The following is a 288358-nucleotide window of genomic DNA, read 5'->3' on the forward strand; positions in this document are numbered from 1 at the left end:
ATATTGTATAACTTTGAACACAGCTGTAAAGAAAGAGGCTATGTTATTTGTGTAAGGTCATAAACTAGTAAGTTGGAGTGTCAGAATTCAACATCTGGCAGTCTGGCTTCTGAATTCAGACATTCGTCAGATAAAAGAGAGATAGGTGGAGTGGTTAAAAAAAAAAAAGGATCAAGTTTTGAAGGGTGTTGTGTTTCCTGTTAATAAGGAGCCATTGGAGCCCTTAGGACTTGATTAGCTCAGATGTGTGTGTCGAAAGATCACCCTGGATCAATGTACAGAAGGGCTCAAAGAGGTAGTTCTGAGCAAGAAGGTATAATGCAATCTGGCCTTAAGCTGAGATAATGGCAATGGGAGAAAAGAATATTTTGACAAAGCCCAGTGACCTTTTAGATATGGGAAATAGGGAAGAGGTAGGAGTAATGAGTAATTATCCTCTTTCTGTCCTGGACATCTGGGAAAATGGTACCATATACTGCCTAAAATAGAGAATAGAGGAGGAAGTTTTGAAGAAATGTGTTGAGTTCCTGACTCCCAAGGGACACATAGATGGAGATGGTCAATAGACAGTAGGGTTCCCAGGTTCGAAAGGCTCTCAGGAGATGACAATTGAAACTCCACGAATAGATTTGAAGCCACCCAGGAAGAGAGCACAGTGAGAAGCAAGCAAAAGAATGAAAACACTTGAGAAATGGACAAACTTAGGACAATCTACAAAGCATCCTGTTAAGTGAATATCAGTATAGAAAAGAAATAGCTTGGCACTATTCTCCATACTGTGTGTCCAATAAATTTTATATGGGCAAAAATTAAATATTAAAAGAACATTTAATATTGCTAGGGAAAAGCAGACCAGCATATTTTAGTGTCAGAGCACATTCGCTTATGTATATTTCTTAAATGAGTATGAGGGATAGGTGAATAAAATGCTTTTTAAATGTACATGAACAAACATCAAAAGCAAAACAAAAGAATGAGGATCTGGAGCAACTGGAACTCATAGATGGCTAGTAGGAATGCAAAATGGAACAAAGATTTTGGAAAACAGTTTAGTTTCTTGTAAGTTAAATATACTATAGGACCCAGAATTCTGCTCCCAGTTATTTATCCAAGCAGCTAAAACTTATATTCACACAATTCGTATGCAGATGTTTGTAGAATACATTAATTTTTTCATAATTAAACTGGAAACAACCCAAATGTCCTTCACTGAATGAATGAATAAACTCAGGTACATCCATATAATGGCATACCATACTCAACAATGAAAAGAAACTATTGATGAACAACATGGATAAAGCTCAAATGCATTATGCTAACTGAAAGAAGCCAGACTCAAAAGGTTATACTGCATACCGTAACATTCCATTTGGATGACATTCTGGAAAAGGCAAAACTATAGGATCAGAAAGCAGATAGTGGTTACTAAAGGTTAAGGATAGATGTGGGGGGAATGTGGAAATATAAAGGGGCAGCATGGAGAAATTTGGTGGTAGGGGAGAGGATGTTCTGATTGTGATTGACATACTCAGTATATTTGTCAAAATTCACAGAACTGATTATCAAAGGAAATTTTACTGGACAAATTTCAAAATACACTTAAAGAATCAGCACTTGCTAACCAAGTTCTGAAAATTCAAAAATATAAAGTTGGTTTTTGTTTTTTGTTTTTTTGGTTTTTTTTTTTTGAGACAGAGTTTCACTCTTGTTACCCAGGCTGGAGTGCATTGGCACAATCTCGGCTCACTGCAACCTCTGCCTTCCAGGTTTAAGTGATTTGCCTGCCTCAGCCTCCAGAGTAGCTGGGATTACAGGTATGGGCCACCATGCCAGCTAATTTTTGTATTTTTAGTAGAGACAGGATTTCACCACGTTGGTCAGCCTGGTCTCGAACTGCTGACTTCAGGTGATCCACCCACCTCGGCCTCCCAAAGTGCTGGAATTACAGGCATGAGCTACCGTGCCCAGCCAAAAATATATAAAGATTTAACTGGAAGTATGTCTGTACCCAAAATCCATTTAGTGAGTGGTCAAAGAAGATTAACAGAGAAGTTGTAGGCTTGGAAATGCAAATGAATTTTAGAAATGGGGAAATAGAAATTTTCCTAACAAATATGGAAAACAAGCTTATTAGTTAAAATTATATGGAATAATAAAAACTGATTGCATTAATAAAATTCAATGATAGCACAAGACTGAGACAACATATGGGAATATATTTTGGCCAGTCCTGAAAAGCAGTCTCAAAAATGTTTCTGTTTTTGAGAGAGTCTCGCTCCGTCACCCAGGCTGGGGTGCCGTGGCGCTATCTCGGCTCACTGCAACTTTCACCTCCTGGATTCCAGTGATTCTCCCATCTCCCTAGCAGCTGGAATTACAAGCGTGCACCACCACACCTGGCTAATTTTTGTATTTTTAGTAGAGGCAGGGTTTCACAATGTTGGCCAGACTGGTCTCAAACTCCTTGCCTCAAGTGATCTGCCCACCTCAGCCTCCCAAAGTGCTGGGATTACAAGTGTGAACCACTGCGCCCAGCCTCAAAAAGGTTTACTGCCACTCTTTTGATGCTCCCACATTGAGGACCACCTAAGAATGAGCTTGCTGCCCCCATTTTCTTATTTGCTGTGCTTTACTGGTATTTTTCCCTACTTGCCTGGGGAGTAAATTGTATGCATTACAATTCAACAAGGAAAAAATTATAGTTTTCTAAAAGTACCCTAAAAAACGGAACAAAATTATGTAGTTTAAAATAATATAGCTGGATGCAGGGGCTCATACGCGTTATACCAGCACTTTGGGAGGCTGACGCTGGCAGATCACATGAGACCAGGAGTTCGAGACCATCCTAGCTAACATGGTGAAACCCCATTTCTATTAAAAATATAAAAATTAGCCAGGCGTAATGGTGCACATCTGTAATCCCAGCTACTCATGAGGCTGAGGCATGAGAATCACGTGAACCTGGGAGGCAGAGGTTGCCGTGAGCCAAGATCATGCCACTGCACTCCAGCCTGAGTGACAGAATGAGACTCTGTCTCAATAATAGTAATGATATATCCTGCCAAACTAAGCTTCATAAGCGAAGGATAGATAAAATCTTTTCCAGATAAACAAGTGTGAAGGGAATTCTTTACCACTATACCAGCCTTACAAGAGATCCTCAAGGGAGTTCTAAACATGGAAGTGAAAGAACAACACATGCTACCAAAAAACACATTTAAGTACATAGCCCATAGGCCTATTAAGCAACCATCCAATAGAAGCTACAGAGCAACTTGCTAACAGCTTTGCAATAGGATCAAAACCACACATAACAATATTAACCTGGAATGTAAATGGTCTAAACACCCCCACTTAAAAGTCCACAGAGTGAGGCCGGGCACAGTGACTTATGCCTTGTAATCCCAGCACTTTGGGAGGTGGGCAGATCACCTGAGGTCAGGAGTTTGAGACCAGCCTGGCCAATATGGTGAAACCCCGTCTCTACTAAAAATACAAAAATTAGCTGGGTGTGGTGGCCTGCACCTATAATCTCAGCTACTCGGGAGGCTGAGGGAGGAGAATCTCTTGAACCCGGGAGGCAGAGGTTGTGGTGAGCCAAGATCGCACTACTGCACTCCAGCCTGAGCGACAGAGCAAAACTCCATCTCAGAAAAAAAAAAAAAAAAAGTTACAGAGTGGCAAGTTGGATTAAAAAAAAGAAGACCCATCCATCTGCTCTCTTCAAGAGACCTTTCTCAAACATGAAAACACCCATAGGCTCAAAGTAAAAGGTTGGAGAAAGATCTGTCACACAAACAGAAAACAAAAAACAGAGGTCGCTATTTTTATATCAGATAAAAGACTTTAAACCAACTATAGTAAAAAAGGATGAAGAAGGGCACTACATAATAGCAAAGGATTCAGTTCAACAAGAAGACTGAACTATTGTAAATATATACACACCCAATATTTGAGCACCCAGGTTCATAAAACAAGTACTTCTAGACCTACAAAGAGTGAGTCACACAATAATAGTGGGGGACTTCACCCCATTGAGAGCGCTGGACAGATCATCAAGGCAGAAAACAAAGAAATTCTGGACTTAAATTTAACACTTGACCAATTAGACCTACTGGATATCTACAGAGTAATTCACCCATCAACCACAGAATGTGTATTTTTCTCATGTGGACATGGAACATACTCCAAGGTCAACCACATGCTCTACTATAAAGCAAGTCTCAATAAATTCAAAAAGTCAAAACCGTACTAAACCATACTCTCATGGGAATAAAAATAGAAATCACTACCAAGAAGATCTCTCAATACCATATGACAACATGGAAATAAAACAACTTGCTCTTGAATGATTTTGGGTAAACAACAAATTTTAAAATTATTTGAAATAAATGAAAACAAAGAACATGCCAAAATCTCTGGGATGCAGCCAAAACAGTTTAAGAGGAAATTTTATAGCACCAAACACCTATCTCCAAAAGTTAGAAAGATCTCATATTAACCATCTAACATTACACCTAGAGGAACAAGAAAAACAACAAATGAACCCCGAAGCTAGCAGAAGAGAAGAAATAACTAAAATCAGAGCCAAACAGAATGAAATTGAGACCCAAAAATCTATGCAAAGGATCAGTGAAAAACAAAACAATTTTTTTATCTTTTTTAAAAAACTTTTTTTGAAAGGATAAGCAAGATTGGTAGACCGTTAGCTATATTAACAAAGAAAAAGAAGATCTAAATAAACACAGAAATGACAAGGATGACATTACAACCATTCCCACAGAAATACAAAAGGTCCTCAGGGACTATTATTAAATCTGTATGCACACAATTTAGGAAATCCAGAGGAAATGGTTAAGTTCCAGGAAACACAATTTCCTAAGATTGAATCAGGAAGAAATTGAAACCCTGAACAGACCAGTATTGCGTTCCAAAATTGAATCAGTAATTAAAAAAAAAAAAATCTTTAAAAAGTCCCAAACCAGATGGAAATCTTTAAAAAGCCCCAAACCAACCCCAATTCACAGCTGAATTCTACCAGACATAAACAAAGAAGAGCTGGTACCAATTCTACTGAAACTATTCTTAAAAAAAAAAAAAACAAAAACGAGGAAGAGAGATTCCTCCCTAACTCATTCTGCAAAGCCAGCATTATGTTGGTATCAAAACCTGACAAAGACATAATGAGAGAAACTACAGGCCAATATCCCTGATGAACATAGACACAAAAATCCTCAGCAAAAATAGCAAATTGAATCCAGCATCCCATTCAAAAATTAATTCACCATAACCACGGGTTTCATTCCTGGGATGCAAGGTTGGTTCAACATACAGAAATCAGTAAATGGGATTCACCACATAAACATAATAAACATAATTAAAAACAAAAACTGTATGATCATATCAATAGATGCAGAAAAAGCTTTTGATAAAATCCAACATCTCTTTATGATAAAAACCCTCCAGAAACTAGGCTTCGAAGGAACATACCTCAAAATAAGAGCCATCTATGACAAACCTACAGCCAACATCATACTGAGTGGGCAAAATCTGGAAGCATTCCCATTGAGAACTGAAAACTGATGCCCACTCTCACCACTCCTATTCAACATAGAACTAGAAGTCCTAGCCAGAGTAATCAGGTAAGAGAGAGAAAGAAAAAGCAACCAAATATAAAAAGAAGTCAAACTTTCTTTGCTGAAGATACGATTCTATACCTAGAAAACCCTGAAAACTCCACCAAAAGGCTTCTGGAACTGATAACTTCCGTAATTTTTCAGGATACAAAAATCAGTGTACAAAAATCACTAGCATTTCTGTACACCAAAAATGTTAAAGCTGAGAACCAAATCAAGAACATAATCTCATTTACAATAGCCATAAACAAAAATAAAATACCTAGGAATGTATCTAATCAAAGAGACGAAAGATCACTACAAGGAGAACTACAAAACACTGCTGAAGGAAATCATAGATGATGTAAAGAAATGGGAAAACATTCCATGCTCATGGATTGGAAGAATCAATATTGTTAAAATGGCCACACCGCCCAAAGCACTCAACAGGTTGAACACTTTTTTTTTTTTTTTTTTTTTGAGATGGAGTTTTGCTCTGTCACCCAGGCCAGAGTGCAGTGGCACGATCTCAGCCCATTGCAACCTCCGTCTCCTGGGTTCAAGTGATTCCCCTGCCTCAGCCTCCCTTGTAGCTGTGATTACAGGCCCACGCCACCACACTCAGCTAATTTTTGTATTTTTAATAGAGACGGGGTTTCACCATGTGGGCCAGGCTGATCTCAAACTCCTGACCTCAAGTGAGCCACCCACCTTGGCCTCCCAAAGTGGTGGGATTATAGGTGTGACCCACCTTGCCTGGCCCAGATTGGACACTTTCTATCAAGCTACTAATGTGGTTTTTCACAGGGCTAGAAAAAAAAAAAATTCTAAAATGTATATGCAACCAAAAAAGAGCCTGAATAGCTAAAGCAATCTTAATCAAAAAGAACAGAGCTAGAGGATCACACTACCTGAATTCAAATTATAAGGCTACAGTAACCAAAAGAGCATGGTACTGGTACAAAAGCAGACACATAGACGGATAGAATTGAATAGAGAACCCAGAAATAAATCCACACACCTACAGCTATCAGATCTTCAACAAAGTTGACAAAAATAAGCATCGGGGCAAGAACTCCCTACTCAATAAATGGTGCTGGGATAGCTGACTAGACATATGTGGAAGAATGATACTTGATCCTTAGTATCACCGTATACAAAAATTATTCCAACATGGATTAAAGATTTAAATATAAGACCTCAAACTATAAGAGTCCTAGAAGAAAACCTAGGAAACACAATTCTGGACATCAGCCTTTGGAAATAATTTTGACTAGGTCCTCAAAAGCAATTGAAACAGAACTAAAAATTGACAAGTGGAACCTAGTTAAACTAGAAAGCTTCTACACAGCAAAAGAAACCATCAACAGAGTAAACAGCTTACAGAATGGGAGAAAATATTTGCAAACTATGCATCTGACAAAAGTCTAAAATTCTAAAGAATCTATGCAGAACTTAATTGAACAAGCAAAAAAAAAAACAAAAAAAAACCCCTATTAAATGAGCGAAAGACATGAACAGATCTTATCAAAAGAAAACACACAAGCGGCCAACAAACATGGAAAAATGTTCAACATCAATAATAGAGAAACGCAAATCAAAAACACAGTGAGATACCGCCTCACACCAGTCAGAATGACTATTACTAAAATGTCAAAAAACAGATGCTGGCAAAGCTTTGGAGAAAAGGAAATGCTTATACACTATGAATGGGACTGTAAATTAGTTCAGCTACTGTAGAAAGCAGTTTGGAGACTTCTCAAAGAACTTAGAACTACCCTTTGATCATTAATCCCATCACTTGGTATATATCCAAAAGAAAATAAATTATTCTCCCCAAAAGACACATACTCCTGTATGTTCATCACAGTACTATTCACAATAGCAAAGACATGAAATCAACGTAGGTGCCCATCAGCGGTGGATTTGATAAAGGAAATGTGGTACATACACACTATAGAATACTACACAGCCACAAAAAAGAATGAAACGATGCCCTTTGCAACAACATGCATGCAACTGGAGGCCATTATCCTGAGTGAATTCGTTCAGGAACAGAAAACCAAATACCGCATGCCCTCACTTACAAGTGGGAGCTAAACACTGGGTACTTATGTACATAAAGATGGCAACAATAGACGCTGGGGACTACTGGAGGTGGGAGGGAAGGATGGGGGTAAGGGTTGAAAAACTATTGGGCACTATGCTCAGTACCTGGATGATGGGATCAATCATACCCCAAACTGCAGCATCATGCAATATGCCCATGTAACAAATGTGCACATGTCCCTGAATTAAAAATAAAATTTGAAATTATTTTTAAAATTTAAAAAATCCAAGGCAATTGTTTTTAAAACATGTCTCCCCTAGAGCATACCAAATGCTTTGCCACAGAATTATGTAATTATGCCATGAACTCAATTTTATGAGCAAATAAGGTAAGTATAATTTCAGTCCAGTAACCAGCAAATCATTTGTTGACTTTTGGAATATGCTATGTTATGCTTTTGTAGCATGCCTTCCTAGTTATATTTTACAGATGTTGGTATTTTTGTTTGTATTTACTGATTATATACCAGTTGGACAGTGGAAAGGAAAAAACCAAAAATGATAAATCACCTGCAGATAGAAAAATGAGCGAATAATTTTCACCTAAATCAAATGTGTGCCATTTTCCCTTTCTGAGTTTTTTGCTTTAAATTAATACTAAATTTAGTTTTGTACAAATAACCATTAGGAGGAAGAAAAGCCAACCTGTATCTTTATTTTAGCCAATTCACTAACAATTATATATATATATTTAAAAGTTGTATTTTATCTGAGCTTTGGTTTACCTGTTATTTACTCTTTAAAAATACATGGGTGTTCATACACCATATATTTTCTTTTGTATAACAGTTTGAAAGAGTTTTCCTGATTGCAGTAAAGTTAATGTTTCCCCCTTTTTTAGTCATTAACAGTCAAATGGATAGTTAAATATATCAACGATACAGAAATAGAAAATCTCCAAGATGTATTAAATAAACACTATTATAGGAGTTACTATGACTAAATGTTTTGAAACTTAAAACTTTTGAGTGGTAAATAAAATTATTAAAGATAAAATTCCAACCTGTTATCTCATGTGGAGTTTAAATCACAAGTCGAAAACTTAGGATTTAAACTCTCTAAAGAACAGGAATGTAAAGGGGAAGAAAACTGTCTGTATTCCAAAAACAAAAGGTTACATAAATTGCCAAATTAAGCTTAAGAAGGTTTTTTCACCTCTACCCTATGCGGAGTAAAGAAGGTAAGTATACTAAGCAGCTGCTTTTAATGCCTTTTATATAAACAAAACAACAAAATCCATAGACTTCTGGAATACCAGCAAATTGTATGTGTTTTCAATTAGTCATCATGTTATATTTACAGTTCATTAAACAAATGACAATTTGTAAATTCAGTCCACAAAATAGCATGCTGAAAGGCTACACATGTAAAAGTATTAGATAAAAAGGAACATCACTGCCCTTCATAAATTCTAGAAAGTTCATTGCATTCATTATTCACCTTTAAATTCAAAATTGGAATTTGATGATGATTGCAACTGCAGCTGAGGTCCATAAACTAAAACAATTTACTGGTTGTGGAAAATGGGGCTGGGAAAAGCCGTGGGCTAACCATCCTGTTAACAAGGAGTGTCTCCTCATCAAGGTGGCAGCCACCAGAACGAGGTGCACCCTCCTACCCTCCAAATAGCAAGGGCTCATGCAAATGAAAAGTGAACCTTTGAGATGAGTCTGGATAATAATGCTTTGGAGATTTCCTGTTAAACTAGCACTCTTAAGAACATAGTGGCATTTTATTTCAATCATAGTATAAAACTCATTGGTTTATTCAATTTTGTTATATTTTAGATGTTGGTACTAATAAACCAAGCAAGATTCTTTTTAAGTTTTCTATTTCCCCTTTCTAAAAGCTCTATATCGGGTTCTTCAATTACATTCTCAAATTATACAGATACTACATTTTTTTGACAAATACCATATTTTGGTAATGTTAAAGCTGGAAGTAAACGAGTCTTTCTGTAACTTTGACTTATGCTGCAATGTTTGGATGATGGGACACATCACCCCGGGAACTGTCTCAAAGCACAACCACCTCTTAGGGCCCTACGCTCACTCCCCAAAGGCAGATCCGCCTCCAAAACTCCAAATCCTCATGGTCTCAGGCATCCCTTTTAAACGGGCACAATCGTCACCTCCTTGCAATGAGAGCGTGCTTGATTATTCCTGGCCTCCTGTTACTGGCCTTCATTCCGGGCGTGGGGTGGGGTAGCCCGTCGGTTCCTGAAGATAGCTCGGGGATAACCAAGACAAAAGAACCTGAGGAGAGCTGCCTCAATGGTGGCAAGCTGGGTCCTCCACGTCACCAAATGCCATTTTTACCGTGCCTGTATGGTCCGCTGTTTATCCTGTTAGCAGACCCCTAAATCAGGCAGGAAAATAAAGCTCAGTGGAAGGGCCTCGGAGCAAGACAATCCCACGAAAATGGACGCGGGTTGATTAACGTGAGTGAACTTCTGAGGACCAGAATCCAGACGTAATTCTCCATCCCGGCTGCTCGTTAGATGCCCGGACCGACCCCCAGACCAATTCAATCAGAACATTGGAGGGGCTTGTAAAATCTCCCAGGGAGATTCCGGTACGAAAGCCAAAGACTCACACGCGCGTTCTCCACCCGCCTGCAGCGGCCAGCGCGGGTCCCTCTTAGGGAATTGAATGGAGGCCCCGCGCCGCCTCCTCGAGTATCCCAGTGTGACCGATGGCCAGCTCACAAACGCGCAGTGGGTGCGGCCGAGCCGGGTCGCAGCGGAGCGGAGGGCTTTCGGCCTGGGAAAGAGGAGCCACGGTCCGGAGAGGCATCAGTGCCGGGCCGCTGAGGTCCTCGCAATTGCTGGACTCAACCGCGCGCGCCCTCTACCGGTCCCGCAAAGGAGCCGCAGCCGCCGCGGAGGCCACAGGTGAAGCGGAGGGTTTGTCTTATTTCAGTGGCCCTGTAAGCCACGCCCAGATTCTCTCCCATTTTCCCACTTCTCATGGCTTTGCATGCTGTCCCACGTTGCGTTAGCCTGTACTGTCTCTTTTTCTACATTTGGAAAACAATTTATTGATGCTGCACGACATGAAAAAGTGCTGTAACTCCCTGAATGTACTTGTCTTTCAGATAGGTAACAAATTACATTGGGTCATTGTTCAACTTTATTAATATTTGTTAAAACAGAATTTGCATATATTTTTGCCTACCAAATTGGCAATATTTGTATATATGTATGTATGTATATATGTATTTTTGCAACGGAGTTTTGCGCTTGTTGCCCAGGCTGGAATGCAGTGGTGCAATCTCAGCTCACGGCAATCTCTGCTTCCTGGGTTCAAGTGATTCTCCTGTCTCAGCCTCCCGAGTCGCTGGGATTACAGGCGCGCGCCACCACGACCGGCTAATTCTTGTATTTTTAGTAGAGACGGGGTTTCACCCTGTTGGCCAGGCTGGTCTCGAACTCCTGACCTCAAGTGATCTGCCCGCCTCGTCTTCCCAAAGTGCTGGGATTACAGGCGTGAATCACCGCGCCCAGCCATGTTTTAAAATGAGACTCTTAGTGCTTGTGAAAACAATGAGAGAAAGACTTTTTCATATAGTTTTTTTGTTTTGTTTTGTTTTGAGACAGAGTTTTGCTCTTACTGCCCAGGCTGGAGTGCAATGGCGTGATCTCGGCTCACCGCAACCTCCGACGCCCGGGTTGAAGCGATTCTCCTGCCTCAGCCTCCCGAGTAGCTGGGACTACAGGCGCCCGCCACCACGCCCGGTTAATTTTTTGTATTTTTAGTAGAGACGTGGTTTAACCCTGTTAGCCAGGATGGTCTGGATCTTCTGACCGCGTGATCCACCCGCCTCGGCCTCCCAAAGTGCTGGGATTACAGGAGTGAGCCACCGCACCCAGCCAAGCAGAATAACAACTTAACTACCCCAGATGAAAAACACTTTAGAACATTTTAGCTCAGATCACTTTAAAAATTTTTCTATTTTGAAATAATTTTAGACTTACAGAAAAATTGCAATACTAGTAAAGAAAGTTCCTTTCTACCCTTCATCTATCTTCCCCTAATATCAACATTTTTCATAATCATAGTGCAATTACCAAAACTAAAAAGTTTACAGGCTCACGCCTGTAATCCCAGCACTTTGGGAGTCTGAGGCGGGTGGATCACGAGGTCAGGAGATCGAGACCATCCTGGCCAACATGGTGAAACCTCATCTCTACTAAAAATGCAAAAATTAGCTGGGCGTGGTGGCACGCACCTGTAGTCCCAGCTACTTGGGAGGCTGAGGCAGGAGAATTACTTGAACCAGGGAGTCAGAGGTTGCAGTGAGCCAAGATAGCACCAGTGCACTGTAGCCTGGCGACAGAGTGAGACTGTCTGTCCCCACAAAAAAAAAAAGAAAAAAAGAAAATTGACTGTGTATGTTGACTTTGTATTTAGCAATATTACTTAATATTCTTATTTATTCTAATAGTTTACTTGTAGATTAGCTTGGATTTTCTACATATATAATTATATTATCTGTGACTAATGACCATTTTATTTCTTCCTTTTTAATCCGTATACCTTTTCTTTTTGCCTTATGCCACTGGCTAATTACTATCTCAGTACAATGTTAAATAGAAGTAATGATGAGCATAACCTTTTCTAGCTTCCAATCTCAAAAGTTTTCAGTGTTTTACCACTAGATATGATGTTTACTGCAGATTTTTATGGATACCCTTTAGCAGATTAAATAAATTCCCATCTATTCCTACTTTGTAAATTATGAAAAATGTTACAACTTATCAAGTACTTCTACATCTATTGCAATGTTTACATGAGTTTTTCTTCTTTAATCTCTTAATGTGGCAAATTACATTAGTTTTCTATTGTTAAATCCAAACTTGCATTCCTAGGACAAATGCAACTGACTCATGAAGTAGTATGCTTTTTATATATTGATGGCTTTATAATATTTAGAATAATTTCCTAATGTTTAGAATTTTTACATTTTTGTTCTTGAGTAAATGTGGCCTGTAATTTTCTTTTTCATATTGTCCTTGTTAGGTGTTGATATTGAGGTTAGTGCTAGCCTCATCAAACAAGTTGGAAAATGTTCCCTCTTTTTCTACTCTCTGGGAGAGTAAAAATACTGAATACCCAAACCATGCCAGTTTGACAGGATTTAATGTAAGAAATTGCTTAGACAAGTACTGGAGAACTAAAAAGGTGAAGATGGAACTGCAGCAACACAGAGATAGTAAACATAGGAAGTAGTTACCATCCCTAAGGCTGAAGGGACAAAGGGAATATACTGGGTCTTTAGAAACTGCAAGCTTGGAGGAGGGACTTACAGAGCTGGGACCCAGACTTCTGAGGAGTGGTGCTACCCAGCTGGTGCTGGTACCACGGGAGTCACTCAGGAGTCTCAGGTAGGCTGCAATCCATGCAAGGACTGTTTAATGTCTAGTTTACTCTTACAGAAAGCGTACCCTTTCTTAAGACGTTTCACTTCTACCCCTAAGAAAATTGTCATAATGCACTGAATTTGTTACAGCAAGACACTAGTACCATATGTAAACATCCAGTGTTCACAATGAGAATGGTACTCTTTACCTGTGGCATGGTAGGCCACTGGCTCTCCCTTTTATGTTATGTTATGTTATTTATTTATTTATTTTGAGATAGAGTTTTGCTCTTGTTGTCCAGGCTGGAGTGCAATGGTGCAGTCTCGGCTCACTGCAACCTCTGCCTCCCAGGTTCAAGCAATTCTCCTGCCTCAACCTCCCCAGTAGCTGGGATTACAGACACCCACTACCACGCCCAGCTAATTTTTGTATTTTTAGAAGAGACAGGGTTTCGCCATGTAGGCCAGGCTGGTCTCCAACTCCTGACCTGAAGTGATCCGCCCACTTCAGCCTCCCAAAGTGCTGGGATTACAGGTGTGAGCCACCGCGCCCGGCCCCCTTTTATGTTTTCCATGAAATTTACTGAATCCTCTCATTCCCTTGTGGCTTTTTTCTCATTTTCTTTGATCTGTTTTGTTTCTTTCTGTAATTTTAAAGTGATTTCAAGAGTAACATGTGATAAGTACATGCAATCAATAAACCATCCTTAACCAGGAATTATACATAAAATTAGTTTGTTATAAATGTATTATTTGTATTTGTATTAAATTATTTCTTTTAAAATAAAATAGTTGTATTAAGATTTATTTGTAATTTTGACATCTCTATTACATCTTTTCTTTTAATTTCAACGTTTGTTTTGTAGATTCAAAGGAAAAAACATGAAAATTAAAATCAAGTTACAATTTTGTATTGGCATAAAACATATCAGCAAATAAGATGTCTGAAAAGGAGGGTATGTCAGAGGAGCTAGAGGATACTATTAGTCAATTTAGGAAAGAATCTAGATCACAGTCAGTGAAGGAGCCTGGCTTTATTAAAGAAACATCAAATTTGATAAACGAAGCTTCTGATTACCTGGAAGGGAAATCTTCTAACCAGATTTATGAAACACATCCTAGACAGATTACATTAGAGTCAACATCTTCCTCTGGAAGCAAGTCTAAGAGAAATGAAGAACAAAAGAAAAATCTTCAATTTTCTGAAACAAGCACTAGAACAGAAACTTCACAGAGTTTATCATCACTAACTGGGAGGATTGCAGAATATCAGGCTTTGGTTAACTTCCTATCTCATGAAACAGTAGGAGAAGTTAGTCCACAAGTCTCTGAAGAAAATCAGAAACATCTTGGCTTAGAAACAACTTGTAAAGATAACTTTACAGTTAACCTTGAGGCCAAGGGTTTACAGGAATTTCCTAAGGACATTTTAAAAATCAAATATGTAAAACATCTATATTTAGACAAGAATCAAATCAAAACTTTTCAAGGGGCAGACTCAGGTGATCTGCTAGGACTTGAAATTCTATCCCTGCAAGAAAATGGATTATCATCACTTCCATCTGAAATTCAGTTACTTCATAATTTAAGGATATTAAACGTCAGTCACAACCACATATCACATATACCTAAAGAAATATCTCAGCTTGGGAATATCAGACAACTCTTTTTTTATAACAATTACATTGAAAATTTTCCTTCTGACTTAGAATGTCTTGGAAACTTGGAAATTTTAAGTTTGGGTAAAAATAAGTTAAGGCATATACCAGATACTCTGCCTAGTTTAAAATACTTGCGGGTTCTCAATTTGCAATATAATCAATTAACAATATTTCCTAAAGCTCTGTGCTTCCTTCCAAAGTTAATTTCACTAGACCTTACTGGAAACCTGATCAGCAGTTTGCCAAAAGAAATTAGGGAGCTTAAAAATTTAGAAACACTTTTACTGGATCATAATAAGCTTACCTTTCTGGCTGTAGAAATTTTTCAGTTACTCAAAATAAAAGAACTCCAACTGGCCGACAATAAATTGGAAGTTATTTCACACCAAATTGAGAATTTCAGGGAACTTAGGATTCTTATACTTGATAAAAATTTATTGAAAAATATACCAGAGAAAATATGTTGCTGTGCAATGTTGGAATGCCTTACTCTTAGTGATAATAAATTAACAGAACTTCCTAAGAACATCCATAAGCTTAACAATTTAAGAAAACTTCATGTAAACAGAAATAATATGGTAAAAATAACTGACAGTATCTCACATCTTAATAATATATGCAGTCTAGAATTTTCAGGAAACATAATCGCAGGTGTTCCCATTGAAATAAAAAACTGCCAAAAAATAATTAAAATTGAATTGAATTATAACAAAATAATGTATTTTCCGTTGGGACTGTGTGCTTTAGATTCTCTTTATTATTTGAGTGTTAATGGAAATTATATTTCAGAAATACCTGCGGATATATCTTTCAGTAAACAACTGCTTCATTTAGAATTGAGTGAAAACAAACTCCTCATATTTTCTGAGCACTTTTGTTCTCTTATTAATCTTAAATACCTGGATCTTGGTAAAAACCAAATAAAGAAAATTCCAGCATCTATTTCTAATATGATATCACTCCATGTACTTATTTTATGCTGTAATAAATTTGAAACTTTCCCTAGAGAATTGTGTACTTTAGAAAATTTGCGAGTACTTGATCTTTCAGAAAACCAATTACAGAAAATCTCTTCAGACATCTGTAATTTAAAAGGAATCCAGAAATTAAACTTCTCAAGCAATCAATTTATACATTTTCCTATTGAACTGTGCCAACTTCAATCACTGGAACAGCTGAATATAAGTCAGATAAAAGGGAGAAAGGTAAGAGACTGTGGGCTTTGTGGGGAAGGAGAGACTGGAGAGGATCAGAATTTAAGCTGTGGTGTATCTGTGTGTACCATATGTGTGTTTTAAATTGAGCTGGGATTGTTTATTTTTTAAATGAAAGTCTTCCCCCTCCCCACCAAATATGGCTTATAAATACACTTCACAACACAAAAGCTGTACAGGAAAATATTTCATTAAAATGAAATATGAAGCAATGAAAGCTGACAATTCTATAGATTCCTTTTTGTTTCTGTGTAATTGTAAAAGGAGTTTTAAAGTGGTAAATGTCATATAAACACATTACTGAAAGTTTGGAAAGTGATAAAATTAAAACAAAAATCATTCCACAAGCATATCATGTATTATAACTACTGGCATACGCTGACACAACTTTTAGTCTTTTTTCCCCGTTATGCATATGGTTTTATAAGAAATTATAGAAGACTACACACTCAGTTTTAAATTCTTCTTTTTTTAACCAATAAGCATTTCTCTTTGATATAATCATCTTCCCAATAAATTGTTATAACCAGTACATGATTTATAGATCTAATCCTCTTGTTATGCATTTATGGATGTTATAATTTTCTTCATAATAATCCTGTGATGATTTTTCCATAAATATAGCCTTTTTCATATTTTAGACTATTTCCTTAGGAAATTTTCCCTGAAGAATTACTAGATCAATAAGAATTAACATTTTTAGAGTTTAGCATTTTATCTTACTGAAACTCTAGGAGTAACTTTTATGGAAATAATTTTTTAAAAACTAAAACATTACTGATTTATATGAAGATCTTAGTAAACAAATGAAAAGAACACAGCTGTTATCTAAGTCAGGACTTCCCAAAGTCTACTCCTAAAAGCCCTAGTTCCATGAGAGTCTGCTCAAAAAAAAAAAAAAAAAAAAAAGGGAGGAGGGGAGCAGTGTCTGTGATCAAATAGCTTTAAGAAGCACTGGGTTCTTCTCTTAAAGAATAACAATGAATACTGATCTATTAAAAGCTTTGAAGAGTCTTGCACTAATTTTCCCAAAATATTCCCATATTTCCCAAACTTGTTTGACCATTTTTAACATAACAGCTATCATATAATACATTTCCAGAAAAGCTACTCCAGGGAATACTTGCTTAAGCAGATGGAATGAATAATGATACACCTTGCATTTAAAAAGTTGATTTTGTACTAACAGACAATTTTTAGTTCTGCAATATAATAATCAGTTAATTCATTGACTGATTCATATCATCTCACTCATTTTCTCCTCTTGTAAGATAACTGTTGGTATCTCCAATGATGTCCCTAACTCTCTCTTTTTTATTAACTCCTTTCTCACCACACCTGCTGTCACTTACATGCACATTATCCCAAAGTCTACATGACTAAAGCTGATCTCACACCAGTGCTGTAGTCCCATAGTTCCCATTTTTTTCCTGGAAATTATACATGTTCTATTCTTTTGTTGTCACACACTCAATATCACTTCAAAGTCAGCTCATTTTTCTTCCGTCTCCTTTCAAAACTTCTCCATTTCTGTTTGTGATGCCAGTTTTTGTTTTAAACCTGCCAGGCTAAAACTCATGAAATCATTCTTGTTCCTTTTCCATCATCAGTTATACCTCATCTTACACCAAAATTGTATCATTTTTCCTCTAAAAAAGCTGTCGGATTGTCTCCCTCATTTTCCAGTGTCACTGTCTACAACCTGGTCCTTGGTTATCACTCACTTCATGCATAGATTTATGCCAGGAGTTTCTTCCTTTTAGGAAGCCTTATCAAAGCCGTCAGACTTCATTGCAGAGGACTGTTCTCCATGTATCATACTTGCCTGTCAGGAATCCAAATTGCATATCTGTTGCCTACTCAAAGTGAGTGGCTGCCCAAGGCAACAGTCCACATATTTGCAACATCATTGCAAAGGTCATCAAATGGAAAAAATGATTTACAAGAACTCCTGTCAAAAAGAATATCCCATGTAGTTGAAAATATCATTGATAACCCCCTTGGGGTGGAAATGAAATGCCCAAATAATTAACTTATGTAATAGCAGATGGTCACTTACTGAAGAAGAGTCAGATTAATCACAGGGCTTTTATTTTACTAAAGGAAGGATGCCCAACAGGAACCTTCCTTCTATATGAACCCTATCATCATACAACTCTCAGACACCACCTCTAGTAAATGTTGAGAAGGTAATTAAAGAATATTTCCTTCATTGAATGTCAAATAATGAACCCACCTACCTGTTTGGATCTGACTCCTACTTCACAGGCCCGTCTCTCCAGTCTTGCCATAGCCTGGTTCCATGCTCCTTATCCAAACAAATCTCCCTCTGCTTTGCATCACCTTTCTTTACTGGTCAGCTTCTCACTAGCCATGACTATGCATGATATTCTGTCACTCAGGCTGGAGGACAGTGGTGTGATCTCAGCTTACTGCAACCTCTGCCTCCTGGGTTCAAGTGATTCTCCTGCCTCAGGCTCCTGAGTAGCTGGGATTACAGGCACTCACCTCCACGTCCAGCTAATTTTTCTATTTTTAGTAGAGACGGAGTTTCACCATGTTGGCCAGGCTGGTCTCGAATTCCTGTGATCCACCCGCCTTGGCCTCCCAAAGTGCTGGGATTACAGGTGTGAGCCACCGAGCCCAGCCCCCTATTCATTCTTAAGAGGCTATTCAAGTTCTACTTTTTACATGAAGCTTTACTTTAGTTATCTGATTTGTAGTAATGAACCTTTTCTAAACTTTTATTCATCAGTTATTAATTGTATTATTTTGGCATTGGATTACCTATTGCTTCATTCCATTTCCTGATTTTTTCATATGGATATATTCTGTTCCCTAAAGTAAATTTTAATCTCTGTGAAGTTGGAAACTATTTCTTATGCTTCCTTTATACCTGGAAGAACATATAGCACAACATCCAGAATGTACCTTGTTGTTTAGTTATTTCAGAGGTGCCTACACATTCAAAATTGTTTTGTTCATAGAACATCCTTTATTTCAAAAGCCACTCATAAAAGCCCTATTTTCTCTAAATATGTGTATTCTTCATCTTAACAGAATATTTTAATTCCTGCAATTTTGCAACACTTTTTGTAGTAGGAATTTTTATTTAAGGTCACATTGCCAAACTTTTATTTAAGGTCACATTGCCAAACTATTATTAAACATTTGGTCAAAATGCATTTCGTGCTTGGGAACACATACAAAAAGTATAAAACGTGTATCATGTCATTTTAAAAATCTAAAAAAAGCACACAAAAGATGAATAAAAAGCAATGGGGCCTGGCGAAGTGGCTCACGCCCTTAATCCCAGCACTTTGGGAGGCCGAGGTGGGAGGATCACCTGAGGTCAGGAGTTCAAAATCAGCCTGGCCAACATGGCAAAACTCCATTCTACTAAAAATACAAAAATTAGTCGGGTGTGGTGCTGGGCACCTGTGATCCCAGGTACTCTAGAGGCTGAGGCAGGAGAATCGCTTGAACCCGGGAGGTGGAGGTTGCAGTGAGCTGAGATCACGCCATTGCCCTCCAGCCTGGTGACAGATGGAGATCTCCATCTCAAAAAAAAAAAAAAAAAAAAAAAAAAAAAAAAAAAAGCAATGTTGATAGGACTAGGAATAAGGAGATCAAATGTGGAATGGAGTAGTTGGAAAAGACAGGAAAGAAGTCAAAACACGGTTAGATTTAGGGAGCGGGGAAAGGGATAAGGAGACAATGAACACTGAGTGATGGGAATGTGAGCAAAGTGGGTAGCAAGCCACAGGGTTGAATTAGAAGCATTGGTCAGATTGGGGAGGTACTTGGATGTCGCACAATATCTTGTGGGTTTTAGCCAGAAGGGGGAGTCAGTTACAAAGAATTTGTGACATAATAAAAATATATCCTTTTTAAGACAAAAACAAAAACAGACAAAACTCTTTCATTTGATTTTAGAAAAAGTTTTAGTCATGCAAAGATGTATTTATAAAAGTATAATTTTTTAATCTTTGTTACAGTTAACAAGACTTCCAGGAGAGCTATCTAATATGACTCAACTTAAAGAACTTGATATCTCAAATAATGCAATCAGAGAGATTCCAAGAAATATAGGAGAATTGAGAAATTTGGTTAGTTTGCATGCATACAATAATCAAATAAGTTATATTCCACCATCTTTGCTATCTTTAAATGATCTCCAGCAACTAAACCTGAGTGGTGAGTGTCAAGCATAATCAGTAATTATAATCAATAAGTAGAGTATTAATGTCTGAGTTGCAAATTTTGTTGACAAGATACAGAATGGCAAAGAGTCAACATAATGTATTAAGTCACCATTAGAAGGAAATGACTGTCCTAGGTACAGAAAATGAAAGCAAAGTATAAGGTCCAGTTCCTGCCTTGAAAGAGTAGAGGAGCCTGAACATATTTTCATTTCTTTTCTCTCTTCTCTGCCTATACCCAGTCATTTAGTATTTCTTCCCTTTCTGAACCCAACCTCACCTCTTCCTCTACACACACCTACACAACCTCAGGTCAGCATATTTTCTGCATTTCCTTCTCTGTTGGGAAGGAAGAAGAAAAAACTATCTCTGTTGTTTGGATAAGGAGCATGGAACCTATGTCTATGGCAAGACTTGGGAGCCAGGCCTATGAAGTAGGAGTCAGATCAAAACAGGTAGGCGGGTTCATTATTTGACATTCATTGAAGCAAATATTCTGAAGTATAAATATATATATATTTATTTTGAGACAAGGTCTCACTCTGTTGCCCAAGCTGGAGCACAGTAGCAGGATCATGGCTCACTGTAGCCTTGACCTCTCTAGGCTCAGGTGATCCACCAGCCTCAGCCTCCCAAAGTGCTGGGATTACAGGCGTGAGCCACCATGCCCAGTCAGCAGTGTCTTTAAAAGCCTAATCTTGGAAGTGACATAACACCACTTCTGCTCTATTCTATTGATCACACAGACCAACCTTGGTATAATGTGGGAAGGGACTATACAAGGGGGTGAGTAACAGGAGGTAGATATCATTGTGGGCTAACAGATAGCCCTAAATCTATTTGAGTAATTGAATTTGTGGTTAGAAGCTCTCATACAAAGAAAATTTCTAGCTCAGATAACTTCACTGGTGAATTCTATCAAGTATTTTATAGAAGAAACAATGCAAATTTCAAAAAGGTGCACTGGTGAATTCTTTCAAGTATTTTCAAGAAGAAATCACTAAGTTAGGGTGGGCACGGTGGCTCATGCCTGTAATTCCAGCACTTTGGGAGGCTGAGGCGGGCGGATCGCTTGAGGTCAGGAGTTTGATGCCAGCCTGGCCAATGTGGTGAAACCCCGTCTCTACTTAAAAAAAAAAAAAAATTAGTCAGGTATGGTGGGGCACACCTGTAATCAAAATCAAAACTACTCAGGAGGCTGAGGCAGGAGAATCGCTTAGACCCAGGAGGTGGAGGTTGCAGTGAGCTGAGATTGTGCCACTGCACTCTAGGCTGGGTGACAGAGTGAGACTCTATCTGAAAGAATGAAGGAGAGAGAGAGAGAGAGAGAAAGAGAGAAAGAGGAAATAATGACAATTTAAAAAATTCTGTCATAAAATTGAGGCTAAAACATGTCTCAGTTCATTCTACGAGGCCAGCATTATCCTAATACTATAATAAAACAAATACATTACTTGGAAACTTACAGAATAATATCCTGCTTGAACATTGATGCAAAATTCCTTAATGAATTAAAGCAAATCAAATCCATCAATATAAAAAATGATATCATATTGTGACCAAGAGCGATTTACCCTGGGAATACAAGGTTGAGTCAATATTCAAAAACTAATCCATGTAATTCACCATCTGAACAGGCTTATGAAAAGCCATATGAACTTCTCACTGTAAGTATAAAAAGCAAAGCAAGCAGATGTGGTGGTTCATGCCTATAATCCCAGCTATTTGGAAGACTTAGGCAGGAGGATTGCTTGAGCCTGGGAGTTTGAGGCTGCAGTGAGTTATGATTGTGCCACTGCGTTCCAGCCTGGGCAACAGAACAAGACCTCATCTCAAAAAAAAAAAAAAAAAAAGCAAATATCATATGAAAAAATAAAATTTCTTTTCAAGATTTTCAAAAACAAACAACAACAACAAAAAAATCTCACTAAGCTAGAAATAGAAGAGAATTTCCTCAACCTGAAAAAGTGCATCTGCAAAACTCCTATAGCTAATATCACACGCCATGGTAAACAATTTCTTTTCCACTATGATCAAGATTAAAGTAAAGTTCTCCTTTCTCACCACTTCTTTTTGATGTTGTAACTGGAAGTCCCAACTAGCACAAAAACACAAGACAAAGAAATAAAAAGTAAACAGATTGGGAAGGAAGAAGAAAAAACTATTTCTGATAATAGAGACACATTGTCTAGGTCAAAAATCCCAAAGGATCTACAGAACAAGTAAGTTTGGCAAGATTGCCATATACAGAGTTAATAAACAAAAATCAATCATATTTCTACAGACTAGCAATAAATGATTGGAAATTGATTTCTTTAAAAGTATAATTTAAAATTGTACCAAAACCATAAATAAATCTAACAAATTACATATAAGATCTATATGGTGAAAACTGTAACATAGATAAAACTAAATGAGACCTAAATAAGTAGAGAGATAAATAGTGTTCATAAATTGGAAGACAATATTGTTAATATGTCAGTTTCCCAAAACTTATCTTTAAATTCAACTCAATTCCAGTAAAAATCCTAGCAAAGTTTTTTGTTTCAGAAAACAATGAGGTAATTATAAAATGTATATAAAAAGTCAAAGGAACTAGAATAGCTGAAACAATTTTGAAGAAGAAAAACAAAGTTGGATGATTCACAAACCTGATTTCAAGACTTATGTAAAACTATAGTCATGAAGACAGTGATAGTATTGGCAAAACAACAGACATAAGGATCAATGGGACAGAATAGAGAGTCTAGAAATAGATCCACTATGATGGTTAACATTGAGTGTCAACTTGATTGGATTGCAGGATGCAAAGTATTGTTCCTGGGTGTGTCTGTGAGGGTGTTCCCAAAGGAGATTAACATCTGAGTCAGTGGACTGGGCGAGACAGACCCACCCTCAATCTGGGTGGGCACAATCAGCTGCCAGCTCTGCTAGAATGAAGCAGGCAGAAGAACGTGGAAGGACTAGACTGGCTATGTCTTCTGGCCTCCATCTTTCTCCCATGCTGGATGCTTCCTGCCCTCAAACACTGGACTCCAAGTTCTTCAGCTTTTGCACTCTTGGACTTACACCCCTGGTTTGCCAGGGGCTCTAGGGCCTTTGGCCACAGACTGAAGGCTGCACTATCGGCTTCCCTACTTTTGAGGTTTCAGGACTTGGACTTGCTTCTTTGTGCCTCAGCTTGCAGATGGCAGACTTCACCTCGTAACCGGTTGTGTGAGTCAATACTCCTTAATAAACTCCCTTTTATAATTAGTCCTGTCCCTCTAGAGAACCCTGACTGATATACCCACTATGTGGTCAACTGATTTTTTGCCATGGTAGTTCCCCCTTATCCACAGTTTCAGTTTCCATAGTTTTACTCATGGTCAACGGTGGTCTGAAAATATTAACTGAGAAATTCCAGAAATAAACAATTCATAAGTTTAAAATGGTGCACTTTTCTGAGTAGCGTGATGAAATCTCACACTGTCTTACCTGGGATGTGAATCCATTCAGTGGATGTGCTCCCTGCCTGTCAGTCACTTAGTAGCAGTCTTAGTTATCAGATCCACTGTCACAGTATCGCAGTGCTTGTGTTCATGTAACCCTTATTTTACTTATTAATGGCCCTAAAGCACAAGAGTAGTGATGCTGGCAATTCGGATACACCAAAGAGAAGCCTTAAAGTGCTTCTCTTAAGTGAAAAGGTGAAAGTTCTCAACTTGGAAGGAAAAGAATCATATGATGAAGTCGCTAAGATGTACGCTAAGGACAAATATTCTATCAATGAAATTGTGAAGACGGAAAAAGAAATTTGTGCCAATTTTGCTATTGCACCTCAAACTACACAAATTACAGCCACAGTGCATGATAAGTGCTTAGTTAAGAAGGAAAAGGCATTAAATTTGTGGGTGAAAGACATGAACAGATGTGTTCTGATTGACAGCAATCATGTTTGATACTGTATTAGGTTTGTAGGCATCAGCTGGGGGGTCTTGGAAGGTATCTCCCATGGATAAGGAGGAACTACTGTCATCCAACAGAGAAAGAACAGTATTTTCAACAAATATTGCTGGATCAACTGGATGTCCAAAAGCCAAAACAAAACAAAATAAAACAAAAACAAACAAACAACGGCAATATAATTTTGATCCTACACACCAAATAAAAATATTACCTCACAATGAATCACAGACCTAAATGTAAAAGCTAAAACTACAAAACTTCTAGATAAGAACATAGAAAAATATTATTTTGCAAAAAAAAAAAAAAGGTGAAAAAATATTAAAAGGCTGGGTGTCATGGCTCATGCCTATAGTCCCATAACTTTGGGAGGCTGAGATGTGAGGATTGCTTGAGACTCAGGAGTTTAGGACCATCCTGGGCAACACGGGGAAACCCCATCTCTACAAACAAAATACGAAAAGATTAGCTGGGTATGGTGGTGCACTCCTGTAGTCCCAGCTACTTGAGAGGCTGAGGTGTGAGGATCACTTGAACCCATGAGGCTGAGGCTGCAGTGAGCCAAGATCGTGCCACTGCACTCCAGCCTGGGTGACAAAGCCAGACCCTGTCTCAAAAAAACAAGGTGGAAAAAAAATCAAAACCTTGGCAAGGATTTCTTATATACAACACTGAAATTGCAATCCACAAATGAAAATGATTGATAAGTTGGTTTTCATCAAAATTGGAAACTTCTCAGCTAGGCACGATAACTCATGCCTGTAATCCCAGCACTTTGGAAAGCTGAGGCGGGCGGATCTCCTGACGTCAGGAGTTCAAGACCAGCCTGGCCAACATGGGGAAACCCCCTCTCTACTAAAAGTACAAAAAAATTAGCCAGGCATGGTGGCGGGTGCCTGTAATCCCAACTACTTGGGAGGCTGAAGCAGGAGAATCACTTGAACCCAGGAAGTGGAGGTTACAGTGAGCCAAGATGGTGCCACTGCACTCCAGCTTGGACGACAAGAGCAAGACTAAAGGCTTCTTTAAATTTTTTAATTTTTTAATTTTTTTTTTTTTTTTTAACAACAGAGTCTTGCTGTGTCACGCAGCCTGGAGTGCAGTGATGCAATGTAGGCTCACTGCAGCTTCTGCCTCTGGGGTTTCCTGCCTCAGCCTCCTGAGTAGCTGGGATTACAGGCGCCTGCTACCATGCCCGGCTAATTTTTGTATACTTTTAGTAGAGATGGAGTTTCACTATGTTGCCCAGACTTGTCTCGAATTCCTGACCTCAAGTTATCCACCTGCCTCGGCCTCCCAAAGTGCTGAGATTATAGGCATGAGCCACTGTGCCCGGCTCAGACATTTTTTAAAAGAATGAAAAGCAAAGTCATGGATTGGAAGAAAACATTTGCTTAATACAAAAAAAAAAACAACCTAAAAACAAAAATTAAGAAGTCAAACCACTTAATAAAAATTGGTATAAATTTTGAACAGATAATTTACTAAGAAGCTATATGAATAAAAAATAAGCATAAGAGTCTGGGCGTGGTGGCTCATGCCTATAATCCCAGCACTTTGGGAGGCTGAGGCAGGTAGATCACTTGAGATCAGTAGTTCAAGACCAGCCTGGCCAACATAGTGAAACTCCATCGCTACTAAAAATACAAAAATTAGCTGGGGCTTGGGGCTTGCGCCTATGGTCCCTGCTACTTGGGAGGCTGAGGCACAAGAATAGTGTGAACCCTGGAGGCGGAAGCTGCAATGAGCTGAAATCACACCACTACACTCCAGACTGGGTGACAGAGCTAGACTCTGTCTCAAAATAGAAAAGAAAGAAAGAAAGGAAGAAAAGAAGCATACCAAAATATTATGCTTATTAGTCATATTAGAGAAATGCAAATTAACTATACAATGAAATATTGCTATTAGAATAGTTAAAATTAGTCTGGGCGCGGTGGCTCACGCCTGTAATCCCAGCACTTTGGGAGGCCCAGGTGGGCAAATCATGGGGTCAGGAGTTTGAGACCAGCCTGGCCAATATGGTGAAACCCTGTCTCTATTAAAACTACAAAAATTAGCCCGTGTGGTGGCACGTGCTTATAGTCCCAGCTACTCAGGAGACTGAGGCAGAAGAATTGCTTGAACCAGGGAGGTGGAGGTTGCAGTGAGCCGAGATCATCCCACTGCATTCCAGCTTGGGCGACAGAGTGAGACTCCACCCAAAGAAAAAAAAAAAAGGGATAGTTAAAATTAAAATCTGGTAATACCAAAAGCTATCAAAATACAAGTAACTGAAACTCTGATACACTGATGAAAGAAATACAAAATGGTACAAGCCTTTAGAAAAGTTTGGTAGTTTCTTATATAGTTATACACACACTTAACCATACAAACCATCAATCTCACTTTGACTCCTCTTTTACATGAAATTAAAACGTATTCAACAAAAAACTGACTGCAAATTTATAGAGAAGCTTCCTTTGTAATTGCCAAAACTGGAAGCTCTTCAAATGTCTTTTATGTATTAAATGGATAAATTATTTACATCTATATAATGGAATACTTCTCATTACTAAAAAGAAAAAAAAAACTATTGATACACACAACAACACTGATGCTGTTGTAATGCTAAGTGAAAGAAGCCAGACCCTAAAGACTATGTGCTGTGATTTATAACATATATGTTATACATGTATGTGTGTGCATATATACATATATAAAATTCTAGGTTTATAATAAATATATTTTATACACATACACTCCCAGAAACACTGTATCCAGATCTTGGTTTCTAAATATGATTATTCACTAAAAGGAACCAGGTTCCTTTATCTATGTTTATAAATAACATAATTATAAAATATATAAATAATATAAAGGAAATTTTAGGCCTCTCTAAATGATTACAAATTCATTTTTACGACAGTTTTACGTCTTTTTTTTTTTTTTTTGAGATGGAGTTCCACTCTTGTCTCCCAGGCTGGAGTGCAATGGCACTATCTCGGCTCCCTGCAACCAGTAGCTGGGATTACAGGTGCCCACCACCATGCTCGGCTAATTTTTGTATCTTTAGTAGAGATGGGGTTTTGCCATGTTGGCCAGGCTGATCTCGAACTCCTGACCTCAGATGATCCACCCACCTTGGCCTCCTGAAGTGCTGGGATTACAGGCATGAACCACTGTGCCCACCCCAGTTTTACATTTTATGTTAGGTTTATATTGGATTACGATGGTACTGAAAAAATTACATTTAGGAAGGAGAGTTTAATTCCCACTCCCCCGTGAGGGTAGCCTAGATTTAGTGACTTACTCCCAAAGAATAGAGTATGGAAAGGAAAAAAATTATAACATTATCTTGGAGAATGCTGGCAGAGACTGTGTTATCCAAGAGATAAAATTTAACATCATTAGTGATGTCATGTGGATATGAGGTATCTCTGATATAATGTGATAAGTGTACTTCACCTCTGTGGTATTCTTTTCAAAAACCCATAACCCCAGTCTAATAATGAGAACATATCAGACAAATTCAAGTTATGGTACATTCTACAAAATTCATAACCAGTACTTCTTAAAACTATCAAGGTCATGAAAAACAAGGGAAGATTGAGAAACTATCACAAACCAGAGGCGACTAATGAGATATAACTGTATGCAATGCAATGAGATTTCCTGAGACAGAAAAAGGACACTGATGGAAAAACTAATGAATCCAAAGAAATCTGAAGTGTATTTAGTAGTAATGTACCAATACTGGTTTCTTAGATTAAACTAATGTAATATGATAATGTGAGATAACATTAGGAGAAACTAAAGCTAGATGACGAATGCAGAAGAACTTGCTAAAATCTCTGCAACATTTCTAGGAATCTAAAATTATGCTAAATAAACAGTTTAGTTTAAAAATTACCATCACATCCACTCTATAAAGTTCTTTGCTGTATTAAAAGAGGATAGTCTCTGTCTCAATTTGCCACCCCTAGGAGAGAAAGCAACCACAGCTGTCTTTCTATAAACACTCTTTTTTGCTCTTAGCATGTGGACATCCGAAATAATTTATGACCTGCTGCATTGTGAGGGTCCTCTGGTACTTTGTCAGCAAGACATAATAGATGTTATTTGTCTCCATAGTTATCTTTTATAGAAAGATGTAATTCAATTCTAATTTTTTTCTACTAGGAAATAATCTGACAACTCTACCTAGTGCTATCTACAATCTTTTTTCACTGAAGGAGATAAATTTTGATGACAACCCTTTGCTGAGACCTCCAATGGAAATCTGTAAAGGAAAACAGTTGTACACTATTGCACGCTATCTACAGAGAGCAGATGAAAGAGATGGTAGGTAGTGAGTGATTGACTATCTAAGAAGTCATTTCTCTTTTATTTTATTTTAATTTAATTTTTTTGGAGACAGGGTCTCACTCTGACACCCAGGCTAGACTATAGTGTCATGATCACGATTCCCTGTGGCCTCGGACTCCTGGGCTCTAGTGATCCTCCCACCTCAGCTTCCTGAGTAGCAGGGACTGCAGGTGTGCATCACTGCACCTGGCTGATTTTTTAATCTTCTAGTAGAGACGGGTCTCACTATGTTGCCCCAGCTAGTCTTGAACTCCTGAGCTCAAGCAATCCTCCTGTCTTGGCCTCCCAGTGTTGGGATTACAGGTGTAAGCCACCACACCCAGCCACAAGACACTATCTCATATGAATTAAAAGATGGTTTGCTTTAATTGGAGGCTTTCAATCTGGCAGAGATATGAAAAATTGATCATCTTTCTTTTCTGAAGGTTAGGAGTTTGTTTTGATAATTCAGATTATTTAGTCCAGGTCCATACAAATTGAGGCACTGAAAATAGACAAATCCAAGTGGAGGAGGGGTGGGCCATTTCCTACCCTATTGACCTTAATGCCCTTCAATAGGTGTTTCATTGAGATTGTGGCCAGACTCAAAATCCACACAGAAATCTGTCAGTTTCAATCTGTTCTAACAAATGGAGTTGTTCTAAAAGACATTTGGAGTTGGGTGTGGTGGCTCACGCCTGTAATCCGAACACTTTGGGAGGCCAAGGCAGGAGAATCACTTGAGCTCAGAAGTTCGAGACCAGCCTGGGCCACATAGTGTGGCCTTGTCTCTATTTTTAAGATAGATAAATAAATAAATAAATAAATAAATAAATAAATAAATAAAATACATTTGGCCTTGAGGGAAGTCCACGGAGCCATTCCACAGATGGCACTCAGTCTTTGGCGCACTATGAATCTTTTGACAGTCTTTATCCCATCTGTCCTTGAGCTCTCTGTTGTGTGTCTGATTATTTCTGAGAACAGGCCCATTTTCTTTAAAAGGGACTAGATGAAGATTGGTTTCAAGTGTCTGGGAGGGAACCTTCACTGTCCAATTCTTTCCCTGGGGCTGGGTTCCCAACAGTTAGGCTTTTCCCTATAGGACTCTGATTTGCCACTTTTCATCACTAGTCAGAAAGAATTCAGATTTTGGTCCTCTAATTTAATGCAAGAGAACAATCAGTTATGATCCAGATTTGGGGAAATGGAATATCCAAAACTGTCCCCTCAGATCATTCTATCATGTATCTTGTCTACATAATCGGGAGCTTGTACTAATGTAATTTCATAGTGAGATAGTCACAAAAAATTGCTTAGTCCTTAAAGTCACAATATACATCCATATACACGGCTATCATTTAGAAGCTTTTCCAAGACTTGGGCTTTATTGATAAAGGAACCTAAAATATAAAATTAAAAGCCACAGTAGCTGCCTTCTTTAACTTACTGTGCAAGTTGATTGTCCTACTTGTTACTATAAAAAGGGATCTTTTGGCCAGGTGCGGTGGCTCATGCCTGTAATCCCAGCACTTTGGGAGGCCAAGATGGGTGAATCACGAGGTCAGTAGTTCGAGAGCAGCCTGGCCAACATGGTGAAATCCCATCTCTACTAGAAATGCAAAAAATTAGCTGGGCGTGGTGGTGGGCACCTGCAATCCCAGTTACTCGGGAGGCTGAAGCAGGAGAATCGTTTGAACCCGGGAGGCAGAGGTTGCAGTGAGCCGAGATCGCACCACTGCACTCCAGCCGGGGCGACAGTGCGAGACTCCGTCTAAAAAAAAGAAAGGATCTTTTATGGTAATTATATTTCTATAAAATAAAGATTTTAGGAGTTTTCTAGGATCCATAAAGTATTTCTGTTAGGTACATTACTTTAGAGAAAGGTTTAGAATCTCAGCCATTTATCTCCTTTCCCTACGCCCAAGGAGCCTTCATATTGCAGGCTTGGCATCCAATGAGGGCAAAGAGAAATCAGCTTGGGAAATGTATTTATTCTGCAATTAACAAATGGAGCATTTTTCTTTTTTTTTTTCTTTTTTTCGAGATGGAGTCTTGCTCTGTGGCCCAGGCTGGAGTGCAGTGGCCCCATCTCTGCTCACTGCAAGCTCCGCCTCCCGGGTTCACGCCATTCTCCTGCCTTAGCCTCCCGGGTAGCTGGGACTACAGGCGCCCGCCACCACGCCCGGCTAATTTTTTGTATTTTTTTTTTTTTTTTTTTTTTTTTTGAGACGGAGTCTCGCGCTGTGTAAATAGAGATGGGGTTTCACCATGTTGGCCAGGATGGTCTCGATCTTCTGACCTCGTGATCTGCCCACCTCGGCCTCCCAAAGTGCTGGGATTACAGGCCTGAGCCACTGCGCCCGGCTGAACTTTTTTCTTAAACTTTTACATAGAAGATTGGAATTTTATATATATCATAGCATGAAATATAGCCTGAGAGAGTATATATAAAACTTTTTAAAATAGAACATATTTGATCATGGTGGATGGTACATCTTGAGTTCCAAAAATTCTCACAGGCTGGAGGTAGTGGCTCACACCTGTAGTTCCAGGACTTTGGGAGGCCAAGGCAGGAGGATTGCTTGAGCCCAGGAGTTTGAGACTAGCTTGGGCAATATAATGAGACCCTATTGCTTCTCAGCCTTTTGGCTAAGATGAAGTATAGTGAGACCCTGTTTCTACAAAAAAATTTAAAAACTGAGGTGAGCAGAGAACTTGAGGCCAGGAGTTTGAGACTGGCCTGGCCAACATGCCAAAACCCCATCTCTACTAAAAATACAAAAATTAGCTGGACATGGTGGTACGTGCCTGTAGTTCCAACTACTCAGGAGGCTGAGGCAGGAGAATTGCTAATCTGGAGGCGCCTGTAGTTCCAGCTAATCAGGAGGCAGAGGTTGCAGTGAGACGAGATCCCGACACTGTACTCTAGCCTGGGTGACAGAGCCAGACGTTGTCTCAAAATAAGTAAATAAATAAAAATTAAAAATAATAAATTAGCCAGGCATGGTGGCACAACCCGTGGTCCCAGCTACTTGTGGGGGTGAAGTGGGTGAGTCATTTGAGCCCGGGAGGTCGAGGTTGTGGTGACCTGTGATTATGCCACTGCACTCCAGTCTGAGTAACAGAGTGAGACCCTGTCTAAAAAAAAGAAAAGAAAACCTCACAGTACCTTTGACCAGAAAAAATGGGTCTTGTTCAAATTAGCTGGAAGTTTTAATTTAAAATACTAAAATCACTAATTGTTCAGCCAACTTATTAAATAATTGACTTGAATATAAAATATGCACATATACACCATATTTATAGTAGATGTGAACTTAGTTTCTCAAGTTGGTACATGATGAAGCACATACAATTGTTGTCCATATTCTCTACCAAACAAAACAAAACAAAACAAAACAAAACATTCCCACACACATTAAAAAGCCAGAATTGAAGGAAGGAGTCAAATGCATTTCAAATCCTGGAGAAATAAACGGCTTGGAAATCACTTTAAAGTTGCTTATAAATAGGCCGGGTGCGGTGACTCATACCTGTAATCCCAGCACTTTGGGAGGCTGAGGCGGGCAGATCACCTGAGGTCAGGAGTTTGAGACCAGCGTGACAAACATGAGAAACCCCATCTCTATTAAAAATACAAAAAATTAGCCGGGTGTGGTGGCGCATCCCAGCTACTCGAGAGGCTGAGGCAGGAGAATGACTTGAACCCCGGAGGCAGAGGTTGTGGTGAGCCGAGATCACACCATTGCACTCCAGCCTGGGCAACAAGAGTGAAACTCTGTCTCAAAAAAAAAAGATAAAAAGTTGCTTATAAATATTCTTTTTAATGGCCATTTTAAGTGTTGGATTTTTTGGATTTTAGAAAAAAATGGAACAAATGTTTCAAATTTCAGTTTATATTTTAGATCTGCATTGTCATTGTCATTTTTTTTTTTTTTCATGAGGCGGAGTTTTGCTCTTGTTGCCCAGGCTGGAGTGTAGTGGCGCAATCTTGGCTCACGGCAACCTCTGCCTCCTGGGTTCAAGCTATTCTCTTGCCTGAGCCTCCTGAGTAGCTGGGATTACAGGCATGCGCCACCACACCCGGCTAATTTTTTGTGTTTTTAGTAGAGACGGGGTTTCTCCATGTTGGTCAGGCTGATCTTGAACTCGTGACCTCAGGTGATCCACCCGCCTTGGCCTCCCAAAGTGCTGGGATTACAGGCATGAGCCACCAAGCCTGGCCGCCATTGTCTTCTTTTTTTTTTTTTTTTTTTTTTTTGAGACAGAGTCTTGCTCTGTTGCCCAGGCTGGAGTACAGTGGTGAGGTCTCAGCTCACTGCAACCTCTGCCTTCCCGGTTCAAGTGAGTCTCCTGCCTCAGCCTCCTGAGTAGCTGGGACTATAGGCACACACCACCACGCCCGGCTAATTTTTATATTTTTATTAGAGATGGGGTTTTGCCATGTTGGCCAGGCTGGTCTTGAACTCTTGACCTCAGGTGATCCACCTGCCTCGGCTTCCCAAAGTGCTGGGATTACAGGCATGAGCCACTGTGCCCGGCCAGCATTGTCATTTTCAGTTTTACTTAACATATACATTTCACAGAAGCACAGAAATAAGAAAACTAGATATGAACTCAAAATAGATTATCTTTTTCAAAAGATACACGTTTTCTTTTATCTTCAAACATAGAGAAAATCTTAGAGAAGATATTCAAGATAGTTGCCAACAACATCACTGAAACCAATTTTGAATTTTTATGTCAAAAACTAAACCTGGCAAACTCAGAAACTGATATGCCTACAAAGAGGTATGTATAAATGACAGCTTTTAGTACAAATTTATTCTCATTCTGATGTATATCATGTTGATATTGAATGGTTTTGAAACATTCATATTAACACAATCTTTACTTTGCTATAGAAAGCTGATTTTAGTATTACATGTTTGTGATCCATGTTGGAAGGCTATATAACATAATGAAGAACAAGGGCTATGAGGACAGACTGTTTGACTTTTACTTACAACTGGTTTTGTGACCTTGGGCAAGTCCTTTAACTTCTTGATGACTTGGTTTCTTCACTGGTAAAATGGATATACTCATGTAAGAGAATTGTCATGAGAATCAAGTGAGATCAAGCTATAAAGCATATAGTAACGGGGCATGGTGGCTCACGCCTGTAATCCCAGCACTTTGGAACGCTGAGGCAGGCGGGTCATGAGGTCAGGAGATCGAGACCATCCTGGCTAACACGGTGAAAACCCGTCTCTCCTAAAAATACAAAAAAATTAGCTAGGGGTGGTGAGCGCCTGTAGTCCCAGCTACTTGGGAGGCTGAGGCAGAAGAATGGCATGAACCCGGGAGGCGCCACTGCACTCCAGCCTGGGAGATAGTGAGACTCCATCACAAAAAAAAAAAAAAAAAAAAAAAGGCATAAGGCATAGAGTATAGTTGCAGTAATATACTGGTTTATTAGAAATAACCCACAATTATGATTTTGAGGTCTTGAGAACTGAATGTAAATTGAATTGTTGATTTTCTATAAGGGAACAAGGGATCGTCTGGAGCTAACATTCACTTTCTACGTCCCCAGCTCCATGCTATTTTTTGAGACGTAATCTCGCTCTGTCGCCCAGGCTGGAGTGCAGTGGCGCGATCTCTGCTCACTGCAAGCTCCGCCCCCCGGGTTCACGCCATGCTTCTGCCTCAGCCTCCCATGTAGCTGGGACTACAGGCGCCCGTCACCATGCCCGGCTAATTTTGTTTTGTATTTTTAGTAGAGACGGGGTTTCACCGTGTTAGCCAGGATGGTCTCGATCTCCTGACCTCGTGATCCACCCGCCTCGGCCTCCCAAAGTGCTGGGATTACAGGCGTGAGCCATGGTGCCCGGCCCATGCTAAATTTTTATAGGGATTCTCTTCACCAATTAATTTCATCTTCACTTTGGTAAAATTGGTTTGAAAACCTAGATATACAATATTACAGGAGTTTAAAGCAAGGTTCTTAATTGACATTTCAAATAATTATTAGTAATTTTAATATATTAAACATTAATACATATTTAACTATTATATTATTAATAATGTTTTTCAGCACTGTTTCATTAAGTGAGAGAGCCCACCAAGCACTTGTTATATGGAAAACACAGAGTAACAAATTATCACTAACTGCTGCTGCTTTAAGAGATCAACTAATTCGAGCACTAACTATGATAGGAGCATATGAAATTATGGACAAAATAACAGCTTTAAATCTTTTTACACGTGCAATTAAATTCTAACCAGTGGATCAATAATAAAAACTGAAAACTTTTGATGCACTTATAATTGAAACTGTGTTTTTGAACCATTTCACTTCACTTTATCATACAAGAGAATTACATCTCTTTTCTTGCATTCTTAAGAGATGATGACAACTTATAACTACCACTCTAATGTTATCATAATAAAATATTACAGACACTGTGTTGTGTGTTTGCTCTGTTGTCTTACTACGGTGATGTTGAATTTGAAAATAATTGCTTTTTTTTTTTTTTTTTCCCTGAGATGAAGTTTTGCTCTTGTTGGCCAGGCTGGAGTGCAGTGGCGTGAATTTGAAAATAATTCCTTTTATTTTTGAGATGGAGTTTTTGCTCTTGTTGCCCAGGCTGGAGTGCAGTGGTGTGATCTTGGCTCACTGCAACCTCTGCCTCCTGTGTTCAAGTGATTCTCCTGCCTCAGCCTCCCGAGTAGCTGGGACTACAGGTGCCCACCACCACGCTGGGCTAATTTTTGTATTTTTAGTAGACACGGGATTTCACCATGTTGGGCAGGATGGTCTCCATCTCCTGACCCTGTGATCTGCCTGCCTGGGCCTCCCAAAGTGCTGAGATTACAGGCGTGAGCCACCATGCCCAGCCTGAAAATAATTATGTTAAAATTTTTCTGTTATATAGTGCTTTTATACAACCCACGATTTATAGGTAGCAACATTACTAGTGATTTTCACTGGAGTTAGAAAGCAGAACAGTTTCTTTTTAGATGCTGGCTTAAAAACAGAAATAAATACACCATTCCTACTTTTTCTTCATTAGGAGGGGGATAGCTTTGTTAAACACAAACTAGGGCCAGGGCCAGTAATCCTTTAGTTGAGTGTCCAGACAGGATTGACAGAGTGGCCATCTGTTGTCTTGTCTGTCATGTGAGCCTCTCCCCTTCTTCCGCTATCAGAAAACCTCTCTCATAGGGGGAATGCATTGCACTTATTTCAATGTGGAGCTGACCTTGTCGTGTAAATCTCTTCCCCGACTCCAGCACTAACATCAATGTCTTCTATTCATGTAACCACAATGATTGATTTTGACTCAGGGAAAGTCATTTGACTCAAGCCAGGCCATTAACAGTTTCCCTTGGATCTTTTTGCAGAGCTACCAGGGAAGATGCACTCTTCCTGCGGGTAGGTTAGGAGTCTTGGAGTCTTGATATATCATGCACAGTGTGTAGTAGTCTGCCGAGAGCTGGATGGCGTGAGAGAGACAGAACCTTGTTTATATTGTCTGATCCTCAATCCCCATATCTGAAGCTTATTTTACTTCTGCACTTTTTACTTTTCCCCCACTTAAGGAGTGTGACCTGGGTTTCCATAACTTTGAATGGAAAGAGACCTAATACAAGTGGTTAAGAATATTGTGGAGGCTGTATGAATGTCTTCTTTTGAGAAATGTCTGTTCATATCCTTTGCCCACTTTTTGATGGGGTTGTTTGTTTTTTTCTTGTAAATTTGTTTGAGTTCTTTGTAGGTTCTGGATATTAGCCCTTTGTCAGATGAGTAGATTGCAAAAATTTTCTCCCATTCTGTAGGTTGCCTGTTCATTCTGATGTTGGCCATCAGAGAAATGCAAATCAAAACCACAATGAGATACCATCTCACACCAGTTAGAATGGCGATCATTCAAAAGTCAGGAAACAACAGGTGCTGGAGAGGATGTGGAGAAATAGGAACACTTTTACACTGTTGGTGGGATTGTAAACTAGTTCAACCATTATGGAAAACAGTATGGCGATTCCTCAAGGATCTAGAACTAGATGTACCATATGACCCAGCCATCCCATTACTGGGTATATATCCAAAGGATTATAAATTATGCTGCTATAAAGACACACGCACACGTATGTTTATTGCAGCACTATTCACAATAGCAAAGACTTGGAATCAACCCAAATGTCCATCAGTGACAGATTGGATTAAGAAAATGTGGCACATATACACCATGGAATACTATGCAGCCATAAAAAAGGATGAGTTTGTGTCCTTTGTAGGGACATGGATGCAGCTGGAAACCATCATTCTTAGCAAACTATCACAAGAACAGAAAACCAAACACCGCATGTTCTCACTCATAGGTGGGAACTGAACAATGAGATCACTTGGACTCAGGAAGGGGAACATCACACACCGGGGCCTATCACGGGGAGGGGGGAGGGGGGAGGGATTGCATTGGGAGTTATACCTGATGTAAATGATGAGTTGATGGGTGCAGCACACCAACAAGGCACAAGTATACATATGTAACAAACCTGCACGGTATGCACATGTACCCTACAATTTACAGTATAATAATAATAAATAAATTTAAAAAAAAAAAAAAAAAAGAATATTGTGGAGACCAGGCATGGTGGCTCACGCCTGTAATCCCAGCACTTTGGGAGGCCGAGACGGGTGGATCATGAGGTCAGGAGATCGACCATCCTGGCTAACACGGTGAAACCCCGTCTCTACTAAAAATACAAAAAAATAGCCAGGTGTGGTGGTGGGTGCTTGTAGTCCCAGCTACTCGGGAGGCTGAGGCAGGAGAATGGCATGAACCCAGGAGGTGGAGCTTGCAGTGAGCCAAGATGGCACCACTGCACTCCAGCCTGGGCAACAGAGCAAGACTCTGTCTCAAAAAAAAAAAAAAGAATATTGTGGACATAGTGCAGTTTTTGTTACCTTAAAAAATAATTTTCTATGTGAGACTATGTTAAAGAAAGAAATTTATTTTGCAGGTTAAAATTTAAAGTGTATATTTTGTTGCCATTTTGGAAGTGCAACATAACATATTGGTTTAACAACTATACAGCCTGTGTCTCTAATCCTTCCTATTTTAAAACTTCTTGCAGTAGGGATAAGAGTACCTGTGGGTTTATGTTGGCTTAATGATGGTTGTTGTTAATGTTTTCCACTGGAGGCAAGGTACTTCCATAGAACATTAAAGTGTGAAGGACCTTGGAAATTGTCTAGTGAAGTCTATCTTCTCATTTAACAAATGAGCAAACTTAAGACTTAAAAAAATTTAAGTGACATGAACTGGTTTCTCTACTATTCCTTCAAAAATGAAGTTATAAAGACTAGAAAATGTTCTGGGTGAAGCTTTGATATGAAGTAAGAGAGAAAGACAGAGAGAAAAGAAGAAAGCTGGGTAACATCAGAACCATCAAAGTGTCAGTTCTTATCAAGTCTTGCTAAATTGCTACAATTCTACACCTTTTAACAAATATCCTAGCCTATAGTCTCACCCAGACCACACTGTACATTGCTACAAGACTTACCTTCTAAAAACATTGATCTAACCGTATCACCCTCTGATCCAATTTTTTTTTTTTTTTTTTGAGATGGGCTTCGCTCTTATTGCCCAGACTGGAGTGCAATGGCGTGATCTCGGCTCACTGCAACCTCCGCCTCCCGGGTTCAAGCAATTCTCCTGCCTCAGCCTCCAGAGTAACTGGGATTACAGGCAACTGCCACCATGCTCAGCTAATTTTTTGTATTTTTAGTAGAGTTGGAGTTTCATTATGTTGGCCAGACTGACCTCAGGCGATCCACATGCCTTGGCTTCCCAAAGTGCTGGGATTACAGGCATGAGCCACCGCGCCCAGCCCAAAAATCTTTTTAAAAATATTGGAAAATAGGCCAGGTGCGGTAGTTTACTCCTGTAATCCCAGCACTTTGGGAGGCTAAGATGGGTGGATCATCTGGGGTCAGGAGTTTGAGACCAGCCTGGCCAACATGGTGAGATCCCGTCTCTACTAAAAATACAAAAATTAGCCAGGCATGGTGGCGCATGCCTGTAGTCCTAGCTACTTGGGAAGCTGAGGCAGGAGGATCTCTTGAACCCAGGAGGTGGAAGTTGCAGTGAGCCAAGATTGTGCCACTGCACTCCGGCCTGGGTGACAGAGTGAGATCTCCGTCTGAAAAACAAACAAAATAAAACAAAAAGAAAAAAAAACAGAAAGAAAAAAGTGTCCAGCTGACTTCATTGCAGAAATTGACAAACTGATCCTAAAATGAAATAAACCTAAAGGGACCCAAAGTAGTCAAAACAATCTTGAAAATGATTAACAAAGTTGGAGAACTCATACTTCTCACTTTCCTTCTGTCATTTTTTTTTTTTTTTTAATGAGACAGGGCCTCACTCTGCTGCCCAAGCGGGAGTGCAGTGGCACAATCACAGCTCACTGCAGCCTCAACCTCTGGGGCTCAGGCAATCTTCCCACCTCAGCCTCCCAAGTAGCTGGGACTACATGCCCACACCACCGTGCCTGGCTAATGTTTTGATATTTTTTTAGAGATGGGGTTTCACCGTGTTGCCCAAGCTGGTCTCGAACTCCTGGGCTCACATGATCTGCCTGCATTGGCCTCCCAAAGTCCTGGGATCTCACTTTCAAACTTAATACAAATCTGCAGTAATCAAGACAGTGTAGTTCTGGCATAAGGATAGACATATAGATCAACAGAATAGAATTGAGAGGCCAAAAATAAACCCTATATCATATACAGTTCATCAATTTTTTTTTTTTTTTTTTTTTTTTTTTTTTTTTTTTTAGATGGAGTCTTGCTCTGTCACCCAGGCTGGAGTGCAGTCATGTGATTTCAGCTCACTGCAAGCTTCACCTCCCAGGTTCACGCCATTCTCCTGACTCAGCCTCCCGAGTAGTTGGGACTCCAGGCGCCCACCACCATGCCTGGCATTTTTCTTTTTCTTTTTTTTTTTTTTTGTATTTTTAGTAGAGATGGGGTATCACCATGTTAGCCAGGGTGGTCTCAATCTCCTGATCTTGTGATCTGCCTGCCTCAGCCTCCCAAAGTGCTGGGATAACAGGTGTGAGATACCACACCTGGCCCAGTTAATCAATTTTTAACAAGGTGTCAGATGATTCATTAGGGGAAAAACAGTATTTTCAACAAATGGTGCTGGAACAACTAGATCCACCAGCAAAATAATAAATTTGGACTCCTACCTCACACCACATACAAAACTCAAAATGGATTAAAGTCCTAAATAGAAAAGCTAAAGTCATAAAACTTTCAGAAGAAAACATAGGTATAAATTTTGGGTTAGGCAGTGGTTCTTAGATATGACACAAATTACAAGCAATTAATTAAAAAATAGTGATAATTTACTCTGACCTATTGTAAAGAAAAGCAATAATTTCAAAGCTACTGCCAGATCTTTTGTGTCACTGAAAAGTATCCACCAGCAGTAGACAGTCCCATTGTTCGTGTTGTTTCAAATGCTCTAGCTGGCATAGTCTGAAATCCAGAGAATGAATAATAGGAAAACTGATTCTCTCAGCATAATCCTGTACAGTCCCATTGTTTTTTGTTTGTTTGTTTTTTGAGACAGAGTCTCACTCTGTTGCCCAGGCTGGAGTGCAGTAGCACAATCTCGGCTCACTGCAACCTCCACCTCCTGGCTTCAAGTAATTCTCCTGCCTCACCTTCCCAAGTAGCTGGGACTACAGGCACACGCCACCATGCCCGGTTAATTTTTTTTTTGTAGTTTTAGTGGAGACGGGGTTTCATCATTCTGGCCAGGCTGGTCTCGAACTCCTGACCTCGTCATCCACCCGCTTTGGCCTCCCGAAGTGCTGGGATTAAAGGCGTGAGCTACCATGCCTGGCCCATTCTGTTAAGAGTAGGAAAATCTGTGTAGATTTATCTGTGCTTAGGAAAATGTTTGTCTTCCCTTACCTGAATTTGCATTGTCCCAGCACTGAGAAATGTTTGTACTTGGAAAGTGTGTGTGTGCTTGGTTCAGTAAGTTACCAGAAAACTATAAAAAGAATTAAGATGAAAATTTTCTTTGCATACTGTTGTAGAGACTTGAGGGACCTAGACTTGAGGTGCCAAATGGGACACTTTTCCTGAACCTGATTTTTTCCTACGGAAAAAAAATCAGATTTATTATGTTTTGCATAATTGTGTCTTATGAATTGCTCTGCTGGTGAAAGGTAGAGTTGGGGTTTGGAGGGTTGTGGGGTGAGCTGTGGATGCCAGAGGGAGACCAATCCCTGTGGGTAGGCATTACAATTTTCCTAAAGGGGAATGGGACTTTTTTTTTTTTTTTAAGTGGGAGAGATTAAAGAAAGCCCATTCACTGAGGAGCAGCAGAGAGGTAAACTTCAGACAGGACAACTGCTCTGTGTCTATGAAGGGAACCTGAAATCGCCTTCGCAGAATTATGACTGAGACAGTGAAAGAGATTTAACTTAACCAACTCCATCTTGCTTCTTTTTTTATTATTATTATTTTTTTGAGGCACAGTCTCACTCTGTCACCCAGGCTGGAGTGCAGTGGCGCTATCTCAGCTCACTGCAACCTCCGCCTCCCAGGTTCCAGCGATTTTCCTGCCTCAGCCTCTTCAGTAGCTGGGATTACAGGTGCCCACCACCACGCTCGGCTAATTTTTGTATTTTTAGAAGAGATGGGGTTTCCCCATGTTGACCAGACTGGTTTCAAACTCCTGACCTTAGGTGATCCACCCAACTTGGCCTCCCAAAGTGCTGAAATTACAGGTGTGAATCACCATGCCCAGCCAGACTCCGAATCCATCTTGTTCTAACCTCCAAGCTGTCTTTGTTCATTCCTGGGTGTAGGCTGAATGAACTTTGGGAGAAACTAACTTAAGTTTGCAGTTTATAGTTTAAACAAAGATGGTAACAGCCCTTTCTCAAAACAGACCTCCTTCTTGCCTGGGAACTATACTAACATTAGCCACAGGATTAAAAATCATGATTTAGGAGTCATGCAGCTGGAGGCTGTAAGATTTTTTTTTTTCCTTCTTCTTCTTTTTTTGAGATGGAGTCTAGCTCTGTTGCCCAGGCTGGAGTGCAGTGGCAAGATCTTGGCTCACTGCCAGCTCCTCCTCCTGGGTTCAGGCCATTCTCCTGCCTCTGGAGGCTGTAAGATTCTGACCCTCCCTAAACTGCTCCTAAGATCAGTGTTTGAGATATTTTGCAGACTCAGCACTTGATGGATCACCTGGCACCACCCAGACTAATAAACTGGCTTATCTGATCTTGTGGCCTCCTCTCAGGAACTGAGGGCAAGAAGACAGCTTCAACTCCCTATGATTTCATCCCTGACCAATCACCACACTGTGTCACTGGCTACCCCCTATCCCTGCCCAGCAAGTTATACTTAAAAACTCTGCTCTCTGAATGCTCAGGGAGACTGATTTGAGTAATAATAAAACTCCAGTCTCCCACACAGCTGGCTCTGCGTGAATTACTTTCTCTATTGCAATTTCCCTGCCTTGATGAATCGGCTCTCTCTAGGCAGCAGGCAAGGTGAACCCCTTGGGTAGTTACATTAGGACTTAAAATAATAAATTATTAAGAACCCTAGAGAGCCATTTTTTAAAATGGATTATGTCTATCAATACAGTATTACAAACTAAAATCAATAAAAATATAAATTTATTGAAAATAATCTATGTTTACATAAATAATGTCATTTCACGAATACAGCTATATTTTCTTTTCTTTTTTTTGAGATAGTCTTGCTCTGTCGCTCAGGCTGGAGTGCAGTGGTGCAATCTCAGCTCACTGCAACCTCCATCTCTTGAGTTCAAGCAATTCTCCTGCCTCAGCCTCCTGAGTAGCTGGCATCACAGGCACGTGCCACCACGCCTAACTAATTTTTGTATTTTTAGTAGAGATGGGGTTTCACCATGTTAGTCAGGCTGGTCTCAAACTCCTAACCTTGTGATCTGCCCACCTGGGCCTCCCAAAGTAGTGGGATTACAGAAGTCAGCCACCGCACCTGGCCTATAGCTGTATTTTCAAAAACAAAAGATTAGTGAGAAGAATGGCACTGTTTTAGATTGTTGTAAATCTCTTTTACACCTGGCTTAATAGAAAACTGTTGAGTTTTTTTTTAATTTAATTTTTTATTTCCATAGGGTTTTAGGAAACGTGGTATTTGGTTACATGGGTAAGTTCTTTAGTGGTGATTTGTGAAATTTTGGTGCAACCATCACCAAGTAGTATACACTGAACCCAATTTGTAGTCTTTTTATCCCTCACCCCCTTCCACCCTTTCCCTGAGTCCCCATAGTCCATTGGGTCATTCGCGTCCTCATAGCTTAGCTCCCACTTATGAGTGAGAACATACGATGTTTTGTTTTCCATTCCTGAGTTACTTCACTTAGGATAATAGTCTTCAATCCCATCCAGGTTGCTGAAAATGCCAATAATTCATTCCTTTTTGTGACTGTGTAGCATTCCATTCTATATATATATATATATATATATCACAGTTTTTTTTTTTTTTGATACAGAGTTTTGCTCTTGTTGCCCAGGCTGGAGTACAGTGACGTGATCTCAGCTCACTGCAACCTTTGCCTCCTGGGTTCAAGCGATTCTCCTGCCTCAGCCTCCTGAGTAGCTGGGATGAACGGCGCCCATCACCATGCCCGGCTAATATTTTGTATTTTTAGTAGAGACGAGGTTTCATCATGTTGGCCAGGCTGGTCTCGAACTCCTGACCTCGGGTGATCCACCCGCCTCAGCCCCCCAAAGTGCAGGGATTACAGGCGTGAATCACCGCGCCTGCCCATAAGGGTGCAACTTTTAAGACGGTAGAATTATATGATCTGATGATTGATTAGATGAAGCATGGAGGAGGGCAACAGTGTGCACAGTGATGCCTTTTTTTTTTTCTTTTTCTTTTTTCGACGGAGTCTTGCTCTGTCGCCCAGGCTGGAGTGCAGTGGCGCAATCTCGGCTCACTGCAAGCTCCGCCTCCGGGTTCAAGCCATTCTCCTGCCTCAGCCTCCTGAGTAGCTGGGACTACTACAGGCGCCCGCCACCGCGCCAGGCTAATTTTTTTGTATTTTTAGTAGAGACAGGATTTCACCGTGGTCTCGATCTCCTGACCTCGTGATCCGCCCGCCTCGGCCTCCCAAAGTGCTGGGATTACAGGCGTGAGCCACCGCGCCCAGCCACAGTGATGCCTTTTAATCACAGGCATTATAGGAGGGACAGGTTGGTAGGAGGAGACAACGGGTTTAGTTTTGCATTTACTGACCGGAGATGAGTGTTAGCTCTCTAGGTAGAGGTGTTCCGCAGGCAACTAGTGTTGCGGGATAAATCATAGACGGGAGAGACCGAGCAGAGTTCAGGAGAGCCTTTATTATTAAGGTGATCACCGGCTCAGTCGGACTAGGGTCCAGAAAGTCTGAGCCCCGAATAAAGGGATCAATCACCTTTTAAGCAGTTTGTGGCGGGAGTTACGTGCTGCAGGAAGCGTACTTGCAGAAGCAAGAACAAAGGCAGTTACTGTTTTACATTTGTTACACCTTACATCCTTGGGAATACCTGCTTTTGTAACACTTACCAGTTTTGTGACTTTACAGCAGCGCTAGGGAGGGAAGCAAGAACTCGCTGTGCCTCAAGGAATGTGAAACGATGGAACACAGATAAGACTCTCCGTGCATAGAGGAGAAATAAGCAGTTAATGTTCTCTCTTAACCCAGGCTTCGGGGGGCGGGGGGTGATATATTACATTCTACCTCAAGGGAAAGGATATACTTCTTGATTAATATACTTACACACTTCATTAATTTCCCTTTCACTGGCTATTCCTAATCATTCCCCCAGGGCCTTGCAGTTTTGTCTCATTCGCTGCTCTATACCGTAGCTGAGCACAAAACCTAGTTCTTAACATTGATTAAATAAATCTGGTCAGGTGCTCCCATGGGTGATCTGGAAGGAGTTAAATTTGGTAGTCATGGGAGACGCTTCTGTGAAGCCATAGGAGCGAAGGTTGTGACGGCAGGACAGAACTCAGCTTCAGAATCTTTCTGGCCGCTAAACCTTCAAAGTGCCGTCTTTGGGGAATGCTGCCTCAAATGGCTCGCGAGGTCCTACAACATCTACATTTATTTTGGAAAATCTGTTTCCGTAAAACCCAGCATACTTAATCACCAACTTTTGTTAACTTTATGGTGGCATATTAATACCTGTCAGGTTGATTTTAGTAGGAGTGGGACGGGGCTGACCTCACCGTCCCACCCTTCGGTATAAGGCCAGCGTCTTCACGATCTCGCTTTTCACAACCCCAGTCCCTGAGGGCTTATTTGGAGCTGTCGGAGTCCCCAGGACGTGGCCCCGGAGCAGGGTGAGGTGCCACCGTTAGAGGTGTCACAGTTCCCGGCGCCCGGACAGGGGGCGGTGCTCACGCCCCAGGCCCCGCTGACGCGATGTAGGCCGAGATCACCTCAGGCGCTCGCGGTGCAATCACAGAGCGCGCCGTAGCCGGTCGAACTCGCCCTGAGATCCCTCCGCTCAGTGCCTTCAACGCCGTGCCCTGGTACCCCGCACCCGGGCATACAAAAGTGGGTCGCCCGCGATTCTCAGGGATTGATCGCCTCTTCAGCTAAGTTCTCTTCCGTTCCCGTACCACTGTGCCACAGGCGCAGCCCGCTTCCTCAGGTCCCCTATCCCGCGCAAGAAGACCACGGCTTCGCAGAGTGTTATTTAAGGGGCGTGGCCAGCGGAACATCCCGCCCCATTCTGTGACGCACAAGGTGGCGCGCGTGGGACCCGAGGGGTGGGGCTGGGTTTAGTAGGAAACCTGGGGGCCGGGGCCGCCTGTGGACGACCATCTGCCAGCTTCTCTCGCTCCGTCGACTAGGAGGAGCGGTGGCGACCTCGGCCTTCAGTGTCTTCGGCAGAGTGAAATGGCGGCGGCGGCCGGGATGATGTTGCTGGGCTTGCTGCAGGCGGGTGGGTCGGTGCTGGGCCAGGCGATGGAGAAGGTGACAGGCGGCAACCTCCTGTCCATGCTGCTGATCGCCTGCGCCTTCACCCTCAGTTTAGTCTACCTGTTCCGTCTCGCCGCCGGCCACCTGGTCCAGCTGCCCGCAGGGGCGGTACGTACATTCTTTAGGGTCCGAGTGGGGCGCGCGCCGCAGCTGAGGCGGCCGAAGGGCTGGCGTCGGCGGCTCCGTGGCCCCGACCGGCTCAGTGCTCTGGCTGGAAGGCAACTGGGGGCGACTGCAGCCATGCTTGGCGTGGCTGTGGTGGCAGGCGCGCTGGGGGCTGGAGTAGTGGCTGCGGCGGCGGCACTGCCGCTGGTGGCGCTGGCTGTAGCGCCCGCCGTTACCTTGTGATGGGAGGCGTTGCTGGCCTCCCCGGCTGTGTATCTGATCCTGGACGGGGTCGTGGTTGCGGCATTTGTGGTTGTAGCAGTGGCTGTACTGACCACGGCAGTGGTGCTCCTAGTGGCGGTGGCTGGATTGGCGGCTGTGGGTTTGAACGACCCTCTGGTCGTTGGGGCCCTTGGTGTGGGGGTCCTGATGGGGATGCTGTTGGCGGCTGGCCCGTCATCCTGGAGGCTGCCCTGTGTGGTACAGGGTTTTGTGGGCTGTAGTAGTGCCCCTAATGGCGGTTTATACCCATATTAAGGAGGATGTGTAGAGTGTTATAGTGGGAGTGACTGGAGTATGGTAAGGGCCTTCCTCCGATGCTAATAATATAAGTTTCTCGGCCGGACGCGGTGGCTCATGCCTGTAATCCCAGCACTTTGGGAGGCCGAGGCGGGTGGATCACCTGAGGTCAGGAGTTCCAGACGAGCCTGGCCAATATGGTGAATACAAAAAAACAAAAATACAAAATACAAAAATACAAAATACAAATACAAAAAAACAAAACAAAAATTAGCTGGATGTGGTGGCGCACTCCTGTGGTCCCAGCTACTTGGGAAGCTGAGGCCCGAGAATCGCCTGAACTCAGGAGGTGGAGGTTGCAGTAAGCCGAGATCGCGCCACTGGACTCCAGCATTGGCGATAGCGTGACTCCATCTCAGGGAAAAAAAAAAAAAAAAAAAAAAAAAATCATTTTCTCCAATTTAACCGCTTTATTAACCTAGCTTTCAACCTCCTAAATGTTATTTGATGGATGCACCCTTTACAGTCAGCAATAAGTAGCTTTTGAAAACTATCCTTTTACTGACAGTGCAATGTACAAACTTTTGACCAAGTAGCTTTTAAAACAATTTTTGTTTGAACCATACCAGGCATAAGACAGAGTTATTTATTTATTTATTTATTTATTTCCTACACATGGGATTTTTAAGGAAGTGATATTTGTCTCTGGGAAGACAAAGTTACTTTTACTGTTCAAAGATAGTTCTATTAGCTGAGGAGTGCTGTGAGGTTGTGGGGCTCCTTTCTATTTGAGACCACCAGAGAATTGAGGAGTATTACCCTTTTTCATTATTGTACGTTTGATTTTCAGGATACTTAATGTTGTAATCTGCAGGTCTCATTTTGTGGCATCTAAAGAACCTTTTATGAAGAATGCTAGAGTTCTTGCTAGAGCTGATCTACTCTCTAAAATCAGTGGCTCTAGTTCACTTGCAGTGAGAGAAGCATGAGATGGATTGTTTACTGAGAAATAAATGTAGCTTCTTAAACATTTCCCTTCTTTCTATACCACAAGTTACTGTTTGTTTTTTTGATACCTTCTTTAAGCAAGTGTCTCGGACTAAAATTGTGAGTAGTAGAAGTAGTAAGTAGTGAAGAAACAATATAGTGGGCCCTCCGGGGACACGAATTCCACATTTGGGAATTCAACCAAGTGTAGATCTAAAATACTTGGGGGAAAACCCCAATACAAAATAACACAACAATAAAAAATAATACAAATAAAAAACACAGTTTAACAACTATTTACATAGCCATTACATTGTATTGGGTATTGTAAATAATATAGAAATGGTTTAAGGTATATGAGAGGATGTGCATAGGTTATACGCAAATACCTTGCCATTTTATTAAGGGACTTGAGGATCCCTGGATACAAATCTGTGAGGGGGTCCTGGAACCAGTTCCCCACAAATGGCAAAGGACAACTGTAGTTTGACCTTTTTGGTTTTTTGCTATTAATGGTTAGAAAAGTTGCCTGGAGACACCAATAATAAATGGCCACTTTCTGGACAGTGTCCATCATTTAAAGTTACAGTGCCTTAGTGTTTATCTAGTTGTTTATTTTACACCTTGTTTTGAGTTTCTGTTCTTTTCTACAATAGCTACTCTCTTAAGGTATTTGTGATTTGGCTGTTCTCAAGTTACTTCTGATGCTTCCTTTTTTTTTTGGTAACTTTTTTTTAAGTCTTAATAGCTATTTTGTTTAATAGTTTGGTCATGAAATGAAACTGGATTTCTCTCTTGAAATGAAGCGAGAACTGAATTTATTATTTTTTTCTCTTGTAGAAAAGTCCTCCATACATTTTCTCCCCGATTCCATTCCTTGGGCATGCCATAGCCTTTGGGAAAAGTCCAGTTGAATTTCTAGAAAATGCATATGAGAAGGTAAGTCTTCCAAATAATTAGAGGGGGAAAAAACAAAAAACAACGAGAGAAGTGCTTTTTAAACTTTTTTTTAAAAAAGTGGCAGAACATTTAAAAATATTGTAATTGTATATGTATCTTCAGTATGGGAAACAAAATGGAAACTGCTCTGGTTTAAGAGATGGTATCTTACAGATACCTATCCTTTTAGCTTTTCCCATGTCCTGGGGTCATCTTTGAGACACCACTGAGGAACCCTGTAGTTCTGGCAACTATGGTTTAAAAGCCACTGTTCTGAGTTTTCTATTCACTTATTGTTGTTAAAATTGATATTAATTAACCCTCATTTTTCTTTACCATGCATCTGTGGGATTTTCTAACCTGCTCTATACATCTTCTGTGATTTCACTGTCCACTTGGATGACTCACATGACAGCATAGCTACTCAATTCTTTGCCTGTCTTCTCTCTAATGAGCTTTCCTGTGCCAGTTAAGCCATTTACTTCACAGTCTCACTTTGGACTTCTCACTCTTAACTCTTTCACCTTCACAGTATTAATTTAGATATCCTATTCTTAGACCATACCTTCTCCTGGTTTGCTTGTGCAACTCCTTAAATTATAACTATTCTTTGACCTCGTTGAATCTTGCATTCCATTTACTTTCTCCTGATCCATCAGCCTTCATTCTTCACTTTCCTTTTTCCACTTTGGGTCCATGGCATGTCGTTTCCATTACACTCTTGCCAATACTGTACTTTACATTTCCTAAACCCTGCATCTTTTCATTGTGTTCAGCTGGCAGAAGTCACCCTCGGAGGCAGCCAGTTATTGTCTCCCTCAGCACCAGCTTAGTTTCTTCTTGATTTTATGATTGCTTACCTTAATGATATTTGAACACTGCTCCACAGTCCTATTATGTTCTTGTGATTGGGCCTACTTTTCTGCTCATTACAATGACTAATTCAAACCTTCACTTTTCTAAACTTCTGAATCTTTCTACCTCTCCATCAAAGCAGATGATTTTTTCTCCTGTTTAGGAGACAATGATTAAAAACATTGATTTAGGAGACAATGATTAAAAACCATTTAAAGGAAACTTCCTCATTTTCTCAGTTTCAGATACGCAAACCTATTTGTATTTATATAGTAATCCTATTCTCTTTTCTTCCTATCACAGTAATAATTATAAAACACTTACTTTATGCCAGTACTTAGTGCTTTAAAGAGATCATCTCACTGAAGCTGCACAGAAACCCTTTCAGGTATATTTATTTTATAGATGACAAAACTGAGAAGCAGAGAGGATATATAATTTCTTCTTGGATTCACTGCTAGACAGTGGCCAGCCAGGATTTACACATGTTCTGATTTCTGAGCCTATACTTTTATTAACGATAACAATAATGGAAAACAAGTCATTAAGGTGCTAAGTAAGCCAAGGTACTCTTCTCTGCCCTGTATATAAAATTTGTATATAATTTTATATACAAATATATACAAGTATATAAAATTTGGCAGCAGCTCTGTGAAGAACTGCTATTATTATTATTACCATTGTATAGGTGAGAGAAACTAAACACAGAGATAGTAAGTTATCTGACTATAGGACCAAAGTCATACAGCAAATAGGTGGAGGAGCTGGGATTTGAACATAGACAGTCTGGTTCACTGTGTTCTACCACTTTGATTTTATTACAACTATATTTTGCCTCTTGTTGGAGGCTGAACTCTCCATCCCTCTTTTGTCTCAGGAACTTTTTACTTTTATTTGTTTTCGCAGTGTATTGTTGACTTCTCTTTCAACGGCATCTTTCCTTTTTCTCTGAAAAATTCTTGTCACCCATTTAAAAACTTCCTTAAAGTGGCTTGTGAGGCTCTGTAAGGTCTAACGCTGCCTCGTGCTCAACTCTCATCTTCTCCTTTCTCTTTCCCTTACCTTTAGGGCCTTTGTGTATGTTTAGCTACCAAACTAACTCCTCATTCTTCTGGTCTGAACCCAGTTGTCTTTTCCTCTGTTAGGTCTCCCTTTTTTATATTCTCTCATCACAGAGTTGCTTTCCTTAATACTTGTCACATTTGCAGTTTTACATTGATTAATTTGTATTTTTTCCAATAGACTAAGCTTGGTGAGTTGGGGACAGTATTTTTGTTCATGATTATACCCCCAGAGTCTAGTCTTCAATAATAATCAGAAAACTGCAAGGGGAAGCTTTTAACATCTAACCAAATTAATATAAAATAAATAATGAAGTCATTTAATATAGGTGAGATAGTGCTAAAATAGATAAATAAACTTTTAGTTCTTCACATAGCAGGTACTATAGAAAAGGTCAAAATCTTTGGTTAGTCTTGTAAAATTTGTTTTTAAACAAAGGGGGAAGAAAAGTCTATATTTTCAGAGGTGTTCATCACAGAATTAGCTGTAATAACTAAAGAAAACCCTGATGTCCAATAATTAAAGAGTAGTCAGTAAATTAACATTGTGATATTTATATAGACAATAGAAAATATTGTCAATATAAACTGAAAAAAGCATAATTAACAGTTATATTTGTATTACATTTGCAACTAAATGAACATAATTATAAATTTGGACAAAGGAAGGAGGAGTATGGCAAGATGAAAAGAATTGCTTTAAGGTTTATGTATGTTTTTATTTTTTCAATAATGCATTCTTTTGTGATTTTAAAGTTATTGTCTTAGTGTTGCATGTTTTTGGTAACATCACCATGTGTACTTTTCTCTTTTTAGTATGGACCTGTATTTAGTTTTACCATGGTAGGCAAGACATTTACTTACCTTCTGGGGAGTGATGCTGCTGCACTGCTTTTTAATAGTAAAAATGAAGACCTGAATGCAGAAGATGTCTACAGTCGCCTGACAACACCTGTGTTTGGGAAGGGAGTTGCATACGATGTGCCTAATCCAGTAGGTGACACTGTTATACCATGAACAAAGGCAAATCTATACTTCAGTAGTTATAGCTAATAGTGAGACATTATACATTTAAAATGTAGAAACAGCCAGGCATGGTGGCTTATGCCTGTAATCCCAGCACTTTGGGAGGCCGAGGTGGGTGGATCACTTGAGGTCAGGAGTTCGAGACCAGCCTGGTCAACATGGTGAAACCCCGTCTCTACTAAAAATACAAAAATTAGCTGGAGCTGGTGGTGCACACCAGTAATCCCAGCTACTTGGGAGGCTGAGGCATGAGAATCGCTTGAACTCGGGAGGTGGAGGTTGCAGTGAGCTGAGATCACACCACTGCACTTTAGCCTTGGCAACAGAGTGAGACTCTGTCTCAAAAACAAAAAACCACACCTACCCACCCACCCACCCACACACACACACACACCCATCCACCCACAAAGAAACCAACCAGACAAAAATATAATACAATGTAGAACCGGTTTATTCACTTGGTTCAAAAGTCTGAAGAATCGTGAGAAGAAGGGCCATGGATAACTGATAAGTAATGGGTATTTTGTTTTATAGTTGCTGTCATGGCTAAACAATATTAAAGGGCTTCCTGTATAAATAATGGAATCAGTGATAACTTAGCATATTGGGATTTAATATGAAAGGGTTATAAGACAATCCTGTTATTTCATCAAAAGGACTTCCTACCTACCCATTCCTGCCTGAAATTCTAACATAAGAGCTGTTTAGAGATTGCTGACTTTAGAAGTCCTCTTTTAATGCAACTACTTCAGGTGTGGGGTACATCTATGTGTATGTGTTACCCTCAAAAGCCAAATATGAAATTGTTTTAAGTTGATAATAGAACACAAATCAGACAATTGGCCCCAAAGCTTGGTGTGGGCTCTGGCTGTGAATGTAACACACATTAGCCAGTATCCTACTATAGCAGTTAAGAGTTAACATTAAATCTTGTTTGTAGTGATGGGGAATGAGGGAATGAATGGTTCTCCTTAAGGCCAAAAAAGAGGGCCCTGCAAAATCCCTCTGCTCAGATATTCATTTAGACTCCATTCTTTAGAGTCATATATATTTATTCTTTTAGACTCTTAAAATGTAAATGCCCAAAGGGTTAAAACCACTAGTTGTGTTAGTGTTACATAGGTATAATAATCTAAATGGATTTCATGATAAAACAAAAATGTGTTTTAGTGCTGTATCCCCTTTTTGAATTTTTTTGAAGGTTTTCTTGGAGCAGAAGAAAATGTTAAAAAGTGGCCTTAACATTGCCCACTTTAAACAGCATGTTTCTATAATTGAAAAAGAAACAAAGGAATACTTTCAGAGTTGGGGAGAAAGTGGAGAAAAAAGTAAGCAAAATGTTTTTTGTTTATCTTCACATTTCTACTTCTCTGTGAATAGAAAAGTAGAGTATATATGTGTGTAGTATATAAAAAGCAAATTACAGTGTTTGTAAAACTACCTTGGATTTATGGGAGGGATATGTAATGATTACCATGAAGTTGTAACTGAGAATCCAGCTTTTATACTGGGCTGCAGTTAAGTATTGCCTTCAGAGGCAATTGCTGTGCCCATAGTAGGAAGCAACATCTGCCCACAGGGCGGCAGGACCCAGGGCAGCAGGTCACTACATTCTGGGTCTGGCCTTTGGCCTCTATAAGAGGTCCAGAATCTTTGTTTTTGGTGTACTTAAGTTGATATGATATATTTTCTAATCATATAAGAAACTGATGTATAAATTAGAATGCCAATGTGATAATGCATGTGAGACTTATAATTACAGCACCAAGAAATCCAGAATATTTACTGATATTCTCTTTATTGACAAATATAATTGGAAAGCCAAATGATCATTGGAAGTTCATTTAGTGAATGTGGAATTAACAGGAAATTAATTGGATAATTTTTGTGAGTTGAGTGTCATCAAATTATGCTTGCTTGGTGCGTTTGTCTCCAGTGTTGGAATATACTAATTGGTGATTATAGTTTTCTTTTGTATATGGCTAGTAATTCCATTTTAGTCCTGATCTTCCTACTTTTAACCTGGGAAATAATCTGATCTTTGGCTGCTGTTCCTTGGGAAGTACCTTATTATTGTCATATGCACTATAAATAACATTTTTCTGCTTTTGTTATTGTGACCTGAAAATCAAATAACCACATTTATTCTTTTTATGATGAAGTGCTCATGAGTGAGATTTTGAGATGTGTTTCTGGGATCTGTTTTGCCTGTTCAGAGGGACAGGGTACTTCCTATTGTTTGGTTTATTGCCCCTCTTTATTGTTGTACATAGTCACATGTCTGTCTACAGACTTTTTTTGGTGATATCAATAGGATCTTGTTTGTTATTGAGCTCTGTTTTTATTCTCAATTTTCTTTCACTTTTTGGAAATAGTAATGAGAATAATCTTTTTTTCTCCCTAGATGTGTTTGAAGCTCTTTCTGAGCTCATAATTTTAACAGCTAGCCATTGTTTGCATGGAAAGGAAATCAGAAGTCAACTCAATGAAAAGGTGGCACAGCTGTATGCAGATTTGGATGGAGGTTTCAGCCATGCAGCCTGGCTGTTACCAGGTTGGCTGCCTTTGCCTAGTTTCAGGTATGGATAAGGAAGATACTACACTTGGTTATTTAACTTTGTATAATTATTGTAGTGTTGGTATGCTTTGCCTTAACAAAGATAAAAATTAAACAAGAAAAACATACAAAATGGGTAAGATTATGAACCCCCTTTCTTCTATAAGAATTCAAGACAAGTTTTCTTTATATAGTGAGCTCATTTAAAGTAAGTTTCAGTTTATTACAAAGGTGACTTACTGTCTGTCTAGTCTAATATTTTATTTATGTTTTTGTTTTTGAGATGGGGTCTTGCTCTGTTGCCCTGGCTGTAGTGCAGTGGTGTGATCTCGGCTCACTGCAGTCTCTGCCTCCTGTGTTCAAGCAATTCTCCTGCCTCATCCTCCCGAGGAGCTGGGACTACAGGCATGTGCCACCATGCCCAACTGATTTTTGTATTTTTAGTAGAGACAGGGTTTCATCATGTTGGCTAGGCTGGTTTCGAACTCCTGACCTCAGGTGATCCATCTGCCTCAGCCTCCCGAAGTGTTGGGATTACAGGCATGAGCCTCTGAGCCCAGCCTAGTTTAAAACCTGCTTACCTCACATATTCCTTATCCTCAGGAAAGTCTCCGAACTATATCTAAAAGTGATACAGCCCTTCTCTAAGCACTTGTTTGACATCTTGGGTGGCTTTTTATTTTATTGTGAAGTTTCTTTGTTTTGAATATTTGTGCCTTTATTTAATTTTCTGTTTCTTAAGGACAGGGACTGCCTCTGATATAAAGAAATATTGCTTTTAGGATGTGATCCATAGCTTAGTGCTTAGTGTTTTGCGTATTAGTAGGCTTTCTATACTTTTGTTGATTCATTTGTGTTTAGGTGTTTAGGTGACAGATGGGAGGAGATAGATTGCTAGTCCCTTTTCCTTCTATTTCTGTCCCCTCTATCTAGTTATAGATTAGAAGAGGGGTGGGAGTAAAAGGAAGAGCCAGGAGAGATTCTCTAAAGTTCTCTGGAACTCATCATACCGTATATTTGCAAGTAGCTTTGCAGTTTCAAAATGTTTTAATATATATTATATTAGAACACCCAGCACAGCCCTGGGCCCATAGTGGGTTCTCCATAAATGTGCATTTCTTTTTTTTGTTTTTTTTTGAGATGGAGTCTCACTCTGTCGTCCAGGCTGGAGTGAAGTGGTGCCATCTCAGCTCACTGCAAGCTCCGCCTCCTGGGTTCACGCCATTCTCCTGGCTCAGCTTCCCGAGTAGCTGGGACTACAGGCGCCTGCCACCACACTCGGCTAATTTTTTTGTATTATTAATAGAGATGGGGTTTCACTGTGTTGGCCAGGATGGTCTCGATCTCCTGACCTCGTGATCCGCCTGCCTCGGCCTCCCAAAGTGCTGGGATTACAGGCATGAGCCACAGTGCCTGCCCATAAATGTGCATTTCTACCTGTCTGTTTCTACCTGCTGTGTCTCTTGGATGAAGTCAGAACTTGTTATGTTAAGCCCTTTACATTCTGGCCCAGTCTTTCTTTCTTTTACTCATACCGACTAATTTAACCAAATTATTCCATTCACCTTCTTAAACAGGCCTATGTTTTCCTGGTTTGACTGTATTCATACAGTTAAGCTCTAACATCTTCTCTTCTGTACACATGGTCTCAGTCGGTTCTCAATAACAGAATAACAATCTTGTAAATGAAACAGTGTAGGAGTTTTTATTAGAAGGCTTGATTTAAGAGGGGGCTTGGGAGTCAGATTGCCTAGTTTTAAATTCAAGCTCCAATGTTTGCTTTCTGTGTGATCTTATGCAGCTAGCTATAACTTGAGGTTAATGTATGTACCTCACAGGAAGATAAAAGTGAGTAATTCATGTAAAATACTTAACATGGTACCTGCTACATAATGAACATATTATTTAAAGGTAAAATTTAGGAGTTGAAGTTTGTTTTCTGAATCTGCTAGTATTTTCACCCCCTACAAAAAACTGTTGTATTAGAAAGTGAAAAGTAGAATCAGATTCCATAGAAGAACCAGAGTGACTCTCCTACTTTAAGACTTGATTTGGTATTAAAATTGGAATTTTATGTTAATTTAAGAGTATTCTACTTTCTGTTGAACTGGAAAATACTCCTAAAGGAATTTCTTCCTTGTTTTAGGCCTTTAGTTTGAACATAGGTAATATGTTAAGAATCTGAGATATATATGTTAAATAAAGCACAGTTCTTGCCCTTAGGGACTGTGGACATTTTTAACAATGTAAGATTTTCATGACTTCCAGTATGTTCCTGGTTCTGATTTTTTTGTCAATTATTTTAGAGTCATTAAAGTTGGTTAAATAAGGTGCTTTATGCTAGGTCCTGGTTTTCAAAATGAATTTGATCCTAGAAGGTTATTTCTTTATTAAAAAAATCATCTTTGTCTTTTAATTACAGACGCAGGGACAGAGCTCATCGGGAAATCAAGAATATTTTCTATAAGGCAATCCAGAAACGCAGACAGTCTCAAGAAAAAATTGATGACATTCTGCAAACTTTACTAGATGCTACATACAAGTAAGTGCTATTCAGATAACATATTAAGCTGAAGCAGGAAATTACACATTAAAACACAATTAAGTAATATTTCCAGTTAAAAAACAGTGTTGTTGGCAAAATAAGTTGATAACTATGATCCTTGGACTTTTTAAATTGTTGAGACATAAACTGTCGGCATCTGTATCTTACTGTAATCCCAGTAACTGGGTATGGTAAAAGTTTGCTAATGAACTGTAATGGAGTCTTTTGTAATCAAAATCGTTTTGTGCTGGTCTGTCTCTTCCCTAAGAGAAAAAAACTCTGACTTGTGATAGTCAAATATAAGAGACTATTATACCTGAAAAATGTATTCATTATGTCACTTTATTTAAAGGTTGAGGCATGAAATGTATGTGCCAAAATGTTAAATTTGTGTGTTTGGTTCATTCCTTAGGGATGGGCGTCCTTTGACTGACGATGAAGTAGCAGGGATGCTTATTGGACTACTCTTGGCAGGGCAGCATACATCCTCAACTACTAGTGCTTGGATGGGCTTCTTTTTGGCCAGAGACAAAACACTTCAAGAAAAATGTTATTTAGAACAGAAAACAGTCTGTGGAGAGAATCTGCCTCCTTTAACTTATGACCAGGTTTGTTGGATTTTTCAGTTTCATTGCTGCCTTATGACTTTGAGTATCTGTGGCTAATTTTTAAAAGGGACAATTTGAGATTTTCTATGTACTATAGCTTAAACTGATCAGCGTCTCTATTTTTAGCAAATTCCCCATAACCTTACCTAAAATATCTTAATGTTATTGCTTCTTGCCATAACATGAGCAGAGACTTCTGAAAGTAGTAGTAGTAGTAGTAATGAGGACTAGATATTTACAAACACTTTGTGCAGCTTGCTGGGGTGGAAAGGAAGAGAGGACAACTCACTGCACAACCTGACATTCCATCTTGGAAGCAAACCTTGTTGATATCATCTTCCTGTTATCTTTTGTGTTTTTGGTCGTATATTAATGTGGTGTATTACACTGATTTTCAGGTGTTAATTGTATTCCTGGGATAAATCCTACTTTGTCATGGTGCATAGTTCTTTTTATATGTTACTGCATTCAATTTGCTGGTGTTTTGTTGAGGATTTTTGCATCCATATTCATAAGGGATATTGATCTCTAGTTTCACTGTGATGTCTTTGGCTAGTTTTGATATCAGGATCATACTGGTCTCATAGAATGAATTTGGAAGTATTCTTTTTTTCTTCTAAGTTTTGGAAGAGTTTGTGGATGATTGGTGTTAATCCTTTTTTTTTTTAACATATTTGCTAAAATTCAACAGTGAAATCATCTAGATCTGTGCTTTTCTTTCTGGGAAGACTTTACTTACTAATTCAATTTATTTGTTACAGGTTTATTCAGATATTCCATTTCTTCTTATGTCAGTTTCAGTAGTTTATATCTCTAGGAATCTATCCATTTCATCTAGGTTACCTAATTTGTTGGCATACAATTGTTCATAGTATTCTCATAATCCCTTTTATTTCTGTAAGCTCAGTATTGATATCTCAATACTCATTCTTGTTTTTAGTAACTTTTAAAATAACAGCTTAATTGATATATTTACATACCATAAATCCATCCATTTAAAATCTACACTTTGTGGTTTTTAGCATATTCAGAGTTGGGAAACCATCATCATAATTTAATTTTAGAACATTTACATCACTCCCAAAAGACAGCCAGTACCCATTAGCAGTCATGCTTCATTCTCCCTGACTCCTGCCCTTGGCAACCATTAATCTCTTTTTGCCTCTATGAGTTTGCCTATTCCGGATATTTCATATAAATGGGATCATACAATATGTAGTCTTTTGTGACTAGCTTGTTTCACTTAGCATGTTACCAGGGTTCATCCATGTTGTAGCATGTATCATTACTTCAGTCTTTGTTATTACCAATAATACTCCATTATATGGATATACCACATTTTGTTTATTCATCAGTTGATGGACATTTGGGTTGTTTCCACCTTTTAAATTATTATGAATAATGCTGCTCTAAACATTTTTTGTATACTGTATATTTGTATTTGTATACTGATTTTATGTGGACATGTGTTTTCAATTTTGTGGGGGTCATACCTAGGAGTAGAATTGCTGGGTCATAAGATAACTTTGAAGAACTGCCACACTGTTTTTAAAAGTGGCTGCACCACTTTCAAATCTCAATAAACAGTGTATGCTGGTCCTGACTTCACCCCCTCACCAAACTTGTTAACTTGATTTTTTTGTTATAGTAGGTGTGAAGTGGTACTTTTTTTTTTTTTTTTTTTGAGACAGAGTCTTGGTGAGATGCCCAGGCTTCAGTGCAATGGCGCCATTCTTGGTTCACTGCAACTTCAGCTTCCCGGGTTCAAGCTATTCTCCTGCCTCAGCCTCCCAAGTAGCTGGGTGCACACCACCACACCTGGCTAATTTTTGTATTTTTAGTAGAGATGAGGTTTCACCATATTGGCCAGGCTGGTCTCGAACTCCTGACCTCAAGTCATGCGCCTGCCTTGGCCTCCCAAAGTGCTGGGATTACAGGCGTGAACCACTGTGCCCAGTTGGTATTTTGTTTTGATTTTTCATTTTCCTGGTGACTAGTGATGTTGAATGTCTTATGATGTGCTCTTTGGCTTTGGTATATCTTCTTTGGGAGAAATGTCTGCTTACATCCTGTTCCCATTTTTAAAATGAGTTGTCTTTTTATTATTGAGTTGTAAGAGTTCATGTATTTTTTTTTTTAATGTGCTTTTGGTGTCGGAGAAACCAGTACCTAATCAAAGTGTATGAAGATTTATTTCTGTGTATTCTTCTTAGTGTTTTGTAGTTTCATATCTTACATTTAGGTCTTTGATCTGTTTTGAATTAATTTATGTATATGGTGTGAGGTTATCATTCTTTTGTGTGTGGTTATCCAGTTGTCCCACACTGTTTGCTGAAAAGATTATTTTTTCTGCGTTGAATTGTCTTTGTAAAAAAATCTATTATAGCCAGGCGCAGTGGCACATGCCTGTATTCTCAGCTACTGAGAAGCTGAGATGGGAAGGTCGCTTGAGCCCAGGACTTGGGGTCCAGCCTGGGCAACATAGTGAGACCCTGTCTGTAAAAAAAAAAAAATGTTTTAAAAAGCCTCTTGACCATAAATTTAAGGCTTTATTTCTGGACTCAGTTATATCCCATTGATATGTTTAATCTGGTGCCATTACAGTAGTTTTGTAATAAGTTTTGAATTCGGGAGTGTGAGTCCTCTGACTTTGTCCTTTTCAAGGCTGTTTATCTACTCCTAGTCCCTTTAATTTCCATATGAATTTTGGGGTCAGTGTGTCAATTTCTGCAAAGAAGCTGACTGAGATTTTTGACAATGTTTGCATTGTGTTGCTATATTAATTTGGGAGCATTGCTATCTTAACAATTTCAGTCTTTACATCTATGGACATGGCATGTCTTTCTATTATTTTAGTTCTTTAATTTCTTTCAACAGTGTTTTGCAGTTTTTGGTGTACAGTGTTTAAACTTCTCTTATTAAATGTATTCTTAAATATTTTTTTATTATTATTATTTTGATGTTATTCTTTCTTCTGCCAGTTCAAATCTGCTGTTGATTCCCTCGGGTGAATTTTTCATTTCAGTTCTCATACTTCTCAGTTCTTGAATTTCTATTTGGTTTTCTAAAAAAAAATTTGTTGATATTCTCTATTTTACTAGCGATAACTAGGCATATTTTGCTATAATTCTTTGAACCTATTTATAATAGCTGATTTAAATCATTATCTAGTAAGTCCAATGTCTGGGCTTCTTCATTGATAGTTTCTATTAAACTGCTTTCTTTTTCTATGCACTGGCCATACTTTCCTGTTTTGGTGTGTTTTTTGTAAGCTTTTGTTGAAAACTGTACATTTAAAATAATGTGGTAACTGTGGAAATCAGATGCCCTCCTCCCTGGGTTTATTGTTGCTGGCTTTTTGTTATTGTTACTGCTGCTGCTGTTTGTTTACTGCCTTTCCTGGATTAATTATGTCATTCTTTGTTTAGTGAAGTCTTTGAAATCTCTGCTTATGTAATTACTTTAGTGGGCATCTGATATTTGGACAGAGATTTACTGAGGTGCTTTGAACAGCCAGTCTCCTAGCTTTTGCTGAAAGGCTCTGTGTGTGTGTGTGTTAGGGGATGTTATTAACACTCCAACAGGCAGTTACAAGTCTGCCTTCACTACCTGTGTATACAGGTCAGCCAAAGGTAAAAGATTACAGCCTCTTAGATCTTACCTGGGCATGTGCATGGTCTTATACATATGTGTGGCCTTCAAGATCCTCTTATGTTGGAACTTTTCAAAGTCTCCTGTGGACATCTCATTCTCCAGTTTTCCCTTTTAAACTTCTTGTTCTGTCTCTTAGCACCAATTGATATCACCATCTCTGGTGCCTTCAGTGTTAAACAATTTTTGCTAATTATTTTTGGAAAATTTGCTCTGGCTCCTCTAATACTTGTTAGGCTTCTGGCTTTCACAGCTGCTATAGTTGCCATGCTATTGGTTTCCGGGGCTACCATGGATTTGGGGAGAGGAGGATGAGAGAAATACAACTTCCACTACCACAAAGCTTACTCTTCTTACCAAGATTCAGATTTATTTTTCTTGAATTAACTCTCCTTACATTGTTGCAAGCCTTTGATTAATCTTCCGGAATTTTGAAAAAGTTGACACTGAGATTTTTGCTACCGTTTTCATTTTTTGGAGGAGTGAATTTTGTAGGTTCTTACTTCATTCTTCAGGGTGGATCACCTTTCTTTCTGTTACCTTGCCCTCCTTTTTCACGTTGGACAGTGTGGTAGAGCATGATAATCCCAGCCACCTTGAACCAGTTACCTCTACTTTTAGCTGGAATGCAAGCTGTCTTGTACTAACCAAGACGTTAAACTAATTTTTTATGCTGTTGAAGTATGTTATTTATAACAATCAGGAAATGCTTTCTCATTTTAGCTCAAGGATCTAAATTTACTTGATCGCTGTATAAAAGAAACATTAAGACTTAGACCTCCTATAATGATCATGATGAGAATGGCCAGAACTCCTCAGGTGAGTATCTTGGCTACATCTTCCCCTCCATACCCCCAGTTTTTATTTATCAAAAAGAGGAAATAGCTGGGTGTGGTGGTTCACACCTGTAATCTCAATACGTTGGGAGGCTGAGGTGGGAGGATCACTTGAGGCCAGAATTTGAGACCAGCCTGGTTTGAGACCAACATAGTGAGACCGACCTCATCTCTACAAATTTTTTTCTAAAAATTAGCTGGCCAGAATTGCACATGCTTGTGGTCCCAGCTACTCAGGAGGCTGATGTCGGTAGATTGCTTGAGCCTGGGAGGTTGAAACTGCAGTGATCCGTGATCACACCACTGCACTGCTGCCTGGGCAACAGAGCAAGACCTTGTCTCAAAAAAAAGGAAAAGAGGAAGTAGAGTAGCATAAAATAGATTTTTTTTTTAAATTAAAAAAGTAGAATAATCATTTTTACCTAACTTCAGTTTTATATATTCTAAAAACATATTTTTAACATAATTGTAGATAGTATACATGCTAATCTTTTTTTTTTTTTAAAAGATGGGATTTCTCTCGTTGCCCAGGCTGGAGTGTGATGGCGCAATCTCGGCTCACCACAACCTCTGCCTCCTGGGTTTAAGCGATTCTCCTGCCTCGCCTCCCGAGTAGCTGAGATTATAGGGGCATGCCACCACACCTGGCTAATTTTTTGTATTTTCAGTAGAGACAGGATTTCTCCATGTTGGTCAGGCTGGTCTCAAACTCCTGACCTCAGGTGATCTACCCGCCTTGGCCTCCCAAAGTGCTGGGATTACAGGCGTGAGCCACCGCGCCCGGCCTACATGCTAATCTTTAATGCTAATCATGCTCTGCATTTTTCTTTACCAATTGGGGTTTTAAAAATGAAAGTACATATTTTTCTTGGTTTTAAAAATAACATTTTGTTGTAAAAAATTGTTAGTATGAAGTGTACAAATTGGATAGTGAAAGTCTCTCTGAAATTCAAACCCTACCTCCAAGGCATTATGGGTTTGATTTGTATACTGTGTACTTCCAACCTAACGCTGGCTCACTGGAAATCATCTTGAGTTAAAATAATTTTTAGTTTGCCTATTATCTAGCCAGTTTTTAAATATATGTACAGATGGTTCTTGATTTATGGTGATTCAACTTATAATTTTTTGACTTTATGATGGATTTATCAGGATGTAAACCTATCATAAGTCAAGGAGCATCTGAGTATCCATGTATGTTCATGCTTTATTACACAATTATCTGATTATTTGGCAGCACATTTTTAAATTCTCTAATGAAATGTGTGGCTTTTGTTTATAGACCGTGGCAGGGTATACCATTCCTCCAGGACATCAGGTGTGTGTTTCTCCCACTGTCAATCAAAGACTTAAAGACTCATGGGTAGAACGCCTGGACTTTAATCCTGATCGCTACTTACAGGATAACCCAGCATCAGGGGAAAAGTTTGCCTATGTGCCATTTGGAGCTGGTAAGATGATTATATTTTATATTGGAAATGTTTGTTCTGATAACATACTTGTCTCTGTCAAAATATTCTATATGAATTGTGTTTACAAATTATCTCTCCCTTTCCTCATTAGGGACATTTTTGCAAACTTTTATAGGAGACGAATCTTTATAAGTTGGAGAAAAATATTTCCTTTGTACTAAATGGAATTGTTCAGTGAATCCTTATATAATGCTTCATTACTTCCTAACGTGTCTGGTTTTATTAGGTCTAATTTTTATAGTCCACCCTTGTTTTCCCTTACAATAGTATTTAAAGCTATTTGTGGATTTCTCTTTTAAAGAACCATTGGAGTCAGCACACCATTCAGGGCATTAATTTAAGTTAAATATAAGAGATTACTAGTATTTCACAAAAAAGCAAAGACAGTCTTTTAAAATTAAAGCTTTTCTGGATTTGCTCTCTGTGAATATCCTTATGAGAAAATGGTCTTTGAATCTGGGCAGGTTGTGTGTAGGCTTGCAAATTTCATTTTCAATAAGATCCTAAAATAATTTAGGTATACCCTTGTTTCTCCAGTAATTTCTTTATCCATTGGTTCTCTGTACTGATTAAACTATGTTCTATGACTTGAGTCTTTCCAAAGGGATCATTTAAATGACAGATGACTTGTCATTGGTCATACTTTTTCCGTATAAAGGAAAGTATAAAGTCCTTTGGGAACGTCATATCTTAACTTTATGTAATAAATTCAATACTGTGGTATATAACACAATATATAAAAGAATCATAGTTTTTTTGTTTGTTTGTTTGAGAGAGTCTTGCTTTGTCACCCAGGCTAGAGTGCAGTGGTGCAATCTCTCAGCTCACTACAACCTCCACCTCTGGGTTCAAGTAATTCTCGTGCCTTAGCCTCCTGAGTAGTTGGGATTACAGTTGTGTAACCACCATGCTCAGCTAATTTTTGTACTTTTAGTAGAGACTGGGTTTCGCCATGTTGGCCAGGCTGGTCTCGAATTCCTGGCCTGAAGCGATCTGCCCACCCCGGCCTCCCAAAGTGCTGGGATTACAGGCGTGAGCCATGCCACCTGGCCAAAGAATCAGATTGTTATACAGATGGGAAGAGCGTTAGTTCTGTAGCCCAATTTCTGCCCCAAAGATGAATCATTTCTAAACTAGTAATTATCTGGTTTCCACTTGAACTTTACTAGAAATGGGTTGTGGGTTATTCAGTTACCTTATATGATAGCTCATTCCATTTTTGGACAGCTGTCATTTTTAGAGCCTTATATTAAAGCTGAAATCTGTTTCCTTTTAACATCCCATTTATAGTTGGTCCTAACCATAGTCTCTGAACTTATATTGTATGGGAGATTTGAGTACAGATACAATGTCTCCTCAATCTTTTTTTCAATCTTTGTGTTAGTTTCCTAGGGCTTCTGTAACTAATTACCACAATATGGGTGGCTTAAAACAATAGAAATTTATTCTCTCACAGTTTTGGAGGCTGAAAGTGTGAAATCAAGGTATTGGCAGGACCGTTCTCCTCCTCAAGGTTCTACAGGAGAATCCTTCCTTGCATCCTCCTAGCTTCTAGTGGCTCTTGGCAATCCTTGGCTTGTAACTACATCATTCCAATTACTACCCATCTTCAACAGGCTTTCTTCTTGTTCATGTCTCTGTATCTTCACATGGCATTCTTATAAGGACACCAGTCATTGGATCTAAGGCCTACCCTAAGTCAGGGTGATCTCATCTTAAATAATTACGTATATAAAGATCCTATTTTCCAGTTAAGATCACATTCTAAGGTTCTGGATGGACTTGAATTTGTGGGGGGATATATGATCTCACATTAATCACATTACATGTCTCTAATTTCTTTACTCATTCTTTTACTTTGTAATTGTGCTGTTTATTTATGTTGGTGCATATAGTTCATTCATTTTCATAATATTACATTTTGTGAATCATCAGAATTTATCTACTCTTTTGTTGATTCAGTTTTAGGATACTTCTTGCTTGTTGTGATTAAATCCTTTGACTATTCTTCCTGTAAGCCAAGCTTCTCTTTAGTTGTTATATTTGAAATATGGACCAACTTGTAAATGCTCATCTTAAATGTCACTTCTAGAAATAAGTACAGTTATGGGCCAAGCAAGCACTGTGCTAAGCACTCAGTATCAGTTTAGGTTTTTTCTTTTGATGAAGAATCTTGCAATGAAATGCCCAAATTTTTTTTTTTTTTTTTTTTTTTTTTGAGACGGAGTCTCGCTGTGTCTCCCAGGCTGGAGTGCAGTGGCGTGATCTCCTCACTGCAAGCTCCGCCTCCCGGGTTCACGCCATTCTCCCGCCTCAGCCTCCCAAGTAGCTGAGACTACAGGCGCCCGCCACCACGCCCGGCTAGTTTTTTGTATTTTTAGTAGAGACGGGGTTTCACCATGTTAGCCAGGATAGTCTCCATCTCCTGACCTCGTGATCCACCCGCCTCGGCCTCCCAAAGTGCTGGGATTACAGGCTTGAGCCACCGCGCCCGGCCAAAATGCCCAAATCTTAAGTCAACATTCATTGAGTTTTGACAAATGAATAATCTTTAGTTAAGTCTAATTTATCAGTTTTTTAAATGGTTATTGCTTTCTGGCCCTGTCTTGAAATTTTTGCTTAGTCCATGTCATGAAGATATTCTCCTGTTCTTCTCTACTAAACTTTATGCTGTTAGCATCATGGTTTGTGGCCCTTCTTGAATTAATATTTGATTATGGTGTGAAAAATTTCATTTTTCCCCCATGTAATATCTAGTTATTCCTGGACCTTATGTTGAAAAGACTTTTCTTTTCCTCATTGGCTTGGTGTCTTTATTGAGAATCAAATAACCATAAAAATACTCTGTTCTGGGCTCTGTGCTCTGTTCCATTTATCTATTTGTTGATCCTTACCTAGTACCACTCTTGTGTTTTACCTTTAGTCTTGAAGTCAGATTTGAAATCAGTTTTATGTCTTCCAACTCAGTTCTTTTTCCAAGATTGCTTTGGATATCCTAGGTCCTTTGTATTTGCATATACATTTTAGAATTAGCTTGTCAGTTTCTACATGGATGTGACTTTTTAGTATATGTATTATTTTGGGTTCATTAAATCTCATTTTCTTTCATAATCATTTATAATGACATTTGAGGTTTTGACTGGAAGGTTTTCATATAGACTTTTAACTAGGGCTTTCTTGGGACAGAAACAGAATATTCTACTATATTCCCAAACTAGATTACCATCTTATGATTCAAACTTTCCCATATATTTAACCCAGATATATGTTTTCAGTAAAAGTAATTGGAAAAGTTATGTGATTAGTCAAGTACTGTTTTCCTAAAATGTGATATTGAAAATCTCCTGGAATTTTTAATAATTCACAGTTTTATGTGAAAAGAATGTCATCTTTTTATTATACTATCTGTACATTTGCGATTCATCTAAAATGTAAATAAAAATATCACCTCAGAGTAAAAAGGATGAGAAAGAATTTAAACCGATTCTTGTAACTTTTTCTTTTTTTTAGGGCGTCATCGTTGTATTGGGGAAAATTTTGCCTATGTTCAAATTAAGACAATTTGGTCCACTATGCTTCGTTTATATGAATTTGATCTCATTGATGGATACTTTCCCACCGTGAATTATACAACTATGATTCACACCCCTGAAAACCCAGTTATTCGTTACAAACGAAGATCAAAATGAAAAGACTGCCAGGAGCTAATATATGTGATCGTCACTGTAAGCCACAAAGGCGTTCGAAGAGAATGAAGTGTACAAAACAACTCTTGTAGTGTACTGTTTTTTTGAGTGTGTAATTCTAAAAGCCAGTTTAACTTATGATTTAGTATTTTGTTAACTGAATGGTTCTATCAAATATAATAGCATTTGAAACATTTTCTAATAGTTATGTTACTTATACATGTGCTTTCAGGAAGTTCATTAGTAAAACAACTGTTCGGGGGGGATCTAGGTAATTGGCAGATTCTAAATAATATAATTTCCATGTAATAATTTTAAGAGTACTCATAGCTCTTGCCAAATAAGTTCAGGGTATTCAAACCTTGGACTAGTCCTGCAAGGTATAAAGAATAAAAATCCCAGTGAGATACTTGGAAACCACAGGTTATTATTTATCTGGGCAATTATTGTGTGTGTGAGGATAGAAGAGGGAATAATCGAACATCTAAAGCCTTGAATAAGAGAATACTAACTGTTTTAGTATGATGATATTCAGAAATGGAGATGTTATAGAAAAATAAATCCTTTGGAATTTTAACTAAAATCACTGCATATAGGAAATTAAGAGATCTAGGAACATATTTGATAAGATTTCTTAAAAATAATGTAATTGTTAATGCTAAAGACTGCTCGTGTATCTTGATCTAATTACTAAATAATTACATGTTTACCTGATAAGTATGTATCTAGTTCTACAAGGTCACATTTATGTGGAAGTCCAAAGTCAAGTCCTTAGGGGATAATTTTGTTTTGGCTCACATGTTCCCTGCTTCCTCTCTTTTTTTTTTTGAGATGGAGTCTAGCTCTGTTGCCGAGGCTGGAGTGCAGTGGCACGATCTTGGCTCATTGGATCCTCTGCCTCCCGGGTTCAAGCAAATCTCTGCCTCAGCCTCCCAAGTAGTTGGGAGTACAGGCGCCTACCACCGTGCCTGGCTAATTTTTTGTATTTTTAGTAGAGACGGAGGTTTCACTATGTTGGCCAGGCTAGTCTTGAACTCCTGACCTCGTGATCCACCCGCCTCAGCCTCCCGAAGTGCTGGGGTTACAGGCATGAGCCACCGTGCCTGGCCTTCCCTGCTTCCTCTCTAGAATCCAGTTAGGGATGTTTGTTACTACTTGTGTTGATTAAAACAGTTAAACTAACTTTTTTCTTTTAAAAATGTGAGATCAGTGAACTCTGACTTTAAGATAATCTGAAACAAGGTCCTTGGGAGTAATATAATTGGTCACATTCTGTAAAGCACATTCTGTTTAGGAATCAACTTATCTTAAATTATAACTCCGGGCCTAACTATATGAGATGGCTGAAAAAATACCGCATCATCTGTTTTCACTAGATGATGCCAAAATATTTTGCTTTCTGTATATTACAGTTCTTTTTAAAAGGCTGGAAGACTCATGTTAAACTCTAATTGTGAAGGCAGAATCTCTGCTAATTTTTCACATTAAAATTCTCTTTGAAAAAATATAGCCTGTATTCATGAATTGTAAAGTATGTGCTTCAGTGAGCAGAGTTAGGGAATCCAGGAACTTGAGTGAGGGAAAAATTACATCTTTATTTGCACTAATTTCTAACTGCAATTTAGTATTTATTTCATTTATGAATTTGGGCAACATTAGCAGTATCCATGATTTTGTCAATAGAAATCTCAGATATTTTCATATTACAGATGTTACAGATTTCTTGAAGTATCTAGTTACGAACCCGAGATAAGGCTAGTCTAATGTTTAGTGAATAGTTTTAGACTTAACAGATTTCATTTTTAATCACAAACTAATTATTGAGGTGCATAAACAAGTGTGACTGCAGAGGCCTAATATCGTAAGGAGGCTTGGTGGTCAAACAATGGCAGTAAACTCAGCTTGATCAGATCATTTGTCCATGTTTTTTTTCTCCACTGTCTCCTAGAGCAGAATGGCCTTGAATGGCAAGCCATGCTTAGCTGAAAAAGGTTTTTACCCACAACCTGCCCCTTCAACTAACTGCTTTAGAGTATGTTTGCTATTTCTAGAATTCCTCTTATTGGAACCCAGCTTCTAATGTGGAAAATTTAAGTATAGTTGGCCCCTTGTATCTGTGGGTTCTGCATACTCTGATTCAACCAACTGCAGGTTTAAAATATTAAAAATAAAACCCCACAACAATAAAAAAATAAGTAGCAACTATTTACATAATGTTCACATTGTATTAGGTATCAAATAATCTGGAGATGATGTGAAGTACACAGGAGGATATGTGTAGATTATTTGCAAATAGCACATTGTTTTATAAGAGACTTAAGCATTCGCGGACTGTAGTATCCAAGGGGGATCCTGGAACGAATCCCCCACACATGCTGAGGGATGACTGAAATTGGAAATGTTCAAGACTGTACAACTTTCTCCCATGCCTGTTTGTGTTGGTATAAATCATGGAACATCAAATAAGAAGACAAAATCCTCCGGATGTAAGCATCAAATACTAGTCCTCTTGCTGTTTTTAGTGAGTTGCCATGTTATTGGGGAGGACTCCAGATGAGAAATAACATTGCGATTTGTATTATCTCTGTGACAGCCTCCCAGTCTGAATTTGCCTTGGACAACAGGGATACTGTTTAATTCTGCTGCAATGTGATTAAGATCTTTTGAGTTAATGATTTCTTCATCTTTTTAGTGGGCCATGGATTTGTGAGAACACTTCTTTGGAATCAAGTAACACTAACTGTAATGCAGTAAATATTGATCAATCATGAAATACCAATATAGCTTTTAAAAAACATTATGTAGATGTAAAGTTGATACAAAGACACATGGAAAACTTTTCAACAGTATTAACTCTAAGATTAGGACAACTTTCTCTGAATCTCTCACTCCTACATATTTGACATAAGTAATGAAATGCTATGTACCAAGAACTATAGCTCAGTTAAAAATGAAGAAGGTTCAAATACAGTGTGGTGAAAATGGTGAAGTCATTTTTATTTCAGTACTTGACAAAATACCCCATAAAATTCGAAACTTCTACCATTATACAAAAATAGGTCTCTACAAGTGATATTATCTGTTTTCATCACCAGTAGAATATATTAGGCAAAACATGTAACTTCAGTAGCCTTATAAGGAAAGTGCAGGACACCTCGAGCTACACATTCAGCAGTATTGTAATGCGTAAAAGTTTAATCTTTTCACCCATTTGATAAATACACAAGGTTCATAATTTAATGTTTTAAATTAGCATTCCACAAATATACAGGTAATTCAATGATTATTGTGCATGAATACATACACAATGCTTATATATACAAATTCCAGTTTGTTTTCATGTGCTGGCAAGGGATTTGTATACAATCATAAGCTGTGTTCATATTGGTCCCATCGAATATTCACAATACAAAAGCACAAAAGAACCAATGATTTACAAAATGAAATCTGTTTAAAATCACTTCAACTAATGATGTTTCAAAGGATTATCTTCTCATGCCAGCATGAAATTGAGTAGTTGAACCTATGAGAGAAAAACAGGAAATTCAACTGATTTCAAATTACATTGCTACCTGTATCAGACCCACTAGAGTTCACACAAAGGAAATTATTATTCTCCATTTTTTTAAAAGCCCTTTTTTCCTTAAAATGTCTTCATACTTAAACTGATAAACTGGTCCTCCCTTTCCCCCCGCCCCCACCCTCCGCCGACATGGAGTCTTACTCTGTTGCCTAGGCTGGAATGCAGTGGTGTGATCTTGGTGCACTGCAACCCCCGCCTCCTGGGTTCAAGCGATTCTCCTGCCTCAGCCTCCCGAGTAGCTGGGACTATACATACGTGCCACCATGCCCAGCTATTTTTGTATTTTTAGTAGAGATGGGGTTTCACCATATTGGCCAGGCTAGTCTCGAACTGGCTGGTCTTGAACTCCTGACCTCGTGATCCGCCCGCCTCGGCCTCCCAAAGTGCTGGGATTACAGGCATGAGCCACCGTGCCCAGCCCATATACTTAAGCTGATTTTTAAGAGATTTTGAATATATATTTAAAAATCACCATGACTGACTCTATAGCAAAGTAGGTGAGACTAATGTATAGAGTTTTTTTTAAAGTGCTCTCAAAGTTGAATGTTCTATACCTCATACATTTTTGAAAAATCTTTTGGTCTTCAAAATCTGGGTTTTGTGAAATTTGGATGCTCAAAACAAAACAAGCCAAGGCAAACCAACAAGCACACTCAGCTATGATAATAAAAGTTTCCTATTACTACAAGATGCTTGGGTTTAAACAAATGCTTTCTTGAAGGAAGAGAGAAACTACTAAATGATTCAAAGTCTTTGAATCAGGAGTGAACTGAAGTGAGAAAGGGAAAAGAGGTTTTCCTTCCATGAACAGGGAATCCACCTTTATTTTAAAGTATGAATTGCTTTTTGTTTTTGAACAAAGAAAAATAAAAGAATCCTTACGAAGTATTTTAAAATGGGATAATTTTTTTGGATGATACATAAAGGCACAATATAGTAGCAGGGAAAATGGTTACATTAAGTGCTTAAAGCAAGTGCTTCCTCCTTAACTCCACCCGATTTGTATGCCTTACCACCTTTTTTTTTTCTTTGAGACAGGGTCTCACTTTGCTGCCCACGCTGGAGTGCTGTGGCACGGCCTTACCACTTTCTGCCACGCACAACTTAGGAATACGTTCTCCAGTAAGGCTCTGTAGACTCAGAGTACCTTGCACATTGGTGCTCATTGTGCATTTGTGTCATCAGTCCGCTGAATGAAGATAGTAGGAAATCATTTTTGGGAGGAGTGAGATCTGGGGTGATAAATCATATTTTCACTTAAATTATTTAAAGTCAGTTTCTCTGCTGGTTACAAGAGTTTAAGCTTTGGCTAACTTAATAGCTCATGTGCTAAACTGGAAGCTTTGATTATCCTAATGATGAGTGTGAAAGAATTTCAAAAAAAGGGGAGCTGTGGGTCTAGCACTGTGGTGCTGCCAAGATGTGGTTAAACTTAGAGCACCTGACTGTACAGTTCCAAGTCGTCTTTGCAGTGCCTCCAGCCGAGTGATATAATCTGTTAGGGCTCTGTCAGGATCGTAATTCTGAAGCTGAGAACATGCTAAAGAACCAGGAATGAAATCAGCTGGAGTGCCTGGGTACCTAAAGGATTAAAAATATGTACATGAATCAAGTTATCCAGAAATATGCATACAAGTTACCAACCTGCCTCTACTCCCTTCCCCAAAAAGGTGGGTCACTTGTACACACATAATGTATATCCCCTAAGCTTCAGCTTTGGAGTTTGGGATGAGAAAGAGACGACTCTTCAATAAATTCAAAGATGCTACTAAGTCAACATAAGAATGTCCAATACAATGCTTGTGGCAGAGGTCTCAATAAATTGGGTATGTATAAATGCATCTTGTCATGAAGATTGTTAAGCTTTTCATAATGGTCAGAGACTATCAATTTTAATCAATACTTTTCCCAATATCTAATCACAGCATATACTAAATAACACTTGGTCAGCTTTGTTTGCTATACCCTTGGAAATTAGTTACAAATTTAAACACTGGTGTTTACATTTTTACATTGAGCCTTAGATTATGTGCATTATTATTATTATTATTTTTTTGGAAACCAAGTCTTGCTTTTTGCCCAGGCTAGAGTGCAGTGGTGCAATCTTGGCTCACTGCAACCTTTGCCTCTTGAGTTCAAGCGATTCTCCTGCCTCAGCCTCCCCAGTAGCTGGGATAACAAGCACCCACCACCATGCCCGGCTAATTTTTTTGTATTTTAAGTAGAGACAGGGTTTCACCATGTTGGCCAGGCTGGGCTCGAACCAGCTGGTCTTGAACTCCTGACCTCATGATCTGCCCACCTCAGCCTCCCAAAGTGCTGGGATTACAGGTGTGAGCCACCATGCCTGGTCAGATTATGTAAATTACATATAACAAAGATGTCTGTCTCAATGCAAAGAAGTCAAAGCCCTAAAAATGTCCATTTTTCTCTGTTAAATATGAATACATTTAACAATTCCAGGCAGGTTTTCTCAAATTCTTACCTATTGTGAAATGGTAAAGGGGACCTAATATAGTCCAGATCTGATCTTGAGCGATACGTTGTGTGTCTTGGTTCTCCATATAGCTCCAGCCCACCAGAAGAATGAAAAAATGAGTCAGTCTTTTCAGCACCTAAAGTAACCCAAAATATTCCTTGTAAAGAAAAATAAAATCCCAAGCCCTTAAAAAATTTCTACAAAATAGGTATCTGCTCAAAAGACTATTATACTATATTATACCATCTCCTATTTATAGTCATTTCTTATTATTCTTGCTAAAGGAGAAACAGTGCAAACAAAAATTTGGCTTTCAAATGTTATTTTGTTTACTTTTGAATATGAGTATTTCTGATACCTGGAATTATGTCTCAAAGAAAATTATTTAATTGGCATACTTTCTTTTTTAAAGACCTTAGCTCTAAGTAGATGAGAGGTGAGGGGTGTCTGAGTATGTGTGGTTTGTGGGAAATGATGTGGATAAAAAATATTAGACTAATGTAAACATTCCATTCTATTGACTTAAAATCAAGATTTGCTAACTTTTAATAAAACACAACTTATTATGGTACAAATTTCAGCTGTTTCAGTGTAATGATATTTCAAAATACTTTGTGTAGGGTACCAAATCTATTTCCCCTCTCTCGGATGCTCAGCTCCTGGTAGAGTATGTGAAGGTGGTTTACTATGAATACACAGCACAGGGATGCTGTGTCCTCTGTACCTCTGTGTGCTCCCCAGATTCGGACCTCATCTTTATTGCCAGAAATGTTCAAGCCCTAGTTTGTTTCCACTTCTAGGTGTAGAGAGAAGGAATTTTAGCTGTTACCATTATTATACAACCTCTTGGTAAACTCAGAAACCTGTTTGAATATTGTTAAATTATGAAAACTTCATAATTATTCCATATGACTAACAGCAATCCTGTCTTGAACCAGTGCCTTAAATGCAGTTATGAAGAGTATGGGCTCTGGGGCCAGACTGCCAGTGTTTGGTCCTGATTCCATCACTTCCCTACTGGCCATTCTGGGGCAAATGACATGTGTTTTCCATGCCTCGGTTTTTCATCTAAAAGTGAGAATAGTAACAACTGTATTTCTATCACAGGATTGGGAGAATACATGAAAAGAGCACGGCCTGGTGCAGACTAAGTTCTCCATGAAAATCAGCTAGTATTACCCTCTTTAAAAAACAGTGAAGTTACCTAGTTTTGGCAGTTATAAGGGCTTTGTCTTTGGAAAACATTGTTTCCAGAATTCATTATTTGGTAAGTATTACACATGCAGTAATTCAGAGCAGCAGTCCCTAACCTTTTTGGCACCAGGGACGCATTTCATGGAAGACAATTTTTCCATGGACCCAGAGGGGCCGGAATGGTTTCTGGATGAAACTGTTCCACCCCAGATCATCAGGCATTAGTTAGATTCTCATAAGGAGCACACAACCTAGATTCCTCACATGTGCAGTTCACAATAAGGTCTGTGCTCCTGTGAGAATCTAATGCCACGGCTGATCTGCCAGGAGGTGGAGCTCGGGCAGTAGTCCCCGCCACTCACCTGCTGCTGTGCGGCCTGGTTCCTAACAGGCCACAGACAAGTATGGGTCCATAGCCTGGGGGTGGGGGACCTCTGATTTAGAGAGCCATAAACATAAGAAAATATGCTATTTTGACTTCACCTTGATTCAGTCCAAAGCCATCTCTGTTAATATTGATGGAACCAGAACCTGTGACTCGATGCCACCGTCGAACCAAAAATTTCATTCTAAAAAAGATTCCAAGATAAAATTTCACAGCACATCTATAATGTAAACAGTATGTATACTTCCTACAAAAATCACATCATACATTTAAATATAAACATAGAACATATGTCAAATTTCACGATTGCCCAATTAAACTATGTCAATGCCCATTGTGACAAAATCAACTGGAACAGAGGAATAGGGATTCAAGATCCCCTTATCCCCTTCCCAAGAGGCATTAGAGGTCTCTTATACTGTCAGCATCAGGTTCTGGCTTGAGGGATAAATGGGGTACAAGGAGATGGAAGGCAAAAGTAGATGGGAAAAGTAGACAAAGAAAGGGTGAGAAGTAATGAAAAGAGAATAGAGAATAAAGGGCAGATGAAATAAGAGAACAAAAAGACCCTTAAATTGGCAATAAGAATGTGCTGGGAATGCTGCAAGGTGGGTGAGGCTCTTGTCCCTTTGATTAGGGACAAAAAATGTTGGTTTCAAAAGGAATGGGAGTGTTAGCTTCATGAACCAGGTGCAGCAAGTTACCACCTGCCCCATTATGGCCCAAGGAACTTTTGGAGCACCAGTTTCGATTTATTTTGAATCCGTTCCAAGGCTCCGTCTTAGGAGGGTCAAAATATGATAAACATAATCTTGGATAAGAAAAAGCAGGGCAGAGTGAAGTTTGTCAATAACAACTTCTACATTGCTTTCATGAAGCCTCTCTAGATCCCTCTAATCAAAATTACTAGCTAACTCCTGTGACCTCCCATTTATTTATTATATTCTAAGTTCTGTGCATATTAGTCTTCCCCACTAGAAAGTGAGCTGCCTTTAGGTATTTAGGCAGGAATTATATATTTTTTCATCAATGCATCTACCAGCACTTACCCTGGTTTAACTCTATACAAGGTGATGAAGGAAATGAAAGGTGAGAAAGAGTAAATGAAACCAGGAGACTACAGTATGGAATATCAGAAGCAAGGAGGGTCTGAGGCCCACACTAAGATAAAACCTGTGTTCCTGTTTCCAGAGCCAGCATGAATGAGACTGGGGAGACTGAGCTGGTTGTCCCAGCTCTATCACTACTGGCTTTGTAACCTCTCCCTGCCTCAGTTTCCTCAAGTGTGGAATGAGATTCTAGACCAGGTGATCTCAGACAGCTTCCAATTAAAAAATTGTGCCATATTTTTAAAGAAAAATAAATAAGAAAAAAAGGGTAAAACTCCTTAAAGAAGCATCAGATGTGACCTTTAAACAGAAAGAACTTTCTTTAACAGAAAGAACTTTAAAAAGCAAAATTCCTTTAAGATCTGTCTGCCTCCTAAAAGGGAGGAGGATGCATGGAGAAGCCTTGGTGTTTGTATGCATATAACCAGGTCAGAAGACTGTAGTGGGCCAGGTCCTCAAAGTAGTTTGAGTCTTGGCTGCATGTCAATCACAGACAGAATGAATACCAGCGTTCTTTGCTTGGGATTACTAGAGAAAGAACAACAAAAGCACTAGCAAAAATCCAATGCCCTAAAGGCTAACCTCTGACTTGAATGCAGTTAGGAAAGGACCTTCCATAGCTGGGCACCAAAACTGGGTTATCTTAGCAATGAAGAAAATGAATGTATGCCAGCCTAAGAAGTAATTTGTCAAGTACATTTTTAAATGTTATAATCTTTTTTTTACATGTGTGAGCTTGTTCATGGGCTTATTTAGATTTTTTTTTTTTTTTTTTGAGATGGAGTCTCCTTCTGTTGCCCAGGTTGGAGTGCAGTGGTGCGATCTTCGCTCACTGCAAGCTCCGCCTCCTGGGTTCACGCCATTCTCCTGCCTCAGCCTCCCAAGTAGCTGGGACTATAGGCGCCCGCCACCATGCCTGGCTACTTTTTTTTGTATTTTTAGTAGAGATGAGGTTTCAGCATAGCCACAATGGTCTCGATCTCCTGACCTTGTGATCCGCCTGCCTTGGCCTCCCAAAGTGCTGGAATTACAGATGTGAGCCACCACACCCGGCCTTTTTCTTTTTCTTTTTTTTGACAGAGTCTCACTCTGAGTAGCTGGGACTACAGGCACCTGCCACTACGCCCAGCTAATTTTTTGTTTTTTTAGTAGAGACAGAGTTTTATCACGTTGGCCAGGCTGGTCTTGATCTTCTGACCTTGTGATTTGCCCGCCTTGGCTTCCCAAAGTGCTGGGATTACAGGCATGAGGCACTGTGCCTGGTCCAGATTGTTTTCTAAAAGGCAACCCTGACTGGATAGGCCAGCTCTGAGTCACCAGCTTCCTGGACCTAGGAAGGCCCTTTTCATAGTCTACGCATACCCTGCCACTATTCCTGCTGAATGAAAACCTAGAAAAACAAAGCAGACATGCTTCAGTGATGGCACATACCGCCTACCATACAAATATAGATTATACCCAGAAAAGAATAGAGGGAGAATTAAAGAGAACTAATCCTTTTAGAGAGTCTATTAGTAAAATGCATTTTCCTTCAAGTTCTTCACCTGGAAATTGCAATGGATACTCTGACGGCCGACCGAAACCTGGTGAAGCCCTTTGGGCGATTGGTGATCACCTCTAGATCCGTGAAAGCTGGCTGCCCCCCCATCCGGGCAAGCAGGGCCAAAGTGGCATCTTCACATTCCTGGAACCCACCCAGTAACAGCAGCAGATATTTCTTCTGGTAAATGAGAGCCTTTCGAAAACTTTCTGCCCTCAAGTATTTGCCATAAATTCTCTATATTTAAGGAAGAGAAGAACATAAAGACATTAAGAAAACATTCAACCTGCTCTCCAGGGGAAAATAACCTAGATTTTAACAAGTAGTAGTAGTAGTAGTAGTAGTAATAGTAGTAGTAATAAAATGGCAGGTATCCTATCACTGTTTTCTACTTTATCAGCAAAGGTGAAATTTAAGATAAATTAACTAAGCTTTACACTTTTGCCTCTTTTAGTCAATGGAGTCTGAATAGTAATAGTTAGACTTCTTTTAGGATTTAGCCCTCATTATAATATTAATTGCAAATATTTTTGTCATCCCAATTTCATCTTTTTTTTTTTTTCTTTTTTTAATTGTACAGAGCTATTTTCATTAGGGTCACTAATCTATTTATTTATTTATGAGATGGAGTCTCACTCTGTCACCCACGCTAGAGTGCAGTGGCGTGATCTCGGCTCACTGCAACCTCCGTCTCCCGGGTTCAAGCAATTCTCCTACCTCAGCTTCCTAAGTAGGTGGGATTACAGGCACCCACCACCATGCCTGGCTAGTTTTTGTACTTCTAGTACAGATGGGATTTCACCATGTTGGCCAGGCTGATCTCAAACTCCTGACCTCAGTAATCCACCCACCTCGGCCTCCCAAAGTGCTGGGATTACAGGTGTGAGCCACCGTGCCTGGCCTAATCTAACTTTTTAAATGTTAATGTTTTCTATCCCTTCAGAGTCATAAACTGGAATAAATGTTCCAAAAGTTTTTATGTTTTGAATTTTATGTTGACTGATTAAGGTACTTTTAACAACATTCATTATTAGTCACTAGGGAGGCTTTCAGAGGGCTTACCATTTTACAGAGTATGATGCTCTTACATATAACATTCTTTTGGTCTATTAGGGATGAAACCAGGGAAAGTGGAACCACGAGCCCAGGATGCTGTCACTGTGACCATTAATAGAGGTTAATCTGGTCCCAGTCCTGGGCATGCCTTTCCACAAACCTCTGTGACCTGCATTCATGACAAAGACTGAATAAAGAGACCTAGAGACAAAACCTGAATACCATCTTTTTTTTTTTTTTTTTTTTTTTTGAGACGGAGTCTCACTCTGTCACCCAGGCTGGAGTGCAGTGGTGCAATCTCGGCTCACTGCAAGCTCTGCCTCCCAGGTTCATGTCATTCTCCTGCCTCAGCCTCCTGAGTAGCTGGGACTATAGGCGCCCACCACCCCACCCGGCTAATTTTTTTTGTTTTTGTATTTTTGGTAGAGACGGGGTTTCACCATGTTAGCCAGGATAGTTTTAATCTCCTGACCTCGTGATCCGTGCATCTTGGCCTCCCAAAGTGCTGAGATTACAGGCGTGAGCCACCGTGCCCGGCCCTAAATTTCTTTAGTCTATTTATTTAAGGTCAGTGAGAGATGAAAGAAGGCAAAAACATAGAACAAACTGTGATGTTTAGATGGGAGATGTCTCCTACCTTTAAAGTGACATGTTCAGAATCAGGGCTTAGAGTTTGAAGTAAAGAGTCATTTCTTAGTTCAGCTTTCAGTTTGTATACTTCAGCCTCTGCCCTTTTCAAAGATTTCTGGAGAGTCAATTTTTCTCTGTTCCATACCTCTTTTTCAGAGGCAATGATGGCTTCAATGTTGGCACCACCATTCAATGAAAACCTGGAAGACTGCAAAGACCACAGACTACTTACATGATTTTTAAGAACAAGTCTCTGAAGAAAAGTCTGAGCTAAACATATTAAAGATAGCTCAATGATGGTGCAGTCTCAACTTTCTGACCCCACCTAGACAAAGTTCAAAGCCAATCTCAATTGACATTATGCATATACACTAACTCTAAGTACATGGTCCTTTGCTAAATACATTAGTTTTACAACTAAAAGTCCTTGAGAAAGCCTGGCCACAGGGAAGGTTTAGCAGATTAGCAGAGCTTTGAACTAAAAACATTAAGAGACCTAACAGACCATTTGGGTCCAAATTTTGAGCCTGTGCCTGAAATAGTGTATTGGAGAAGTGGGAAAAAAACAAGCCAGTATGTACATAATAAGTGGATTTCTATAAAAGGCACATAAATGTGTTATCATGTATTTAACCATACAGTTGTCTTACAGGTCTTTTCTATCTTTATATTGGGTGATTATGGAAACTAGCAATTAATTTTATACCTGGTTTTAAATGGAAAAATTTTAAGTAAATTCTCAGCGTAATTTATCAGACTGAAAGACATAATTTAACAGCACCTTCTATTTGAGTCATGAACACAATGACTGATAAGTAACCGAAGAGAACAGTCAGGATTCACATGTGAACATTTTGTGTATCTGTTGTTGGTGCCTAGGTAGCAAAGTATCTGGCTTTGGAGATACATGTATCTTGGTTTGACTACGACTTCAGTTTTCTCAGGTATAAGGTGGATGTGGATTAGACATTCTTTATGTATGCAACCCAGAGTCGAGTACAGAGATGGTTTCCAATAAATAACAGTAATTATTAGTAACTTAGTAGTAATAGTAATATTATTATTGTCATCCCTATAAAATTTTCTACAGATCCTACTAAGAATCAGGTATGTGATAGTTTTACATTAACAGGATTAAAACTTGAACTAGATAGCAGAAATGATAAGCATGCACTAATTCTCATATATGGAGATGCTAAAAATGGACATACATTATCTCTACCAGCTCCTGTCTGTCGATACCACCTGATCTGCTCTTCCAGCTTCATAACCATGTTCCTTAAGTCATTCTTCTCTTCAGTCAGTTGACTGATATGCCCTGTCAGCTCAGCATTTTGTCTCAGTAGTCTTTCAGTCAAGGAGCCACAAGAAGTACTTGGGGACACCAAGCTGGGCTGGAAAAATAAAATGGTGTAAGGTCACTTAAGCACAAATGGATGTGAATAATGCATATAAAGTGTGAATAGGCACCGAGAGCAACAAAGTTCATGAATTGGTGCTTGAGTTGAGTCTTCAGTAATAGGTAGATATTTACCAGGCAGAAAAGATAAGGGCACATTAAGCAAAAGGCGCACAGGCTTGAGCGAGTGTGTATTCCTTTCGGGGTGTTGTAGGTTGCCTGTTAAGTCTAGATTGCTTTACTTTAGGAATAACAGAGCTAAATGTAGGCAATGGAGAGTCATGAAAGGCTTGATGCAAAAATACGACACAAAATTTATGTGTTGGAAAAATTCCTTTCGTAGTAATGTACAAAGCAGGGGAAATTAGGGAAGATATCTTCGTGTCAGGTAGACCTATCAGCAAGTTGTTTCAACAGCCAGGTAAGAAATGCTGAAAGCCTGAATGGAGGCAATGCCTAAGGGACAGAAAGTAAAGGGTGTGTGGGAGAGGTATGTAGAAGATAAGAGGGACAGGACTTAGTGACTATGTAGACATGCAGGGAAGGGTGAAGGAAAGTGGTCTATGGTGACTTCCAGCTTTCTAAACTGGGCGGTATCATGACTAGAAATGAGGGTCTGGAGCAGGAAGGAGAAAGGGAAGACGGTGTTCAGTTTGGAATGTGCCTGTGAGGTTCCTATAGGGTCACTATGGGGTACATTTCCCTAAGGAAAAATGTCTAGTAACTAACTGAAAATATAAGCCTGGGCCGGGCACGGTGGCTCACGCCTGTAATCCTAGCACTTTAGGAGGCCGAGGCGGGCGGATTATGAGGTCAGGAGATCGAGACCATCCTGGCTAACACAGTGAAACCCCATCTCTACTAAAGAATACAAAAAATTAGCCGGGCCTACTGGCGAGTGCCTATAGTCCCAGCTATTCGGGAGGCTGAGGCAGGAGAATGGCATGAACCCAGGAAGCAGAGGTTGCAGTGAGTTGAGATTGCGCCACTGCACTCCAGCCTGGGTGACAGAGTAAGACTCCATCTCAAAAAACAAAACAAAAAAGAAAATATAAGCCTGGAACACAGGACAGAGGTTTAGACTAGAACCACAGTCCACTAAAGATAAGCTCCATAAGGGTGAGGTTTTAGTCAGATTTGTTCACTGTATCTCCAGAACCTATCTGGCACTTATCTGGCACAGAGTAAGTGTTCAATATAAGTATTTGTTTAATAATAAGTCTAGTGAGAGCTCAGGGTGTTGGACTGTGTGAGCTTTCATAGTTATAGGTTACAGAAAAGAAGGAAGAGGGTAGGAAGAGGAACCATAAAGGTAACTGATGAAAGAAGCAGAAGAAATGTTAGAATACTGACGTGACACGCAAGGAAAGAGAAGGTCTTAAGAAAATAAAAGAGATCAAAAGTATCAAATGCTACAAAGAAGTCAAGAAAAAGACTGAAAAGATTCACCAGATTAGTCAATTGTTTAGACACTGGTAGGCGTCTAAGGGTGTTTCACGGAGTAGAGAGGATAGAAGCCAGATCACTCTTTCAGGAAGCTTGTCTCCATACGGTAAAAGGTCAACATAATTATTCAGTAACAATAATGAAAGCTAACTTCCCCCACAAGCCTTCATTATCTTCTCTTGGGGGAAAGCAAGCATTATTACTCATGTTTAAAATCAATGAAAAGATACAAATAAAACTCTATAAAGAGTATAAACAATATGCTGCAAGTTTCAAATGATTCAGTTTCTATTAAATCTTTGCTCTCAATGCTTCCGAAATAACTTTTAAAAAGTATTACCTCTTCACCTTGTTGGCCAGTTAATTTCTGTAGTTGTAAAATAATTTCATCAATATTTTCCTGAACCCAAATGAAATCTTCATCATCTGCTATTTCAAACTGTAGTCTTTAAGAAAAAGACAGAAAGTCAAAAGATACCTTCTCAATTGGGGGTGTTTACTACCACAAACATTACAGAGCAGGTGACGTTCTACTTCACCTAACACTTCTCCCTTATATACTGTGCTCTCTTCCCTGGGTCAAAGTGTTAGATAGTTATTTTCAGACATTTGAGTTCTGTTAAAGAATATCACCTCCTAATGCAAACATGCATTACCTTTAAAATTTCAATTCCCCACCCTTGGCTAGCTGTCAAAGAGGCATGGGGTCTACCCAGCCTAAGAATGCTGCTTTCCCAAAGATCAGGCAGAAAAGTCTAACCTCTTAGAGGCTTTCTGGGCTAGAACCTGTAGTTTTGAGGCTACACATTGAAGCTTTTGTCTGATCATTTCTAATTCATGATTACAGCCGGTTCCTCCTCCATTCATTTCAATCAGTTTAGCATAGTTTGATTCCTTTGTTTCTCCTTCTATTTTCTGTTGAAGAACCCAATTTCTAGTTCGATCACTGGTTAAGCTCCATGTGGCTGGCTGGCAATTTTGGACAGAATAAGAAAACAATAATTATAAGTGAAGAGCATATCACAGTCTATCTTAAGGGAACACAATTATTGTTTATATCCAATAAACGTCTATATATTTCATTTTTAGGTGATTTACAAACAGTTATTTAAGTAATTTAATCCAATATCAAAAGTTAATGACCAAAGGGCTGCAGTACTTTCCTTAAAAATATCTAAAAAGAAACTGTCAGTTTACCTCATTAAGGTTCTGATACAGAATTCTTCTACTTTCTCGTTTTTCTTCTCGTTCTAGTTCTTGCTTCTGGAATTCCTGCATGATTCCTTGTAGTCTCTGTCCTTCAAGGTCTAACTTATAAACTTGTTGTCTTTTCTCTTCCAGCTGGCGCTGAAGATCTTCCACTTTGGACTGGAGCTCATGCATTTTTTTCTGTCCCTCAGTGTTGGCCTCTTGTTCTGTCTGCAGTGTTTTCCTATGAACCTGCCTATCTTTTTCCATTTGCTGTCGTGTTTGCAAAGAATCCAGTTTATATTTTTCAGTCTCATTTAACAGTTCTACTATGCGACTGTGTTTTTCCTCTAGCTGTTTCTGCAGCTCTTTCAGTAGGTCCTCTGAGGGCAAGGATGGCCGAGACTGCCCAGTACCATCATTGCTCTGCAGCTGTGCGTGCAATTCCCGCTCCCTATCTAGGGTACTACTCATTTCCCGAATTCGAACTTTCTCAGATTCAAGAAGTACTTGAAGCTCTAAGTTTCGACCGTGTTCTTCTGACAACTGGGCATCATATAGCATTCTCTGTGATTCTATTTTTTGCTGGGATTCGTCCAGTAGTTGTTTCTGTTGTTCCAAAAGTAGATTTAGCTGAAGATTCCTTTGTTTCTGACTCTCAAGTGAAAACTTCAGATCCTGGTATGAGAAAGTCAAATTTAAGAACTTGTTAGTATTATTACAAATACTTGGCCAGGCATGGTGGCTCACGCCTGTAATCCCACCACTTTGGGGGGCCGAGGTGGGCAGATCACCTGAGGTCAAGAGTTCCAGACCAGCCTGGCCAACATGGTGAAACCCTGTCTCTACGTCTCTACTAAAAATACAAAAAATTAACTGGGTGCAGTGGCACATGCCTGTAGTCCCAGCTACTTGGGAGGCTGAGGCAGGAGAATCGCTTGAACCTGGGAGGTGGAGGTTGCAGTGAGCCTAGATTATGCCACACTGCCCTCCAGGGTAGGCAACAGAGCGAGACTTTGACTCAAAAAAACAAAACAAAACAAAAAAAACCTTTATAAGTATACAACCATGCCTTTATTAATACTATGCTGATAGTATCTGTATTAGAAAATAGAACTGATTTAGTTTATTAACTTAAATGTTCAGTAGTTAGTGCAAAATCATGAAATATAAACAAAAGAAGGGTAAAATACTTTTCTCAAAAAATCTTAACCTCACTAAGTAATGAAGCAGCATACATTTAAGTGGCTAGAAGAGCTCTGAGCCAGTGAGACAACTCCATCTCTATTAAAAGTAGATACTGCATGTACTAGTACAACCTGCCTTGAGCTGAGAGCCTTGCAAAGCAGGGGTGTGTCTCTCTGAAAGGGGCCAATGTTCACTTTAAATGTTCTTAAGCAGTGAGGGATCCAGAAAAGTATCCCTGTTCCTCTTCCCTAGGAGAAAACAGGAACCAAAACTACTTCTGTATTAAACTGACAGGACTGCCATGTTTATCTCTGTGTACCAATTCACATGACCAAAACATGTTGCAGCAGAGCAGTCTATATGCATCTTTGGATGTAGCAAAACAAACTAACAAACAAACCAATCACCATTCCATTAGCATTTCCTCATAATATTGTTTAGATAACATTATATAGTATTGAATGCCTAAGTGAACAACTTACCGCATCTTATTAAGAAGTCTAAGGTTGACATTTTAGATGGAGGAAAGTCTCAAGACTCTCTTCTATCATTCTGGATTTTCCAGAGACATTTAAAGACAAAGATAACAGTACCTCAAGTTCTTCTTTATCCCGTTCTTCACTGTGTCCCAACTTCGCTTTCTCTTTCTCCAAAGCCCATTGGAGCTCTCTTGATTTTTTCTGTTCACTTGCTAATGTGTCGTTAAGCAAATGTACTTCATCTGTCTTATCTTTAACTTCCAACCTAAGTCAGAAAGACAAATGAACTTCCATAAAGCTATGTTGATGAAGCATATAATGAGAGAGAGAAAAACAGCTTCCACTGATAAGCTGAGGCATATAATATGCTAGCTAAGAGGAAAATATAAACTATTAAAGATTCTTGACTGGGGTTCACTTCAAATTAACTCTTTCTCTTTTTGTTGTTTTGTTTTGAGACTGAGTCTTGCTCCATCGCCAGGATGGAGTGCAGTAGTGTCATCTTGGCTCACTGCAACCTCCACCTCCCGGGTTAAACCAATTTTCCTCCTTCAGCCTCCCAAGTAGCTGGGACTACAGGCGCACACCACCATGCCCAGCTAATTTTTGTATTTTCAGTAGAGATGGAGTTTCATCATGTTGGCCAGGATGGTCTCAATCTCTTGACCTCATGATCTGCCTGCCTGGGCCTCTCAAAGTGCTGGATTTACAGGCGTGAGCCACCGCGTCTGGCCCTGTTTTTTTTTTTTTAAAGACAGAGTTTCCCTCTTGTCACCCAGGATGGCGTGCAATGGCGCAATCTTGACTCACTGCAACCTCCGCCTCCTGGGTTCAAGCGGTCCTCCTTCCTCACCCTCCCAAGTAGCTGGGATTACAGATGTACGACAGCATACCCGGTTAATTTTTTGTATTTTTAGTAGAGACGGGGCTTCACTATGTTGGCCAGGCTGGTCTCAAATTCCTGACCTCAGGTGATCCACCCGCCTCGGCCTCCCAAAGTACTGGGATTACAGGCATTAGTCACCACACCTGGCTTCAAATTAACTGTTTCTAGTACTACAATTATTAGTTATTAATTATCAATGCAAACAACTATGCAATTTATTGTTACAAAATAGTATTAATAAAAATTTTGGCTGGGCATGGCAGCTCACACCTGTAATCCCTGCACTTTGGGAGGCTGAGGTGGGTGGGTTACCTGAGGTCAGGAGTTCGAGACCAGCTTGGCCAACATGGTGAAACTCAATTTCTACTGAAAATACAAAAATTAGCTGGGCATACTGGTGGGTGCCTATAATCCCAGCCACTCAGGAGGCTGAGGCAGGAGAATCGCTTGAACCCAGGTGGTGGAACTTGCAGTGAGCTGGAATCACACCATTGCACTCCAGTCTGGGCGACAGAGTGAGACTCCGTCTCAAGACAATTAAATAAATAAAAAATAGAATAAATAAATAAAAAGTAAATAAATTTTTTGTCTTTTACTGAACATGGTAATCACCATGTCTATTTGTGTGTGAAGCTAATGTTCAATATAAAAACGACTAGTTATAATGTGTCTTTGGCAACAGAATATCGCAGTATTTGTATCAACAAATATATTCTTTTAACAAGCACTGTCTCTTCAAATATTTTGCATATTTCAGCTCACTCAATCATGAATTCTACTGCATTCATAAATATCACTTCAAATTGGCTGATGGTAAAATAAAGGTCAAAGTCAAAATATATCTCATACAAGTCTCACACAGAACTGAAGTCACAGTAGAGAATATGTTATAAGTTCATCATTTGGAAAAATTTAGTTTTTTTTCTATTATAGTTTTTCCTTGAAAAAAACAGTTGCATGCTATTTAAACATCATGCATGTTATATTGCATGGTATTTAAATATCATGTGTGTTATATATTTGCACAGTGTTTATGACAAATTACTCCCATTCCTTGTAACATGTTTATAATAAGGAAGCCTGGCACACCTGAAAGCCTCCAATTCCTTTAGGTGTTTATGCTGTGCCTTGAGTGTTGTTTCTAGTTCCAGTTTAGTTTGTGCAAGCTCACTTCTCAGTTCAGCCACCACCATTTTCTCAGAACTCAGCTGCTCCTGCAGTTCCGTTGCTCTGTCTTTCATACTGCTGAGCTCCACTTGCATCTCCAGCATTTGAGACTGCTTCTGCTGTATATTATATTCCAAGAGTTCTACACAGAACATGATTAATATTTAAAACATAATCAAGCAACTCATATTTGGTTTATAAATATTTGTTGATAAGAACTGATTTGCAGTTTAGGAGATTACTTCAAAGGAAACATGAAAAATTATAATCCCAAGAGTTGGTAATGCAGTACAGGCATGGTGGCTCATACCTGTAATCCCAGCACTTTGTGAGGCTGAGGTGGGAGGGAGGACTGCTTAAGGCCAGGAGTTCAAGACCAGCCTGGGCAACATGGTGAAATTCTGTCTCTACTAAAAATACAAAAATCAGCTGGGTGTGCTGGCATGTGCCTGTAGTCCCATCTACTCAGAAGGCTGAGGTGGGAGGACTGCTTGAGCTCAGGAGGTGGAGGTTGCAAGGAGCTGAGACCATGCCACTGTACTCCAGCCTCAGTGACAGAGTGAGACCCTGTCTCAAAAAAACAAACAAAAAGAGTTGGTAATATATAAAAATAAATTTCAGGCATGTTTTCCTCACAGTGCTATTGGCCAAGATTTCAGAACTATAAATACATAAGGATAAAAGTTTAACACATTAATGGATGCAAGATTTAAAATTTAAAAAAAACTTTAAATGGAACTCATATTTGTACATTCAGAATTTCAACAACGTACTTTAAAAAATTCCAAAGATTTTTTGATACCCACACAAAGTACTTGCCACACAAAGTACTTGCAGGAATTTCCCAAGTAACTGACTACAATGATGAGCACTGCTTATTTCTTTTGTTCAGCACCCCTTTGCAGAGAGTCCCTCGGAACTTTAATATGACTCTTTTCCCAGAAGTGGGAAATCCAAACCCCACTTTGGATACTGTCCTTTTATCCATGAAAGGCCAACCAAACTCTTGCTACATGTTTGCTACAATAAAAACAAACTGAAAAATTTAAATCCCTCAGCATGTTAAATGAAAAAAAAAAAAAAAGGCATGTTATAAAATATGTATCAGGATTCCTTTTTTATGAAAAATATAAACTTATGTACACAGGCACACTGAAAAGGTCTGGAGACATATTTACCCAGCTGTTAGGTAGTCATTATAGGATTTAGGTGATTCAAGGAATGATTTTCACTCTATTCTTTTCTGTATTCCACCATAAATATGTAATACTATACTACTCTAATAAGAAAAGGATTTTTAACTTAAAAAATACTATCAAAGTTCAACAATTCACATTACAATTCATATTAGTGATGTTAGGAGACAGAAATAACATTAGCTTTAGATGATAATCAATCATGTTTAATTAAGGCTTCTAAAAACTTTAGAGGTTAAGGATTTACATAAATGTGAATCTGTGACATTAATTAAGCTTTCAATGGTGTTCTATTTAACCTAAGTAAAACAATATTAATTTATCTCTAAAAGGCATCTTCAATTAAGCCTACATTTAAAGTGATATGTTTATCTCATTATGACTCTTTTTTCTGAAGTAATTTTAACTTGCTTTCGTTTTTTTTTCCTTCTTAAACTCAGTGATAAGAATGCTTCAGCTTTTATTTTTTTGAGACACTCTTGCCCTGTAGCCCAGGCTGGAGTGCAGTGGTGCAATCCCGACTCACTGCAACCTCCACCTCCCAGGTTCAAACGATTCTCCTGCCTCAACCTCCCCAGTAGCTGGGCTTACAGGCACCCACCACCATGCCCAGCTAATTTTTGTATTTTCAGTAGAGACAGGGTTTCACCATGTTGGACAGGCTGGTCTCGAACTCCTGACCTGGTGATCCTTCCGCCTTGGCTTCCCAAAGTGCTGGGAGTACAGGCGTGAACCACTGTGCCCAGCCTGCTTCAGCTTTTTAATGACCAATGTGAGACCATGCTGTGACTTTCAAAATTTCCAAAAGGATACATGTTTCTACCAGTACATGAAACAAAATTGCTGAACACACAGCCATGTGTCCTCAGTGGAGATGATGAAAATTAGATTTCACTTTACTTTCTAATGATTTCCATCTGTAGCTCAATTTAAAAGATCAGATACTCTTATCAAAAAGTACCTAAACGAGCATATCACAAAAATAAAAATCAAACTAGCCAATTACCATATGAAAAAGGACTAAACACTTCAGAAATTAGAGAACAGCCAATTAAAACCACAATAAAAATCCACTGCACACCCAGCAGATTGGCAACAGTAGTCTGACTATACCAGCTGTTGGCAAAGATGTGAAGCAACGTAACTCTCATATACTGCTAGTAAGTGTATAAACTAATATGACCATGAAGGAAAATCGTTTGAAGTTATCTAAGATAGGCATTCCATGACCCAGCAATTCTACTCTTAGTTATATACTGAGAAGAAGAATGCACATATGTAGCAGAAACACTATACAACAATGTTTATAATAGCATTGATAGCTAAATAGCTAAAAAGTAGAAACAATCCAAATGCTCATATTAATAGAATGGATATATAAATTTTGGAATATCTATACAGGGAATTCTTTTTTTTTTTTTTTTTGAGACGGAGTCTTGCTCTGTCACCCAGGCTGGAGTGCAGTGGAGTGATTGCAGCTCACTGCAACCTCCACTTTCTGGGTTCAAGCAATTCTCTGCCTCAGCCTCCTGAGTGACTGGTATTACAGGCGCCTGCCACCATGCCTGGCTACTTTTTGTATTTTTAGTAGAGATGGGGTTTCACCACCTTGGCCAGGCAGGTCTTGAACTCCTGACCTCATGATCCACCCATGTCGGCCTCCCAAAGTGCTGGGATTACAGGTGTGAGCCACTGCACCTGGCCCTACACAGGGTTACAGAGTTATGGAGTAACAAGGATGAATGAACTAGAGATAAATGCAGTAACTTGGAAGAATGTTCTACTACTAATTTGGAAGAATGCAGTAACTTGAAAAATGCAGTAACTTGGAGGAATGTTGGAAGAATGTTACAGAGAGGTGAAAGAAACAAGATAAAAAACACATACAGATTGATAAAGTTCAAGAACAGGAAAAACTTGAAACTTATATGTTTTAGGAATATATAAATAGGTAGTAAAACTAAAGAAAAATCAGAACTATGATTACCTCTAAGTTACTCAGAGGAGCATATGCTTGGGAGAAGGGGCTTTCAGGATACTGGTCATATTCATATGGGTGATGTTTCCATAGATACTCATTTAATAATGTGTCATAATGCATATTTGCAATTTGTAATTTTCTGTATGTTATGGCTCACAATTTTTTAAAAAGGATTAAAAAAGAATTAGTTATATGCATGGTGGATTTTCCTCGAAAGAGTATTTTCTGTTTTATGACTGGAAAGACTCTTTTCTTAACATACAGCTCTAAAATAAAGAAAAAGAATGAACCCAATGGGCTTAACCTGATTAGGGGAATAGCAGTTTATTTTAAAGTCAACATAGCTGTCTACAACCAATTAGATCCTAGAGTAATTAATATAGATTGTATCCTTAACATTATGAGAATGAGAAGAAAATGTGACTGAGAAAATATGTTTTAACTTAATAATAATAAGAAAGAAAACAAAGTGAAATCTTTTCACCTATTTATGTAACCATATGAGCTTGTCATACAACATACCTTGGCTTGATTTCTCATTCTCTTGTTCTCTTTTCAGAGTAATTTTCCTGCCATTCATTTGTGCATGCAGTGCCTGAATTTCAGATAACAAACTCCTTCTATCTGCTTTCTGCAGGTATTCCATAGCTGCTTGATATTCAACACCCTGTAACAAAGGAAGGTAAACATCAAGTGACGAGAGATGTAAAGGCAATACAATTAACAACCAAGAAATCTGAAGAAGAATGAATGGAACACACATACTAAAATTTTCTTTTTAAAAAATTTTTCTTATTTTTCCTTTCCAAAATGTATGAGGATATGCTGCAGACAAATGCTCCTTTACCTCTAAATACGAGACTGTATTTCCTTAAAACAAGAACATTCTTTACATACATAACTACAATTAGCGAAAGTAGAATTAACATTACTACAATACTATTATGTGATGTACAGAGCCCATTCAAATTTTGTGAAATGTGCTTCACAGCAAAAAGAAAAAAAGTGATATTCCTAAGTCTTTGTCTTTCATGACTTTGAATTTTTGAAGACTACAGGCTATTTTGTTGTACGTTCCTCAATTTTAAAACACTTTTTATTTTGATTAATTTAAGCTAAAGTTCCCATGTATCTGTTAGCCAGCTTTTCCCAGTGATACCATCTTGCATTACCATAGTATATTATCAAAACCAGGAAAATGGTATTAGTACAATACTTATTCAGATTTCATTACTGTTCACATGCAGTCATTAATTTTCCTGGTGTGTAATTCTACAAAATTTGATCACAGGTACAGACAGGTTCGTGTAACCACCACTACCATCAGAATACCAACTGTTTTATCACCACAAAGAAAGCCCTCTATAGTCATACTCTCTCCCTAACCCTAACCCCTGTCAACCACTGATCTTTATTACTATAATTTTGTCATTTTAAGAGCATTATATAGCATACAAGTGGTTGCAGGCATAAATAGTTTGTTTCTTTTTAATTGCTGAGTAGTATTTCATTGTATGGATGTACCACAGTTTGTCCATCCATTCTTCTGTCAAAGGACATTTAGGATGTTTCCAGTTTTTGGCTATTGCCCTCCCATTTTACAATCCTACCAGCAATGTATAAGACAGTTTCTTTTCTTCCCTACCAGTACTTGGTGTCACTATTTTTTATTTTGATAGATGTAGTGTTCTCAATTTGTTTTGGTCTGATATTTCCCCAAGAGTGGACTATGAATATTCATTTGACAAAAATACTGTGAAAGTGGCACTGTGCCCTTCGTATTAGGAACTGTATGATGTCTATTCCGTTACTGGTAATAGTCATTCTGATCACTTGGTTAAGGTGGTATCTGCAAGGTTTCTCCACTGCAAAGTTACTGGTTTTCCCTGGTAATTAAAGAATATTTTCTGGGGATTTACTTTGAGATTATATAAATACAGTTTCTTATCAAACCTTTTCACAATAATTTTAGCACCCATTGCAAACTATTACTTGAATAGTGTTTAATAAAGAGTGATTTAATAATATAGTGTTTAATAAAGGGTAATTTCCTTTCATTGTTCCTTCTACATTTACTAGCTGTCATTCCATGGTAATACTATTTATTTATTTATATATTTATATATTTATTTATTTATATCAGTATGGTCTCATGAGTTCTTATTTCACTCTTTGGCTTATAATTTGTTACTATCATTTAGTATAATATTTAAATTTTTCTAGAATTTGGCCAGTTGGAGCTCCTTCAAGCTGGCTTCTGTGACCTTTCGACATGTTCTCTTTATTCTTTGAACAATTCCTTACTTGCCAGCAAAACAAGATGTTCCAGGCTCACCTTGTACTTTCCCTGATCCATCCCTAAAATCACCAGTTCTGCAGGAAGTCCTAGTTTTTTTCAGTGGAGAATATATTACAAAACAAGATCTGGGTGTTAAGTATTATAGTAGATTTTTAACTATTGATTTGATTCTGTTACTAGTAATAGGTCTTTGGAGGTTTTCTGTTTCTTAATGAAAGAGTTTTCATAAGTGATTTTTTTTTTTTAGGAAATCTGTCCATTTCACCCAGGTGTTTGTTTATTCTCATGAAATTATTCATAACATTCTATCATTTTTATATCTCAACTATATCTTCAGTTCATTCCTAACTTTAAAAATGTGTGCTTTATCATTTTGCTTAACCAATTCTTCAGAAAAGTTCAAATGTCCAACTTTTAACATTTTATCTTATTGTAACAATGTATCTATTGATGTCTTTTTCTTCATTAAAGGGAATCCTCATTATTCTGATTCCATATTTGCAGATTTGCCTTCTCACTAAAATTTATTTGTAACTCCCAAATTCATTGTTGTGTTGCTTTCATGGTCTTTCACAGAAATGCATAGAGCAGCAGAAAATTTAAATGGTCCAATGTGGATGTCCCCAGCTAAAGTCAAATGCCCTTGTTACAGAGTATTTAGTGATGTTTCAAATTTTTGTGCTTTTTATTTGTGATTTCACTGTTTAGAATGGCCCCCAAAAGTAATGCTGAAGTGCTTTATGGTGTTCCTAAGTACGAGAAGGCTGTGATGTGCCTTAAGGAGAAAATATATGTGTCAGACAAGTTTTTTTCAGGCATGAGTTATAGTGCTGTTGGTGGTGTTTAAGGTTAATCAATCAATAATATACAATAAATAAGATGTCTTAAAATAGAATCACATATAGACAAAGTTATGTACTGATTGATGAAAATGTTGTGACCAAAGGCTTACAGGAACCTAACCTTGTATTTCCCTTAGAAGCAATGACTGTTCAATGTTCAGAGCAACTTTATAGAACATAACCAGTGCAAATAATGAGAATTTACTCTCTCAAATTAGTTTGGGATTATTTTGTTGCTCTTTTACTAATTTCCTAGGTTAGAAAATCAGCTCTTTAACTTTCAGTCTTTCTTACTTTCTAACATGTTAAAACAGTTACAATAATTTTTAAAAAAATATTCATAGTGGATCCTATTAAAATCTTAACCTTCATACTTAAATTAAGACTCTAAAATTAATAGTCATTTCCTTATTTCTATTAAAGTGTTGTTTAAAATGAAGTTTCATTATACCTGTTCTTGTATTCTCTGTTCCAAACAGTTTAGTAAGCCAACTGCATCTGTAGTACCTAGAGCTGTCAGCTCCGTCCGAAATGCTGCTAGTAAAACACTACGCTCTTCTAAGAAAACTTGTTGAAGGGCAAGCAGTAGTTCACCTCGCCAGTCTGAGAAGCTCTCATGAGATTGAGAACTATCATAAACCTAGCAAAGTACATATAACCAAAGTTAGTTTTCAAATAAGCATATTTTAAAAACATTCTATAAATATTAATCTACAAAGAAAAATAATTAAAAGTCTAGGAGCATGTGTACTTCTTCTCTTTTTTTTTTCTTTTTGAGACAGAGTCTCACTCTGTTGCTCAGGCTGGAGGCTCACTGCAACCTCCACCTCCCAGATTTAAGTGATTCTCCTGCCTCAGTCTCCCGAGTAGCTGGGATTACAGGCACCCACCACCACGCCTGGCTAATTTTTGTATTTTCAGTAGAGATGGGTTTCAACACGTTAGCCAGGCTGGTCTTGAACTCCTGACCTCAAGTGATCCGCCCACCTCGGCCTCCCAAAGTGCTGGGATTACAGGCGTGAGGCACTGTTCCTGGCAGAGTTTCAAGTGTGAAAATATATATAGTTATTCATGCAAAAATATGTATAAAAGATAATTTATAATGTATTATTATTGTTAAAATAATACATAAAACGATTTAGATGCGTAGTATTCTTTGGGTACCTCAGCTTCTCTTTGCAGTTGCATTTTGGTAATTAAATCCTTTAGAGATGAGATTGTACTGAGGTAAGCTTTTCTCTCTTCTAGCCAAGATTCTGAAATCTGCTGAATAGAATGGTCCTCTCCATCATTATAGGGAGACTCAGTGAGAGAAAGCACCTGCATGCCTTCATTATGGACAGCTCTCAGTAATCCCTAGAAACCAAAACCCAAAAGCCAGAATTATGACAACTTCTTCACAGACTGAAAAATTAGACATACAAAGAGAAATAAATTTTAAGCAAGATAGCTTGCAGAGAGAAAACTCCAGCTCAACATTACTGAATGCCTTCTTCCTGTGGAGAGGTAAGCCAACTCCAGCAGATGGCCTATGACTTTCCATAGCTCTCATCTCTAAGTTCCTTCTGTTTGGCTAATGTACTCTTCCTAGGTTTACTGATAAGCCACTGATTTGACCAAAATAAATACATGGGATATAACTTCTACTCTTTAAGACTACTTTAAAAATTCTGGCAAACGAAAACATCAGGAATAAGAATTATTAAGAAAAAAGTCTTCATACATATCATCATTAAATCTCTTACTTTATTATCTGTGAAATATGGAAATAAAATAGATCTCTCAGGTTCCTTCTAGCTATGCAATTCTCTCTTCAGAAACGATCCCACCACATAACTTCTAATGAAGTGCTATGTTCAACATAGAAACAACACTGGCTGAGTTAATAAAAGGTATCTATCTTTTAGTACCTTTATTTTCTTTGGGAAGGAATCTGTTGCACTTTCACTTTCTTCTCCTCGGCCTTCTGATGCTGTGTCAAATCCTTGACTGTGTGTAAGATAAATTCCCTGACCCCAGTCTGATCCAGAATCTAAAATAATGAAAATCATTTGCTGTTTAAAAAAAAAAAAAAATCAACCCCCATGTCCCCAAAAAACCAATATTTCTTAAACAAATACTACAAACATTACAGATATTTATAAAACTTACCACTGGAGCATATTTCTCTAGTCTGGTAAGCATCAGAATGTGTTAACTCAGGAATTGCGGGTCCCTAATTAGAGAAAACAAAAAAAAATACATATATTTTTTGATTTAATAAAAATAGAATACGCTGAATTATTTTGCTGGTTTCTCATGCTGTAATCAAATCTGTCACACCTTTCATAATAAATGAAACTATTCATGGTTTTTTAAAACAAGTCTGTTTCTTCATGAATATTACCATAAGAAGAGATATTCGTGAATTAAGGAATGATAACATGTTCCAAGTCCATAAAGGAACATCATATATTATTTAACTCTACACAATGGAAAGATTTAAAAAATTTTAAAACTAAAACCTCTTTAAATTTAAAAAAGTTCAAAACTATTAAAATTGTGATAGTATCGTAAGGAAGAGACTGTCCTAAGTTTTCTCATTTTCTTTTAAAAGCACACAATGTTGGAACCAAAGCAAATGCCCATCAGTGATAAACTAGATAAAGAAAATGTAGCACATATACACCATGGAATACTACGCAGCCATAAAAAAGGATGAGTTCATGTCATTTGCAGGGACATGGATGAAGCTGGAAACCATCATTCTCAGCAGACTAACACAAGAACAGAAAACCAAACACCACATGTTCTCACTCATAAGTGGGAGTTAAACAATGAGAACACATGGACACAGGGAGGGGAACATCACACACCAGGGCCTGTCGGGGCATGGGGGCTAGGGGATGGATAGCATTAGGAGAAATACTTAATGTAGACGACGGGTTGATGGGTGCAGCAAACCACCATGGCACGTGTATACCTATGTAACAAACCTGCACATCCTGCACGTGTATCTCAGAACTTAAAGTATAATAAAAGAAAAATAAATAAATAAAAATTTTAAAAAAGGAATACTGTACAAGGAGTTAAAAACTTGCCTTGATAATACACCTACTTAGAAAGATCAAGTGCCTTAATGAGTTGCATTTTAGTTTGTCATCTACAAAATGAATTAATTTAAATGATTTTTTTTTTTTTTAAAAAGCACACAATGTTGAAGAACAATATTATAGAAACCAAATACCTCTTTACTTCTCAGACGCTGTATCACTGCCTTCAAGGTACCACATTCCTCTTTCAGTAACTGAACAGCAACATAGTGTTCCCTCTTTAAGGTTTCAGTTTCTGAAATATGTCTGGATTCCATGTCCAAAATTTCAGCAGCATGTAGTTCTTGCATCTTCTCAATTTTTTCAGTAAACTGACTGATTATTTCAGTAACTTCTTCTGAGGAACATTCACTCTGTAAATCAATTTGTATTCCTGCATTCTTAACAAGAGTTTGTGGAGTCTGATTGCTGCTATTGACCTTCAGAGTCCCATCTGTCTGGGATGCAATGCTTTTACTCAGTTTTACAGGAAGTGGCTCGAACATGCAGGCCTTTTTGTTTTCTTGTACCGCAGTCTTATCTTCTTTTTCTAAAATGGACAATTTCTCTTTTGCCTCTGCGAGGTGATCCCTAACTTGGCTTAAGTCTTTTTGAAGAGATGCCATATTTGTTTCTTTTATCTAAAACGTAATGAGTAGAACAGTAGGGCATTCAGTTCAAATCTTTCCATATTAAATGCAGAATTTAAAGGGGGTGGGAGGAATGTAATTCATGATTATATGTTCATTTTCCTCAGAGTAGTAGGAAAAACATTTTAGAAACACTCATAGTTTACATATATATATTTGTATGTATGTATGGTCATAGATTACTATAAAAGTGAAATAATTTTATCAGCTTCTACTTTTGGTTCTCATGGGATACACAGTCCTCTTTAACAACTTTCTACTCCTTCATTAACAGAATGGAAGTAAAAAGTATCCTCCTAACAAAGATTTCCAGGAAAACCAAGCAAGAAGATGTTGGTAAAGAAATTTACAACAATGAAAGTTTTCATCAAATCCACAAAATACTTTTTATCTAGTTTTTAAGTTATGGAGCTTGATTTGCTACAGATGAGTATATACTTTGAAATGCAATTAAGATAGGTAGAAATGAGTGAATTAGGAGGTATGTTACTTATCTTACCAAAAGTTCTCCTTGAAGTTTTTCAGTCTTTTCTTTATAACCGGTAAGTTCTGCTTTAGTAGCCACCGATTCAGCTCTAAGAGCCTCGAGTTCATTTAAAAATCCACTTTCCTCATTGCTATGAAATAGCTCAGTAGTTGTCTGAATGACAGCGGAAAACATAAGAAACACATACTTTTAAAAAAATACAGCTAAATTCAAGGCACTTATACATTCTAATAAAACTACCCAAGGAATGACTGCCTACAGATAAAAGGAGTTGCAACAAATCAATGCTCTTTCCAAAAACACAGAAGCTTTTTCAGAACCATCATCTTATATTCTTGAGATAATGATTTTCTTCTTGAGAAAAGAATGATTTTCTGGGAATAAAAGGCAAATAATGTCATTCATATACATCCGAAAAATTTATAAATTATTAGTGAAAATATTCTTTATTACCATTCAAAAAGTTCTTCATATTTATAGCACTTTTGTCAAAAGAAACCAAGTGTAACTAAGATATTTCTTAGAACTCATACATGGAAAGTATTACTATTTTAGGCCAGGCATGATGGCTCATGCCTGTAATCCCAGCACTTTGAGAGGCTGAGACAGGTAGATCACCTGAGGTCAGGAGTTCGAGGCCAGTCTACTGGCCTCAACATGGCAAAACTGTCTCTACAAAAAATACAAAAATTAGCCAGGTGTGGTAGTGCATGCCTGTAGTCCCAGCTGCTCAGGAGGGAGAGGTTGCAGTGAGTCAAACCGTGCCACTACACTTCAGCCTGGGCAACAGAGTAAGACTCTGTCTCCAAAAAAAAAAAGAAAGTTATATTACTATTTTAATTATTTATAACTTAGAGTAATTTAGTTCCAATGAAGGAGGAAAAAGCCAGGTAATTATTATTCTTTGCAAAATACATTATATAATTAAATAATTGTGATTTATCAGTTAATCTCCTGGTGTTTAGAGAAGACTGAAGTTCTGCTACTCAAAGTTATAAATTTATAAGGTGAGAATTTGGAGGGAAAAAAAGCTCTTATCCTATCTATAATAGAGAACTATGATTTCAGATCTTCACATAAGTAAACTTACAGAGGTCAGCTATGCATTTTTACTTAAAACAGATGAAATCTATTATCAGGTATAAAATTTGTAAAAGTTGGCCAGGCGTGGTGGCTAACACCTGTAATCCTAGCACTTTGGGAGGCTGAGGCAGGCGGATCAGTTGAGGCCAGGAATTTGAGACCAGCCTGGCTAACATGCAGAAACTTCGTCTCTACTAAAAAAAAAATACAAAAAAAATTTAGCCTGGTGTGGTGTGGCATGTCTGTAATCCCAGCCACCTGGGAGGCTGAGGCAGGAGAATCGCTGGAAACCCAGGAGGTGGAGGCTGCAGTGAGCTGACGTCACACCACTGCACTCCAGCCTGGGCAACAGAGCAAGACTCTGTCTCAAGAAAAAAAAAAAAAAAATTTGTAAAATATGTCACCCACACATTAATTCAGTAGATGTTATTAAATAATAGATTTTTTCTCTAAAGTCTGCATTCTTTGTCAATCCTAATATATTTTCATACTTATTATTACTTAAAAGGAATGATAACATAACATGCATATTAGAAGGAAATTAAGAAAAAAATCCCCACAAGTCCTAGAGGACATTTGCTAAAGTTAATGTTTCTTAGTTTCTTCTGACTGCTCCATTTAATGATGATGTTCATGAAATAAACATCACATTTGAAGACTACAAAATACAGTCTGTATCCATTATTTTAGTGATAATAATATGACTACACAATGTTAAGTTAAATTTGGCCTGAGGCTGTCTCTGTATCTTGAGTTCCTATGTAAGGAATTGCAACCTAACTTAGGAGTACGTAAACCTAACTTAGGAGTACGTAAACGGAAAACATTATCTTAGGAGTATAATAAACAGCTACTCTTAGCACATGACAAGCAGTCAACTGAGCAGACCGGGTCCAAATAAGGCAAACACCTAGCTGTAACTGCACTTTATTTGGTAGTTCTGTCTATAAATATTCACCGGCCACTGTTGCACAAAAGAGATTCGTGAAACTCCTCTGGTTCTGAGTGCTACCCAATTCATGAATCCTTTTTTGTTCAAATAAACTCTCGTAAATTTAGTTTGTCTAGTTTTTCTTTTCTTTTCTTTTTTTTTTTTGAGATGGAGTCTTGCTCTGTTGCCCAGGCTGGAGTGCAGTGGCGTGATCTTGGCTCATGCAAGCTCTGCCTCCTGGGTTCACGCCATTCTCCTGCCTCAGCCTCCCAAGTAACTGTGACTACAAGTGCCCATCACCATGCCCGGCTAATTTTTTGTATTTTTAGTAGAGATGGGGTTTCACCGTGTTAGCCAGGATGGTCTCGCTCTCCTGACCTGGTGATCCACCCACCTCTGCCTCCCAAAGTGCTGGGATTACAGGCGTGAGCCACCGCACCCAGCCTAGTTTTTCTTTTAACAACAGCGTATTTTTTATAAGTGGTATATTTTAATAAAAATCCTTTTGTATAAACTGCTAGATGTAAACAGAACACCATATTCAGTAAATTAGCAATTAACTTAGGAGTACTTAAGTGAAAATAATCAAATACAAAACCAACCTTGAGAACTTCAAAATCTTGAGGGCTTCTTTTCCTTTCTTTCCCTCCCTGTTTTTTCTCATTGCCCTCCAATAGCTTCTGTAGTTCTAGCAGCTTCTTTTCTTTTTCTAAAACATTTTTTTCTGCAATTTCTACTTGTTCTTTTCCTAAAATCAAACTAGTATGCATTTCAACAAGCTGGCTTTCTAATTCTGATATTCTCAAGGTTAATGCTGATATATTTGACCCTGACTCATCTTCTCTTAGTTGATTTAAATTCTGAATATTTGTTCTTTCAGGTTCTGATGAAATTGTTTGATTATCTTGACAGAACTTTGCATATTCCTGAACTGCCTCAAGTTGGATTTGACTCACAAGAGCAGCAGCCACTTTTTCTTCAAGTATTTTCTGTAGATTTAGAATCTTCTTTTGAAGCATTTCTATTTCAGACTGGCCTTGTTCTTGCATGTCTTTTATTTGTTTATAACACTGGGTAAGTTCTAAGTCCTTTGCACTAACAGTGCTCTCAAGTTGTAGCAACCTTGTTTCCAAATTAATTATGGAACCTTTGCCATTTTCTTCAAAAGATTTGAGGTATGTCTGATTTTCTAAGGATTTAAGAGCATCCTCTGTAAGGACTACTTCCAGTTCAGGTTTGTCTTTGCTCAGATCATCTATGGCCATGTTAACACTTTTCCCTGGTATACTTTGAATCTTTTCCATACTTTCACGTTCTCTCTTTAAGCTGAATAATTCCTGTGTTAGCTGATTCATTTTAAAATTGGTTTCTTTAAGTATATTTTTCGTGAAGGTCATTTCTTCATTAGTGGTTTCTACTTGCTGTTCCAAGGCCAGCTTTTCAGCTATAACCATATCCAATTGATGTTTTAAACTGTCTGCTTCTTCTGGGAGGGAATGAGCATCCACTAGTGTCTTCTGTCCAATATTTGCCAATTCCTGTTGAAGTTTTTCAATCACTTCATTGAGCTGCTCTATTTCTTCTTCTCTATTTCTCTTCACACATTCTTGATCACTCATCAAACATTCTATTTGGGTTTCAAGATCCCTTATCAGTTCATTTTTTTCTTCAATAACCTATTAATGAAAAAGGTAACATACATAATATATATGTATTTATATTTTGAAAATTTTACTTTATTTTAGGGCAAAGAGATGATCACACACAAAAATAATATACTACTTCTCAGACATACTACCTTAATTTCATTATAGACCAATATCTGCCCCATCATATCAAACAAGGCCCAGAAAGTTCTGTTAAGTATAAAGTAATATAAGCTTTTAGTTGCTGATTCCCTATTAGGAAAATAGTCAATATCAATACTTCTTAATGGAAAAGGATGAAGTAAGGAAATAAAGGCTACAACCGATGGGACCAAAGATAATTACCTTACTTAACTCATATTAAATATTAGAATTTATAATAGATTTGGTTAGAATAATATAATAAAATCTAAGTCACAGAGCCTTTCTGAAAAACATTAAAATCCTATGACAATATTAGGAGGGGAGAAAAATACATATAAATTATTAAGCCAATGTGTCTTTGCTTTTTTTTTTTTTTTTTTTTTTCTTTTTGAGACAGGGTCTCACTCTGTCACTCAGGCTGGAGTGCAGTGGCATGATCATGGCTCACGGCAGCTGGGACTACAGGTGGTATGCCACCATGTCCAGTTAATTTTCATATTTTTTGTAGAGACAAAGTTTCACCATGTTGCCCAGGCTGGTCTTGAACTTCTGGGCCCAAGCAATCCGCCCACCTAGGCTTCCTAAAGTATAAAGATTACAGGTGTGAGCCACTGTGCCTGGCCACCAACGTGTCTTAATAAATTAAAATTAATGAATTAAAAGAGAAGTGGGCCAGGTGTGGTGGCTCATGCCTGTAATCCCAGCACTTTGGGAGGCTGAGGTGGGTGGATCACCTGACATCAGGAGTTAGAGATCAGCCTGGTCAACATGGTGAAACCCCATCTCTATTAAAAATACAAAAATTAGCCAGGTGGGGTGGTGGGTGCCTGTAATCCCAGCTACTCGGGAGGCTGAGGCAGGAGAATCGCTTGAACCCAGGAGGTGGAGGTTGTAGTGAGTCGAGGTTGTGCCATTGGACTTCAGCCTGGGCGACAGAGTGAGACTCCGTCTCAAAATAAATGAAATAGAATAAAATAAAATTGGTTTGTTTTTTAAATTCAATGGAGAGCAACATTATAACCATTTAGCCCTTTAAAACTCTGGCTCATATTAATTTCATAATCAATTTTAAATGAGTATACCTTGTTATCTGTCGTAATTTTAAGTTGCTGCTGGAGTTTCATAATTTGTTCATTTAATTGGTCAATTTCTACCTCTTTTTCCTGTATTATTTGGGCAAATTTCCCAAATAGTACATGTTGGTCTTGAGTAGACACAGCATCAGATTCCTTTATGGCAAGTCCCAGTTTCTCCATGTCATCCTAGGAACAAAAATAATTATCACAGTTGGAATAATCATTACACATCATTTTCAGAACATAATTACAAAAGAAAACAGAGCCTATAACATACAAATGAATACAATCAGAGATACCATATGGTTATTGTAAATCAATAATTCTTAAACTATTTTGATAAATGATCCCAAAATTTTCACTTATGATGAATTCAAATGTTCAGGTTGGGCTGAAAATAAGTTCTATGCAAATGTGTCTGCCTGTTAATGTCCATCTGTTGAGTATTATTTAACAGCTGGATTTACCAAATGCTTAATAAAGCAATATAGGGACCAGGTGTGGTGGCTCATGCCTGTAATCCCAGCACTTTGGGAGGCCAAGGCAGGCAGATCATGAGGTCAGGAGATCAAGAGTGTCCTGGCTAACACGGAGAAACCCCATCTCTACTGAAAATACAAAAATTAGCCGGGCATGGTGGCACATGCCTGTAGTCCCAGTTACTCAGGAGGCTGAGGCAGGAGAATCGCTTGAACCTGGGAGGCAGAGCTTGCAATGAGCCGAGATCACACCATTGCACTCCAGCCTGGGTAACAGAGTGAGACTCAGTCTCAAAAAAAAAAAAAAAAATAATAATAATAATAATAAAGCAATATAGGACTGAAACTATGACTTATTTACAGATAAAAGTTTTTCTAAACTAATTACCTTAAATAATTTGTTTTCTTGTTCAAGTTCTTGTAGGCGGGTAGTAGATTCCTTTTTCTGTATTTCTAATTGCATATGTAATTGTTGAACTTCTTCATTCTTATTTTCCAGTTCTTCTCTAAACTGTTCTAATTGCTCTTCTAAGTTTGTAATCTTTAATATCAAAATTATCAAAAGAGAAAAGATGTTTATACAAATATTTATCAAGATAAAATGAAGAGTGTTACATTTGCTTTACAAAGTATGCATGCTTAAAACATGAGTCATCAGAATAAAAGAATGTGGTTTTTCTAAGCCAGGTATAACCTGTGTTACCTGTGTGGTTCCTAGACATGCTCAAACTGGCCACCCTTAAACTATCCTATGTAAAGCAGAGAGGAAACCTTCTGAGAAAGGATAAAAGGAGCCATTTCCTATGTAAGTATCTTCTCCTGAAGCAGAAAGGAGTCATAGGAGGAAGGGAAAGAATCCACATATTAAATCTTAGTTTATGTTACATTTATTTGCTATCAAAAGGCCTAGAAAAGCTGTAGAATTGTTTTGTTAGCCACCGTATAAGACTGAATGTAGTCCAAAAATATCTAATTAACTCACTAAAAGGCCTGGCTGCCATGTGGCTTGTTAAGCAGAAGGAAGCCAAGATAGAAACTAAGACCAAGAGATCCTTAGGTCTGATTTACAAAAACCTTAGAGAAAATGAATTACACAATTCAGGAGAAAATTAGATAGCTCCTATAGGTAGGACAACAGAAATTTATTTAATCATTTTGAGGATGGATTATCAATAATGGTAAAGCAACTGCTTTTTGATGGTTAGAGACTGAAATGAATGATGAATATTAAGAATTAGTTATTTGTAGGGGAAAGAGAGAGATCAGACTGTTACTGTGTCTATGTAGAAAGAAGAAGACAAAAGAAACTCCATTTTGTTCTGTACTAAGAAAAATTCTCCTGCCTTGAGATGCTGTTAATCTGTAACGCTAGCCCCAACCCTGTGCTTGCAGAAGCATGTGCTGTGTTGACTCAAGGTTTAATGGATTTAGGGCTGTGCAGGATGTGCTTTGTTAAAAATGTGTTTGCAGGCAGTATGCTTGGTAAAACTCATCGCCATTCTCCAGTCTCGAGTACCCAGGGACACAATGCACTGCGGAAAGCTGCAGGGACCTCTGCCCAAGAAAGCCTGGGTATTGTCCAAGGTTTCTCCCCACTGAGACAGCCGGAGATACAGCCTTGTGGGAAGGGAAAGACCTGATGATTCCCCAGCCCGACACCCATGAAGGGTCTGTGCTGAAGAGGATTAGTGAAAGAGGAAGGCCTCTTTGCAGTTGAGATAAGAGGAAGGCATCTGTCTCCTGCTTGTCCCTGGGAATGGAATGTCTTGGTATAAAATCCGATCATACATTCTATTTACTGAGATAGGAGAAAACCGCCTTATGGCTGGACGTGAGACATGCTGGCGGCAATACTGCTCTTTACTGCACTGAGGCGCTTGTATAAAGTCAAACATAAATCTGGCCTACATGCACATCAAGGCACAGCACCTTTCCTTAAACTTATTTATGACACAGAGACCTTTGCTCACACGTTTTCCTGCTGACCCTCTCCCCACCATTACCCTATAGTCCTGCCACATCCCCCTCATCGAGATAGTAGAGATAGCGATCAATAAATACTAAGGGAACTCAGAGACCAGTGCCGGCGTGGGTCCTCTGTATGCTGAGCTCTGGTCCCCTGGGCCCATTGTTGTTTCTCTATACTTTGTCTCTGTGTCTTATTTCTTTTCTCAGTCTCTCGTCCCACCTGATGAGAAATACCCACAGGTGTGGAGGGGCTGGCCCCTTTCAGTTATTTTTATGTTTAAAAATTGGTTTTGGTTGAGGACAGTAATATTCATTTAGCTCACTGGTTTGTTGCTACTTAATACAAAGTGAATGAATGATTTCCAAATGTGTATTTACCTCATGATCAAAACTGCTGATCAAAAAGCAAACTAAGATGCAGGAGCATCTCTGTTATCTAAGGCAACAGAGCCTGTCCTCAGCAGCACTTAGTGACAAGTGGCTCAGAAAGCAGCCTATAAATCATTTACTGCCTTAGAAACTGAAAGAGGGCATCGCTGATTACACACTAACAAATCACATACTGAGAACCATATCTGAACACTGACAAATCCTTAAAAACCAGTTAGCTTAGTATTTCCTAAACAGTATTAATACTAGTAGTAATAGCCCTCACTTGTAAAGAGTTTACTGCTAAGCACTGTACAAAGTGCTTTATATGTATTATTTCTTAAAACCCTGTAACAACCTTATGAGATCTGTTCTGAGTATCCCCATTTTAGAGATGAGGATGGACGTCACAGAGAAGAGTAATTTGCTTTGAGGCCACATGGTAAGTATGTGGAGAAGCCAGCTTTCGAACCTGGGAATTTATCTCTGAATCTTCCACTCTAAACTATCACTTATCCTGCTTCTAATAACTAATGTCTAAGACTTACACTTAAAAATTTTTCTGTAACACTGGTTATTAAACTCAGTAGACACTGAAATACATTTAATGACTGAACATAAATAATTATCAGGTTGTTGGAAACTGTATGATTATATCTTCTTCAAAGTGATCTCACATAGTACTTACAACTATTCCTACATTTCTATAACTACTCTGATGACAAGGTATTATTTTAAAATCAACACATAAATAGTTATTTAAGTTCAAATTGCTGCCCTACCTCATATGAAATTTCCTTTCTTTATACAACAGTTTATGACCAAACTGTTAACTTTGTGACATGAAGCCTTGCTATTCAAAGTGTGGTCTTAAGAGCAGTAGAGTTGGCATCATGTGAGAGCATGTTGGGTGTGCAAAATGCCATGTCATACCCCAGACTTGTGTTTTATTTTATTTTTTTAACTTTTGACTCATTTTATTGTTTTACAGTAATCAGATAGGAAATGAACTCTATTATATATTCCTTTTTAATCTTTTTTAAAAAATTATACTTTAAGTTCTGGGATACATGTGCAGGATGCACAGGTTTATTACATAGGTATACACGTGCCATCGTGGTTTCCTGCACCCATCAATCTGTCATCTACATTAGGTATTTCTCCTAATGCTATCCCCTCCTTAGCCCCTCACCACCTGAAAGGCCCCAGTGTCTGATGTTCCTCTCTCTCTGTCCATGTGTTCTCATTGTTCAGCTCCCACTTATGAGTGAGAACATGTGGTGTTTGGTTTTCTGTTCCCATGTTAGTTTGCTGAGAATGATGGTTTCCAGCTTCATCCATGTCCCTGCAAAGGACATGAACCCATCCTTTTTTATGGCTGCATAGTATTCCATGGTGTATATGTGCCACACTTTCTCTATCCAGTCTATCATTGATGGGCATTTGAGTTGGTTCCAAGTCTTTGCTATCGTGAACAGTGCTGCAATAAACATGTGTGTGCATGTGTCTTCATAGTAGAATGATTTATAATCCTTTGGGTGTATACCCAGTAATGGCATTGCTGGGTCAAAAGGTATTTCTGGTTCTAGATCCTTGAGGAATCGCCACACTGTCTTCTACAATGGTTGAACTAATTTACACTCCCACCAACAGTGTAAAGGCGTTCCTATTTCTCCACATCCTCTCCAGCATCTGTTGTTTCCTCTTTAATGATCACCATTCTAACTGGCATGAGATGGTATCTCATTGTGGTTTTGATTTGCATTTCTCTAATGACCAGTGATGATGAGCTTTTCTTCATATGTTTGTTGGTCACACAAACCTCTTCTTTTGAGAAGTATCTGTTCGTATCCTTTGTCCACTTTTTGATGGGGTTGTTTTTTTCTTGTAAATTTGTTTAAGTTCTTCATAGATTCTGGATATTAGCCCTGTGTCAGACGGATAGACTGCAAAAATTCTCTCCCATTCGGTAGGTTGCCTGTTCATTCTGATGATAGTTTCTTTTGCTGTGCAGAAGCTCTTTCATTTAATTAGATCCCATTTGTCAATTTTGGCTTTTGTTGTCATTGCTTTGGTTTTTAAGTCATGAAGTCTTTGCCCATGCCTATGTCCTGAATGGTATTGTCTAGGTTTTCTTCTAGGGTTTTTATGGTTTTAGGTCTTAGTCTTTAATCTGTCTGGAGTTAATTTTTGTATAAGACTTGTGTTTTAACAAGATCCCTGGGTGATTCACATGTGCACTGAAGTTTGAAATGCACTGGTCTAAAGCACTAACTTTCCTATTCTAAGTAGCTGAAGTTCAGGCATCATATCAGAGACTTCAAGTCCCCCAAATGACACTATGGGACATTCTTTCCTTTTGTTCAGTCAGCCTCTAGTTTAGCACCAGGAGGCTCTGGCTCTCTTATTATTGAGCCTACAACCACCCACAACCAGAAGAACATTAAGATTTAAAAACAGAGGCTGGTAAATATTTGTTTTAATCTTGTTTAATTTATCTAATAATTGAAATTAATATTTGGATTAATTTGCATCTATTTTTGTTTTCTTTTTTTTTTTTGAGACGGAGTCTCGCTCTGTCACCGAGGCTGGAGTGCAGTGACAGGATCTTGGCTCACTGCAAGCTCCACCTCCCTGGTTCACACCATTCTCCTGCTTTGGCCTCCCAAGTAGCTGGGACTATAGGCACCCACCACCACGCCTGGCTTTGTTTGTTTGTTCGTTTGTATTTTTAGTAGAGATGGGCTTTCACTGTGTTAGCCAGGATGGTCTCGATCTCCTGACCTAGTGATCCGCCCGCCTCAGCCTCGCAAAGTGCTGGGATTACAGACGTGAGCCACTGCGCCTGGCCTGTTTTCTTTTTTAAAAAGTATTTTTATCTCTTTCAAATGTACATATGTCTCCTTAATTACACAGTAGATTCCTTGATGTCCAGTGCTGGTTTTACAATTGGATACTGGTGCTACACGTACATTAAGAGCTCACTAAATGTTGAATGGCAGTCTTTAATACTTCTCACCAACAAGACAAAACAGGCCCCAATGCTTTGGCAGTATAGTATCACAAGGGCTTCAGACTCACAGAAATCTGAGAGGAACTCCTTTTCAACCACTTAAGGTGTGACCATGATCAAGTTATTTAACCTCTCTTAAGGCTCAGTTTACACATCTGTAAAATGGAGAAAACAGAGCCTGTCCTGGGGAAGAGTGTAAGTATTAATGGTAAAAGGGCATTTAAAATATTTAGTACTGTCTAATTACAGAGGCCAACAAAATTAACTATTATTATTTATTATTGCGAACTGTAAGCTAGATCTCATTAGCTCTACAGAGAGCTAAAACCTATTGAATGTATCTTTTTCTAAAATCCTTCTAATCCTTTCCCCATTTACTACCTCCTCCTATAATTCTAAAACTCCTTTCTTTTGCAGTTTTCTTCTCTTTTTATTCATCCTGCATTTCTAAATTTCTAATAAACTTAAAAAGTGTTTTATACAAATTTAGGCTCTGAGAGTAAAGTATCTCAAATACCATGATACATAGGGACATCTTATTTTTATACTCCATCAGATATCTAAAAGCATTTGCCTAGTTTCTGGGGAAAAAATGCTTAAGAGGTTATTTTCAATAAAAGACATTTTAACTCTATATTCCTGTCTCTCAGTCTTCAGTTACCGGCAGGTGAATGGGTTTTGATAAAGTACTTGTTACTGTTATTAGGGTCAGCTGTCAGTTTAACCACTTACTCATTGACTGCTTCTCTCCTTATCTGTAAAAAACATTAGTCAGTTGACAGATGCCCTCTAAAGTTTCTCATAGTTTTGAACAACTCTGATTCTGAGTAAAAGGTAGACAGTTATTAGATACTTAATTCAAGATAGCAGTGCTATATTATATTCAAAAGATAATAAAAATATAAAATCAGTAAGGTTAATCAACTATCCACAGTCAACTATCATTGCTTTGGGTACAGTTTAGAAGGTCTGTCTTTTTAGGTAACATATAATTACTTTACTCAGTTTAAGGGAAATCTTTAAATGTTAACTCTTTGAAACACAGAAATAGTTACATATAAACAAAAGTGCTCCCCACCTCCCACAAAAAAATCAAAAATCAAAATAAATAAGAGCCTCTCAGATAAACATTACTCAGTATTATGTGATAGTGAGAAAATAATCCTTCTTATGGAAATGATTTCAACTATAGTCACTTACATAGATGCCTTTTTTCTCCTCTAATCTACAAGTTTTCTGAGCTACAGTTTTAGCTGATATCGAAATCATTCTTATATTTTTCAAAGCAGCTTAAGTTCATAACTATTTGTTAAAATATAGTAAGTGTCCTGAGAATATTAGAGACAAAAATGTAATTTAAAAAATTTTAAACATTTTAAATGATAAGATATAGCTAGACAATGTAGAGTAGGATATGTTTTTAAAAAACTATTTGTAGACAAAGGCTTAAGTAAGTTATACATTAGGAAGCTGAAGTTACCACTGTTCTGAAAGTAAAGTTTTAGTTTTTTGGAAGAAGGGGCAGAGAAAGGAGAACTTTATATAATTGTTTTACTATTAAAGAAATTTACTATTACTCTTTTGTTTTAAGAACATATTCTGTATATTGTAAAATAGCACTATAATCTCCCGGGGCAATATAATAATAATAAAAAAAACCACACAGCAAAGCAGCAATAATTCAGTATCTATTCTATGGTTATGAGAAAACAGATATTGCCTTTTGTCCTAACACTACTATGTCTCTCCACCCTCTACATGCCTGCTAAGTTGGCCTTCTTCCTGTTCCTCCGAACTTCGTCCTGCTTCGAGGCCTTTACACTGGCTATTCCATCTGGAGCACTCTTCTTTCCCATCAGCTTACTCACATGTTTATTGCCTTGTTCAAGGTCAGTTTTGGCACTGAGCTGACAAACAGCCTCGACTGTGGTTTTAGATCATAAACTCCATTCAGTTCAAATAATATTTTCAAGGTAACTGATTTAAAATAATTCAAACCACACTGTGTCATTTAAAAATAAACTCCTTACCTCTTTTTCCTTTCTGTCTATGGCATCTCGCTCAGCCTGCAGTTGTACTTCTAGGGACAATTCTGGTTTAGCTTCTACAGCTCCAAACTGTTTTCGGTCCTCTACCTTTAAATATGTAAAAATTTTCTCAAAATTTCATAAACTAAATCCTGATTATCTAGTTTTTTTTTTTTTTTTTTTGAGAAGCAGCAATCCTGTTTCTCCAATTAGAAGTAGAAAGTGTACTTCTAATTAGCGAATAATTAAAAAGTTGGTCAGGCACAGTGGCTCAAGCCTGTAATCCTGGCACTTGGGAAGCTGAGGCAGGTGGATCACCTGAGGTTGGGAGTTTGAGGCCAGCCTGACCAAAATGGAGAAACCCCATCTCTACTAAAAATACAAAATCAGCTGGGTGTGGTGGCTCATGCCTGTAATCCCAGCAACTTGGGAGGCTGAGGCAGAACAATCGCTTGAACTGAGGAGGCGGAGGTAATGGTGAGCTGAGGTTGCACCATTGCACTCCACACTGGGCAACAAGAGCGAAACTAGGTCTCAAAAAAACAAAACAACAACAACAACAAAAAACTCTTCCCTTCTCAGGACTGACATGCAAGCAACATTTGGAAATAAGAACAAACAGAAATGGTTATGATGTCAACAGAGACATAAACATATTATGTAATAATACCTATAAGAAGTTGACAAATTAATTTAAGAGCATTCTTCATTAAAACACTTAATAAAGTTAGCCCAAATAAAATGCCACACCTTTTGAAAAGTATCTGCACTCACAAGTAGCGCCTGCTCCAGTTCTCTTACTCTGAACTCCAGTTTCTCTATTTCTTCATTCCTTTCCTGTATATCCCTTTGAAGCTGCTCTTTAGAGAGCAAAAGCTCACTGCATTTGTCTGTTTTTTCCTTCAGATGATTTGTTAACTGTTCAACCTGAAATATAAGAGGCAAAAAATTTAATTAAAAAAAATTTCAGCAAGCTAGTTAGTATACGTTGAGTTACCTCTCATTTTGGGTATCTACAATCCAAAATGCTACAAAATCTGAAACTTTTTTGTTTGTCTGTTTAACAAATGGAGTCTTATTATGTTGCCCAGGCTGGAATGCAGTGGCTATTTACAGGCACGATCATCATGCACTACAGCCTCAAACTCCTGGGCTCAAGCAATCTTGCATCAGCCTCCTGAGTAGCTGGGACTACAGATGCACACCAACAAGCCTAGGTCAAAATCTGAAACATTTTGAGCACTGATATCATGCTCAAAGGAAATGCTCATTGGAGCATTTCACATTTCAAATTAGGCTGCTGGATAGGTAAGAATAATGCAAACATTACAAAATTCAAAATATCTGAAATCTGAAACACTTCTCTCAAGCATTTTAAAGAATACTCAATGCATATAAAACATATCTTCATTTCAAAAATTTTTTTTCCAAAAAGCATTTTTAAATGTTATGCTAATTTCACTTTGTATAAAGATAGCAACTGTTGGCTTCAACAAAGGTGACATTTTACAGGTTGAAAAAATTAAGCAACGCTAGTAGATCACAAATAATATTGCTTTCAAGTAATCCTTTAAAAAAAGTTCTTTCTCTTACGACTAAGACTTTCTCCACCTAGGAAGAGGGGAAAAACGCATTTTTCATAAGGCTGAATTATCTAATGGCACAACCACACTAAATCCTAATAAAGATGACAAATTTGCAGAGTACTGATTTACTCTTGTATGAGATAAAATGACCTAAATAAATCTTTTATGGACTATATTTTGAAAACAGTCATTGGGAAAGCTTTTTCAATCTATACATTCCATCAGCCCAGGAAAGAGACAAGGATGAAGGGGAGTGAGAGGGATCTGCGCACCTTGAGGGTCTCCCTAAGTGTTTCTAGTCTTCGTTTCTCCTTTAACCAAAATAATGATGTGTGCCAAGACCTATTCCCTAAGAATAATATGGAGATCCCTTCAAGTGAATGGTTCTGTGACAGAAGAATACAGGAAGGATTAGTAGTACTGTAAGGAAAGTGAGGAAGGAAAGCATACTTTAAAAAAAGCAACATGTGATGGTAAGAAAGTAAAATTCTACCTTTTCTTTTCAGTGAAATATTCTGAGGAAATTATCTAAAAAACGACAGTTATTTCTCAGAACACTAAAAGAATGTAAGCTTAACTATAATTTCAGGTTCAAGGATGATAGCAATAAAGCCACTGATACGTGCAGTTGGTTTTAAAGAGAAAAAGAAAAAAAAGGAAAAAAAAAAGTTGCTGAGGAGAAACTTTAATAAGTTGATTAAGATTTGGAGTAAGGTAAAAAAAAAAAAAGGCAACAATGTAGGTACAATAAAATGGTGCAACAGTTAGAAAAAAAAAAATCAAACATGCACATCTTTGTTAGTTTCTTAAAAGTTTCATGAGTGAAGCAGGCCAACCTTTCAAGTAAAAGAAAACGACATAATAGGAAATGACAGGTTAAATATTCTTTGAACTACAATAAATGACTACTTTTTTTTTTTTTTGAGACGCAGTCTCACTCTGTTGCCCAGGCTGGAGTGCAGTGGCTCGATCTCGGCTCACTGCAAGCTCCGCCTCCCGGGTTCACGCCATTCTCCTGCCTCAGCCTCCCGAGTAGCTGGGACTACAGGCGCCTGCCACCACACTCGGCTAATTTTTTGTATTTTTTTATTAGAGACGGGGTTTCACCGTGTTAGCCAGGATGGTCTCGATTTCCTGACCTTGTGATCCGCCCGCCTCGTCCTTCCAAAGTGTTGGGATTACAGGCTTGAGCCACCGCGCCCGGTCTCTAAATGACTATTTTTTAAAAGCCGAAAATATGTTTGTCAGAAATGGGGCAATAACTAGAAACTGTGGAGACTGATAACTTTTGTACTACTCTAGTAGATAACATTTTATTACAAGGAGTTTATAGGCACTCTGTACTTCTTTGGTTTTCTTTTAAGAGAAATGAAATCCACTAAACTGTTCAGAAATTACATTCAAAATAAAAATTGTTTTCAGATATAATACTAAAGTGTTCACTATGTGCCAGCTCAACACTCCTATGATGTGGGTGCTATTATGATCTCTATTTTAGAAATGAATTAACAGAGATTTCAGAGGTTAACTGACGTAGTTATTGTCATTACCTAGTAAATGGCAGAGCCATGATACAAACTGGGATTGCCTTACGCTAAACACAATGTCTTTATCACCATGATAAGCCATCTTTAGGTATTCATACAATGAATCCTCTCTCATTTATGTAGCATTCATTTGGTAAATGTGGAGTTTTGACTATGTTTCTATGAGGAAAATAGGTAGTTGGGGTGAAAAAGGAGAAGCAGGAGACTGGTTAAGAGGCTACCACAGGGATCCAGGCAAACAAATGACAACTGGGATTTAGGAGGATGAACAAAAGTGCAAAGAACAGAAAGATGTAGTGCAATCTGACCCATCAATGTGTTGGAAGTAGGGGTTGAGAAAAAGAGGGGAATCAAGGCTGATTCTAGTTCTCAGCAATGGGGCAGGTTAGAAGGAACAGAATTTACTGAGATGAAGAAGGAAAATGTTTTATGCTTGTCTTTCTCTGGTTGTGGCTAATCAGGAATCAAGACTCTCTTTTGGACATGCTAATTTTGAGACATCTAAGCAGAGACAGAGTAGGCACTGGATATCCAATTCTGGAGCTTAACAGAGATGTCACAGATGAAAATACAGACGTGGAGTCATTTATATACGACTGCCTGGGAAGAGGCTACAAATAGGAAATAAGAAGAGGCCCAAGTGTAAGTTTTGGGGCACTCCATCATTTATGTTGGGTAGGAAAAGGAGAAACAAAGACTAGAGGAGAGAGACCAGCAGAGTAGGTGTGTCACAGAAACCAAGAGAAGGAAGTATTTATGGCAGAAGGCTGCAATAAATGCCTCCGAATGGTTGAGTAGGATGGAGACAGAGTTGGATATTAGCTATAGCCGTCAGGCTCTGGGTCACCTTCACAAGAACAATTTAAATGGAGTAGAAAGTATAACCCTACTGAGAAACAAGGGTTGGATACTTCACTGGAGTGGACTAATAACAGAATAGGAAATGGGAAAGTAAAGAGTGAACAGAGATAACTCTTTTGGTCACTTTTGTTAGGAATGGGAATAAAGAAATTGTAAAACAGAGTTTATTTAATTGGGAAAGACATAAGCAGATGGAAATTATTCCAAATTTCAACACCAACAATTTTTAGGGTTAATTACCTTCTCTTGCTTAAGTAATATTAAGTTTTCTGATTTTGAAGATTTACATACAACAGAAAGAATCCACTTTTAAGTTTTTAATGATATGCATCTTATTTTACACTTGATACAAATTACTATAAAGTGGGCAATGTCAGTAAAGTTCTTACCTCTCTAGTTTGATGTTCACTGATAGGCTGGAATCGAGGAACAACCTTAAGTTGCTGTTCTAGTTTCTGTATTTCCTGTTGGAATACGTCTCTCTCATGTTCTCTATCAATGGCTTGCTCCTAAAAGTTTAATAATAATAATAATGACAGTAGCTGAAGAAACAGTATTTAGTGAAGCTATTATTTCTTACTTCCCCTTTAGATACATGTTAGTTTTGTTTGAAGACAAAGGACTGATGACCATGGAATATCCCAAACCACAAAAATTTTAAAAGATAACATTTAATTTTAATTTTAATTAATTAATTTATTTTTTGAGATGGAGTCTCGCTCTGCCACCCAGGCTGGAGTGCAGTGGTGCAAACTTGGCTCACTGAAAGCTCCGCCTCCCGGGTTCACGCCATTCTCCTGCCTCAGCCTCCTGATGGCACCTGCCATCACGCCCGGCTAATTTTTTTTTGTATTTTTTAGTAGAGACGGGGTTTCACCGTGTTAGACAGGATGGTCTCAATCTCCTGACCTCATGATCCGCCTGCCTCGGCCTCCCAAAGTGCTGGGATTACAGATGTGAGCCACCGCACCCAGCCAACATTTTATTTTTTATATGCCATATAACCTATTTGGGCTCCTCAACAAAACTTCAAGTATTAGTATCTAAATATTATTTGAAGTACATTTCTTTTTTTATTCAAGTAATATTAAATACAGGATGAAAAAATATTCACCTTAAAATGAATTTCCTGTTTTGGAACAAAGGAGGAATTCCACTGTTAGTTTAGCCATTAAACAAAATAAATAAAACAAATTGTTTGGAAAATCAGTTTCTTGAATCCTAATCTAGGTTTTATGCCTAAAGTTATCAAATGAGTAAGAATCTCATTCTCTGATCTATGAAGAGAATATCAGGTTTAAGTGAAATCTCAAAGGAAAAAAAAATGTGAAATTAGAGATTTAACATCTTTTTGGAAGAGAGTAATGGCAGCATGACCACTGTTCCAGGCCCATTTCCAAGGCCACACTGTTACCTGTGTGTATCTTTTAGAGGTGAAACAGTGGTGGCCCATTATCTCTTTGCCTGTCTTACCCTGTGGTTAAATAAAAAACTAGAATAAGCTTCTGATCTGAATTTGGAAACGTAAACTAGTGGGGATTATTCATAATTTTTATTATGTATAATTCAATACATAATAAAATGTACTGATTTTAATTCTGAGTGCTGTATAATAAAAATTAATGATTGGAATAGTACTTTTTGATCAATTAGCAGAATCGACACCTAATAAAACATTGAAAAACTAATTCAACAGTCTTTTCATGATTTAAAATTCATAGCCTAGTATACTAGCAAAGAACATTCTACTGAGAAAAATCAATATTCAACTTGAGAATACTTACATCTAAAAATTTTCTCATTTTTTCTAACTGCTTTTCCAATGCTTGGTTTTGCTGTCTTAAATCCATTAGTTCAGCATTTTTTTCTTGTTCCAGCTCTATAAACCTACTGACTTGTTCTTCCACATCTATTTCTAGAGCTTTCACTTGTTTTTGAAGGTCATCACGTACTTTTTCAGCTTGACATTGTACTTCTAGTTTTTCCTTCATTAATTTTTCTGTCTCCTGTAGTAATTCTGTACATTAATACAAAGTATACTGAATTAAATCATAATTAATGATGTTATGATAATGAAATCCCTGATAACTATGTCCAAATTTTACCTTCATGAAATAAAAGGCTGAGAATAATTTTAAATACACATGAAAGTAAATATTCTCTTATGAAAATATCAAAATTATATTAAAATACTTCTATATAAACAAGCTATTAATAAAATTACGCAGAATTAACAAAAATATGTCCTGTCACTAAAAATAATATTTTTTGTGAAAACAACATAGCAAATGACCAAAAAAAATCTATTTTTACTATTGGGCAAAGAACAAAGTCCAATTAAATTCAAGCACAGAAAAAAACTCACCGCTTTCTTCACCTCAGGCAAAAAGCAATTCATTCCAAACCCATAAAGTCAATTTTATTTGCATACACAAAAAACATGAATATCAAACACTGTAAATCTTTAACCAAGGCAAGTCTAAGAGTTACAGAAATACAAATACAGCTATAATTGAAATTTCCTGTTAGTCTTACTCCTTATTAGATCCATATTCCTGAGTTGCTTTTGCATGGTCACATGTATGTGGGTCAAGGGAAAACTGACATTTATGAGAGGCAGTATGGTGTAGTGCTTAAGAACAGACTGTAGGCTCAACCTAGCTCAGCAACTTACCTCCCATGTGACAATTATGATGACGTCCTTTAGTTTCCTTACATGTAAACTGAGAATATTATTACTGATTTCTTAAGAGTTATTTTGGCATTAAATGAGTGAATATATGTAAAGAAGAGTGTCTGAGGTATGGTAAGCACTATGTGTTAGCTATTATTATTAATATAACAGTGTATATAGTAAAAATAAAACAATCTTCTAATGAAGAAAATGGAAAGAACATATCCCTAGGGTCTTTAAATTAACTGGTATGCCAACATTGTACTCAGGACTAGGAATCTCTAGAAAACAGCTTTCCTTTTAAAACAATACTAATATTAGATGTTAATACAAAAATAAATCAACCAAAAAGTCTCTTATTAAATTTTATTGATCTTTTGCTACCATCATCTTACATACTTCCTGATTTAGAAGGAACATTTTAAAAACTCATAGATTGAAAGAGTTTAATATATTTATTAAATGTTTTCTTAAAAAAATCAAACTGGCTGGGTACAGTGGCTCACGCCTGTAATCCCAGCACTTTGGGAGGCCGAGGTGGGTGGATCACCTGAGGCCAGGAGATCGAGACCAGCCTGGCCAACATGGTGAAACCCCATCTCTACTAAAAGTACAAAAAATTAGCCAGCTGTAGTGGCTCCCGCCTATAGTCTCAGTTACTCAGGAGGCTGAGGTGGAAGTGAGCTGAGATCACACCACTGCACTCTAGCCTGGGCGACTGAGCAAGACTCCATCTCAAAAACAAACAAACAAACAAAAAAAATCAAAATGGTTTTAAGCTCTATGCAAAAACAGACATCATAAGATGATGGTCAGTATGAATCTCAGATGTTAATTTCAATGAAAATTTGTACTTTTAGCATAAGAAAAGTTTTTTTGTTGTTGTTAAAAACTTTAAGTATGAAACAACAGCAACACTGCAAAACTAGAGATGTTAGTTGGTTGAAAATCCAGAGGTCACCCACATTTTGGAGTTTCAAGTCTACCACCCAAACACTGGCCATGCAATTGTATACACACACCTGCTCCCGCTGCTGCATCGACTGCAGCATCTACTAGTCCTAGGAGAATAGAGAAAAACAACAAAAAAAGACACAACAAAAGTATAATTTATATGTCTCCCACTTCCTAAAATGGGATAATGCACATGCACACACACGTATCAAAAGCAAGAGTTGAAGGCACTGATAATCACTGGTAATATTTTGAGAAGTTCCAGTATTTCTTGAATATTTTGCATGACATATACTTTCCACATTAAAAATTCCAAACTAAACCTGTTTAATTAATTTGAGCAGCCGGAAGAAACTTAACTATATTACAAAAATGTATGCTGTATTTCTAAACTGATAAAATGAAATAAGTGAAAAATTAAAACATTTAAAAATCCAACTGCATGTGTAACATAAAAGAGGACATGGTAAACAGGATTTAAAGTTCCATCGTTACAAAGACTGACATTTACTGCTAAACAAACTTTCACTTCAAGATATTACTTAATTTCTTATTTAATGAAAAATGAAAGGTTACTTATACATTTAAGTATTATTTGAATTCCTACTTAGATTAAACTAGATGTCAGCCTACCAGCCACTGACCTTTTTAAATCTACTCTGCTTGCAAGTCAAAAATCCCCTCCACCTGCTCATTACTAGTGCCAGATCAGTGCTTTTAGATATTTAATCCAAGTATACATTTTTGCTGCTTCTCTGCTATTAGAACTAAACCTTATACAATTTAAAAAATATCCTGCCTCATTATTTGCAGCTTTCTCTTGAAGCAGAAGTCTGAGGATAAATGAAGAACTATCTTTTCCTGTTAACATCTGCCTAAGGAAAAAGAAAAAGACAAAGAAAAAAAAAAAACAAACCTAATTCCACATGATTGGCTAATGAGACATTTATCTATAAGGTAGATTTCTTATAATTTCTCAAATCTCTATAAAATATATGAATAATGGCACTGAAAGAGGAAAAAAGCCACTTTAAGCCTTTGAAGAATATAAATAAAATCAGTGGAATGTTTCATACAAATTCAGAAAATACATACGTTGTTCAACTGGGCCTGCCTCTGCTTTCATAGCTTCCTTTTGTCTGGACAGTAATTCTCTTTCTTCTTGGATCTGCTGTTGCTCTGCCTCCAATTCTTGCAATCTGTTACTTGCACATAACAACTCCTGCTCAAGACGATCTATTATATCAGTTTTTTCCTGAATTTGCCTTTCAAAAAGAGTTTTTTCATCTGCATAGCCATCAATGACACCTATAAAATAAAATTAACAGAAAATAGAACTATTATTCATTTCAGATTCAACCACTAGGTTTTAATATAAACAACAAAAGGTGTACTGTTAGCAAAACTTTCCATCATTCCAACCTATTAAAAGTCTTGAATGAATTTGCTGCTCATCACAACAACTATCAACCTTTAATAGGGTATGGTCAATGCAGACATCTTGTTGTTTACCATTGTGCATAAACATGAAATTTCTCTGAATTTTCTAATACTTTGCTATACTAAAGTATCACATCACGTAGGTGTAACTCACTTTATTAAACAGATATAAACAATAAGTTTCTGAAAAGCTTAATACAAATTAGATGCTTGTGAAATGAATCACATTTTGAAAATTAGAAAGTTGGTATTTTAAGTAATTTTAGAAGGCCAACACCCGTAACAGCAGAGAAGAATTAAAAAGAGCATAGGGCTTTAGAGATTCAAAGCCTGGAATCACCATTTAATGGTAATGGTGCCCTTTAACAATTTAATAACATCTTTAAGCTTCAGTTTCCTCATCTTTAAATTACAAAGGTTGTCTTAAGATGGTGTGATTATGGTAACAAGTCACCACCATCCTTTTTGGTATTTTCTGAAATTATTAATATTTTCTGTAACTCTATAAATTCTTTTTATAATTAAATATATATATATATAGTTTTAAAAATTGCTTGGAGGAACTTTGAAGATAAACCACAAGTACTTTTTAATGGTCACTCTAAATTGGATTGACGGCTTCCAAACCTGGCTGTGCATCAAAAGTCTCTATTTTAAGACTGAAATTTCTGTACCCTTAGTTGTCAACGGCAAATTGCTCACCCTCAGCCTTACTGAGCTCCACAGCTAGCTGTTCTCTGGCCCTGGACTCCTCATGAAGGCGCTCTCGAAGGTCCTCTTGGCACTTAAGGGACTCTGTTGCTTCTTGTTTCTGTCTAAATGACTCACGCATCAACTCTGTCTGTGTAACTTTCGCATGTTCAAGCTAAACAAAGAGGGAAACAATACATAAAAGAAAATAAAGTGTGGAAATACTAGTTTCGTTCCCCATTAAAGCTGGAAAAAAGGGGGATTTTAAAATAAAGAGATACTACTGAATTGTAGTCATATAGATATTACCAGTGCATGCTAAGATTAGCAGGCAGGATAAATCAGAGGAGACATGTATATTGGCTGTGCACAACTTTCTGTAAAGTGACATATTCTAGCTTTACTGAACAAAAGAATATGCTTCTTTTGGATATAAGCCACTTTAAATCAATGGCTGTGTAGTTTATCATATAAAAGAAGATATAAAATTAACAAAGCACAGGCATTTACTGTATTTGCCAAAGAATTTTATGTAGCTATATGGTCTATGATAAACTTTTTTACATTTAGTATTTATGGATTGTGACTCCTACAGTATCTGTTGTATACTGTGGGGGACTAATAATACATGATTAATACAGTGGCATCAATTAACAAAACCATAGTGGCACAACAAAATGAAATTATATTTATAATCCATGTACTTAACTAAAAGCTTTGTATTTCTGTCCATTTGTGAAACATCTAAAGCTCCTATGAATATTCAGCTTATTTTCAAAACCTTACAATACACAGACATTAACCATAAACACAGATTCCTTAAAATACTACCAATAGCACATACTGACTATATTCTTAAACAATTTTTTAAGATGATAGGAGGCTTAAGGCCAAAGCTCTCTTGATCACTGCTACTAAATGAGCTCTGTGAAATTGCAGAAAACTACTGTCTCTGCCTTAGTTTTCTGAGCTTTTGAATATTAGTACCTGCTTATCTGTTATTACTGAAACAATTACATGGGAAAAAATTGAACTCAAATGTTTCTAGTATTTAGTCCAAAAATTTTAACAAAAAACCATCACATATATTAATAACAGGCTCACAGTAAAGTCATAAGAATTTGTAAATTTATATATAAAGTACTTTGTGCATTAAAAAGATATTACTACATTTTAAGCTTAAAATATGATCAAATGTAGTGGTTTCTAATTTATAGACACATATCGAAAATGTATTACAAAATCATGATAATATTAAATAATACTTTATTGTTAAAGACTTCTGCTTTTCACATCCGAGCAGCATTTGTCATAGCAAATGGATTTTAGAGTAACTATAGTTTTTGATGGCCACTCTAAATCAATTTCCAAAATATCCAGTATACGATTATTCTTGTTTTAATAGGATATTTCAAATATCACTTATAACGTGTTTAAAATTAATATGAATACACATTTAAGACTCATAATAGAAAATTAATCCTACATTCTAAATTATAAATTATTTCCTAAAATACCCATAATATGTTATCTCAAAAGGAGTATTTTTACTTTTAGTTGGCAAGAGTTTTTCCTTTAAGTGTGGATAACTAATATCATTAATTTTTATTATAAAGACACATAATAAAGTATGAACTAATTTATATACAACTACTTCCTGAATTTACAGTCACAATCCATATTTTAAAAACATATCAATTGCTTTTATATACATGTATGTCATTTTTTTCTGTTCATTACATAATGACTATCTAGTAAATACACATGACTAAAAAGGATATGCATTTTTTTTCCTTTTTCAAATTTACTATAGGGATACAACAAAGGATTTACAACAAAATAAATGCTTGCTTTAGGTAAGTAAATTAAATAAGTCTTTGTTTCCATGTTCTACTTCTTGACAAGATTTAACCAGGCTTATAATCCATTTAAATATTTATCATAAAACCACAAGAAAAAACTTCAGTTTTATAAAATAAAACAAAAAAGTTGGAACAATCAAATATAGTAAATCTAGCAAAAAAATTTCATTTATTACAGCAGATGAGATTGATACTTTATTGGGAGATAACAGACACCCTTCAAATGTTCATCCAAATACTTAATAAAGAATCTTCTTCCATTCAGAGTATGTTTATTTCTAATATCTATAACAATATGAAGTATATAAAATTTAATATTCAATATTTCCAAAATATTTAAGAAACTTTTAATTACATTAAAAGTACATGTAAAGTATCAGTTAATATTCTGTCACTTTAATATAAAAGTTGCAAAAGAGGTAACAAAACTATTCTGAAAACCATTTGGCTTGTTAAATATTAACTAGTACAGGATAAAGCTATGAAAGTCATAAAAAGTGCTGAATAACTTTTAGTTATACTGAATAACTTGTAGTGAACCTGAAATACTAAATATTCAAGCCTCTTTATGCTAAACACTTATCCTTAACAATGTTTATAAAATATATTTCATATAAAAAGCAGAAAGGGGTCTTGTTCCACAAGATTAGGAGGCATATTAAAAACAAAAAGTAAGTTCCTTAGGTTGTTAAGAATATTAAAATTAGAACCCAAGCTTCCTTATTTTCCTTGTCTGGAACATCCAATATATCATGACTGTAAATATTTCCTAATTGCTCAATGACAATTCACTTAGCTGTTTTATAAGTATCACAATACCCAGTCTCTCAAATATAATAATTATTCCATTCTTATTCAGGATGGGCATCACAAACATACAAAAGCAAGAATCTTAAGGAAAAGCAAGATCTTTTTAAACAACCTGCCTGGCATTGGAGAAATGTAATATTATCTCATTCTGCTTTCTGTAATTAAAAACATAGCCAAGTTGGAACTCAGACCAAATTTAGCCCTTAAATACATCTAGGATGAATGAATAGTAACACATCAAACAAGGTTCTATCCCATTTAGCATTAATATAGACACTGAAAATTTAATTTCTCATTATAGTGTTTAAATGAATATTTTTTATACTTACTGAATAAGGAGGGGTAGGCAGTGAAATTTTAGAAATAAGCTTTAATATATGTCCGTTTCTTTTATGAATAATATGGAAAATAGAAGTATTAACAATTACTGAGTTATTTTCATCCAAATGTTCACATAGAGGAAAAGGATGTGGTAAAGGCACGCGAGACTCAACCTCATAAATGTCTTCATCTTGCTCTTCTAACCATGAGCCACTGAGTTTGACAGTTGCCAAATAGGTGCTATAAGAATCCATCTCAGAAGATATAGCTGCCAAGCTTCCTAATTTGCTTTATCAGTTTTCTAGTACATTAAAAAGTTCTTTTTAGTTTATCAAGATCTATCATCGCAGTATAAAAATTTCCTTTTTTAGCACTACCAAATAAACATTATACAATTAATTCATACAACTGCACAATAAAAGGAAGGGAAAGTCCAGGAAAAAAACTAAAAATCTAAAAAAACTTAGGTCTCTTATCAATCTTCATCCCCCCTCAAAAAAACCCAAACTAAAACAAAAACCAAAAAAACCAAAAAACAAAAAGCAAGCAAACAAAAACACCTTTTCAACTAGCATAACTAAGTCCTTGAAGAGAAGAATAAAAATATAAACATCTAATTAGATGAGCAATAAAACTGCTTTTAGTATCAACGATGTCTGTAGTAATAAGTAAGCCTTCAAAGCAGAACCTGGCAGGGAAGGTCAAGTTTGAAATCTCCATAGTAGCAGTCTTGAGAAATCCAGTTGCAACATTATTTCCCTTGCTCTTGCTGCTTCATTCTATTCAAAAGGAAAAGCTCTTTTGAACTGAGCTATTCAAGTAGCCTCTCATGCTGAGCCAAAGGATTCTAGTCAGTGTCCCCTGAGGAAAAGGTCAGAACAGAGGGTGTGGTTTAATGTCTTTACCTATAGGTACACTGACAGGTGGAATGTGAATTAATACGCCCACAAAAAAGCCTGCCAGACAGGATCCAAGTTCCACGTCACGACTTTGAAAGGGCATTTAGACAAGTTTATCACGTCTGTAAGATAAGCTGGTGTTTTTCCATTCCATTAAAAAATTGCTTTAATTTAAAAATGTGAAATTAATTATGTTGGAGTCCACATTAGTAGTAATAAGTTATTCAAGTATATAAAATAACCATAATTATTTCTGGAAAATTAAAAACTTACTTTTGCTATTTTCTTAGAAATATTACTCATCTTTCAAGCAGCCACTAAAACTAAATATAGACATTTCAGTTATAACCTATTTTCATATTGTTTATGGAGTACATGTTAAGGAAAAAATTCTTTTTAAAGCTGCACTGTATATAATAGTTGAAAACTATACCACTTAAGGTATCCTATGAACCCTGACTAAACTTTAAAAGCCCAAGTTATATATAATAGCCTCTGGGTAGCTCCAGAAACCTGGGCAATGGTGAATAAGTAAGCCACTCAGAATTTTAGATCAACAACTTACTTTTTAATATTAAAAGATTTTCAATAATGAAAGTTGTTTTAAAGAAAGGAAAAAGCCCTCATTTTGGTGTTTTTCTATCCAGTAACTAAATATCCTAAATACACAAAGCCTTTATTTAAATGGAAAAATGCATGCTAAAGAAGGCAGGTAATACCAACACAAATCCATTCTACAGTGACTCACACTATAAAGTTGTGTAAGCCAGTACTCAAACCATTTCACGGTAGGTAGGCTAATAATTAGGGCAGAGAAAACTACATTTTCTACAGAAAGCCAGAATTTACAGGGAAATGGATTGTATTTCCTGTGGAGGGGCAGCTGCCTCTTACAAGTCTGGACTAGGCAATAAACTTTTTTTATTAGGCTTTCTTATGAGACCCTCCAGTTAGTCTGTGAAGGTGTTTTAACAAAGCACGTTCACAGGCTAACTGGAGGGTTGCATAAGAAACCCTAATAAACACCTATACAAGATAGAGGACTAATCTTATCACTGCTGCAGCTAAATGTGACTTTAGTGGGGCTTTGGCAGATAGAAGTTGTCAATATCCCAGCTGCTCAGCTTTATGAACTGTGGGGACCCACGCTTAGCCTATCAAATACCTCTTAAAATACTCTTTCCCTGCTCCCTCTGCAAACTACAGTTTGTTTTGATAATCTGATATCCAAATTCTCTTATTTGAAGCAAAAACAAAATCTGTAAGTAAGAAATAGCCCTTTATAAACAGTAACATTTAGGTCAGGATAAGAACTAACTACAAAGATACGAGAGAGAAATTACTGAGAAAAATGGACCAAAAAAAGTAACAGATTAAGATGATCACAGTATAGGGCAAAGAGTCCTCATAACAGTATATTAACTGATGGAATATTATATTAATTCATGTTCATAAAGATGACCTGGAACTAAAATAATTGAAATTATAGTCTATTGTTTCACCCATTTTTGGAAGCATGTAAAACTTGCTTCCATCCATGTAAAACAAAAACCTGTAAGTAAGTAGTTATATTAGGAACACAGGTCAAGGTAAGAAGCTTACACAAAGAAAATAGAGTAAAATTAGGGCAAAAAAGACTCAAAAAAGCAGTATTAAAGAAAGGTGATTCAGGATAGTGGCATACAGCCCTTGTAACAACAGTAATATTAACTGATGATATATTAATTGATATTCAGAAAGGTGACTGAATTAGAATAATTCAAATTATATTCTATCTTGCTTCCCCTCTGTTTTAGAAAGCATATAAAACTTCTTGCAATCAAAGATAGTTATAATATGACTTAGAAGAACACACTTTTAATTATCCAGACTAGCTTATTATCCCTGGGTTTCAGATAATTGAGATTTTAATGTATATTTGAAGGCTATTAATTTGCAGCATAGAGTTGTTTCCTAAACAAAATAGCTTTACTTAAATCAAATAATGTCAAACCATTTAACCACCTTTCTTCATAAATTATTTTCTTCAAACTGTAAAACACTTTTGTTGCTCTCTTTTGGACTTTGATTTGTTCCCTATTTTTCTAAGTTATTTCACAGAGGGCCTATAACCTGTAAACATTACCCTGACGGAGCCTGGACCAATGCTGAGCATACTGGGGACAATACTTGAAGGCAAAATGTGTTTCAGTATTTTGATTACAGTTATGTTTCAAACACAACAATGACAAAACAAAATCTTAAGTTATACTACTGTTTCATCCTCAGATTCCTTTTCTTGAGAAAATATAGAAGCATGTAGCTTTGATGTTGTAATTCTTAAAAACAAGTATTAGGAAGCCCATGAAAATTTCTTATAGTGAAAATCACACCATGGGAATAAATTACATATCCATTAATTTCTTCCAAGGCCTAGGGGAATCTCTTGGTAAATAACCTCCTATGGCTCTAAATAATACTTCTGGATTCTGGAAAACTTTAATTGCTGAAAAACTATTCCCAAAGAAGAGAATGGTTTTGATTTCTACCTGATCCAGGAGTCTAGAATCTGTGAAACCATACTCTCAAAGATAACATTTCTGCAGAACCACAAAGAGACTACTGAATAAGGATTGTGTTAAAGAGATTACCTCTCTAAGGGCCTTACAGCAGTCTCTTAAGCATTCTTTTTAATACTATCATGAAAGCTATCCCAACCAGTAGGAACCTAACAATAAAGTAAATATAAGCCTGATTGTATGGTAGCCTGTCCAAGCAAAAGAGAGGTAAAACCATTGCAATAAATGTATTATAATATGGACTTGGACATACCACTGGGCAAGTTACCCCTCAAATAAAATATCTAAAGTAAATAACTCCTATAATACACATTATGAAATCAGCCAATCAGCCTATAAGGCAGATTCTTGTCCAGTGCCCTAATATTCAAAAATTTTGCCACTGAATGACTCATCTTAAGCATCAAGTCCCACAGTAAACTTTACTTGGTCCCCAGTATACTCTAATATGTCAGATGCTGCTCTCTTCTCTGGTCTCAGAGTATTCTGTACAAAGCTATTTTCCTGAATTTCTCTTTCACTGAAAACACAAAGATACCACAGCATGCCTCCCAGCTGTTTTACATTTTGTTATAATAAGTGAAAAAAAAAAAAAGAAAGTTAAAGGGAAGTATACTATTATAAAGTAGAACCAAATAATGACATGTTGAAGAGGAAAGTGGAATATAAGTTATTTCACAAAGATATTACACATTATTCTGTGTCAATCCGTTAAAAATATTCATCAGGTTCAAGATAATTTTAGTTATTAATTAATGAGACTATTCTGAAGAAATCAATGGCTTTAAGCATCTATCCATGGAAGATTAAAAACCGAACTGAAATTAGTTTAAAAGAAAGTTTTTAAAACTCCTATTCGAAATGCTGAAAAATATTATTTACTTAAGAAATATCTGATTTTTATAACTTATTATACCTAATGTCAACAATTAGTTTAACATTTTATATAAAAGATGTTAGTACAGTACTTCAAAATTAAGCCAGAGAACAACGTGAACATTATACTAATAATCCACAGATTAGTGGTTCTCAAACTTTAGTGTGAATCAGAATCATATAAAGGACTTATTAAAAACACAGGTTGCTGGGCCCCCAATTTCAGTAGGTCTGGGGTGGGGCCTAAGAATTTATATATTGAACATATCACCAGGTGATGTTGATATTGCTGGTTAAGGGCTGCACTTTGAAAAGTCTCTGCTGTAGGGTTACTGCTCTACACAAAGCTTTTGTGATCCATTCAGTGATATTTAAATTACAACAATACAGTAGAAGCTAAATAACACAGTGTGGATTTAGTATTTAACAAATTGGGAAAAATCTGGAAAATGCCATGGTCAGACTCCTACTGTACTTCACTACCTGGTCACATAAGCAGACAGCTGCTATGAGCTGTGGTCTTGGCCTGGGGAAGTGAATGTTTCAGGCGGAGCCCACACGCTTGACTATTGGCAGCATTAACAAATTTTGGAGAAGTTTCTCTCTAATAGCCTGTTAAAAACAAGTAGCCTATTGGAACCACTGACCATTTTTGATTTATTTAACATTTTTCACGTTGCTCCTCAAAAGACAAATACTATGTTGCATTAACTAAACTGCTCATAATTTACAATGGTATCAAGTAGTAGCAACAGCATTAATACTGGCCAAGATCCAGGCCAAAAGTACTTAATAGTGGTTAAGAAACAAAAAGTATTAACAGTTGTTTTCATATATGAAAGTACAAATCACAAAAATTAAATACTAATATACCCGAAATAAGCAAAAACCAAAACAAAACAAAAGCAGGATCATGTAGGAATTCAGTGTAGAATCATTTCTACTATACAACTTGCATACAACCAAAGGGATAATTAAGATGCATACGCATTCAAGCTTTGAAAATGCCAAACAGCAACCCATGAAAATATCGAAATTAGCTCAGTCGAGAGAGTGGGATAGCACATTGTACTTCAAACTCAGTACATATTAGCAATATAAGGAGGTTACCTGACTGCTAGTTTCACTTATGGCTTCTAGGAGTTTTTCAACTGCTGCTTGTAGTCGAGAGCTAATGTTCAGCACAAGTTCTTCATTTTCAGGGTCTATTTCAGTTCCAGCAAAACCACTCCTCACGAGTCGTTGTGACAGCTCTGTTCCTTCCTCAGTTACTTTTGACCACATATTAATGTCATTTCTTGGCATATCACTTCCAGAATAAGAGGGAATGGATTCATCTGTAACTAGAATAACAGTATTTTAAAGGCATAAATTAATTATAATAATCATACTTTTTTAAAGTTATAAAACAAAATCAAAGTAACACTGGAAATCATGGAAATTGTAAGGTCTTTTAAAATAACACTGCAACCAAACAAATAAAATATGCAAATATAGGATATAATATTATTCAATAACCAAGCAAAAGAATGAGAAATGTTGTGCTAATAGGAATTTGCAGAAATTATCTGGGTAATTCAGTATTTTTTTCTTTGATAAAAATTTCTGAGATGCCTATCAACAGAAATTTACTACATGCCCACCGTGCAGAGTTTGCTAAGTAATAGGGACATATAGGTGACAAGATCTGGCTCCAACCCTTGACGACTTTACAATGTAATGAGGAAACACATAAACAATCACAAGAAAAGAGAAGCATTGTGCAGTAGGCCATTCCAAGTGTACAGAGGGATAGAAATAAGTGCTTGAATCTGTCGGGAGCAGACTGACTTTTGAGCCTACATTGGGATTACAGGATAGAAATAAGTGCTTGAATTTGTCTGGTGATGACTAACTTTTGAGCCGACACTGGGCAATATAATCTGCTCTGGCTACACAGTAAAAGGAACTAAGACCATTTTGTTGCTTGCTACTTTTTAAAGAGGAATACTGGGATAAGATTAGGCTGACAAGCAGTTCTAATTTAATTATGGACATTGTTATCTACATTACCCACACTATTCTTATTTCTTATGTAAAAAAAATGAGTTTGCATGGGTAGAAGATAAGCTTTCCAAGTGTTTTCTCTAAGCTATAATAAAAGCACAGGCTATTCACCACTGACATTAAATACTCATTTGTGGCAGATGTTACAACCCAACAGTGAAGTTTCCTGAAGAAGCATTACCTATTCTTTTATTGCATGTAGTACATATATGTTATCAGTAAGTGTACACAGTTAACAAATTAAAGCAGAGGAAATCTTCAGGTACCAAGTGCTTGGAATAAGCACTCAGTTTGACACATTAGCTCTCAACTACAAGCAGCAGTTGAAAAACTCCTAGAAGCCATAAGTGAAACTAGGAGTCAGGTAACCTCCTTATATTGCTAATATGTACTGAGTTTGAAGTACAATGTGCTATTCCACTCTCTCGACTGAGCTAATTTCGATATTTTCATGGGTTGCTGTTTGGCATTTTCAAAGCTTGAATGCGTATGCATCTTAATTATCCCTTTGGTTGTATGCAAGTTGTATAGTAGAAATGATTCTACGCTGAATTCCTACATGATCCTGCTTTTGTTTTGTTTTGTTTTTTGCTTATTTCAGGTATATTAGTATTTAATTTTTGTGATTTGTACTTTCATATATGAAAACAACTGTTAATATTTTTGTTTCTTAACCACTATTAAGTACTTTTGACCTGTTCTACTTACTAGAACTTGTCTTGCTAAAGTAGCTAGTGCCATATTGAGTTTTCTTAATCTATGTAGTAATGACATCAGATACAGCTTCAGATGCAAGATCTGAATTCAGCACGATTCAATATTCACTAAGCACGTCCTCTTTGTAAGTCACTGGCTGTAGAGCCCAAAATTGCATTTTAGGGCATGATTTTAAATCTCTGCCATTATATATAGGTTTATCTAATTTTTTAGGTAACAGTAAATACAACTTTCACTTTGTGTTTTTATTCCCCAAAGTAAAAAACACATCAGCTACACTGTTACTTATTTATAGTACTCCATGTGCTCAAAATTGAATGCCTTGAAAATATTTAGAAGTGCAAGATAATCTTGGAATTTATAGCATCTTTATGTGAAAAATTAAATACATTCTAGTAACATTTTCTTTCTCATGGGTACAGAAATGTGAGGCAAAGGGAACAGTGCGATATGATGGGAACTCTAGGCTTTTTAGGGCAAAGGGACATGGTGAAGTGGTGGTGAGGTAGGTGAGAGAGCTAAAAGAAGGGAGCTGGAAAGTAAGCTGGATTCAAGTTGTAAATGGTCTTAAATTTTATAGGAACCTTAGGGGTTTTGCTATAAACAAATGGAAAGAGTAAATCATATTTTGAACAAGAAGATAATATCAAATATGTGAATCAGGAAACAAACTGTAGCAATGCAGAGGTAAGTTAAAGAAGGAGAAAAAATTGGTTACAGGTTATTTCAATTGTCTAGATGAGAAGGGATAAAGACATGAACTAAGATGATGGGTGGTGGGCGGTGGTGTTGAGAAAGAGCACAGGTTGGAGAAGACAATGTAGAAGAAGACAAGGAAAGAAGATTATGTATAAGATGACTCTGGGCTTCCAGCTTTGATGATTCTTAGGTGACAGAGAAATCATTAAGAAAAATACTAAGAAATCAGGAGAAAGTATACAGAGTAGGGATGAAAAATGATTAGTCTGAAGTGTTAATGGGATTTGTGGAGATGAGTCAACTGTTGGAATTTTGGGTCTGCAATGACTTAGGAGTCATTTGTAGAAAGGTGAGAGTTGAAACCTTGGAAGTAGATACATCTGTCTTAGGAGTAATATTTAGTGAGAGAAGGAAGGCAAAGTTGAAGCCTCTGTATATCATAATCTAACAAAAGAACCTGTGTTAAAAAATATCAGAGAGAGGCAGGAAAGAGATGTTCCAGCAGACAAAAAAGGACAGCTTCAAGACACTTTAGTAACATTATTTGTCTAGAAAGATAAACAGGACAAGGACTGAGAAACTGCTATGGAGACTCCTGTGTTCACCAGCCTTGATTTCTATTCCTGCAGTACCAAAGCTGCTCTCTCAAAGGACAACACTGACCTCCCAGTTGTCAAATCATCTGGGTGCGGTGTCTCACGCCTATAATCCCAGCACTTTGGGAGGCCGAGGCAGGCGGATAACGAGGTCAGGAGTTCAACACCAGCCTGACCAATATGACCAAACTCCATCTCTACTAAAAAATACAAAAATTAGCTGTGCATGGTGGCACGGGAGGTGGAGCTTGCAGTAAGCCAAGATTGCACCATTGCACTCCTGCCTGGGCAACAGAGCAAAACTCCGTCTCAAAAAAAAAAAAAAAAAAAAAAAAAAGAAAGAAAAGTTTGCTTAAATTTACCTTGAGCAGGGAAAAAAGGTGAGAAAAATCCAACACTTCTTACAGTTTTAAGGCAGTATGAAGATAGTCTAATGTTTTGGGCTATAGAGAAGGAATCAACATGAGGAAAAGACTGAAGGTATTGTGTATCAGATGGGAACAAATCTCAACCACAAAATATAGAGAGTGCATGAGAGCAACTTATAAAAGGTCTTTGAATGTTAGCTTCTTGAAATGGCTAATTTTTAAAAACAGACATTAAAGTACCTAGAAAAGGTGAAGATGTCAACTAGCTTAAGGTATTTTCTTAATAACATTTTGAAGGTATAAACCATCTGAAATAATCTGAATATGTTCCAAGAAAAAAGTGAATTAAAAAAAAAAATCCTATAAAATAGAAAAATGAGAAAGACTTTAACAACTAGTCTTGGAGGGAAAAATTCAGAGGATAATATAGATTAGCAGGGGAATGTCACAAGATGCCAATAACAATCTTAGAATGTCCACTTTGGTAAATAGAATCATTTCAAAGTGGTGAACCTCTTGGATGTATGTCTTAAACATAGTAAATGATGGTTATTAAAGTCCTTTAGTTATTAACTTTATGAATTATATCATATTCATTCCCTGACAGACAACAATAAATTCCTCAGGTTAAAGCAGGATAGGCAATTTAATAAAGCCTTCTCTGCCCCAAAGGCTCTCTTCTATGGCTCCAATGGAAACCACTAGGCTCTAGTCTGACCCTGGTATCTGACAGTTGAGAAAACTGTACTGAAGCCCTGGGAGACTTAACAGGTTTGCCAAGTATCACAGTGGGCTAGAAAAGAAACAAGGCCTTCTGATTAGTGCAGTGGTGCGATCTCGGCTCACTGCAACCTCCACCCCTGGGTTCAAGCATTCTCCTGCTTCAGCCTCATGAGTAGTTGGGATTACAGGCGTGTGCCGCCACACCTGGCTAATTTTCATATTTTAAGCAGAGATGGGGTTTCACCCTGTTGGCCAGGCTGGTCTTGAACTCCTGACTTCAGGTCATCTGCCTGCCTTGGCCTCCCAAAGTGTTGGGATTACAGGCGTGAGCCATGACTCTCAGCCCCTAGCATTCTTTCTGTAAGAACTCATTTCTCCAAAAGGAGGCAGCAGCAGATAAGATTCCATCCCTGGCCTCCTATGGGAGAGGTGAGCATAAAACCACTGAATCATCACAGCGAACACCTGAAGGAAATTTTTTTTCAACACAACCTGGGGAATTCATTTCTATGAACTGATCTAATATTCATTCAGGTTTAAGTGATTTTATGTTAGCTCAAAATTTCCCTTTAATTTCATAAAGTAGGTTACTCTTATGAAGAAGCAAATATTAGCAACTTTATTCCTTAATTTTTTGAGTGTTAACAAGTCCATACATGTTTAAAATCAAAACATGTTCAGACTTGAAGGCTGAAAATACATCACAAGTGTTACAACAAAAAGTCATATATGAAAACTGAAAAGCAAAAGTTGCTTCGCAATTAGATTGATTTAAATTTTTGTTATAGTAAAAAACATAAATCTTTCAAAAGTGTATTTCATTTTAAAAAATAATGCTTCCATTATATTTATGAAGGAATATCAGAAAAAATTCTTACATATGGAGCACAGTGATAATATTTTAAAGCCAGTATTTTCTTTCAAGTTTATAAAAAAAGTTTTAAATTATAAATTCTAATAACTCAATATATCCTCAAAGATGCAAGATGGATCCATTAAGTGTCCCCCAGTGATATCAGTGGTTATTCTAATTTTATTAGTAAGACACTGCTGCTAAACATAAAAACAGTAAGATGGAGTTAACTAAATGGAAAGTAAATATAACCAATGATACTAATCCTAGCAAAATTATCTCTGCTACAATATTCTACACACTATATTTCTTAACTCTGGATTTAGTTTTTCCTCTTATCTCAATATTATTCTTTCAGAATTGGCCAACAGTTAACTAAAATTTTAAAGGGTGTAGTTAATACAAATATATGTAGTGGTTTTAGGCAAAATATTAAGTATTATGACTATTTTGCTTTGAATCAGAATAGCAATGACTTCTTCATTAGACTATGAATTACTGTAAAGCTAAAAGCGTAGAGAAATAGTTCAGCAAATGTCTGTAGAATTAAACTCATAAAATTGCTTATAATTGAAAACTATGGTCAGTTGCAGTGGCTCACGCCTGTAATTCTAGCACTCTGGGAGGTCGAGGCTGGTGGATCACTTGAGGTCAGGAGTTCGAAACCAGCCTGGCCAACACAGTAAAACCCTGTCTCTACTAAAAATACAAAAATATTAGCCAGGCATGGCGGCAGACACCTGTAATCCCAGCTACTTGGGAGGCTGCGGCAGGAGAATCACTCGAACCCGGAGGTGGAGGTTGCAGTTAGCAGAGATTGAGCCACTGCTCTCCAGCCTAGGCAACACAGAGAGACTCAAAAGAAAAAAGAAAAAAAGAAAGAAAACCATTACTGTATCTTAAAATAGGATATACATATTTCACCTGTGTTGGAAGATTGAGATACACTTATGCAAGAAAATAGGCTAGTTGATCAGAAGTCTTTTTAGGTCTGCTTTCTCATGGAAAATGAACATAAATATAATCCTCTGTGCTTGAGTTAAATTATCAGTTTATTCCTTTTTATGGAGACAGTGCTCTGGAAGTAAGTTCACTGTCTTTCAAGGCATGTTGTCTGCTGAATATTTTGGCAGCCATGTTGAGAAGTATCTAAGAGAACTACTAACAACAACAACAAAAGCACAAAATACATCTGTAATGCACAGAACATTCTCAGAGTATCTTTTGAATATGGCAGTCAACCTGGTCTCTAGGTCTTACCAGTAGAACTGCAAAATCCCTCCCTAAATGGTTAAGTGAAATAAGCTTGTGAAATAATTGTTTTTTAAAAAGCATAATTTGATAAACACTTTTACCAGACTAAGAAAATGTTACCTAATTCTTCTCTATAAAGATCCATATGCAGAAATAAAATAGCCGTGATTGAGAGCTTAACTAAGAGTGAAGTTAATTCGAAAAATTCTACCAAGTTTGAAAAGAGTGAATTTGAAAGCAAGGTTTAAAATTCAGTATTATTTCAGCTTTTAATTTACCAAAAGCAATTTTTAAAACTATCTTTGAACTCAACTGAGGTGTTTAAAAATCAGTTTTATTTGCAATTCCAAATCAAGTTTTTCTCTGTACTTAGAAACACACTACTGGCTAACTTATAATTAGGCAAACCTTCCATAAATGGGATAATTTCTTCTCATTTCTCCACATGAAATTTAACAAACAGAATGCTCTTCAAAAGTTACAAAAACTGGCATCTTAGGTCTGCCTCTAACTGGGAGAGATGCTTGAGTGTGGAATGATAGTGAACTGCGAGCTTGATCTGAGCCAGGAGTCCAGATCCTATGTTTCTCCATCTCACAAAACTTTTCCCTGCTTCTGATTTCCTCATTTCCCTCTCCTGCAAGGAAAAAGAAATTGAAAAAACAAGAGACAATGGAGTTCAGCAATGTTATGGGAAGAAATGCAAAGAAGAGGCCAGGCATGGTGGCTCACGCCTGTAATCCCAGCACTTTGGGAGGCCAAGCCAGGCAGATCACCTTAGGTCAGGAATTCAAGACCAGCCTGGCTAACATGGTAAAATCCCATCTCTACTAAAAATACAAAAATTAGCTGGGTGTGGTGGCATGCACCTGTAGTCCCAGCTACTTGACAGGCTGAGGCAGGAGAATGCTTGAACCCAGGAGGAAGAGGTTGCAGTGAGCCTAGAATGCACCACTGCACTCCAGCCTGGGCGACAGAGCGAGACACTGTCTTTAAAAAAAAAGGCAACGGAAAGAAGAGCCGAATCCACACAGCTGAAGGAAGACAGAGTTACAAAGACAGCTCTGGCATATCAGGACCTAATCTCTGGATCCATATACATTGCATAATATTTCAATCCACTTTTTCAAAAGGAAGAAAGAATCTAGCAGAGAACAGTCCAAAGATAAGAACAAACCTTGGGTTTCTTATCAAGGCTTTCTTCCAACCATTTCAACAGGTATGTGAAACTGGTGCTAGGTTCCTAAAAAGTCTTTATTTCTAATCTTTCCTTAATTTATAGGATGGTTTCAGGATGTCATCCATACCTCATAGATACTGGTAAGAGTCCTGAGTGCTGATGCAGAAATTTTTTTATTGGTGGAGAAATGTAACAGCATTCTGGTTTATGTAGGCACCGTGGCAACCCTGGATAAATATAATGACAACTCTATGATACCCACTTGCAAATGCTATACAATAATGGTGTTGGAGAAGAGTCACTCTAATGTATTTCTGTTTGAAGGTCCATTTGCTGGAAAATACTTATTTTCTCTTCTATATTTTCCACACATGGCAAAATGCCTTGAACTCAGCAAGATTTGTTGAAATAATTGTTTCAACAACATAGAAAACTAGTACCTCTTGTATGTTCCTCATGGACACATGACTTTACAGATGCCTCTGCTTCTGACCTCCAAATTAGGCTGGCAGATGACTGGCTTTTACTAGATCTATCTAGAATCCCAAGGACATGGCGACCAATTGTTTCTTCAACAGCTGCTGTTGTCTTTACAACTTCTAAAAGGATCTTCAAAAGTCTGTTATTAGCTTTCTGGAGTGCATACCTGTATAGATAAAGAAGCATTGATTAAAATGTTTAATATTTTTGAAGCAAACACTTTGCTTATGTCCACTAAAAAGTACACAGCAAAATATCTGATTTGAAAAATAACAGATGATCCTCTTTGTTAAAATAATACCCAATAGCATCTACAATAAAGTGCGTCTTGTTTTTTATTTGTGACTATATTATAAAATGATTTGTTTTGTCTGAAAAATTTTGGCCAATCAGCTTAATCATGCCATTTTTCAAAATGTACAATATCTAATTGACTTGAAAAAAATAACTAAAGTCTTAAGCTAGTAACTAGGTTAAGAGAAAATTTTGGGAGACAAAATTTAAGTTTTAAAAAGTATGGCAGTGCCAAAGCATATGCAAGTTATTGAGCTTGCTGCTCATGGTTATACATATGTATTTTGTACATTTAATCTTTCTATATGTTAAACATAAAAACATATTTTAAAACATAATTTCAAAATCACACCAGAAAAAATTATGTGGCAGTATTTGTACAAGTTAATGGTAATGAGCTGAATATTTAAATTACAAAAAGTAATACTTAGGCAGAGATCTGTTTTTAAAAAGGTCTGTAATGAAATTTCACTACCTGTCAACACCAGAGGGAGTATCACAGGCTGTTTTTATTACATCTGCTCCAGAGACAGAAATTTCTCAAGTTACACTCACCACTCATTTCAGTCAGTAGAAGAACCCTGTTTTCAACTAAATAGAATGAATTTGGTGTCTCTCTTTTTAAAAAGTAATCCTTATTTTAAAAAATCTGGAAAATACTGCAAACCACCCACCAAAAAACCTCAGCAATAACTATGACAATTTTAATACCTATATTTCTAGACTTTTCCTCCTGCCTCTTATAAACATATACATATTTTAAAAACAAAAATGAGATCATCCTGAACAAAGTGTTTTTGTACACTCTCTTTTTTGCTTAACATGAACATTCTACCATGTGAAGCAAGGTATTTCTGTAAGTGGTGATTCAGAAGGTTGCCTGATTAATTTTCTTAAAAACTAAACAACTCTCTTGTCCTAGCAACTCAGTTCAACAAAGGCACACTTTATACATGCAGACTAAATAAAAGATTTTCACGGTAAAGGTCTTCTGCCTTAAGATAGTTTTATCTTTTAGCTTCACACTGTAGGAGATTGCCAACAATCAGGCTAAAGGATACCTGTTTTCACAGGCACATGACATATCTATTTTAAGACAAGATAATAAATGGAGAAGTTTTCCATTAGTATTTGTCAAGTGAAAGAGACAGTTCTATTTTTGCACCTAGATCAAGTTCTCTGCTTATATAATCAAGAATACTAAAAATAAAACTAAAATAATTTAGTAGGAAGCCAAGGGTTTTATTTCCTTAACTTGTTCTGAGGTTTTGTTTAAGCGCCGAACCCCAGGACTAGAATAATGTGAAAATATTTCTACTTAAATGATTAATATGATGGTTAAAAAAAAAATACTCATTTTATTGGCACTTACTGTAAAAATTCCTAAAAATTAAATACTGCATAGTTTTCAAAATTTACCAATTAGAGATAAAAAATATAAAATAAACAAAGTGTTTATTTTATATTGCCATGGTAACTCTAATTTTCATACACTGTCTTTCTTGTTTGAGTTCCATACTGACTGCGTTCCATACTGATGATCCAATGGGGAAGCCAAAATCTTAGGGGCCAAATTCCTCCATGCAAGCTGAGGAAGGAGGTTAGGAGGACACAAGAGGGTTGACAGTCACAGAAATTGGAAAAGGAGGAAATTAAGTTAGTAAATATTAGTTTTAATTTAAAATTAAAGAAATTATTTTCATTTGAACAAAGTTTAAAATATTGTGCTTAAAGTCTTTAATACTCATGTAGGATAACTATTCTTACCTAATATTTTACATTTCTATATTAACCTCTACAAAATCAAAGTAAAGAAAAGTTTTGCTAACATCAGGTGATTAATTTATCCCTCTATAGGACTGGGATATGGATTAAAAGTTGTCATCTGTTACGTAGCAAATGCATGAAAGAAGTTTAGAATATTTACACTAACGGTAATTTTTTTCTCAGAATAAACAAGGCAGGGGATGGCTTACACTGAATACATGTCCATACAGTGAAAGAATACAGTTCACAAGTAGAACTGTGTTTTTAGGATACAAAATGGCATATAAGTATAAAATTAATCAAGAAAGTTTCAATATCCAAATACCTTAATATTAACAGTTAAGTATGTGATTAATATCCAATCAAAATTTATATAGAAATGATTTTTTTAAAATTGTATCTATTTAATGATAAAAAACTGAAAATCCTTTACATACTACACATATATGGACATGTTTCATACACAGATAGTATGATGATTTTTAAGACAAAGTATCAATGTACAAGATAAAAATAAGGACAAAGTCTATTACATTGAAACAACCATTTTAATCTACTTTGCACTGAAAAAGTACACATTTTGTATACCTTTCATTAGACAAAATCTCAGGAGGCACATGTTCAGGTTTTCTGTCCAATTCCTTTTCTTTAAATGTCTGTTCTTCAGCTTCTCCTTGGTTTTCATTTCCATTCTGTTTAAATTTGAATAAAGGAAGAGAGGAGAAGACAGAAAGAAAACCTGTCATCTTGGAAATAGCATGTCATTCTTCTATATGGGTATGAGATAAAATAGAAATCTCTGTGCACAAAATTGATACTGTTTGGTATAATATTTAACTATATTTTAGACTAGTGTCATCAAAAGAGGATAAAACATTCTCGGACATAAATAAAAAAGTTTAATGGGTTAAAATTATGCATGCTATAGTGCAACAATAAAGTTTGTTAGGTTCTCTTGTTAACAGCAATGTCAGATTCAAATTACCTTAAATGAAATATAAGGCATTTTGACTCCACCTACCTTACACGTATGCAGTCACAAATATGTTAAGCTCAGTACCTATAAAAGAGTACACCTCATACCAACAACAAAGATAAACAAATCCTACTGAATTGTTGATCCATTGCTCCTAGGTGGGCCAAAGTCCATACTACCTGTGTTTGCGTACTGCTGTTGCGCAGCTCACAACACAGCTTCTCTCTTCCAGCTAAAGACAGCTGCTTTAGTGCTTCCAGCTCCTCTAAAAGCACCCTCTCTCTCTCTGAAACCAGGTTTTCATTATCTATGGAGGATCTCTAAATAAGAAAAAAGGTCATGAGAGAATATTGTTTGCGACAGAGAAAAAGGGCAGAAATATTAAGCAGATTTCTTTTAACCCCCGGGACCAACAGGTCCTGGTTCTACTTATGATTCGTATTCCATCATAAGGGGTTAAAAGTATATACAAAGATCAATGCAAAATTTAAAATATTTTAAAAAAGCCAATTAAGCCTAAATATTCAGGAATTTGTGTAGTTCACTTAGTTTTTGTCAATTTTGCATTGAAAATTAAGAAGTCTGAATTCACAAAATGCAATGAAGAAAAGCAAAGTTAATTTTCCAAATTATGTTTTATGCTCAGCTCCCAATTTTCCTATTATTTTATATTTAAAAGAATACATGTTAATAGTTATCTCTAGTTATTTCTTATCTCCTTTTTAGCTTCAGTTTTCAAAATTAAATTCAATAAATCTGTTTTCATAAGAACTTCTACATAAATATTTCTTGCTCTTCTGCAATGATTTTGTGAGTATATTTTATATAGCAGTTGACAAGAATCCAGCTCCCAAATACCAAGAAGTATTTAAATTTAGTCAAGAAAGGGATAAGAATGTTAAATAAATTTGCATTTCTCAAATCAAGAAGAGATGTTTCCCTGGAAAGAGTTCCAGAAGCATACTACTTCCGATTTCCATTCATGATTAAAAAGATGGATTAAAGACAGATAAAATTTTGAGATGCTAATTGGTGGACTCACAAAACTATAAATGAATATAGTAAAACTGAACGATAGTAACTGCATAATGGAGCACCTCAGCACAATGTTATTTCCAAAATGTCAAACTGCGTTTGCTATATATGGTTAATAGATTTAAAAAAAAAAACCCAACAACCGTGTAGCCACTTTTCCAGTGCTTGAAAAAGGAGTTAAATAAAATGACAGAAAGACAATGCCCACTCCAAGGTTGACAGAGGTGTCCCTAACAAGATCTAAAGCTGCTGTGTTAGTATAGAGTGTGTTCCTGATGCTAAATATATGTAGTTTATTCAGATTTTGGCAAAAAAAAATTATGGCTACATAAAAAATACTGTTGTTTTTACTGGGGATCTGGTTCAAGTTGGTGTTTGGAAAAAAAAAACTGGGGAGAGAATAGGGACTACAAGACCCTTACCTGGGCTAATTGTTTATTAAGTCTCTTAATCTCTTCTTGTAGCTGTTCCTGGTCTTCTCGCTGTCTCTCCATTTGTCGCATATGTGCCTGCCTTAACAATTCTGTTGCCTGTTGATGTTCTTGGTATTGTCGTACAAGTTCCTGCCTCATATCTTCCAATTGTTCTTCATTCAACATTAGTTGTCTAGAAGCATCCATGCTTGACACCGAAATCTCATCATGAATCTTCAAGAGTAAAGAAAAAAAAAAATTCAGCCATAACACATTTTGTAAAAATCTGTCAGCATTAATATTTTAAACAAATATGAAAGCAATTCTATTACTTATGCCATAAAGCGTGTGATTTTATTATTAAACAAAAACATACTTTTAAAAATGGTGTTTTTCTTCATTACAATTCCAAAACAACATAAAGCTACTTTATTATCATTACATATATTATTTTCCAAAAGCAAAACAATTATTTATCAATTAGTTTAGACTTAATCTAATTCTAATAGAAAACAAAAAGAACTAAGATACTTACGATTCCTTCTACCCTTAATGAAGCTATAATGCCATTATTCCTCTTGACATTTTATGACGGGTAAATAATATCAATGGAATATTTATATTTTAAAATTAAATGTATGAAACATGAGAAACTATCCATTTAATTTACACAGTGGTTATCACAGTACTACAGAGAACTACTGATAAAAAATAATTTTCAATACATTTTATTTGAAAATAAAAGCTTTACATTCCAGAGTCTCATGCTCATAAGAAGTCAATTCCTTAATACATTCTATGAGTACATCATTTCCTGGAGAGATGTTACTTAAATCATTTTGCTTTGAATAGTTGATGGTAAATTAAAGAGGTCTTCAAGAACACCTAACAAGTTTCGCATTCCACAAAGAGATGGTAATTTTATTTTATTTATTTATTTTTGAGACAGAGTCTTGGTGTCACCCAGGCTGCAGTGCAGTGGCACCATCTTGGCTACTACAATCTACACCTCCCCAGTTCAAGTGATTCCTCTGCCTCAGCCTCCCAAATAGCTGGGATTACAGGCATGCACTGCCATGCCCAGCTAACTTTTTGCATTTTTAGTAGAAATGGGGTTTTACCATGTTGGCTAGGCTGGTCTCGAACTCCTGACCTCAAGTGATCCACCTGCCTCAGCCTTCCAAAGTGCTCAGATTACAGGCATGAGCCACCACACTTGGCCTGGAGTTGGCAATTTACTTGAATATTAGTCTGAACAAAACATAACCTATCCTGAATATTAATTAAAAAATTTAATTCAGATGTTAAAAGAAGTAGGATTTATTACTTTCTGTTAAACAGTTGAGGTATAGACACAGAACAGATCTTCTATTAATAAATAAGTAAAGAAATCAATAGTTAGGATATAGATAGTAAAATCTTTTAGTCATCCTAAATAGGTAGCTATTTCCTTGTAATGTTGTTATATTTAATTAAGCAAATCTTTTATTCACAGATATTACCAAATTGTAGTATAATTAATCTCGAATTGGTTGAAACAGACTTAATGTGCATACAACTTACAATGGGATTTTACCAGGTACAACGTCTTTAAGATAAACAAGAATATTATGAACCAGACTTGTTTTATTTGATACTAATATTAAGTCACTTATCCATATATCTTACAATTAATAAAACACATTAACAGTGTGAATCGGCCGGGCACGGTGGCTCATGCCTGTAATCCCAGCACTTTGGGAGGCCGAGGAGGGTGGATCACAAGGTGAAGAGATTGAGACCATCCTGGCCAACGTGGTAAATCCTGTCTCTACTAAAAATACAAAAATTAGCTGGATGTGGTGGCACGCGCCTGTAGTCCCAATTACTCAGGAGGCTGAGGCAGAAGAATCCCTTGAACCTGGGAGGCGGAGGTTGCAGTGAGCCGAGATGGTGCTACTGCACTCCACCCTGGCGACAGAGTGAGACTCCGCCTCAAAAACAAAACAAAACAAAACAACGTGAGTCATAAGACTGAGTTTGATATTTTCCTCCTCCAAATATTATGCAGCATGATTGCTAATATTTTCATAGTGAAGGAATTCACAATTTTTAAATAAGTTTTTTATGTTCAAGGAGGCATACTTACAGACTGTCTGACTATAAATGTCTTATCTTTGGAGAACATTTCTTCTGAAATAGTCAGTACACAGTCCTTTGATTCTCGTATATCATCGGGATCATTATTTGATAATAAAATTTCCTTTCCATGTTCTCCTAACTCTTTACTAAGTGGTTTAAATTCTTCTTTAAATTTCACATCCACTGTCTCAAAAGTCTGAAAACCAGTTTGATCCTGTGATAATTTCATTTCATTAAAATAATGCTGTTTTTCTTGCTGACACACAGCATGTGCTTGCTTTGATGATGTAGTATTTTCTTTTCCCCCAGATATTCTAGACAGTTCAGTTTGTTGAGCAAATGCTATACTCATTGACACAATAACCTAAAGAAATAAAAGCAAACAATAAAGGATTTAGAAATATCAGCAGGAATTTAAAGTAATACCGAGATAGATTCTCTATTTTACAATAAATCTAATGTCAAAGTATTTATTTTACTGCCTGCCATTTTAAATAAAAAGTAAAATGTTTTCTTACTATAATAGCCATAAATTTTCAGTAAAAATTAGAAAATAAAAGCCCTTATATTTCTCTCTTCCAAGAAAAATCACTGTAAACATTTTAGTAAATACTTTCCCAAATCTTCTTATTCTTCTTTACAGAGATAGATATGAATAGATACAGATATCATTTTCCTATAAAAATGTGATCATATTCTAATACTGTAACCAGTTTTTATAGCTTAACTATAGTAAATATATCTTCAAGTTAAGAAATAGAAATACATTTCTATATAATTTCTGATGGGTTCAAAGTTTCGTATTACATACATGTAGTATAAGTTTATTAAATCAATTCTCTATGTTGGACATTTAGAGTGATTCCACTCCTTTACTATTTTAAACACCAATGTGATGAAATATTTGTAATTATATAATTGTGCATATATTTCCTCAAAACAAATTCCCAGAAGTGGAACACTTAGTTTGTATGACTAGTAAATATGAGTAAACATTTCATTATAATCCAACTTGACTTTTCACTACCACTATGATCCTGAATCCCTGCTTATTCTAGCCTCCCATCCCACCCCATGACAGGTACTTAGGAATTCTGACTAGCAGTTTTGGCTCTGACAAGTCCCTACACCTTTGAGAACCAACTGTATCAATAACTTTATGTCCTTTTTCCACAGATAATTTGTAATGAAGGAAGGCTGGTTGTAATAAACCCAGAATAAAGTATGCCTGAGATTGGAAATATTTGTACTTACAGACCTGCAGCCTTCTTTGTTTTCCTTGCTGGTCCAGGAAATATAACTGAACTTTTGTTTTAATTTCCTGTCTTGAATCTTATTCACCTATGTGGGGTCCTGATTCCCACCTGGTTCCTGTGCTAGCCTCCTTTGGAGTAATTTGACTCAAAAACACAAAGCAAATAAATCATTAAAGCTGGGGTTCAAAATCCTATAGTCTTGCCTAAGCTAACTTTCCAAAAGGTAACATTATACTATTCCACATCTAAATGAGTCTGTCTAGAAGTATAATGCACAACTGACTTAAGAGGAATAATTATAATACCAGTAGCCAATGCAGAGAAAATGCAAGTGCTGCAACATTAGGAATGACATCACATATTTAATAAATGTTAGGGCAGAAATTTGAATCAAAATGTGTCTATACAGAGCTCAAGCACCTTAAACACTACATATCATCCTGCTTCTTCCCAGATAATCCTGCTACTATATCTCACCTACCAAATGGGACCTCTGGGTGGTGCCTATGCTAGCTCAGAAAGAACCAGGGTTTGGTAACAGCAATGTCATCTGGAACACATACCCATTACAGCAAAATGTCAAAAGACAAAGATAATTAAAAATAATTAACTAGATCATACAACTTAACAAAACATATCTTTAGCCTTCTGTAACTAGTGATCAAAACCTTATGACTGCGTTTTGTTTTAATTTCCTGTCTTGAACCTGATTTGCCTCTGTCTCTTCATACTGAATATATTGAAAATGTAACATGGAAAAAAAAGATTAAAAATATGAAAGAGAACAGAGATATGAAGGATAGAGAATGGTCAATCAACATCTAATTAGAGTTCCAGGTAGATATAATAGAGAACAATGGAAATGAACTATTTCACGAGACAATGGCTGAGAATATTTACAGAAGACACCACTGCCAAGATTCAAGATGATCAATGAATTATAATAAAAACAAATACCTCATCTCTACAAAAACATCTGTAGCTGGGTGTGGTGAGCTACTCCAGGGACTAAGGTGAGAGGATTGCGTGAGCTCAGGAGTGCAAGGCTATAGTGAGCTATGATCACACCACTGCACTCCAGCCTTGCTGACAGAACCCATCTCTTAAAAAAAAGAAAAAGGAAAAAAGAGAACACCAAAATCAAAAAGATCTTAAATGTTTCCAAAGAAAAAAAGATGTATTAACCACATGGGAACAACAAAGTAACAAGGACCTTGTCGGCAGAAACAAGAAATCAGAAAACACTGGAAGTTACTTTCAAAGTTCTGGCATAAAAATAACTGTTAACCAGGTTCAAATAGTCAACAAAACAAACTTTTATGGATAAAAACAAAATAAAGAAATAAAATAAAGACAACTAAAAAACATAGCTTACTCCTAACAGATAATCAGTAAAAAAAAACTTCTAAAACATTTTCTTCAAAAAGAAATAAGATTCTAAAACGATGGCCTAAGATGCAAAAAGGATTAGAGCATAAACAACCTTCTTAAAAAAATACGTGGGTGGCCGGGCGCAGTGGCTCAAGCCTGTAATCCCAGTACTTTGGGAGGCCGAGACAGGCGGATCATGAGGTCAGGAGATCAAGACCATCCTGGCTAACATGGTGAAACCCCGTCTCTACTAAAAAAAAAAAAAAAAAACAAAAAACTAGCTGGGTGAGGTGGCGGGCGCCTGTAGTCCCAGCTACTCAGGAGGCTGAGGCAGGAGAATGGTGTAAACCTGGGAGGCCGAGCTTGCAGTGAGCTGAGATCTGGCCACTGCACTCCAGCCTGGGCGACAGAGCGAGACTCTGTCTCCAAAAAAAAAAAAAGGGTAAATTGAAATACTGATGCTACAAGGCAATAATTGCATCTGAATTATGGAATAAGAAAACACAAAGACTGTGCTTCCGGGCAACATAAAATAAGCCTACTACGGCCTGTTTCTCCCACTGATTACCTAAAACTCTGAGCAAAATACAAAATAGCTGAAGAATTCTGAAGAGTAAACAGTGGCTAGGAGACTGCAGAGGGAAGTCAACACTTAGGTGATTTGTATGGGTACGATGAAACAGGAGTTTTAGTCTGAACCTAACTAGGTGGACTGCCTATTTTAAAAAAAAAAATTCACATTCTTCAAAGAATTATAATGACATCCAGAGCACATAAAACATAAAATATAAAACATTTAATGTACAATTCAAAATTAGGCAACATAAAATTCGTTGCATGTTGAACTCATTGTCAGCACACCTGCTCTAAAATAAATGCTAAGGGAAGGTTTTCAGGCTAAAGAAAAATGGCACCAGAGGGAAATCTGAAATTTAAATAACAGCAGAACACATACTCTTCTCAAGTACACATGGAGCATTCACCCAGAAAAGTCCACATTTTAGGCATCAAATTTAGAAGAACTGAAATTATATGAGGCATTTTGCCAGACCACAAAGAAACTTAAAAATTAATCAATCAACCATGGGAAGCTATCTGAAAATCACAAAAATGTGAAAATCAGTGCATTTCTAAATAACCCATGAATCAAAGAGGAAGTCACAGGGGAAATAATATATTTGGATTGAATGAAAATTTGCAGAGTGCAGCTTTAAACGTTGCTTATAAGGAAACATTGCTATACTTACAAGCTATAATGTTTAAAGGTATAACACTATGCTTTCGAGTATAGCATTAAATGCACACATCAGAAAAGAAGAAATTCCCTTTAGGAAAGCAGAAGAAGAGCAAATTAAATCCAAAGCAAGCAGAAAAAGGGTATCAAAAAGATATGGGTAGCATTTGAAAATAAAAACAAAACCAATAAAAACAACAAGGAAACAAAAAGCTGAATCCTTAATATACTAATACAATCAACCTCTAACCAATCTGACAAAAAGGTGAGAAATAGGGATAACACTACAGATTCCACAGACATTAAATAATAAAAGAATACTACAGGCGGGGCATGGTGGCTAACACCCATGATCCCAGTACTTTGGGAGGCCGAGGTAGGTGGATCACTTGAGGTCAGGAGTTAGAGCCAACATGGTGTAACCTCATCTCTACTGAAGAAAAAAAAACAACCCACAAAAATTAGCTGGGTGTGGTGGTGCATGCCTGTAATCCCAGCTACTTGAGAGGCTGAGGCAGGAGAATCACTTGAATCCAGAGGCAGAGGTTGTAGTGAGCCGAAATTGTGCTACTGCACCCCAGCCTGAGCGACAAGAGCGAAACTCCATCTCAAAAAAAAAAAAAAAAAAAAAAAAAAAGAATACTACAACTTTACCTATATAAATTCAACAGCTTAAAGGAAATGGACCGATTCTTTGAGTGATACAAACTACCAACACTCATTCAAAAATAAATAGATAACTAACATAAAACTAAATCTATTAGATAAACTGGATTCATAGCTTAAACACATATTTCAACAAAGAAAACTCCAGGCCCAGTAGCATTCACCAGCATATCTAAAATATATTTAAGGATGAAATAATACCAATTCTATGTAAATTACTCCAGAAAATAAAAGAGGCAATATATTTCAACATTGTATGGAGGACAGCATTATTCTGATATGAAAACCAAGACATTACAAGAAAACCAAACTTGAAATAATATTTCTCATGAACACAGACATAAGTATCTTTGCCACAATATTAGCAAACAGAATCTAGCAACGTATAAAGGGAGGGGGTTGTCTCCCAGAGGGCATGAGAAAACTTCTAGGGATGACTGAAATGTTTTATACCTTGACTGTGGTATTAGTTTCCCAATTTTTTTTTTTTTTTTTTTTCACTTTTTTTTTTTTTTGAGACGGAGTCTCGCTCTGTTGCCCAGGCTGGAGTGCAGTGGCTGGATCTCAGCTCACTGCAAGCTCCGCCTCCCGGGTTTACACCATTCTCCTGCCTCAGCCTCCCGAGTAGCTGGGACTACAGGCGCCCACCACCTCACCCAGCTAGTTTTTTGTATTTTTTTAGTAGAGACGGCGTTTCACCGGGTTAGCCAGGATGGTCTCGATCTCGTGACCTCGTGATCCGCCTGTCTCGGCCTCCCAAAGTGCTGGGATTACAGGCTTGAGCCACCGTGCCCGGCCAGTTTCCCAACTTTTAACACTTGCTAAAACTCACCAAATTTTGCAGTTATAATTGGTGAATTTCATATTATGTAAATTATACCTCAGCAGAGATGATTACAAACAAAGAACAACAAAAAACACAAAGGAAGCTGTTGAAATTTTGAAAAATTGGTATCATACAGATCACTTTCTTTTGTATATGCATTCAGATTAGAAAGAAATGACAGATAAAAGAATTCTGGTTTGGGGCCGGGTGCAGTGGCTCACACCTGTAATCCAAGCACTTTGGGAGGCCGAGGCAGGTGGATCTCGAGGTCAGGAGTTCAAGACCAGTCTGGCCAACATAGTGAAACCCCATCTCTACTGAAAATACAAAACTTAGCCAGGTGTGGTGGTGTGTGCCTATAATCCCAGCTACTTGGGAGGCTGAGGAAAGAGAATCACATAAACCTGGGAGGGAGAGGTTGCAGTGAGCAGAGATCACGCCATTGCACTACAGCCTGGGTGACAGTGTGAGACTCTGTCTCAAAAAAAAAAAAAAACAGGATTCTGGTTTGGAAACTTAAAAAAAACAGACTTAACTACCCTGTTACTCTTTCCTTTCCCTTCGCTATACTGTCTAAAAAATCCAACCAACCTGATTGGTCTCATTTTAAATTCATAACCACTACCTTTAAAATGGGCCCTTGGTAGAATCAGGCAATTTAACTCAACTTCCCTAGTTTACTCCATTTCTGATTCCTTCCCCTAGACAGAACTTTTCCCTCCTCTTAAACTTCCAACATCTTCTCTTTCTTTGTCTCTCTCAGGTGTTGACCTTGCTTCTTGTTTTAGTGAGAAAATGTAAGCAATTACTAGAAGAGAACTTTCACAGGCTCTGAATACTACATCTCAAAAGATACCTGAATAACAAACCAAATATTCTTTGCCTTCCTTCCTGTTATTATAAACTGCCATGCTCCTATCTAATGGCAACCATCCAGGGTATGGAATCCCCTCTCATCTAATCAAGGACACTACTCCAGCAACTGCTCCTCTGTATCCTAAATTAGCTATTTCCCTCCCTCTCTCTTCAATCATTTCCATAAGCACAAAAGTAGATGTAATACCTATTATCTTAAATAAAAACAAAACAGCAACAAGAAAAACTCACCACTTGACCCCCTACATCACTCTTTACCACTCTATTTCTCTGCTCCCCTTTTAAGTAAAACTCCTCAATATAGTTCATCTCCTCATTCTTCTCCTTCATTCTCTCTCAAACCCAGTCTAATCAGTTTGTCTACACCATGCCATCAAATGTGTTCTCGTGAAAGTCACCAATGATTTCATCTTGTAAAATCAAATAATTAATTTGCAGTAATAATCTTTCTTGACCTATTAGGAATATCTGATACAGTTTAATACATTCTCTGCTTGATAACAGTTTTACTTGGTTTCTGCCATGCCCATTCTTTTGTTCTTCCCATATCTAACTTACTGCTCCTTCTCCATCTCCTTTGTTTTTCCTTATTCATCTGGTCTCTAAACACTGGCATGCTTCAGGTCCGTTCCCAGATATCTTCTCTATCTACACTTATTCCCTATATTAGTTTTTCAAATTTTTTCACTGCAATCCATGGCAAACATACACACACATAAAACAACATAAAACAACAAAACCACATGTTATATTATGACCCAAAGCATACACAGGTACATATGTGTCTATATAATTAAAACTTTCCATTAATATTAAAATCCTACTCCCAACCCCCTAAATGGATTTCATGCCTTAAAAATGAGTTAAAACTCACAGTTAAAAAACATTGCACTATATGCTAACTCCCAAATTTATATTTCTTATCTTATTTCCTAAAATCTAGATTTATATATCCCAAACACTGACTTTACTCAACATTTCCTTGGCTGTTCCTCAACATTTATATTTGGACATTTAGTAAATATTTTTGCATTTAATGAGTCAAAAGCTGAATTCTGAGTCTCCTCATTCCTCTTCAAAACTACTCCTTTGCAGTCTTTTCCATCCTACTAAAGAACTCTAAGCAAATACCAACTCCATTCTTCAAGTTGCTCAGGTCAAATAACCTAGAGTAATATATTCCCCTTAAGTGTGAGCCCTTGCCCTCTTTCCCTGTATTTCTTCCTCCCGTATCCAGGAAAAGGAAAATTCTCCTCCTGTACATCTGCAGAAAAGACAAATCTGTGCCAAGTTTTCACAATATTTCACCATGAATGTGGGAGTTGCAGGATTAAACTGAATTGTCCTCCAACTCAGCAGAGGTAGCAGCTGGGCAAGCAACCTTCACAAACTCTAGTCAAGTCTCCTGACCATGTCTTAAAGACACCTGTTAGGGTAATTTTTGACCTTTCCTTTTGTCTTGTCTCTCTTGACTTTCCCTTTCATATTTCTTTAAAAGGTCCTCAACCTGATATCTTCCTGATTCACTCCCTCACTTCCTTTAGGATTTTCCTCTAATGTCACTTCATAAAGTCAGGCCTTCCATGACAACCCTATATAAAATAACACCATCTCACTCCCCATGGATTTTCCTAGTCCCGTTTTTTTTTTCTTTGTAGTACTTACCATCGTCTGTATGTTGTCTATCTGTACCAACTAGAATGTAAGGTCTATGGAAGCAAAGATTTCATCCTCTTTTATTCTCTGTCATACCTCAGCACCCAGAACACTGCCTAACAGTGAAATGTAAATGAATGTCTAATTTCAGTAGTATGTGCTCAAATCACAGGAGGACTCTAATGTGATATATACTGGGAATCACTACTCTTACTGGGCTTCTTCTATATAGCCTTGTGCTTTTAGAAAAATGATTCTCAGCCAGGCATGGTGGCTCACGCCTGCCATTCCAGCACTTTGGTAGGCCAAGACGAGTAGACTGCTTGAGATCAGGAGTTCAAGACCAGCTTGGCTAACATGGCAAAACCCTATCTCCACAAAAAAAATACAAAAAAATTAGTTGGGGTGGTGGTGCACACCTGTAGTACCAGCTACTTGGGAGGCTTAGGTGGGAGGATGGCTTGAGCCCAGGAGTTGGAGGTTGCAGTGAGCAGAGATTGCGCCACTGCACTCCAGCCTGGGCGACAGAGCCAGACCTTGTCTCAAAAAAAAAAAAAAAAAGAAAAAAGAAAAATGGTCTTCAATCTTCTTCTACCATATCTGAGGGGTACAGAGTACAGCATAATCCCATCGGTACTGGTGACTAATGTCGACAATCTGTATTATTCTAGGACCAAGCTGGGCCATCAAATGTAGTCTCTTGGATCACAGTATCTTGGCTGCATTTAGAAGAGTCTTCACTGACTGGTACTTTAGTGCTTTGCTATCAGCTTGAGTGAGTAATGCTTTATAAAACATCTTCATATTACCACCATTATCACAGTAATAAGACTACTTTTAAGATAATATTTATGAGTCTTTACTATGTATCAACTCATTTGCTAACTGCTCTGTAGGCATTAGCTCATTGAATCCTTATAAAAATTACTACTATGCCAGTTTCCTCTTTCAACATATAAAACGCTGAGATTCACAAGTAACTTTCCTAAGGTCACAAATCTAGTAAACCAAAAGAACAAGAATTTAAAATATGGTATATCCAATACCAAACCTCACATTAATTACTATACCCTGATATACCATTCCATTTGATAAATTTGTATAAAAGCTACATGCAAGAGAAAACTTGCATTCCTCCAAGAACTAGACATTGAAAGCTATAAAAAAAAAATGATAGTGTTTCACTTTTCGCTTTAGTCATAAGTGAACAAGTCCTTATGGCCCAGATATTTCCTTGGGTCTTGACTTCCTCATCTAATTTATGTTTTTCCTAATTCCTTATATATTTCCTTTATATCCTACCAATCAATCCCACCCCTTTAAAATCCACATATTCCACTGGGATTGTTATATTAAGACAGTTGAAATATTATTTAAAAAAAAGCAAACTCATAATTCAATAGTTCCTGTATATGTGTGTGTGTGTGTGTGTGTGTGTGTGTGTATATTTTTTTTTTTTTAGATGGAATTTCGCTCTTGTTGGCCAGGCTGGAGTGCAATGGCATGACCTCAGCTCACCACAACCTCTGCCTTCCAGGTTCAAGTGATTCTCCTGCCTCAGCCTCCTGAATGGCTGGGATTACAGACATGAGCCACCACACCTGGCTAATTTTGTATTTTTAGTAGAGCTGGGGTTTCTCCATTTTGGTCAGGCTGGTCTCAAACTCCCGACCTCAGGTGATCTGCCTACCTTGGCCTCCCAAAGTGGTGGGATTACAGGCATGAGCCACCGCACCCAGCCAGTTCCAATATTAAAAGCCAACCAGGTATACACATTTTGAAAAGGAATACAAAGACAAAACAAATAGAACCATAACGTTACACTAGGTTATATGGCTAATATTAAAGAACGACTCTGGACACAGCAGATATGCATACAGAGATGAGCAAAACTCACATTGATAAACTCCTTCACTTAGCCAGGAGCTAATTAATACTCACTGATAATCCTCCCTTAGTATCTGTAGTCATTACCTAACAAAGCTTTTCTGATTGGAAATAGATACAGATAATATACACAGAGGACCAACCACTTTCTCTTTCTTTTCCTATCTTCTTCCCAACTTTTAAGGAAGACCAAACTCCTTCACAAGGCAACAAATATATAGACTTGTTTTGGCATTCTGAAAAGCTTCTAATTACTAGTCTACATCAAAGAATGCTCTTCTCAAATAAAAGTTCACAAGATATTTTGTTTAAAGGCAACTATAATTGATATCATTATCCAACCACTTAAAGATGAACTATATATGAAACTTATAAAAATAAAGTACATACCATCAATAAAATCCATGCTATTTTTGAAGGCTCAAAGGGAATATAAAGTAAGATAATCTTCCAGATAAGCTATAAGCTTACCTTAGCTACTTCTTCTTCTAATTGTTCTTGGTATTGTTTTTCAAGCAACTTAACGATATTTGTTTCCTCTTTCACTCCAAATTCACCAGAAAACTATATTTAAAAGCAAAACATGACATTTATTTACATTAATTATACACCACTTATTTTTAAACTTCTACCTCAAAATCTCCCCAAAGTATCAGTATTTTTAGAAAAGTTCTACACACTTTCAGCAAAAAATCAATTTTAATTCTCTCAATTAAAAACAATTTTAGTAAATAATTCTACTAAATAATTATACTTACTACTGTGAACTTAACAATCAAAGATGCAAAGAGGAATATGTTTACATATTTATAAATGCCAACATACAGTTCTAGAGTGGGAAAAGGATACTTAAATATAACTAATACAATATATATGTGTGTATATATTTCCTTTTAAGTAAAATGTTAAACAGTGGCATTGTTTGCTCATAAAATTACAAGCAAATTTTCTTTTCTTCTTGGTACTTATTAATACTATCTAATTTTCTACAAATACAAAGTTACAGTTATCAATAGAAAAAACTATAAACTTTAAAAAAATATAAACATGTTCTCAGTATGAAAGTATTTATTTAGCAATTATCACGATATGGTAACATCTTTCCTCTGTATACTGAGCCAGGAAGAACGATGATCTTAATTTTTTCTGTGACTTAAGAGCTAAAAATCTACTGAGTGAAGACCAGGGTTCAGCAGTTGCAGGTTTGAGAAAGTTGCAGGTGTGAGAAATTGAGAATAATACAATGCTGAGCAGAGGCAGGGGGTGGTTTAGTTAGATGGCATGCGCTGTAAAAGATGTGGAACTTTTATATACCATATGGACCTTACTGGAGTAGGCCTAATCTATTATCCCAGCCCTACTGTCTCGGATTCTGGGGATTCCTAAACACTTTTTTCTTTTTTCTTTTTTTTTTTTTTTTGTGATGGGGGAGTCTCGTTCTGTCACCCAGGCTGGAGTGCAGGGGCGTAATCTCAGCTCACTGCAACCTCCGCCTCCTGGGTTCAAGCGATTCTCCTGTCTCAGCCTCCTGAGCGACTGGGACTACAGGCAAGTGCTACCACGCCCAGCTAATTTTTTGTATTTTTGGTAGAGATGGGGTTTCACTGTGTTAGCCAGGCTGGTCTTGATCTCTTGACCTTGTGATCCACATGCCTTGGCCTCCCAAAGTGCTGGGATTACAGGCGTGAGCCATCGCGCCTGGCCCCTAAGCACTTTTCTAGAGATGGCCTGGTCCAAATTCCCATGCTGGAAAGACAAAGCTATGTTGACCAGGGCACTGAAACTAATTTGTACATAGCCCACATGTTACAAAAAACAAGATAAATCTTAAACTATAACATATTTAAAGGAAATATAACCCCTCAAACTTCCTCTGTTTTTCCTATGCTATAAAAATAGATAAAATTTCTTTACATATGTATTCTGAGTTTTCTATATAAGGTATTATCCTCATATTTATTATGCTTACTTCTCAGCAACTATAGTAAACCAGACATAAAAATGATAGTAGAAAAATCAGTGTATATAACAGTTAAAAGATAAAAATTAAAAATATAATACCTCTATTGTACCATCAATATTCTTTTTCACACAACTTCCAGGGTACATTGTTCTCTGTGCATCAGATTCTGTAATTACCACCGAATCAATGGGGAAGCTGAATATAAATAAAAAAGGTTAAAGAATTAGAGTTGTATATGTGCTTTAGTGTTCATCCAAAATCTGTAACACACATAAAATGTGTACCGGGGTATGGGAGACAAAAATGAGTCAAGGGTTGTAGGTATTGTAACTTAAATCATATTTTTGACTAATATTTCCACTTAAAAGAACACAATTGAGTAACAGTATTTTAACAAATGATCAACTGAATTTTATGTCATCTTACACTACAAATGTATGATATGGAACTATACATACTGACTTTTTTTTGGAGAGATGGGGACTCACTATGTTACACAGGTTGATCTCAAACTCCTGGCCTCAAGTGATCCTCCCACCTCAGCCTCCAAATGTGCTGGGATTATAGGCATGAGCCAGTATGCTTGGCCAGTATTAACTTTTTTTTAAAAGTTATCTAAGATATATTAGTGACTTTTAAAAAGTTTGTAAAATCTCACTTTTATGAGAAACTTCTTTTAACATACATATGTATATTTGGATACACAAAGTTTGATTTTTTTCCTATGTGTCCACATCAAAAGTAACAACGTTTACCTCTAGTGGAACTCAGGAGCAGTGGTGGTACAGAGAAGAATCTTAATTTACAAATACTCACTTTTGGACTTTTTTGTTTAATTTTTTGGTATTCACATCTGTATTGTGTAGTTTTTACATGCATTCATTATTTAAAAAATTTTTTTTTCTTAAAATGCTTAACTTAGGTCATAAAAACTAAGATCAGTATTTAAGAACCATGGGAAAAAAATAAAAGGAGGAAATTATAATTTTCATTTCTGGCAAATACAATTTTCCACACCCATTTTCATGTACAACTATGTTGCTTTCTTAGTTCGACCCTCCTCTTGTCCACATACCTTTCTTTCTCGTATTCTTTTCTATCCTAAATTCCGTCCAAAACTGGGCAGATAAAAGTTGTCATCATCCCATTTCATAACTTATATAACTAAACCCCTAATGATGGCCATTTGATTGCTTCCAATTGTTCACCATTACAAACAATGCTATAATACAGATCTTCACAAATGTATCTTGGCACACTTCCATGGATGTTTCTATATGATAAAATCTTGTAAGTAATTGTTAAACTTAATATTTCATGTTTTAATTCAGGGCTATATTCCAAAAAGTTTTATTAATTTTATTATCATAATTGTATCATTTAAGTATTTTCTCAAAACTTCAGCAATCGGGGGTCATAACAATTGTAAAACTTTGCTAGAACATGTATGTCTTTATTTTTGAGAAGACATTTTCTTTCAAACATTATTGGCCATTTAGGTTTTTCCTGCTGTGAACTACCTTCTCATGTTCTATGACCATCCCATGCTTCTAAAAACTTGTTCTTCTTTTCTTCTCTGCCCTTTCCTGCTTCTTCTTTATTACTATTTTGTCTCTGTTTTCCTCACTGTCCCTTGTATATACTCCTCTGATCCTTGGCTTTATGTCTTGGATCTTATTTTCACAGCCTAGAAAATCCTCCTGATTATCTATCCAGCCACTATGATCTAAACTCCAAAAAGTACTACTTAGTCCACAATGACTTCATTCTTTAAGCTTTACAGTATTTGAAAGTGTTTACTCCAAACTGAAAAAATAGTCTGGCATAAACTTAATTCACTGCTCCCCTCTTGCAATTAAGCTCCTACTATCTGCAACCCCTGTTGAATTTCCTATTTATGTGATGTACTTTCATTTTCCATATTCCCTAGGCTCAAGCAACACAGAGTTATCTTTGTTTTTTCCCCTCTGCTTTGTTTCCAACATTCCTTCCATTGCAATGTCTTAATACTCATCCTTCATTTCCATTTTGCTGTTATTACTCTAATGGGCAGTATTACAGATGTGCAGTAAAAAATGCCACAAAGAGATGGGTTTAAATTCCAGCGTTTTAGTTATATCACTATGTTATATTCCCCAACCATTACCTTCAAAAATTATTGCAAGTAATTATTATTTCAGTGATTACACTGAAGTCCCTGGAAGGAAATAGCCACTTTACATAAACATTTAATTCTACCTCCAGAATATCTAGCTAAGGCTCTTTTCGGTTACTGTTTCATTTAATTCTCACAATCTTAAGGGTAATTATTATTATCCCTATTATTATTTAGAGATGTTTAAATAATCTGTCCAAGATCATATAGTCAGTAAAAGGTCAAATCAGGGTTAAATGCAGATCTGTCTGACTAAAACCCATGATCTTTCCAACATCAGAGTGTTTCTCTTAGAGGTTTCTAGTATGAAACACCCAATATTTGTTAAAAGAATGACTCAATTATTTTTCTTAACCATTTCAAGTCTACCCACAGGGAACAGTATACTCTATTCAAAATGTGTTACAGTTGTGTCCAAAATATGTGATGCTATTTACAAAAAAATAATTTTGACTCATTACTATTAGTAAGAATTAGGATGGTGGTGAGTAAGACTCTTTTTGGTAGGGGTGCAGGGAGCAAATGAATGGTTTTGGTTCAAAGGCATGTCAACACATTTCCACGGAGTATTACAGAAACTCTGAGAGAGGGTGGTGAGCTGGCAGAAGCCCAAATGCAGGAATAACAATGTAAGCCTACGTTTCCAGAAGCCTCTCTTTTCGTCATGCTTTGGAGAGAAAGCATCATTAATTAAAGGAAGATTACTTGAAATACTGACTGGTTATTAGAAAGTTCTTCCTAATTACCTATTTTGTTTCATATCAGAAAGCAGTGGTTTCCAAATGTCAATCTATGGGTTCCATGCCTCTGAATTATATTGTTAAAAACACAAATTTCCATATTCCATCTCAAAGTTATTGAGTATGACTCTCCAAATTATAATTCAGTGATCTTTCATTATAAGTATTAAAAAAATTATATTAAAGTTCAAAAACTTCCACCATTTCTGATGTACGGTCATGTTTAGAAACCACCAATCTCAAAGAAAATGGGAGCTTTATAAGGCTAAGCCAATACCAAGCAAACAATTCCAAAGCCCTTATGTAGGTTCCAAATACAGAAGAGTAACGACTAGTTCCAAACAAGTAGACATTCAATTTTCATTCACTATCCAAAAAAACTGTGTTGAGGTTTTACTAGCAAGTGCCTATGAAGACAGTGCTAGAATAGCAGAGCCAGCCAAAGTTAGAATAAATCTCTGAGGGTTTTATAGAGCTAGTTATATATTATATCATACTTCCCAACTAAATTATAAACTGTTTATTCATTAAAAAAAATAACTTATTGAGTACCTATTATGCGCAGAGAATTATCTTAGGTGTTTGGGACATATCACTGACCTAAATGGAAAAAGAGCCCCACCATTATAAAGTTTAAAGTCTTTGACCAGAGACGAAAAATAAACAAAATAAAAATGAATCCACCCCCTCCAAATTTACATATATTTGGTGTTTTTATATATATATATATATTTTTTTTTTTTTTTTCAGGCAGAGTCTTGCTCTGTCACCCAGGCTGGAGTGTAGTGGTGCGAATTCAGCTCACCGCAACCTCCGCTTCCTAGGTTCAAGTGATTCTTATGCCTTAGCCTCCTGAGTAGCTGGGATTACAGGTGCATGCCACCATGCTTGGCTAATTTTTGTATTTGTAGTAGAGATGGAGTTTTGCCATATTGGCCAGGCCAGTCTCGAACTCCTAACCTCAGGTAATCTGCCTGCCTCCGCCTCTCAAAATGCTGGGATTACAGGCATGAGCCACCACAACCAGCCTAGTTATATATGTAATATATACTGTATAAAATGTGTATAATGTATACATATATATAAATGGACAATATTAAGTAATATAGAAAAAGTAAAGTAGGGAAATAGGAATCAGCGTTCTAGGAGACAATTTTAATTTACACAGAGTGATTAAGAAAAGCCTCATGAGAACATGACACTTGAGTAATGCTCCAAAGGAGGTGAGGGTGTTGGCCAGGCACATATCTGGAGGAAGACCATTCTAGGTAGAAGGAACAGCCAATGAGAAGTCCCTAAAGCAGAAGCATACTGATAATGTTTGTTACTGGTGACAGCATCTTGGGGTCAGAAGACAGTGACAGACAAGTCAGTAGGAGATTAAAAGTCAGAAAAGTAATGGGTACTCATCATGTAGGACAGAAGAGCTTTGGAATGATATAATCTATTTTAAATTTTAAAAGCAAGATTCTGGCACCTGCTCTAACTGTGTTGAGAACAGACTTTGGGGAGGAGTTAGGGTAATCCAGGTGAGACAAAAGGATGGCAGAGACCAGCAAGGTTTTAAGGAGTGGTACAGTTTGGATATATTTTTGAAGGCAGAGAAAACAGGATGTCTTGATAGACTAGAAAAGAGGTATAAGAGAAAGAGGAGTAACGACAGATGGATATAACTGCAGAAGGAGCAAATTTTGAGAAGATCCAGAGTTCTACTTTGGACGTGGTTAATTTGAACATGAGACAAAGTGAAATCCTGCCATGACTGGAATGATCCTATCTTATATTCCTTAAGTATCCACCATATCAAAGTACCAAAGACTAGGTACAGAATAAACTGCAAATACATGCACACTGCCGATTTAATTAAGCAGATTAACAACAACCAACATCTTTATAATGTAAAAATTTAAGTAGAATTCCTATAATCTCTTTGATTTACATCAACATTTATTTCAGGCATTTCAAAGATATAGAATGATCTCCTGCTCTTCTTTCTTAAAAATGCTGCATCCTATCTCTTTTCAGCAACTTTGCTTAAGTTACTTTTTGTAAATAGCCATTCTAGATGATACTATAATTGTTACAAAGCTACAAATACTGTTGAATGAAGCTATAAGCAGATGAATACCTTGGCGGAACTGTGGACTCACTAACAGCTTGAAGCCTCTTCCGTAAATAGTGGATCTCTGCCTCATAGCTTTGTTCAGTTTCTTTCAATTGTTGCTGCAAAGAGGATATGAGGCTTTCTAATTCTTGAACTTGTTCTTCAAGTTGTTCAGTTTTTTCAAGATGTTGTAGAGGAGATAACTTGCTTTTATGATTGACATCTATGTTATATAAAGAGACAAAAAATGCACATTTCAACAGAAGTTTCTTAGTGAAATAGCACAATCACTGTGTACAGAAAATATTCTTTTTTGAAAGAGTACGTTTTTAGTGGTAATAACTCTGGTTTCAATTTAAACTCATTCTGATGAAAACAAGAAAATATAAATAGTACAATTCAAGATCATCTTTTTGATCCTCATGCTGCAGTACTCCTAAATCCAACATTTTATATCTTTAAAATTTAAAACAATTTACAATTATAGAACATAAGAAGTGAAAAAGGACCAAATAGATAAGTAACCCAAATCTTTCATTTTAAGGATGAAAACATTGAGATCAGAGAGGCTACAGTGAAATGCCCAACGTCACTATGTTAGCTCAAATTTTAAAGTAAAAAAGCAAATTACTCAATATTTGGTATAAAAACACCACATTGTGGTATATGATCAAAATTTACCACTGTCTTCCAAACTGGTCATCTGAGAATGGATTGATAAAAACTTTGTTTCTTCTTTTGGAAGGTTTTCTTCTCCAAATTCAAGTTTCATACCATCTGTTTGCTGTCCCCAAATCTATTGAAAACCACAGAATAAAAGCAGTAACATAAATACGTAATCCAGCAATTAGAAAGCTGTATTAAAGCAACTCTGCATTAAGATGCTTTTTTAAAACCACCCAAAATTGTGGCACTCTAATACAAGTGTTTTCCCTTCTAAGTTATTCCCTGTTCTCTTCTGTAACAGTAATTCATGTTCCATACCTTTCATAGCACTGAAATTATGTTAGTAATGTTCTTTGATATCTAAAAGGAAGTTCATTTTACTACAAAAACAAGTGCTTCTGAGAATTTTGGTAGAAAGCTGATAACAATATTTATAGTATAACCCGGTCTTTGAAATTTCAATTTGTACATAATAAATTTTATATTACCAATACTTGATTAATACAGCTTATGTATCTCTAGATATGTCCTATGTACAACCAGGTAACTGACAAATGGTATGCTGCTCTGTACAGTAAACAAAAGAAAAGAAAAGAATGAAAATAGATAAATCTCAGCTCATTTCCTTAACTATTAAAAAGCAGCAAGCCTGTAATCCAAGCACTTTGGGAAAGCGAGGTGGGTGGATCACCTGAGGTCAGGAGTTCAGGATCAGCCTGGTCAACATAGTGAAACTTCATCTTTACTAAAAATTGAAAAATCAGCCAGGTGTGGTGGCGCAAACCTGTAATCCCAGCTACTTGGGAGGCTAAGGAAGGTGAATTTCTTGAACCTGGGAAGGGGAGGATGCAGTGAGCCAAGATTGAGTCATTGAACTCTAGCATGGGAGACAGAGCAAGACTCTGCCTCAAAAAAATAAGTAAATAAACAAATAAAATTAAGCAGCAATGTGTCAGATACCTGTGTGTACTAATTTATTCATTCATCAAATACTTAATAATCAATGTGACCAGCACTGTGACAACAGATAGTAAAAATATAAAATCCGTTTAAAAAATAACAATATATCTGCCTGCATGGAATTCATCAATCAGATGGGAAAATAAACAATTAGAGAACGGCTAAACTATAAAATTTGACTATAACTACAATGATAAAGAAGACTGATGTGGATCTGAATAATTATGGAAGTCAATTTTGATTTAGGCTCATATATTTTTGGCAATGATTTGGGAAGGCTTTAAGGAAGAAAGAGTAAGAAAATTTATGAAAGAATGACATATGCCATAATTGACAATGATCTTCTTGAGAAGAGTTTAATTTGGATACGGAGGGGGAAATAAAGCTAGTTAAATAAGATAGATCCAAATTACATAAGACTTTAAAAGCAAGGGGAAAGAGTTTGGACTTGCAAGACCAGATGAACAAAGGATACTGTAGAAGCAGGTGAGCAAAAGAAAAAAAGCCATTTGCCAAGAAGGCTGTTTTAACTGTCCACTACTCTTATAAATCCTCTAACCAACTCCTACCCCATGAGTACGTTTCAACAGAGATCTTGCCTCTTAGTTCCCAGGGAAAATAAAGATCATCGGGTAAATTATTAAGTTTCTAGTCCAACCTTTCTAACTCATTCAGCAAACATTTATTAAGCCTTTACTGTATGCTAACACTGTGATAAGAGGAGGAAACAAAAATAAACAGAAGATTTCCTGATTCCAAAGGGTTTAGAATAATAGTGAAAGAGGCAGAATGGTAAACAAACAATTATATAATATGAAAAGTAATGTGATACAAATGCAAATGCGTATAAGAAGCTATAGGAACATGGAGGAAGGACAGAAGGGTAATCAAGTATTTAAAGTAACGAAAAAAGGCCAGGCGCGGTGGCTCATGCCTGTAATCCCAGCACTTTGGGAGGCCAAGGCGGGTGGATCACGAGGTCAGGAGATCAAGACCATCCTGGCTAACATGGTGAAACCCCGTCTATACTAAAAATACAAAAAAATTAGCTGGGCATGGTGATGGGCGCCTGTAGTCCCAGCTACTCGGGAGGCTGAGGCAGGAGAATGGCGTGAACCTGGGAGGCGGAGCTTGCAGTGAGCCTAGATCGCGCCACTGCACTCCGGCCTGGGCGACAGAGGGAGACTCCATCTCAAAAAAAATAAAAAATAAAAAAAAATAAAGTAACGAAAAAAGAGAAGCACGATAAGCAAGGCCTGTACTGTTCCTAAGGAAACAGAAGAATAAATGCCTAAGCCTAGGAAGATAGGTAAAGCAGATGACACAGAGGGAGTAAACATTTGAACCAACTGGAACAAGCGGGAACAAACCAAAAAGGCTGGGAGGGGATGGGCAGTATTATGCAGAAAGGGCAGCATGCAAAAAAGCCCAGGGTGCATTTGGGAAACTAAGTATTTCAGTATGGCTGAAATGAGGAGGAAGATTAGAAGATGAAGCCAAAAAGTTAGGCAGTGATGTATTGCAGTGCTGATCCTGATGCCAAAGTAACTCTGAAATGCCTCTCTAATTCCAGCTAATTTACAGAATTCAAATACGATATCTTCTTATTACCCCTTGTGCAGAAAAGACATCTACCTGTTTGCTATATTCATCTACCTGTTAAGCAAACGTATTTACTTACATTTCTTTTCTTTTCTCTTTTTTTTTTGAGATGGAGTCTCACTCTGTTGCCCAGGCTGGAGTGCAGCGGCGCAGTCTTGGCTCACTGCAACCTCAACCTTCTGGTTTCAAGCGATTCTCCTGTGTCAGCCTCCCAAGTAGCTGGGATTATAGGCACATGTCACCACACCCAGCTAATTTTTTTTTTTTTTTTTTTTTTTTTTGAGACGGAGTCTCGCTCTGTCGCCCAGGCTGGAGTGCAGTGGCCGGATCTCAGCTCACTGCAAGCTCCGCCTCCCGGGTTTACGCCATTCTCCTGCCTCAGCCTCCCGAGTAGCTGGGACTACAGGCGCCCGCCACGTCGCCCGGCTAGTTTTTTGTATTTCTTAGTAGAGACAGGGTTTCACCCCAGGATGGTCTCGATCTGCTGACCTCGTGATCCGCCCGTCTCGGCCTCCCAAAGTGCTGGGATTACAGGCTTGAGCCACCGCGCCCGGCCCCAGCTAATTATTTTTGTGTCTTTTTTAGTAGAGATGGGGTTTCACCATGTTGGCCAGGCTGGTCTCCAACTCCTGACCTCAGGTGATTGGCCCACCTTGGCTTCCTAAAGTGCTGGGATTGCAGGTATGAGCCACCATGCTCGGCCTTACATTTCTCTTCTAAACACCTACTAGAATGTTGCCATGGAAAACTATTTTATGTATGTGTGTGTGTGTATATATATATATGTGTAAAATAGTATATATGTATATGACATTCCTTAAACTAGTTCATAAATCCCATTAATTTATACATTTCTTCAGTCTGGTGACTTCATTACTTTATTTCCAGTACATAGAACAACCTGGCATTTAATTAGCAAATAATAAATATTGGCTGTCCAGTCTGTCCTTAGATCTAAGGAATAAATAAATAAATACATAAGTAAGTAGGCTGGGTATGGTGGCTCATGTCTGTAATCTTAGCACTTTGGGAGGCCAAGGCAGGCAGATCATGAGGTTAAGAGTTCGAAACCAGCCTGGCCAACATGGTGAAAGCCCGTCTCTACTAAGAATACAAAAATTAGCTGGGTGTGGTGGAGCTTGCCTGTAATTCCAGCTACTCAGGAGGCTGAGGCAGGAGAATCGCTTGAACCTGGGAGACGGAGGTTGCAGTGAGCCGAGATCGTGCCACTGTACTCCAGCCTGGGAGACAGAGCAAGACTCTGTCTCAGAGAAAAAAAAAAAAAAGTACAGTAAAATAAAAATAAAAATAAAAATTGACTGGATAACTGAATGAGAACAAAGTATAAGTTTTTCTTTCATATTCTTTAGACTCCCTTCAGTGTATATATCAGTATGGTAGAAGACCAGGAGTGAAAAGAGAAGATTATGTAAGACAAATCCCCAAGTTTCTGGTTGAATGTTGTTCCTTGAAACTGAGACGAGAGAAGCTGGTTTAAGCAGCAGAAGTTAATAAATTCATATTTCAATATGCTGATTGAAACATACCTACAAGAGTTTTGAGTAGAGATAACTGATGAGATATATGACTCTGCAGCTCAGAAGGACTGACCTAAACATAGAGATCTAGAAGCAATGAAAGGAGATGAAAAAAGCATTCAGATTAAGAGGATCAAATAAAGATCCCTGGTAAAATAGACAGGGTAGCTAAAGTCCAAAATGGAGGCTTGAAAAGCTACAGAAGCTAAGGGAAGAAAATATTATCAGAAAGCAGCAAATACTACAGTCGAGAAATAATAGATTAAAGTAAAAAGAAAACTAGTTCAAGATAGTACACTGAGCATGTGTTTATATCTGAGGTTACAAAGTGAAGGCTTGAACTTTAAATCCAGTCTATACTTTTATAGTGCTCTTTTGGGGACAAAACAGTTTTTGTTGTTGTCTGGCTGCTTTCTGTTTCCCAACCTTAAAATAGAATCCATTTATTTTTGAATATTTCTGTGTGTGTGTGTGTGTGTTATATTTTCAGAGATGAGGTCTTAAGCTCTGTTGCCCAGGCAGGAGTGCAGTGGCACAATCATAGCTCATGCAGCCGCAAACTCCTAGGTTCAAGTGATCCTCCCACCTCAGTTTCTCAAGTAGCAGGGAGGACAGGTATGTGTCACCATGCCCGGTTTATATTTCCTAATATTTTTAAAAGAAAAAAAAACATATAAAATTAATAGATTAAAAGTACTAGCAACACTGGGCCCTGATTCCTACTTAATGGCAACAAGATGCATAAGCTGGGCAGCTGCAGCCCCTTTTGGATGAGGCATGTTTTCTCCAGGTTTCACTTGGCCTTGGCCTTCTTCATTTATTTTATTAACTAAATTAATGTAGGCATTTACATTTGTGATTAGTGACGCAAACCTCTTCCCTTTTGATTACGCAATTAAAATGATAGTAAAGAATATTTAAAAGGCATAAATCCATAATGTACAAGAAAATAAGAGATGAAACCAAAATAGATTCTACTCATATAAATCTACTGGAGTAGGTTTATAGATTTTTGGAAAGGCTAGATAAGGTTGTACTTAATTGCACAGAAACAGAGTGGGGAAGAAGAAACAGGAGGGAAAGAAAGAAGGGCAGAGAGATGGAGAGGAAGAATTTCAGCCAAAACATAACTCATCAACATTATAACTTTCACTATCAATTAAATCTTTCAAATCTGCCTAAACATTTTAATAATTAACTGAACATCAAAAAGCACCCCCCAAAAATACACATAGACATCTTTCTGGATTTCTTTCTACATGAGAATTACATTTATCCTTGCCAATATATGCCTTACGTTGTTCTACTGATAGAGTTAATAAATTACACTGTGCCATGATAGAAAACTATCTTACCTAGTTTTCTATAGACGTTTTTAAAAATTGCTTGAACATAAAATTGACATATATAATGCTGTGTGAAACTAATTAGCTATGTACTAAGCAACTAAACTCATTACCAATTTTCTCTAAAACAGAAGGCCCACTGCTTTATAAGTAAAATTAAATGCAATTGTTTCACACAGTTTACCAGTTGATACATTATATATATTTTAAATTATCATAATTCTAAAAACTCTCTAAAGGGGTTATTATTTGACTTGCAGAAATTCTTTTAGCTTACCAATATAAATTATCTACTACAAATATATATCGCTTTTCCCAATCTCCTTTTTCACGTTCTCTTATTTTAGAAATTCTTGGTTGATAAAAGCAGCTTATAAAAAAGCAGGTAATACAATAAATGCAAATATTACATTTTCCATTTCACAGACCTTGCTTAGTCGTGTTTGAAGTACCAAGAGTTTGTTGTATTCTTCTGTTACTTTGTTGAGAAGAGTGTGCATATTTTCTTGAAAGTCTGGATGGTAAACAATTATAATAATTTCACTTCACAGTAAAAGTCTGCATCTTCCAATAAATATTATTCACCTATTTATAACTTAAAAAAATTGCCTGCTAGAAGTAAACCTCAGATATTTAGTAACTAAAAATTGAAATTTCATTCATGTGAAATGCCTGCTACGAAGATAACTTGAAAATTTCATATTAAAATATGTTAATTTCTTTTGGTAGTCATTAATTTATACACATTTTGTTCATTATCTATACAAATGGACAGGGCTAGGAAACATTTTATCTGTGAAAGAACATCAAAAAAGTGTGAGGTTACTATTTGCTAAAACAAACTTATAGCAGATCTATATTAAGAAAGATACTAATATATTTCTTATTTCTTAATGTTAATCTTACTCATTTTAAAGCAAAAACCATTGACATGAACTTATTCAATAAATACAATAACGTTTAAAAATTTGGATCTATGGTATAAAAAGTTAAAAGAAAGAATTAGGATAAGGAAAAAGATAGGAGTAGAGAGATAGAGGATAGACAATAGTGGACAGCTCCAATTATCTTCATATCACCATTATCGCACTACAAAAATTTTAAATGTATATTAAATATAAGATTTCATGAACGTGAAAGGAGGATAAGATGCTAAGATGATAAACAACTTGGCTGGGTGATTAAATCATAATAAAAAGTAAAGATCTGTCATCAATTAAGAGGATTAAATACTGTTTAATAGTATGGTGAGCTTTTATTACCTTGAACTTCGTATCTATAATCTTGTAATTCTGGATCTTCATTTTCAGAAGTGTAATCACCAGAATTCTCTCTATCTTCTGCATTTACTTCACATTTTAAAGCAGGAGTATAATATTCACCAAGGACACTGCATAAAGTCTGTCAACAACAAAATTGGGTATTTTAAGGAATTTAAATTTTGATTTCTACTTCTAAAGATCATTAAACATTATTCTCCTTGATGTAAGGCAGTCAAAATGGCACATAAAAATAATTAAGAAAACCTTCTCTCCATACCCTTATCAATCTGCAAAAGAAACAAGTCTAAATTTCTCTGTCTCTCTGGCATGAAATCTTCTTATATCAGGAAGATAATAATCTTCATTGCAAAAAACCATAATTTTTTTTGCTTCCTTATAATAATAGAATTTATCTTATACTTTAATCAACTACTTCCTAGCTTGGATCCTATTTCTGATGTTATCTCTGTAATCTCAAATACCTTTGAAAAAACACCACAGGACAAGGACGGAAGTTCAGAAATGCTGATCAGAAAGAAATCTATAAATTCTAAAGAAATTATATCAAGCAAGAGAATTACATTCATATACTTAAGATAATATTCATAACACATGAGGCCAGGCGTAGTGGCTCACGCCTGTAATCCCAGCACTTTGGGAGGTCGAGGCAGGTGGATCACCTGAGGTCAGGAGTTTGAGACCAGCCTGGCCAACATGGCAAAACCTCATCTCTACTAAAAATACAAAAACTAGCCGGGCGTGGTGGCCTGCATCTGTCATCCCAGCTACTCGGTAGATGAGGCACAAGAATAGCTTGAACCTGGGAGGCAGAGGTCGCAGTGAACGGAGACTGTGCCACTGCACTCCAGCCTGGGCGACAGAGCAAGACTCTCTGTCTCAAATAAAAAAAGAAAAACAAAAAAGATTCCTAACACACGAGAATAGTTTTATGTAATTTATATACACACACAAAAATTGAAAATATGTGACACATTGTTTTGGTTCTTCTCCTGGGCAACAGACAATTCTATCATCATTTAAAACAATACATGCCCCATAATCATTTGATAAGCTTTCAAATAACTTTTACCTTTGTTCCTCATATAACTAAAAAATTACCACCACCAACTTCTAGACTTAAAAATCAAATTGTTCACTGCTATTTCTTCAGATTTCTTGAGATTTGCTTAAACTATACTGTCAATTAATAATTAAGTTTATTAAATTTTCAGCATAGCCCCTAAGATGCAGTTTTTTCACATTAGAGTTGATTTTAGAAACCGTAAACAATCACCCAATTTACAGACAAAGAAACTGGGACCCAGAAAGATGGGTGCCATCTTAGTGTTTTGGCTCACTCTATACAGTCTCCCAGGATGTCTCCATCTTGTCCTTGTAACTCATCTATGGCAACACCAACAATTACTGTCTGTTCTACAGGTGAGATAATTTACCAGAATTTCTTTTGTTTCAAACAGATTATCAGGAAAATTTTTAATGCTCATTTTAACTTAAAAACTCAGAAACACTTTCTAAGTACAGTTCTGAAGTAAGGTAGTGGAGAAAACTAGGCTGGGTGATCATCAAATTAGTAGCAACTTATAATTTAGCACTCCTTGTGTAAAAGTACTTTTTATTTATTTTTAAAAATCTATTATTATTTTCTTTTGTTTGAGACAGAGTCCCACTCTGTCACCCAGGCTGGAGTGCAGTAGCATGATCTCCACTCATCAATGCAACCTCTGCCTTTCAAGCCCAAGTGATTCCAATGCCTCAGTCTCCCCAGTAACTGGGACTATAGGCACACATCACCACGCCGGACTCATTTTTGTATTTTTTGGTAGAGACCAGGTTTCACCATGTTGGCAAGGCTGGTCTCGAACTCAAGTGATCCGCCCACCTCAGCCTCCCAAAGTGCTGGGATTACAAGTGTCAGCCACCACACCTGGCCATAAAAGTACTTTTAAACATCTTACCTGTAAAAAATAAGAACATTCTTCAGACACTGCCTTTCGAAGTTTTCCAATGAGCAGATGTAAAGGCTTTCCTTCATCACCTAATAGAACAGATAATGGATTAAGAGATTCAATTTACATACTTAAGAACTATGATAATATTTAACTTATGTTTCAACTGGAAACTCCCCTGCAGTAAGAATCATTTTAAATTCTTTATTTCTTTGAGTTATTTTCCATTGCTCAACATTGTCTTAGAAAATTTGTGAGATTTTCCACTTCTATCCACAAAATGGTACAAAGCAGTGACTTCTTTTTACTAAAACCCAACATAAAAAAACGCATCATATATCATAACCTATTACATACATCTATGTAAAACTGAAATAAAAATCTCAGAAATCAATATTTATTCTTCTACTGTAGTGCCATGTACTCCAATGTTTTCTGTTCTACTCTACTTTGTTTTTTTTTTTAAATGTTGATCATTACTCACTAAACTGACTTCACCACCCATTAATGGACCTATTAATTAGCCTCTAGTTTGAAAAACACTAACCTGTTTGAAGAGGACATCAATAAAAATATTACATGCTTAAAATCTTATTAAATTAAAACCCAAAGCACTCCTGAATTTTAAAAGTTTGTACTCTTATTTAAGCCATTCTCAAATTTCTACTTTTGAATGCAAACTTCTTTTCCATCCTCATTAACATTTAGTTAATACTTACTGTTTATGGAAACGATAGCCTTAGTTGCTTACCTGGTGTTCTAATCACTAATCTCACCTCCTCCAACTCACCCCAGTGGTGTCATCATAAAATAAAAACCATATTGTGTTACTCTATTTAAAACCCTGTAGTAGGTCTTATCACCAACAGCATAAGGCTTATACATGCTTCTTTCAGAACAAAACTTTTTCTAATCAAGCTCTTGCCAATCTCTCCAGCTATAACCCCAACTACTTTCTCACACACCTTGAACTCTCAATTTTTCAAAATGGGTGTACCTTTATACCTCAATTCTAAGGACTCCAGAGCCTCCCTTAAAATTCCAACCCCACTACTCTGTCTCCCACCTCACCCTACTCATCCTGCCAGGAAGCACTAGATGTTTCTCCTTTCTCCTCCCATTCTTTCTATTCGTTCTTCTGCTGGATAAATTGTTTATTTTATATATACTTTCTCAGTGGATTGTGACTTCCTATTGGAAAATGATTTCAGCTTTCTCAAGCACTTAAATGAATGCCTAGTGATTATATCAACAACTGGAAATCACCTTCCTCTGTGGGTTCTATGACAAGGAAAAAATTATAGAATGGCAGGCTCTATCCAATACTTATTTGGATCATGGTACTTATAAGTCAGAAACCATTTTACCTGTTTCTTGAGTTCTCGTATTCTGTAGCTCTAACTGGTGTACTTTCTGAAGTTCCTTGATCTTTTCCTCTTGAGCAGAAATAAGCTCCTCTTTAAGACTGCAAAGAGCTTTATCTTTTTCATTTTCCATATATTCACGAACCTGATCCACATGAGTTGAATAAACCAGAGAGAGGCAAATGCGTTGGGCTTCCATCTGTAGCCTTAAATCATTCTTAAAGTAAACATATGTAAACATTATAATATTTTCTAATGACAAATCAAATAATTCAACTTCTATTTTTTGCATATACTGACTACAAGAGTTTAAAAATTCATAAGAGAACTGAAGTCTAATTTTTTTTCTGTCTTCATTCTGTTGCATTGATCTACTTTTCTATTTCAAGGAAAGTAGCACAATGTTTTCATTGCCTCTGTTTTATACCAAATTGTGATATTTTTGGTATAGCTGGCATGACTCATCTTTAATTTTTTGTTCTAAAATATTTTAAATGTACAGAAATGGAAATAATGAAGTAACCAACATTTATGTACTCACACCCCAAATTAATAAATGCTTTTTTTTTTTTTTTTTTTTGGAGACAGGGTCTTATTCTGTCACCCAGGCTGGAGTACAGTGGTGCAGTCATGGCTCACTACAGCCTTGACCTCCTGGGTTCAAGCGCTCCTCCCACCTCAGCCTCCCAAGTAGTTAGGACTACTGGTGCATGCCACGATGTCCAGCTAACTTTCTATTTTTAGGTAAAGATGGGGTCTCACTCTGTTGCCCAGGCTGGCCTGAAACTCCTGGGCTCAAGCCATCCTTCCAAAGTGCTGAGATTACAGGCATGAGCTACTGCACCCCACCTACTACTTGTTTTTATTCACTGTTACATCACCAGGGAATAAAACTGTGTAGAATGCAGCAGAGGCTCACTAAGTATTATTAAATAAAAGTTGACTTGTAGGGTCTCTTTCCTATATACTAAAATTTCACAAGGATCTCAATGAGTTTCGGGCTTTCCATTACGCTCCACTGATCTATTTGTCCATTCTAGCATCAAACCATACTGTCTATCATGATCTTGTAGTAAATCTTGTTATCAGATGCAATACATTTTTCTAGGACTCTATTGATTATTCTTGAGTATTTACTTGTCTGTATCAATTTTACAATCAGTTTTTCAAGATCCATGAAAAATTTCCTTGTAATTATAACTGGAAATACACTGAATACAGAGATTAATTTGGAGAGAACTGACATTTTTCTTTACATCTTTCCACTATGAATATTGCCATATAGTGAGATATTTACATGCTTCAGTGTTTTATAATTTTCTTGACAAAAGTTCAAAACATCTTGTGTAGGGTTTATTTTGTTATTCATAAAGAAGTTTTCATATTCTTTATCTCATTTCTTATTCTTGTCAAATTGCATTGGCTAGGAACTACAAACCAATGTTGAAATAGTAATGTTGAAAGTAGGTATCCTACACTTGATTCTATATTCAATTTTAATGGGAATGCTTCTATCATATTTTATTCTATACTTACTTGATATTAAGGAGAATGCTTCTAAATTTCACTATTAGAAATGTTATCTGCTAAATGTTTTAATGAAAACAATTACTGCGGTTAAGAAATTTCCCTTCTATTCCGGATTTTCTCCATTGAAAAAAAATTATGAGTTATTAGTTTTTTTATGGATTCTTTTCCAATATATATTAAAATGATTATATGGGTTGGACACAGTAACTTGTACTTATAATCCCAGCTACTCAGGAGGCTCAGGTGGGAGCATCGCTTGAGTCCAGGAATTCAAAACCAGCCTGGGCAACATAAAAAGACCCCATCTCTAAAAAAAAATAATAAATTAGCCAGGAGTGGTAATATGTGCCTGTAGTCCCAGCTACTTAGGAGGCTGAGATGGGAAGACTGCCTGAGTCCAGGAGTTCAAGGTTGCAGTGAGCTATAATTTATAATTATGCCACTGCACTCCAGCCTGGCAAGAGCAAGAACTTGTCTCTAAAAAAATAAAATAAGGCCAGGCATGATGGCTCACTCCTGTAATCCCAGCACTTTGGGAGGTCAATGTGGAATAACTGCTTGAGCCCAGGAGTTAAAGTGCCAAGGTCTGACCTGCAGACTCAGGCTGCACAATGGATGAATAACGTACTCAGACACCAGTATTCAGTAAAAGAGTGGTTAGGGGGCCAGTCTGCTCACAGAAAGAATTGCAGCAGCCGCATGCCCTGACTAGCTGGTCCTGTGGGCATTTATTCAGCATAGATTTAATGACAAAGGCTTTGAGTCAACACACTTGTGGGTAATCTGGTCATCCTCCCCAGAGAGAGCAGTCCTGCAAATGATCAAAGGTCTGTCTTAGGACCACATGAGTAAACAAGCTCTTTAGGTAAACTCCCTTACATTACTATGTATCTACGGCCTAAGCTTTTAATAGAATTCAGCTGCCTTCAATCAAATCTTTCACTGAAGCTATGCAAACCTCCCAGCCTTCCAAGAAGGTTTGTGTCTATTTCCTATAACTTTATTTCCCACCACCCTGACTGATCCCCTACATTTTAGACCTGCCTGGGCAACACAGCGAGATCCTCCTGTCTGTACAAAAATGTTTTAAAAAATCTTAGTTGGGCATGGTGCTATGTGCCTGTGGTCCCAGCTAGTTGGGAGGCTGAATCGGGAGGATCACTTGAGCCTGGGAGGTTGTAGCCACAGTGAAATGTGACTGTCCCACTGCACTCCAGCCTGGGTGACAGAGCAAGATCCCATCTCAAAAACAAAACAAAACAAAAAATAAAATTGATCATATGGATTTTTTTCCTGCTATCTATGAATGTGAAGTTAACATTAATAGATTTTTCAGATATTGAATTATTCTTCCATTCCTATAATTTGCAGCCGGGCGCGGTGGCTCAAGCCTATAATCCCAGCACTTTGGAAGGCTAACACGGGTGGATCACGAGGTCAGGAGATCGAGACCATCCTGGCTAACACGGTGAAACCCCGTCTCTAATAAAAAATACAAAAAAATAGCCGGGCGAGGTGGCGGGCGCCTGTAGTCCCAGCTACTCGGGAGGCTGAGGCAGGAGAATGGCGTGAACCCGGGAGGCGGAGCTTGCAGTGAGCTGAGATCCAGCCACTGCACTCCAGCCTGGGCGACAGAGCGAGACTCCATTTCAAAAAAAAAAAAGAATAATTTGCTAATATTTTATTTAGGATTTCTACAACCACTCATAAGTAAGATTCATCTATGATTTTATTTGTTTGTACTGTTCTTATCAGGTCTTCTTATCAGTCTCATAAGATAACTGGGTTTTTCTTTTGTCTATCTTACCTTTCTTCTTTCCTTCTTTTCTTCCCTCTAGTTCTTTAATTCTATTTTATTAAGCAATTACATACTGGTTGAGTTGGTAAGACCCACTTGTAAAATGGTCTCAGTCTAATATTTTTGGTTGGAGGAGAGGAGAGAGGGAAAACCTCTATGATTTCAAATTATTTAATGGTTATTGGTTTATTCAGGTTTTGTATTTCTATTTGAGTTGATTGAGGTAGTTTATATTCTTCCAGAAAACCATCCAGTTCATCTCTATTTTCAAAATTATTGATGGACATTTATAGTATTCTTTTATGAATCTCTATGGTATCTATACTTATGTTTCTATTTTCATTCATTTGATTTTGTTTTAGAGATAGGGTCTCACTCTGTCGCCCAGGCTGAAGTACAATGGTGCAATCATAGCTCACTGCAGCCTCTAACTCCTGGGGTGAAGGAATTCTCCTACCTCAGCCTCTCAAATAGCTGAGACTACAGGCACATGCCATCATACCTGGCTGATTTTTAAATTTTTTGTGGAGACAGGCACCTTGCTATGTTGTCCAGGTTGGTCTTGAAGTCCTGGGCTCAAGCAATCCTCCTGTCTCAGCCATCCAAAGCAATGGGATTATAGGTGCGAGCAACTGAACCAAGCCTCATTTGGTTTGTCTTTTTTTCCCTGATCATACTCTTCTTTTTTTTTTTTTTTTTTTTTGACAGAGTCTCGCTCTGTTGCTAGGCTGGAGTGCAGTGGCGCGATCTCAGCTCACTGCAATCTCCGCCTCTGGGTTTCAAGCAATTCTCCTGCCTCAACTTCCCAAGTAGCTGAGACTACAGGTGCACACCACCACGCCCAGCTAATTTTTTGTATTTTTAGTAGAGACAGGGTTTCACCATGTTGGCCAGGATGGTCTTGATCTCCTGACCTCGTGATCCACCTGCCTCAGCCTCCCAAAGTGCTGGGATTACAGGCGTGAGCCACCATGCCTGGCCCATATTCTTTTTTTTTTTTTTGAGATGGAGTCTCCCTTTGTCACCCAGGCTGGAGTGCAGTGGCGCGACCTTGGCTCACTGCAACCTCCACCTCCTGGGTTCAAGCAATTCTCCTGCCTCAGTCCCCTGAGTAGCTGGGATTACAGGCACATGCCACCAGGCCCAGCTAATTTTTTGTATTTTTAGAGATGGGGTTTCACCATGTTAGTCAGGATGGTCTCGATCTCCTGGTCTCACCTTGGGATCCACCCACCTTGGCCTACCAAAGTGCTGGGATTACAGGTGTGAGCCACCGTACCCACTGGCCCATATTCTTGGAAGTCCAACACTTTACTAGTGTTTATTTTATTTTATTTTATTTATTTATTTATTTTTGAGACACAGTCTTTCTTGCTCTGTCACCTACGCTGGAGTGCAGTGGCGCAATCTCAGCTCACTACAACCTCTGTCTCCTGGGTTCAAGAAATTCTCCTGCCTCAGCCTTCTGAATAGCTGGGATTACAGGCACGCGCTCCCACGCCCGGCTAATTTTTCTATTTTTATTAGAGACGGGGTTTCACCATGTTGGTCAGGCCAGTCTCGAACTCCTGACCTCGTGATCTGTCCACCTCAGCCTCCCAAAGTGCTGGGATTACAGGTGTGAGCCACCATGCCCAGCCACTAGTGTTTACAAATAATAAACTTTCAAAATCCTTGAAAACTCTTCTTCCTGTTTTGGTTATTCTAACTTTGCTTATTTTGTTCTTAACTTTATTATTTCCTTCTTTCTACTTTTCTTAAGTCTACATGCTCTGATATTCTAGCTTCTAGAACTAATAGCTTAACTCATTTTCAATATTTATAAAATCAGTACATTTAAGGCTAAAGTTATTCAACATATCATGTTAAATGCATTTTGCATTTTTCAAAAATATTCTTGACTCTTCTTGTGTATTTCTTCTTCCACATCAACTATACAGCAATTACTATTCTGTGTTTTTCAAAAATATTCTTGACTCTTGTGCATTTCTTCTTCCAGATAAACTATACACCAATTACTAAGCTGAATTTCAGTAACTTTTCATTGTGAGTTGGAATGGAACTACATAAGGATTACAGATTAATCTAGAGATAACCTGGATTTTTACAATATTCAAATCTTCCCACTCAGAAATGAGACTTTTCATTTATTCAAGTCTCTTATCCTTCATTAAAGTGTTACAATTTTATTTACATTGGCTTATTCATATTTATTTTACATTAAAGATGTAAATCACTTGAGGTCAGTAGTTCAAGACCAGGCTGGCCAACATGGTAAAACTCCATCTGTACTAAAAATACAAAAATTAGCCAGGCGTGGTGGTGGCCACCTGTAATCCCAGCTACTCGATAGGCTGAATTTGTAGTGAGCTGAGATCCATTCTAGCCTGGGTGACAGAGTGAGACTCTGTCTCAAAAAAAAAAAAAAAAAAAAAAAAGACTTTCATTTCTCATGTTTAATTTTTAAATTTAATTATACATGTGAATTATGACAAGTATCTTTCTCTCCAATCATACCACGTATCTTTTTGTCTTTGCAATGGTTAGGACCTACACAACAGAACAGCAAGTGACAAAAGCTATTCTGATCTTCCTGACTCTAACGTGAAGGCCTGTGCTATTTCACTGTTGGTTCTTGATAAGTGGGCTTTATTTATTCCCCCCCTTTTATTCATGCATTCATTCATTCATTTAAAAAAATTATTTACTGCCTATCATGTGTTAGACATTATTCTAGGCACTAGAGATACAGGAGACTGGGTCCTTGCTCTCAAGGAGCTGATATTCTAGTGGTTCCTGCTGTAGTTTCTAAGCTCCAGTATCTCTTTTGATTCTAATAATTATCTTCGAGTTTAAACACATACACTTCAATCTATGACCTCTCCCCGCATCAATAATTAATCAGTATCTATAAAATTCCTGTCACTCTTCCTTCTTCCTTGCATCCCAACCCTGAAAAGACTTCTATGATGTTTTTATTTTTCTCCTTCTGCCCAAACTTCCTAAGTATATTAGAGATATTTTTGTGGCATCCACATTATTTCAAGCATATTTAGGCTGCTCTTAGGTGTTACCATTGTGTAAGTCACTGCTCGATTTCTTCTGTGAACTTCCCTTTCCATCAATAAAGAGGTCTGTCTTGGTAATGATGAATGGGCAGGAAGTTTACAGGCTTGCTCCCCTTTACTTTATGTAGTCAATGTCACATAGAGGGTATCTGAATGCCATCAAAAGTATTTTTTTAGTATCTTTATTAGAGAAAACAGAATTCTGGCTGGGGACAAAGACTCATGCCTATAATCCCAGCACTTTAGGAGGCCAAGTCAAGAAGATCGTTTAATTTAAGCCCAGGAGTTTGAGACCAGCCTGGGCAACATGGCAAATCCCTACCTCTACAAAAAATACAAAAAACTAGCTGGGTGTGTGGTGCATGCCTGTAATCCCAGCTACTCAGGAGGCTGAAGTGAGAGGATCACCTGAGTCCAGGAGGTCAAGGCTGCAGGATGCTGTGATTGCACCATGAGATTCTAGTCTGGAGAGCAGTGAGAGCCTGTCTCAAAAAAAAAAAAAAAAGAAAATTAGAATTCTTACTAAGAAAATTTGACCATTTTGACAGCTCAGGGTCAAATGCAGGTCTTCTTCCAAAAATGCTTTCTAAAAAAAATTAAAAGATGTGTGACATTTTCACAAGTAACTGCCACACATTATGGTTTTGAAAACAATTCCAGACATTTAACAGAACACTAATAGTTAAGCAATTTGGCCAGGCGCAGTGGCTCGCACCTGTAATCCCAGCACTTTGGGAGGCCGAGGCTGTTGGATCACCTAAGGTCAGAAGTTTGAGACCAATCTGGCCAACATGGTGAAACCGTGTCTCTACTAAAAGTACAAAAATTACCCAGGCGTGATGGCGCATGCCTGTAATCCCAGCTACTCAAGAGGCTGAGGCAGGAGAATTGATTGCACCTCGGAGGCAGAGGTTGCAGTGAGCTGAGATCACGCCACTGCATTCCAGCCTGGGTGGCAGAGTGAGACTCGGTCTCAAAAAAAAAAAAAACAAAAAACGTTAAGCAATTTGAATTTCTTGACGCTATTTAGGCAATTAAATATATAAAATATCTCTACATTTGATATAAATCATAAATATAAAATATCTCGACATTTGATATAAGATCACAAATATGATATATTTAGGAATAAAAAGAGAAAATTTTCCAATGACTTCCAAAGTCTGTAAGATTCTCCAAGGTCTGGTCTCTTTCTCCTTCAAACTCTTCTTCCACTCTCTTGCTCTCTCAAACTCAACTACACAGGCCTTCATTTTGTTCTTTAAACTTACCCATGTCTTTACAATTGCTATACTTAGAGCTTCAATGTCATTCAGATCTCAGTTCAAATGTCAATTCCTCCTAGAGACCTTTCCTGACCACCATATTTAATGTTGTTATTACCCTCTCTCTCCATCATTCTCTATCACATTATCCTATTTCTTCATAGACGTTATCACTATTTCTAACTATCCTACTTGTTTCATTTATCACCTGCCTCCCTGACTAAAATACATGTTCTTTGAGACCAGAAACCTCTCTCTTGTTGGCCACTATATTCGTACTTGCCAAGAGAGTCAATAAACATTTGTTAGATAAATGAAGAAACACATAAAACTTTAGTTAGCATCATTACACTGTAGATAGCAGAATTTTCCTGTTATTTTAATATCAGTATCTGGCAAATATAAATTATCAGGAGTGATCTGTTATTATATACATATAATTCTTTAACTATATTTAGAGTTAATACTGTTTTTCTCCCTTCAGGTATAACAAAGATTCTGAAAAAACTCTAGGACTTAAATCAAGGGGTTTTCTTTCTTCCAGGAAAATATAATTTCATAACCACCTAACAACTATAAAGACTACTAAAAAGCTTAGGAGTTCATTTTCAGTTGTGGAGACTTGAAAACATCACTATGAAATAAAAACTGAAACAAATCTTTGAGATTATAACAAAAATTATAAAATGAAATTAGTAACTTTTCTAATGCTGAGATTCTCCACAAAGTTATACAAACTCTTGTCTTTCCAAAGAAAATCTGAATCCATTAGTGTGTTTTATTTCCTAAGCAGAATATGCAACATAGATTGAAAGAAAGTCAACAATGGTTTAAAAAAAAATACTTAAATGATAAATAAATGATAGGCTCAAGTTAAAATAACATTAGAGGGTTCATTTTCATTCTCTTCTAAGGATATGAATTTATGTTTTATGAAGGTGAAGCCTTAGTGTGAAATGTACATTTTCTTTTTTTCTCTCTTTTTTTTTTTTTTTTGAGACAGAGTCTCACTCTCTTGTCCAGGCTAGAGCACAGTGGCACGATCTTGGCTCACTGCAAGCTCTGCCTCCTGGGTTCACGCCATTTTCCTGCCTCAGTCTCCCCAGCAGCTGGGACTACAGGCACCCGCCACCATGCCCAGCTAATTTTTTGTGTTTTTAGTAGAGACAGGGTTTCACCATGTTAGCCAGGATGGTCTTGATCTCCTGACCTTGTGATCCGCCAGCCTTGGCCTCCCAAAGTGCTACGATTACAGGCGTGAGCCACTGCGCCTGGCCAAAACGTACATTTTCATTGTGCTTTACCATATGTAAATAAGTAAACATACCTGTTCTGATTTAAGTACATTGAGTTCTTTCTGAAGTTTATCATTTTCACTTGGTTGAGCTGCTCTAAGTGATGATTCCTTTGTTACAGATGGTAAGTGATCCAAAATCAACTGTTCTTGCTTACTTTCTTTTCCAGTAGTCATATTTTCAAAAGAAACTTTATCTTCCACCATTATTTTTGATTCTTCACCAAAACTTTTATTTACTTTAGAAACTGATCCTTCAGCATCCCTGCTTGTCATAGTCACAACTCCATCTGATAAGGAGCTTACTTGAGTATCACATGACTGTACATTTTCTGCCCTGTTGTGGTTAATAATGATTTCTAGCTCTCTACATCTCAATAAAACTTGTTCTTTCTCTTGCTTTAAAGATTTAACTTCTTCATTTAGAAAACTAATCTCACCATGTTTCTGTTTCAATTGTTCAGAAAGATCAGCTAGTCTCTGTGACAGCTCTAATTTCTCTCGCTTGGTTACCTCAAGTTTTTCCATGAGTTCTGTTGTATCCTTCTCAACAACCTCACCCATTTCCAATGTTTCTGCTACAAAAGTTTTGTCTTCATCAAAGACAGAACTTTTCGTTTTCACTGTAGTTGGATTTATTCTTTGCAAATGAAGCTCTTCATTAAGTGCTTTAAGCTTACTTTTATACTCTAATTCCTGTTTATTTTTACTGTCTTCTAAATCATCTTTTACTTTGAGAAGGCAAGCATATTCCTCTTGTAACTCTTGATAGTTAACTTCAAAGTTTTTTTCCGCAAATGAAAAAGTGTTCCTTTGCTTTTCAATCTCTTCATTTAGCTGAATACATTGCTGTTTGAGGTCCTCATTTTCCTCTGTAAGTATTTCTATTTCTTTTTCCCAGACAGAGTCTTTGGATTTGGACTTAATGGAGTCCATGAAAATCAATCTTTCTTCTTGGTTATCCGGAGTATGTATTTTCAACATGTCTTCAAGAGCTTTCTTTTCATCTTTAAGAATGCTATTCTCTGCTTCAAGTTGTGTGAATTTTTCTTGAAGATCATTCTCTTTTTCCTTCATCTGTTTTTCTAATAGTTCTGTTTTAAGTTGTAATTCTTGAACTTCTTGTTCAAGTGTACCCTTTTCCTTTTCTTCTTGTCTGAGTATTTCAATTTCTTTTTGAAGTTCATTGATTTGAAGAGTCATTTCTTCTGACTTTGAATTTACAAGAGACTGCTGTAAATCTTTTAGCTTCGAAATTTCCAAAATTAATTGATTCTGCTTAGTTATCAAATTGTCTTTTTCAAACTGCATGGTTTCTATCTTTTGACTCATTTCATTCTGTAAACCATCTATCTGCTGTTTGTAGTGAATGCCTAAATTATCTTTAAGTTTTTCAATATTTATTCGATGTTCAATTTCTAAATCTTCCTTCAGTTTGGAAAGTTCTTCTTCATGACTAAATAGAAGCTGTGTTCTCAGCCTCTCTAATTCAGCTTCTTGTGATTCAGCCATTCTGTCTAACACAGCATTCTTTTCTTTTTCTAACATTTCAAGTTTTATCTTATAATTTGTAACTTCTGCTTCATGTTTTAATTCTAGTTCCTTTCGGGATTCAGATGCAGAAACAATCTCAGCTTTCAAATCTTCCACTGTACTAAGGGACTTCTGTGCTTCATTCAGTTTACTTTCTTGTTCAGCTATTGTCTGTCTAGCTCTCTGAATTTGTTCCCTTGAAAAGCTCAATTCTTCAAAAAGGTCTTCAAGCTGTCTCTGCAGAGCACACTTTTCATCTAAAATTACTCCCAGTTCTTCCTTGAGTTTTTCCTTTTGAGAGTTAGTATCTTGCAATTTTATATTCAGTTCATTTATTGCCACATTCATTAACTTTATCTGATCTTCATTAACTGTAATATTTGGATATGACCTTAAAGCATTCTCCATTTCTCCCTTATGCCGTGTTTTAAGTTCCTCCATCTGTGACACGTGTTGTCTTATTAATTCTTGTTTCATTTGCACTATCTGCTGCCCATACATCTCATCCAGCTCTGCTCGGAGTTGTTCTAACTTTCTTTGTGTTTCTTGTTCCATTCGTTGTACTATATCAGTTTCGAACTGGCTGTCTTTATGATTTCTCTTCTGAAGTTCTTCGACTGTCCCCATTAACTGTTTTATTTCTTCAGAAGATTGTCTTTCTTTTTGCTTAGAATTAGTCAGCTCTAATTTCATATTTTTTATTTCTTGGTTCTTTTGCACAACCTGTTCTTGTAATTCTCCTAGTAATTTATCAGCAGCTGTTAATTTATCCTTTAGCTCAAGAGTTTTCTTTTCTTCTTCTATTATTTTTGTGTTTAATTCTTCAATGATTGTCTCCTTTTCCTGTATTTCTTCTTTATTTGAGTTTTCTACTTTTTTATCTTGTTCCTTTAGGGAAAAAAATAAAAATGTAAGATGGCATTTTTAGCTTCTGGCAAATTATACCGCTTCATCTCATTACCAAAAGATTGATAGAAGTTTCCTTTTTAAAAAATTCTACAAAAAGTAAATGTTGGTCCTGCCCCTCAATTTTTTCCACAATAATGAGACCTAGAACTCATGTACCCAACACTACTTGTGAGCAAACACTACAGTAGTTATGGCCTTCTTAGAAGAAATTTCTCTTAACATTTCTGTGATTAAGTTTTAGTTTAAAAACCCAGTCTGATTTTAGATGTCTCCAAACTGTTATATTGTCATTTTTCTTAATAACTGATCAACATTCTAAATATTTAGTATTCTCTATAGCTAAAGTACTGCATATACTCTAAACACATTCAGAAAGATAAAAACAAATCAAAGTTCCTCACATGTATTCTGGTGACTTCAATGTGTGTCATGGGCAAGGGCTATGGAAAAGAAAAACAACAAAAACAGATTCCTAATGGTCTGTCTTAACTTCAGTCCTGGGCTCTTAAGTCAGTCAGAAATTTAGAGATATGCAATGCTTAAAAGGTTGAACCTCAAGTGACATCTAAGACAACTATACCATTTATGGCATATCAACTTGGTCCTAAACTTTTGGTTTAAACAGAATTTTGAAAGCAAAGCAGATACTCTCCCCCAGTTCTTATTTGGGATTCTATTCTGGAACGGAGACAAGGCTAAGCGCAGACACAGGCCAAGGCATATCTGTTATCGTGATTACTTCAGCATGACAAAGTCAAGCAGAGGCCCTCGGTCAAAGTTTTGCTTCAGTAACTTAGTTGCTTCTGTAAGTAACAGAGGGCTATAGTCTCAAAAACAAATAAATACATGAAATCTACAGAATGGATCAGAACATAAGTAGGTAAGTAAAATTATTTTAAGGAGACAGGAGTCCCAGGCAAACAGGACTCAAAGGTGCCTTGAATGAATGTATTAACTTATCTAAAGAAGAAACGTCAAGGCTGAGAAAAAGAAAAGCCTCAGAGGGAAATGTTGGCAGTGCCCATTCAAATACAGCCTTTGAGAATTCTGGTCGCTCTACAAAAAACATTACCTAACGTAGAAAGAAACGTCAGGGCTTGTAGCAAACAGCATTTAAGAATTCCCATCTATAGGCATGATCATTCCTACTGTGAGAGAGATAGATCAGGTTATCTCAGCCTAATGCCCCTGAACATGTGATTCCTCTAAAACCTTTTGATCTCATGGTCACTAACTAACTTCATAACTATTATTTGACTTTTAAAATTCATCTGCCCATGGAAATAATATAAAAATCCAATGAACTTGAAATATTTAGGTCCCTGTGATAATGATTTCTCATTGTAAATTAATAATCTTATTCAAGCTTTAAACATTAGCCTCATGGTGAAACCCCATCTCTACTAAAAATACAAAAATTAGCCGGGTGTGAGGGTGGGCAACTGTGATCCCAGCTACTCAGGAGGCTAAGGCAGGAGAATCACATGAACCTGGAGGACAGAGGTTGCAGTGAGCTGAGATCTCACCATTGGACTCCAGCCTGTGAGACAGAGCGAGACTCTGTCTCAAAACAAACAAAAAAAATTAGTCTCATGAACTTGGAAAATCTGAGTTCACTTCTGAGGTAGCTCGTCTCAGTTGACAGGGGAAAAAAAAAAAAATCAGACTTCGGAACCTACAAGTTGAAGGCCAGATTCTGTACTATACAAATTAACCAAGACAATGAATGTTATCCTGTGCAGCCTCTTGGGCAAAATTCTATCAGCTTTTGTCTTAGTATCACATATCCCATCCAATATTACCATGTTATTACCAAGTCCTGAGCCTTCTTACTTCAAACTCTGCACTACAACAGGATATTAGTAAATCAGTTTAATCTCCTTGAATCCCAGTGTTTCATCCGTACAACAAAGATAATATTATTTCCTCTATCTCACAGAATATGCTAAAATAAAATATCATCTATTAAGGCATTTTATTCTTACTGCACTATTAATATATACAAGTATAATATATTTACATACTAGAAAGAAATCTATAACACATTTGGAGCCTATGAGAAAGTAAAATCGGTTCATGGTGGTCAATTCCAGTTAAACTGTTAAATAAGTAACTAAGTTTGAAAAATGTTAATGTTATAAAATCTAACTTTTCTGTTTCCTGATTTCGGTAAGGGAGGGGGGTCTTCATAAAACAGTATCATTTAATTCAAAATTGTCCAACACCTGATATAATAACAACCAACAATAATTCTTCATTCAACCATTAAACAACACAAACTTATGGTTTATTTTTCTTAGTGTCACTCATTTCAAAGTACATGGTTTTAAACCACTTATATTTTGTGGTCTTAAAAAAAAAAAAAAAAGCCTTGTGGTTGAATACACTATCTTTTGGAAATACACCTGAGATGGTGGGGAATAATATGCTATGGCACGATAGGAAGTTTGCAGGATTAGGACAATGAGAATGAGCTTTTGATCATCGACACAGTTGTGTAAGGAAGGGGTCCCCAACCTCCAGGCTGCGGACCCAGTACCGGTTGGGGCCTGTTAAGGACTGGGCTCCACAGCAGGAGGTAAGCGAGCAGTAAGCTCGCCTCTGTCAGATCAGCTGCAGCATTAGATTCTCATAGGAGCTCAAACCTTATTGTGAACTGTCCATGTGAAGGATCTAGGTTGCAAGCTCCTTATACGAATCTAACTAATGCCTGATGTCATCCCCAAACCATTCCTCCCCCAAGTCTGTGGAAAAAGTGTCTTCCATGAAACTGGTCCTTGGTGCCAAAAAGGTTGGGGACCACTGGTCTAGGGAACAAAGACCATTTCATTTCTGACCCTAATGCCTTAGCTGACCCTAATGCCTCAGCTGCCAATAGAACTATTACTCGGGGGGATTCATTTTCTTAAGAATAAAAATTTTAAAAATATGTATATAGTGAAAAACAGATTGATAAAAGTATTCTTGTTACATTCAAATAAACAAAGGTTATTCCCCCTACAAAAATGAACTACTTGAATTTTAGATAATCTCAATTTATATGGCCCACAGAGTAAATATAATACAATCCCATCTCCAGGCTCTTCTCACCGAGCCCTAGATTATCCTTCTACTCTTACCTCCTGGAAAGATTAACCTTCAAAGACTACTGTTTCTAGATAAATTACACCATTTTTTGATCCTTACTGATTTTTAACATGTTTCATCCTAAGTCTTTATGCCTACTCCACACTCTGTCTAAAATGTTCTCCCCATTTCTATCAGTTGAGATCCTTAATTTATCCACTTGTTTACGAAGTAAGTATTGAGTAGCTACTATGTTCTATGCATTAGACCAACTGCTGGGGAAACAAAATACAATTAAAAAGGGGGTGTTCCAACTTACAAACTTAACTGAAATAGAAACTCCTCCACTAAAGCCTACCCTGAATCTCTTCCCTCATGAAGCCAGACCTATTCAGAACTTTCAAAGCACTTTTGGCCCACATTTATCCTGGTTTTGTGGTGTCCTTTGTACATGCCATACATAGCTCCCCTACTAATCTATGAGTTCCAGTGAAGAAAAGGGCACACTTTAAGCCTCACTGTATTTCTTTCAAGGGCCTGCTACAAAAATAGGTGTTCTGTAAACACTTACCTAATTACTTTTAAATTACCTTATAGTTGTAAAGCACGTATTTTTCATAATATCATTGTCACCAATTTGTACACTCCCTATTATTTAAAAGCAGTCTCTGGAGTCAGACAACCTAGATTTGAAATCTGGCTCTATCAACTTATTACCTGTGTATACCAGAGCAATTTACCTCATCTTGCTTTGTCTTGGTGTCCTCATTTAGAAAATAGGAGTGATAATGGTACTTCTATTGCACAGGCCTACGGTGATGATTCAATGAGTTAATATGTGTAAGATGCTTTGAATACTGTGTATTACACAGTAAGCACTTAATAAATGCTAATTACTACTATTATTATTATCCAAACAATATTCTTGTCTTGGTAATTTCTCAACATCTTGCAGAAGAACCTCCTAAGTTTATAAAAAGTATTATATTGCATGTACAATCCATCCTCATTCTTTGCAGATTCCATATTTGTGAGTTCTTGCAAAAATTTATTTGTAACACCCAAATCAATGCTCATGGTGCTTTCAGTCATTTGTAGGTGTGCACAGAGTGACAAAAAATTTGAGTTACTGGACATACACTTTTAGCTGAGGTCAAACAAGGTGACCACACTGCCTTGTTCATCCCTTATAGAGAGGACCAGAGGGATGGAGAGGACCCGAGGCAGTGCAGTATAGTATAGGAAGCTCCAGCTCTGGGGCAACTGACAGGATTTGAATCCCAGCCTGACACCTGTTAGTGGGGCAGCCTCAAGCAAGTCACTTCTGAACCTTGATTTCTCTTTTAAAAAATAAAGAAACAATTTTCCAGGATGAGTAGTTTTTATGATTTAAGATTATAATCAATGTGGTATACATACATGTAAAATATACACACCCATACACAGACACATACTTCCTCCACCAACCCCCCACCAGAGAACTTATTTGCTAAATAAGTGTTCCCAGAAACTTAAGTCTATGGAACATAACTTATGTAAATAAAGAGAACTGACTATATTCGATTTTTTTTCTCATTAAAATCCATAAAATTTCTTTCTGTTGTGAAAATATTTTCTGAATTTCACAACCATGGCTAAAATAAGTGGAAATAATTATAAATGACAAAAAAAACTATAGTTATAAATTCAGATTTTCCTGCTAATTCAGTTTAACATAGGTTGATCACTTTTAGGGAACTCAGTAATGACTATTATCTTAAAAACTCTATTACTGAGATTCCCATTTGCTTTTGAAATAAATTACACAAACAGCTTAATTATGAAATTTTGTGATTCATGTGCCTAACAAAAAAAGCCACTTGCATAAAAAACTTTAAACTGTAAAGCTTTTACAAGTTAGCTGACTTCCTTAAAATAAACATACCATTTCATATACTTTAATTTTTTCTTGCAAGAAACTAATTTGCATTGTGAAGTCTTCTTTCTTTTTCTGATAATCTTCTAGTAAGTGGTCTTGTTCTTCAAGCTGCTGTTGATGAGTGCGGATCTGTTGTTTGGCTTGTAGTAAGTCTGCAGCTGTGCTACTATGAGTGCTGTTTCTCAGAGTTTCACTAGCCTGCAACTGAAAATAGAAACCTCAAAATGTTAAATTCTGAAGTGACTGTATTAGGGAATAGACACCTTTGGGGTGTGCCTGCAATAGCTCTCTGGGAACTTTGCAGGCTTGAGACCCTAGCAAACATGCTACCTTGGCTAACTAGATAGGTATACCCAAGCCGAGCCAATAAAATTATCTTTTCCATGATACAGCAGAGAAGCTAGGTCTCCTGAGACTGAGGTAGATATGGGAAGAAAAGTGAGGCCTCAAAGACAGTACTTCCCAAATTCTCCGTGGCTTTCCAGTTTGCAGTTCCAATCCCTTTCAGAGGCCTGGTTGTATTTCTGCCCTTGGATTCTGGAAACAGCCTGAATCCTTACACTAAATACCTCCCTTTTGCTTCAGCTATTTCAAATTGTTTTGCTACTTGCCATCAGAAATTCTGATTAATGCAATTAGATTCCTGTGGCTCTAATTAAAAGAAAATGGAATATATTTAGTCTTATTATCATTTAGAACCTAACTAAAATAAACCATACCAGAATTGGCAAAGGTAGGATGTGACTACAGGTTAATTTCTGCAGAAATACCCTCAATCAACCTTATAAGATTTGTAAGATTTCAAAATAGAGACAGGGAGGAAATACAAAGGAAATATTAGTAGAAAACCATTTAAGAAATATGAATTAAATTCCTGGTTAACATAGCAACACATATTCACTAATTTTTCATACATGATATAAGAAATGGCTTTTCAACAAATTTAGATTTGTTCTTGAATTTTTAAAATTCATTACTAAAAAACTAATGAATTTTGTTGCATTAGTAACACTTACTTGCTGAAACTGAATCTGTAATTTTTGACTCTGTTCTGTCAACTCTAAAAATTCTCTCATTGTCTCATCCTTTTCTCTTCTTGCTTGTTGTAAATTAGCAGTGAGCTGGGTTATAATGCCATCTCTTTGTTTAATGGCAGCTTCAAATTCTTGTAACTAAAAGAAAATAGTAAGTGCTAGATTTATTTTTTAAAAAAATTGACTATTATTACAGGCAACTTTTTCAAAATAAGAATTCAAAACACATTGGCAGAATTCTTACATTTTGTAAGCAGTCTTTTCCACATTTGAAAACTATTAACTTATAGAAATTGGTGCTTCCAAATCAACTTCAAAAAATTTATCTGAACTAAGGAAAAAATTATATTTGATCTGACTAATCCATATATTTACTTATAGAAGGACAAGTGCCTTTATATTTAGGGGTGCCCCTAATCTGTTCCCAGGCAACACCACCCTAGACATGTTTAATTCCAACTTGTTTCTGAAGAGGATGAGACTGAAATGTATTTTGTCATCCTCATCAACATCCTATTTCACCTTGTTTTCATAACTGACTGCCATAGACAGTTATGGCAGTCTAACCACAGATGTTAGTCTAACCACAAGAGGTTACTTACAAGGACCCACTGACATTGTTTTTCTGTTCTTTTTTGAGACAGGGTCTCGCTCTGTTGCACAGGTTAGAGTGCAGTGGTGTGATTTTGGCTCACTACTGCCTCAATCTCCTGGGCTGAACTGATCTTCCCATTTCAGCCTCCCAAGTAACTAGGACTACAGGCATACACCACTATGCCTGGCTAATTTTTAAATTTTTTGTAGAAGCGGGGTCTTGCTATTTTCACCAGGCCAGTCTCAAACTACTAGACTCAAGTTATCCTCTTGCCTCAGCCTCATGAAGTACTAGGATTACAGGCATGAGCCACCATGCCCAACTTGCTGACATTCTTAACGGACTTAAGTTATATTTTGATGTGGTTTGCACCATAATTTTCTCTCAGGCTGATTACAAAAACATCTGTCTTACTAAAGTGATTTATCATAAAGTTAAAAAAGAGTCTGTGTTATATCAACCCTGTTAATGAAATCCTACTTTTAAGCAGGGTTATTTATGCTGTGTATAAGAACAAAAATTGTAAGTGATATCGTTACCATTTAGTCTTCTGTTTAAGAGACAGGGACTCTCAATGTTGCCCAGGTTGGACCTGAACTCATGGGTCAAGCGATCCTCCCACCTCAGCCTCCTGAGTAACTAGAACTACAGGGGCATGCCACTGTGTCCCACTAAGTTACCATTTGAAAACCCCCTTCTTTAGACCAGGCACGGTAGCTCACGCCTGTAATCCTAGCACTTTGGGAGGCCAAGGGGAGTCCAGGAATTTGAGGTGACACCCCGTCTCTACAAAAAATTAGCTGGGTATGTTAGTGCATGCCTATAGTCCCAGTTACTCAGAAGGCTGAGGTGGGAGGATCACTTGAGCCCAGAAGGCAGAGGATGCAGTGGGCCGAGACTGCACCACTACACTCCAGCCTGGGAGACAGAGCAAGACCCTGTATGGAAAAAAAAAAAGCAAAAAGTTAAAAAAAAAATAAAGAAAAAAACATCTTTAAAGACCACTATTATTCACAGTTCCTGTTTCTGTTTTTGTGAGTAGCAAATCAAAAGCCACAGAAAATAAACATACCTGCTGCAGTCCTTCAGTCCCATAGGTAACCCTCATTTCTTCCAGCTCTCTGTTTAGCTCGTCAATCTCATGCTGCTTCCCAGCCAACTCACTTTCCATCATCTCTAGGTGAGTCAGACTGTACTGTGCTCCTTGTTCAGAATAAGAATCATCAACACCAAATTCTTCTTCCTAAATCAATCCAAGATTTTAAAGAATTCAGTACTAGCAATATTCCTTAGGGAGAGAGATTAAAATACTGAAATCCACAGCAAGGTCCACTTTAAAACATCACTCACCACCTGGAAGATTACAGTATGGCAACCTACTTTGTTAACATGGCATTTACCTCAAGAATATAAACAGGCTATCTGCAAATTCTGTTACAATTGAGTTTTCTTTTTTTGACAGGGTCTTGCTCCGCCACCCAGGTTGGAGTGCAGTGGCGCAATCTCAGCTCACTGCAACTTCTGCTTCCCGGGTTCAAGCAATTCTCTTGTCTCACCCTCCCGAGTAGTTTGGGACTACAGGCGGCTGCCACCACGCCTGGCTAATTTTTGTACTTATAGTAGAGATGGGGTTTCACTTTGTTGGTCAGGCTGGTCTCGAACTCCTGATCTCAGTGATCCACCTGCCTCAGACTCCCAAAGTGCTGGGATTAAAGATGTGAGCCACCATGCCTGGTCTACAATTGAGTTTTGTAATAAATGGTAGATAACTTTGTTTTAGTAAACATTAAAATTAATTTGAAATCACACACAGAAAGAAGTACATGCAGGAAAAAGTTTTGTTAGTAAGCCAGATGATTTTAAATAGTATACAACATTAGTATCACGAGTAGTTTTAAATACCGTACCCTTAATAAATTTGTAGGTTTTCCTGTTTTCATCACAAAACTGCAACCATTTACCTGTATAAAAACAATTTCCTGATATATTATGATCTTAGACATAATTTTATTTAGCTAACAATATTTCTGTTAACTGTATTCATGTGTATGTCTTTTATTCCTAGGGAAAATGCATCATTGGCAAAAACAGATACAGAGATTAATTTAAAATATCTAAGAGACATAATGACCATTTCAAATGTCAATCATTCCTCACACATCTGAGTGCTTACAATGCAGAAGACACTGAACTACATATACACATTTTCACTTAAGTGAATTAAAGTTCTAAGTGCAGTTTCTGTTGCTCTTCAGAAGTATAAACCTCAGTAAATCCTCTTCTATGAAAGGCTTCCTTAAAATAGTTTAAATAATTTTTTTTATTAAGCCCTATTCATTTTCAAGTAAAACAATTTACTGGTAGAAATGTCTTGAAGTGGATGAGCAAGGTAAGTGGCAGGAGGAGATAAACAGGTAAGAACACTCCCTCAAGAACGTTCCTCTGGGGCTAGTACTATGACAGCTATGCCAACACTGACCCATGTGGAGATTTTTTCTTTTTTTTTTTTTTTTGAGACGGAGTCTCGCTCTGTCGCCCAGGCTGGAGTGCAGTGGCCGGATCTCGGATCTCAGCTCACTGCAAGCTCCACCTCCTGGGTTCACGCCATTCTCCTGCCTCAGCCTCCGGAGTAGCTGGGACTACAGGCGCCTGCCACCTCGCCCGGCTAGTTTTTGGTATTTTTTAGTAGAGACGGGGTTTCACCGGGTTAGCCAGGATGGTCTTGATCTCCTGACCTCGTGATCCGCCCGTCTCGGCCTCCCAAAGTGCTGGGATTATAGGCTTGAGCCACCGCGCCCGGCCGTGGAGATTTTCTATAACATATGACTGCCCATCTCTAGCAGTAATCTCTAGCACAGATATTTTTTGGTAGGAGGAAGGAAAATAACAGAATATGTCTTCAGGGTTGACCTAGTGAGAAATTAAAGATCAACTAATCCACTTAGTAATCCTCTTTCCCCCTTAACAGTGCCAAAACCAACTGTGTATCTCCCAAATCTTAATTATTCACACTTCTATGTTAAAGGAATCCAAGATAATGGATTTATTGCTGTTGAAAAGCATAGGATAGACAGGCCCAGAAACAGGTTTAGATCCACATGGGCCACAACACTTTGAAAAGTAAAAATCCTAACCAAGTGTTCTTTATCAGAGTTTGATTATTTTGCCTTTATCATAAGGATGATGTTTTCTGTTTGTTTGTTTGTTTTTGAGAAAAAGTCTTGTTCTGTTGCCCCGGCTGGAGTGCAGTGGTGTGATCTCGGCTCACTGCAACCTCCACTTCCCAGGCTCAAGTGATTCTCCTGCCTGAGGAGAATCAGCCTCCCAAGTAGCTGGGACTATAGGTGAACATCACCATGCCCAAGTTGGTCTCAAACTCCTGACCTCAGGTGATCCACCTGCCTTGGCCTCCCAAAGTGCTGGGATTACAGGCATGAGCCACTGCACCCAGCCAAGGACAATTTCCGAAAAGCAAAGCTAAAGTTAAACAACAACAAAAAAAATTCTATGGTAAAACAATATTGCAATTGGTGAAAACTATTAGAAGGCAGGGGTACTAACTCTATTAAGATTATTAATATCAATAAGACAGGTGCAGTTGTGCATGCCTGTAGTCCCAGCTACAAGGGAGGCTAAGGCAGGAGGATTGCTTGAGCCCAGGAGTTTGAGGATATAGGGCACTACTGGCACACCCATTAATTGCCACCACACTCCACTGTGGGCAACATACTGAGAACCATGTCTCTAAAAAAGTTTATTTTTAATTGGAAGAAAAGATTATTAATATCAAGTCATTTGCAATAACTTTCAAATTAAATACTTCTAAATTGCAATTAGCTTTCCTTGATCCTGAAATGAAGCATTCTGATGTGTCCTCTAAAATATTTTACTGTAGCCTACTGGTGTAACGAAATGGATGTTTATGAATACAGTAGTCTTCCTTAATCCACAGGGGATATGTTCCAAGAACCCCAGTGGATGCCTGAAATCATAAATAGTATTGAACCCCATGTACACTATGTTTTTTTGATCTGATAAGGTAGACAGACTAAGTGAATACGAGATGGACAGAGTATATGGTGTGGATCTACTGTATGTTCAAAGGGATGATCCACATCTTGGGTGGGATGAATGGGATGTGGCAAGACTTCCCCATGCTACCCAGAACAAGGCACAATTTAAAACTTACGAATTGTTTATTCTGGAATTTTCCATTTAATATTTTCAGATAATGGTTGAGTACAGAAAGTAAAAACAGCGATAAGGGGACTACTGCTTCTTCAAATATGATATAAAGCAATGAATATTCCTTTAAGGAGTGATGATGTCAGTATTACATGAATCAGTTATCAGTTTGTAATAATTATGTTTATAAAATTTCATCTAATACTTTAGTTAGCCACTGCTGTTTCATTTTTCTCTAATTCAGACAAGCAAATGTTATACTTGAACTCATATATATTGAATTCTTAAAATACTATTAATACACGACTGTTTTTCAAAACATATCTATGCTATAATAAATGTAAAACTTATCAATATTAATAAATTTGAAAAGTTTAACATCATATAAATTGTTTATAAAAGATTATTCACCAGAACTAAACTAAAACACACTATATTCCAAAGTTAGACTAGGAACACTTAACAGAATATCAGGATCATTAATAGTTAACAATAAATTATTCTATTTTTAATTTAGATAATTATTTTATTGATATCTAAAGGGTATTTATCTCTTCTGCTAAAATTAGGCTTCTAACACTGAACTTACTTCTAACACTATACATACTTCATGTGAAAGTAAATAAATGATTTGACACATGAAGATTAGATTAACAGACTCCTTCAGCAGAAGAAAGCTCAACTTCTCTCAATGTCCTTTTTTACTGTGGCATTTGTTGAAGTTATTTAACCTACAGACTATGTTAATATATTCCTTCTGCATTCACAGAAAAATTTACTCTATTTGCACAGACGACTCAAAGATCTGGGAAAGTACAAGTGAGGTACATTTCAAATTCTAAAATGTTTTATAGAGGTATCACATCATAACAACATTGTTATTCAGAAAGAATCAGAGGAAAGGTAACTTTCATTGTGTGACTATAAAATGGTCTTCACACAAAAACTCATCCTTGTGGTGAACACTAGGCTGATGAAACAAAAAAGAACAACTCATCCTTACTTATGATTAATACCTTATTCTTATACTTAATTTGGAAATATATACATTAAAAACATTACTACTGAATATTTTCACAAAAAATAAAAATCTGATGGCTCATAAAAGTTCATGAAAATTGTAAGAGTTCAATGGTGCCTAAATGACTCATGGAGTTGGAATCAAGTAATTAATGAGATTAAAACAAATGTCATAAACCATACAAACACTTCGTTAAAAAGTATTCAATAATCAGATGAAATCTATAATAAAGTGAATACCCAATTACTATCATTTCATCTTCCTATACAAGACAAGTATATTTATTTACTTGTCTTGACTCTATATTGCCTGTATTCCCAACTTCCTCCAAATAACCCTGCTCAAAGGGTATCAAAAACAATTCATGTACATATGGCATTCTGGACATGAAATGTCCCTTCATTAATGATTGAAGATGATTGCATATAATTTAATTTGTAAGAAGAGTATTTTTCATTTAGTCTGATTTCTCCCGTGTACATAATAGGATACATATTTCTACAAAAGATATCTTGGAATAGAAGTATTTGACTAATTCTAAGATGGAACCAGTTTTCCAACCCAATGAGTGTACTAGTCACAGCAGTCAAGAACATTAAACCCACAACATACCTAAATAAATACAATTTACAAACTAAGTTCTAATCAAATATTATCAGAACCTGAAATCCCTCTGAGAACAATTTATTAAGGGAATCCTCATCACTCATTTCATAAAAACATAGTGTAAAGAAAAGTATACTTCAAGTGATGAGCAATTTTAAAAACCACGCTTTGCTGAATGTCTAATGTATACCAACCATGTATTAAACATTCTCAAGGTTATTTTGTGAACTAGTTTGTGAGGTACGCAACTATCCTGTCAGGTAGATATTATTATCGTCTCCCATTTTACAGATCAAAAAATGGTATTTCACCTAATGTAAATGACTAGTTGATGGGTGCAACAAACCAACACAGCATATGTATACCTATGTAACAAACCTGAACATTGTGTACATCTACCCTAGAACTTAAAGTACAATAATAATAATAATAATAAAACAAACTGTATTTCAGAGTTTAAGTGATGCGCCCAGGTTCATAGAGCTCAAAGGTGATGAAGTATGTAAACAGGACTTTCTGGCTCCAAAGTCCCCCTGCTCTTTTCTTACATTTTATTGCCCTATTTACCAGAAAAACGACAGTCATATTTAGGCAAAATACAAGATAATTATGTGGTCTATGATTAAAACTACTTGATTTCAAAATTTTAGAATACTCAAATACAATCTAGATCTGCCAAGATTATTAAACTTTGCAAATATGTCATTGCAGTGAAGTTATGATGTTACATGCTGCCCAGAAATCTTTCTCTCTCTTTCTTTTTGAGACAAAGTCTCACTGTGTCGCCCAGGCTGGAGTGCAGTGGTGTGATCATTAGGTCATTGCAACCTCAAACTCCTGGGTGCAAGGGATCCTCCTACTTCATTCTCTTGAGCAGCTGGGAGTACAGACACACACTATTGCCTAATTTTTTTTTTTTTTTCAGATGGGGTCTTGCTCTGTCACCGAGGCTGGAGTGCCAGTGGTGCCACCTCAGCCTCCCAAGTAGCTGGGACTACATGTGCTCGCCACTATGCCTGGCTAATTTTATTTTATTATTTTAATTTGTAGAGATGACATCTCCCTATGTTGCCAAGGCTGGTCTCGAACTCCTGGGCTCCAGTGATCTTCCCACCTTGGCCTCCCAAAGTGCAGAGATTACAGGTGTGAGCTACTATGCCCAGCCAATAAATCTCATTTTTTAGGTGTGCTATTGAGAGATAATTCCACAAAAGTTCCAATATAAAAACTATTACAGTATGAGATTTATTTCTCAGGTTATAAATTTGGTCCACTGATGATTCTTCCGCCTCCTGAATATGTGGATATGGCTTAGAAGTTTCCTGTAATTCTAGTTCAGTCAAGCCAGTCTAATATTATTAAATGGAGGAATTCAAGCCTCAAAACTAGCCTACAGCATCATAGATCCAACTAGTATCCATCTTAGCAATTTTGACGACACATATCAAACATTTCACCAACGATCAACTTTACTTCTATGTTTTCTCTAGACATAGTGAATCTATAAATTTCTCAAAGTATAATCCATTGTGAATCTATACATAACACATATAATATTACTAGGGTTATAATTCAAACCAGGTCAAATCTGTCAAAAATTATTTCATAATTATCTTTTTTCTTTTTTGAGATGGAATTTCATCCTTGTTGCCCAGGCTGGAGTCCAATGGCGCTATCTCGGCTCACTGTAACCTCCACTTCCTGGATTCAAACAATTTTCCTGCCTCAGCCTCCCGAGTAGCTGGGACTACGGGCATGCACCATTATGTTCAGCTAATTTTTGTTATTTTTAGTAGACATGGGGTTGCACCATGTTGGTCAAACTGGTCTCGAACTCCGACTTTGGCCTCCCAAAGTGCTGGGATTACAGGCATGAATGAGCCACTATGCCAGGCCCATAATTATCTTTTTTCAATGTAATCTTCTAAGTTACTGTTTATTCCACATGGTAAGACAGCTCATCAATTTAGTTTTTTTGACCAACATTAACAAGAAACAGTATTATCACAAGCTATGTCATACTGTGTAAGAATAAGTATCTTTCCAAGAACTTGTTTGAAAAAAAGTATGCACATGTACATATTTATTCATATATAATTATTCACATATATAACTATAAACATATATAACTATATATATATGAAATTACAAACATGTATGTAAAATATATTTCTCACCACGAGCTATGGTCAACAAGAATGATAAATACTGTTCTAAGTTTTATTGGTCGTGCTTATATTTAAATACTATTTGTACCTTACCTTAAAACACATCGTATTTACTAGGTATCACAGATAAATAGTTTCAGTACATTTTTCGGAACCTGATAATCTTCACCAGTTTTTTAATTTAAAAAATTTAGCTGAAGACTGTCTTATTATAACAAGAATTTCCCATATTATTAATTCACATTTTTCTAAAGAAAACCTGAAAATCACCATCTTTTGATCTCTTTAGCTTTTCAAATCAATATTTAAAATTCAAATTTGTGAGGATCCGTTCCAAGAAGGCCAAATAGGAACAGCTCCGGTCTGCAGCTCCCAGCGTGATCGACACAGAAGACGGGAGATTTCTGCATTTCCAATTGAGGTATCTGGTTCATCTCACTGGGACTGGTTGGACAGTGGGTGCAGCCCATGGAGGGCGAGCTGAAGCAGGGTGGGACGTTGCCTCACCCCGGAAGTGTAAAGGGTCAGAGAATTTCCCTTTCCTAGCCAAGGGAAGCCACGACAGACTGTACCTGGAAAAACAGGACACTCTTGCCCAGTACTGCGCTTTTCCAATGGTCTTAGAAACCGGCAGACCAAGAGATTCTCTCCCGTGCCTGGCTCAGCAGGTCCCATTTTTTCCATCTAGAAGAAATGGATGAATTCCTGGATATGTACACCCTCCCAAGATTAAACCAGGAAGAAGTTGAATCTGTGATTAGACCAGTAACAGGCTCTGAAATTGAGGCAATAATTCATAGCCTACCAATCAAAAAAAGTCCAGGACCAGACGGATTCAAAGTCAAATTCTACCAGAGGTACAAAGAGGAGCTGGTACCACTCCTCCCGAAACTATTCCAATCAACAGTAAAAGGGGCAATCAGCCAGGCGAGGTGGCTCATGCCTGTAAATCCAGCACTTTGGGAGGCCGAGGTGGAGAGATCATGAGGTCAGGAGTTCGAGACCAGCTTGACCAGCATAGTGAAACCCCATCTCCAATAAAAATACAAAAAATTAGCCAGGCATGGTGGCGCACACCTGTAGTCCCAGGTACTCAGCAGGCTGAGGCAGGAGAATTGCTCGAACCTTGCAGGCTAAGATTGCAGCGAGCTGAGATCGCGCCACTGCACTCCAGCCTGGGCAACAGAGTGAGACTCTGCCACAAAAAAAAGCCGGGGGGGAGGGAATCCTCCCTAATTCATTTTATGAGGCCAGCACCATCCTGATACCAAAGCCTGGCAGAGACACAACAAAAAAGAATTTTAGACCAGTATCCCTGATGAACATCGATGCGAAAATCCTCAATAAAATACTGGCAAACCGAATTCAGCAGCACACCAAAAACCTTATCCACCATGATCAAGTGGGCTTCATCACTGGGATGCATGGCTGGTTCAACGTATACAAATCAATAAATGTAATCCATCACATAAACAGAACCAATGACAAAAACCACTTGATTATCTCAATAGATGGAGAAAAGGCCTTCAACAAAATTCAACAGCCTTTCATGCTAAAAAATCTCAATAAACTAGGTATTGATGGAACGTATCTCAAAATAATGAGAGCTATTTATGACAAACCCACAGCCAATATCATACTCAATGGGCAAAAACTGGAAGCATTCCCCTTGAAAACTGGCACAAGACACGGATGCCCTCTCTCACCACTCCTATTCAACATAGTGTTGGAAGTTCTGGTCAGGGCAATCAGGCAAGAGGAAGAAATAAAGGGTATTCAATTAGGAAAAGAGGAAGTCAAATTGTCCCTGTTTGCAGATGACATGATTGTATATTTAGAAAACCCCACTGTCTCAGCCCAAAGTCTCCGTAAGTTGATAAGCAACTTCAGCAAAGTCTCAGGATACAAAATCAATATGCAAAAATCCCAAGCATTCTTATACACCAATAACAGACAGAGAGCCAAATCATGAGTGAACTCCCATTCACAACTGCTTCAAAGAGAATAAAATACCTAGGAATCCAACTTACAAGAGATGTGAAGGATTTCTTCAAGGAGAACTACAAACCACTGCACAATGAAATAAAAGAGGACACAAACAAATGGAAAAACATTCCATGCTCATGGATAGGAAGAATTAATATCGTGAAAATGGCCATATTGCCCAAGGTAATGTATAGATTCCATGCCATCCCCATCAAGATACCAATGATTTTCTTCACAGAATTGGAAAAAACTACTTTAAACTTCATATGGAACTAAAAAAGAGCCCACATTGCCAAGACAATCCTAAGCAAAAGGAACAAAGCTGGGGACATCATGCTACCTGACTTCAAACTATACTACAAGGCTACAGTAACCAAAACAGCATGGTACTGGTACCAAAACAGAGATATAGACCAATGGAACAGAACAGAGGCCTCAGAAATAACACTACACATCGACAACCATTTGATCTTTCACAAACCTAACAAAAACAAGCAATGGCAAAAGGATTTCCTATTTAATAAATGGCGCTGGGAAAACTGGCTAGCCATATGTAGGAAGCTGAAACTTGATCCCTTCCTCACACCTTATACAAAAATTAATTCAAGATGGATTAAAGACTTAAATGTTAGACCTAAAACCATAAAAACCCTAGAAGAAAACCTAGCCTGTACCACTCAGTACATAGGCATGGGCAAGGACTTCATGAAAGCAATGGCACCAAATGACACCAAAAGCAATGGCAACAAAAGCCAAAATAGACAAATGGGATCTAATGAAACTAAAGAGCTTCTGCACGGCAAAAGAAACTACCATCAGAGTGAACAGGCAACCTACAGAATGGGAGAAAATTTTTGCAATCTACCCATCTGACAAAGGGCTAATATCCAGAATCTATAAATACCTTAAACAAATTTACAAGAAAAAAAACAATCAAAAATTGGGCAAATTATATGAACAGACACTTCACAAAAGAAGACAGTTATGCAGCCAAAAGACACATGAAAAAATGGGCTCATCATCACTGGTCATCAGAGAAATGCAAATCAAAACCACAATGAGATACCATCTCACACCAGTTAGAATGGCGATCATTAAAAAGTCAGGAAACAACAGGTGCTGGAGAGGATATGGAGAAATAGGAATGCTTTTACACCATTGGTGGGACTGTAAACTAGTTCAATTATTGTGGAAGACAGGGGGGCGATTCCTCAAGGATCTAGAACTAGAAATACCATGTGACCCAGTGATCCCATTACTGGGTGTATACTCAAAGGATTATAAATCATGCTACTACAAAGACACATGCACACATATGTTTATTGTGGCACTATTCACAACAGCAAAAACTTAGAACCAACCCAAATGTCCATCAATGATAGACTGGATTAAGAAAATGTGGCACATATACACCATGGAATACTATGCAGTCATAAAAAAGGATGAGTTCATGTCCTTTGTAGGGACATGGATGAAGCTGGAAACCATCATTCTCAGCAAACTATCACAAGGACAGAAAACCAAACACCACATATTCTCACTCATAGGAGGGAATTGAACAATGAGAACACTTGGACACAGGGCGGGGAACATCACACACCAGGGCCTGTCATGGGTGGCAGGGAGGGAGAGGGATAGCATTAGGAGAATCACCAAACGTAAATGACGAGTTAATGGGTGCAGCAAACCAATATGGCACATGTATACCTATGTAACAAACCTGCATGTTGTGCACATGTACCTTAGAAGTATAATAATAATAATAACAATAGAAAAAAAAGCAAACAACTCCATCAAAAAGCGGGCAAAGGCTATGAACAGACAATTCTCAAAAGAAGATATTTACACACACACAAAAAAAAAAACATGAAAAAATGATCATCACTGGTCATCAGAGAAATGCAAATCAAAACCACAATGAGATACCATCTCACACCAGTTAGAATGGCGATCATTAAAAAATCAGGAAACAACAGATACTGGAGAGGATGTGGAGAAACAGGAATGCTTTTACACCATTGGTGGGAGTGTAAATTAGTTCAACCATTGTGGAAGACAGTGTGGCAATTCCTCAAGGATCTAGAACTAGAGATACCATTTGACCCAGTGATCCCATTACTGGGTATATGCCCAAAGGATTATAAATCATGCTACTATAAAGACATATGCACACATGTATTTACTGCAGCACTATTCACAATAGCAAAGACTTGGAACCAACCCAAATGCTCATCAATGATAAACTGGATAAAGAAAATGTGGCACATATACACCATGGAATAGTATGCAGCCATAAAAAAGGATGAGTTCATGTCCTTTGGAGAGACATGGATAAAGCTGGAAACCATCATTCTGAGCAAACTATCACAATGACAGAAAACCAAACACTACATGTTCTCACTCATAGGTGGAAATTGAACAATGAGAACACTTGGACACAGAGCATGGAACATCACACATGGGGGCCTGTCGGGTTGGAAGGATAGCATTAGGAGAAATACCCAATGTAAATGACAAGTTGATGGGTGTAGCAAATCAGCATGGTACATGTATACCTATGTAACAAACCTGCACATTGTGCACAGGTACCCTAGAACCTAAAGTATAATAAATACATACATACATACATAAAATAATACTTAGAATGACAAAAAAATTAAATTAAAATTTGCTCTATTATCTCAATGTGAGAAAAGAGCTACACAAATTTTAACCAAATTTCATGGGCATATATGGGATGGTCTGACCTACAGTCACTAGCATATAAAAAAACATTCACTTTAGTGTAAAGATAAAAATGCACTTTGTGGAACTCTGGGGTGCCACCAAAGATACAGGCAGTTTAAGCACCAAAGCATCTAAGACTTTCAATCAAGAAATACAAGCTATAGCCAGGCACTGTGGCTTACACCTGTAATCCCAGCACTTTGGGACGTGGAGGCAGTTAGCTCACGAGGTCAGGAGTTCAAGACCAGCCTGGCGAAGATGGTGAAACCCCGTCTCTACTAAAAATACAAAAATTAGCCGGGTGTGGTGGCGCATGCCTGTAGTCCCAGCTTGGGAGGCTGAGGCAGAGAATTGCTTGAACCCAGAAGGCAGAAGTTTCAGTGAGCCAACATCACGCCACTGCACTCTAGCCTGGGCGACAGAGCGAGACTCCCTCTCGGAAAAAAAAAAAAGAAATACAAGCTATTAAAAATTACAGCATTATGGAGGAAAAAAGGTTTTCAAATGCAATAATCCCTTGGTGTCTTCAAGGGAATTAGTTCTAGGAACTCCCCTAAGGATACTAAAATCATGGATGCCCAAGACCCTTAATAGCATAGTATTTGCATACAACCTGTGGACATCTGCCCATATACTTTAAATCACCTCTAAGATTACTATGTACTTAGTTGTTATACTGTATTTTTAAATGTTATATATTTTTTATGGTTGTACTGCTATTTTTTTATTTTTTTCTGAATATTTTCTATCTGTGGTTGGTCATATCCTCAAATGCAGAACCCAGGGATATGGGCCAACTATATGTGCCCCAAATTTAAAGTCACAAAAGCAGACTCTGAATTGTAAGCAGTGATTTTAAATCAAGATACTTCCCATAAGGCAACTTAAGCCTAAATCAGGCACCAATGTATTTATTTAATGTTGGCTAATTATTTTCCTGGCCAGATTACTAGTAAGTATATTCCAACTTTTAAACACATTAACTTCTAAAGTAGCAGTTTTTATTGCTATAAGCAATCTAAAACAGTAAAATGTTCATTTAAGAACATGGAGGGTTTTTTTTCCCTATTAGAAACCTACAATAAATTGAGACTTACTGAATACACAGAGCTGCTAAACCATTCATAGAACAGAATAGTTTATAGTCTCCTCAAATTCTGGAGTAAAGAAATGACAATCACATCTAAAAGAATAAGAAAAAGATAACAAAATGACATATACTTTTGCCAACACATAAAGAAGGTATTTCCTAAAGTGGAAAAATACCTTGATCACCTAAAGTAAAAACTACTACTGAAACATTAATTTCAATAAACAAGTTCATATGACTAACTAGAATTCAAGCATTTATAAAAAAGCATTACTCAAAATGAAATATCCTATCCAAAGTCTCAAAAAAATTTTGATATTTTTACTGTGCTAAATATGGATGCCTTGTAATAGTCACATGTCTAAGAAACCCAGTATCAAATACTTTCCAGAAACTAAAACAGACACCAAGCTATTCAAACAGACTTAAGACCTTAGCTAACAATCCGAAAAAAAAAAGTCAGTAATACATAATCCTCAGGTGCTAGTCACTTAACATTACATTTATAAAAATACAAGAGAAGTATGAGTGACAAGAAATCAAGTAGCAACAATCAATAATTTCAATAATAATGTAAAATACGTTTATTTATGATATTAGAAATCAATATAATTTAGTCTTACCTCTGAACTGTAGTCATCTGCTGTGGTTGAAATTTCACTTTCCAGCTAAAACAAAAATAAAAACCAAATATAATTATGACTTTTTGTGCTAAATATCATACTTTACTAAGTCATTGCTATTGGTAACATATGATAGAAAAGTCATATAAAATACCACTGAAAAAATAGTAAAAATTATTCAAATCTTTAAAATTTTCATTTAATTATAAATAACAATGGCAAAATAATGCAACTAAAATGTACCCGTAGGCATTTTTCTAAATATAAAAGTATCAAGAGGTACTTTCATACAGGGTCTCATATACATATCATTTGTAAGCCAAAAGTACCAAGTAAGACAAAATTCTTCAATCCTCATACAGTAGCCCCCTCTGTATAGTATGGCTTCCTGTAATTTCATTTACCCATGGTTAACTGTGGTTAGAAAATATTAAAATGGAAAATTCCAAAAATAAACAATTCATAAGTTTTAAATTGTGTACTGTTCTAAGTGGCATGATGAAATCTTACTCTGTCCCATCCAGGACATGAATTGTCCCTTTGTACACCATATCCACACAGTATATGCTACCTGCCCAATAGTTACTTGGTAACCACCTCCATTATCAGATGCACTGTCATACAGTATGGCAGTATGCGGTATTGCAGTGCTTGTGTTCAAGTAATGGCCCCAAAGCACAAGAGTACTATGCCTAATTTATCAATTAAACTTTATCATAAGTATATGAGTAGAGTTCAGTACTATCTGTGGTTTCAGGTCTCCACTGTGGGTGCTGGACTATACTCTCAATATGGTTTGGCTGAGTTCCCCATCCAAATGTCATTTTGAATTATAGCTCCCATAATTCCCATGTTTTAGGAGGGACCTGCTGGGACATAACTGAATCATGAGAGCAGTTTCCCCCATACTGTTCTTGTGGTAACGAGTAAGTCTCATGAGATCTGATGGTTTTATAAGGGGTTTCCCTTTTCCCTTGGCTCTCATTTCTCTCATGTCTGCTGCCATGTAAGACATGCCTTTTGCCTTCCACCATGATTGTGAGGCCTCCCCAGCCATGTGGAACTGTGAGTCCATTAAACCTCTTTTTCTTTATAAATGACCTAGCCTCTGGTATGTCTTTATCAGCAGCATGAAAATGGAATAATACAACTATCCACAAATGAGGAGGAACTACTGTACCTCTTTAAAATGAAACAAAATCCTAAAATGCTACTGTTAGAAAAGTTCGGCCAGGAGTGGTGGCTCACGCCTGTAATCCCAGCACTTTGGGAGGCTGAGGTGGGTGGATCATTTAAGGTCAGGAGTTCGAGACCAGCCTGGCCAAAATGGTGAAACCTCGTCTCTGCTTAAAAAAAAAAAAATACAAAAACTAGCTGGGCGGTAGTGGTGCATGCCTGTAATCCCAGCTACCTGGGAGGCTGAGGCAGGAGAATTGCTTGAGCCTGGGAGGGAGAGCTTGTGGTGAACCAAGATGATGCCATTGCACTCTGGTCTGGGTGACAGAGTGAGACACTGTCTTAAAAAATAATAATAATAATTAAAATGAATCAATAAAAAAGAAAAGGTCAATTTATCTGAAAGAAAAATTATAACATCTTGATGCTAAAAAAAGTAATAACTAAAGAAAAAATAACCACCTTTGTTGTTGTAACACCTTTATAGTTTACAAAAGCACTTTTAAAGTCATTCTTGTTTCACTATCACATCCCTGGATTTGGGTATGAAGTGAGCAGCTTTTTCAAGCTTCCCTAAAAGAAGCAGTGGAAAGAGTCAAGAACAAATCCAAATTTTCTGACTCCAAAAGTACTATTTTCACTATTGACCTTCTCATCTAACCTAAGAATCTCATTTTAATGGTTAGAAAGGTGAGACTCAGAGAGTTTCACCCCTTCATTCAACAAATATTAACTGTCACTGTCTCCTTTCTCATCTACACCTATGGAAATTCTATTCAACATTCAAGTCCAAGTTCTAAAACTACCTTCTCCATGAAGTAGTAACCAAGGTCAAGAACAAAAATAAGCTTGCCTGTAATCTAAAATGCTATTAACAGTGGTTCCTAACTCACAAGATTCTCTTTTTTTTCTTTTCAGACAGAGTCTCACTCTGTCGCCCAGGCTGGAGTGCAGTGGCATGATCTTGGCTCACTGCAACCTCCACCTTCCAGGTTCAAGCAAATCTCCTGCCTCAGCCTCCCCAGTAGCTAGGATTACAGGCACACACCACCATGCCCAGCTAATTTTTGTATTTTTAGTAGAGACAAGGTTTCACCATGTTGGCCAGACTGGTCTTGAACTCCTAACCTCTAGTGATCTGCCCGCCTCAGCCTCCCCAAATGTTGGGATTACAGGCGTAAGCTACCGCACTTAGCCGAGATTATTTTTTAAATCTGAAACACTTTCATGATACAACCCCTCATATTCATTAAGTGCATATTGTGTACTAGAAACGGTAGTACTGAGAATTAAATGAGGAATAAGACAGTTGTTGCATTCAAAATGCTAAAACTATAGAATAGATAACCCAAAAATATTGGTTTGTTATATTAAAAAAAGATAATACACCTTTGGGCCAAATCAAGCAGTAGAGTTGCCACGCTGCATTATTTTTAAAATTCCAGCTTTAATAAAACAAAAATTACAAGACATACAAAAAAAAAAAAAAAAAAAAGGAAAGGATAGCCTATGCACAAGAAAAACAATGGCCAATAGAAACTGTCCCTGAGGAACACAGTTATTGTACTTAATAGACAAAGTTATTTTCAGTTTTGTCTTGTTTTTTGAGACAGGGTCTCACTCTGTCATCCAGGCTGGAATGCAGTGGTATGATCACAGCTTGCTGCAGCCTCCACCTCTTGGGCTCAAGCGATTCTCCCACCTTAGCCTCTGGAGTAGCTGGGACCACAGGTGTGTACAACCATGCCCGGCTAATTTTTTTCTTTTTATAAAGACAGGATCTCCCTTTGTTGCCCAGGCTGGTCTCCAACTCTTGGGCTCAAGTAATCCCCTTGCCTCCGCCTCCCAAAGTGCTGGGATTACAGGTATAAGCCACCACGCCTGGCCAACAAAGATTTTAACTTGGCTATTTTAAATACAGTCAAATAGCTAAAGGAAATAAAATCTAAAAATGAGACCAAAAAAAAATTTAAATTGTAAGAACAACACCTCACCAAATGAAGAATATCAATAAAACAAAGAAATTATACAAGAATCAAATAAAAATTCTGGAGTTGAAAAGGAAAATAAATGAAAAAGCCACTGGAAGGACTCAGTAGTAGATCTAAGTAGGAGGGACAGAGAATCAGCAAACTTCAAGATAGATCAATTGCAATTATCCACTCTGAAAAATAGAAAGATGACTATATGTTAGACCATTTAAATACTCAAAATATTTTAAAAGACTGAATTTATATAATATAAAATGTGTGCTATAACATATTTTGTCCCTGGTAACGGTTTTCATATTAAAGTCATTGCAAATAGACACAAAAAAAGCATTTAACAAAACTCAACACTCAATTTGGGAGCACTGCCTCATGCCTATAATCCTAGCACTTTGGGAGGCTGAAGCAGGCAATCACTTGAATCCAGGAGTTCAAGAGTTCAAGACCAGCCCGGGCAACATGGCAAAACTCTGTCTCTACAAAAAAAATACGCAAATTAGCTGGGTGGGGTGGCATGGGCCTGTCCTTCCAGCTACTTGTGGGGCTGAGGTGGGAGGATCGCTGGAGCCTAGGAGGTTGAGGCTGCAGTGAGCCATGAGTGAGCCACTGCATGCCAGCCTGGACAATAGAGTGAGATCCTGTCTCAAAAAACAATAAAATAAATGGCTGGGCACGGTGGCTAACGCCTGTAGTCCCGGCACTTTGGGAGGCTGAGGTGGACGTTATCACTTGGGGTCAGGAGTTCAAGACCACCTTGGCCAACATGGTGAAACTCCATGTCTACTAAAAATACAAAAATCAGTTGGGTGTGATGGCTCACAATCCCAACTACTCAGGAGGCTGAGGCAGGAGAATTGCTTGAACCTGGGAGGTGGAGGCTGCAGTGAGCTGAGATCACCCCATTGCACTCCAGCTTGGGCGACAAAGTGAGACTTTGTCTCAAAAAAAATAAATAAATAAAAATAAAAAATAAAAACCAAACAAAAAAACCCTCAACATTTCTTCATAATGAAAACACTTAATGAACCAGGAATAAAAGGGAAACTCCTCAATCCGATAAAGGATAGTTACCAAAAAAAAAAAAAAAAAAAAAAAAAAAGCTAATATAAAACTCAATGGTTAAAAAAAAACCTGAATGCTTTCCCCTTATTATGAGAAACAATACAAGGATGTCTGCTTTCACCACTTCTTTTCAACATTGTCCTATATCTTCCAGCTATGGCAATTAGAAAAAAGAAAAAAGAGCATCAACATTGGAAAGGAAGAAGTTAAACATTTCTAGTTTAGTTGCAGATAATATGATCTTGTACACAGGGAAAATCCAAGGAATTCACACACACACACACACACATAAACCTATTAGAACTTACAGATGAGTTAGTTCTGCAAAGGTACAGGATACAAGATCAATATACAAATGTAGTTGTATTTCTATACATGGATAATGAACAATCAGAAAATAAAGTTAAGAATACAATTATATTTAGAATCACAGTAAAAAGCAGTAAAATGCTTAGAAATAAAACAGCAATAAAATGCTTGGTGGCCAGGCATAGTGGCTCATGCCTATAAATAATACTTCACAGGCATAAGCACTTTGGGAGCCAGAGCAGGAGGATCGCTTGAATCTCGGAATTCGAGACCAGCCCGGGCACAGAGTGAGGCCACGTTTCCACAAAAAAAAAATAAAATAAAATAACCAAAACAAGGCCAAGTACGGTGGCTCATGCCTGTAATCCCAGGACTTTGGGAGGCCAAGGTGGGTGGATCTCCTGAGCTCAGGAGTTTGAGGCCAGCCTGGGCAACATGGTGAAATCCCATCTCTACCAAAAATACAAAACTTTAGCCAGGTGTGGTAGCATGCACCTGTGGTCCCCGCTACTCAGGAGGCTGAGGTGGGAGGATGGCTTGGACCTGGGTGTCAGAGGTTGCAGTGAGCCGAGATGGTGCCACTGCACTCCAACCTGGGTGACAGAGTGAGACCCCATCTCAAAAAGTAAATAAATAAAAATGTTTTAAAAATGCTTGAGAGTATATTCAACAAAACAAATGTAAGACATTTACACTGAAAACTAACTACAACATTAAAAAAAATTAAAAACCTAAATAAATAAAAAATCCTGCATTCATAGGTTGAAAATTTAATATTGTTAAGATGACAAAACAGATTCAATGCAATCCCTGTCAAAATCCTTGGTGTTTTTAATGCAGAAACAGAAAAACTTGACCCTAAAATTGATACAGAAATGCAAGGCAATGACCAAAACAATACAAAAAAGAAGAAAGTTGGAAGACTCACACTTACTGATTTCAAAATTTGTTATAAAGCTACATTAATCAAGACTTGGGGACATAGTAGCAACAGCTAAACATACAGATCTACAGAATATAACTGAGGGAATAAATATAAACCCTCACCTTTATATTCACTGTCAGTTCATTGGGAAAAGAATAATCTTTTCAACAAATGGTGTTGGTACAACTGGATAGTCACAAACAAACAAAAATGAAGTTGGACACCTATCTCCCATACTAGCAAAGGCCTAATCATAGCACACTGCATATCTTTAAATCTGCCTTCTCCACTAGAATAATTTTCCTAAAGGGCAGCGACAATCATATCCATCTTTGTAACACTGGTGCTCAATCTTTGGTGTACTGCAGTTGTTCAACAATGTTAAATTAAACTCACAAAACTCCCTCTTTGAGGTGATAAAATATTTTAGGTATGACTGTTTAGTCACCATACTACTAAAACGTTCAAGATGATATAAAAATCATGATCAAATTGTGCACAGTTGCTAATGACTGTTGTTATTATGACTACTTTACATTGAGAACCATAAATGATTAAAAATCTGGGAGAATACTTACTTCCACAGAGAAGACCTGCTCATGACTGGTTACTTCTCCACTAGGTAGAGTTCTCATTATTGTAGATTCAGGAGTCACAGTTGATTCTACTCTCTGAGAACTATTTATGTACATTTCATCACACTGTGATTGATTAACATTCAAATCATGGTGTGCTGACACATCATGTTTACTGCTTGTCGTTTTTCTCTTTTTTTTCTGCTTCTTAGAAGGATTCTGCCCATCCGATTGAGCTTTTCTTTGTCGAAACTGGGCAAGCTAAGAAAAAAAATTACCATTATTGTCAAAGATAATTTTTCTTTATTGCCACCAAGAAAAAAGCAGCTTTGGGAGTCTCTCTTTTAAAGACCAAACTATCACTAAAAAAAAATGATGACAAAATAAAGAACAATTATTACAGTCTTTAATGTAACTACTGGAATGCAAAGAAACATTTCTGAATAAACCTACTGAAATATATTGAGGGGTAAGAACTGAAAACGTCATGTCTAAATAAAAGAAAATTCACCCAGAATTAGGCAGAATAAGGGAAATCAGGCACTGTCATTCACTGCTTGGTGAGAATATAATCTCACCAAGATTTTATTTTATTTTTACTTTTTGAGACAGGGTCTTACTCTGTCACCCAGGCTAGAGTACAGCAGCACCATCACAGCTCACCTCAACCTTCTGGGCTCAACGGATCCTCCCACCTCAGCCCCCAAGTAGCTGGAACCACAGGAACATGTCATCATACCTGGCTAATTTAATTCTTGTATTTTTTTGTACAGACAGGTTTCTGCCATGTTGCCCAGGCTGGGCTTCAACTCCCAGACTCAAGCAATCCATCTGCCTCAGCCTCCCCAAAATGCTGGGATTATAGACGTGAGCCACTGTGCTAGCCAATTTCTGGATTTTAGATTATATGAAAACACACACACATACACACACGCACACACAGAGCACTAAATGAATTTGCTTTCTGGAATTTCTGGGTCTTCTATTACTGTACACTAAAAACATTTAGTTCATGCAAAAAGATTTAGCTATATGAAGTGGTCACTGCAGCCTTATTTATAATGGGAAAAAAACTGGAAATAACTTAAATATCAAACAGCAGTGCTTTCTGGCCCTTAATCGTTTACATATCATCATCAGGATTTTTGTCCTATCCTAGAGCCACCTTTATGTATCATTTACTTAACATGTTTTAACCAATGTAGTTTTCTTATTTAAATTTATTTTAAGAACAGAGGCTTCTATTAGGTCAGTACAAAAACTGCAATTGCTTTTGCACTGACCTAATAGCCCCAAAATGGCGGCATAGAAGCAAGCTGCCTTCACTCCCCCTCACAGAAAACCAAAAACAAATATACAGCGCCTAGATTATTACTGGCAATATCCCAGAACTCAAATATGAGGAAAAAAATAGTATTCAAGACCACAGAGAAGTGAAAAAACTCTGAGCAGAAGTTAAAAGAATTAGACTTTGATTTTCCTGATTCCCATTCTCCTAATCTGCCCAGCACCAAACATGGAAAATATTCCCCTGACTCACGGTTTCCACACTGGAAAAAGTAAGATCAAGGTGGACAACCAGCTTCCCCATCAACTTGGGCTCCTTGACAGGAGATCTGTCCCTGGCTCGACTCATGGGAAGTACTGGGAATATCTGAAGGGAGAAATATGCCTAACAGCCAGAGGCAAAGTGGGAATGCAAGACTACCATTCCTAGCCCTGAAAAACCCTGCTTTGTAACTTGGCCAAAGGAGACACCAAATCAGACTGGCTGTTCAGCAGCATCACACTGTAAGAGGTTCATGCCACAGGTCCTCTGGGCACGAGCCCCTAGCCAGCCTAGGGGCCTTTGGGACCTTACCATCAAGGATGGATAACACTGATTGTTTACTAGAACTGAGGCAAATTGGGGCTAAAGGCATCATATGCATTATATTATGGAGTACTGAAATGGAGGCAGTGACATACTGCAAAAATAAAAGACAGCAAAACATGAAAGATTCTCTAAGCAAACACATCCAGTAAAAGCTAAAACAAGCCAGACAGAGAAGACTAGAATAAATAACAAAATCTTCACTTTAAAAACATAGACATATATCCACAAGAAACAACAACAAATGGGAAACCTTGACTTAGTCAAATGGACAAAGCAAAGAACTAGTGAATGACCCTAACAAGAGAGAAATATGTGAAGTCTGTGAACAAGAATTCAAAATAGCAGTTTAAAGGAAACTTAGTGATCTCCATAACACAGAAAAGCAATTCAGAAATTTATTAGAAAAATTTAACAAAGATTAAAATTTTTTAATCAATCAAACAGAAATTCTGGAATTAAGAAATAGATTTGCTGAACAGAAAGAATCATTAGAGGCTTTCAACAGGAGAATGGATCAAACAGAAAAAAGAATCAGTGAGCTCAAAGACAGGCTACTGTCTGTAAAAATACACAGAGGAGAAAAAATAAAGAATGAAAAGGAACAAAGATCACCTACAAGATACAGAAAATTACCTCGAAAGATCAAATCTAAGAATTATCAGTGTTCAAAGGGAGTTCTAGTCTTCACTGTCTGGCTTGTTTTGTTTTTTACTGAATGTGATCACTCAGAGAGTCTTTGTAATTTATGTATTGTTTTTGTATCTTTTTTTTGTACTATGTCACTGCCTGTTCTTCAGCACTACATAATATAATGCCTAACTATAATGCAAGGGGAGAGAAATCTTATTCAAGAAATAATAAAAACTTTCCAAAACCGGAGAAAGAGATAAAATATCCAGGTATAGGAACGTTAGAGAACAAGGCAGATTTGACCCAAAAAAGATTACTCCAAAGCATGTAATAATCAAACTTTCAATGGTCAAGGACAAACACAGGATCCTAAAAGTGGCAAAAGAAAAGAAGCAAACAAGGCATTAAAGAGCTGTACAAAAGAGCTACAATTTGTCTGGCAACAGACTTCTAAACAGATACCACAGAGGTCGCACAGGAGGAAGAAACCATATAGGAGGATGTGGGACAACATGTTCAAAGTGCTGAAGGAAAAAAATAGCCACCCAAAGATACTGTATTCAGCAAAGTTATCCTTCAAATACAAAGAAGAGGAATAAAGTCTTTCACAGACAAACAAAAGCTGAGAGAATTCACTAACACAGACCTGTCTGACAAGAAAAGCTAAAGAGAGTTCTTCAACCTGAAAGAAAAAACACTAATGTGAAAAAACAAAACATGTAAAGGTATACAACCCACAAGTAAAATTAAGTACATGGACAAACCCACAATACTCTAATACTGTAATTGTGGTGTAGCGCCCACTCGTAACTCTAGGATGAAGTCCAAAAGACAAACCTGCCAAAAACATTAATAGCTACAGCATCTTATTAAGAAATGGGCAATATAAAAACATGTAAATTGAGACAAAATAAAGTCAAAATGTGGAGGGAATGGAGTTAGAGTATAGAGGGTTTTTTTTTCTTTTTTTCTTTTGTTTCTATTCTTTTCTTTGTGATCCAAGGTAAGCTGTCATCTCGTTAAAATAACTTCTTGAACCTATGTCTTTTTAAGTCTCATGGTAACCACAATGCCAAAAACTGTACTATATTCACTACAAATAAAAATCAACAAATTAAAACATACTACCAGAAAAAAAAATCACTTAACTTCAAAGAAAGAGAGTAAGAAAGGAAGAGAGGAATTACAAAACAATCAGAAAACAAGCAACAAAATAGCACTAGTAAGACCTCACTTATTAATAATAATACTGAATGTAAATACACTCAATTCTTCAGTTAAAATGGCGAAAGTGGCTGAATCAATACAGAAGTAAGACCTAACCATAAGCTGCCCACAAAAAACCCACTTTGCCTATTAAGAACATGCACAGACTGAAAGTGAAGGGGTGGAAAAGGATATTCCATGCAACTGGACACCAAAAAAGAACGGGAGTAGCTATACTTATATCAGATAAAATAGGCTACCAGTCAAGACTATAAAAAGAGACAAAGAAGGTCATTATATAATGATAAAGGGTCAATTCAGCAAGAGTATATAACTATTATAAATATCTATGCACCCAGCACCACAGCTCCCAAGCATAAAATGCAAGTATTAATAGATCTAAAGGGAGAGACAGACTGCAATACAATAATAGTAGGGAACTTAAATACCCCAATCCCGGTATTGGACAGATCATCCCAAGAGAAAATTAAAGAAAACATCAGAATTAAAATATACACTATGCCAAATAGGCCAGACTGATATTTACAGAACATTTCACCCAACTCCTGAAGAGTATTCTTTTCATCAGTATATGGAACATTCTCCGGAATAGACCATATATTAGGTCATAAAACAAGTCTCAACAAATTCAAAAGGTAGAAATCATATCAAGTATCGTTTCTGACCATAATGGAATAAAACTAAAAATCAGTCACAAGAAGAACCTCAGAAAACACAAACAAATAATAATTAAGCATGTTCCTGCTGGGCATGGTGGCTCATGTCTGTAATCCCAGCACTTTGAGTGGCTGAGGTGGGATGACTGCTTGAGCCCAGGAGTTCAAAACAAACCTGGACAACAAGATTTCACTTTGTTGCCCAGGTTGGTCTCAAACCTACAAAAATTCAAAACATTAGCTAGGCATGGTGTCCCACGCCTGTGGTCCCAGCTACTTGAGAGGCTCAGACAGGAGGATTGCTTGAGCCCAGGAGGTCCATTGCATTCCAGCCTGGGCAACAGAGAAAGGCCCTGTCTCAAAAAACAAAACAAACAAACAAACAAAAAACCCAACATATTCCTGCAGGGCAAATGGGTTCATGACAAAATTAAAAGGGCAATTTTTAAATTTCCCGAAAGAAACGAAAGTGGAAATACAACATACCAAAATCTAGGTGATAAAGCAAAAGCAGTACTCAGAGGGAAATTTATACCAATAAAACAATACGAGAAAGACTTCAAACAAACAACCAAACAATGCACTGCAAGGAACTAGAAAACCAAGAACAAACCAAACCCAAAATTAGTAGAAGAAAAGAAATAACAAAAATCAGAGCAGAGACAAATGAAATTGAGGCCAAAACAGTCAATACAGAAGTCAATGAAACAAAAAGTTGCTTTTCTGAAAACATAAACAAAATCAACAAACCTTTAGTTATACTAATTGTCACAAAAGGAGAAAGGTCAAATAAAATCAGAAATGAAAAAGAAGATATAAAAACTGAGACCACGGAAATACAAAAATCATTACAGACTATTATAAACAACTATATGCTAACAAATTCAAAAACTTAGAATAAAAAGATAAATAAATTCCTGGACACATAGAACCCACCAAAATTGAACCATGAAGAAATAGAAAACCTCAACAAACCAATAATGAAATCGAAACCTCAATAAAAAGTCTCTCATCAAGCTGGGAGTGGTGGCTCACACCTGTAATCTCAGCACTTTCAGAGGCCGAAGTAAGCAGATTGCTTGAGCATGAACTCAGGAGTTTGAGACCAGCCTGGGCAACATGGCAAATTCTCGTCTCTACCAAAATACAAAAAAATTAACCAGGCATGGTGGCACATGCCTGTGGTCCCAGCTACTTGGGAGGCTGACATGGCAAGACAGCTTGAGAACAGGAGGCAGAGGTTGCAGTAACCTGTGAACACACCACTGCACCCCAGCCTCACAACAGAATGAGACCCAATCACACACACACACACACACACACACACACACACACACACACACACACAGTCTCCCATCAAAGAAAAGCCCAGGACTTGATGGCTTCACTTCTGAATTCTACCAAACATTTGAAGAAAGAATAACAATTCTCCACAAACTCTTCAAAAAACTGAAGAGAAGGGAGTACTTCCAAACTCATTCTATGAAACCAACATTACCCTGATACCAAAACCAGACAAGAACACAACAGAAAAAGAAAACTACAGAACATAGATGCAAAAATCCTCAACAAAATACTAGCAAACTGAATTCAATAACACATTAAAAAGATCATTCACCATGATCAAGTGGGATTCATCCCAAAGATACAAGGATAGTTAAACATGTGCAACTCAACAAATGTGATACATCACATTGAAAGAATCAAGAACAACACCCTATGACCATTTCAATTAATGCTGAAAAAGCATTTAATACAATTCAACATCCCTCAACAAACTGGATACAGAAGAATACCTCAAAATAATAAAGGCCATATATGGCAAACCCACAGCTCATATCACACTGAATGGGGAAAAATTAAAAGCCTTTCCTCTAAATCTGGAACAAGACCAGGAGGTCCACTTTCACGGAACATAATATTGGAAGTCCTGGCCACAGCAACTGAGCAAGAGAAAAAAATAAAGGACAACCAAATTGGAAAGGAAAAGGTCAATTTAGCCTTATTTGCATACAATATGATCTTATACTTAGAAAAACCTAAAGACTCCACCAAAAGCTGTTAGAACTGATAAACAAATTCAGTAAAATAGCAGGATACACAGTCAACATACAAAAATCAGTAGCAATTATGTATACCAACAGCAAACAATCTGAAAAAGAAATCAAGAAAGTAATCCCATTTACTATAGCTACAAAGAATATAAAATACCCAGAAATCAATTTAATTAAAGAAGTAAAAAATCTATACAAGGAAAACTATAAAACAGTGATGAAAGAAATGGAACAGGACATTAAAAAATGGAGAGAAATCCATGTTTGTGGATTAGAAGAATATTGTAAAATGATACTACCCAAAGCAACTTACAGATTCAATACGATCCCTATTGAAATACCAATGCCTTTACTCACAGAAATAGAAAAAACAATCTTAAAATGTTGATAGAAACCACAAAAGATCACAGACAGCCAAAGCAAAAAGCTAAAGCAAAGCTGGAAGCATCACACTACCTGACTTCAAAATATACTACAAAGCCATACTAACAAATCAGCATGGTCTTGGCATAAAAACAGACACACAGACAAATGGAACAAAACAGAGAACCCAGATATAAATTCACACATTTACAGTCAACTCATTTTCTACAAAGGTGCCAAGAATATACAACGTCCAGAAAATAGACATCAGAGTTAAACTACACACTAGACTAAATAGGCTAAACTGATATTTACAAAACATTTCACCCAACTGCTGAAGAATACACATTCTTTTACTCAGCACGTGGAACATTCTCCAGAACAGACCATATAGTCTGAGAAAAGGACAATCTCTTCAATAAATGATGCTGGGAAAATTGGATAACCATATGTAGAAGAATGAAACTACATACGTATCTCTTACCATATACAAAAATATCCTATCAAAATGGACTAAAAAATCTAAAACCTGAAACTACTAAAAAAAACAGTAGAGAAATACTCTAGAACATTGGTCTGGGGAAAGTTTTTTTTGTCTAAGATCTCAAGAGCACAGACAACCAAAGCAAAAACAAATGGAACCAGGCTAAAAAGTTTCAGAAGCGTGGTGGCCCACACCTGTAAGCCCAGCACCATGGGCAGCCAAGGCAGGAGAATCACGTGAGCCTGAGAGTTTGAGACTGGCCTGGATAACATAGTGAGACATAGATCTATCACTATAAAAAATAAATAATTAAAAAAATGCTTTCAAAGCTAAAAAGCTAAAAAGTTTCTGTACAGCAAAGGAAACAATCAAAACAAAGTGAAGAGACAACCCACAGAATGGGAGAAAATAGCTACAAAACTACTCATCTGACAGGGAGTTAACAACAACCAGAATATATAAGAAGTTCAAACAGCTGGACAGCAAAAGAGCAAATAATCTGACTAAAACATGGGCAAAAGATCTGAATAGACATTTCTCAAAAGAATACAAGTGGCCAACAAGTATATGAAACAATGCTCAATGTTACTAATCATCAGAGAATTGCAAATCAAAACCACCATGATATATTATCTCACTGCAGTTAAACTGACTTTTATCAAAAAGACAGGGAATAACAGATGCAGGGGAGGATGTGGAAAGAGAAGAACCCTTGTACACTGTTAATAGAAATGTAAATCAGCACAGCCACTATGGAAAACTGTATGGAGGATTTCTAAAAAACTAAAAATAGAACTATCATAGGACCCAGCAATTCCCCTACTGGGTATATATTCAAAAGAAAGGAAATCAACATATAAAGGAGATAGCTGCATTCCCATTTTTTTTTTTTTTTGTAATAGTATTCACAATAGCTAAAATATGAAATTAGCCTAAGTGCAAATCAATTGATAAACCGATAAAGAAAACGTGGTATGTATACAATGGAATATTATTCAGTCACAAAAAAAACAAATTGTCGGCCGGGCGCGGTGGCTCAAACCTGTAATCCCAGCACTTTGGGAGGCCGAGACGGGCGGATCACGAGGTCAGGAGATCGAGACCATCCTGGCTAACACGGTGAAACCCTGTCTCTATTAAGAAATACAAAAAAAAAAACTAGCCGGGTGAGGTGACGGGCGCCTGTAGTCCCAGCTACTCGGGAGGCTGAGGCAGGAGAATGGCGTGAACCCGGGAGGCGGAGCTTGCAGTGAGCTGAGATCCGGCCACTGCACTCCAGCCTGGGCGACAGAGCGAGACTCCGTCTCAAAAAAAAAAAAAAAAAAAAAAAACAAATTGTCATTTGCAGCACCACGGACACAACTGGAGGACATTATGTTAAGTGAAATAAGCACAGAAAGACAAATATCACATGTTCTCACTCATATATGGGAGGTGAAAAAGTAGACGAAAATAGTGAGTAGATTGGTGGTTACCAGAGCCTGGGAAGGGTAGGAGGGTGGAGAAGATGAAGAGGGGCTGACAATGGGTACAAAGAAGAGTTTAACAGAAGAAATAAAACCTAGTATTTGATAGATTGGTAGGGTGACTATAGTTTACAAAAATCTACTGAATATTTCAAAATAGCTAGAAAAAAATAATTTGAATATTTCTAAAAAATATTTGAATATCCAATTAAAGGTAACGGACATCCCAATTACACTGATTTGATCTTTACAAACTATATGAGTGCATTAAATTATCACATGTATTCCCAAAATATATACATTATGCATCAATAAAAATTTTAAAGTAAATTTATTTTAAAAAGAGACTTTCTATCCCTGGCACAAATTAAATGTATCACTGTCATTTCTTTTTTAGAAAAGTAAACAAAAACAAATACAATGAAAAAATTATTAAAATTTTAGTTAGATTTTGTTGAAGGGTATGAGAGAAATGGGCAAGTGTTAAAAGGATGTTAAAGATATACGAGTATCAAACAGACTCTTGGCTATCATAAGCAGATGAACTAAAAGAAAACTGGCAAACCTCATAATAACTTTCTTACAATACTATCTAATGTTTTTCTCTATTTTTCTATTTTTTTATTGTTATAGATTTAGAGGGTACAAATCCAGTTTTATTACATAGTGGTGAAGTCTGGGCTTTTAGGGTAGGCATTACCCAAATAGTGTACATTGTACCCATTTATCCAATGTTTTTAATACTGGATCAGGATAGACCTAAAATATCACCACCTAATATCGGATGTATCACATGCTTTAGGCAACACTAGGTTAACTATTATGACTCCATATTAAAATATTAATGTAAACCATTATTGCTAACAAAAATGTTCATGATGGGCTGGGCGCGGTGGCTCAAGCCTGTAATCCCAGCACTTTGGGAGGCCGAGACGGGCGGATCACGAGGTCAGGAGATCGAGACCATCCTGGCGAACACGGTGAAACCCCGTCTCTAGTAAAAAATACAAAAAAACTAGCCGGGCGAGGTGGCGGGCACCTGTAGTCCCAGCTACTCGGGAGGCTGAGGCAGGAGAATGGCGTAAACCCGGGAGGCGGAGCTTGCAGTGAGCTGAGATCCGGCCACTGCACTCCAGCCTGGGCGACAGAGCCAGACTCCATCTCAAAAAAAAAAAAAGAAAAAAAAAAAATGTTCATGACACAGTAGTAGGTATATTACTGCTGTATGATCGATTTTTATGAAAAAATATGTACACCTCTTTATATTTATTTATTTATTTTATTATTATTATTGTTTATTATTATTATTATTATACTTTAAGTTCTAGGGTACACGTGCATAACGTGCAGGTTTGTTACATATGTATACTTGTGCCATGTTGTTGTGCTGCACCCATCAACTCATTATTTACATCAGGTATAACTCCCAATGCAATCCCTCCCCCCTACCCCCTCCCCATGATAGGCCCCAGTGTGTGATATTCCCCTTCCTGAGTCCAAGTGATCTCATTGTTCAGTTCCCACCTATGAGTGAGAACATGCGGTGTTTGGTTTTCTGTTCTTGTGATAGTTTGCTAAGAATGATGACTTCCAGCTACATCCATGTCCCTACAAAGGACATGAACTCATCCTTTTTTATGGCTGCATAGTATTCCATGGTGTATATGTGCCACATTTTCTTAATCCAGTCTGTCACTGATGGACATTTGGGTTGATTCCAAGTCTTTGCTATTGTGAACAGTGCCGCAATAAACATACGTGTGCATGTGTCTTTATAGCAGCATGATTTATAATCCTTTGGGTATATACCCAGTAATGGGACGGCTGGGTCATATGGTACATCTACTTCTAGATCCTTGAGGAATCGCCATAGTGTTTTCCATAATAGTTGAACTAGTTTACAATCCCACCAACAGTGTAAAAGTGTTCCTATTTCTCCATATCCTCTCCAGCACCTGTTGTTTCCTGACTTTTTCATGATCACCATTCTAACTGGTGTGAGATGGTATCTCATTGTGGTTTTGATTTGCATTTCTCTGATGGCCAGTGATGATGAGTATTTTTTCATGTGTCTGTTGGCTGTATGAATGTCTTCTTTTGAGAACTGTCTGTTCATATCCTTTGCCCACTTTTTGGTGGGGTTGTTTGTTTTTTTCTTGTAAATTTGTTTGAGTTCTTTGTAGGTTCTGGATATTAGCCCTTTGTCAGATGAGTAGATTGCAAAAATTTTCTCCCATTCTGTAGGTTGCCTGTTCACTCTGATGGTAGTTTCTTTTGCTGTGCAGAAGCTCTATGGAACCAAAAAAGAGCCCGCATCTCCAAGACAATCCTAAGTCAAAAGAACAAAGCTGGAGGCATCACGCTACCTGACTTCAAACTATACTACAAGGCTACAGTCACCAAAACAGCATGGTACTGGTACCAAAACAGAGATATAGACCAATGGAACAGAACAGAGTCCTCAGAAATAATACCACACATCTACAGCCATCTGATCTTTGACAAACCTGAGAGAAACAAGAAATGGGGAAAGGATTCCCTATTTAATAAATGGTGCTGGGAAAATTGGCTAGCCATAAGTAGAAAGCTGAAACTGAATCCTTTCCTTACTCCTTATACGAAAATTAATTCAAGATGGATCAGAGACCTAAATGTTAGACCTAATACCATAAAAACCCTAGAGGAAAACCTAGGTAGTACCATTCAGGACATAGGCATGGGCAAAGACTTCATGTCTAAAACACCAAAAGCAACGGCAGCAAAAGCCAAAATTGACAAATGAGATCTCATTAAACTAAAGAGCTTCTGCACAGTATTATTTTTTTTTTTGAGACAGAGTCTCGCTGTCGCCCGGGCTGGAGTGCAGTGGCGCGATCTCTGCTCACTGCAGGTTCATGCCTTCCTCCTGCCTCAGCCTCCCAAGTAGCTGGGACTACAGGCACACGCAGCCACACCAGGCTAATATTTTTTGGGTTTTTTTGTTTTTGTTTTTTTTGAGACGGAGTCTCGCTCTGTCGCCCAGGCTGAAGTGCAGTGGCCGGATCTCAGCTCACTGCAAGCTCCGCCTCCCGGGTTTACGCCATTCTCCTGCCTCAGCCTCCCAAGTAGCTGGGACTACAGGCGCCCGCCACCTCGCCTTGCTAGTTTTTCGCATTTTTAGTAGAGACGGGGTTTCACAGTGTTAGCCAGGATGGTCTCGATCTCCTGACCTCACGATCCACCGGTCTTGGTCTCCCAAAGTGCTGGGATTACAGGCGTAAGCCACCACACCCGGCCTGTACACCCCTTTTAACAGAGAAGGCAGGACTCAAACTCACATCCTTCAACAATTATATCTAGCTGGAATTTTAATAACATTGTACTTGTAGGCATAGAGAAACTCTGGAAGAATATAACTAATAACTTTGGTGTATCTCTGGACTTGAGATTGCAGGTATTTTTCCTTTTGCTCATGTGAAATTTCCTTTTTTATGCAATAGATTTTCTAATTTTTCTAAGAAGTAACTATTAGCCACCTATTCTTAAATTGAATTTGAGCTGTTTGGTCATTCTGAGAGGAGAGAAACAAAAGAATAAGAAAAAGTGTAAGTTTCTTTGTGCCTTAAAAAAAAGAAATACACTACTAGTATTAATAGATTACTAGTATTAATTAGACCAATTACAACAATTGCCAGAAAATTTATCATAAAAATAAAGCAATTTTTAATGATGCTCATATTACTATCAAAATATGTGACAAATATGTTATCTACAGAATAACACACAACATATTTTATACTTATTTTGTCTGCTGTGGATGAAGGAAAGTATACGTATTGTTTACTTAATGAAGACATCTAATTTGTAAATCAGAAATAGCTAATCACTAGCCCAGTAGAATATAAAAATAGATTATATTTAAATTTTTTCCCAGTTATTCAGCAACTACACAGTTATTTCACCTCATGTCTCCTTGAGGAACAGGTGCAAGACCAGTTGCCTCTATCTGTACATTAAGCAACTGGAATGCACTTAAACTACTTTGGAGGACAGCAAATTCATTCTTAAAAATAAACCAACTGGAATACTGCTAAATATATTATCTGTAAATGGAGTCAGAATTCTAGGCGCATTGTTTAAAAAGAAAGATTCCTAAGAGAGAATGCAAAACCAAAAGAAATTAATAGTATTATTGATATTTATGCTCAATTTCAGAAACTTAAAATTCTACATTGTCTGCATTAGAAAATACATTGAGACAGCAAAATATATCAGGGCAAAGATGAAAATTTGGTTTGAGATTCCAACTGTAATTAGGGTATACATAATTTATATTTAATATTTATTTAGATTTGCAAACACATAATATATGAGAAAAAAACTTTGCATTATAAAAAGTTCAATTAAAAATCTGAGACAATAATATTCATTATTAAATGAACCCAAATTAAAAAGACAATGGATAGATATGGAATAAAAAGAGGAATTTTTCTATTATAGTGCTTAGAATGCATCACTTTTAAGGACATTAAATTACCATGGCATTGTTTTAGGCCTATGTTACTGATTATATGAAGTCATATTATTTTTCAGATTAACCGGAAGGTAAGTTCAATGAGGGTAAGGGCTTTTCTTTTGTTCACTGCTATACATACAAAGCCTAAAATAATATTCAATAAATACATGTTAAGAAAAAATAATTTATCTTTTACAGAAAAGTCACCATTAAGCAATAATTTTAAGCACCACTTCACAGGACTTGAGAACCAAAACAGTCTAACAGGCATATTTAATTCTACTATCTTAAAACCTCATGGTTTCAAAATTAACAAATTTCTAGTTACTTATTAAATGAATTAAAACACAAAAAATTATAATCTCTCTCCTCCACCAAAAGAAAAAAAGCAAAACAAAATTTAAATTCTCAGAAAAATAATACCTACAATAACTTTTTAGCAAGAGTTCTGTTTGGTAAAAATGTGAGAGAGGGAACAAGATTATATATATCCAATTTCTTACATTAATTGATATTTAAGCTATTTACTTTCAATCTGAAAACTGGCAAGCTAGCAGATAAGGAAAAAATTCTACTCAATTAGGTAATCATCTTATACTGAAATGATGCACTTTAAATTTCTGAGAAAACATTTATTCTAAAACATGATGAAAATTCAGACTACAGCCATCTGTGTTTGTTATTTGGAAGCCAATTATAAAAATGTTAACATATGTAGTCACAGAAATAGTTGCAAGATTTACTGGAAAGATATATGTCCATATATAATTGTCTTTCAAAACTGGTTTGAATCTCAAGCAAATGTCTTACTCTGATCAGAACATGAATAAATGACTTAATACAAATAATAACTGATTGCTTAAACTCAAGATTTTTAACTTAATAAATGATCATTCTGAATAAAACAATGAATTTTCAAAATGCTGTATAAAATATGCCACATTTTGGCCGGGTGCGGTGGCTCACACCTATAATCCCTGCAGTTGGGGAGGCTGTGGGCGGATCGTCTGAGGTCAGGAGATGTAGACCAGCCTGACCAACGTGGTGAAACCTCGTCTCTACTAAAAACACAAAAATTAGCCGGGTGTGGTGGTAGGCACCGTAATCCCAGCTACTCTGGAGGCTGAGGCAGGAGAATCACTTAAACCTGGGAGGCAGAGGTTGCAGCGAGCCGAGATGGCACCACTGCACTCCAGCCTGGGCAAAAGAGTGAGACTGTCTCCAAAAAAAAAAAAAAAAAAAAAAAAAGCCAAGTTTTTATAATGTCACTTCAAAAATTCAACTATTTGGAATCTCTTCAGTTTCTTGAGTGTTCATTGTTCATTATGTGCCAGGCACTGTGCTAGACATGTGTCAAAATATATGATCTTAACAGTAGGACCCTTTAGTCTACCATTATTTAATAACAGTCCCTCATTTCATCAAGTTATGAGAAATGAGAAAAAAGCTAACACACAATTTCATAAGCTCAACAGTCCTATATATATTTAAGGAGGTGGTATGAGAACCTCTCTTGTCCTGATTTCTTCATAGAAGGCTTTCCAAAAGAGATGTGGTTGTAGAGTTTTACCTGTGAAGAAAATAACTTGGCATATGTCAGGTAGTAAGTAGTTTATTTATTCAACAGATATTTATTGACTGCCCACCATGTATGCAACTTTGTGCTAAGGTAAGACATGTAGTGAGGAATAAAAGAGATATAAACCCTACTCTCATGAATTGTAATACAGGTGGGAAAAACAAATTAAATATAGATAAACACAGAAATGTATCATCTCAAGGGATAAAAAGTGCTTTGAAGAAAAAGGTACTAGGAGAGCCTCAGACAGAAAAGATTTAATTTAGATGGGGTCATGTGGGGAGAAGTCAGGAAATGTTGAAAGAATGTGGAAACTGAGATTTAAAGATGAATATGGGCTATCTGTCCAAGATCATAAGCAGTAAGCAGCAAAATAAAATGGAACAACAATATCTGACTCAAAATCCAACTTTCCATTATACCATTTGCTTTCCATGCATTCTCATCTCGCTTTTCATTCATCTGTCATTACAGTACAATCCTAGAACACTAACTTAAAGAACGTGAGCAAGTGATATCACCAAACAGACAAGTGCTTTTTTGATAAGACTGGAGAGAAAATAAAAACAAACACGATGACACAAATATACTCTAGAGAGAATGGTACAAAATATTACTTAAATGTGTTAACTAGTTTCTCCAGTATTCAAAAATAGCAGTAAATAGAGCTGTTTTTTTGTTTTTGCTGTAGAAAAGTTTAAAAATACTAATTAATTCTAATTATGATGACTATATATATTTGTCAATGCTGCCTTTAAACGTTTTTAATATTCCTTAACGAATGATAAACAAGAATGCTATACAAACGACTACAACAAAACTCCAGTAGCCTAACTAGGGAAATAAAAAGATTGTAACAGTTGTCCCAAAGACCATTTGTAAATGAAGTTGAAGTAAGGCAACTGAAAGCAAAGAAGATAAAAGCAACATTTTAAGTATGCTCTAAAGTATTATTAAACACCACAAAGATACAAACTGTTGGAAAATAACAGTGCCAAATAGGCCTGAGGGAATCAGGAATGGAAAAGATCACAGGATTTTATACTATTGAGTGACCAGTTCAGTCCTACTTATAGCCTATAATCTCATTTAATATAATGATATAATTTTTTTTTAATAAAGGTTTTGGACCACCATCATATCTAAAAAGAAAACAAATTCTGCAGCTTAAGGAACCATCTAAATGTTGCATACTTTAACACAATTTCATTGCCTGCCACATAAACACAAATGTTTATTTGTTGAATGAAAATAATGTTTCAAAAAGAGTATGTGCTTTGGGAAGCTAAAGTGGGAAGATCACTTGAGGCCAGGAGTTTGAGGCCAGCCAGAACAGCATAAGAAGATCCATCTCTTAAAAAAGTAAATTAAAAAAAAAAATTAGCCAGAAGTGGTGGCCCACACCTTTGGTCCCAGCTACTTGAAAGGCTGAGGTGGAAGGACTGCTTGAGCCCAGGAGTGAGGCTGCACTGAGCTAGGATCACATCACTGCACTCCACTCCAGGCTGGGCAACACAGTGAGACCCTATCTCAAAAATAGTAATAATAATAAAATTAAAATTATTTTAAAAACCAAGGTGATATATCAGGTCCATGGTTACACTATTGCACAACCATGTTATGTAACAACATGCAGCTGTCAAAAATAATGTTTTCAAGTCAACGTGGTGGCTCATGCCTGTAATCCTAGCACTTTGAGAGGCTGAGGTGGGCATATTGCTTAAGCCCAGGAATTCGAGACAAACCTGGGCAACATAGTGAAACCTCATCTCTACAAAAAATTCAAAAATTAGCCAGGCATGGTGGCGCAGGCCTGTGGTCCTAGCCACTTGGCAGACTGAGGTGGGAGGGTCACTTGAGCCTGAGAGGTGGAGAATGGAGTGAGCTACTACATTCCGGCCTGGCTGACAGAGACCCTGTCTCAAATAATAATAATAATAATAAATAATAATAATAATAATGATGATGATGATGTTTTCAAAAAAAATCTTAATGAGGGAAAATGCTCTCAACATAAACTTGGGTAAAAAAGAACAAAACTGCATATATAAAGATTTAAGTAACATTTTACTTATGCATAGAAACAAAGAATAGACAATAACAAACTACTCAAAATCATTACTTGTAGGTTATAACACAACAGGTAATTGTTTTTCTCTTTGAATGATCTTTACTGCCTGACTCCCTCACACAACTCTAAAGAATATTCACTAATAAAATTGTCATGGGCCCATATGCTAATATCACTATTTTTTTAAAGGATATATACAACTACATACCTACTAGAAATGTTATCCCTAAAGAGAAAGAAAGTGCTGTTTAGATGCCACCTATCTCTGCTTCATTTTATAGTCATCTCGGTTACTGCTAACAATGAACAGTGAGAAGAATGGCATTTTGCCCCAACGTTATCTACCCTAAGCATATTATTAAGTTTAATCCCATTAAAAATAAACAACAAATTAACACCGCACAGTTTATGTAAAGAAGAATGCCCAAAGCAAGGTATATTTGTAACAAACAGACACTCTCTAACAGCATAAAATGCATGCCAGTTTACCATCTGAGGTTAACTCATTTATAAACCTATATTATACATTATTCCCTTTTATATGAATATATTTTTGCAGGAAATATTTGCTAAAAAATAAAAGAACTGCTGCATCTGGTCAGTATAGTGGTCCATGTTGATGGACATCGGGTATCCAGCATCCATCATCAACTCCCATGGACATCTGTGAGATATCATTTATGTGATGAAACCAGGCATGTAATAAACACATGAATATCAGTTTGCTTTTGACTTCACTCCCTCTTCTTACTCTATTCCTGAACATAGTCACTACCCCCAAGGGCTGAAGGACCTTGGGATCATGATCTCTGCATATCTCTAAACCCTTGGCACGTGCTGTACATCATAACAGAAAAAAAATAGCACAGTGGCAGTATTTATAACAGTAAAAACTGGAAACAACCCAAATACTTACTGACCTCACAATGGATACTGATGTAAATTCCTATAATGGAATACTATGCGGAAGTGAACATGCTCTACATGATACTGAACAAAAGGCAAATCACTGATGACTTCATATACCATTAAGTTCAAGCACAGGAAAACGAATATGTTGTATGTGTACATAGATGTGGTATAGAAAAGCAAGGAAATAAACAAATTCAGAACTATAGGTACCTCAAGTGAAGGGTTGGGATGATATGAGGAAAGGTTTCAAATATATTCATATGTGTATGCTTCTTCAGCAGGGTGATAGGTATAGAGGTGTTCTTTTTATCATCAGTCTTTATTTTATACATACATTTCACATATATTCTTTTGTAGAAGAAACATTTAGTATAAAGTATGTAGAACTTCCTTCTGAGGGAACTAACCAGTGCTTATAGCTTCTCCCATCCATGACACCCCTGCCTCTCCTCCCATCCTAAGTTTGATAAGGAAAGAAAGGTCAATAAGTTAGATTTTTCTCTTAGAATTAGGAAACAAGGAGGTAATAAAGTTGTCCAGAAAGATAACATGAGGAGATTCATCTTATACAAAGGATTCTAAAAGGAGTGCATCATGAAATAATCATATCAATCTACAGATACTCCTAAAATCATCTATAAAGTACAGTTTACATAATCAACCTACTAAACATGTTACAGACTATAAAACGCTTCTGTTTGTATCCAACACAGTCAATTTTCCTTCTGGCATTGAATCATCCCTATTCCTTCAGTTCCACACCAAGTAAAGTAGCTGGCTTAGAAGAGGTCGTGAGACATAATCACAGTGTTGTAGAATCAAGTAAAGTGGCTGTGTTAGTGGGTCCTAAAGTTTACTGCTCACTGGGGATCTTTACAAAAAATAGTGAGGGCTGACACCCCAGATTTTCTGATTTTGGTATGGGATGTAATGTAGGCATCAAAAAATTTGTAAAGCTTCCCTGGTGTTTCCTATATGCAGCAAAATTTGGGAGCCTCTAGGCTCGATGATTACTCTGTAAGTAGATGTGTTTCTATATTTATATAATTTTTATATTCCCCTTCTTTGTTCTTTTTAAAGTATATTTAGTAGAGCTGGGCAGTGGCTCACGCCCATAACCCCAGCACTTCAGGAGGCTGAGGTGGGAGGATCACTCAAATCCAGGACCAACCTAGGCAACACAGTGAGACCCTGCCTCTATAAAAAATAATTGGGCATGGTGGCACGCACCTGTAGTAGTTACTTGGGAGGCTGAGGTGGAAGGATTACTAGAATCCAGGAGGTTGAGGCTGCAGTGAGTCATGATCATGCCACTGCACTCCAGCTTAAGTGACAGAGTGAGACCCTGTCTCAAAATAAATAAATAAAGGTATATTTAGTAGGAAACCATTCCATTGGCTAGAACAGATTTGGAGACTCATCCCATAATTTTGGTCATGTGCAAACTGATATGTTAGGCAAGGAAGCTGATCTACAAAGAGAGGAGTATAACATATTGTGAAAGTGAGAGAAAAAAAATGATGGAGAGAATGGCACCAGTTTCCAATGGCTTTTTAGTTTCCATGAGGCCCAGCTATACTCTGAACTTCCTCTGAAACCTCCACATCTTTACAATTACCCATTCTTTTCTCTCCTTTACTTAACTGGGTTTTTTTTTTTTTTTTTGCTTTGGAACAAAAGAGCCCTACTAGAATTAGGTTGCTTACACTTGGCTATTTTAATCAAGTAAATATTTTATGTTAAAAAGAAACATAGTGGTTTTTATTACTTCATTTGTACAGCAATAACATATAACTGCCACCTGGTGGCAGCATACCTATCTTAAGGTGAGATTTTGTGTGTGTGTTGGGGCGGGGGGTAAAGAAATAACATTAGAGGTTAACCATGACAAACACACATTCTTTAACAGTTTTCCACTACTTTTAGGATAACATCCACAACATTTTAAATGTCATATGTGGCTCCTCATTATCTGATCCCTAGTTCTCCAATCCCATTTTCTGTTATATAGCTTAATCCTCTACACTCCAGAATGACAATAATGATGATAATGCCTGACACTTCTTGAACACTTCTTACAAACTGACGATGTTCTAAATGTTTTATACTTATCAGTGAATCCTCACAACAACCCCAAGTACCAAGGCAGGTACTATTATTGTTCTCATTTTCTAGAGGAGGAACAGAGGAAGAGAGAGGTTAAGTAAATTCCTGATGTCAAAAAACTAGTAAACGGCAGAGTCAGGACTTGAGCCTAGATGGTCTGGTCCAGTCCAACCTCATAACCACTACAATTATCAATTCAAAATCTTTGAAAAATTCCATTTAGATGTATAATAAGGAACTTATAATATAAAATGTACAAAACTGATTTCACAATCTTGCCTAAGTCAACAACTGAAACCTTCACCACATTTTTCTTAGTAGTAAATATTTGTTCTCCATGCTCACTATCCTTTACCTTTCAGATCCAGCCAGTCACCAAGTTCTGCTGATTTTACCTTCTATATATTTACTGATGTATCCCCTCTGGTCCTGCCTCACTGTCTGTCATTTGTACTTTCAACAGCCTCGTAAATGGTTTTATCCTCCTCAACCTATCCTCCACACAGTTGTCGAATACGTCTATCTAAAATGCAAATCTAGCTAACCATATTATTCCCCAGCTTAAACACTCATCAATAAGCCAGGTGGGGTGGTTTATGCCTGTAGTTCCAGCTACTCGGGAGGTAGAGGCAGGAGGATTGCTTCAGCCTGGGAGTTCAAGGCTGCAATGATCTATGATCACGCCACTGCACTCAAGCCTGGGTGAAAGAGTGAGACGCTGCCTCTAAAAAAATACATAAAACACAAAAACACCCCTCATTAATAGATTCCCACAAAATACGGGATAAAATTCAATCTCCTTAACATAGATTCAAGGATCTTCAAGATGGAGCCCTAGCCTATAGTCTCATTTCTTGCCACATCTTGCTAATAGCTTTATACTCCAATAATACCAAACAAGGTAGGTAATACAATGCCTTCTCCAAAACAAGTCAAATGATTCCACATCTCTGTGCTTTTTCCATTTTGTCTCATTCTTCTGAAAGCTTCTACTCACCTTCCACTCCCTTCTCACCTGGGCAGTTCCTCCCCATCCTTTAAGGCTTCATTCAGTGTTTATCCATCCAGAAAGCCTTTCCTAACTGCTAAAATGGAATCAGATATCCCTCCTCTGTGTTTTTCATGGACCCAGAATTATATTACCCATCGTGTATTTATAATTATCTCTTTACGTCTCTGCCTACTAACTAAATAAAGCTTATGCTTAGCAGAGTCCATGTCTCTAACATCCTATAGTGTTAGCAAAGTGTCTAGCAAGTAGTAAGTGCTCAATCATATTTACTGAGTGGGTAAATAACTCCCCGTACTTCACTCTGAATACTTAACTTACTATATTGTGATTGACTTTCTACTCTACTCGAATGTGAAAGTATCAGAGGCAGGCTTGTGACTTTATCTCTGAATTCCCACTGACTTGCATGAAGTAGAGGCTTGAGTAAATATTAAGTTATCTAGGATTTGATCTGAAAGACTGAAAAGAATGGAGTAGAGGGTTAACAAAATGAAAAGGGTGTTTTAAGATTAACCCAGTGACAATATATAGGATGAACCAGAGAAGATGAAGTAGAGGTAAGGAAACCAAATAGATGAGGGAATGTGGGCCTGATTCTATTCGACTGCAATATTAGAATTGAAAGAAAAAGGTTAAGTGTGAGACAACTTTTTAATTTTTAATTTTTAATTTTATTTTTTATTTTTTGAGACAGAGTCTCACTCTGTTGCCCAGGATGGAGTGCAGCGGCGCGATCTCGGCTCACCGCCAAGTGTGTGAAACCAATTTTTAATTTAAAAAGTAGGATTTGGTTATGAGTGTATAGAATAAAGGGACATAATCACAGAATAATTCAAAGGATTTTTTAACCAAGATGCTTTCTGAATACATTAGTAAGTATAAACTAAACTACTGAGCCTAGAAAATATCATGGTGCATGAGACAGAAAAGAGAACATTGGCTGGGAGTGGTACTCACACCTATAATCCCAGCATACTGGCCGGCCAAGGTGGGAGAACCGCTTGAGCCCAGGAGCTCAAGACCAGCCTGGGCAACATGGCAAAACCCTGTCTCTACAAAAATTTTAAAAATTAGCCAGGCATGGTGGTGAGCCCCTGTAGCCCCAGCTACTCAGGAGCCTGAAGTGAGAGGATCAACTGAGTTCAGGAGGTCGAGGCTGCAATGAGCCATGATCATGCCACTACACTCTAGCCGGGGCAACAGAGTGAGATCCTGTCTCAAAAATGAAAGAAAAGAAAAAAAAAGGGCGAAAAAGAAAATAGAGAGAAAGAGAGTGAGATAGAGAAAGAAAGAAGAGAAAGCATAGAACAATAAAAAAATTTAAGTACAAATCCTAGAGAAAAAGTGGACAGACTTTCCTGCCATACAATTAAAATCCTGAGGCCTATTAAAATTACCTACCTTATCTCACCCTTTGAATTTATTAAAAAACTACATATTCTTTTCAACTAAAAAAGAACTCTAATTTTCTTTTTCTCAAACTTTATTATAAAAATTATGAATGGTTGTTTAAAGTGGAAAAGTGAGAGGTCTCTTGTTATACGAGGCATTAGAAATGCTCAGATATGAATTTTCATTGTGAAAGGAATTTATACAAATTAAAATTAAATATTATTTTGGCAAGTATAAAAAAATTCACACCAAAAGTATTTCCAATATTTTTTAAGTTGTATATGAATAGATAAGAGAGTTTCTGTAACTTTCAGCCAAAACTCATTACTTCATACATAAACTCCCAGTAGATATTTGCTAATGCAGTTTTAACATAGTTTCTTTTCTAATAACTTGCCATTTAGAAGAAGATCTACTAATTTACTTGGCTCTCAAGAAACCAATTATATATAGTCAAGAGAATATAAATGGCATAAGAATTAACTGAGATCTCTGCCTCATGCCCACTGCAATCCCCACAAGGTCTCCTTCACACACAAAATTTGATTCATGATACATACGGAGAACTACTATTCCAGTTATAATTGATCCCTGTCACTATCTTCTCTGGGGAAACAACTAATAAGGCAATACTAACTTGAATAAAAGTGAGACCCTGGGCCGGGCGCGGTGGCTCACGCCTGTAATCCCAGCACTTTGGGAGGCCAAGGTGGGTGGATCACGAGGTCAGGCGGTCAAGACCAGCCTGGCCAACATGGTAAAATCCCGTCTCTACTAAAAATACAAAAAAATTAGCCAGGTGTGGTGACGTGCACCTGTAGTCCCAGCTGCTGGGGAGGCTGAGGCAGGAGAATGGTGTGAACCCGGCAGGCAGAGCTTGCAGTGAGCTGAGATCACGCCACTGCACTCCAGCCTGGGTGACAGAGCAAGACTCCGTCTCCAAAAAAAAAAAAAAAGTGGGATCCTGGAGGAATAAATACAGCCTAATCACAGAGCCCACAATGAGGAATCCTATTAAACAACAAATTCTGTAGTGTGTTCAGTACTAATAGGGGAGCCTAGATTTTATATCCTATTAGTTTTTCAGAGATCTGTAAATCAGAGAACCTATGAAAACAATCTTTATAGATTAGAACTTTGTATGGTAAAGTTGAGTATAGTTCTGAATCATCAAAACAATAATCTTGGGGGCTTTAAGAAATGATTTCTTAAAAGGGGGAAAAACCCTTCAACTTACAGAGAAACTTTCAGACCACACAAAAATCTCAGAGAACAGTAAACCACAATAAGAATCATAACTCTGATGGTAACTGAAAACAAACACTACATTGTTCATGAACAAGGAGGAAAAAGGAATTTTACATAGTACAAAAGAATCTATAAATTTAAACAAGAACCTAACCAAAACTACTCCTGAAATAATATTAAATTTTTGAATACTCTAAATATTGAACACTTTTGAATACTGTTAAACTCATGCACAAATCAACCAAAGCTTTATGCAGTGCACCTAGAAGGGCACTAAGTGTTGTAAGTTACATTTTGGTGATGACTAAGATAAAAAGTAAAAGGGGTATCAATATGATAACAAAGACATCTCATACTGGTGAAGTAGCTATAGATCTGCCATGTTCATATACTAAAATGACAGGTCTTTTTATTTTTGAACCCTAAGTTACTTTTTTCTCACAGTGTAAATGGATTGGCAATGATCAAGCCAAAAATCCAACAGATGCCCCTTTGACCAACTGCATGCACTTGTAAAACAGCTGGTCATGGAATGGAATGACTCACTGGCCAACAAAGAAATCAAACTTCAGCATCATGCTCTTATCAACTCACCAAGAATCTATTATTCAAAGGAAGCAACAATTTAAATTTTGGCAAAGCCCAAAAAGCCTAAAAAAAAAAAAAAAATGGAAGATAATCCCATTGGGGATATGTATTTCTACCCATTCCTCTCTGGCACTTGAGTGCACACGCTCTCTCTCTCTCTCCACAAATATAGAAAGTATATATATATAGATAGATATAGATATAATTAATATTAGATAAAAGAAGTTGGTAACAACCCAGTTAAAAAATGGGCAAGGGATATTAACAGACATTTCTCTAAAGAAGATCTACAAATGGGCTGGGCGCAGTGGCTCAGGCCTGTAATCCCAGCACTTTGGGAGGCCGAGATGGGCAGATCACCTGAGGTCAAGAGTTCAAGACCAGCCTGGCCAACATGGTGAAACCCCATCTCTGCTAAAAACACAAAAAAATTAGCCAGGCATGGTGGTGGGTGGCTGTAATCCCAGCTACTCAGGAGGCTGAAGCAGGAGAATTGCTTGAACCCAGGAGGCAGAGGCTGCAGTGAGCTGAGGTTGCGCCATTGCACTCCAGCCTGGGTGACAAGAGCAAAACTCCATCTCAAAAAAAAAAAAAACCTACAAATGGCCAAAAAGCACATTAAAAGATGATACTTAACATCATTATTTACTAGGAAAATACAAACCAAAGCCACAATTAGAAACCACTTAATACCCACAAGGATGAGTATTAAAAACAAACAAACAAACAAACAAAAACCAGAAAACACAAGTGTTAGTGAGGCTATGGGAAAACTGGAATGTCTCACACATTGCTGATGGGAATGTAAAAATGGTACGGTCACTATGGAAACAGTCTGACAGTTCCTCAAAAAGTTGAAATATAACTACCATATTACCTTGCTCAGTTCTACTACTAAGTATATCCCAAGAGAAATGAAAACAGGTCCTCAAATACATCCATACAAATGTTCATAACAGCACTATTCACAATAGCCAAAAGGTAGAAACAACCCAAATGTCTAGAAATGGATAAACAAATTATGGTATATACATACAATGGAATATTATTCAGCCATAAAAAGGAAAGAAGTACTGATATATGCAACAAAATGGATGAACCTTGAAAACATACTAAGTGAAAGAAGTCAGACACAAAGGGTTACATATTATATGATTCCATTTATATGAAATATCTAGAACTGGTAAATTCAGAGAGTGTGTTGGTGATTGTTAGTGGCTAGAGGGAAGAAGCAATGAAGAATATCTGCTTGATGGGCACAGAGTTATAGAGATGAAAAAATGTTTGGGAAGTAGATAGAAGTGGTAGTTGCATAACATTGTGTTAAGCCACTGAACTGTTCACTTTAAGATAGTTAATTTTTCTTACGCGTTTCACCTCAATTAAAAAAATAATTACAGGTTCTTTATATCTAGCACCTAGAGAACTCAAAAAGCTCCCATTATTTCATTTATCCTTCAAAACACCTGTTGAGATACACATCATAAGATTATTCCAATAGAAAATAAGGCACAGAATTTGTGATCATTTAAATAAATGCTTGCAGCCAGGCGCGGTTGCTCACGCCTGTAATCCCAGCACTTTGGGAGGCCAAGGCGAACGGATCACAAGGTCAGGAGTTCGGGACCAGCCTAGCCAATATGGTGAAACCCTGTCTCTACTAAAAATACAAAAACTAGCCAGGTGTGGTGGCAGGCGCCATAGTCCCAGCTACTCGGGAGGCTGAGGCAGGAGAATAGCTGGAACCTGGGAAGCGGAGATTGCAGTGAGCCGAGATCGTGCCACTGCACTCCAGCCTGGGCGACAGAGCGAGACTCCATCTTGGCGGGGGGCAGGGGTGGGGGTGGAAGGGGCGGAAAAAAAAGCTTGCTAAGTAAAAGTTCATAGCTGCAGTCGTAGGCGTTCAAAAATGTTGGTTGAACAAATGAGCAAACAAATGTCTCCAAAGTCCTAGTGCCATTTCTACCAGGCCAGAGAGCAATATTATAAATTCTCTTTCTCCCTCTCTCCAGCACACACACACACACACACACACATACACGCACAGACACACACACACACAGACCCCAGATGCCAAACCGCTTTTATAAATAAGTTTTGAAAAATTCCGCAGCTTTTTCAAATTAGTTTTTAAATGAATGTTAACCAATTATATAAAGTGACTAATCTTAATTTTAGTGGAATCTTACTAAGAAATAAATATAAACAATGTCCCTTATTGTTTTAACAATTTACCATAACCTTTTCTAGCTATATTAGAAATTCACTTACATTTCAATATTCAGTAGCCTATAATAGACATTTTGTAGTCATAGTTTTTACTATGAATCTTATTTATAAAATGAGAGATGTTTTTGGTTGAAAAAAATTTTTGTTCTGTTCTTGTCATATTTCAATCACTTGGATGTATCCTATCTTTTTCACTTCCTCTTTCCATGAGCTATCATTCAACTTTCAGTTTCACTGACAGGGCATCACATTCCTTCCTCCACATTCTCTCTCTAAACACCATGTTTTGCTTCATTCCGACAAAGCCTGAGCTGGGTGCAGTGCGTCACACCTATAATCCTGGCACTTTGGGAGGCTAAGGCAGGAGGATTGCTTGAGCCCAGGAGTTCAACACCAGCCTGGGCAACATGGTGAAATCCAATCTCTACGAAAAATTTTTAAAAATTAGCCAGGTGTGGTGGTGCACATCTGTAGTCCCAGGTGCTCAGGAGGTTGAGGCAGAAGGATCACTTGAGCTCAGGAGGTCGAGGCAGGCTGCCACTCCATCCTGGACAACAGAGCGAGACCTTGTCTCAAAGAAAAAAAAAAAAGCCTGAAGGTCATGAATTAGTTTTAAGTCATAGGCAATGTACCATTGCCACAATAAATGTTGATGAAGGTTATCAAACTGCTGCATCTACTCCGAATGCTAAGTAAGCTCTGTCACATGTAAGTATAAAAAACTAGAATGCTTAAAACAGGAAGGGAAAACACTTTCTTAGCTGTGGAACACATTATCTGAAACATGCAAAGAACAGTTTTACACCATAACCAGCTTTGTCTATCACAGTGGAAACAGTAATTGAAAAGTCCTGCTATCAATAATCCATACACAGCTTGCATGAAGCATCATCCTTTTTTTGGTACACAATGGGAACTACTCTTCACACTGAAAATGCTTGCTAAACAAAAGTCATGTAATTACAAATTACTGAATATAATAGGCAATAATTTTTTATTCTTCAGCAAATAATGCCCATTATATAAAATACTGAATAACTTAAAAAAAGTATACCTAATGCAAATTTATAAGAGTAATAATTTTATATTAAATATACAACTGTCCTCTAATTCTGTTCACTTAAATTACAATACTTTCTTTATGGGACATGAATAATTATACTTGGGAAAAAATGAAGTCATTTAAAGCAGAGTTAAAATAGTTTGGTTCAACACAAGGACAACCTATGTAGTGCCATCCCTGTCAAAACACTGTAGAGGGAGTTAGCCTAGCTCTGAAAATATTTACTTAATACATAATGCAGTAATGTCTTACATCTCCCAGGGTCATGCTTCTTGCAACATCAATACTGAGGAAATAGCTGAGACCCAATAGTAAACTAAAATAACCAACAAGCAGCAGAAAACACTAAATTGCCCTAAAGCCCACTGGGCAAACTCCACTGGTCTCCATTTTTGTTTTGGTTTGTTTTTTTGAGATAGAGTCTTGCTCTGTCATCCAGGCTGGAGTGCAGTGGCACAACCTCAGTTCACTGCAAATTCCACCTCCTGGGTTCAAGTGATTCTCCTGCCTCCACCTCCCCAGTAGCTGGAATTAGTGCCCGCCACCACGCCCGACTAATTTTTTATATTTTTTAGTAGAGATGAGGTTTTGCCATGTTGGTCAGGCTGGTCTCAAACTCCTGACCTCAGGTGATCCACCCACCTCGGCCTCCTAAAGTGCTTGGATTACAGGCATGAGCCACTGCGCCCTGCCTGTTTTGTTTTTTATACTTTTTTTCTTTTTAGAGATGGGGTCTCATTGTCCAGGCTGGTCTAGAACCTCTGGGCTCAAGCGATCCTCCCACTTCAGCCTCCCAAAGTGTTGGGATTACAGGTGTAAGCCATCACACCCCGCCTAAGGTCTTTGTTTTTTTGTTGTTGTTTTCTTTTTACATAGTATTCTATCAAGCTCAGTTCTGGGTTTACTTGTAGCAAACCTAAAACAGCAAATTAGGAAAAGAGGCAGCTGAAGAGTAAGAGCATTCCCATAGCAATAAGAACTAACAGCAAGGAAAGAAGAACAACAAAAACAGGAGATCTATAAAATGTGTAACAGTATAATCCCAACTATATAATACACTGCACTGAAATAACAATTACAATTCCAGGCCTACACTAAAATAGGAAACATAAGTTATTCTATGCCTCATTTTCCTGTTCTGGATAATGGTCATACACTAAAACATGTGTTTAATATAATGTATTTAATAAGCCTTCATGGTTTTTTAAAAATGGCATTTGAGGCTGAGTGCAGTGGCTCATGCCTGTAATCCCAGCACTTTGGGACATCGAGGCAGCCAGATCACTTGAGGGCAGGAGTTTGAGACCAGCCTGTCCAACATGGTGAAACCCCATCTCTACTAAAAATACAAAAATTAGCCAGGCGTGGTGGTACATGCCTGTAATCCCAGCTACTCGGGAGGCTGTGGCAGGAGAATCACTTGAACCTGGGAGGTGGAGGCTGCAGTGAGCTAAGATCGTGCCACTGCACTCTAGCCTGGGAGACAGCCTGTCTCAAAAAAAAAAAAAAGGCACTTGATCCTTCTTTTCTGGGCATAAAAGAGATATATTGTATCAATAATTTGGAAATTACTAAAAGTGTAAAGAAAATTAAAATTGCCTATAACCCACAACCCAGAGATAACCACAATTTATATCTTGGTGCTTCAGGTGTCTTGATATTTAAACATGTACATATACCTTTTTCTGGTAACTTTTTTCTTTTTAACCTGGCATTATTTGTGGGCATTTTCTGAACTCAAAAAGTCTTTGTAGAATTATTTTAAATACCACAATTTATTAACCCATTATTACAGATTTGGGGTAGTATAAAATATTTTATAAAGTATACTATATATTATACCACATATATGATAAGCTATTTAAGAAGTCATCATTTATAAGGTTTAGACACAGAAAGGGAATTTTTCAATGGAACCGTTTACCAATAAATTACCCCCCAAAAGATTTATAAGTTGTGGTTTGTGAAACTAGATTATCAAATACAATACTTAAGTCCAGTGAACAAATGAGACATTTGGAGAATGAAGTCTCAGATAAACTTTGGAAAATGATCATTTAAAGTTGTTTCTGATACCAGGAATATGGAATTCACATTAAGAGAATTCTAGATTACTGTTATTAAATTACAACCATGCTAGTAAAGTAACACTTATTAATGACTCAGTAATCATTCTGCTCATCCATTAAGCAAATACGTATGAATAACTACTATTTGAAAGACATTATATTACGGTGCATTAATATCAATAGTAAGAGCCTTATTAGTAATTCTATAAAATGAGATCGTAGCATTTAAAACACTTTAACAAAACCTGGAAAAATATCCCCCAAATCCCACTGCAGCTCATCCCTCTTTGTACTTATCACCCAGAGTCTGTCTCTCCCACTAAACAGTGAGCAACTTGAGAGCAGACACTGTCACCACCTCTAGGTATAAAATGGGGGTTCAATATAGGTTTGCTGAATGACATTATAATCCAGAGTTTTTCAGTTCTAATCTGAAAGCACACGTTTATACAAATGAAATAATGTATATGCTATTTTTGATAATGCCCTTTTCACACTATTTTTCATATTCCTAGCAGTCTTCATAATCTTAATGGCTTTAAAATATTCCATCATGTTTATATAACTTAGAAAATGATTCTCTTCATGTTGTCTTTAAAAGTTATTTCCAGGGTTTTTTTGTTTGTTTGTTTGTTTTTTGAAACAGGATCTCATTCTGTTGCCCAGGCTGAAGTGCAGTGGCATGATGATGGCTCCCTGCAGCCTCGAACTCCTGGGCTCAAGTGATCCTCCCACCTTAGACTCCTGAGTAGCTGGGAATATATACAGGCACACACCATCATGCCCAGCTATTTTTTTTTTTAAATTTTTTGTGGAGTCTTATGTTGCCCAGGTTGGTCTTGAACTTCTGGGGTCAAGCGATCCTCTCGCCCCAGGATCCCAATGTCAGCATTTTTATATTGTATAGTTAATGTTGCAGCAAACATACCTTGCCTTACAAGTCTCATAGATTTATATCTAACTGGAAAAAGGACTAAATTCTAAAAGAAGATAATCTTTTACAACAAAAATTCATCTTAAACATGTTGGTTTTTACCCATACGCAGAATTTTGAAAGACAAAGAAACACACAAAGAAACTAGAATTGTATTTTGCCAAATCAACTACAACTGCAAGCAATTTAAATAAATCCTCTATTATGAAATGTGTATGTCCAAAGTAAACCATGTTTTGTAGGACTGCTTCACATATATTTAGGAAAGATATTTCTGGGGGCAGGCAATAAAAATTCTGAGGTAACAGACAAATAAGATATCTAATTAGATCTTCAGTGCTTTTGGAGGGGGCACACACTTCATCTCCACTACTTCCTTAGATGCACAGAGCTTGCTCAGCCCCTCAGATTGCACAAGTGTAAGCGCTTGGGCTTCTAAAGGTACCCTGATTACCCTTTCCCACCATTTATAGATTCGAAAGTAAAAATTTACCTGGCTATATACAAGCATTTAAATCTTGACCTTAAATAGAGGGATCCTATAGGAAAGTCAACTATATTTTAGAAATATGAAGCTAGTTTTTACATTTATATTCATTTAACAAACTTGTGTTGAGCTTCTATCACTGCATCTCTGCGGTATGGCCCTTCATTGATAATAAATCACTAACCTGGGTTCCTTTGTTTATGTGCGGAGAAGAGAAAAGAAAGGAAGATAGGAAAAACAGTTACCTGTAATACAATTTTTTGTCCAAGTATGATTGCTAACAATTATCTCTAAAAAGAATATAATCTATAAAAGACGACTTCATTGAAGGGAGGAAGGGGGCTTTTGAGCCCAGACAAAATATACGCTCAAGTATGTAATTTTTAAAAGAAATATGCTACGCAGCTTATATTTTGTATATGTTAAATTTCTCATGAAGCCCAATGAACGATGCCTCCGTATAATTGTGTATTGTATTGTTTGCTTTACAGGCTTTTCCATATACGTACACACACATGTACACACACACGCACACGCATAATCAGGATTCGCCAGAGAGATATATAACAACTAAATTACTCAAAGCAGGAATTCTATAGGTGTTACTAGGCATATGGAACCTTTCGGTCCCCAGAAGTTCCATTCACAGACTGCATTAACATTCCATACGACACAAAAGCGCATGCCATGACAAAGACCTTCAAGTACAAACATACAAAGACACGCTTCTAAAAACGCCCCTAAAGCCAAGTTCACAGCTGGCACTTGTGGCACACACAAGCCACTGCTGAGACAGCTGTCACAGGCCAATCACACACACCCAAGAGTGCCAGCGTGCCACCTAAGGAAGACAAGCCGATGATCAGCGCACAAATCCCCAACCCAATAAAGAAAAGCCCTAAATCCCCACCCTGGAAAACACAATGCCTGCACCACCCAGAAAACTCCTTAAAAAATGAAAGGTCGGAGGTTTAGAAGCAACTAAACACTAGTTTACAGCAATACAGTAAAAGGGGAGTTTTATTTGGACATTCACGAGAAAGAAGGCACAACATTCAATCCTCACGGAAGTATTATCAGCTAGCTAGCAGCACAAGGCTTTGTCCCCTAATTGGAAAAAGGGGAAAGGAGGAGGGCGAGGAGAGATGCAGACCCTGCAGCACCTCCCTCTCCGGCAGTGCACTGGGGCTGCGGCGAACTCAGCTTCCCAGACCCCCTCCCACCCCTTGCTAGCCATCGCCTCCCACCGCAGGCCCAGTTGCCTCGGGCTCTCCTACCTTGGCTTTGCCGGCTTCCAGCTTCTTCTGTCTCTCCTCGTCCTCCATGGCCTCTGCAAGGAAGGCAGGGGAAAACAGGGGTTGAGGGGTGGTCGGGGAAAGGTCGGTTTCGACGGAGGTGGGACAGCAAGCTCCGCTGCCCAGAGAGCCGAGCCAGGCCGGCGCTCCCCCGCCCGAAGTGGAAACAGTCTCGGCGCTCACTGGCGGATCGCCCTCAGCCGCACGGGAAGCGCCGTCACCGCCGCCGCCGCCGCCATCTTCGTCTCCACGTAAACACACGGCGAGGCGGGAGGGGCTGGAACGTCTGTCCGCGCAGCCGCCTCGCGGGCAGGTGCGTCTGGGGTCCCGCCCCGGCCCAGCCCTCCGGGGTCAACCCCCGCCAGGCCTGGGACCGGCCTCCGACCCGCGAGGATCCCGCTGTAGGGAGCGCCCTTCCCTCACATCAATGGCTCGCAGGTGGCGGCCGAGCTGAGGGGTAGAAGGGACGGAATGTGCCAGAGGCTCCTGGCCGGACCCCCACCCTCCGTCCGAGGAATCCAGTGCTATTAAAACATGAGTTTTTTTGTTTTTTGTTTTTTCCTTCAAGTTACAAAAATAACACACCTAATGGTGAAATTGGAGAACACCTAAAAGCTCCAATGGAAAAGTTCCAGGGGTGGAGGTTGGGGGGCGGGGGGCGGACGCCAGTTTTTCTACCTACGTTAACTCCTCGACTCAAGGAATTATGAGAGGAGCTAATTGCTCTTGTTACTTCCTTAGCCTGAAAAGTCCCTCCCTCTTCCCTCCACTGGTTCCCACTCAATCTCTGGTTCATCCTTCTAGTCCTATCGCACACGCTGCCTCCAAATGGCTTTTCTGACCTCCTGTTCCCTCCAGGGCAACCGAGACACATCCAGTCAAAACGTACTCCCCTCCCCCGACTCCTTCGGGCTTCCCTTTAACAGTAGTGTTCTGAAAGGAGCCTGAGCTTCAGAACCTAGGTTAGGGACAATGCCAGACTACACCAACTTTCTAGCTTTAATGACAAGTTACCTATCCTCCCTGAGCCTACCTGGAATTTTTGGAAGGGTTGTTAATATATGTAACTGCCCTGGCATATTAAAACGTTCTTAATGTCAGCTTTATTTCTCCTTGGACTTCCTTTATGTACCCTATTAAAATAGGGTACCCTGCACCATATTTTAATAATTTGTGTGCGTCTTAGTTCAGCTCATACTCCCAGGTCCTTGATGACAGAGAATCATCATGAGTCTTGCTCATCTTGGTTTTACTAAAATGACCAGCACAGAGCTCTGCACTCAATAAACGCTTTTTGGATTGAATTGAGCAGTATTTATAAATTTAGCATTACTATCTTTCCTTGTTTCCCCTACATGTGCTCCCTCAATCCTTTGTATTCTTCTCCCTACCCTCCAACGCTCAAATCCATTCCTGGAGTGAACTACACATTTCAGTGTCTCTGGTTGATTACTCAGGTTTCATATGTATGTGCGGAGAAGAGAAAAGAAAGGAAGGGAGGAAAAACAGTTACCTGTAATACAATTTTTTGTCCAAGCATGATTGCTGACAATTATCTCTAAAAGAATATGTATATAAAAGGAGAGACTAAAGACCTAAAGTCTGCTACAAACTGAAGATGAGTTTTAAATAGCCCTCACTTAGAAATCTTAGCTTTAAAAAAGATTTTTTCTTAAGTTCTGTAATGCATACATTCTGCCAACTTCTGACAGCCAAGTGCATGTTGTCCTGTTATCTCAACCTGAATTGGGAACCAGGTGAAATTAGACATTTTATCATAGGGATAAAAGAATTGAGGCAGTAAGTGATTTAGTTACCCATCAAATTAAGAGTAATGACTAGAAGTAAGTGTTCTAATTGTGCAGTGATTTAAATACTGCCTGGATTGAGGGATTATGTGTGTAGATGCTGATTGCCTAGGAGGGGGAAGCCCTGGGGTATCTGAAGCTATTCCTGTTTGTTAAGGGATACTGCCTTCTCAGTGACTAAGGAAGTCAGCTATTTGTATGTGCTGAAAATGTTCAAGAATACCTTCCAAAGCAACAAGATTATTTCAATGTTTCCCTTCACTGATAGCAGCCAATCATATACATGTCTATTTTACATAATGGGTGCTCAATCAATATTGAAAGTTAGATTTGTGTTAACTTCTATTAGAAGGGCAAGCATTGGGCACTAGTACTCTGACTCTTCCTTATGGCACCTATTCTGTCATATCTCGTCATACCAATCATTCATTCATGTCATGTCATTCACTTATTCAAGTGATTCTTTCAGAAGATATTTCAGCAAAAACTTGAAAGAGATGAGAAGGCTGGGTGGGGTGGTGTACACCTGTAATCCCAGCACTTTGGGAGGCTGAGGGGGACAGATCGCTTAAGCTCAGGAGTTCGAAACCAGCCTGGGCAACATGACGAAACTTTGTCTCTACAAAAACAAACAAACAAACAAAAACAATTAGCTGGGTGTGGTGGTGGGAGCTAGCTAGTCCAGAGTCTGAGGGGGGAGGATCACTTGAGCCCAGGAGGCCAAAGCAGTGAGCCCAGATTGTACCACTGCACTCTAGCCTAGACAACAGGTGACACTGTCTCAAAAAAACAAGGGGGTGGTAGGTGGGGTAGAGAGCCATGGAGATAGTTGAGGGTACAGCAAATCCAAAGAAAGGCCCTCAAGAAAGACCATGATGGACCTTCTCAAGGAAGAGCAGGAGGAGGGGGTGGCTAGAGTGGAATAAGCAATGGAAATAGTGGGAGATGAAGTCAGAAAAGTAACAGGGGGCCAGATCCTGTAGAGTTATTTTCTTTCTTTCTTTCTTTTTTAAACGGAACCTCACTGTGTCACCCAGGTTGAGTGCAGTGGCCTGATCTTGGCTCACTGCAACCTCCTGGGCTCAAGCAATCCTCCCACCTCAGCCTCCTGAGTAGCTGGGGCCACAGGTGCACTCTGCCACGACCAGCTTATTTTTGTATTTGTTGTAGAGACAGGGTTTTACCATGTTGCCCAGGCTGGTCTGAAACTCCCGAGCTTAAGCAATCCACCCGCCTCAGCCTTCCAAAGTGCTGGGGTTAGAGGTGAACCACCATGCCTGGCCTCAAATCCTGTAGAGTTCTAAAGGTCATTGTAAGGACTTCAGCTTGTACTCTGGGTAAGATTAGGAGCTATTGGAGAATTTTGAGCAGATGAATGACATGATTTGGCTTATGTTATTCACAGACATTTGGCTGCTATGAGGAGAAAGGGGGATCAGTTTGGATGTTATTTCAGTAATCCTAGGTAATGGGAATTTGGGCCATAGTACTGTAGTGGAGGAAATGATATGGAATTAGATTCTGGATATCTTTTGAACATAGAACCAATAGTATCATAGGAGTTGTAAATTGGATATGAGGTTTGAGACAAAAAGAAAAGTCAAGGTTGATTCCAACATTTTTAGCTTGAGCAACTGAAGTTATGAAGTTGCCAGTAACTAAAATGGAGAAAAGCAAATCTGGGGACCAAGTGTTCAGTTTTGGACATGGTAAGTTAGACATACACATTCGGAATCCGAGAACTGATGTCACCCTTAGATATCAGTTAGTCTGGAATTCAGGAGACAGGTCCAAGCTAGAAATAAAAATGTGACAGTAGTCAGTATTCAGGATGTAGATGGTATTTTAAGTTAAGGAATTGGATGAGATAATCTAGGGTCATGCTATTCAATACAACATCTATTAGCTAGTCTGAATTGAGATGTGCTGCAAGTGTAACACTTTGGATTGGGAAGACTTAATATTAAAATAAAATAACTTAAAATATTGCACTATTTTTATATTATTAAAATGATTATATTTAGGACATATTGGGTTTAATAAGATATATATTAATTTCATCAGTTTCTTTTTTTAAACGAAGTTACTACAAAGTTTCAAATTACATATTTGGCTTGCATTTGTGGCTCGCATTATTTTTCTATTGGACCATGCTGCTCTAAGAAGCAAGTTTAGATAGAAAGGTGTTACAATGACTGAGTTTTGGAATACTTCAACTCTAAGAGGGAGGCAAGGTGAGCAGAATCTGCAAATGAGACTGAGAACAGTGGCTAGCTATGTGAAAGGAACCAGTCGCCAAGCGAAGAAAGTGAAGGAGGAAGGAGTGATGAACCAAGACAACTGCTGTTAATAGGTCACGTAAAATGAGGACTGAGAAATAAACATTGGATATAGCAAGGTGAAGGTCTTTGGAGGCTTCCATAGAAGGCACTGTAAATCAATCATTAATTATTTCCAACTGAGTGCAAGCACTGCCTTCTCAACAAAGAGCCTTTGGCAGTCATGTCCAATGGACCAGAATTGAAAAGGGAAATAAAATCTAATTGGTATCCTCTATTGGGGTTACATTCTAGTGATTCTGTTTATAACATCTGTAAAATTCATAATTTAATTAAGCTACATTTCTTTTAGTGTCAATGTGCCTTCCAATAGTAAGAATACTGCACAACACTCATTTCCCCTGAGAGATTAAATACAAGATTTTTTTTTTTTTTGAGACAGGTTCTCACTCTGTCGCCCAGGCTGGAGTGCAGTAGCACGATCACGGTTCACTGCAGCTTTGACCGTCCAAGCTCAATTGATCCTCCCACCTCAGGCTCCTGAGTAGCTGGGACTACAGGTGCATGCCACCATACCTGGCTAATTTTTAAAATTTTTGTGTAGAGAAGGGATCTCCCTATGTTGCCCAGCCTGGTCTTGAACTCCTGAGCTCAAGCGATATACCTTTCTCAGCCTCCCAAAGTGCTGAGATTACAGGTACGAGCCACCATGCCAGGCCTAAATTCAAGATTTCTAAAGGTACTTTTTATATTTTCCACTTGAATGGTACTAGTTCTTCATTGGTAAGATAGCAAACTAGTGTATGTAGAATACCTATGTGAATCAGCAAACAAGATTGTTCTAATACTGTAGTTAAATATTTTGAGCTTTCTTCCACCACCCCGCTACCCTACTCCCAGGATATGTTGTCACTTCCATGTTATTTGATCTTTCACAAATTAGTCAGGTACAACCTATCAGTCATTTCATTTTAGTCACCAATACATATCACTTAAACCTTGACCTCACAAAAGCTGCAGCAGCAGTTAAAGCAATTCCTTAGATTATGTTAAAAATAATAATAATAATAAACACTCCTATTTTGAAGGGGACAAAACCTACCTCCTAAATCAGGAGGCAGGACATTACAGTTTGTCTTTAGCCTATTTTCTTGTGGATTAAATAATATTCCTTTAGCCATTTCTTATTAGGTCTGTTTAAAATATATTTGATCATTTTCGTTGCCATTCTCTGAATCTTTGCCAAATTCTCAAATAACTAATTTAAGTAACCAAATGATTGTCATTAAATATTTGAATTATATGTCTCTCCATAGCATACTTATCTTGTGTTTCCTATATGCTTAATTCCTATTTGTGTCACACATATTTTAATAGCAATATACCATGATTGAGTTATTAACTTCATTTTCATTTAAATGCAGATCACATTTTTCCCTTACAATGCTGGTTTTGCCTTCTCTTTAGCATGTGGTCTTCTGGAGTTTTCACATGAGTAAATTATCAATATGTAATTCAACCATATCATCGTCCATGAATCTCTAAAATGTACATGGGCTTTTAAAATTTAACCCAGTTCTTGAAGGCTCTTCGCCTACTAGTGAATGCTATATCTTGTTATACAAACCTTTTTAAAAATGTTATCTTGTACTGAGTCAGATTCCCTCAAACATCTCATCAATGACTCTTCACAAACATATTCATCTTTCTCATTCCTCAGAAGCATTTATTTTAAAATTTTTAAAATTAATACTTAATAGATGTATATATTTTCAGGGTACATGTGATAATTTAATATTCATACAATTTGTAAAAATCAAATCAGAGATATCCATCACCTTAAATATTTAAATATATCCATCCCCATAAATATTTGTCTTTTCTTTATGCTAGAAACATTCGAATTATTCTCTTGCAGCTATTTGAAATATATAATAGATTATTGTAAACTATAGATAGTCACCCTACTGACATATCAAACACTATTTTGATATGGTCAAAATATGGTCTTATTTCTCCAAACTGTTTATTTGTGCTCATTAATCAATCTGTCTTCATCCCCTAGGATTTTACTAATTACTTCCTTCAATTTTTGAAGTCTAGATTAATATAACAAAGATCTAGATAAATGATCCTATGGTAATAAAGCTATTATTTGATTATAAACAGGACCAAAATCATTCAGAGGAAACTTGCGTCTATGATTTTTTTTTCTAAACTAGGTAATGACCTACTCAGTTGTTTAATCATTATGTCTATCTTCATGACTTTGCTTCTTTTTAGAAGACATTGTCCGTTAGTATTTCCACCAAACACTTCCAACCTTCACTTGCCATGCAAACCGCCCCAAACTATGCACAAAGTTTTCCCTCCAGTGGCAACACTTCCAAACTATTTCGGTTAATGACCTTCTTCCACTCTCCTCAACTTGATATCTTGGAGTTATCTCTGTTTTTTCATTTTGAGACAGGGTCTCACTCTGTCACTCAGGCTGGAGTGCAGTGGTGCCATCTCAGCTCACTGCAACCTACGCCTCCTGGGTTCAAGCAATTCTCCCACCTCAGCCTCCCAAGTAGCTAGGACTACAGGTGCACGCCACCACGCCTGGCTGATTTTTGCATTTTTTGGTACAGATTGGTTTTCATCGTGTTCACCAGGCTGGTCTTGAACTTCTGTCCTCAAGTGATCCATGTGCCTTGGCCTCCCAAAGGGCTGGGATTACAGGCGTGAACCACCATCCCCAGCCAAGTTATATATTTTATTCCTTTCTACATCATCCATCATATTAGATACTATGCCCTGTGAGCTTTTTTTTTTTCCCCAGTATCTGACTCCTTTGCAAATTTTCCTTTTCCATTGCCACCATGGTAGACTAGTCCTTTATCTCGTATTTCAAAAATTCCAGAAGAATCCAAGCAATATGGCTGCCTCATTCGGGGCAGCTGCAGTAAACATACGTGTGCATGTGTCTTTATAGCAGAATTATTTATAACCCTTTGGGTATATACCCAGTAAAGAGATTGCTGGGTCAAATGGTATTTTCGGTTCTGAAATAGCACTGTTTTTTAATCATTTAAAATACAAAATTTTTAAGTCTACAGGTATAATTATTATTTAGAGTTGTTAAGTTTGCTGATTTTCCTTTATGAGATAGATTTTAACTTTAATCTTTATACATTCTATAGAAGTTTAAAAAAACTCAAACATGGCCAGGTGTGGTGGCTTAAGCCTGTAATCCCAGCACTTTGGGAGGCCCAGGTGGGCAAATCACGAGGTCAGGAGATCCAGACCATCCTGGCTAACAGAGTGAAACCCTGTCTCTACTAAAAATACAAAAAATTAGCTGGGCATGGTGGCGGGCGCCTGTAGTCCCAGCTACTCCGGGGGCTGAGGCAGGAGAATGGCGTGAACCCGGAAGGCGGAGCTTGCAGTGAGCCGAGATCCCGCTACTGCACTCCAGCCTGGGCGACAGAGTGAGACTCTGTCTCAAAAATAAAAAATAAAAAAACAAAACCTTAGACATTATGTTAACATATGAGTTACATGGGTTGATTCATTGATTTCCTATCTTCTACTACAGTGGTTCCTAAACTTTAATGTGCTTGTGGATTACATGGAGTGTTTATTAGAAACATAAATTTCTTAGGTCATGTTTAACAAGTAGCCTATGTGACAGTGCCAGTGATGCAGGTGGTCTGAAGGCAAGCCTTCTGTTCTGTAAGTAATGATTTGCCAAATATGTATCAACACACACGTGAAATTATTGTTTCTTTTTTATGATATTAATTATAGTCTTTGTTACAGAATTCAAATTTGGGGAGAATTATAAATGTTATAATTCCTAATAGAGGAAGCACATCTTTAAATAATCTAGGTTTGAAAAGTAGGCAAAATATATTAACAATTCACAGAAAAAGAAATGTAAATAGTACTTTAACATGAAAAATTGCTGGACCTTGCCCAATAATGAGACAAACACAAACTAAGATACCATTTTATACATACATTAATTAGGTCGGCAAAAATCCAAAAGTTTGAAACATACTATGTTGGCATGGTTTTGGGGAAACAGCCATTCTTACATATTGTTGGTAAGAATGCAAAATGACATAATTCCTGTCAAGGAGGATTTTGCAGAAACTAGCAAGATTGTATGTATTCACTCTTTAATCCTGTAATCCCATTTTCTAGAAATCCAACCCACAGATTTACTGGCAAAAATGTACAATTATGTATATACAGGTCTATTCATTGCAGCATTGTGTATAATGACAAAAGACTGCAAACAAACCAAATTTTCAATAGCGAACTGATTGAATAATGTTTGGTACATCCACACATGGAGTACTTAAAAACTGTGAAATAGACTCAATCTCTGTATGCTGATATGACACAATCTCTAGAATATTATTAGATGACATAAGCAAGGTATAGAACTGTGTTTATAATGTGACGGTTTCATGTAAACAAAAGAGGTTATATGCATGTGCATATGTATTTGAAACAACAGAAGCCTAAACCAAACACTTTTTTTCTTTTTTGAAACAGTTGTTGCCCAGGCTGGAGTGCAGTGGTGCAATCACAGCTTACCGCAGCCTTGACCTCCAGGCCTCAGATGTTCCTCCCACCTCAGCCTCCGATGTAGCTGGGACTACAGGCATGCATCACCATGCCCGGCTAATTTTTTAATTTTTTGTAGAGACGGGTTTTTGCTATGTTGTCTAGGCTGGTCTCAAACTCTTAGGTTTAAGCAATCGGCCCTCCTCAGCCTCTCAAAGTGCTGGGATTTACAGGCATGAGCTACCGCACCCTGCCACCAAACACTTTAAAAAACAGTTATCTATAATGGGAGGGAGAGAAGAGGATAGATGAGAAAGGATGTAAAGGTAGACTTCTCTGAATGTACATAAATGCAACGTTTTACATAATGAAAAAACAAAATTAAATCAAAATGGAAACAAAAAAGAATCCCTTAAAAAATACTAACACTATTGTACACCAATGTAGTAGCATAAAAACACTGAGGAAAGATAAAATGCAAAATAAATGATAGAATTCAAAAATAACTATTTTGCAAACCCCAAAGAAATAATGGGCAACATTTATCAATGGGTGTTAAAGTCATTAGTTGTAAGACCGATTGAAAATTTTCTAATGAAAGGATCAGGATATACCATCTAAACCTACTGATCAGACTCACCATCACTGAGAGTGGAACAACCAGACATTACATGCCTCATAATGTGATGCAACAGGAAGTGCAGTAGTACCACCTATGTAGTGTTCTTGCCTTGAAAAAGAACCAGAATCAAATTAAGCCTCTGTAGCCAAACACCAGTTCATATGGAATCCAAGTGGTGAAAGGATGAGTTAAAGGACACCATGAGAAAACAGTTATCCAGATCTAGAATGTGAGACATTCTACATGACTAGACCTTGTACGACTGTTTTCTCTAATGGAGGGGGAAAAGCAGACAGTCCTAGAATAACAAGACATAGATGCATAATCAAATAAAGTTTGTAGGCATCTTCTGAACTCTGTTTCTAACAAACAACTGAAAAAATACATTTTTGAGACAATGCAATGGACTGGGTATTAGATGATGTAAGGAATTACGTTTGTCATATAAGGTGAGGTGGATATGTAAAATGCAAGTGTCCTTATCAGCAAAAAACTAATAAAGGTGATGTTCATAGAATACATTTTATAACTCAAAAGTCATTCATTTTGACCATTACAAGAGGTCACCATCAAGCATTTCCAGTTCCCAATCCTTATACTATATAAATATTGTATTTTTTAGTATGATATTCATTGGTTGTAAAGTCTTAGGTTGAGCATTTTGCCAACCAGTATTTGATTTTCATTTTATTTGCAAATGTACTCATGACCAAATAGCTCTCCAAAACTTATAATATAAAATATGCAACTTATTTGTGTACATGTATTTTTAATGTGTTATACTATATTGGTATAAGTAGTGATTTCACAAAATTTGCCCTTGTTTATGATTTGATTACTTTTACATTCTTATACAGTAGGGAATATAGATTTGTATATCAATGAAATTCAATTCTGCATAGACTGACCAAGGGATTCATTAAAAAAAAAAACAAAAAACAGCCTCGGTGTAAAGACATAAAATTAGAAAGAGATACCTCACTCTAGTATCAGTGTTGCTGTACTTTTCATGATTACTCTTTTTTCCATTACCTGTTCAGATAATGAAAAACAGAAATTGATTTTCAATAAACATCTTATGACAATTTCTGTTCTATATATTTTCATCCAAATTGCTGTAACAACCACTGCAGTCCCTAGGAACTAGAGATGAGAAAGTAGTGGAAACAATGAATTCACAGAGCTTGTGTACAGTTTTGATCTCTTTAATCTCCTTTGTTTCATCTTTGATAATTTACGAAAGTTATATCTGCACAAGACAAGCTAAACAGTAGAATAATATAATAATCAGAATACTTGAGCAGAACAAACAACTGAATCGTCTAGCTAATGGCTTCAATCCTCTCCTGTCCTTTTTTTTAAAAAACAAAAGGTTCAAGAGAACCTTTCACACATTCTGTAATACAACCCCTGTCTTTTGCTTCCTCCCCCAATCTCTTTCATCTCCCAAATCAAACCTTTCCAATCTGCCCTTTAGAACTCACAAGTGTATTATAGTTAGCAAAATCCCAGATATCTCAAAACATTTTCTCTGATCTTTCTCCCTTCACTTCTTATCTGAAACTCAGCTCTCCCCTAGCATACTGCTTTCCCTGCAGTCTTCTCATGTGGGAGCTGTCTCTCTCCCAAAGCCCTAGTGTTAATGGGCTTAGAAGTGGGGTAAGAGTCTTACCCTTTACTGTGTCAACAGACTGTGAACCCTTCTGAAGTTCATGCTATCAGATGGTACCACCTATCAACTGTTCTGTTGCAGATCTCAACTCCTCATTCCTTGAATTTTAGACCTGCCGTCATTGACTCTTTTTACTATAATTTCTGTCATAATTCTTGGTGATTTCAATATTCATGTAGACGATCCTTCCAGTACCCTGATCCCTCAGTTACTTGCCCCTTTTTTTTTCTTTCTTCTTTTTGAGACAGTCTCACTCTGTCACCCAGTGCAGCAGTACATTCTGGGCTCACTGCAACCTCTGCCTCCCGTGTTCAAGCAATGCTCATGCCTCAGCCTCCCAAGCAGCTGGGACTATGGGATTACAGGCACATGCCACCATGCCCAGCTAATTTTTTGTATTTTTATTACAGACAGAGTTTCTCCATGTTGGCCAGACTTGTCTTGAACTCCTGGCCTCAAGTAATCTGCCCGCCTCTGCGTCCCAAAGTGCTGGGATTACAGGTATGTGCCACCATGCCTGGCTTCAGTTACTTGACTTTCTATCTTCTGATGATTTTGTCCTCCATCCTACCTAAGCCATCCTTACCTACTGTTACATTGTAGACTTTGTTATTACTAATGTCTGTACCCCTTAATAATTTCAATTTAAAATATCCCATTCTAAAATACCCCCTCTTATTTTTCAGCTGATTTCCTTGGGGACCCTAACTTCCAATAATTCTTTATGTAGTGATGTTTAATCTGTTAACCTTAATATCTTCTTGTACCTACTGAAATCCTTACTTCTTGCCTTATACAGCTTAGGTTTATGGACCGTTACTACATTCACTCCTTGCATATACCCTATCTCTTTTGATTTTGACTCTCTCCCTCCCTAAACTTGAATAAAATTCACTCCAGCAGCTGAACTTGGCTAAAAACATAGCACTCAATTATGTTAACCAGTCTTACTTTAAATTTACTACATTTTCATAGTCAATTCTTTTATTCATTTATCTTGTTGACTGAATTAATATCTTTTTCCTCCATAAACTTTCAATACCTTCTACACAGTTTCTGGCTTTTAGGTAATGATCTTGATTCTTTTTTTTTTTTTTTTTGAGAGAGCCTCCCTCTGTCTCCCAGGCTGGAGTGCAGTGGCACTATCTCAGCTTACTGCAACCTCCGTCTCTTGGGTTCAAGCGATTCTCCCACCTCAGCCTCCCAAGTAGCTGCGATTATAGGCACATGCCACCACAGCTGGGCTAATTTTTGTATTTTTAGTAGCGATAGGGTTTCACCATATTGGTCAGGCTGGTCTCAAACTCCCGACCTCAGGTGATCCACCCGGCTCAGCCTCCCAAAGCGCTGGGATTACAGGCGTGAGCCACCGAGCCCGGCTTGATTCTTAATTACTTAGGAAAGAAAATGTTCACATTCTCTCACCACCATATCAGTTGACATATCTGCACATGTACCCACATTTTGCTTACTCTACAAGTTCCTGCCTGCCTGTAACAATAAATGATTCTATCACTCCTATTTAAAGCCAACCCTTCCATTTCCTCCCTTTCCCTCTTGCTCTAGGGCACTGTTTCAGTAATTGTCCCCTCTTCCACCTACAGTTTCCTCTTTAATAGATCAATCATTGCATCAGCATATAAAAATGACAACCTCCTATCTGAAAAGAAACAAAAACTCTCAACTCCATGTGGCAGGGCAGTCTGGCCACCACACCATTTCTGTGATTCCTTTTGCAGTAAAACACCCCAAAAGAGTTGTCTGGGTTCACTGTCTCAAGTTTCTTTATTGTTTCTTGAACCCACTTGAAGCCAGCTTTCATCTTCACCACTCTACCCAAACTACTGTTGTCAGAGTAACCTATAGCCGACATGTTGTCAAATTCAGTGCTCACAGTTGGCTATTTCTCATTTTCCTGACCTCTAAATGTTGCAGTGACCAAGATAAGTCCTCAGATTTTCACTACTTTGATAGTGAGTGATCTCATCTAGTGCCATTGCTTAAAATTCCACTGATAGGCTGTCTACTTATATTTCTAGCTTGGACCTTTCCCTTGAACTCAAAATTTGTTTATCTGATTATTTATCAACTTACTTATCAACTCTACTTGAACAAGTAACACACATTTACATATGTTTAAAACCAACCTTTGGTTTTCCCTCCAAAACCTGCTCTTCCAGTTGTCCTTCTTATCACAGTAAATGGTAGTCCTACTTTAGGAGTTTCTTTGGTAGGAGTCATCCTACCAAGGAGTTTCTTGGAGCCATCCTTGTCTCTTCTATTTCTCCTATAACCCATAGTCAGTCTAATAGCCAATTGTGTTCAAATAGATCCATAACCCTGTTACTTGTTCTCACTTCTGCAAGTGCTACCCTGGTCCAAGCCACCATCATCTCTCACCTTGAATTTTGCCAAGGTCCTAACTGATACCTTTGTTTCTACCCTTGCTTCCTTGTAATATATTATTCATACTGTAACCAGACTAATCCTTGTAAAATGTAAGTCACATCATGTCATTCCTCCACTCAAAACCCTTTAATGGGCCAGGCGCAGTGGCTTGCACCTGTAATCCCAGCACTTTAGGAGGTTGAGGTGGGCGGAGCATCTGAGGTCAGGAGTTCGAGATTAGCCTGGCCAACATGGTGAAAACCCGTCTCTACTAAAAATACAAAAATTAGCCAGGTGTAATGGTGGGCACCTGCAGTCTCAGCTACTCAGGAGGTTGAGGCAGGAGAATCACTTCAACCCAGGAGGCAGAAGTTGCAGAAAGCTGAGATCATGCTGCTGCAGTCCAGCCTGGGTGACAGAGTGAGCGAGACTTTGTCTCAAAAACAAAACAAAACATCTTTTAATGGCATTCCATATCATTCAGAGTAAACCCTAAAATCCTTATAAGGCCTTCTGGATTTGGTGTCTGACCTCATCTGTAGCTGAGACTACAGGCACATGCCATCACACCTGGCTAATATTTTGTATTTTTACTCTTACTGTATCCTCTAGTCCTACCCTGATCCAGTCACACTGACTTTCTTAATTTTTCTCCAAAAAGCCAAGCATATTATCTACTTCAGGTTCTTTGCACTTGGCTATTCCTACTGCCTGGAATGTTCTTTCTCCATATAGCCAAATGGCTCATTTCCTTATCCCCTTCTGGCCTCTGTGTAATTATCATCTTATCAGAGGATGCCTTTCCTACACACCCTATAAACATGTTCTCCCCCATTCCTTGTCCAGTGTTATTTGTTTATTTATTTATTTAGAGATGGAGTCTCACTATGTTGCCCAGGTTGGCCTTGAACTCCCAAGCTCAAGTGATCCTCCCTCCTGAACTTTCAGAGTAGATGGGATTCCAAGTGCACCCAGCTCCAGCTCTATTATTATTATTTTTTGTGTGTGGCACTTGCCACAAAAAAGTTACCTGACATCTGTTAAAGCTAACTAAATATAGCCTGAGAAGGACTCCATACTTCTATATTTGAGTCCTTGTGGACAAACTGCAACCTAGCTTAATAGGCAGACAAGGTTAAAAACCTAATTTAGGAGTATATGCCTGTAACAATAGCTGAGTCTTGGCAAGTCCCAGCAGCTGTACTTCAACCACTCACACACTGCTAAGTGTTCAAACTGTGTTCAAATAAGGCAAATGGCAACTTGTAACCAATCCAGTCATTCTGTACCTCACTTCTGATTTCTGTGCATTATTTCCCTTTTTTGTGTTTATAAATCTTCTTTCACCATGTGGCTGCGCTGTAGCCTCTGTGAATCTGCTGTGATTCTGGGGGCTGCCCGATTCGTGGATCATTCATCGTTCAATTAATCTCCTTTAAATTTAATTTGGCTTAAGTTTTTCTTTTATCACATCATTTGTTTATGTTTCTCTGTCAACTCATACCAGAAGTTCCACCAAAACAGTGACTTTTTATTTTGTTCATTGCTGTATCCCAGTTTGGCACATGGTCTGTGCTCAGTAAATATTTACTGAAAGAATGAATGGTCTTTTAGTTCTCTCTCTCCCCCTCTTTTGCTTTTTGATAGTTACTTAAATATATACTAAATATTTTTGTAGTAAAACTACACAGCATTCTTTGATAGTTCCCCAAATCAATTAAGATGGTATTCTAATGCTTGGGAATGATCTTTATTTGTTCTTTTCTTTCTCTTTATTGGCCAAGTGCTGTTATATACAGCTTTCCACAATGATTAAAGAAATCTATATCTGCACTCACTAATATGGTAGTCACTAGTCACATGTAGCTATTGAACATTTCAAATTTGGCTAGCACAAATGAAGGAACTAAATTTTAAATTCATTTAACGTTCCTTTTTTTGTCTGAGACAGAGTTTCATTCTGTCACCCAGGCTGGGGTACAGTGGCATGATCATAGCTCAGTGTAGCCTTGACTTGCTGGGCTTAAACAATCGTCCCACCTCAGCCACTTGAAGATAAGACTACAGGTGTGCACCACCACACTTGGCTAATTTTTAAATCTTTTTGCAGAAACAAAATCTCACTATGTGTTCCCAGCTGGTCTCAAACTCCTGAGCCTGGCTAATTTTAAATTTTTTGGTAGAGATGAGGCCTCACTCTGTTGCCCAGGCGGGTCTTGAATTCCTAAGCTCAAGCCATCCTCCCACTTTGGCTTCCCAAAGTGCTAGGATTACAGGCATGAGCCACCACACCTAGCCTAGTTTTTTTGGGTTTTTTTGTTTGTTTGTTTTTTGTTTTTTTTTAAGATACAAAGTCTCACTCTGTCACCCAGGCTGGAGTGCAGTGGCACAATCACAGCTCTCTGCAGCCTCAACCTGCTGAGTTTAAGCAATCCTCCCACCTCAGCCTTTTGAGTAGCTAGGACTACAAGTGTGCACACCACGCCCGGCTAATTTTTTAAAAAACATGTTTTTTTTGTAGAGACAGAGTCTTGCTATGTTGCCCAGGCTGGTCCCAAACTCCTGGCCTCAAGCAATCCTCCTTCCTTGACCTCCCAAAGTGCTGGGATTATAGGCTTGAGCCACTCCACCCAGCAATTTCATCTAATTTTAACTTAAAAAGCCACATGTGGCTAATGGCTACCATACTGGACAGTGTAGTTTTAGAGAATGTGATGGCTTAGAATTCCAATTACACATTTAATAATTTCATTTTATTTTAATTAATTAATTTATTTATTTATTTTGAGATGGAGTCTTGCTCTGTTGCCAGGCTGGAGTGCAGTGGTACAATCTCAGCTCACCGCGATCTCCACCTCCAGGGTTCAGGCAATTCTCCTGTCTCAGCCTCCCAAGTCACTGGGATTACAGGCATGCGCCACCACACCCAGCTAATTTTTGTATTTTTAGTAGAGACAGGGTTTCACCATGTTGGCCAGGATGGTCTCGATCTCCTGACCTCGTGATCCACCCACCTTGGCCTCCCAAAGTGCTGGAATTACAGGTGTGAGCCACTGTGCCTGGCCAAAACATTTCATAATTTTTATATATTATTTATTTTTTGAGGTGGAGTCTCACTCTTTCACCCAGGTTGGAGTACAGTGGTGCGATCTTGACTTGCTGCAACCTCCACCTCCCGGGTTCCAGTGATTTTCCTGCCTCAGCCTCCCAAGTAGCTGGGACTACAGGCGCCCGCCACCATGCTGGGATAATTTTTTGTATTTTTAGTAGAGACGGGGTTTTACTGTGTTAGCTAGGATGGTCTCGATCTCCTGACCTCGTGATCTGCCCCCTTCGGCCTCTCAAAGTGTCCGGATTACAGGCGTGAGCAACCGTGCCCGACCACATTTCATAATACTATACTTCTATTTTAGATTTCTTTATTGTATTTATCATTGTTTTCTTAAATTGTGGAGCATATAGCTTCATAATTCCCATTTTTAAATTTTCCTCGTTTTTTCTCTCTAACCCACTCTTTAGTAGGTTTCTTCCAAGTTAAACTTACATTTACCTTGAAATATACATCTGCATATTTCTTTCTTTTTTTTTTTCTTTTGAGACGGAGTTTTGTTCTTATGGCCCAAGTGTGAGTGCAATGGCGCAATCTCAGCTCACTGCAACCTTTGCTTCCCGGGTTCAAGTGATTCTCCTGCCTCAGCCTCCCGAGTAGCTGGAACTACAGGCATGTACCACCATGCCAGGCTAATTTTGTATTTTTAGTAAAGATGGGGTTTCCACGTTGGCCAGGGTGGTCTTGAACTTCTGACCTCAGGTGATCTGTCTTCCTCGGCCTCCCAAAGTGCTGGGATTACAGACGTGAGCCACCAAGCCTGACCACATATGCATATATCAAATAATAATAGTAGTATATAAATAAGATAATCAGTACTTTTTAATAGAAAGAATAAAACCTAAGTTTCATCATATAATTGAAAACTGTGAAATTCATTTTGGTGGATGTTGTTTGGCTACTCAAAAGTCATTCTCAGTCTGATTCTCCTTTGTAGTCCCCTATGATAGGAGCTAGAAACACAAATGCTTTCCTAGCCTCCTTTGCAGCAAGCAGTGACTGTGTGACCAGATATGACCCAAGATATCCAAGTATACATTTACTAGGAAAGTTTCTAGAAAAGCTTTTGGTATCCTGATAAGAAAGGAACAGACAGTGGAATATACTCACAATAAAAAGGCACAATCTGTTTGATATGGTTTGACTCTGTGTCCCCACCCAAATCTCATCTCAAATTGTAATCCCCATATTCCCCACATGTTGAGGGAGGGACCTGGTGGGAGGTGACTGGATCATGGGGATGGTTTCCCCCATGCTATTCTCATGATAATGAGTGAGTTCTCATGAGATCTGAGGGGTTCTTTTCTTTTCTTTCTTTTTCTTTTTTCTTTCTTTTTTTTTTTTTTGAGATGGAGTCTTACTCTGTTGTCCTGGCTGGAGTACAGTGGTGCAATCTCAGCTCACTGCAACCTCCACCTCCAGGTTTCAAGTGATTCTCCTGCCTCAGCCTCCCAAGTAGCTGGGATTACAAGTGCATGCCACCACACCTGGCTAATTTTTGTATTTTTAGTAGAGAGGGGTTTCACCATGTTGGCCAGGCTGGTCTTGAACTCCTGGCTGTAAGCAATCCACCTACTTCAACCTCCCAAAGTGCTGGGATCTGATGGTTTTGCAAGTGTTTGGTAGTTCCTCCTTCATGCACTCTCTCTCTTACCACCTAGTAAAGAAGGTACTTGCTTATTCTTTGCCTTTGGCCATGATTGTAAGTTTCCTGAGGCCTCCCTAGCCATACATAATTGTGAATCAATTAAACCTCTTTTTAAAATAAATTACCTAGTCTCAGGTATTTCTTTATAGCAGTGTGAAAACAGACTAATATGCTATTGATACACGTATGAAAATCTCAAAAGTATTATGTTGAGTGAAAAAATCCAGACAAGTATACATACTGTATGATTTAATTGTTATGAAATTTAAAAATAGATAAAACTAGCCTTTACTTATAGAAATTAGAACTATAGTTCCTTCTGGAACAGGTAAGGGGACTGTCTGTAAAGGAGCACAAGGGAATTTCAGTAGTGATGAAAATGTTCTACATGTTTATTTATGTAATGACCACATTAGTGTATATACCTTTGTCAACATTCGTTGATTGGTATATTTAAGATATATTAATTTTATTACATATAAATTATATCACAATTTTTAAAAAAGGAAGAGAGGTAGCTAACATACCCTTCAGCCATTCCCCTTTCTTCCTAGACAGTATTCCTGGAGTTGCCACTTTCATTTGTGTCTGTGCAGAAAGACCAAGAGAAATGCAGACATACTCACTATAACTGTGCTAAGTCGTTGAACCACTACAGTAATTGTCCACCTCGATTTCTCATTATGTCGGAAAAATAAACTATTTGTTTTAGCTACCCTAGTTGGGTTAGTCAAGAAAATGAAAAATACATTTTACTTGGAGTTTTGAATGACACTAGTGATATAACAATTTCATATTATGTGATTTGTTACATTCTACATCTCACCCAATGGGATTCTACAATGACCCAAAATAGTTTGTCACGGAAGCATTGACATGAGGGAAAAGGCATATTAAGGAGATGTACCTTGTTATTGATTAAATATTAGTACTGATAAACTAGAATGTACACTTATAAAAGTTGTGTTGGTTTTAAAGGTAAACAAGAGGACAAATATGAGTAAAGAACAAGATGTTACATAGCTTCTGGAAATCTGGTCTCTAAAATAAAATAAAATAATATTTGCTAAAATAAGAAGAAATTATGCATGCTGAAAAAGTTCACATTGCATACCATAAAAATAATTGTGAGAACTAATACTCGTTGAGTGCCTTCCAAGTATCTATCAGTCACGTACTAAACTTTTTATACATAATCCTAACAACTCTATGAGGAATGTATTATTTCCATTTTGGTATGAGGAGACACAGTTTCAGAGAGGTTGAGCAACTTTCGTAGAGGCAGACTTTGGTCCTGGGTCTGTCAGACAGCTAAGATTAGTGCCCTTAACCATGGCCATGTTTCCTTTCCCCCTGTCACCACAGGACAATGCATGATAATTTTACTGGGTTTAAAGTAGGGATTTTTTTTCCCCTAACAAATATATGAAAAGAATCTTGACAATTTCTGACCTCATGGGGTGTTCTCATAAACTGTAACTAGGGTTCCTCATAAAAATTAAAAGACAATCTTACTTTGAACTGAAGGAAGATATTGTGGCTAATAATCACAGTTTGCGTGGACTACACTGCAATTCTGTAGCTTAACACATTCCATAATCTGTCCTCATCTTAGTATTTAAATGGTGGTAAAACCTTGTATAAGATATTAGAATAATATTTGTCTATCATACCTCAATAAATCTGGAAAAAAAGATCTCAGAATAATGATCAGTTATAATTTGTTAATAAGATAATTACAGAGTCTCAGATAATTCAGAAGATGATGTATAATATCTACAGTGAAACTTTCTAAAGATAACTAGAATATTTTCAGTTTTGCAATTTTATTCTTTTACTCTTTGAAAGACAGTGATAGCATAATTGCCAAAACATTAATTAAAACTATTCCATGAGAAAGTGGTTTCAAAAGATTAAATAACCTTTCTTCCAAATAAGAAAAAATTCGGAGGCCTTTGGAGAAAACATTTAGTAAAGCCACAGAAATAGAGACTAGCCTTGTCCTCCTCCTCACCCAGTTGCCTAAAGAAGTTTCAGGAAAACTCCCAAAAAATATTTTAACTGAATATAGTTCTTGATCAGGTCATGAATTTTCACTATTATTCTAAGTTCCTTCCTTCATTCTCAAAAAATAGAAATAGCATTTACAGTTTGCCATTCCTTTTCTGCAGGTCAGGGAATGTGAAGAGATAGGAGTAAAGAATTGTTGCTCTATTGAATTCTTCTTAATTTCTTACATAAGTCTTACATAGATATATGTTTAGTGGCCATGCCTCAATTATTTAGATCATATAAACATTTAAGAATGCAGCAAAACTAGACAGTAATGATCAACAAAAAGCATAAAATGTAGTAAGTTGCTTGATTACTGAAAAACTATTATTTCTTCAATGATTCCCAAAGTGTAAAAGATACTAATGATTCTTCTCCATGAGCAACTAAGCTAGATAGTGGGTTAAAATAACAAGGAAGGTGTGACCACAGATACTGAAGCATTTGAATCTTTTGAATAGTTCTAAAATGTTAAAAAAAAAAAGGGGGGGGATTACATACATTAAAGGAGTTATTGAAAAGAAAATGGCTTGGGGGCAAACTTCATTTTATTTTAAAATCTTAATGTGCTTGTTGCTCAGCAAGTCATATAGCTAAATGCAAATTCTCTTCCTTATGAGACGTAGGTAGGGAAAAAGACATGAAGCTGATATCCCGCATTTATTCACGAGATTCAGTTCTGAGACACATCTTGGGGAGATACAGAATAACCCAAAGGGTCTCATATTATCTATGTCTATAACACAGGACATTAAGTGATTGTAATTAAGATCTACATTCATCAAGATAGGAAAATTGCTCCAGCAGGATGCTGTCTACTCACAAAGATTCCAACTGGAGTTTGGGAATATCCACAATGCCCTGGACCCACCATGATCTTTCTTTAAGTTATGACACGTGAAAGGAAAATTAAATCTCAGGACCTCAAACTCACTATGGCAAGAAGAAAAGTTAGGCTGTCTTTTTGCTCCTAAATTGATAGCTGCAAAGACATTGACTAGAAGGCCACATATCTCCCCAGAAGGCTTCCCTCATAATTCCCTAAAACTGAGTTCTGTTGAATTTCACCCTGACAATGTAAATAACAACTTATATTCGCAAGTAGGAGACAAAGACAGGGCTAGAAGTTATCCCTCTGTTCATCTAAGACAAAAGCATATTTGACTGCTTCTCCTACTTTATGATTATCCCATGTAAAAATGCAGATTCACTGAGCACTAGAGGAATTCATAATTGACTCTTCCATCTACTTTCCTTTTTTCACATGCAACATGTGGATTCAGTGAGTTCTAACTAAAGCCTCACAAGCATTTGACCACATCCTCCCTCTTTTATTTTCTTTCCCCTTTCCCCTCTTGCCCATTTTTCCCCCTTTAAATATTGAAGGCTTCAAATCCTCTTTGGAAAACATATAGGTCACACATCCTATTATGAATCATGTCTCTTTTTCCCAGGCATATCCTCAACATTGACAAAATAAACCTCTAAATTGTTTGAGATGAGCCTCAGTAATTTTCTTTAGTTTTACAGACTCCCTGTGGAATTTTTCTTACAAAGAATGGAAAATAGTGATGAATGGAGGGGGATAGTTTGTTAGGGCAGGACTGATTTCATGCTCCTTCTTCTGGGTTAAACTGCATAAGATAAATGCTTAGGTATGAAAGCTAGCTTTCATTTTATGCTTGTACAGCACAGGGCACTGCCTAGGGGTTTTATTTATATTATTCATTTAATCCTCACTAAAACCCTGTGAGAAAAACTTTATTGGCCAATAATTCTCACAAATAAAGAAATGGAAACTGAGAGCATTGAAATGTTTTCTGTTTTATCACGTGGATAATAACTGACAGAGCTGGAATTCAAACCAAGCTCTGAGTCACTACAGCACTTTACTACAGCTACTTCAGAAAAAAACAAGAAAGGTAATCAGCAAAGAACACTGAAGGGTCCTGAAGCCCAAACCTATCTCTCTTTTAAATTCCATCAGTCATTCACTTTAAATCAGATCACCACCCATAAAAAGCAGCTATCTCCAAGGAAGTAGTAGTGTTATTGAAGAAGTAGGGGATGAGTTATTTGATGGAAAAAAGATCGAAATTTTGAGCATGAGAGGAGAGGTCTGTGGTTGAAAGGAAAAATTTTGGACATCGACTGAATGAAGGCCAAAGGTCAGAAAAGAGACGTGGTTAGGAAAAAAATTCAGAAAGAACAGGAGAACAACAGACTAATCTTTTTTTTTTTTTTTTTTTTTTTTTTTTTTGAGACAGAGTCTTGCTCTGTCATCCAGGCTGTGCAGTGGTGCGGTCTCAGCTCACTGCAACCTCTGCCTTCCAGGTTCAAGCGATTCTCCCGCCTCAGCCTCCTGAGTAACTGGGACCACAGGCCTGTGTCTCCACACTCCAGCTAATCAGACTAATATTTTTACCAGGACTCTGGTGCCAGCCAGTGTTCAAAGGTATCAGAATGAATGTCAGAGACTACAAATCTCAGTTTCCTTATAATTATCTAACCTCAGTCTCCTCTGTTCAGTCTAGCTCCATCTTGCCTTGGTAGTTCACCCAGATTGTTTGCCATTCATTTTCTATCCTCTCTGCTGGAAAAATAAGGCAAAGGAGAAAAGTAGGAAGAGTTGAGCTCATGCATTCCCAACATCCGGTAAATTAGTCAGCTAGGGCAGCTATAACAAAGAACCACAAACCGAGTGGCCTAGTCAATAGAAATGTATTGTCTCACAGTTATGAAGGGTAGAAGTGTGAGATCAAGGTGTCAGCAGGGTCGGTCCCATCTCAGGGCTGTGAGAATTTGTTCCATGCCTCTCTCCTAGCTTCTCACTATTTGCTGGAAGTCTTTGGCATTCCTTGCCTTATAGATGTAATACTTCAGTCTCTGCTATTATTGACACATGGCATTCTCCCTGGGTGACTTCACATAATCCGTCTTCCATTCGTGTCTGTCTCTGTCTCTGTGTCAAATTTCTCATTTTATAAGGACACAGTCATAATGGATTAGGGCTTACCCTAACGACCTCGTTTGAACTTGATTGTCTGTAAAGTCCATATTTCTAAGTTAGGTCACATTCACAGGTTAGGTATTGGGACTCCGACATCTTTTGGGGGGACAGAATTAAATCTATAGTGCCAGTCTATGATTAATATAGATGGCCATTTTCTTGGGACTTCTAACTTTTATTATCTCAAATATTAAGTCTTCTCCACTGTGGAGTCAGGGAAGAGCATGGAATAAGCTTCACCAAAAGGCATAAATAGAAGCTTTGGCCTTTAAGAAGATATAAACCTTAAAGGATAAAAGGAATGTGAGAGGAGATGACATCAAGCCAGAGATATCATAAAGATTTTAGAAGATAGAAAGTTGATCTGAGTAAAAGATTTAGCAGATAAAAATAAATCTGAAATCCCTATTGTCTGCAGAAGAGCAAAGTCATTTTGGGAAAAGACAGAAGTCTTCTGGGAGTGCATCTAGAAATTTTGAATTAGAGAGGCTCTGGTCTTGGAGACATCAGGTACAGCTGAGATTAGGGGTAGGGTGTCAAACTGATATAAGAGTCAGTAAACCTCCCTGCCTCTGTTTTCCTTCTTGGCTTCCAGAACTCTTTAGGCTAGACATATACTCCCAGATACAATGTTGCCAGAAATCCTCTCTGAGGAAATGGATCAGCCTGAGACAAGATGAGAAGGTCCTTTTTGGAGGCCCTCTGACTCAAGAGTCCTGGCACATCACTCTTAGAGGAACCCACTTATCAATAAACACCGCCAATATACACACAAGCAAACAGATAATCAAGAACCACCAGATAGGCTAGCCGTGATGACTCATGCCTGTAATCTCAGCACTTTGGGAGGCCTAGGCAGGAAGATAGCTTGAGCCCAGTAGTTTGAGACTAGCCTGGGAAACACGGTGAAATCTCAACTCTACAAAATTAGCTGGGTGTGGTGGCGTGCACCTATGGTCCCAGCTACTTGGCAGGCTGAGGTGGCAGGCTTGTTTGAGCTCAGGAGGCAGAGGTAGTTGCAGTAAGATATGATTATGGAATTGCACTCTAGCCCAGGTGACAGAGCAAGACACTTGCGCACACACACATACACACACAGAGACGGGGGGGGGGGGGGAGAGAGAGAGAGAGAGAGAGGAGAGATTTTAAAAATAGAAGCACCAGACATTTGAAGGAAACTTTTAATATAAAAAACAGATGCCAAAATAAACTGAAACCAAAACTTAGAGAAAACAGAGACAGTGCAGCGTGAAGAAAAACATTTTTAAGTACATAAATGGTATGTCTTCAGAGATAAAGAGAGGATATTGATTGCACACTTGAAGCAAAAACAATAGGCTATAAAAAAGTAATATTCAATGACCAAGAACAAGCTCTTGGAAAACAAAACAGAGTAGTGGAAAAAAAACAAAAACAAAACTCAATAGAAGAGCTGGAAGATAACCTTTAGGAAATTACCCAGGAAGTAAATAAAACAAGGCAGAGAAGAAAATAGATGAGAAATAATAAGAAAATTAGAGGCCTAGCTAGTAGAGGTTTTAGAAAGTGATAACAGAGAAGGTGGAGGGGATAAATTATGAAAGAAATAATGCAAGAGAATTTTCCAGAACTAAATAGAATGAAATTCCACTTTGAAAGAGCCCACAGATTGTCTAGCACAATGAATGAAAGATGTCCTATACTAAGGCAATCATGGAAAAATTACAGAACTCTGGGTATAAAGAGATCTTGTGCCTTCATCTCCCTTGCCTTTTTTCCTTCTTTGTCCTTGTTTGAGAAAACCACAACTTGGATTAAGTCCAACTCAAAGCTCACTCTTTGTCTGTACTCCCTGCCACAGTTGAATAAAATTGCGGAAAAACCACACTGACTAGCATAATTTTAATGACACTAATCCCAAGAATTAGAATGAGACATTCTGGTCTAATGCTGTTTTACTCATGCCGTATTTCCAAGGTTCATTCTTGCTCCTAGTGACCACCTCATACCATCTCCGCTCTCATCAAACTCCAACTCTGCCAGCTTCCTCCCTTTAAGCTAACAATGTCTTTTGCTAAGAAAGGTTTTGAAACAACTAAAAGAGATCTTATACAAACTTCCACCACCACAGTATCCTTCTACCTGCATCACGGGGGTCCATGTTCTGCTTTCTCCTGTTACTTTGGGTGAACTCGCCTAGCAAAGGCCAATTTCTCCACTTGTACATTAGATTTCATCCCCTCTTGCCTACTCAAGGAGGTTGCTCCAGCAATTCTCTTCTTCTCTTCTCTCTCTCTCTCTCTCCCTGTGTGTGTATAAAGCCAGCCTTTTCTTAAACCCACGTCTCCAGTTTCTGCTCCATTTTTGTTTCCCTTTTTAGCAACACTCTGGCCATTACCAATTTCTCTCCACCCATCCACCCATTCTTTCTTAAACCCACTGTAATCATGTTTTCATGTAATCATAATCGCTATCATGCCATCAAAACTGCTCTACTTAAAGTCTCTGATGACCTCCATGATGTTAAATCTATGGCTGTCTCTCAGGCCTCATCTTCCTTGATTTATCAACAGCTTTTGACACAGATAATCACTCTCCCCTCCTTGAGACTCTTCTTCACTTGACTTCCAGGGCACATTACACTTACTTTTTGTCTTAATTTTCTGGCTGCTCCTTCTCTGTCTTTTTTTTTTTTCCCGATTCCTTTTCATCTTTTCAACCTCTAAATGTTGGAGTGCCTTGGACTTTTGTACCTACTCACAATCTCTGGGTGATCTTATCCAACCACAAGACTTTAAATACCATTGATACTTTCAGAAGTCTTAGATTTATATCTTAGCTTGGACTTCTCCCAGACTGTCTATGTGATATCTCCAGTTGACATCTCAGATTTAATATGAACAGAATTGAGCTACAGATACATCTTCCAACCTGTTCTTCTCATAGACTTCTCCATCCTTAGCTAAGGGCAACTCCTTTCTTTCTTTTTGCAGGCCAAAACCTTTTCATGCTTGACTCCTTTCTCTCACTTTCTACATGCATTAAGTCAACAAATACTGTTAGCTCTACCTTTGGAATATGTCCAGAATTTGACCATTTCTCACACCTCCACTACCTCACTCTGGTGCAAGCCACCATTGCCACTCACCTGGATTACTGCAATAGCTTTCTAAGTGCTCACCCCTACCTCTTCCCTCAGGCGATTCTTTTGCTTGATGCCAAAGTCAGATTAGTCCCACTTCTGCTAAAAATTCTCTAATAGCCTCTCATCTCTTGTAGAGTATAAACTGATTTCCTCACATGATCTGGCCCATCTTATTGCTCTGACCTCATTGCCTTCTACTTTCACCTTATTCACTTTGCTCCAACCACACTGGCTTCCCTAACAAGTGCTTCTTGTTCCTCAAACAAACCAGTCGCACTTCTGTCTCACAGCCTGTGCACTGAGTGTTCTCTCTGCCCAGAAAGGAAGTTCCCTGGATATTAGCATGGCTTGGTACTTTACTACCTTCAAGTCTTTACTTAAAGTTTTCTTTTAAGTAAGGCCCTTATCCAAATTTCTACCCCTGACACTACATATTCTCCTTTTCTTCTTGAGTATTTATCACTACCTAATATACTATATGTTCTACTTATTTATCTTATTTATTATGTGTCTCCCCCACTAGAATGTAAGCTCCACAAAGGCAGGAATGTGTACCTTTCTTTTTTTCAATGCTGTAATCCCCGGCATCTAAAACAGACCCTGGTACAGTAATGGCTGTTCAACAAATATTTGTAAATAAATGAATGTTTTATAAAAGCTCCTATAGAGAAAAAACAACAACAGATTCAGGGATCAGAATGGCACCATGCTTCTCAACATTGGACGGTGAAAGACAAAAGATCAAGACCTTAAAAATACAAGGAAAAATGATTTGCAGCATCCCTGGATTATATATCCAGTCAAACTTAATAGGGCATGGAGGTCAATTGAAGACACTTTCAGATTTGCAAGATTTCAAAAACTTTGTTCTCATGAACTTAGGAAGCTATCAGATGATATATGTCCACTAAAATGAGGAAGAAAATCAAGAAATAGGAAGACATAGTTTCCAGGAAACAAGGATTTCAACATAGAGGAAAGGCAAAGGGAAAACCCAAGATGATAATTAGGGAGAACTTTAGGCTGTTGCCATGCAGAAGGTCTAGAGAGCAACGAGTTGACAGGAGCAGGAGGACCTGGACTCCAAAAAAGATGTCTCCAAAAAAACAGAACCAGAACTGAGAGCTCCCCTGATATATTTGTTCTTAATGAGAGAACTTCTACAGTCCTATTGGAGATTTTGTGGAAAAGATGGTAATAGACGGGTCTGGCACGGTAGCTAACACCCGTAATCCCAACACTCTGAGAGAACAAGGCAGGAAGATTTTTTGAGGCCAGGAGTTTGAGGCCAGCCTGGGCAACAGAGTGAGATCCTGTCTTTATCGGGGAAAAAAAAAAAAAAATTAGCAGGGCTTGGTGTTGTGCACCTGTACTGTTAACTGTGCAGGAGGCTAAGTGGGAGGATCCCTTGATCCCATGGGTTTGAGGCTGCAGTGAACTATGATCATATCACTGCACTCTAGGTTGGGCAACAGACAGAGCAAGACCCTGTCGCTAAAATAAATAAATAACACTTTGTGGCTTAGTTATGAACAATATGTGCGTATGTAAAATGAATACTGAGTTGACCAAAAATGTGAGGTTGGGTTAGATAAGAATGTGATGAAATGATGTACAGGAGCCAATCGAAATTTTTCATCATAAGAAATTGATAAATAAATATCTAACATGGAATAATTAAAAGAGCACTATATGCATGTTAGCTAGAAATATAAGTGTAAATAGCTAAAGTAAGAGATAAAAGAGCTGAAAGAAGTTAAATCTGGAGGCTGGGCATGAGAGATTGAGAGGAATAGGACCCTCACAGGCTTCTTTCCATTATCAATTTAATAGTACTATTTGACTTCTTAAGTTATATAAATTAATTTTGATAAACATAAAACTTAAGATGTAAAAAGTTAATCTAAAATCAATAAATAGGCTTGGTGTGGTGGCTCATACCTGTAATCCCAGCACTTTGGGAGGCCAAGCCGGGGGATCACTTGAGGTCAGGTGTTCGAAACCAGCCTGGCCAACATGGTGAAACCCCATCTCTACTAAAAACACAAAAATTAGCTGGCTATGGTGGTGCATGCCTGTCATCCCCGCTACTCAGGAGGCTGAGGCAGGAGAATCGCTTGAACCTAGGAAGTGGAGTTTGCAGTGAGCTGAGATCATGCCTCTGTACTCCAGACTGGGTGACAGAGCAAGACTGTGTCAATATAATAATAATAATAATAATAATAATAATATTAGAGAAATGTCACTTAAAGTTATGGAAATAATAAAGGAACTAAACATGGATGGTAAGAGACAATGGTTACCTCTGAAAAGTGGGATTCGGGGTGAAATTTTTCTGACCATAGGCATGACTGCTTTTACAATAAAAATAAATGAATAAGATCAATTGGCCTATCAGATATCTGTGAGAACAGGATAGAACTGAAAAAATAATCATGAATTAATCAGTTTTTATTGGGGTCACTTTAAGAGAACACATCAGCTAACAGAGACAAACTACTAGTTTTGAGAACATGGACATATTTGTGCTTTAACATGATGTCGCAATGGTTTGCCATTCTAAAAATTCAGTCTAGTACCTTAATATCAAGGAAAGGCAGCTGTTGGCGTAATAGGAATTACTCAAAGGCTATAATCCAAATTCAAGTTGTCCACTTGAATCAAAATGACCTTCCTGGAAGAACTGATCCTCTTGAGATTTTTGTTCTAATCCTATTGTAAGGGCAGATTTTCTCTAATACCCAGTGGAGTCATTTGAGTTCTAACACAGAAATAGCAAAGAAACAGTAATGACAGTTAAGTGTACAGTCAGGACTTCTGTGTGTGCCATGGTAGCATTCAACCTTGTCATGGATTATGTGGTACTCAGAGGAAAAGAATATTGGTTTTTATTTTTTAAGATACGTAGACAAAGACTTCACAACATTACTCAATAACTCACTTCTCTGATAAATTTTTAAAAATATTTTTGTTACATAATATTTTAATATGCACTGATATTGTAACCCATACATAAGGGATAAAGTATGGTGACATAATGAGCACCAGTGAAACCACCACCCAGTTTAATAACGGGAGCACTACCAGTACCTTTGTAACTCCCTGAATGCTTCCTTTCCACATCTCATCCTCATTGATAACATAGCACTCTCTATAAGCTAGCTTCAATGCTCCCCATCATAATTCAAATCAACTTCTTTTTGTTTGTTTGTTTTTTTGAGACGGAGTTTCACTCTTGTTGCCCAGGCTGAAGTGCAATAGCGTGATCTCGGCTCACCACAACCTCTGCCTCCAGGTTCTATCGATTCTTCTGCCTCAGTCTCCCGAGTAGCTGGGACTACAGGCATGCACCACCACGCCTGGCTAATTTTGTATTTTTAGTATAGATGGGGTTTCTCCATGTTGGTCAGGTTGATCTTGAACTCCCGACCTCAGGTGATCCACCCACCTTGGCCTCCCAAAGTGCTGGGATTACAGGCTTGAGCCACAGCACCCAGCCTCAAATTAATTTCTTCTGGCTTTTTTCTTTTCTCTGGAGATGAATATCTACAAAATATCTTTGCTTTCACTCACATATAAGTGATCATAGTATTTGGAGTAGATCTAGTTGCAAGTCCAGCTCTGCCTCAATCTTACTACTAACTGTATAACTGTAGTAGACAAGTTATTTAATTCTTCTGACCTGCAATTTCCTCATTTGTAAAGAAAAGATAATAATTTCTAATTTTTAGGGTTATCATAAGACTTAAATGAGTTAATGTATATAAAGCACTCATTACTTGCAGTTATTTTTATAGAAAGTTAATCATTGTAATCTTATGTGAGAATCTTTTTGCAAAGTGTAAAGGAAATTTAATTAGATGTCTGGCTAATTTCTTTCTTTGATAATGTTTGCTTCAAAAATAATTAGGCCGGGCGCTGTGGCACACGCCTGTAATCCCAGCACTTTGGGAGGCTGAGGCACGAGAATTGCTTGAACCTGGGAGACAGAGGTGGCAGTGAGCCGAGATCGGGCCTCTGCACTCCAGCCTGGGCGACAGTGCAAGACTCTGTCTCAGAAAAAAAAAAAAAGTAGCCGGGCGATGGTGAGTGCCTGTAATTCCAGCTACTGGGGAGGCTGAGGCTGGAGAATTGCTTGAACCTGGGAGGCAGAGGTTGCAGCGAGCCAAGATCCTGCCATTGCACTCCAGCCTGGGCAACAAGAGCAAAACTCTGTCTCAAAAATAAATGAATAAATAAATAAAAAATAAACATGGCTGAGGAGTGACTCACATCTATAATGCCAGCACTTTGTGAGGCTGAGGCGGGCAGATCACTTTTCAGGAGTGATCACTTGAGGTTAGGACCAGTTTAGCCAACATGGTGAAACACTGTCTCTACTAAAAATACAAAAATTAGTCGAATATGGTGGTGGGCGCCTGTAATCCCAGCTACTGGGGAGGTTGAGGCAGGAGAATCCCTTGAACCCGGGAGGCGGAGGTTGCAGTGAGCTGAGATTGTGTCACCACACTCCAGCCGGGGTGACAGAGCGAGACTCTGTCTCAAAAACAAAACAAAACAAAACATGGCCGGGCGCGGTGGCTCAAGCCTGTAATCCCAGCACTTTGGGAGGCCGAGATGGGTGGATCACAAGGTCCGGAGATCGAGACCATCCTGGCTAACATGGTGAAACCCCGTCTCTACTAAAAATACAAAAACAAAAACAAAAAAACTAGTCGGGCGAGGTGGCAGGCGCCTGTAATCCCAGCTACTCGGAGGCTGAGGCAGGAGAATGGTGTAAACCCGGGAGGCAGAGCGTGCAGTGAGCTGAGATCTGGCCACTGCACTCCAGCCTGGGCGACAGAGCGAGACTCTGTCTCAAAAAAAAAAAACAAAAACAAAAAAACCCCAAAAAAACAAAACTTAATTTGGAAAACAAACACTTCACCCTGTTTTTTTAATGGATATATTAACAACTGAATTTAGTCACCAGCATGGATGATTTTTAATTGATTGTAAAGATATTGGTTGTCAGGGTAGCTAAATATCCTGTTCATTAATGAATTCAATGACTTTTTAAAGTCTAATATAAGAAGGAAGAAAACCATAGAAATTACACATGAGAAATTTTTGTGGGATATTAATTTGGTCTAGATTTTGTGTTTTGCTGAGACAGCATTGTAGATAAACAGAAAAAAGGGGTAACAACTTGGGAAATATTTCATTTTAGTCTTTTACTTTTTAAAACCATTTCTCTGCTTTAAGAAATAACAGAACCAGCCATTACAGTAAAGCACTCCAGAATGTTACCAGTTAGTCTATCACCATGGTAGCAGCATCTGGGGAACATTCAAGATGTATTATTTCAGAAATCCAGGGGTTGACTTCTACATTTGTACAAGAAGACTTGTTTATCTGAAGAAATATATAATCAGTTCTCTTTGTACTCCTGAATTGTATGTGATGTTAACTCTTCAGAGAGAAGATACGAGTGTGTAAAGTTCCAGAATAACCTAAAGATGCCCAACATCAAGTAGCTGCAGCAATAAAATCAGTGTTGAAAAGACAATAGGATGGAGAATTGATCATTTAAGCTTAAAAATTACTTAATGCTTTGGTATCACATATGCTGCTGATGCTAGAAATGATGATGATAATGACCATGCTATTGTGAGTCAATAAGGATAGAATACTTAATGTTAGTATTAAACACAAGTGTTCAATCATTTCAGTGCATTTCTTGTTCATTCTTAAAGAACAGTACTATTTAATTTTCATGTGAGATTAATGCTACTTTATAGGAGTCATGTTTTTTGACTCATCTGTTGTGGTGAAACATGCCACAGAGTTACATAATTAATTTTAAAGAACTACTATAAAGTAGCGTTTTTGCTACCTTTTTCTCTGTCATTTGAGATTAGGGCTGAGATTATAGCATGAAAAATATTTGTGTGAAATATGAAAAATTCAGTCAAATGACAGTTTATCTTTATGATGTCAAAAGACTGGTTTGACTGGTTTCATGTTTTTGTTTTTTGTTTTTTTCTTTTTTTTTTTGAGACGGAGTCTTGCTCTGTTGCCCAGGCTGGAGTGCAGTGGCTCACAGTCTCTGCTCACTGCAAGTTCTGCCTCCCGGGTTCACGTTATTCTCCTGCCTCAGCCTCCTGAGTAGCTGGGACTACAGGCGCCCCCCAACCACGCCCAGCTAATTTTTTGTATTTTTTTTTTTTTTTTTTTTTTAGTAGAGACGAGGTTTCACCATGTTAGCCAGGATGGTCTCGATCTCCTGACCTCGTGATCCACCCACCTCGGCCTCCCAAAGTGCTGGGATTACAGGCATGAGCCACCGCACCCGGCATGTTTTTGTTTTTATAGTAAGGATTTTATCGAGTGCTCAATATGCCCTGGTCACCATGCTGAGTACTTTATGCACCACTTCGCATTTAATCTTCAAGCATAGGAGGCTTAGGCTATGCCCAAAGCTATGTTAACTATGTTTAACTGACTTGACCAGTAGTTACTTGACCAAATTGTTTCCTTTGTTATCTTGTAGACACAATTTATAATAAATTTAATAACCAGCTGTGTGGGACTGTCTTTAAACTATTTGTTCTGGCAGAAGGAGGGAATGTGAGAGGTTGGTTAATGGGCACTGTTAAATCAAGATTAGCCTAAAGCTGCCTCCGTACATGTTTTAAGTTCAGCTTAAAGGTTTTTATGTACATCATGAACTATAACTAGTGGAGCTGTAAACAGACCGAAGCCTACTTGTGCCAATTACTGAGTTTTGGCCAATCAAATGTAGCCAACTGTTGGAACCATGTTCAAATAAGGTAAGTGCCAACCTGTAACCAATCCGACTGTTTCTTTACGTCATTTCAGTTTTCTGTATGTTACTTTCCTTTTTCTGTCCATAAATCTTCTCCCACTACGTGACTACGCTGGAGTCTCTGACTCTACTCTGGCATGGCAGGGTGCTCAATTTGTGAATCGTTCATTGCTCAATTAAACTCCTTTAAATTTAATTTGGCTGAAGTTTTTCTTTTATTGGTACAAACATTGAGTTAGAAGGAATAAGTTTTAATATTTGATAGCAGAGAGGGTAACTATAGTTAACAAGAACACAGTGCACATTTCAAATAGCTAGAAGAAGAGACTTACAATGTTCCCAACACATAAAAATGATATCCTGACTTGATCATTACACATTCTGTTCATGTAGCAAAATATCATACATATCCCGTAAATATGCACAAATATTATGGATAAATAAAAATGATTCATTCACCCACTTTTAATAACAGAGTTTCAGTAATGAGGTTTTCCACTGAATATCTAGTCCAATTACTGTAAGGTAATAAGAAAAATTCACACAGTGGTATCAACTTTTAGTTAGGCCTTAATTTTGACCGACAAAATGAATTGTGAATGACAAAAAGACGGTTGAGAATTCTTTTCTTAATAAAGGAGATGATTTCTGTTTTTAATTTTGTAATTATAATTCATATTATTCAGAAATTTTATAGAACAAGTCACTATTATCTTACTTTGTCAATTCTTCATAAAAAAACACATTTTTATCTGTTAACATCCCAAATATCCAGAAGTGACAATATTAGATTATGCTAAGGCATACTTTAATTTTCCTTAGTGAAATAGTCACCTGGTGCTCTTAGAAACTTTATTAAGGGAGGAATCCTTTTTTTTTTTTTGGACATTAATATTCCTTAAGTCTCTTACCTCCAAAACTACGTGCTTAGATTTTTCTTTACGATTTCTATAAGTTTGTAAAACTTCTTTCATTTTATGAAGTAGCATAGTATTTGGCCTCCTGGTCAAAAGTTTTATACTCTGTTGAAGTTTTCCAATCTTTAAGTGTTTTTTTTTTCTAAAAAAATTTTAAGATGTACTTCCAGAATATCTATTTATCAACTTGAGGCCTAATTTAGAGTCTTGTAATATTATGATGTCTATTATTTTAGCACCGATTTTTAACAAGTCACAGTCTAATGACATACTTACTTGTTTTATGTGTCAAAGTTTTGTGTATCCCATACAATATTTTCTCTATTATTATCATTATTATGGTAATAACTATTACTTTTAATAACATTAATAGAAATAGATATAGTAATTTTCATGGTTTTGAAAATTGTAATTCAAAACTGTTTCTCATATTATGATATGATTATTTTCTTGCTTGCCAACCAACTGAAATGTTTGCTATATACAATGCAGTCAAGTTGCTATCTCTTACTTTATATTTTCTATCTTTCAAATGTTGCATTTTGCTAACATTTATAACGTGTAGAAAGAATATTTTGTTCTTTTATTCCTTTTGAACACAAATATAAAATGAGTCAAAAATATGGCTTCCTTCTCATACATTACTGTTGGAAATGAAAATTGGTACAACTTTTTTGGAGGGCAATTTTGTTCTATTTGTCAAAATTAAAAATGCTCCTCCTCTTTGACCTAATAATATCAACTCTCAGGTATTTATTGTATAGATAATCTTGCATATGTGCAACCCAAAGAATATGCAAATAAAATATTTGTTGCAGAGTATTTGCAATAGTAAAAGATGAAAAAATGTCTAAACACTCATCATACAGACTGTTTAGATGAATTATGATATATTCATACACTGGATCACTATGCAGCCACTAACTTGAATAATGACTTTTATATATACTGATTTGGAACAAAGGCCAAGAGTGAAAAATCAAGGAACAGAGCAAAATATATGATACACTATCTTGTGCGTGAAAGGACAGAGTCAGGGGTGAGGGAGAGGGAGAGAAAAAGAGACAAAGAGGGAAAATTTATGCAGGTATGTTGGCAAATGAATAGGTTGTCACTGGAAGAATCTTCAAGAAACTGGGTATAGTGTTTGCTTCCAAAGAGGGAAAATGAGTAACTTTTTCCCTCTTTGGGAAAAGAGGAAAAAGTAGAGGAAAGGTAGAGAGATTTAGCTTTTATCACATATGCTTTTATATTTTGGTATCATGTGTATGTAAATATATATACGCACACATATAATTTTAAAAACTAAAAGAAATATGGCCTCATGACCTAGAAGTAACACACTGAAATGAAATTCATTTCCTCCTACCATCTCCATTACTTGAAAAAGACTTGAGTTATTTTATTGGTTGAAAAAGAATAGATATTTCTACCTTTACAACTAGTCTGCACAATCATTGCCAAGTAATTAGAGAAGACTTGGACCTCTCAACCTCAACATTTAAAAAGTGTTTGGCTTTGTAAATATGCCAATGTAATTGAGTCTCTCCAATCTAAAGAGAAGTGGAGATTTGATAGTTACTAATGTAGAAAAAAATCCCATTTGGAGGTTGCAATTGTTTGTGGTCCAAACTGAGTACCTGCCACATAGCTTCAATGTACGATGTACACAGTCTCAGAATGATTATCTAATAGCAAATTGTAATTAAATTTCTGAAGATGATTAAGTGCGCACCATATAAAATATGTAAAACATTATAAAATATGCACTATATATGTAAGACATATTTAGAGATTAATGGCAACAGGTTTGAGAACTTATGTCAAAGCTTTAAAATAAGTTTTTAAACTTTACAAGTGGGCCGGGGCAGGGGCTCACATCTGTAATCGTAGCATTTTGGTAGGCTGAGGCAGGAGGATTGCTTGAGCCCAGGAGTTTGAGACCAGCCTGGGCAACAAAGTGAGACCCTGTCTCTACAAAAAATTTAAAAAATTATCCAGGCATGATGGAGTACATCTGTAGTCCCAGCTACTCAGGGGACTGAGGGAGGAGGATCCCTTGAGCTCAGGAATTTAAAGTTACAATGAGATATGATCATGTCACTGCACTCCAGCCTGGGTGACACAGCAAGATTCTCTCTCAAAAAACAAAAACAAACAAAAAAATGAAGTAAAACAGAAAAAAATGTTAAAATTTCAATATGGAAAAAAGAATAACAAAGACACTATAATGCTTTGTAAAATGCTATCTTGCTTATAGGCAAAGACTATCTCAAATCCTATATTTTGTTGCCATCCCATTGACACTCAATGAGAAACAAGAAAAGTAAAACTTTTTTCCTCAAAATAAATCTTAAGGATACTAGGAAAAAAATCACATGCTCATACGGATTCTCACAACACAGGCACAAATGCATGCAGATCAGTTCAGTGCCAATTCACTAATGTTTTTCCTCCTCCATCCCCAGGAATTCATAACTGTTTCTCTTCTGAGGATGTTTACATGACTGGATAGTTATACAAATGAACTGGCACTTAATCTTCTAGAATGATTGTAATAATACATACCCCCAGGAGAAGGTCTTTGTTTCCTGGATCTTGGAGTCCTACAACATATGGTCTGACAGATTTTAAGCTCCAAGTATCTATTTTTAGACATGATGGCTCTTTACCCTTATCTTTTAATAAAAGAAAAAGTATTTATTGAGCAGATACTCGCTTTCACAATATCATTTTAGCTAGAAAGCAAGTGGCTTTGTCAGTCTAGAAAGTTTGGTGAGATGAATAATTTAGTCTGTAGGAATAATATGTCTAGGGTAGAAATTTAAGTAGGGGTTTAAATAATGCAGGCAATTAATTAAATGATTTTAGTATACTTGATTCACAATGGCTAATTTGAATATGTACTAAAAACACATACAGATCACAAATCATGATTGCATTATTTTCAACGGCAATACAGAACATACACTTCACTGCATAATAGAAAAAATTAATCGTTTATGTGCTTTCAAAGTTTTATTTTATTTTTTTGGTCTTCTGCTAATGTTCACAGAGGATCTGCTAGGGCAAAGAAGAGAATAACTCCCTACACCTCATTGATGGCTGGGAAGTCATCGGTCTTTTTTTTTTTTTTTTTGAGACAGAGTCTCATTCTGTTGCCCAGACTGGAGTGCAGTGGTATGATCTTGGCTTACCACAACCTCCGCCTCCCAGATTCGAGTGATTCTCCTGCCTCAGCCCTCTGAGTAGCTGGGATTACAGGTGTGTGCCACTACTGCCCAGCTAATTTTTGCATTTTTAGTAGAGATGGGGTTTCACCATATTGGCTAGGCTGGTCTTGAACTCCTGACCTCAAATGATCCACCTGCCTCAGCCTCTGAAAGTGCTTGGATTACAGGCACGAGCCACTGCGCCTGGCCAGTCATCAGTCTTATCCACAGAAACATATGCTATTAAAGTCTGCCTTCATATGCATTCCTCTCCTTTGGCAAATCTTAAAGACAATTCCCTCTGACACTGGCAAAGTGGATTTCTTAGTTAATGTGGTGCCCAGCACACTGTTAGGCATATTCATGCAGTCCTCAATTTACAGATGAGCTGACTTCCAAAACTTTGGTACTTAGAGTAGAATTTCCAACGTAAACAATGTTATAGATAGTGCTAATGTTCTGAGAATAACCTACGCCAATGAAGTGTTGTTAAAAAAAAAAGGGGGGGGGGGAAGTAGTAAAAAAAACCAAAACAACGATTGCCAAACAAGTGCCAAATAGTAGTACTTTTATGGACACTAGATGTTCTTTATTTTCATATCAAAATTCCACTTTTAAAAAATTTAGTTTTCTTTTTCTTTGGTTTAAATAAACCACTGATATTCCAGTGTATATGGGGTTCAAAAAAAAAAAAAAAGAAAAATATACCATTTTTACCAGTCTTATGCTTAGGCATGATACAGTCAGCGTTGGGGGAGAGGTTGTAAACATGAATTAAAGGAAAGGAGAAGATTCTGGAATTAACTAGGTACAAGTTAAAAGAGGGAAAAGAAAGGGAAGCGGATTAAAGATGAGTCATCTGTGGGAAAGAGATTATTAAGGTATCACTAAAGAGGTATGCAGTGAAATAAAGAGAACTATCTGGCAGCTTGACGTAAAGCATGGCTGAAGAGATGTTTGGTCAGATGATTTCCCATGCATGCTTGTCACTAAGTGACACTATTTACTCAGTACAACTTTGTTAAAATGTTGAGAATAGGGGATGGGGGTCAGAAAGAAGTGGGAGGGCATTAAACAACTGCCGTTTTGTCTGCCTAGCAACTCTTTCTCCTTTTACCACTCACGTTCCTTTTGGGGCAGAGGCTTAGTCACAATAAACAACAACAGCCTGTAATTACTGCAATTGGGAGTCCAGGCCACAGTGGGATTAAGCTCTGAGGGTTGAGCTGCTGAGCTGCTGGCCTAAGAATCCTTGAATACTCCCTGGATGAGATAGAATTGACCCCAGAATCCACAGTAAGGGCTTAACCAGCAGGTAAAAATCAAGCAACTCTGGTTTCAAAGGTTCAGTAGTTCTCAATTCTGGCTACGTATTAGAATAATCTGCTGGAAATTAAAAAGAAAAACAATGAAAATCAGACCAGTATCTGGGCCTTGGGTCAAACCAATGAAATCAGAATCCCTGTCAGTGAAGAGCTGGGCTTCTGTATGTTTACAAGCTCCCTAGGTGATGTTAATAGAAGCTAGGTTTGAGAACCACAGGATATGAAGTATACAGAGGTGAAAGAGTCAAGCATCCACCTCATGGGTAAAAGTGAAGAAGGAAGCTCTACAGGCAGTTCTGGAGTAGGGGACACTTCATGTTTGGCTGGCGTGGCTAGTGTAAAGTATATACAAAGGATCTGGAGGGCACTGGTTAGTACATAGTCGAGTTAGGAGTGCAGTGAGGAAGGCTGGCAGGGGGCGGTGCAGTAAATCCCCTTATTCTTTGTTATTTTGCTTTGAGGCAGCCCTACATTATTCACTCCTCAGTGGTTATATGACAAGCAGTACTTGTCTCCTCTTCAAGTGCCTAGCAAGGGCAGTAGTCATTTAAAATGTATCAGAATTTACTCTTTTTGCACTGATTTGTGCACTTAGGAGGGGAGGAAGTATGAGCCCTCTCCTTGCAATAAAAAGTCTACCACTTAGGTACAATGTGAGCAAATCTCCCACTAAATAGAATCTTAGAATTTTAGAGCTGGAAGGGGCCTTTGATATCACTTGGTTCATCCTTTTCTTTCAGACTGTAAATATCTCCACTAGACTTGTCAAAAGCAGGAAGTATTTCTTATACTTCATAGTTTCTCTGGCACCCACATGGTGGATATTATATAACCAACGATATAATGGTGGATGTTATATGACCAATAAAATAATTTTCAGATGAGGAATCTGAGTTCCAGAGTCAATAAATGAGTAGGTTCATTCATTCGTTCATTCATGTAATACTAGTAAAAACAGAAAGCTTTAGATATTCATGAATGACATAAAATGACATAATGACATAAGTTAATTAGAAATATAAGAGGCTAGAGTGTTTCTGATGCTCTTATGCAAGTAAATTTAACTCAATTAACATATTGATACCTTGCTAGGGAAGGCACTGCATTATGTTCTATAAAGGTTAGAGAGTACAGTTATTAGGGCCCAAGCTCTGGATTTAGATAGCCTGGGTTCAATTTCTGGTTCCTACTTCCTAGCTGTGTGATATGGGGCTATTTATTTAACCTCTTTGTGACTCCCTTTTCTGAACTGTAAAATGGGGATAATAAAACCTGCAAGGCTGTTACCTAGATGAAACTTTATTTTGCTGAGCCTGATGCTGGGTTTGGGGGTGCCAGTGTGAAGATGGGGCCAGGGCACAGCTAAATTGGGACAAAATAATGGGGAGAGAAGTCTGGAGGCTTGAGGACCAATTGGTCAGTAAGAAGAAATTGTGGGCCAGTGAGTTTAACAGGAGATCTCAATGTTGTTTTTCTATTTGGTATGGTATGTAACCCCTTGACAAACCAGCAGTGAGGTCTATATTGCTCACTAACGTTTTTATGTGATGTGGTTTACTTTAGCAGAACTCAAAGTGGTCCTAGATTCTAGCTCCAGGAGGGAGCATGTATAGCTGGCAGAGACAGAGGATGGGGGATGTTGACACCTGTATTCCACAAAAATGGATAAAAGTCTGTGTCCTCAAGGATTTTCTAAAAGTGGAGAAAATCGATACGTATGCAACAAATTAATTTCAACACATGGTAGAATGAATTCAGTGTTATAATGATTGAATAAAGTGCTGTATACATATAGAAGTGGGAAAGATTTATTCTGATTTATACAGAAGTGGGAAAGAAGTGGATTTGGGAAGGCTTCAGGGAGAGATGGTATTGCTCTGTGGGTTAAGTGATTAACAAGCAGAGATGGAGCGAAGAGGAGCAAACAAAGGACCAGAGGCAAGGAAGCGCAAGGGTGTGCTTGAGAAATGGTGAGACTACATAGTGTTAGAAAACAACATGAACAACTAACTGCTATCTCTAGATTTTTTGCTATGTAAGTCATCATTGACTGGAGATTCTGTTGCTTGCAGCTAAATAACAATTCTCATAGACTGCTCAGTAACTATGTGTTGAATGAATAAATAGAGAAATGGAAAGATGATTGAAGGAAAGATCAAAGACCCCCCAACTCCAATTCAGGGTCTCTAGCTGTCCTGGTGGACAGTAGATGCTTTTGTCTGTCCAACCTCCCTTTCTTCATGCTAGTAATAGTGAGCGCCTATTTCCCTTAACTTCCTTTCTCCAACTCCAGATAGTTTTTCTGGAACTGCCAATTACATTATATCCTGCCACCTCCAAAATAATGGGATGGTCATATGACTCAAAGAAGCTAATCCGAATATTTATTTTTGATTTGATGTTCAAAGACTAATATAATTTCTCTCTTTCCTTTACATTTCCAGTAAAAAGGTTGCAACCTTAGAGATACTGGTAGCCATACACCTTGTTGCATGGGAGAGCCTGAGAAAATTAGGACTACGTATAGAAAGAAGCTGAGACGAGATGCAAAGAGAGCGGTGGGTCTAATTTAATTCCTGGATTAAGTCGTGCCTGAGGACACCTCTGCCTCTCTTTTTCCCATAGGAGAAAATAATTGTGCTCTTTCCCCTTTTGGGTTGAGTTAGCTTGAGTTGCATTTCTGTCACCTGCAATTGAAAGAATCCTGTGTAATAGTCACTAATTAGCAACATTATTTGTTAAATAATACTTTTTGCCATTTTGGACCTCAGTTTCCTTATCTATAAATAAGGCAGGTTGGACAAGATATTCAGTATTCCTTCAGGCTCAGTTTCCATTTTTCACACTCCTATAACAACTGGAAAGTTTGAGCCAAAATATGCTTAACTAAATCCTTTTAATTTTTTAAAAAAGAAAAATAATCTATAAAGGAAAATTCTTAAATCAGCCGAAAACCTACTTTCCTTGCTTCATATCAACACTTAAGTTAGACAATCACAACAGACTTTGAGTAATATTTCCACAACTGGAATGCAGTCATCCAAAAATTGTAATAAAATATTACTTTATAATTTCGTATATGATATAGTAGTATTTCAAAGCAAAGGGGAAATAAAGTACTATTCATTAAATGATGTTAGGACAATTGACTAGCAATTTTGAAAAGAAACAAAAATAAATTTCTACTTCATTTCTCATTCCAGAATAAAATCCAGATGATTCAAAGATTTAAAGGAAAAACAAGAAAAATAATAATGAAAGTACTGGAAGAAAATATATGTGCCTGGGCTTTATGAACTTGAAGTGAAAAGGACTTTTAAAGAACAAAGTGACTTCTCTATAAGCTTGAGGTGAAAAGGACTTTTTATACAACGAAGTATAATCTCAAATGCAGTATAAGCAAGGGATTAAGAGTACAGGTTCTAGAAGCAGTAGCTTGGGTTCAGATCCTGGTTTCACAAACATTAGCTTTATGATCCTGACATAATGCTATTGCTTGGATGTTTGACCCTCCAAACCTCATGTTGAAATATGATCCTCAATGTTGGAGGTAGGGCATAATGGGAGAGATACAGGCTTGATGTTGTAATGAGTGAGTTGTCACTCTTACTTCCCATGAGAGCTGGTTGTTAAAAAGAGCATGGCATCCCCCACCCCTCACTTCCTCTCTTGCCACATGATCTTTGCATGCCCTTTTGCCTTTTACTGTGAGTAGAAGCAGCCTGAGGCTCTCCCTAGAAGCAAATGCTGGCACTAAGCTTCTTGTACAGCCTTGATATAGTTTGGCTGTCCCCTCCAAATCCAATGTTGAGATGTAATCCCCAGTCTTGGAGGTAGGGCCTGGTGGGAAGTGTTTGGGTCATGGGGGCAGATTCCTCATATTCTTGGTGCTGTCCTTGTAAGAGAGAGTAAGTTCTTGTGAGACCCTGTTGTTTAAAAGTGTGTGGCACCTCCTGTCCCCTGCTTGTTCCCTCTTGCCACATGAGACGCTTGCTCCCCCTTTGCCTTCCAGCATGATTGTAAACTTCCTGAGGCCCTCACCAGGAGCTGAGAAGATGTCAGTGCCATGCTTCCTGTACAGCAAGCAGAACTGTGAGCCAATTAAACCTCTTTTTTTAATAAATTACTCAGCTTCAGGTAATCCTTTATAGCAACACAAAAATGTACTAAGACACACAGTCACTTAATTCATCTGAGCCTAAGTTTCATCTGCAAAACTATGATACCTGCCTCGTAGGGTTGAATAAAGATATTCAATATACTCTATGGGTATATGTATATAGGCCAGTCTGATAAGACCTGCATTAAAGTATAATGAGCTACTCACATATAACTGTAATTTAGCTTCAGTTACAGTTACACAATATGTCACCCACAATGCCTAAAATACTTACTGTATATATTTTATTTATATTTTTCTGGTTTATATTCTTTCATATGTTCTGGAAGGATATTAACCAAAATAATATAAATAAAATATAAATAGTGGTTATTTCTAGCTGATGGAATTACAAGTGAAATTATTACTATTTTTTTGCCCCTCTCTTATTTGTATTTTCTAACGTAAATTAAAGTATTATGTCTCCCTGAGTGTCAGCATAGCATTGTGAATACAGTCATAGACTCTGGAGCCTGACTTCTTGGGTTGCAATACTGGCTCCCTTACTTACTACCTGCGTGAGCTTGGGGAAGTCACATAGTCTCCATCTCAGTTTCCCCATTTGTAAAATGGAGATAATATTACTTCCATTATACAACAAAATGAGTTAATATAGGTGAAATGATTAGAATTGTGCATGGCAGATAGCATTACATAAATGTTTTCAAATATTATTTTTCTCTCCATGTACTTTCTCTTAAAATTTCTAGTTTTTGGATGTCTTTAATATAGCAATCAACAAATGAAGTTACAGTTATATGTGAGTAGTTCACTATAGTTTTTAATGCAGGTCTTAGCAGACTATGGCCAGTGGCCCAGCAGCCCCCAAGCTAAGAATGGTTTTTATACTTTTAATGGGTTGTGAAAGATGGAAAGAAAAAAAAAGAATTTGCAACAGAGACAGTATGTGACCCACAAAGCCTCAAATACTATTTGGTCCTTTATAGGAAAAGGTTGCTGACTTTTGGCTTAATATGCTTTCCCTTTCAAATACATTTGCAATTTTAAATCAGCACAGTTTATACCAAGGAATAAATCTCTAAAGGAGGAATTTCAAGAAACATCTTAAACAGAAAAGGAAAATAGTTTCGGACAATGAAAATAGTATTTCATCTTGTGAATGTTTGCTCCCCTCCTCTCTGTTGAGATTAATTTTTCTACCAATGATTAAGAATCACTTCGTGGTAATTAATTGAAGGTTTGGTACAGCAGAATCAAACAATCCAAAAGGTACTTAAACTCATGAGGCTAAATGGGATCTCAAATGATTATTGGGTTTCTTTGGCCAACTCTGTCGGGCTGATCCAACTACTATGGGAATTGCGATCATATCAGGTCTGGAATCAGCAAATTTGCTAGGCTAAATATCCAGTTCTTTGCCACAGACCCTTGTGGTAATGAGTGTGGGAACATGAAAGCTGACTCAGGAAGTCTTTAGGCACACTTAAGAGAAATAAAGTTGCCTGAAGTAAAATCTTTAGAAATCTTAAATTGTTAAAAAGCAATTGTGAAAGGGGGGAAATTAAGCAATCTTTTTCATTTTTTGCCAACAAAGTGTTAACCTGAGATACTCTGGGTAATTTTATCTACTTCTTTAATTAGCCTTGAACAACTGGGAGACATTTTATGCTTTATGCAAACAAAACAGCTGCAGGCAAGAGAATGGAATAAGGCAGTCCTGGATAGAGACCTGATGTTTCTCTGAGGGCCCTCAAGTAAGTCACATAGGAAGCTAGCAGGTCTGTCTGTGAAGTTGATGTGGGGTGGGGCAGGCATTTGTCTACTGAATCCAGGAATCTGTGGGTGTTTATCGACTGCAGGTAAGGGTGGGAGGAATGAAGGGCAACTTTCTTTTTGACCTTAATTGGGCTTGCTGAGATTCAAACATGAACGAATGGTCAACTGAGGGGCTGTGGTTTGCCAGAAATCTATTTGCATGAAGCAAGAAGGACACTTCTAGGGCAGAGGAACAGGCACATTTGGCACAGTCAAAACATTCTTAATTGTAAAAGGCAGAGGCACTTCTGAATAGAGCACAGATTCTGTGTGCAGACTTGACTTTCAGCCCAGCTTCTGAGTATCTAAGTCCTATGTGTTGGGATTACAGGTGTGAATCACTACGCTCAGCCACTTTATTTTTCTTAATTACATCAACTTGGTAGGGACATGGGTCGCTATGGTCTTGGGGAAGGAGATGGAAGAGGCATGTAGAGGAGAAGACATTCAGGCTGAGAGTAAGATCCATCACTAGAAATAAGGTCCAGGAAGGCAGGGGCTTTGTCTTGGTTCCCACTATATCCCCTAACCTGAAAACAGGGCCTGGAATATGCAGGTGCTCAATAAATGTTCATTGAATAAACAAATGAAATACAGGCAAAGTATATACAGGTCCTATTGTAAAACATCATAAAGGATGATGAGGCAATAGTCATTTCTCTTACTGGAGGTAATGACATTTCAAAAATCATTGAAGAAATACAATAAGAAAGAAACCTAATTAATTATACAACATCCTAACACAACCATTATTACACTTCTATTGTTATACTTTCAGTATTTTATAATACACATTTAAAATAGATTTGTAATCGGAAAATTTCTGAGGGGAAATATAACTTATTTTCAAAAGAACCAATCTGCCTTTACCGACAAAATATCACTAAAAACCAACATGGGTGACGTTACTTAAGTAAGTCTGAAATAATTCTTGATAGCTAAGTCAATACAACAAAGTATGTGGTATAAATCTTAGACTTACTGGTAAAGGAAGTATAAGACATGCATTCTCTTGGTAGTTCCTACTCTAGGGGTTTCAGTGTTCCCATTTGTAAAATGAGAGGCCTGGGCCTCAATAATCTCAAAGGTTATTTTATTTAATTTAATCCCTAAATTTTATTTTTTTACATGCCGATTGTAAAGCAGTTTGTGTGTATGTATATACATAATATATAATATTAATTCAGACATAGGAGCTCCTTCCATGAAGAAGGAATATAGAGTTTAGAAATTCACATTTTAACAGCCATTTCCAATTTTTCAGGACTAATTTTTACCCGGATGAATTGCAGTAAGTAGTTTCACTTAATAGATAGACTGATTATTAGTATTTTAAATTCCCAAAGATAAATCTTTATCCTTCTAAACCAACAAAACAGAGAGTTAATTAAAAACAAAGTGACAACAACCACCCAGCTAGGAGTAGTCAAAGGGGAAGATTGACGGTAAAACATAATTGGTTCATTGGCATAGAAATGGGATGAAGAGGCCGGGCACGTTGGCTCACGCCTGTAATCCCAACACTTTGGGAGGCCGAGGTGGGTGGATCACGAGGTCAGGAGATGGAGACCATCCTGGCCAACATGGTGAAACCCCATCTCTACTAAAATACAAACAAAAACAAAAACAAAAACAAAAACAAACAAAAAAAATTGCGGGGCATGGTGGCAGGCGCCTGTAGTTCCAGCTACTCGGGAGGCTGAGGCAGGGGAATTGCTTGAACCCGGGAGGCAAAGGTTGTAGTGAGCCGAGATCGCACATTGCACTCCAGCCTGGCAACAGAGTGAGACTCCGTCTTAAAAAAAAAAAAAAAAAAAAAAAAAGGAAAAAAGAAACGGCATAAAGAAAATTCTTTTTCTTTTTTGAGACAAGGTCTCACTGTGTCACCCAGGATAGAGTGTAGTGGCACAATCACGGCTCACTGCAGCCTCAACCTCCCAGGCTCAGGTGATTCTCCCACCTTAGCCTCCCGAGCAGCTGGGACTACAGGCACCTTTGACCACGCCTGGCTAATTGTATTTTTTGTAGAAACAGGGGTTTCACCATGTTGGCCAGGCTGGTCTCAAACTCCTAGCCTTAAGCCATCCTCCTGCCTCGGCCTCCCAAAGTGCTGGGATTACAGGCCTGAGCCATCGCGCCCAGCCAGAAAATTATATCATTAGGCTCTTACATGGAGGAGTTAGTAATGCCTGAAATTTTTCCTCCTTGTAAAATTCAGGGTCAACCCTGTTGATCCTGTGTTTTTTTAAGGACCAAATCACCGTTGTCTCTTGAGGATAACTCGACGACACGATTAATTCATTAACGTAAATATTATCTTTCTTTTGATGGCCACAGTAGAAGTGCCTTGAATTGAAGCTTTATCTCCTCCATTGTCACCATCACTAGGCAGGTGAGGCTGAGGACTGCGTGGTTTAAAGCAACGCTTCAGGAGGGAGCAAAAACGCATCCACTGTGGAGATGAGGTTTCGGTTGCCTTCATTCTTTAAATAGCGCAAACCCGTCACAATGTCAAAAGAACCATATTTGAATTCGAGCTGCAAGCAAGTAAATCGAAGTATATACTAGAATTGATTCCCAGCCTGAAGGCGGATGCTGAATTCAGACCAGGAGTGACACTCTAGGATTTCCACGGTAGTCATGAAAGAAAGAGAATCTGGGACTAAACAGAGAGTCCACACCCGCTTTTCCTACACCAAAACACGCGGAGATGTTGATCGGCATCGCGTTAGTCACATTAGGAGCAGCAATCACCTTATCAAAAACTGCGACTTGGCATGCAAATAATAGCGACCTTCCCACCACGTGTCGTCGGCCGGCAGTGGATGCCACCATAGGATACCTATAGAATGCCCTACAGTTCCCCCACGGCCATCTGCCCAGGCGACTCGGAGTCCCAGGCCCCACCGCGCCCTCCAAAACCCGTCTTGGGCGTTCAATACCCGGCGCTCAAGGCGGTCTCTTGCTGCCCCCTGCCAGGCCCCTAGCTTCGGGCTACGAAGGGCTGAAGTACCGCCACGAGGGGGCGCAGGACCAACGACGTCACCTCTGCGCGCGACCCGAGGCCGGAAGTTAGTCTTTTCCACTTCCGCTTCTCCTCGCAGCTCCGGACCCCAGAGGCGGAAGTAAAAGCCGTTTACAGCGGGTGGATGCAGTTTAGGGTGAGATTGGCAAGTTGGTGAGGCCGTGCTTTCCTTTCTTTTTGTTAAGAAGTGGGTGTGGGTGACTGCTGTACAGTGCAACCCCTTGCAGAGTTGCCCTTGGGGGAGGAAGAGGGATGGAAAGAGCCTTCGGTGTGGAATTACCTTGGTTTTGAGTTAAGAAAGACCCACCTGGGTTCGAATCCTAATGCTTCAGCTAGCGAAGGCAGGCTAGTATGGGAGCTCGGCACTGTTTCAGATTTTGTAATTTTAAGGCTTATGCCTACCTTCTAAATTGTTGTGGGGAGTAAAGCGAGACAATGTATATGAAGCACTTAGCTTTGGTTTTACAAAACATTCGTGATTCCGCTACCTTTTCCCATCATATGTAGGCATGTACTTGCCGTTTTCTTTTCTGTATGTCTGAGAGATGTTGTTTGCAAGAGGTAATGCGTCTCACGAGAACATAATGCAATGAGAACGTTAGCTGGGATCGAACTCTTATTTTGTATTAGGAAGGCCTGAAATATTTTGCCTTTTTTGTGTATGTGTGTCATTTCTAGGGACAGCTGTTCTCCAGCCTTTCTAGAGGGACGCAGAGCCTTTCCTTAAGACAAACAAGGTGAGAAATGCATGTAAAGATCTCCAAACTTAGCTTGCTGTATCAAAAGAAGACCAGCTGGAATGTGGCATCTTAGGGC

At 37.6% G+C, this 288358-nt stretch overlaps 4 protein-coding genes across 9 annotated transcripts in view; 3 read left to right on the top strand and 1 right to left on the bottom strand.

Moving 5' to 3' along the window:
• Positions 1 to 10488: 10488 nt before the first annotated feature.
• On the top strand, positions 10489 to 34703 carry LRRD1 (leucine rich repeats and death domain containing 1). The gene is made up of 6 exons (XM_025378115.1): positions 10489 to 10652; positions 13952 to 15951; positions 19959 to 20157; positions 28269 to 28430; positions 33110 to 33227; positions 34513 to 34703. The coding sequence occupies exons 2-6, from the start codon at positions 14026 to 14028 to the stop codon at positions 34697 to 34699; spliced, it is 2592 nt and encodes an 863-aa protein (XP_025233900.1). The 5' UTR covers positions 10489 to 10652; positions 13952 to 14025; the 3' UTR covers positions 34700 to 34703.
• Positions 34704 to 44068: 9365 nt separating this feature from the next.
• Positions 44069 to 67838, top strand: LOC112620077 (lanosterol 14-alpha demethylase). Of its 2 annotated transcripts, XM_025378118.1 has the most exons (11): positions 44069 to 45592; positions 47936 to 48034; positions 50767 to 50943; positions 52178 to 52304; positions 53381 to 53555; positions 55956 to 56075; positions 56491 to 56686; positions 61061 to 61156; positions 62456 to 62491; positions 62576 to 62624; positions 66156 to 67838. In XM_025378118.1, exons 1-11 carry the CDS (start codon positions 45401 to 45403, stop codon positions 66332 to 66334), a joined length of 1446 nt encoding a protein of 481 aa, XP_025233903.1. In that variant the 5' UTR covers positions 44069 to 45400; the 3' UTR covers positions 66335 to 67838. The 2 variants fall into 2 exon arrangements, with proteins under 2 accessions (XP_025233903.1, XP_025233902.1); XM_025378117.1 differs by having other exon boundaries at positions 62456 to 62624; positions 66156 to 67831.
• Positions 67839 to 69302: 1464 nt separating this feature from the next.
• Positions 69303 to 240296, bottom strand: AKAP9 (A-kinase anchoring protein 9). 2 transcript variants are annotated; one of them, XM_025378114.1, is made up of 50 exons: positions 240031 to 240296; positions 207816 to 208073; positions 201778 to 201822; positions 189279 to 189332; positions 188444 to 188614; positions 186759 to 186914; positions 185749 to 185946; positions 178350 to 180737; positions 169365 to 169578; positions 168007 to 168086; positions 166031 to 166169; positions 165197 to 165282; positions 159338 to 159452; positions 158681 to 158879; positions 153756 to 153852; positions 152166 to 152258; positions 141930 to 142286; positions 139811 to 140035; positions 138533 to 138673; positions 137966 to 138069; positions 135277 to 135482; positions 127511 to 127743; positions 119087 to 119249; positions 118040 to 118252; positions 115101 to 115333; positions 113706 to 113825; positions 110097 to 110249; positions 109326 to 109430; positions 102334 to 102486; positions 101473 to 101652; positions 99203 to 100276; positions 96599 to 96739; positions 95605 to 96090; positions 94530 to 94593; positions 94289 to 94410; positions 93543 to 93734; positions 92830 to 93018; positions 89760 to 89904; positions 85983 to 86202; positions 84122 to 84272; positions 82350 to 83018; positions 81913 to 82121; positions 81493 to 81598; positions 79519 to 79701; positions 78315 to 78515; positions 76626 to 76858; positions 74071 to 74156; positions 72400 to 72529; positions 71356 to 71495; positions 69303 to 69854 (listed from the first exon to the last, which is right to left on the bottom strand). In XM_025378114.1, the coding sequence occupies exons 1-50, from the start codon at positions 240076 to 240078 to the stop codon at positions 69817 to 69819; spliced, it is 11706 nt and encodes a 3901-aa protein (XP_025233899.1). In that variant the 5' UTR covers positions 240079 to 240296; the 3' UTR covers positions 69303 to 69816. The 2 variants fall into 2 exon arrangements, with proteins under 2 accessions (XP_025233899.1, XP_025233898.1); XM_025378113.1 differs by having other exon boundaries at positions 110073 to 110249.
• Positions 240297 to 287614: 47318 nt separating this feature from the next.
• MTERF1 (mitochondrial transcription termination factor 1) overlaps positions 287615 to 288358 on the top strand; it is a 7633-nt gene continuing 6889 nt past the window's right edge. The window contains exons 1-2 of one of the 4 annotated variants that reach the window (XM_025379482.1): positions 287621 to 287678; positions 288221 to 288279. In XM_025379482.1, coding sequence (XP_025235267.1) covers positions 287667 to 287678; positions 288221 to 288279 — 71 coding nt within the window. In that variant the 5' untranslated portion in view covers positions 287621 to 287666. Of the gene's footprint in view, positions 287696 to 288220; positions 288280 to 288358 lie in introns of all 4 variants that reach the window. The other 3 variants (XM_025379483.1, XM_025379484.1, XM_025379485.1) reach the window with 3 other exon arrangements.

Source organism: Theropithecus gelada, chromosome 3 (genome assembly GCF_003255815.1).
Source record: "Theropithecus gelada isolate Dixy chromosome 3, Tgel_1.0, whole genome shotgun sequence".
NCBI lineage: Eukaryota > Metazoa > Chordata > Mammalia > Primates > Cercopithecidae > Theropithecus > Theropithecus gelada.

Excerpts from the sequence above, each read along its gene's own strand:
- LRRD1 (XM_025378115.1), top strand. The coding sequence starts at position 14,026 with ATGTCTGAAAAGGAGGGTATGTCAGAGGAGCTAGAGGATACTATTAGT. Across the intron at positions 28,431-33,109 it reads GAGAGCAGATGAAAGAGATG|AGAAAATCTTAGAGAAGATA; the intron begins GTAGGTAGTGAG and ends CTTCAAACATAG. Across the intron at positions 33,228-34,512 it reads ACTGATATGCCTACAAAGAG|CACTGTTTCATTAAGTGAGA; the intron begins GTATGTATAAAT and ends AATGTTTTTCAG.
- LOC112620077 (XM_025378117.1), top strand. The coding sequence starts at position 45,401 with ATGGCGGCGGCGGCCGGGATGATGTTGCTGGGCTTGCTGCAGGCGGGT. Across the intron at positions 50,944-52,177 it reads CATACGATGTGCCTAATCCA|GTTTTCTTGGAGCAGAAGAA; the intron begins GTAGGTGACACT and ends ATTTTTTTGAAG. Across the intron at positions 53,556-55,955 it reads CTGCCTTTGCCTAGTTTCAG|ACGCAGGGACAGAGCTCATC; the intron begins GTATGGATAAGG and ends TTTTAATTACAG.
- AKAP9 (XM_025378113.1), bottom strand. The coding sequence starts at position 240,078 with ATGGAGGACGAGGAGAGACAGAAGAAGCTGGAAGCCGGCAAAGCCAAG. Across the intron at positions 185,947-186,758 it reads TACAGATTCAGTTTCAGCAA|TTGCAGGCTAGTGAAACTCT; the intron begins GTAAGTGTTACT and ends TTCTATTTTCAG. Across the intron at positions 83,019-84,121 it reads GGGATAAAGAAGAACTTGAG|GATCTGAAGTTTTCACTTGA; the intron begins GTACTGTTATCT and ends TTCTCATACCAG.